This window comes from Ornithorhynchus anatinus, chromosome X2 (assembly GCF_004115215.2).
Source record: "Ornithorhynchus anatinus isolate Pmale09 chromosome X2, mOrnAna1.pri.v4, whole genome shotgun sequence".
Lineage (NCBI taxonomy): Eukaryota > Metazoa > Chordata > Mammalia > Monotremata > Ornithorhynchidae > Ornithorhynchus > Ornithorhynchus anatinus.
In genome coordinates, this window is record NC_041750.1 from 300713 (window position 1) to 516300 (window position 215588).

The window sequence follows — 215588 nt, forward strand, 5'->3', positions numbered from 1 at the left end:
GGGCGGATAATGGGTCTGCTTATTGCTACGTTGTACTCTCCCAAGCGCTTAGTACAGTGCTCTGCACGCAGCAAGGGCTCAAAAAATACGATGGAATGAATGAGTGAATGAAAACCCTTCCACACACACAGACACATAAGCCGATCAAGGAGGGTCTCCCATCCCTCTAATCCCCGACTCCCTCCTACGCGGGCCCCGACCCGCAGCCAACAAGCCTCCAGCAGGTGCCCGACCTCGGCCAGGCCTGGGTGCGGGGCAAGGGTTGAAGGCTGCGGGCCTTGACGGCTCCGGGGGGGGGGGGGGGGCTGAAGCCCCTTCTCCGCCGGCCGGCCCCTGGAGAAGGGGGTCGGGGCGCCTGGGCCAGGGGGAGCCGAGGAGGTGCGGCAGCCGAGGGGCTGCGGGAGCCGAGGGGCCGGGCCTCCCCCTCCCCCGCCGCGGGGGGCTGCTCAGCCCACGGGGGGCGGTGACTGAGCGCCCTGCTGCAGGGGGAGGGGTCCTCACCCCCGAGACTACGTGACACCGGGCTGCAGTCTTGCTCTCCCGCTCAACGACGGGGGTGGGCAGCTTCCACCCCGGAGCCCCCCGACTCCGCCCTCTTTGCCGCCTCCCCCGTCGCCCCGTGGGGAAGGGGCCGGTGGGGTTAGAGACCCCCATCCCCGGCCCACCTGGGGCCCTCCCCGTTCCCCTGAAAGTAGCCTAGATCTAGACCAGCCGGGACCCCTGGGGTCGGGACCCAGAGGCAGAGAGGGGGTGGGCTGGGCTGCCTGGTTTTCCCTCCTACTCAGACTGGGAGCCCCATGTGGGACAGGGCCCGTGCCCCATCTGATTAATTTTCATCTACCCCTGAACGTGACGGTGCTCGACACTTGATAAGCGCTTAAAGATATTATAATAATAATGATAGCAATAATGGCAGAGATCTCTTATCTTCCCCTGTCGCTCACCAAGCTCGCTCCCTTCAAATTGGCCTCCTAAACGCTACCTCGGTTTCGATTCTCCTCCTCCGGCACCTCGCTCACGGTGTTTCCCCAGCCTGAAACTTCCTCCCTCCCGTAAAGCCCCCACCTCCTCCAGGAGGCCTGCCCGGATAAACTTCCCAACGGCCCGATCACGCTCAATTCCCAACCTTGCGTATTTCAATCCCGTCCTCAAGCCTCATCACACGGGCGTTCATCTGACCGTATCGCTACATCGCAGACAGATCTATGGGAACACTCCGTGGTCTCTCGGGCTGCTCCGACCGGATTGTATCGGTCCGGCTCCCCGCTCTTTGTTTCTCCTCCCGCTTCCACCATCTGCGGATCCCGTCGCTCCGTCTCCGCCGTTAAACTCGTCGGGGCCACGGGACGGGGGTCTCGGTGTTGACTGTGCTCTCTCCCCAGCGCTCAGCACAGTGCCCGGCCCCCAGTCGTCGGTGGAGAGGCAGAGGCCGCCGGAAGGACCGGCTCCCGGGGCCGTGAGAAAGCCCCTCTCCGGGGGTCCTCCGGCTCAGAGGGGGGGAGAAACTGGGGGCCCTGCAGCCCCGGGTGGCCCCCCGCCACCCCCGTGGGGGGTCCCGGTTCCCCCAGCCGCGACCGTCCCGGGGAAGGGGCGTGGAGACCCCTCTCGGGGCCGGGCCTTCCTGGCCCACACCACCCGCCAGCAGCGTGGCTCGGTGGAAAGAGCCCGGGCTTGGAAGCCAGAGGTCATGGGTTCGAATCCCGGCTCTGCCACCTGTCAGCTGTGTGACTGTGGGCAGGTCACTTTACTTCTCTGGGCTTCAGTTCCCTCATCTGTAAAATGGGGAGGAAGACCGTGAGCCTCACGTGGGACAACCTGATGACCCTGTATCTACCCCAGCGCTTAGAACAGTGCCCTGCACATAGTAAGCGCTTAACAAATACCAACATTATTACCCGCCGGTCGCCCGTCCGTCCCCTAGTTGGCCCCGGCCGGGGGAAGGGGGTCGGACCCCCCCCAAAGCCAGCGGGGCCGGGGGAGGAGCAGCGTTAGAGACGAACCGGGCGCTCCTCCCACTTGGTCAACGCGGGGGCCTCGGGTTAGGGCTGTGAAAGGCCACCAGGTCACGAAGTCGGGGTGCCCCCGCCCAGGGGCTCGGGGGCGGGGGTGGAGAGGGTGGCCTGGGCGCTGAGCAACGGCCCCCTCCCCATCTCCTTGGGCCGTCCGTCTGCTCCCCGCCCCTTAGGCCCGGCCTGCGTTTAACCCGCCCACCCCCGGACAACCACGCGTGGGGGCCGGTTTATCCCACTTGGGTGGGACGAGAGCTAGAGCCCGGCAGCACTATCAGCTCAAAGGCAGTTGTCATCTCTCTCCCCCTCCTCTAGACCGTGAGCCCGTTGTTGGGAAGGGATCATCTCTCTTGCCGAATTGATCTTTCCAAACCTTTAGCGCAGTGCTCCGCACACGGTAATGGCTCAATAAATACGATCGAATAAATCACGTCAAGCTCCTCCAAGGCAGGGACCACGTGCTCTCTTATTTATTAAGCGCTTACTGTGAATAGCGTACTGTACTAAACGCTTGGGAAGTACAATTCAGCAATAAACACGATGGACCGACTGGTTGACGGACCCTGAGTTCCCGCTGTTTCTATCTCCTTTCCCCAGCTTTCCAAATGCCCGGTCGTCTAATCCGGGGGGCGGAGTGGGGGGGGGGGGGCAGCACAGCCGCCAGAGGATGGGGTCCTGTTAATTCCAACCCGGAGAGGAAAGTGGGGGGCTCCTCGGCAGGGCTGAAGCCTCCCCCGGACTGGGGAGAGGGGGGGCGAAGGACAGACCCTTTTTCTGCTGCTGAAGGCTGAAGGCACAGTCCAGTTCGGGTCCAGCTTGACTGGGGGCTTTTATTCCTCGGCCCCCTCCCACCCCCGGGGGGGGGTGGGGGGTGGTGTGTGTTGCAGAATTCCGGTCCCGGTAAGGAGGGGTCAGTCCAGACTCTTGACCATGTAGGGCCCTTCCAGCTCGTAGCCCATTTTGCGGTAATAGTTCCTGGTGCCGACACCTGCAAGGGGAGAAGGGGAGGGGACGTGGGTGAGGGGTTGGGGGTCCCGCGGGGGGCCTCGATCGCGCTGGAGGGCAATCAGGATGAGAGGCAGCTGCGGGTTCAGAGCCCCGGCTCTCCAAAGGGACACGGGAGGAGACGGGGGCCGTCCAATCGCCCCCTCCCCACAACCGGCTTCGGGTCCACGACCCCGCGGGGGAGGAGGAAGAGAGACAGAGACAGAGACACGAATCCCTTGCCCAGCACCGGCCAGCGAGGACGGCCGGACCAACCCCGGCAGCCCCCCGCCTTCGGCCCGCTCCCGACATACCGACAGCTCCGCATCGCCCCCGGCAAGACCGAGGAGCACAGAATGTCCTGAAATCATTCAATTAACATCGATAATGCCCGCATCGGCACCGATTAATGCTCGCATCAGCGGCAGGCTGGAAGGGGCCGGTCCCGCGCTAATTATCCAGTCGGCAGCGCGGGGGGCGGAGGGCTCCGCCGGGGGGGTCTCACGAAGCCCTCGGCCCAACTGGGGACATCGAGGCTCCCCGCCCCGTTGGGCAGAACGGAGCCAGGGCCCGGACGACCCCGGGAAGCCTGTTTGGAGCTGGGTCGATTACCCCATGGGGAAGGGGGGGACGCCAGGGGGATGGGTGAGGGGTGCCCACCCCGTGGAAAAGGGGCAGAAAGCGGGAGGTTGGGTGCCGTCTGCTCCCACTCCCCCGAGGGCAGTTCTGATCACCCCTGAGAGGGCACGGAGCTGGGCGAGGAGCAGCGCAGATGATTGGGGGCGAAGGCGGCTGGAGAGGCATCCCCCCAACAGTGACAGACCAAGGGCGCACGAGCCCGAAGAATCCCCGCCTCGACCAGTCCTGCCCAGGGCCTGGGGGGGGCGGGCAGAAGGGACCGAATCGGTGCCAGGGAAGGGGCGCGCCGGGTGGCGAAGCGGGGGCGACGGCAGGCCGCGCTCGCCTCAGCTGGAGCCTTCACTCCGTCGGGAGCGGGGGCCGGGCCGTTTGCCGCCACGGCTCGACGGTTTAATGTCTGAGCTGCGCCGCGGTGGGCTGGGGCTCGGATGGGGGCCTGGGGAGGGGGCGGGGGGCAGGGGAGGGGGCCAGAGCCCAAGAAGGCGCTCGGGTTCCTCATGCACTCCGCGCCCCGCTCTGCCACTCTCCCTCACCCCGAAGACTCACCGCAGCTACCCGGCGCGGGCACGGCCCCCTCGCCGGGCCGGCTGAAGCGGAGTCACCCCAGATTCACGGGGTCTCCCGGCGACCACTTCGCCCCCAAGCCGGGGCGGCCCCGCCCCTCCCACCGACCCACATCGAGCCCCCGCCGGGGACCCTTCCAGGGTCGCGGCCCCTTGGCCTCCCAGGCCGAGGGCCCTCCTTTGGCAGCTGGTGACGGGATCCAATTAACCTTCCTCTGACCCTTGGCACTGGAACAAAGGGACTTTCTGCAATTAAGGCTGCTGACCCTCGCCGGAGAAAGAGGCTTAGGGCTTCCGCCGGAAGGTCAGCGCTGACCCGGCCCCGGGATCCGAACCCTCCGGCTGCAGCTCCTTGCAAAGCCAGGTGAGCCGGGTGCCCGACAGGCAGAGGACCTGGGTTCTGATTCCTGTTTCCCCCGGAGTGCTGTTGGACCTTGAGGCAGTGCGCCCGTTATGGGCAGGGACTGTCTCTGCTTGTTGCTGAATTGTACTCTCCCTCGCGCTTAGTACAGTGCTCCGCACACAATATGCCCTCAACAAATACAACTGGAGTCATTTCCCTTCTCTATGCCTCAAAGTTTCTTCATCTGCAAAGATGAGGATTCAGTACCTGTTCTCCCTCCTACTTAGACTTGGTCTGACCTAATTGTCTGGTAACTACTCCAGGATTGAGTACAGTATTTGGCACCTAGAAAGGACTTAAAAGGTTTAGAAAACAAACAAGGAAACAGTGGGGTTGGGGGATTGAACACAGGGACTGAGTCAGGGGTGTTGGACGGTCCATGCCGGGTCACTGGGGGAGATCTGGGAGTGTCGGATGGCCCATGCTGGGTCTCAGGGGGAGTCAGAGATGTGGGGTTGGTCCATCCCTAACTCCGACCAACACCCAATTTCTGTCCTCCCTGTTGGAGATGGAATCCTAGGCTGGGGGAAGCAGGAAGAAATGGCCAGTCTGAGGTCCACCAATCCACACTACTCAAGTTCCAGTCCTTCTGAGCAGATTTTCAATGGTTCATCTGGAAGACGGCAGAGGGGATAACGGGCAAAAGGTGTGGCAGTCTCGTCAGGTGTCCTGGGAATGACCAGAAACGACCCTGGCGTTATCCGTCCCCAGCCCGGGGAGCCTGGCCACAGCCACTTGTGGGCGGCTGGCATCTCGGGTGGTTCCCTGGGTGGCCAGGGGTCCTGGGAGCTTGAGCCTACAACTAGGAGCCACAACATGGTTCCCCACGAGTCGGAGAAAACCCACGGGGTTCACTGACGTGGCCTGAGTCAAACAAAAAACGACTCTTCTCGGGGGCACCGGCCTAAGTGTGCTGTCTTCGGCTTAACCGTCCGTTTCATCTTTACACGGGAGTACCTTCTTCGTTGTCTTTGTCGAGCAGGCCAGGCCCCAGCTCAGCCCCGGAATCTGCCGGCAAGACTCCCGGAGAGAGGGGGCCCACCCGCCCCAAAATGGAACGGGAAAGGGAGGTGTTAGTGGTGCCATCTAAGTCCGGGGCCGAAACCTCTGCGAGGCAAGAGCTCGGTCACCTGCTCCGACGGGCTCCTGCGCTTTTCAGGCAGACGCTCCCCCACCCGCCCACCCTCCCGCTCCGCCCCCGCGCCATCGGGCGAGCAGGGATCCTGGCCCGCGGCCACACTAATTTTCCGCCTGGAAGAACACAAAAAGAAAGCCGGTTCCCCGGAGGAAGGGGCCGTCATGCCGCTCGGCGGATTGGCTCCGCGGCGGGCGCAGGGCAGCGTGGCAGCTCTGGTGACGTCCACCCGCGTCACCGGGCCACGAGGCCACGAGGGGTGGCGCAGACCGCTGGGCGCGGAGCTGCCGCATGCCTCCCGCGTGGAACCGTGCACGTTCTTTCGAGGTTTCCTTCCCAGGAGTTCAGGGGGGAGGTCGGGTAGGGCAGCGGGCGGGCCGGGGCCCCGGAGCAGCCGGCCGAACTAGGAGGGATGTGGGGGTGGACCGAGGCTTCTCCCCAACGAGAGGAAAACTGAGGTTCCCAGGTGTTCGGGGGGCCCGGCGAGCCAGACCTTCGCGACCTAGACAGGCTCGGTCTAAGCAGGTGGCCTGGCCGGCAAACCAACCCATCTGCTCTGTGTGTGGTGACGGGACAGGGATTCCTGGTGCCTTCTCCCCGCCGGGGGGACCAGTGTGACTCGGTGGACAGAGCGTGGGGCTGGGAGTCGGAAGACCCAGGCTCTGGTCTCGGCTCTGCCCCGAGCAAGCAGGGTGACCCTGGGCAAGTGGCTTGCCCTCTGTCCTGACCCGGGCCACAGGGAAGAGGATTCCCTCCTTTCCCTGCCCGCCGGAGCCAGAAGGCTGAGCCATCGAGCCCTCGGCCGTGCAAGCGCACAGGAAGGTCAAAGGAAGAGGAAAGTGGCTGGTCTCTCCGAGTTTCCTCGGCACGGGCTGCCTGAGTCCAGTGGGTGGGACCGTTGGCGGTGGCGTGGTGGTCCCGGCCTCCCAGAGCCGGCCTGACCCTCACACCTCCTCTGTGGGCTAACAGGTGGAGCGGTGCTGGGACTGGTGGCAAAGCAGAGGGGCAGGGGAGGGCGTGAGGACAGAGTGGGGCCTTCTAAAAATAATAATGATGGTATTTAAGCGCTCACTGTGTGCCAGACACTATACACTTGGATGACACCAGCAAATCGGGTTGAACACAATCCTTTTCCCACATGGGGCTCACAGTCTCAATCCCCATTTTCAACTGAGGACCAGAAAAGTGAAGTGATTTCTAAGGCCACACAGCAGATAAGGGGCGCAGCCAGAGTGAGAACCCACAACCTTCGGACTCCCAGGCCTGCGCTCCACCCATTATGCCACGCTGCTTATTCTTCTATGGTAGGAAGCGGGGGGTGCGGCCCGAGGAGGAGGAGGAGAAGGGTGGCCGAGACCCGGGCCGCCTCGTCTCCGACCCCTGCTGACCGGCAGCTCCCCGGGGCCCGAAGGCAGGGGAAGAGGCTCCCCAACGGAGCGGAGATTTCTGACCGCCGGCAGACGGGCAGGAGCACACCCTGGCTGGTCCCCCCAGAACCGAGGCTCCCGGACACCTGAGCGCCGACCTCCGCTTGAGGGCAGGAGGATGGATCGGATGACCCACGGGCGCACGGCCCCCCGGGCCTGTGCTGCAGCCTGGACTCAGCCCCTCCCCCGCCCCGCGGCCACCATCCCCGGGTCGGTTACCTGAAATGACGGCGATTTTCCGTGCCCCGTGCTCCTCCTGGGCGATGCGCTCTGCTTCCTCCATGAGCAACATCCCGAAACCCTGCCGGGGAAATGCCAAGGTTGGGCACCTCCCCCCATCTCCCCACACCCTCCCCAAGTTCCCCGCGGGCACTCACACACCGGGCGAGGCGGGGGGAGCCCAAAACAGGCCGCCCCGTGAGTGGTGACGGAAAGTCGGTGGGAGGGAGATGATGGCCGTGACTCCTCCACACCTAGAAATTTTCACGCGTTCACGACGCTCACTTAAACAAGCTCACTATTCCTCACACGCGTGCACATGTGGTGGGGCGTGGGGCCGGGCACGTCTCTCCCGGGCAACCACCGTGACCGCCCTACCCCCCCGCCCTACGGGGGCCGGAGAGGGGGGGACAGTGCTGTTTCCGTGTCGGTGGTGGTGGCGGCGGTAGAGGCGGCGGGGAGTTAACGGGCCCCGGGCCTCCTGCCGGGAGCTCTCGGTTGCCAGCACATCTTCATTTGTTTTGTTCAATCCAATAGATTTCTCCGGGCTCCGGGTCCCCAGCCCCCCCCCCCCGACCCCCCCCCGGCCCCCGGCGCTGCTTACGTCGACGCCGCGTGCTATTTTGAGGCTCTGAAATGTTAACGGCTCCGTAATTGAGGGACTTGCGGCGGCTGCAGCTGCTGGGGCCCGGCGCCAGGTCAACGCACACACGCCAAAGACACTTCTCTCGGCTCAGAGAGGGGAGCCAGGGCGACCTCCTCCCCCACCTCCCGCCGAGGAGCCTCAGCCCCAGGACCGCCCCAGGCTTCACACCCGGAGGTCAGGGGCGTGGACGTTCGTCCCATCCCGCCTCTCGACTCCATCGGCCTCCTCGCCGACCTCCCTGCCTCCAGTCCGCAGTTCCCTCTGCCGCCCGGATCATTTTTCCACAAAAACCTTCAGCCCACATCTCCCCACTCCTCAAAAACCTCCAGGGGTTGCTCATCCGTCTCCACATCAGAGACTTCAGTCAGCTCTCTCCTTCCTATCTCACCATGCTGATCTACTACAACCCAGCCTACACGCTCTGCTCCTCTAACACTGATCGACTCGATCTCATCCATCTCCCTGCCAACCTCTTGCCGCGTCCCCTCTCTGGCCCGGCGCTCTCTCGCCACTCGTATCCGACACAACACCACTCTCCCCATCTAAAGTCACAGCTCCTCCAAGAAGCCTTCCCTGGATAAGCCTTCATTTCCTCCACCTATCCTGCCACTTCAGCCCTTTAATACTCGCTCCAGCTCCACTGCACTTTTGGGCATATCCTCATACTCTACTACTTCCCCTCCGTATCTTATCAATCAATTGTATTCGCGGAGAGTGTTGTGTGGAGCACCGTACTCTGTGTCCGGGAGAGTACGATATAAAACAGAGTTGGCAGAAACGTTCCCTGACCACAGTTCGCTTAGTTTAATGTTCGCCTCCCACGGTAAACTGTAAGCTGCTTCTTGTGGGCAACAATCAAGTCTACCACATCTACTGCGTCGGACTTTTCCAAGTGAAGTGCTCTGCACAGAGAAAGCACTCGATAAATACCACTGACTGACTGACTGAGTTACACTGAGCAGGTCGCTCGACTTCTCTGCCTGTCCTCCACTTCCTCATCTGTAAATGGGGATTAAAAACCCGCCCACCCTCCCCCTCAGACTGAGAGCCCCACATGGGACAGGGACTGTGTCCAATCTGACTTAACTGCATCTGCTCAGCACATAGGAAGCATGAAATAGGTACTTTTTTTTAATGGGATTTCTCAAGTTCTCACCCTGGGTCAGGCACTGTACTAAGCGTTGGGTAGATCCGAGGTAATCGGGTTATCCCATATGGGGCTCACAGTCTTAATCCCCATCTGACAGACGGGTTAACTGAGGACCAGTGAAGTGACTTACCCAAGGTCACACAGCAGACGAGTGGTGGAGCCGGGATCAGAACCCAGGTCCTCTGACTCCCTGGCCCGAGCTCTATCCACTAGGATGCTATGCTTCTCTAATTATCATCATCATTTTTATTAGTTGGTCGAGCTGAGCCCACAGGACTGGCAGCCAGGTTTCCGGCCCCACGGGAGGACCCGGCCCATCGGCCACCTGGTTTAGTCCCGCCTCTGGGCTCAGTTCGGGGCCGCCCCGGCTGGTGTTGGCGGTCCGTGTCCCGTCGGATGGCCACCCGGGACCCATTCCCGCAGGGGCTCGGTCCCCGGGGGACCCAGCAGAGCGCAGAGCCGGGGAGGCGGGAGGACGGCTGGTGGTTCCGCCCACCGCCCGGCCTCCACTGCCAACCTGGCTTCGCACGAGCCCCGGCCGGCGGCGCCCCCTTTACCTGGTGCTGGAATTTGGAGGGGTCCCGGCTGTTGATGGGGACGACGCTCCCGTAGACGTGCAGCTCGCGGACGATGGACACGCCGCCGGTCAGCTCCGGCCGGAAGGTGTCGGCCGAGCACTTGCGCAGGCGCAGGAGGCCGATCAGGATGTCCTGGTCGGGGTCTTCGTAGCTCAGGAACGTCTCCCAGCCCCCGTTGGCCACGTAGTCCCGCCGAACCAGCTCCACCTGTCCACAAGGCCCAGAAGCGGGACCCGTTGGTGTCAAGCCCAGAACCGTCGATTGCGTCTCTGGGCTCCGAATGGCAGGTGGGGCCGGGCCGGGCGGCTCGGTGGGTTGGACGTGGCCTGTGGCCCTGAGCAGCCCGGGCGCCGTCGGCGGGGCTGAGATTGATTAGGTGCCCCCGAGTGGGCAGAGCGCCGTGTTGTGTGCTTGGCAGAGAACTAGCAAATTCTTCCCGAGGGCATTTTTTTCTTCTAAATGGCATTTGTTAAGCGCTTATTATGTGCCAGGCGCTGTACCAGGCACGGGGGTAGATACAAGCCAATCCGATTGGACAGAGTCCATGTTCCACATTTTACGGATTGAGGGAAGGAGGCTCACACAGAGAAGCGAAGCGACTAACCAGAAGTCACACAGCAGGCAAGTGGCCGAGCCGGGATTCGAACCAGGTCCTTCTTAGTCCCCTTCCTAGGCCCCATGCTCTATCCACTAGGCCATGCTGCTTCTCGATCGGTGGCCTGCCCTGCCCTGAGCGGCTTGACCAAGCTGCAGGCGAGCACTCGGCTCAGCTGGTCCTCAGCTCGCTCCCGCTGGCTTCTCCACGCCGTTGCTCCTGGCTCAGCTGACGTCCCCATCCCCACCCCCCGCATCCAACTGCCCCCGGTGCCGGGACTCCCCGGGACAGCCGCCTCAGCACCGGAGAGCCTGCCAAGTCCCCTCTGGTCACCGGGAGCCCCCTCAGCACTCAGGGGCCGGGGAAAAAGCAGCCCGGGAAACCCACCTGGAATGGCCTCACTTTGTGATGGATCTCCTGGACCCCCACCTCCCTGGTCCGCACGTCCCGGCACTGCACGGCAGCAGAAGGGAGAAAGAAAGGACCCGGCTGTGAGGGAGCCTGCCGAGTTGGGGAAATGGGGCGGGGGGGATTTCTGTGCTCCTCTCCCCTGCTGGTGTGCAGCGGGTTGGCTCTCCGGCCTGGAAAGCTGGGTGGGCTGTGAGGCAATACCCCCAACCTGCGGGCTCTGTGGGAGCTCGGGGAGGTTCTTGATGGGCCAGGACCGGAGATGGCAGAGTGAGGAGGGAAAAACTTGGGTTGGGAGGAGAGGGAGAAGGGAGGAGGTGGATGGCAAGAGGGGGAAGGGAAAAGGGGAATGGGAGGGAGGGGAGGAAGGGGAGCTGACCGTAGACAGGCTCTGCTTCGTGGCTGGGGTGGACCGGAGAGAGCCAAGCCTTCGCCGCGCCGGGCTGGGAGGAAGCTCTGGGCGGGGGCTAGGCCCCACCTCCTGGTTCTTACCTCAGTCCCGAGATCCTTCATCCTGGCGAGCGCCAGCTCCCGCAGGTTTCCATGCTCCACCCCGGAGGTGACCAGCGGCATGGGGATATCTCTGCCGGGACACGGTCATCGTCATCGGCAACACCCCCCGACGTCCCTTGCTCCGGCCTGACCCTCCCCTCTCCATCCCCGACTCTCCCCCGGGGACCCCGCACGGACCACCCAACACCCCTGACCCTCCCCCAGTGACCCACTCCAGACCCTCCACCACCTCTCCCCCGCCACCCACGGGGCAGCCGACCCACCTCTGGACCCGGTACACGCGCGTCCAGGGAGGGACGAGGGCCAGGATGCGGGCCACCAGATCGACCAGGGTGCTGGGGGAGTAGCTCTTGTAGCGCCCCGACTTCCAGAGCTCATACAGGCCGGTTCCCCGGATCACCAGGGTGGGGTACAGCTTCATGCCATCGGGGCGGAAGGCTGGGTTTTCAAAAAACTCCTGCCGGCAGACAGACAGACGCACAGTCGGGGCAGGGGAGATCTCCCATCCAGCTCCATCACCACAAGGCCCCCGAAGACCCCACCGGCTTGGGCGTTTACTGTGTACAGACCGCTGTACTAAGTGCTCGGGAGAGTACAATATCACAATATAACGGACACATTCCCCGTCCCCAAGCTTACAGTGCCGGGTACCCACTGTGTGCAGGGCACCCCTGGGCAGGGGTGCAGGGAAGGCCTCACCGTGCCACACGTAGGTGCTTGGGAGGCAGCCACACCTTCCCTCTCCCAGGCCCCCCCGCCCTTTCCCTATCTCGCCGAGCCAGCCCGGCTCCGCAGCCCCCGGCCACCGGCCGCCGGCCACCGTCTTGCCCGGGCCTCGCCACGGCCGAGAGGAGGGGATTAGGGAGAGGTAATCTCCGGCTCAGGCAGCTCCGGGCCAGAACACGCCGAGGGCTGGGCCCCGGGTGCTCCGGGACCCCTCGGGGCAAGGTCTACCGGGCCCCACCCCCGGCACCGACGGGACCCGGGAGGCGGGTCGGAGAGAAGCCTCCAACACTCCGGGGGCCCCCTCGGACGGCAGGTTGAAAGAGGGAGCCCAAACCGCTGTGACTTCCGACCGCTCCGCGGGCACCGTCCTCTCTGCCACTCCGGCCCTGGCCACCATGCCCTGCCCGCCCCGCTCCGCTGCGGCTCTCTGTTGCGCTCTGCCCGGCACTGCACACTCCTGCGTGGCTAAAGATGCGGATGCCTGCACCTTCCGGGTGAGGACCCGTCCCGTGGGCTGAGCCGCCTGCAGGTTGCGGGGGGAGTGCCGGGGGTGACCGGACGCGGGCGGCCCCTTGGACGGACGGAAAGGTGAGTGACTCCGGGCAGGAGGAGCCCCGTGGCGTGCCCGGCCGGCTCATGAGTTCCAAAGTCTTCCCCTTTGGTCTCCTCACATTTCGCAGTTCCCAGCGAGTTGGCCGTCCGGGCCCAGAGGACACCACCTGCCCCTCCCCCCAGCCCCATCCCGCTAAGACAAAGGAGCCAGAGGAGCTGGGAGCCCTTCTCCCTCCCTCCCTCTCTCCTAGCAGATGGAGGGGGCGACTGGGGGCCATATCCTATTAATCCCCATTAATCCTGCCGCTACGGCTTGATTGATTCCAGCTATTACGCTAATTATATTATCGGCCCCTCCCGGCTCTTCCCGCTGCCCAATCTTCCACGGTCAGCGGCCTCGAGTCTCCCCGGCCACGGCAGCCGCCGCCTCACGGGGCCGGCCCCCACTCCCCCCTTAACTCCCAACCGGGGAACCGGACACGGCACCCCATTCCCGCCGGTTTGGGGGGTGGGGGGCAGATGGGACGGTGAGGGGAATGGAGGGGAGAGAAGGGGAGGGGACGGGAGAGGAGAGCAGGGGAGAGGTGGGGAAGGGAGAGGAGGTGATGGGAGAGAAGGGGAAGATTAAAGGCAGAAAGGAGCAGGGAGGGATGAGAGGAGCAGGGAGAAGGGCGGAGGTGGGGAAGAGGCAACTGCTTCTAACCGGGGCCATTCCAACGTGGCTTTTGAGGGGATGGGAAACACTCGCTGCTGATGGAGCTGGGGCTGGCTACGACCGGTCACCGCCTCTCTTAGTCTGGACCACGAGCCCAGCCCGGGGACCAGACCGGCTCACGGAGGGGCAAGGGGGGGGGGGGGTCAGGAGGCCTCGAGGGCGGCAGAATCCCAGCCTTCACGGCCTCCTGCCGGGGAATCAGCCCCGCTCACCCCGAGCTCCCGACCCGCAGTGGGGAGAGGTCGCCTGTTCTCCCAAAAGAGGCTCAGACCAGACCCTCCCGCCACCCCCCAAACGCCCCCAGGCACGGCGGGGGGAAGATAGACAGAGGCCCCTGGCCTGGTGTACAACTCTACAACAGGAAAGCAGGGAGGATGTAGCTCGGCGTTCCCCAGTGGGCTGGGACCGGGGAAGAAGGCAGACAGGCAGGTGCCTGGGACCTTTGCCGCCCCCATGTCTCCCCTGCAGTCCCTCACTGTCCCCCGGGACCCCTCCCAAGCCCTCCTCCGTACCCTGAGCTGAGTCGCCCCATCCCCGAGATTAACCCCCGCCTTCCTCCTGCCGCCCCCCCCGCAGCCTTCAGATCTCAGGCCCGGCCGCCTGGTATTGATCGTTTCCTCAGGTCTAATTAACTATCGGCTCCCTTCTCTGAACGACGAGGCAGTCTTCGATTTATGTCTCCGACCTCCCCTCCGAGGCAGTCAGAGCCTCTTCCGTTTGCTACCCAGGACGCCCCGCTCGGTGCCCGGCCCGCAACGAGCTCCCAGCTCAGCCCCTGCGCGCGACAGGCTCTGCGCACAGTAGGTGCCCATACGGCGCTCTGCTCACAGCAGGCGCCCGGCACAGTGCTCTGCACACGGCAGATGGAGTCTCCGGTGGAAAATGACGGATGAGCTCCGGGCCGGGCTCAAAGGACTCTGGGTCTACGACCTGCGTGTAGGCGCTGAGCCCAGTCGTCGGACGAGCTCGGGCGACTCCGCCCGTTGCGCTCCTGCCGAGGCCTGGGGAGCAGTGAGGGAGCCGGTGCGGGGTGAGGGGGCAGAGGGTGGAGCCCAGGGTTTCGGGCCGGTGGTTCCTCCGGGCCCTCGGGGGCGAACCACGACTCTCTCGGGCCCCGGGGCAGGGGCCGGGGGCACCCACGGAGTCCTTCCGACACCTCTCCCTCTCCCCCTCCCGGCTGCCCGTTCATCAACGCGGAGAGCGACGCGTCCTTGGAGGGGCGCGGGCACAGAACCCCCACCACAGCCGAGCGAGGCTGCTGCCCCTGTTTGGTATGCGGGCGCGCGTCGGCCCGCTCCCCTGCACACGCGAGATAAGGCGAATTGTGACCCGCCGGGCTTGGAGAGCGTGAGTCTGCCTGCAGAGCAGCTGGCGGGGCCTGGGGGGGCCGGGGGAGCGGGGGCGACGGGGAGGAGATGTGGGGGGCCGGAGGGAGCGGGGCCGTGGGGAGGAGAGTGTGGGGGATGGGGAGGAGCAGCGGTACGGGGAGGAGACGGGAGGGGCACGGGGAGATGTGAGGGACCGGAGTAAACGGGGGCACGGGGAAGGGAATATGGGGGGACGGAGAGGAGATGTGGGGGCTGGAGGGAGGGGGGACACGGGGAGGGGTGTGTGGGGGACGGGAGGGAGCGGGGGCACGGAGAGGAGGTGTAGGGGACGGGAGGGAGCGGGGGCACGGGGAGGAGAGTGGGAAGGAGACGGGGATGGGAGTCACGGGGACTCGGGGAGATGCGGCGGACAGGACAGCTGCCCTGAGTCCTACCAGAGTCGAGGCCGGGTCCCCTTCCCCATCGCCTGCAGAGGACACCCCCCCGCCCCCCCCAGGAAGCTGGCCCTCCCCCACCAGGAAGGGTGTGCCTGAGGGAGGACGGGGACAACACAGGGGAAGGGAGGCGAGAAGTCCCGGCTGAGACGTGGGGTCCCCGGGGGGCGGGGGGGGGAGGGGTACAGGGATGTAGAGCTCTGGTTCCGGCACGGCCGCTGGGGCCCCAGCGAGGGGTCCGGGGCGGTCCCCTCCCGCACGGAGACCCCCGTGCCACTCGCGGACCCGCCAGGTCAGGGCGTGTCGGTCTGAGGCGGGGTCCCCACGCCCGGGCTCGGCGGGGCCCCGCTCCCGGGCCTAGCTGCGGGCGCCACGGGTCGGCCTCCACCGTGACCCCCGCGGGATCCCCCCGGCTTCCCCCCAACAGTCCCCCGGCCCCAGCCCCGTCCGCCGCCCGCAGGGCACCGGAGTCTCCCCGGGGTCGCTCCCCACCCCGATCACCAAACCCGTTCTGTCACCCTGCCGGTCGGCCGGCAGGGGCCCGCGAGGAACTGAATGCTCCGGGGATCTTCGCCCCGGCCGGCCGGAGCCCCCGGCCGGAGCCAGCCCGGGATTAGGGCCGAGAGCCTGGAGGTCTCCCGGCAAGGTGAACGCGATGAGTCAGAGCGCGCCGAGCCCGCCGCCGAGATAATCGATGTTCCGGCGTGAACGGCCTCGCAGATCCCTTCTGCCCTTCACTGTCCGCCCGCTGCCGCGGCCCCTCCCGCACGGCCACACGCCGGCCCTGGACCGACCGCCACGGGGGGCGGGGGAGCTGCGCTCTGCCTGTTTACTCTGCTGTTGTACTCTCCCCAGTGCTTAATACAGTGCCCTGCAAGTAGTAAGCGCTCGATAGAGACCATCGACTGACGCCGTGTGTGTGTCCACATCCCCGTCCCGCACAAGCACTCACTACGAACTGCTGGACGTCCCTCTCGAGACCCACGTTGGGCAGGTCCGGCATCATGTGGGCCACCACTTTGAAGCCGGCGTCCTTGGCCAGCTGGAAGGACTCGCACACGGCCCTCACGGTGTGGCCCCTGCAGAGAAGGAAGCGGCAGGGCACCCGTCAGTCCCCGGGGGTCCCCCGGAGGGGGGCGGGGGGGGGGGGCGCGGAGCAGCGCGGACGCACCTGTTGGTGTCTCGGGCCACGTCCTCATAGACGCTCTGCACGCCGATCTCCAGCCGCGTGCAGCCGTACGCCAGCATGTCGCTCAGGTGGCGCTTGAGGCAGTAGTCGGGCCGCGTCTCAATGGTGATCCCGATGCACCTGGTCAGACTCCGCTCCGAGTACCTGGGCGGGGAGAGGGAGGGGAGACCCCGACGCGGCTTCACTCGGTGCCCCTCCCCCCGGCTCCGGCCGACACCCCGGCCGGAAGGGGCCGCCGGCACCGGCCGCGGGGCGGGGCTCGCGACAGCAGCGCGGACTAACGAACCGAGCCTGGGCCTAAGAGCCGGGAGACCTGGGTTCGAATCCCGGCTCCGCCACTTGCCTGCCGAGGGACTTGGGGCAAGGGACTAAACTCCTCTGTGCCTCCCTTTCCTCAACTGTAAAATGGGGATCTGATACTTCTTCTCCCTCCCTCTTGTCCTTGGTGAGCCCTGTGGGGAACAGGGACAGTGTCTGATCTGCATCTACTGTGCCCACCCCAGCGCTCAGCACGGTACTCGGCACATAGTAAGCGCTTACAGTTATGCTTACTATTAGCCTGGGGTTGGCCACCTGCCGGGAGCAGCCCAGGTTAAACCCTCAGGGCTACGCCGCCCCCCACCCCCCAAGGCTGCTGGTACCCGGGTCCTTGCTGTCGTCACGGTAACACCCCCCTCGGCTCAGGAGGAGGGGGACAACGACCCCGGTTTTTCACGCCCTACACCTCTGCTCCGGGGAGGTGGCCAATCCCTGACGGTAAAAACAATAACAGTTATAATTATGCTATTTGTTCCCTCAGTTCAGAGATGATTGGGTCATCAGTGCTCAGAAGACTCTCAGGTCCCGGGGCGGGGGTCCCCCGCCCAGGATGCCGGCCCGGAGGACTCCCCCAGGTGCTCCCGGGGTTTCTGTGGCAGGTAGGGCCCCGGTTCGGGGTGTTCACGGGCAACAGTCTCCCCTTCTTGTATGACCATGGGCACCGCTCAGTGCCAAAGCCCCTGACACACCAGGCCTCCAGGAGGTCAGCCTGCCAGCCTCGTCCTTCCCGTCCGTCCGTCCGTGGCATGTATCGAGCACTTACTGCGGGTGTACGGAGCACTGTACTGGGCGCCCAGAAGCGTACTTCGCTGAACCGCCCCCCACACACACTGGAGGGGACCGATGCCCGCCCAGAGAGGTCACGTGACCCGATGGAGTGAAGCGGAGCGGAACTAAACCGCCCCCCACCAATTCCCGCCGCGGGAGCCGCCGCTCGCGGTACGGTATCGCTGCCGGTTCGGCTTTTCGGTCTCAACACGCGGTGAAATTGTTTATAGATCCGTCTCGAGACGGAGCAGGCGGCCGGCTCCACGGCCTCGGTGCGATGGGATCCATCGATCGGTTTTAACGATCGCTTTCGGCCAGTTACAGAACGACCGGCTGAAGAAATCCGGCCTGCGGGGCCGAGGGCAGAGATGGCGCACGCGACCCGGGGGCGGATACAAGATGGGGTTGGGTCCGAATGTTCAGGAGGTAAGTGCGTGTTTAGCCCCTTCAGCGAGCACAACGCTGTACTGAACGTTGGTGAGAAGCACACGGGTGAAAACTAGGCCTGTACCCTGACGCCCAACAGGCTCAAAATATCAGAATAAGGGGGTAGGAGGTGGCGGGCCACAGACACACACACACGGAAAAACAACAAAACAAAAACAACAAAAAAAAAGCAACATAAAAGACAGATTGGGAGTGAAGCAGTCAGGGTCAGTAGACCTGGGTTCTAATCCCGGCTCTGTCACTTGTCTGGTGCGTGACCTCGGCCAAACCACTTCACTGTTCTGGGCCTCTGTAGAATGAGAAATGAAATGCTTGTCCTGCCCCCGAGCCCTCAGGCTGTGAGCCCCGCATGGGTCAGGGGTTGTGCCCGCTCGGGACACAGCGAGCGGGTAAAAACTAGCAGGACAGGAGGGGACCCGTGGGAGAGGCTGAGGCACATCTGTCTATCCCCTCGTCTTTTGTGGCTCGGGGTACGATAGACATCGTCCCACACGAGGCGGGGCGGCTCGGTGCCAGGTTCGAGGAGATGAAATTGCCGCTGAGCTGTTAAGGCTCTCACTCTCAGGAGAGACGGCGGCAAGGGGAAGCTCCCTCGTTCAACGGACGGGAGAAGGGGGTGCGGAGGCGGGCGGAGAGGAACCCTCCGGGACAACGCCCGCACGGAAGCCGAGATGAGGCCTCGGGGAGGAACAGGGCCGCGGGTGGAGAGACGCGCCCCCACGGAAAGGCACCGTACCGTGCCGCTTCTGTGCGCGGAACCATGTCACGCGTTCGCCGGTCTCCAGGAACCGTCTTTGGGAGCTGCAACCCGGGGCCCCGACCCCACCCGGACTGGGCAGCGGCTACCTCCCCCCGGGCACTGCCTGGCAGCCGCGCTCTCAACACCCGAAACCAGAGGCCATTCTGAGGTCCAGTGAGAAGGAAGCGGCGGAAAGGCGTGAGCCGCTGCCCTGCTCTTGGCGCCACCCCCTCCCCCTCCCTGCCCTCGTGCCCGCCCAGTTACTAATCCCAACTGACCCTCCGGGTGATCGATCGGCGGGAGCTGCCTGCCTCTCTCTCCCCTTCACAGAGGCGGAGCAGCTGGGCGGAAAGACGAGAAAATGATCGTCCCTGGAGCGGCTGGGAACTTAATTTGTTCTGACCGAGGCTAACGGGTCGGTCCATCTCCCTCGACTAGTTTCTTTCCACCGACGAAGCCGAAAGGGCTCGCGGGGGCGGTGGCGGTCCGAGTGCCCCCGGGGAGGGTCCGGGGTTCGCCGTCCCCCACCCGTGGGCCCGCAGGCCGAGACGACTGTGCCGCACGCCCAACGCAGAGAGGGCACGGGACACGAGGGACACCCGCCGGCTGGTCCTCCCAGTCACAGCCTCCAAGCCGGCTGTTCTCCCCGTCCCTCTTAATAACGACGACGGTAATAATAATAATGATTGTGGCATTTGTTAAGCGCTTACTATGTACCAGGAACAAACTAAGTGCTGGGGGAAACAAAAGCAAATCGGATTGGAGCCAATCCCTGCCCGGCATGGGGCTCACAGTGTGACTCCCCCTTCTACCGATGAGATAACTGAGGCCCAGAGAAGTGAAGTGACTCGCCCAAGGTCGCACAGCAGACGAGTGGCGGAGCCGGGGTTAGAACCCATGACCTTCTGACTCCCAGGCCCGAGCTCTAAGCACTAGGCTTCGCTGCTTCTCATGCCTTCTCGTCCCGGACCCCCCAGCCCCTCTCCCCGACCCCTGCCCTATCTCCTCCCTCGGGCTGGGGCGTCTCTGCCCCCGGGGGTGCTCCAAGGAGACCCCGGGAGTGGCAGGCGCTCCCCCGACACACACGCCGCACCGCGGCCCGGAGCCGCAGAGCGGGAGGTCGGGTGAGTCATCGGGCCGGCCGGAAGCGCTGCCCAATGGCCCGCGACCGCCCGTCACAATCGCTTTGCTCATCGCTACGTATCGCTTGGCGCTCGCCGCCCCCGCCGCCGGCCGGGCCCCAGATGCGGCGGGCTGAACCACCTCCCCGTCCCCCGGCTCCCCCCGCCCTCCCTCCGGGGGCCGGTGCGGGGTGAGTCACCCGAGGACCTTTCCCCGCGCAGCGGGCAACTCGGCAGCGGGCTCCGGTAGCCGAAACCGGGAGGCTGCTGCCCCCCTGAGGAAGGCGCCCCGACACCTCTCCCCCCGGAGCCTCGGCTCCCGAGGGGTCCCCCGGGGACCGAGGGAAGAAGCGCGGCAGTGAGGCCCGGAAGAAGGGCAAGGAAACCTTCGGGGCGCGGGCGAGGCGGCTCCTCTCCGTTGCGCTGGGAACTCCTCCGTCTTTAGGCCTATTCTAAGTTCCCAAGTGCCCGGCGCGGCGCCCGGCCCGGAGCAGCCGCCCAGCACGGAGCCCCAGACCCAGCGGGAACCTCGCTCGGCAGCCCGGTCGAGGCAAGGGCTCAATAATCCGGACTGGAAGTCAGAAGGACCTTGGTTCTAATGCCAGCTCCATGCGTGTCTGCTGTGTGACCTTGGGCAAATACTGCACTTCTCTCTGTCTCAGTTACCTCATCTGTAAAATGGGGATTAAGACTGTGAATTAAGACCGTGAGCCCCCCGTGGGACAGGGCCTGGGTCCGACTTGATTCTCTTGAGTCTACCCCAGCTCTTATTACAGTGCCTGGCACATAGTTAGTGCTGAACAAATACCATGTATTAAAAAAAAAAAGCAAACATGGCGAGGGGCAGGAGGGGGAAGAGGCAAACAACGAGAGAAAAGTTGGCATCTGAGTGGGGAGACAGAGAACACTTGGCAGAGGGCAGAGCAGGAGAGACAGACGAGACGAGCCATCCTCAGAAGACTGCAGAAATACCGGGGCGCCGGCCCGGAGGCCAGGGTGCGGCAGAGCCGGCTCAACCCGGGCTCCTTGCCGGGCCCCCACTCCTCTCCCTCTCCGCCTGCTCTCTTGGGGAGGTCCCAACCTCCCACCTCCACTGGGTCAATCAGTCGATCAATCAAAGATGGTCGCTTAGTGCTCCGTGTGCCCACCTGTTCGCTTTCCGGCGGCTTCTTCCCCGCTGCTTTCAAACGTGCTTAGGACTCTCCATCTTCAAAAAACCCCACGGCTCCTTAACCCCAAGGCTCCCTCCAGTTATCACCCCATCTCCTTCCTGCCGCTGCTCTCCAGACTCCTTGAAAGAGTTGCTTACTTTTGCCGTCTCCAAATCCTCTCCTCCATTCTCTCCTAGATCCCCTCCAATCTAGCTTCTGCCCCCTTCACTCCACAGAGATAGCCCTAAGGTAAGCGATGACCTTCTTCTCGCCAAATCCGAGGACTCTACCTTATCCTAATCCTTCTCGAACTCTCAGCTGCCTCCGACACTGCAGACCTCCTCCTCCTTGAAACGTTATCCAACCTCGGCCCCGATGACCCTGTCCTCTCTTGGCTGCCCTACCCCTCTGATGGCTCCTTCTCAGTTTCTTTTACTGGCTCCTCCCTCCTCTGCCTCCCACCCCGACAGCGGGGGGGTCCCTCAAGGCTCGGTTCTGGGTCCCCTTCTATCCTCCATTTACACCCACACCCTTGGAGAACTCATTCGCTCCCATAGTCTCAACTATCATCTCTATGCAAATGATTCCCCAATTTACATCTCTAGCCCCGGCCTCTCTCCTTCCCGGCGATCTTGCATTTCCTCCTGCCTTCAGGATCTCTCTACCTGGATATCCTGCTGACACCTCAAACGGAACACGTCCAAAACCACACTCTTCCTAATCAAACTCTGACCTTCTTATCACTGGAGATAATACCGACGTCCTCCCAGTCTCTCGAGCCGGTAACCTCGGCCCAGTCGACTCATCTCGCTCACGCCACCCGTGATTAGTCTGTCGCCAAATCCTGCGGTTCTACCTCCACAATATTGCTAAAATCCACCCTTTCCTCTCCATCTAAATTGCCACCACGCTGATCGAAGCACTTCTATCCAACCTTGACTGCTGCACCTGCTTCTTCCCTGACCTCCAGGTTTTAAAGCACTCAATCGGCTCGCCCCCTCCTTCCTCGCTTCACTGCTCTCTTACCACAGCTCGGCCCGCACGCTCCGCTCCTCTGGCACCTGGTCAATCACTGTGCCCCGATCTTGTGTCTCCCCACCGAACCCCTTCCCACGTCCTCTCCTTCTGTCCCCCTTCGTAGATGCCAGACCACCACCCTCTCCGCCTTCGAGGCACTGTTAAGGTCACATTTCCTCCAAAAAGTCTTCCCTGATTAAGCCCTTTTTTCCTCGGCTCGCTCTCCCTTCTGCGTCTTCTAAGAACCAGGATCTGTGACCTGTGGTCATTTGATATTCAACCCACCCCCAACCCCACGACACTTACGTACACATCTTTAAGATATAGATTATACAGTACTTATATTACTGTCTCCCCCTTTAGAGTGTAAGCTCATTAGGGTCAGGGAACGTGTCTGCTAATTCTGTTGCACTGTACTCTCCCCCGAAGCACTTTAGCACAGTGCTCTGCACACAGTTAGTGCTCAATAAACACCACTGAGCCCCGCCTCCAGCCTCTCCCCGCTTCAGACCGCATGCCACGCTGCCACCGGGATCATCTTCCTGTATCCGAGTCCTGCCGAAATAGCCTTCCCGACTAATTCCCAGCCAACCTTAGCCCTTTTTTCCAAGTACGGACGGGTGCATGAGCGCCTGCATACTCGATGAGCCACTCCCCTCTCCCATTTATACGGTCATGCTCCCTCCTGCTGGCCAACGATCGGCACCTGCATCCTCCTTCTAGCCCCTCCACCCTCTCCCAAGGGGCCAGCGGGGCGGCCAGCAGAGATTGGCGCTCTGTAAGCACCTCCGGTTGGCCGGACTGGATGGAGGAGTCCGTCTCGGGGGGCAGCAAGCGCCTTCGGGCTGTCCGGTCCCAGGCCCAGACCCTTTGCTCAAACCCAGCCGGGAAGGGTAGCCCGGCCCCGCTCGGGGGGTTGCCCGCCGGCCTGAGCCAATACCCCACGGACGGATGGGCGGGAGGGCAGATGGACACACACGGCTGAACGCGATTCTCCCACCTAGGTCCTCTCCGCCAGCAGGGAAGGGCTCCTTCCTCCTCCCCGAGCTCCCCTTCTCACCAGGCCTGGCTCTCGCCCTTCCTGCTCCCTTGCTCACACGGTTACTCCCACCCCCCACAGCTCTCAACGCCTCCTGAAATCCCGCCTCCCTCAGCAAGTCTTCCCTGGTTTACTTCCGTCGCCGAGTCCCCGCCCACCTTCGGCCCCGGACGCTTTCGTGTTGATTCGCTCTTGTCTATGCTTGGAGAAGCAGCTGCTCAAACCGTCCCTCATCCCGCCGATTGTCTGTGTCTGCAAGGGCCTACCTCCCCCGGGGACTGGGGAAGCTCCCTGGGGGCAGGGTGTGCATCTCAGTCCCTCTGGCTCTCTCCCAAGCGCTCAGCACAGTGCTCGGTCAACACCGTGCAGGCGACGGAGGCCAGAACCCCTCAGCGTCGATCCGCGCCACGTCCTCACCTGACCGCCTCTGAGACGTTGCTGGACGTGTGCCCCGACAGGGCGTCGTGCAGGTTCCGGATAAAGTAATCCCGGTAGTCCTCGGGGAGGGCCATGAAGGTGCCGCCCATGACGATGAATTCCACTTTGTCCACGCTGTGACCCAACTGCTTCAGCTGCAAACACAGTGCTTGGCTCGGAGGAGGGCAGGCGGCGGTGGCCCGGCCCGATTCCGCAGAAGCCCGGAGGATGGGGCGCCCCAGGAATTCGGGCTCCGGGGTTTTGGGGCCAGGACCTGCCAGCCTGTCACGGTGTAGGAGGGGGTGGGCCCGGGCCTCTTGCCTCCCCCAAGGCGCCAACGCGGCCGGCTTCCCCTCCACGTCCGCCTGCTGCCACGAGCCCCGCCAGTGTGTACACGTGCGCGTGTGTGTGCGTGGGAGCCGACACGGTCTCTCCCAGAGAGGGGCAGGCGAGCCCCGGGATGAGACGGCGAGGCCACGGGGAGGAGCTGACGGTGTCGATGGCTTCCGCGATGCCACCCCACGCCCCGGCTGCCTGTCCGCCGAAACCAGCGCACACCCTGGGGTGAGGGGGCGAACACACGGCCTGGATCCCCACTAGAGTCCCTGCAGGTTCTCCCTCCACCCCTGCCGCCCCCAGCTCCCTACCGGTGCCAGAGTCAGACCGGCGAAGCCCCCGCCCCAGAGCTGGGCACTGGAGAATTCTGTCGGAGGCCCCAGGGCGGCTCCGGTCAACGGCAACACGGCCGGATACGTTAAGCCGGGCCGCCCGCTCGTCCGCCCGGCCCAGCCCCGCAGATGCCCACCTGCTCCAGCCGGTGCCGCGTCTGGAGGTAGGGGTCGTAACGGGCCCGGATGGCTCGCATGGACGTGGGCTGGGGAGGAAAGGAGGCCGTCAGTCCACCCCTTCGTCTGCCACGCTGTCCGCCGCCACCCCTGCCGCCAGCGGCCCCGGGGGAGGCGCCAAGAGAACCGCTCTCACGGCCCAGAATGTGGCTGGAAAGACCAGGGTCAGCCCCAGGGACCCCGACCTTCCGGGGAGGACCACGCGGCCAGATGCCCCCCTGCCTCCTCGCCCCGGGGAAACCCACGGCACCTCGTATCCCGTGTAAGACTGGGTGGAATATTCAAAATCTGAGTCGGGCCCCCCGGGGCAGTACCTGGTAGAGGGAACAGACACAGACGATCCACATTAGAGCCCGGCTGAGGCCGGCGGTGAGAGCGGAGAGGTCTGAGGAAGGGGGGCTAGGGTCCGCCTCTGTCCCTCACTCCCCCTGCCCTCCCCAGCGGCCGGCGCCCACCCGTGTCGCTGGCAGGGAAGCCTACCGAGGCCTGAGGAGCCAGGTCGGGGATGGGGAGCGGGAAGGGGCCCCGGCCGATTCGAGGACAGAGTGTGAGGCTGGGGGACCGAGCCAGGACCCCACTGCTCGGGAGTAGACAGACCCCCCCCCCCCCACCTCAGGGACCACATCGGGCCAGTCCCCCGGGGACCCGTTACCCTCATAACCTCAGGAAGCCGGGGAGAGGGCCCCGTCTGGGGAGAGTGCATCCCTTCCCTGGGCGCCGGCCCCCTACCCCGCCCTTCGGAATCCCCGGAAATGTCGATTCCCTGTGGTTCTGGGAGGTACGGAGAGTCCTGAAGGGGCCCACGCTCCCTCCAGGGGCTGCGGGGCCGGAAGGGGGCAAGGAACGGGGCCCCGGGTCAGGGACCCGGAGAAAGCACCCCCAGATCCAGGGCGACAGGCACACGGATCCCTTATGGAGACAAACGCTGGGCGGTGTTCCCGGCCACCCTCTGCCGAGGGCCAGAGGCTCCTCCCCGACCCTGCGCCACCCCCAGAAGCCCGCCCCGGCTGGTCCAGGCGAGCCGGCCCGTGTAGGCCGCTCGGACCGATGGCGGATGCTGCCACCCAGAGGGGAGTAGACGGCTCCTGGCCCGAGGGGATGAAACACGGCCCCCGGTGCCAGGGCTCCGATCCACCCGCCGGAGAGCCCGGGCCCGGGACCAAGCCCCCAGCGCGGCCCCGGCCCTCACGCCGCACTCACACGCAAATGTTTCCGGTGAAGCTGATGTGGGGGCATCGGTGGGGTTTGCACATCACTGCCACAACCGCAATCTGAAACACCCAGAGACCCTCAGCGCAGCCCCCCGCTTCCCGGGGGCACCCCCTGACAGGCGGGCGAATACAGCACTGACGGGGACCCCGGTATCCCTCACCTCCCAGCGCGGCTCTGTTGGTGGGGGGAGCGGCCTGGGGAAGGGGAGAGGTTAGCGGGAGGTGGCGGGGAATCTTCCCACCCGGAAACGCAGGGACAAGAGGGTGGAGGGCTCTGCCTTGCGCCCCTGTCTACCCAGTTCCGAAGAGGCTGCACCAACATGAGCAGAATCCTCCCGGCAGGAGGGTGAGGGGTTGACACTCACCCCGCTGGCGGTCCTGATGGGCTTGGCCTTGAGCTTGGGCACCAGGACCTTGCGGTGCTGAGGGGGCACGGCCGCGATGATGTCCACCAGGCGCGGCTGCGCCGACAGCCCATACTTGGCGGCCGTCTTCGTCTTCAGCCTGGAACGGGGGCGCCCGCCGGACGGGGAGGTCAGCGCCGGCCCGACCACCGCGCCCATCCCGGGGGCCGGGGGGGACACCCGGCCAGGGGTCCACGCAAGTCAAGGGCATTGTTGGGGGAGTCCGTGGGGTCTGGCCCCCGCCCCCACCTCCTCCTGGCCGCTCACCGGTTGAGATTGACGTCTTTCCCCTGCTCGTGGGCGTCAACCAACTGCTTGATGATGTCGCTGATGGTCAGGATCATCAGCTCTGCTGAGCTCAGGTCGCCTACGAAATCACCACGGCCACCCGGTGCTCAGGCACGAGGACACGCGGCCCACACCGCCGCTGACCAGCCACTTGGGCCACGGACCCGTCCCCGTGGGCTCTCGCGTGTGTACGCCCATCCCTCATGCGCACACCCGGTGAACGCCCCTCGCCGAGCTGTCGTGTTTGCCGTCCACAGTGGCCTGGTCAGCAGCGGTCAGCAGACACCGCTCCGGCTGTTTCGGCAGCAGTGAGGGCCTGCGCGGAGCCACCCCTCAGCACTTACGTACAGGTCTATAATTTAATACCCGTTGCCTTCCCCTCGAAGCTCCCGGTGGGCAGGGAACCTGTCTACCCACTCTGTTGCACTGCAATCTCCCAAGTGTGCTCCGCACCCGGTAAGCGCTCAACAGATACTATCGACTGATCGATCCGCACACCTCCCCCCGCAACCAGGCCCGGTGAGCGGCACGACTACGCTCCCGTGTGGGCACCGGCCCCGCCGGGCCCTCGCCGTGTGAGACGCCCCTGCCGTGCCGATGCTGGGGCCTTCCGGGCACAACCCAAAAAGGGAGGAAGACCCAGGGGCCCGCACATGCCCGCGTATGCCCACACGGGCCTCAGAGGTGCAAGAGTTCCCAAATAGCTGTCTGCTGGGACGAAGGACGGGGTCCTGAAACTGTGGCTGGGCAAGAAAGGAGCTCAGCGATCGGGCAGTGGCTGCGGAGCCCCGCCGCTGACAATGTATGCCCGCTGGACCCTGGAGGCAGACACGTCTACCCGTGTCTAAGAAACTCCCAAGGCCGCCCACCCCACTTTTTTCTTTTTTTAAAGAGTATTTGCTAAGTATTTACTGTCTTTCAGGCCCTTTACTAACAACCACTGGGGTAGATACAAGCGAATCGGGCTGGATACAGCTCATGTCCCACCCGGAGCTCACAGTCTTCATCCCCCTTTTACGGATGAGGGAACTGAGGCCCAGAGAAGTGAAGTGATTTGCCCCACGTCACGCAGCGGACAAGTGGCGGGGCTGAGATTTTAACCTAGGCTCTTCTGACTTCCAGGTCCGTGCTCTATCCACTAGGCCACACTATTTCACATCAAGCAGAAACCCCAAGACTTTAAGGGAGGTGCTGGCAGTTTTCCCCCCATCTCCCCTTGCTCCTCTCCCACCCCGCCTGGGCTTGTACACTTTGTTTCTCTGAAACCAACCTCCTCACTGTGCCTCGCTTTCATCTTCCTAGCCGTTACCTCCTTGCTTCCTTCCCACCTCACTGCCCCCGTCGTCGGAGCCCAACTCCTCGAGAAAGTCTTCCCTGATTAATCACCCTACTTAATAATAATAAGGTTAACAAGGTTGGTATGTGTTAAGCGCTCACTATGTGCAGTGCGCTGTTCTAAGCGCTGGGGTAGTTACGGGGGGAATCAGGTTGTCCCACAGGGGGCTCACAGTTAATCCCCATTTTACAGATGAGGTAACTGAGGCACAGAGAGGTCGAGTGACTTGCCCACGGCAGAGTCGGGATTCGAACCCATGACCTCTGGCTCCCAAGCCCGGGCTCTTTCCGCTGAGCCACGCTGCTTCTCCCGCTGATGACTACTTCATCATCTAGGCACTACAGTCCTCACCCACCCCTCCCCTGTTAGCATTTAAGTCCCCATTTTTAAATACCAGTAATTTGCTTTAACGTGGGCCTCCCCGCTAGATTCTCAGCTCTTTGAGGACTCTACTGAACGCTCCAAGCACTCAGTACAGTGCTGTGCACAACAGTAAATGCTCAGAAAGTACTAGTGATTGACTGTGAAACAGGGAGGGGCTCTGAGGCCCACAGGCTCTAACAAGCTGTTTGGCACCTTGTTCAATCTTTAGAAAAGCTCAGGGGATAGAGCCCGGGCTTGGGGGTCAGAGGTCGTGGGTTCCGATCCCGCTTCTGCCACTTGGCGGCTGGGTGATTTTGGGCCAGTCACTTACCTTCTCTAGGCCTCAGTACCTTCATCTGTAAAATGGGGATGAAGTCTGTGAGCCCTACGTAGGATACGCTGATTACCTTGTACTACTCCAGTGCTTAACGAATGTCGTCATTATTTGAGTCCCTTAAGACAGTCAATGGTATTTACTGAGCGCTTCCTGCATGCAGAGCATTGTACTAGGTGCTTGGGAGAGTACAGTATAACAGTATAGAAAGACACATTTCCCACCTACAATGAGTTTACAATTCTAGAAGGAGCCAGGCATTAATATAAATTAATAAACCCCCAGCTCTGGGCACCTCGTCTGGACTGGAGCAAAACCTCACTAACATCTCGATCTGTTGCCGAATTGTAATTTCCAAGTGCTTAGTACAGTGCTCTGCACACAGTAAGTGCTCAGTAAATTCGACTGAATGAATAAATGAATCTGCAAGGGACTTGGTTTAGGCTGAGGGGCTGGGGTGAGGCTGGGGCACTAGCTTTGCTGATCCCTGCCCAGGGGAAGGGACCCGGTCCCCTGTTATTAATAATAATAATTTAATAATTTTGGTATCTGTTAAGCGCTTACTATGCGCAGAGCACTGTTCTAAACGCTGGGGTCGATACAAGGTAATCAGGTTGTCCCACGTGAGGCTCACAGTTAATCCCCATTTGACAGATGAGGCAACTGAGGCACAGAGAAGTTAAGTGACTTGCCCACAGTCACACAGTCGACAAGTGGCAGAGCTGGGATTCGAACTCATGACCCCTGACTCCCAAGCCCGTGCTCTTTCCACTAAGCCACGCCGCTTCTCTGTATGAATTCCCTTAGCAAAGGTGAGCCCGGGAGATCCAATCCCAAGAGAACTGTGCAGGCGGGAACACTGGGTTACTCGGGGGGGAATCAAGGATGAGGGAGAGGGGAGAGTCAGGGGTGTTGGGTGGCCCACGCTGGTTCACTGGGGGAGTTAGGGGTGGAAAAGGGAGAGTCAGGGGCGATGGATGGCCCATGCAGCGTCACTGAGGGACAGTCAGGGATGGAGGGGGACAGTCAGGGGTGTGGGATGGTCCGAGCTGGGTCGCTAGGGGAGAGTCAGGGATGGAAAGGGGACGGTCAAAGATGTTAGATGGTCTGTGCTGGGTCAATGGGGGAGAGTGAGGGGTGTTGGATGGCCCGTGCTGGTTCACTAGGGGAGAGTCAGGGATGGAGAGGAGAGGGTCAGGGGTATGGTTGGTCTGTTCTGGGTCACTGGGGGAGAGCCAGGGGTGTTGGATGGCCCACGCTGGTTCGCTGGGGGAGAGTCAGGGTTGGAGAGGGGGCAGTCAGGGGTGTTGGATGGTCTATACTGGGTCACTGGGGGAGAGTCAGGGATGGAAAGGGCAGAGTCAGAAGTGTTAGATGGTCTGTGCTGGGTCACAGGGGGACAGTCAGGTTGGAGAGGGGACAGTCAGGGGTGTGGGAGGGTCCAGCTGGGTCACAGGGGGACAGTCAGGGGCGGAGAGGGGACAGTCAGGGGTGTGGGAGGGTCCAGCTGGGTCACAGGGGGACAGTCAGGTTGGAGAGGGGACAGTCAGGGGTGTGGGGTGGTCCATGCTGGGTCACTGGGGGACAGTTAGGGATGGAGAGGGGACAGCCAGGGGTGTGGGAGGGGCCGGGTTGGGTCACTAGTGGACAGTCAGGGATGGAGAGGGGGCAGTGAGGGGCGCGGGAGGGTCCGACTGGGTCACTGGGGGCCAGGGAGGGGTGTGGGCTGGGGGCCACGGTGGGTCCTGTGGGCTGGGGCGGCCCCAACATAGGAGCGCTAAGCGGGGGCGGCCAGGGGCAGGGGCAAGAGCAGGGGTAAGAGCAGGGGCAGGGGTAAGAGCAAGAGCAGGGGCAAGAGCAGGGGCAAGGGCAGGGGCAGGTCCGCAGACGAGCCCCGCAAAGCCACCCCGGGAATCCTTCCGGCTCCAAGGCCCCCGGACCCCTCACCTTTCTTCTTCTGCTTCATCCTGGACCCTTCGGGAGGCGCTCAGGGCGGGCCGGGGGCGCTCAGCCAGTAGGCAGGCAGGCGGCGAGGCCGAGCGGCCCACACACCCCGGCAGCACCACCACCGGCGGCCGCGCCGCAAAACGTCGTAAAGCCACGGCCGACCCGGCCACACTGCCGTCAAGCCGGTCCTCCGTCGCCATGGCGACCGCGGGGGGGTCACGGGGGCGGGGCCCGGGGGACGGGGGCGGGGCACCGACCGGTGACGTCAGCAGCAGCACCAGCCGCCTCTTCGTACTTCTTAAGCACTTCCTAGCTGCACAGCACTGTGCTAAGCGCTGGGGGAGATACAGGGGCATCGGGTTGTTCCACGGGAGGCTCCCAGTTAATCCCCATTTTAATAACAATAATAATGTTGGTATCTGTTAAGCGCTTACTAGGTGCAGAGCACTGTTCTAAGCGCTGGGGGAGACACGGGAATCAGGTGGTCGGTCCCAGTCTTCATCCCCATTTTACAGATGAGGTCACGGAGGCACAGAGAAGCGAAGCGACTCGCCCACAGTGACACAGCTGACAAGTGGCAGAGGCGGGATTCGAACCCATGACCTCTGACTCCAAAGCCCATGCCAAGCCCATGCTCTTTCCACGGAGCCACGCTGCTATCTCCTAATTATGTTGGTATTTGTTAAGCGCTTACTAGATGCACAGCCCTGTTCTAAGCGCTGGGGGAGATAAAGGGGCATGGGGTTGTCCCACGTGAGGCTCCCAGTTAATCCCCATTATAATAATAATAATAATAATAATAATGTTGGTATTTGTTAAGCGCTTACTATGTGCCGAGCACTGTTCTAAGCGCTGGGGTAGACACAGGGGAATCAGGTTGTCCCACGTGGGGCTCACAGTCTTAATCCCCATTTTACAGATGAGGGAACTGAGGCACAGAGAAGTTAAGTGACTCGCCCACAGTCACACAGCCGACAAGTGGCAGAGCTGGGATTCGAACTCATGAGCCCTGACCCCAAAGCCCGTGCTCTTTCCACTGAGCCACGCTAATAATGTTGGTATTTGTTAAGCACTTACTATGTGCCAAGCACCGTTCTAAGCGCTGGGGGGGGGGATACAAGGTCATCAGGTTGTCCCACGTGGGCTCCCGGTCTTCATCCCCATTTTACAGATGAGGGAACTGAGGCAGAGAGAAGTGAAGTGACTCGCCCAAAGCCACCCAGCTGACAAGTGGCAGAGCGGGGATTTGAACCCATGATCTCTCACTCCCAAACCCGGGCTCTTTCCACTGAGCCCCGCTGCTTCTCCTTCTATAGGGTGGACGCCTCCAGCTGATACGGGGAGGGCGAGCAGGTGCATTTGAAGTTAAATAATGATGGTATTTGTTAAGCGCTTACTGTGTGCCCGGAACTGTTCTAAGAGCTGGGGTAGATATAATAATGATGATGGTATTGGTTAAGCGCTTGCCGTGTACCGAGCACCGGACTGAGCGCTGGGCACCGTACAAGGCTGTGGGGCTCACAGGCTTAATCCCCATTTTACAGATCAGGTGACTGAGGCACAGAGAAGTGAAGGGGATTGCCCGAGGTCACACAGCAGGCGAGTGGCTAGGGCGGGAATAGAACCCACGTCCTCTGACTCCCAAGGCCCTGCTCTTGCCACTGAGCCACGTCGCTTTTCATGGAAGGTTAGGTTTGCCAGGAAGCCCTGGAACAAGAGGAGGCCCGACGCACCACCGTGGCTGCGCTTGGCTTGGGCCGCAGGGATGTGTTTCTTTTGTAAATGAGATGTCCATCCCCTGGATTCTACTTATCGTGATTAAGTGGGCCTGTTTTTGTCCGTCTGTCTCCCCCCGATTAGACTCTGAGCCCGTCACTGGGCAGAGATCGTCTCTGTCGGTTGCCGAACTGTCCATTCCAAGCGCTTAGTCCAGTGCTCTGCACATAGTAAGCGCTCAATAAACACTACTGAATGTCGCCCCCCTCCCGGCCACACCGGCCATCCAAAGGCAGGAATATGCCAGGGAGGGGGGTGGCAGGAGGGGGAGAAGCAGAGTGGCTCAGTGGAAAGAGCCCGGGCTCGGGAGTCAGAGGTCATGGGTTCGAATCCGGACTCTGCCACTTGTCAGCTGGGTGACCGTGAGCAAGTCACTTCACTTCTCCGGGCCTCGGTGACCTCATCTGTAAAAGGGGGATGAAGACTGTGAGGGGGACAACCTGATGACCCTGTATCTCCCCCAGCGCTTAGCACAGTGCTCGGCACCTAGCGAGCGCTTAACAAATACCAAAATTATTATTATTTTGGGGGGCGGGCGAGGGGCTGGGCGATCCCTAAGGAGGATTTGGAGGTGGAGCTCGGACTGGCGGGGTGGGAGGTGCCCTGAGGAGGGCTGAGGGAGGGGGCTACGGCTGGGGGGTGGGGCGCGTCCTGTGGCAGGTGACAGATTAGTGGGGTGACAGATACTAAAATACATTCAATGTAATGGGAAGCAACAATCGATGCTATTTATTGAGCGCTTACTATGTGCAGAGCACGGTACTGAATGCTTGGGAAAGTTCAATACGATTAGGGTAAGTAGATATGATTCCTGCCCACAAAGATCTTACAGTCTACAAGAGGGAAAAGACACCGAAGCAACCATCACAATAATAATGTTGGTATTTGTTAAGCGCTTACTATGCGCAGAAGCAGCGTGGCTCAGTGGAAAGAGCACGGGCTTTGTCAGAGGTCATGAGTTCGAATCCCAGCTCTGCCGCTTGTCAGCTGGGTGACTGTGGGCACTTAACTTCTCTGTGCCTCAGTGACCTCATCTGTAAAATGGGGATGAAGACTGTGAGCCCCACGTGGGACATCCTGATTCCCCTGTGTCTACCCCAGCGCTTAGAACAGTGCTCGGCACATAGTAAGCGCTTAACAAATACCAACACTATTATTATTATTATTATTACTGTTCTAAGCGCTGGGGGAGAGACAGGGTCATCAGGTTGTCCCAGGCGAGGCTCACGGTTAATCCCCATTTTACAGATGAGGTCACCGAGGCCCAGAGAAGTGAAGTGACTTGCCCCGGGTCACACAGCCGACAAGTGGCAGAGCGGGGATTCGAACTCATGACCTCTGACTCCCAAGCCCGTTCTCTTTCCACTGAGCCACGCCGCCTCTCTATGTAAACGACATAGAGGGGAAACAGTAGGTTTTTAAGTGCTGTGGGGCTGGGGTGAGTATCGGTAAGAGTTTAAAGACACAAATAATAAGCTCCGTACAGCTCTCTGCACACAGTGGGTGGCCAGTACAGTGTTCCGACACAGTAGCCTCTTAAACAATAACGATGGATGGATGGATAGACAAATGACGGAAGGGGCTGAAGAAGAAGCCGGCCCAGGGAGCTCTCCGCGCAGTCCTCAGGGTGTGGGCCGGACCCAGGCGAGGCTGGCTGACCCCCAGCCTCCCGTCGGGAACTCCGAGCGCGGCGGGCGCGGTGGGTTTTGGTGCCTCGGTACCTGCCCGCCGAGCGAGGTGCCCGGCGGGGGCACGTGCGGGTAGGGGGGGGCTCTTGGAGCCGGGCTGGGGTCCGTGGCCAGGGACACCTGCCGGGGGGGGGAAAATCCAGCATTAGAATTTCCCCCACCACTCCAGGAGAACAGAAACCGCTGGAGGTTGATGAGAGTACAGGTGAGGAGGTGCCCAAACCCCTCCTCTAGCAACCCAGGCCTTGAGGGAAGGGATTGGGTTTACTCGCTCCATTTTACTCTCCCAACCTCTTAGAGAAGCAGCGTGGCTCCGTGGAAAGAGCCCGGGCTTGGGAGGCAGAGGCCATGGGTTCGAATCCCGGCTCTGCCACTTGTCGGCTGGGTGACTGTGGGCAAGTCACTTCCCTTCTCCCTGCCTCAGTGACCTCATCTGTAAAAATGGGGACCAAGACTGTGAGCCTCATGTGGGACAAACTGATTACCCTGATTAGAACAGTGCTCTGCACACAGTGAGCGCTTAAATACCAACATTATTATTATTATTATTAATTCATGTCTGTCTCCACTCGACACTCTCAGCTCACTGGGGGCAGGGAATGTCTACCAACTCTGGTTATATTGCCCTTTCCCAAGCTCATAGTACAAGTGCTCCGCTTAGACTCTACAGTACCTCATCTGTAAAATTCATTCAGTAGTATTTATTGAGCACTTACTATGTGCAGAGCACTGTACTAAGCGCTTGGAATGTACAGTTCGGCAACAGATAGAGACAATTCCCCGCCCAATGACGGGCTCACAGTCTAATCAGTAAAATGGGAGTGAAGACTGTGAGCCCCACGTGGGACAGGGACTGTGTCCACCTTGATTAGCTTGAATCTACCCCAGTGCTTAGAATAACGCCCGGGACACAGCACAGATGTTATAATTATTAACATGCCTAAGTCCGTCTGCCTCATTCGAGTGGAAGCTCCCTGTGGATAGGAAATCTGGCCTGCTGCTCTGGTTTCCCAACTGCTTAGTACAACGCACTGGCCCCAGTGGGTGCTCAGTACATACTTCCATTTCTGCCATTAGGGATCCCCAAAAGAAGTGCTTGGGCAAACCCTCTGAAGCCCCCGATCTGCCCCGCCCCCGATCCGGGGGTCTGTTTGGGTGGGGTAGGAAGGGGGAGGGAGGGAAAGGGATCAGGAAGGTGGAGGGAGGAGAGGGGATTCCTCCGGGGGAGGGTAGAAGGTGGGGGGGGGGGGGCGGGGCACGTTTCCATCGGGATAAATTTACCAGAGACTTGGCTTTCCGAAGTTTGCGAGAGCCGCCGCCCAATTTCTTTTTCTTCTCATATGACTGCCGACTGATGTCTGGGGTCATTCCCCCTCCCTTCTTCCTCCTGCACTTCCAGAGACGGAGGGAAGAAATGAGCCGCGGAGAGGACTGGGAAGGGTTGGGGATGGGGGACAGGCCCAGGGGTCGGAGACGGGGGTCGGGGCAGAGCCGGTGACCAGGGACAGAGTCCCAATTCAGATGGGCGATGGGCCCGCCCCGGCAGGAGCGCGAGAGCGGGGCCCCGAACCTCACCCCTGCCTCCGGGCCAGCTCCCCGGGGCCCTGGTTGTCCAGGTAGTTGAAGCGGATGGTGTCCGTGGGGTGCCTGTCGGTGGATCGCCACGGCGGAAGGTCTCTCTTTGCCCCGCCGGCTCGCTTCGGGGGCCAGAGTGACGCCCACCGCCTGGCGGACGGCGGGTCCTCGGAGGTGCCTCTGGCCACGGGCCTGACGTCGGGGATCTCCAAGTCTTCTTTCGGGGGTGTCTGGAGGCGGGGTGGGGCACGGAAGGAAGGAAGGAAGGAGTCACTTGTCTGCAAACCCGTGATCGACGGCTGCCGCGGCCTGGACGGTCCAGGGAGTCGTCCAGCTCTGGCCTCCCTCCCCTCTGCCCCACCGCGGGTCACCCACCCCGGCCGTTCTGGACCCCGCAGCCCCGACCGCCTCTCCCGGGGCCGACGAAGCCCCTCCGGGCCTTTTCGCCGTTGGGGAAGGAGCGGAGGAGAAACGCCGGTCAACCCGCCGTTCTCTGGCGGGCAGCTCGAGAGCTGAAGGTCGGGAGGTCTGGGGTCACGGGTCGGGTCAGGGGGTGGTAAGGAGGAGCCCGTTCTAGAGCACTTGCAGATAGAGCTCTCTGTAGACTGTCAGCTCCTTATGGGCAGGGAATGCGACTGCTTATCGTATTGTCCTCTCCCAAGAGCTTAGTACAACGTTCATTCATTCATTCAATAGTAGTTATTGCGCGCTTACTATGTGCAGAGCACTGTACTAAGCGCTTGGAATGAACAAGTTCTGCACACAGTAAGCACTCTATAAATACCATCGAATGGATAAAACTTCCAAGTTCCTGGCCCGCTCTCCCTCTCTTCCCCTTCCAGCCGCCCGGTCTCCTTCCACCAAACTGACCCTCTCGACTCTGACCCTGACCGTCCCCTTCCCCCCAGCCCAGAATGCCAAACCTCGATCCCTCCCTCCTCCGAGACGCTTCTGAAAGGTCACCTCCTCCTGCTCCGGGTCTTCCTTGATTTACCTCCCCGTCTCTGTCATCAGGGCCATCGCCCTCCTGAGTGATTCAATCAGTCGCTACCATGCGATTTCATCACTTTAAATTACCTTCTTCCTCCTACCTCTAAATTATTCTCCCCTTCTAGAGTGGAAGCTCCTTGGGGGCAGGGATCATGCCTACTAACTCTAAAGGTACCGTCCTAAGGGCTCAGTACAGTGCTCTGCACGCGGCGGGCATTGGATCACTACTGATCTAAAGATGGATCGATGGATTTCGACCTATTGGGCATTGGAAATTTCTGTTTGCGTACCCCAGGAAATTGAAATTGCATGAATGCGGGGGTGAGGTCTTTTTCCTCCGTACGTTCCCCAGTACTCAGTTCAGCGTTCTGCACCCAGAGGACAACCAGTACAATGCTTTGCAAATAGTGGGCACCCAAAAGAGTGCTCAGCAATCAGTGGATACTTGTACAGCACTGGGTACCCAAGGAACACTCAGTCTTAACACTCTGCACACAGCAGGTGCCTAGTAAGCGTGGCGCAGTGGAAAGAGCACGGGCTTTGGAGTCAGGGCTCATGAGTTCGAATCCCAGCTCTGCCACTTGTCAGCTGTGTGACTGTGGGCAAGTCACTTAACTTCTCTGTGCCTCAGTTCCCTCATCTGTAAAATGGGGATTAAGACTGTGAGCCCCACGTGGGACGACCTGATTCCCCTGTGTCTATCCCAGTGCTTAGAACGGTGCTCTGCACATAGTAAGCGCTTAACAAATACCAACATTATTATTATTAGTAGTAGTAGTAGCTCTGCCTCCAGCATTCATTCATTCCTTCATTCAATCGTATTTATTATGCGCTTACCATATGCAGAGCACTGAACTACAGGCATCCAGTAGAGTGCCCTGCCTGTCACGGGGCAGCCAGTGCAGCGTCTCACACACAGTGGTGCTCAAAAAATGCTGCCAGGGATGACATTGTTAGCTCTCACTACCACGGACAGGCTTTGACCGTGATTCTAGACTGTGAGCCCGTTGTGGGGAGGGATAGTCTCTCTTTATTGCTGAAATTTACTTACTAAGCGCTTAATACAGTAAGCACTCAATAAATACGATTAAATGAATGAATTTCCGGCAGAGACTGGGCTTCCGCTCCAGGCCATCCCTTCTGTGTCGGAAGAGTCACCGCCCCAGAGCAGAGGAGCCCTTCTTTCCGCTCCAGAGAGGAGGTTCCAGGACCTCAAATGGCAAACAGGGCTATGGAGTGGTCAGTCAGACCGGTGACCAGGCTGCCCAGTGAAACAGCTGTATGGCAGTCAGGCTGTAGGTGGACCGGGCTGTCCAGGGACCAGGCCTCCCAGTGCTCCCTGTCTGGTGACCGGGTAGCCGGGGGCCCAGGACGTCCGGAGACCAGGCTGCCCGGTGACCATTAGCCCGGTGGGAGGAACTGCAGAGATTGCTTCCCGCCGCGGGTTCCGGTGACGGTGGGCTCCCCCAGCCCTCCCCCAGACCCACCGTGGGCCCGGTGACGTGCAGCCGTTTGACCATGTCGACGTAGTGGTCCTTCCACACTCCCTGCTCCCGGGGGCCCGGGGACGCGGCGGGGCACCAGCCGAAACGCAGACACTTGGGCGTCCATAGCTGGTCCAGCTCGGCCAGGTTCTTCCAGGGCCAGCTCACCTGGGGACGGCCAGACGGCAGACTCTGACTGGCCGACCGAGAGGTACGATCTGTCCGCTGGGGCCGTCCCTCTCCCCCGGCCCCCCGCCCCAGGAGAGTGTAAGCTCCCCAAAGACGGGGACTGGGGTTTTTGCTTCTGGTGAGCTCTCCCCAGTGCTCTGCACCCAGTAGGCACTTGGTGAACAGACCGTCGGTCGATGGACTGACACAGCGTATTCGGTTGTATCTATTGAGCACTTACTCTGTGCAGAGCACTGTACTAAGTATTTGGAAAGTACAATACAGCAATAAAGAGAGACAATCGCTGCCCACAGTGGGCTTACAGTCTAGAAGGGGGGGAGACAGACATTAAAACAAGTCAAGGGGCATCAATATAAATAAACGGAAGTTATAGGTCTATACATATATACGTAAGTGCTGTGGGGTGGGACGGGGAGAGCAAAGGGAGCAAGTCTAGGTGACGCGGAAGGGAGGGGGAGCTGAGGAAAAGGGGGTGTACTCTTCCAAGCACTTAGTACAGTGCTCTGCACACAGCGCTCAATAAATACGATTGAATGAATGAGTAGGCGGGACAGGTAGTGGGTCTGTTCTACAGATATTGTAATAATAATAATAATGTTGGTATTTGTTAAGCGCTTACTACGTGCAGAGCACTGTTCTCAGCGCTGGGGTAGATACAGGGTAATCAGGTTGTCCCACGTGAGGCTCACAGTCAATCCCCATTTTACAGACGATGCAACTGAGGCACAGAGAAGTGAAGTGACTTGCCCACAGTCACACAGCTGACAAGTGGCAGAGCCGGGAGTCGAACTCAGGACCTCTGACTCCGAAGCCCAGGCTCTTTCCACTGAGCCATGCTGCTTCATTTACTCCAGTGCTTAAATACAGTGTTCGGCACATTTTTTTTTTTTACTAGTATTTGGTAAGTGCTTACTCTGTGCCGGGCACTGTACTAAGCACTAGGGTAGACCCAAGATAATCAGGTTGGACACAGTCCCTGACCCACACAGGGCTCACGGTCTTAATCCCCATTTTACATATGAGGTAACTGAGGCCCAGAGAAGTAAAGCGACATGCCCAAGGTCACCGGGCAGACAAGTGACGGAGCGGGGATTAGAAGCCAGGTGCTCTGACTCCCAGGCCCGTGCTCTTTCCACTAGGCCATGCTGTACAAACACTAGGATTATTATTATTAGCGAGGGAGGCGGTGCGGTCCGGCGGGCAGGACTGGGGGCCCGGGAGTCAGGAGACGAGGTTTCCAATGCCAGTCCCTCCCCGGGGCGGCCCCGGCCTTACCTGGGCGCAGCGGCACAGGCTCCGGGGGTCCAGGAAGGAGAAGATGCGCAGGGTCAGGACCCGCGGGAGCCTGGTGGTGAAGTCCTGGGCCTCGGCGGGCACCCGCTCCTGGAGCTGTCTGCCGCAGAACCGCTGCTGGGCCAGCGAGCACCGGTCAAACAGGTCCGTCAGCACCCGCCGACGCTGCCCGTCCGTCCACTTGTCAAACTGCGAAAGGGATTCATTCCGTCATTCGTATTTATGGAGTGCTTACTGTGAGCAGAGCGCTGGCCTCAGGGCTGGGGAGAGCACCATACACCAATAAGCAGACACGTTCCCACAACGAGTTTACGGTCTGGATGGGGAGAGAGACACGAATATAAATAAATATATAAACTACAGATATGGACATAAGTGCTGAGGGGCTGAACATCGAACAGAAACTCCGCACCATCAGCTTTAAAGCACTCAATCGCCTCGCCCTCTTCTACTTCACCTCACTACTCTCCTACCAATCATAATTATGGAATCTGTTAAGCACTTACTATGTGCCAGGCGCTGTACTAAGTGCTGGGGGGAGATTCAAACAAATCGGGTTGGACGCTGTCCCTGTCCCACCTGAGACTCACGGTCTCAATCCCCATTGTCCAGATGAGGCAACTGAGGCACAGAGAAGTGAAGGGACTTGCCCAAGGTCACCCGGCAGACAGGTGGCGTGGCCGGGATTAGAACCCATGACTTCTCTAATACCAATCTACTCACTGTACCTCCATGTCCTCTATCTCACCGCCGACCCCTGGCCCTCCTTCTGCCTCTGACCTGGAGTGCCCCGACTCTTCGTAGAGGACAATTACTCTCCCCAACTATAAAGCCTTTTTGAAGGTTTATCTCCTCCGAGAGACCTTCCCGAAGCGCTCATTTCCTTTCCCCCGACCCCCTTCTTCACCGCCCTGATTTGCTCCCTTCATTCACTGCCCCGCCCCGGAGCACTTAGGTACATATCGGTAATTTATTTATTTAGATTAATGCCCGTCACCCCCTAGACCGTCTACTCACCGTGGGCAGGTAATATGTCCGTTACATCGTTATCACACCCCCGGATGCCTCATTCAACATAGCTGCCTTGCAGTTAAAATATCTGCTCTTTAATAATAATAACGTTGGTATTTGTTAAGCGCTTACTACGTGCAGAGCCCTGTTCTAAGCGCTGGGGTAGACAGAGGGTAATCAGGTTGTCCCACGTGAGGCTCACAGTTAATCGCCATTTTACAGATGAGGTAACTGAGGCACAGAAAAGGTAAGCGATTTGCCCACAGTCACCCAGCTGACAAGTGGCGGAGCCGGGATTCGAACCCAGGAGGTCTGACTCCCAAGCCCGGGTTCTTTCCACTGAGCCTCGGTGCTTCTCTACCTTATCAACAGAAAAGATAATCTGCATTACGACAGTAAAGATAATGTCTGTCCCCTTTGTGGTGAGGTGACAGCTTGGCACACTCCTCCAGCATCGAACATCAAAGCAACACCACCAAGGCCCCGAAGTCATAGGCACACCTCATCCTGTACTGCTGGGCGGGGAATGTCACTGTTTATTGTTGCACCGAACTGTCCCAAACGCTTAGTACACTGCTCTGCACCCAGTCGGCGCTCCATAAATACCACTGATTGACTGACTGACTGGAGACTGTAAACTACCTGTGGGTGGGAATGCATCTGTACGCTCCCAAGTGCTTAGTCCAGTGCCTCGCCCATAGTAAGCGCTCAATAAACAGGACTGATTGCTGACCGGCCTAGAGTGGGGCGGGAGGGAGGATGCAGCAGGGGGAATCCCAGCAGTGGCCGGGGGAATCCCTCGGAAGGGAGGACCCGGCAGCCCTCCAGAGGACCGGGGAATTAGGGATGGGGGCGTGGGCCCGGGCTCTGGCCCTGAAGGCTGGGCCGGGGTGGGTCCGGTTGGTGCAGGGGGGCAGGGGGCGAGGCCCACGGGGGGGGGTCCTTGGGAGCCTGACAGCTGCGGGCAGGTGCCTTTGGGACCCCGTCGTGAATAATAATACTACTAATAATGGCATCTGTTAAGCTCTCACTATATGCCAAGCACTGTTCTAAGCACTGGGGTAGATACAAGGTAATGAGGTAGTGAGGCTCACAATCTTAATCCCCATTTCTCCTAGCCCACTTCTCAGTGCCCACCCTGGCCTCAAACCCTCCCTGCCCCTGCTCTCTCTGCAACCCGGCAAGAGGTCTCACCTGCTCCACCATGCCCACGCTCCCCCTGAATGATGGTATTGGTTAAGCGCTTGTTATGTGCAAAGCACCGTTCTAAGCGCTGGGGGGGATACGAGGTGATCAGGTTGTCCCACGCGGGGCTCACGGTCTTCATCCCCATTTTACAGATGAGGGAACTGAGGCCCAGAGAAGCGAAGTGACTTGCCCAAAGTCACCCAGCTGGCAAGCGGCGGAGCCGGGATTTGAACCCCCTGACCTCTGACTGCCCAGCCCGTGCTCTTTCCACTGAGCCACGCTGCTTCTCCCCCTTCTGCCACCGCCCTCCCTGGCACACCCCTGTCTGTCCTCCCTGGCACCCCTCAACCCCCCGTTCCCAGGGGCACTCCTGCCTCCTCTTCCTTGGCAAACAGCCCCTCCCGCCTCCCAGGCACACCCCTGTCACCCCCATCCGCCCTCCCCGGGCAAACGGCCACCCCTGCCGCCCAGGCACAACCCCGCCCATCCTGCCCTGCGTACTCCCGCCTCTCCTCCCCCCGCATACCCTGCTTGCTCTTCCTCGGCACGCTCCTGCCTCGTCTCCCGGGCACATCCCATCTCTGCCCGCTCGAAGTTCTTTCCACCAGCGGGACCCCGAGCGCCAACACAGCCCGTCCCCCGACCCTTCCCTCCCCACCGCCACCCATACAGTGTTGGGCGGGGAAGACATCTTCCCTGTAAAAGGGGGTTGCCCCAGCAGGCCCACCTCATCTTGCCAGGGCAAAACATTCGTCTCGAGCTCTCTTGTCCGTCTGTTTTAATAATGCTGGTATTTGTTAAGCGCTTACTCTGTGCAGAGCACCGTTCTAAGCGCTGGGGTAGACACAGGGGAATCAGGTTGTCCCACGTGGGGCTCACAGTCTTAATCCCCATTTGAGAGATGAGGTAACTGAGGCGCAGAGAAGTGACTCGCCCACAGTCACACAGCTGACAAGTGGCAGAGCTGGGATTCGAACCCATGACCTCTGACTCCAAAGCCCGTGCTCTTTCCACTGAGCCACACTGGTCAGTCCCGCTTGGCGACTACTAGTACGTGGCTTAAGACGTAGCTCACTCCACTGCAGGTTTTCCAGACACATATTTTCAAACAGATGCCAGCTGGGTGAAGTGAGGCTTCACACTGTCTCTTCCCCACGTCGAGCGTGGGGTTACAAGACGATTAATGGGCATGTTTTCCCGGCTCCGCGGTATTTTCTCACCCTGCATCTAGCTTAGGGTGGCTTTTCGTTTTAATTCCCCAACGGGAGGGGGTCGCTTTGAGAGGCGGACCCTGAACCGGTCATCCGGAGGTTTTCTCTATTCATGGCACACTGTGATTCCGGCAGGCCGAGGCCAGGGCCACAAAACCGAGGCTCCCCGTCGGCAACCCACGCCCGGATCCTGATTCTTGGGCCGCAGCCTCGTCCGGAGAGCGCGAGGGGAGGCAGAGATCACAAAGCCCGGTGCGTCTTTTGGGTGACTTGACGGACGGGCCTGTCCACTTGGCCTAATGGCTAGAGCACGAGCCTGGGAATCAGAAGGACCTGGGTTCTAATGGCGGCTCTGCCATTTGTCTGCTGTGTGACCTGGGGCAAGCCGCTTCACTTCTCTATGTCTCAGTTCCCTCATCTGTAAAATGAGCATTAAGACTGAAAGCCCCTTGTGGGACAGGGACTGTGTCCAATCCGATTTGCTTGGATCCCCACCAGTGCTTAGAACAGTGCCTGGCACCAAGTAAGTGCTTAACGAATACTAGTTATTATTATTATCAAGGTTCAGGCCAAACCGACGGAGGGGTACTAATATACCAGGTGCTGTGCAAGCCGGGCCGTCCACGGGGGCCCATTTGACTTTTGGAACAGTTCCACCCACACCACCCACGTGCAAAAATGACTGCTCGGTGCCGAGATGGGACACTGCGCTCCAATCTGTGACTTCTGGACACTTGATATTCACCCCAGTTCCACAACACCTATGTACATGCTTAGTGGATAGTGCACGGGCCCAGCAGTCAGGACCTGAATTCCAATCCCAGCTCTGCCACCTGTCTGCTGTGACCTTGGGCATGTCACTTTACTTCTCTGGGCCTCAGTTCCCTCATCTGTAAAATGGAGGTGAGTGGGAGCCCCATGTGGGACAGGGACCGTGTCCAACCTGATTAACTTGTACCTATTCCAGTGCTTAGAACAGTCCTTGGCACCTCGTAAGTGCTTAAGAAGCACCGTAATTATTATTATCTTTAAATTGTATATTATAAATTACTTATTGATTCATATTAATGTCCGTCTCCCCCTCTAGACTGTAAGCTTGTTACGGGCAGGGAACACGTCTGCTAATTCTGTTGAACTCCCCCAAGCGCTTAGAACGGTGCCGTGGGCCACAAATTAGACAGGCAGCAGGGATCATCTTTATGCACACACAAGACAGAAGGGACCGTCAGTCACACAGGGTACCGTCAGCCATGCACACACCTACTGATTAAAAATACTCAGAAGGACAGGTGTGTACACACACCCTCGCACCCACACCCACAGAGTTTACCCATTTTCCAAGCAGGACCCTCCTCTCTTCAAACACCTACAAGAAGAAAACAGCGAGTAAGCAGGGGCCAGGGATAGGTGAGAATTTCCCCTCACCCCCAGACAAGAACACACCTTAAAAGGATCATTTAACATTTGTCCCGGCTCTGGAGAGTGGTTCCCCCTCCCCTCCGGCCCCCCCGCCGGGGTCTAAACACTCTGGGGCCGCCCGTAGAGACCGGACGCTGGCCGGGTTGGACCGTGGGGTTGAGCCGGGGCGGGCGGCTGGGGCCCAGACCTGTCCGCCATCAGCTCGGAAGCAGATTTGGTTCCCAGCTCTGCTCTCTGCCCTCTGTCAAGCCTCTCTCTTGGTAACGTGGGGCAGATGGGAAAAGGAAATGGCAAGCAAAGGGTGAGGGACCAAGGCTGACAGACAGGGGAGGCTAAAACTGGAACGACAGTCAGAGACAGTCCAGGAGAGTGGAAGCTCCTCGAGGCCGGGGGCCTATTGTCTTTCATCTCTGGTGGAATGGCCCAACGATGCAGGACCATGCTCGGTAATCAATCGATCAGGGGTATTTATTGAGCACTTATTATGTACTGGACAAGCGCCTGGGAGAGTACGATACATCGGAGTTAGCAGACATGTTCCCCGCACGTGGAAAGCGCTCGGGTAGTTTCTGATTGACAAATTGGTATTAATCGGTAGGCCTGCTGTGGGCAGAGCCCTGAATTCAGTACTTGGGAGAGCACTGAGGATAATTTGTAACTGGGAGCCCCCATTAGGGCCAGGGACCATGTCTAATTCCCATGTGAATATTTTTTTTACCAGTGTTTAATACGGTGCTCTATGCAGAACGAGAGCTCAATAAATACTATTATTCCACGACAGAGTTATTAGACCTGTTCCCGGCCGTTGTTACAATCCGGTGGGAGAGACAGACGCGGAAATCATTTACACAGGAGGAAGGAGGAGGAGGAGGGCATGTGAACATGATGATATAAGAAACCTCTGTCCCCTTCACCCACAGGGCAGAGGCCTGAGGTCCTGGGGAGGACTTAGCTAAAAATACCGAAGCTGATCCAGAAGGTTTTTTTTTTTAATGGTATTTGCTAAGCGCTTACTACGTGCCAGGAACTCTACTAGGTGCTGGGGTAGATACAAGCTAATCAGATACAGTCCCTGGCCCATACGGGGCTCACAGGCTTAATCGCCATTTTACAGATGAGGTAACTGAGGCCCAGAGAAGTGAAGTGACTTGCCTAAGGTCACGCAGTAGACTAGTAGTCTGACTTCCAGGCCTGTGCTCTATCCGCTGGGCCTCACTGCTTCTCGTCGAGAACACGTTCTATCCCACCCGAAGATCCTAAGACCTTGGGCAAGGGCAGTCGCTTCACCCCTTTCTGTCTTAGCTTGTTGATTTCCTACTACAACCCAGCAGGCTCTCTTCACGCCTCCAGCTCCTTCCTACTCACTAGACCTCGATCTCTTCTATCTCACCGGCGACTCCTCACCCACGACCTGCCTCGGGCCCGGAACCCACTCCCCTTTATATGCTACAGACCCCCATCTCTCCACCTTCAAAGCCTTGTTAAAATCACATCTCCTCCAAAAGGCCTTCCCTGACTAAGCCTCATTTCCCCTACTTCCTCTCCCTTCTGCAAATCCTTGAACTTGGATTTGTCCCCCTTTATTCACCCCACCCTCAGCCCCACACCGCTGAAGTACACATCTGTAATTTATTTTAATGTCTGTCTCCCCCGTAGACTGTGAGTTCGTGAGGGCATGGAAAAGCGTCTACCAGCTCTGTTATAGCGTATTCTCCCAAGCGCTTACTACAGTGCTCTGTGTGCAGTAAGCATTCAATTAACACCTTTGCTTGATCGATTGATGGCTGTTATTGGGTCCATCCGGCCGATTTCTGAGCCAGGGTATTAAAATGTCGGAGGGAATGGGTGCTAGTTGCCCCTCTGGACTACCCACGCTCAGGCTTAGGGGTGGGATTTGGGGATCTGTGGCCGACTTGTTCATTCCAAGCGCTTAGTCCAGTGCTCTGCACGTAGTAAGCGCTCAATAAATACTAACTGAATGAATGAAATGGTCTTCCCACCTTTCCATCCCTGTCCCAACTGAGTGACCTGATCCTTGCGGTCCATCCTCATGAGGAAGCTGCTCCCGGATCATCCCTGACCATGGCCCCGTCCCCAGGCCCAAGCCACCAAACCCAGCCTTCCTGGTCTGCATTTCCCAGATTGACCTTTGTTCCGTCCCCAGCGATCCCACTTCCCCCCTTTCCCGACCTGGAAGAGCCGCTCAGACCCACCTTGTCATTCATGAGCTGGTGGTTCAGGGGTGTCCACGTGCTCCTCTTGGTCTGCATTTTGGGGCCATCTGTGATTCTGGGTGGGGCAAATGCCATCCTCCCAGCGGGCCCCAGGCAGAGGGCAGGAACAGCTGCACCTGTTGGACATATGGCCACACACTGCACTACCGCTGCGGCTTTCTGCACGGGCTTCAGGGCACAGGAGAGGCGGGGGGGTGGGGGGGGTGGCAGGAAACGTGCTAGGCCTTGATCACGTCAATCTCGTCTCCCTGTAAAGCCAGGCCCAAGGCTCTGGAAGACCGGCTACCCCCGATCCCAAATCGAAAAAATCTGTCCACTGGCAAGGGGGAAGGGAGGCTGTGGGAAATCCTCCCGGGGCAGAGAGAGGAAGTCCAGCTTGCACCACCTGGGCAACGTTGCCGGCGACAGGAAAGCAAGTACTGGAGCCGGGCTCCTCCTGGTTGGTCCTGGCCAAGAATCTGAGGGCCGGGAAGCCTCGCTGCTTCCCCCGCTCCGGCCGGCTTCCCCGCTCCTTCTTCCCTCCTATCTGGACATTATTTCATCTCTGCTTCCTCTTACTAGGCTGGGGATGGAGTCTACTACTAGAACTCTCCTGTATTTTCCCAAGTGTTTAGTCCAGTGCCCTGCCCGCAGTAGGCGCTCGGTAAATACTGCAGATTGAATGAAGCAGCGGGGATTAGTGGAAAAAGCACCGGTCCGTGAGTCAGAGCCCTAATCTCGGCTCCACCACCAGTCTACCGTGTAACCTCGGGCAAATCACTTACCTTCTCTGTGCTTCCGTTTCCTCATCTGAAAATAAACCTGTTACCCCTCCTCTTTAGAAGGCGAGCCCTACGTGGCCCGGGGACTGTGTCCTATCGGAATACCTTGCATCTCTCCAGTGCTCAGCAAAGTGTTTGGCACCTAGTAAGCGCTTAACGAAATACCACAAATATTATTACTGCTGGTGGAAAAGAGGAAACGGTGGGAGGTGGGGAAAAGGGAAGAGGGACAAAGTGCTGGGGTGAATACTTGGTGGCGATTACTCTACCCATCTTCAAGGCCCTATTAACATCCCATCTCCTCCAAGAGGCCTTCCCCACCAAACCCTCATGTCCCCTTTTCCCACTTTCTTCAATGTCACCCTTCCACTGGGATTTGCACCCTTCATTCATCCCTCCCTCAGTCCCAGAACGCTTATGCACATATATCCGGCATTTATTTCTTAATTCATTTATTCAATCGTATTTATGGAGCACTTACTGTAAGCAGAGCACTGTGCTAAACGCTTGGGAGAATGGGTGGGATGGGGGAGGCAGCAGGAGGCAGAGCCTGAGCCGGGCGCGCCTGCGCACTGGGCGCGCCGTCCAAGCCGGTTTTTTTCGCTTCTGCGCCCTCTAGTGGTCAGGAGGAGGGTCTGCAGCCTCGGCTGCCTTTTGAAAAGGAGAACAAAAGTAGACATTATTATTATTATTATTAATTACATGATAACAACAATAATAATGATAATAATAATGGTATTTATTAAGCGCTTCCTATGTGCCGAGCACCGTTCTAAGCGCTGGGACAGATAGGAGGGAATTAGGTTGTCCCACTCGGGGCTCGCAGTCTTCATCCCCATTTTTTGGATGAGGTCACTGAGGCACACACAAGTGAAGTGACTTAATAATGATAATAATAATAATGGTATTTATTAAGCGCTTCCTGTGTGCCGAGCACCGTTCTAAGCGCTGGGGCAGATAGGAGGGAATCAGGTTGTCCCACTCGGGGCTTGCAGTCTTCATCCCCATTTTTTGGATGAGGTCACTGAGGCACACAGAAGTGAAGTGATTTGATAATAATAATAATAGTAATAATGATAATGTTGGTATTTGTTAAGCGCTTACTATGTGCCGAGCACCGTTCTAAGCGCTGGGGCAGATAGGAGGGAATTAGGTTGTCCCACTTGGGGCTCGCAGTCTTCATCCCCATTTTTTGGATGAGGTCACTGAGGCACACAGAAGTGAAGTGTCTTAATAATAATAATAATAATAATGTTGGTATTTGTTAAGCGCTTACTATGTGCTGAGCACTGTTCTAAGCGCTGGGGTTGACACGAGGTCCCACGTGGGGCTCGCAGTCTTCAGCCCCATTTTATGGATGAGGTCACTGAGGCACACAGAAGTGAAGTGACTTAATAATAATAATAATAATAATAATGTTGGTATTTGTTAAGCGCTTACTATGTGCCGAGCCCCGTTCTAAGCGCTGGAGGGAGATACAAGGTTATCAGGTTGTGGCTCACAGTTTAATCCCCATTTTACAGATGAGGGAACTGAGGCAGAGAAAAGGTAAGTGACTTGCCCAAGGTTACACAGCAGACGTGGCGGAGCCGGGATTAGAACCCATGACCTCTGATTTCCAAGCCCGTGCTCTTTCCACTAAGTATAATTTCAATTTACTTGCAACTCGGAAATATTTCCCCTCCCCCGCCCCCAAAACACACACAGACACCGACACACACTCACACACTCTTTTTCTCTCTCCATCATCCTCATCATTACACACGTTCTTCTTTCCACTCCAATAATTCGTTCATTCAGTCGTATTTATTGAGCGCTCACTGTGTTCAGAGCACTGTACTAAGCGCTTGGAAAGTACAATCCGGCAACAGATAGAGACAATCCCTACCTAACAACGGGCTCACAGTCTAGAAGGGGGAGACGGACGGCAAAACAAAACAAATAATAATGTTGGTATTTGGTAAGCGCTTACTATGCGCAGAGCACTGTTCTAAGCGCTGGGGGAGATACAGGGTCATCAGGTCGTCCCACGTGAGGCTCCCGGTTAATCCCCATTTTACAGATGAGGGAACTGAGGCCCAGGGAAGTGAAGTGACTCGCCCACAGTCACACGGCTGACAAGTGGCAGAGCCGGGAGTCGAACCCATGACCTCTGACTCCGAAGCCCAGGCTCTTTCCACTGAGCCGAGCACTGTTCTAAGCGCTGGGGGAGATACAGGGTCATCAGGTCATCCCACGTGAGGCTCCCGGTTAATCCCCATTTTACAGATGAGGTCACTGAGGCACAGAGAAGTGAAGTGACTCGCCCACAGTCACTCGGCTGACAAGTGGCAGAGCCGGGAGGCGAACCCATGACCTCTGACTCCGAAGCCCAGGCTCTTTCCACTCAGCCACGCTGCTTACCCGATTTGCTCGTAAATAGGCATCAATAGCATCAATATGAATAAATAGAATTAGAGATATATGCACATCATTAATAAGATAGAGTAATAAATATGTACAAATATACAACGGTGCCGTGGGGCGGGGAAGGGGGTCGAGCGGAGGGAGGGAGTAGGGGCGATGGGGAGGGGAGCAGGCGCATTTCCATTCCGTATGGCTTTTCTGTATGGGGGCCGGGCACTGTATGGGCAGTCACGGGTTCTAATCCCGCCTCTGCCACTCGTCTGCTCCGTGACCGCGGGCAAGTCACTTAACTGCTCTGTGCCTCAGTTACCTCATCTGTAAAATGGGCATTGAGACCGCGAGCCCCACGTGGGACGGGGACTGCGTCCAACCCGATTCGCTCGTATCCACCCCAGCCCTTACTATGCCTAGCGCATGGTAAGTAAATACCATAATTATTATTGATTTGAATTTACCAACTCTATTATACTGTACCTTCCCAAGCAAAATAGCTCACAGTAAGCGCTCGGTAAACAATAATGATGGTGATAATTGTGGTATCTGTCAAGCATTTACTACGTGCCAAGTACTATGCTAAGGGCTAGGGTAGGTACAAGCAAATTGGATTGGACACAGTCCCTGTCCCACGTGGGACTCACCGTCTTAATCCCCATTTTATAGACGAAGGAACTGAGGCACAGAGAAGCGAAGTGACTTGTCCAGTGTCACGCAGCAGACACGTAGCCGAGCGGGGATTAGAACCCAGACCTTTCAGACTCCCAGGCTCGTGCTCTACTAGGCCCCACCGCTTCCCACTGCTTACTGTGTGCGGAGTAGCGTATTAAACGCTCGGGACAGTACGGTACAACCGAGTCCGTCGTCACGTCCCCTCCCGCAATGAGTTTACGGTGTAAATCCCGTCTAATAAGCGGCGATAATCACGAACAATCAGCGCAGGAGCATCAGACTTGGGTTGGGGAAGGAGAAGCGGATGGAGCTTACAAGATGTATTCATTCATGCGATAGCTGAGCGCTTACTAGGTGCACAGCGCTGTACTAAGCGCTCGGAAAGTACAACTGGGCAACAGATAGAGACCATCCCTGCCCAGTGACGGACTCTGTACTCTGTCCCCGCTGCAAAAAACCAAACAAAAACACCAGAACCCCGAAGCGGTTCAAATCCTTCGGCGGGCTGGAGAAATCAAACCGCCAGGACCCGGATCGGCCCCAGTCAGTTAATCAATCAATCGGTCGTATTTACTGAGCACTCGGTGCGTGCAGGGCACCGTACTAGACGTACCCTGTAGACGTACGGACGGGGACACAGAGATAGGGGTTGGGGATGCTTTCGGGGCGCGTCTGTATGCGCACACTAGGCCGGGCGCGTGTGCCCGTGTGGGCAGATGGATCGATGGGGACAGGGAGGGGGGTTGGGGGGGCCTCCCGTGCGGGCCTGTAGGCACACACTCGCCCGTGTGCGTGTACCCACGTGTGCAGGTGTGGGGGCAGGTGTGCTCGCAGGCAGAGGGCAGGGCGGGGGCGCCGGGATGGGCAGGCGGAGCTGGAGAGGGGCCGGGGAACTCCTTCCTCCACTGTGGGGGGAAGAGGGGAGGGGCAGGGACGGGGGAGAAGGGATCAAATGCCCTCGGGAATCCGGGAGGGCTTCCGGGGAGGGGCGGGGCCGGGAGCCGCCGCATCCCTGAGCGTTGCCTAGCAACGGAGGGAGGCACCTGCGGGGAGAAGGATGGATGGATGCGGCGCTTGGGGGGTGGGGAGGGGGCCGGGGGGCGGGCCCGCCTCGAGGAGGAGAACAAAGACCCCCGGCGGGAGGCCGGGACTCTCCGCGGGACGGTGGGGGCCGCCCCCCCCCCCCACATTCATTCGGTCGTATTTACTGAGCCCTCACTGTGTGCAGACCACCGTACTAAACGCTTCGGCCAGTAGAGTACAGCAGTAAATCCTAATCGTGGCATCTGTTAAGCGCTTACTATGGGCCAAGCACTGTTCTAAGCCCTGGGGGCGGCGGATACAAGTCACTTAACTTCTCCGCGCCTCAGTTGCCTCATCTGTCAAATGGGGATGAAGAGCCGTGAGCCCCACGTGGGACAACCCGATTCCCCTGTGTCTACCCCAGCGCTCAGAACAGTGCTCGGCCCATAGTGAGCGCTTAACACCTACCAACATTATTCTACAAGGCAAGCGGGTTGTCCCACACGGGGCTCCCAGTCTTCATCCCCATTTTCCGGATAATGAGGTCACTGAGGCGCAGAGAAGCGAAGCGACTCGCCCAAAGTCACACAGCCGAGGAGTGGACGAGCCGGGATTCGAACCCGCGACCTCTGACTCCCAAGCCCGGGCTCTCACCTCCGCTAGCCACATCCGAGGCTTTCCGTTGGGCCACGCAAGGCTAGCTTCAGCGTGGCTCGGTGGAAAGAGCACGGGCTTTGGAGTCAGAGGTCATGGGTTCGAATCCCTGCTGGGCCACATGTCAGCTGTGTGACTTCGGGCGAGTCACTTAACTTCTCTGGGCCTCCGTGACCGCATCTGTAAAATGGGGATGAAGACCGTGAGCCCCACGTGGGACGACCTGATTCCCCCGTGTCTACCCCAGCGCTGAGAACAGTGCTCGGCACGTAGGAAGCGCTTAACAAATACCAACATTATTATTATTATTAGTTTCGCGGCGACATTGTACCGTAAGAAGCCGTAAGAGTTCACGTCGTCTCAGTCGGCCGCTGCCACTTGGCATTTCAGCAACGAGTTGGCCAGAAAAAATCTGGCGGCATCTGATGAGCCGTGAGCAGATAAGGAGTCATCGAGAGGATTCCGAAAGCTGTAGGTTCCTCTTACTCATTATCCGTCATTCTGGGTTTATTTTTGTTTCATGGGTCGGGCCCGTTTCCTCTCCGGTTCCCCTTGATTGGATAGATTCCGCCTCCCGCAGATGGCAAACCCGCGGAGAGCAGGGCCTTGAGTCTCCGCCGCGACGTCGAGTAGGTGGTCGAGCGGGTGGTCGAGAAATCCTGAAGGAGCTGGGTGAGAATCTGCCCCTGCTGCTTGGGTCTCCAGTGTTCCCTCAGGTGAGCTTGCCCTCCGGGTGAGAGAGAAGCAGCGTGGCTCAGGGGCAAGAGCCCCGGCTTGGGAGTCAGAGGTCATGGGTTCGGATCCCGGCTCGGCCACTTGGCGGCTGGGGGACTTTGGGCCTCAGTGACCTCCTCTGGAAAATGGGGATGAAGACCGTGAGCCCCACGGGGGACAACCTGATTCCCCTCGGTCTACCCCAGCGCTTAGAACAGCGCTCCGCACCTAGAGAAGCAGCGTGGCTCAGGGGAAAGAGCCTGGGCTGGGGAGCCGCGGGTCATGGGTTCGAATCCCGGCTCGGCCACTTGTCGGCTGTGTGGCTGTGGGCGAGTCACTTCACTTCTCTGGGCCTCAGTGACCTCATCTGGAAAATGGGGATGAAGACTGGGAGCCTCATGTGGGACAACCTGATTACCTTGTATACCCCAGCGCTTAGAACGGTGCTCTGCACATAGTGAGCGCTTAACAAATACCAACATGACTGTAGTAAGCGCTTAACAAATACCACCTTTTTTTTTTTAAAGCGTGCCCTGAAATCTCCGGGGCCATTTATTTATTTGTATTAATGTCTATCTCCCCCTCTAGACTGCTCTTTGGGGGCAGGGGGAATGTCTGTTATATTGTGCTCTCCCAAGCGCTTAGTACGGTGCTCTGCACACCAAGCAGCGTGGCTCAGTGGAAAGAGCCCGGGCTTTGGAGTCAGAGGTCGTGGGTTCGAATCCCAGCTCGGCCACTTGTCAGCTGGGTGACTGTGGGCGAGTCACTTCACTCCTCTGGGCCTCAGTTCCCTCATCTGTAAAATGGAGATGGAGACCGTGAGCCCCACGTGGGACAACCTGATTCCCCTGTGTCTACCCCAGCAGCTTAGAACAGTGCTCTGCACATAGGAAGCGCTTAACAAATACCAACATTATTATTATTATTATTAATAAGTGTGAAATAAATACGATCGACTGCCTGCCTTCTTGGATTCCTTACCGCCCGGGTGCAGAACCAAGGGGACCCGGGGAGCCTGGGGACATCGAAGATGGTGGCGCTGATCTGGTGGCTCTCCCATTCATTCATTCATTCATTAGTATTTATTGAGCGCTTACTATGTGCAGAGCACTGGACTGAGCGCTTGGAATGAACAAGTCGGCAACAGATAGAGACGGTCCCTGCCGTGTGACGGGCTTACGGTCTAATCGGGGAAGACGGACAGACAAGAACAACGGCAACAGGGTCAGAAAGCAGCGTGGCTTAGTGGATAGAGCCTGGGCCTGGCGGTCAGAAGGACCTGGGTTCTAATAATAATTATGGTATTTGTTAAGCGCTTACTATGTGCCGAGCACTGTTCTAAGCGCTGGGGGAGATACAGGGGAATCAGATCGTCCCCCGTGGGGCTCTCATTTTTTAATCCCCATTTTGGCTCAGTGGAAAGAGCAAGGGACTGGGAGTCAGAGGTCAGGGGTTCGACTCCCGGCTCTGCCACCTGTCATCAGCTGTGTGGCTGTGGGCAAGTCACTTCACTTCTCTCTGCCTCAGTTCCCTCCTCTGTAAAATGGGGATGATGACTGTGAGCCTCACGTGGGACAACCTAATTACCCTCTATACCCCAGCGCTTAGAAGAGTGCTCTGCAAAGAGTGAGCGCTCAATAAATACCAACATTATTATTATTATTTTTACAGATGAGGTAACTGAGGCACAGAGAAGTTAAGGGACTTGCCCAAGGTCACCCAGCAGACACGTGGCGGAACGGGCATTAGAACCCATGACCTCTGACTCCCAAGCCCGGGCTCTTTCCACTAAGCCACGCTGCCGCTCTATTTATTTGGTTAATGATGTGTATGTTTCTATGATTCTATTTATCTCGATGATATTGATGCCAGACGACTTGCTTTGTTGTCTGACGCCTCCGTTCGGACTGTGAGCCCGTTGTTGGGCAGGGATTGTCTATCAGTTGCCGAATTGTAATAATAATAATAATAATGATGGCATTTGTTAAGCGCTTACTACGTGCCAAGCACTGTTCTAAACGCTGGGGGGGTACAAGGTAATCAGGTGGTCCCACCGGGGGCTCACGGTCTTCATCCCCATTTTCCAGATGAGGCCACTGAGGCCCAGAGAAGCGAAGCGACTTGCCCACGGTCCCACAGCTGACAAGTGGCGGTGGCGGAGTCGGGATTCGAACCCATGATCGGTGACTCCCAAGCCTGGTCTCTTTCCGCTGAGCCACGCTGGTTCTCAAGCATTCCAAGCGCTAAGTACAGTGCTCGGCACAGAGTAAGCGCTCAAGAAATACAGTTGAATGAATGAATGGTGGGCACATAGTAATAGAGACCATCATATCAGTCAGGGCAGCGGGGCTCAGTGGAAAGAGCCCGGGCTTGGGAGTCAGAGGTCATGGGTTCGAATCCCGCCTCTGCCACTTGCCAGCTGGGGGACTGTGGGCAAGTCAATTCACTTCTCTGGGCCTCACTTCCTTCATCTGGAAAATGGGGATGAAGACTGCGAGCAACACGTGGGACCACCTGATGACCCTGGATCTCCCCCAGCGCTTAGAACAGTGCTCTGCACGTAGTAAGCGCTTAACCAATACCAAGATTATTATTATTACGGGTTCAAACCCCGGCTCCGCCGCCTGACAGCTATGTGACTTGGGGCAAGTCACTTTATGCATTCAATAGTATTTACTGAGCTTCACTTCCCTGTGCCTCAGTTACCCCATCTGTCAAATGGGGATGAAGACTGGGAGCCCCACGTGGGACACCCTGATGGCCTCGTATCCTCCCCAGCGCTTAGAACGGTGCTTGGCACATAATAAGCGCTTAAGAAATAGCAATATTATTATTATTACCTCAGCCGGGGCCGCCGGGCCTCCCGTTGTCGGGCTCTCAGCCTCCCTGGCTCCGGCATGTTGTGCCGTTGCCACGGCAACGGGCTCCTGGTCGTCGTCCCCTTGGTGTCACCTGTCGCCCGGGCCTACAAGACTAGCCAAGCCTCCCAAGCGGCAGCGTGGCTCAGTGGCAAGAGCCCGGGCTTGGGTGTCAGAGGTCGTGGGTTCGAATCCCGCCTCCGCCGCTTGTCAGCTGGGTGACTTCGGCCCAGTCACTTCACTTCTCTGGGCCTCAGTCACCTCGTCTGGAAAATGGGGATGAAGACTGGGAGCAACACGTGGGACAACCTGATGCCCCTGGATCTCCCCCAGCGCTTAGAACGGTGCTTGGCACATAGTAAGCGCTTAACCAATACCATCATTATTGTCAGTATTATCACCCCAGCGCTTAGAACAGTGCTTGGCACAGAGTAAGCGCTTAACAAATATCATCACTGCGGTAATATCACCCCAGCGCTTAGACCAGAGCTTGACACAGAGTAAGCGCTTAACAAATACCATCATTATTGTCAGTATTATCACCCCAGCGCTTAGACTAGTCCTTGACACAGAGTAAGCGCTTAACAGATACCATCATTATTGTCAGTATTATCACCCCAGCGATGAGTTCGAATCCCAGCTCTGCCACTTGTCGGCTGTGTGACTGTGGGCAAGTCACTTAACTTCTCTGGGCCTCAGTTCCCTCATCTGTAAAATGGGGATTAAGACTGTGAGCCCCACGTGGGACAACCTGATTCCCCTATGTCTACCCCAGCGCTTACAGCAGTGCTCAGCACATAGTAAGCACTTAACAAATACCAACATTATTATTATTAGACCAGTGCTTGGCGCATAGTAAGCGCTTATTGTCAGTATTTTTACCCCATCGCTTAGACCAGTGCTTGGCACATAGTAAGCGTTTAACAAATACCATCATTACTGTGAGTATTCTTACCCCAGCGCTTGGAACAGTGCTTGGTACATAGTAAGCGCTTATTGTCAGTATTTTTACCCCATCGCTTAGACCAGTGCTTGGCACATAGTAAGCGTTTAACAAATACCATCATTACTGTGAGTATTCTTACCCCAGCGCTTGGAACAGTGCTTGGTACATAGTAAGCGCTTATTGTCAGTATTTTTACCCCATCGCTTAGACCAGTGCTTGGCACATAGTAAGCGTTTAACAAATACCATCATTATTGTGAGGATTTTTACCCCAGCGCTTAGACCAGTGCTCGGCGCATAGTAAGGCCTTAACAAATACCATCATCATCATTACTATTATTATTATTGTCGTTGATTTCCCCATCCCCATCGACGCCCTCGCAGACGTGGATGCCGGGAGAAAAGCCTCTCGGCCCGGGGCCCTTCATAATGTTGGTATTTGTTAAGCGCTCACTATGTGCCGAGCACTGGTCTAAGCGCTGGGGGAGATACAGGGTCATCAGGTTGTCCCACGTGAGGGTCCCGGTCTTCATCCCCGTTTTCCAGATGAGGGAACTGAGGCCTAGAGAAGTGAAGTAATAATGTTGGTATTTGTTAAGCGCTAACTATGTGCAGAGCGCCGTTCTAAGCCTTGGGGTAGATAGAGGGTCATCAGGTTGTCCCACGGGAGGCTCACATTTAATCCCCATTTTACAGATGAGGTAACTGAGGCACCGAGAAGCCCACAGTCACCCAGCTGACAAGTGGCAGAGCTGGGATTCGAACCCATGACCTCTGACTCCCAAGCCCGGGCTCTTGCCACGGAGCCACGCTGCTTCTCATCGTAATAATGTTGGTATTTGTTAAGCGCTTACTATGTGCAGTGCACTGTTCTGACAATAATAATAATGTTGGTATTTATTAAGCGCTCACTATGTGCAGAGCACTAACAATAATAATGTTGGTATTTATTAAGCGCTCACTATGTGCGGAGCACTGTTCTAACAATAATAATAATAAGGTTGGCATTTGTTAAGCGCTTACTATGTGCAGAGCACTGTTCTAAGCGCTGGGGGAGATACAGGGTCATCAGGTTGTCCCACATGAGGCTCCCAGTTAATCCCCATTTTCCAGACGAGGTCACTGAGGCCCAGAGAAGTGACTTGCCCCCAGTCACCCAGCTGACAAGTGGCAGAGTGGGGATTCGAACCCACGACCTCGGGCTCCCCAGCCCGGGCTCTACCCGCTGAGCCACCCCCTTGTGTGTGTGTGTGTGTGTGTGTGTGGAGGGGAGTTGGGGAGGCGGCGTGCGCGCGCAGGCTTTGGGGGGGGGCGCACGTCGGGGCTGGCGGGCGGGGGGGGGGGGCGCGTGCGCGGGGCGCGCGACGGGGAGCGGGACATCGGGGCTGGCGCGCGCCAGGGGGCGCGAGGGGGGTCGGGGCGGTCGCGCGCGCAGGAGGGAGTGCGCGTGCGCGGGGCGCGCCAAGCCCGGGAAGGGGGGGGGGGGGGGGGAGAGGGGCGTCGGGGTGGTCGCGCGCGCAGGAGGGAGTGCGCGTGCGCGGGGCGCGCGAGGCCCGGGGGGGGGCGGTCGCGCGCGCGGGGAGGGGGAGGGAGAGCGCGCGGGGAGGGAGCGCGCGCGCGCGGGCGGGCGGGGCGCGCGAGGGGGGCTCGGCCGGAGGCGGCGCCAGGCCCACCCGTTTACCTCAGGGAGGAGGCGGAGCCGCCGCCGCCTTCGCCGCCCCGGGACCACGACGACGACGACGACGACGAGGAGGAGGAAGGAAGGGAAGAGTCGGGCGGTTGAGGTGAGTGTCGGGGCGAGCGGGGTGCGGGGGGACCCCGCCTTTTGCCCCCCGCCCGCCCCTCCATCGTCCCCATCGCCTTCGCCTTCTTTTCCCTCCCTCTCCGTGTCCCATTGCCGCGGCTGCTCCCGATGCCCGTTTGTCGGTGCCCCGAAGCCCCGGACGCCCGGGATCCTCCCTCCTGACGGTTCACTTCTACTTTCCAAGCGCTGAGGACACAGCGCTCTGCGCCACGAAGGGGCTGGAATGGATGAAAGACCCCCCACCCTCCCATCCTTTGTTGGGGGAGGATGCAGAGGAGCTGGGGGAGGCCAGTCCTTGGTGGACAGGGATCGCCCCTCTCGAGGGCTCAGTTCTACTTTCCAAGCGCTTAGTGCAGTGCTCTGCACACCGTAAGCGCTCAGTAAATATGATTGAATGAATGACTGAAGCTCCTGGGCGGGGGAAGACCCCCCCCCCCCATCCTTTTGGGGGGAGGATGCAAAGGAGCTGGAGGAGGCCAGTCCTTGGTGGGCAGGGATCGCCCCTCTCTGTGGCTCAGTTCTACTTTCCAAGCGCTTAGTGCAGTGCTCTGCACACCGTAAGCACTCAATAAATATGATTGAATGAATGACTGAAGCTCCTGGGCGGGGGAAAGCCCCCCTCCCCCATCCCCAAGGATGGGGGAACCCCAGAGAAAGACCCCCTCATCCTTTGGGGAATGCAAAGGAGCTGGGGTGGGGTGGGGGGCTAGCCCTTGGTGGGCAGGGATGGTCCCTCTTCGTTGCACTTTCCAAGCGCTTAGTACAGCACCCAATAAATAAAATGGAATGAAGGAATTCCCTGGATAGGAGTGGGAGACCGGGAGATTTCGCCTTTCCCCGGGCAGGGGGAGGCCCCCGTTCCTGAGGAGGGAGGGACCTCGGGGGAACATCCCATCCCTTTGGATGCGGAAGTGGGGCCGAGGGAGACCCCCCACCAAATCCATCCTCGGACGGGTAAAGGAGCCTGGGGGAGACCGGAGACATCCTGTACAGATGTCTGTCCCCCCCTCCAACCAGGCTGTGAGCTCGTCGTGGGCGGGGATTGTCACGCTTTATTGCTGTACTGTACTTTCCCAAGCGCTTAGGACAGTGCTGTGCACACCGTGAGCGCTCAGTAAATACGATTGAATGAATGACTCTCCATCTCTTGGGTGGGGGAGCCTGGGGGAAGCGCCATTATCCGGGTGGGAGGGGAAGCTGGGAGTGACTCTTTTATCCTTTGGGTGGGGAAGCTTGGGGGAAACCGCATCCTCCAGGCAGGATGGCGGGGAGCCTGACTGACTCTCCCATCCCTTGGGGTGTTGGTTGAGCTGGGTTCGGCTGGTCTGGAGAGAGGCGGTTGGGGATCAGCCTAGGTCTCGCTCTGGGGGGAGGGGAGACCCCAGTGGTCGGCAGTTTTACAGGCGAATGTACCTTCACGGGCCAACCGATCCCGCGTGCTGGGCGTGCGGCACGTCCGGTGGCCACAAAGGCCCCGACCGGCGAGGGTTTGGGAGGGGTTAACATTTTAAGTCATCGGTTCAAGGTGTTTCTGATTTTCAGGGTGCTCGAACTTGCTTAGCGGGTCTTCTTTGTTCCCTTAGAGGAACAGCTCTCCGTTAATGGGGTGCTCTGGGTGAACACCGAATCCCCAAATTGGGATTCCCCCCGTCAGGAGGAGGAGGAGCCACCCACTGCATGGTGGGTCCGAAACGAACAAAAGGAAACAGTTCTTTACCCAGGGCATAGTAAAGGTGTGGATTTCATCCCCGCAGAGAGTGGTTTAAGATATCAACAAGTTCATGAAGGCTTGAGATGAATTCATAGATGATGGGTCTATGCTGAGTTACTAGAGGAGAGAATTAGGTGGGGTCTGTGCAGGTCCCTGGAGCTGGGGAGAGCCAGGAGTTTTAGCTGGTCCGTGCTGGGGCACGGAGGGAGACCAGGGATGGAGAGGGGAGAGTCAGGAGTGAGGGACAGTCTGCCTCGACCATGAGGGTGGGAATTCCAGAAGGTTCCTCCGAGCGCCCCGATATCCCAATTAGAGAAAATCCGGGGCCTGGTGGATCATTCATTATTGATGTTTGTCCGTACGCCTGCTTCCAGTCTAGGATTTTTTTTTCCTTGGTGGGAAACTTTAGAGAGAGGGCAACCCGATGGGGCGGAGTAGAGGGCCCACACAGATGTGACTGGGCAATCCGAGTGGCTGGGAAACTCCCCGGCTCTTCTCGGAGCAGCAGAGACGCTTCCCCAGCCCCACTGAGAGGGCTCCTGCTTCACCGAGTGCATCCCAGATGGGCTTCTGAAAAATCGGAGGTTCCCCCGTCAGGGCCGTCCATTGGGTCCCTGACGGCTTCTTTGTCCCATCTGCCCGGCCTCTGCCGTTGACCCCTCCTCCTGTTCGTCTTCTAACCGTCCAGCCGCCCCTCAAGTCGATCTTTGTCTTAGGCGAGTGAATGCTCTTCCAACCCTTTGTATTCCCTGCAGCTCCTCTTGCTTTTGAATCTTCCTTTTTTTTTGGAAATGGTATTTGTTAAGCGCTTACTACGTGCCAGGCCCTGTACTAAGTACTTGGGTAGATGCAAGCTCTTCAGGTTGGGCACAGTCCCTGCCCTGCATAGGGCTCACAGTCTCAATCCCCATTTCACAGATGAGACACGGAGAAGTGAAGCGACTTGCCCAAAGTCACACAGCGGACGAGTGACGGAGGCGGGATTAGAACCCGGGTCCTCCTGGCTCCCAGGCCCTTGTTCTGTCTAACCCTTTTAGTCTTCAGTTAAAGGTTTTTCTGACTTTCAGGATGCTCGAACTGGCTCACTGAGTGTTTTTTTTGTTCTCTCAGAGATGCATCTCTCCTTTAAGGGGGGGCACTCTGGGTGAACAGAGAATCCCCAGATGGGGATCTCCCAAATACCCCAAAAAGGAGGAAGAGGCACGCCCCCGAATAGTCGGTCTGAACAAACAAAAGGAAGCACTTCTTCACTCAGTGTGCACAGCAAAGGCGCGGAATTCATCCCCACAGGAAATTGTTGAAAATATGAACAAGTTCAAGAGGGCTTGAGATTAATTCACGGGCAGTAGCTCAATCCCGGGTTACTAGGGGAAAGAATTAGGTGTGATGGCTAGGTGCGATCCCCTGGGCTACGCTACGTCTCTGCAGGTCGTCTTTCCGACTTTCCCTCCGGACTGAGACAGCAGCCTCGCTTTTCCTACGGGCCCTGTTTCCATCCCAGGCCTGCCTCTTCTTCCAGGGAGCCTCTCCGGGTTGAGAGCTCAGAAGGGAACGCCCTTCACCCCAGGCTTTTCTGACGGGTCGCCCTTTCCCCGACATCCCAAGCAGGGGAAGAAAAGTGCGCTGGCTTGTGCCGTCTCCTTAGCACAGACCCTCCTTTGTCTGTTGGGCTCACCCCTCCCACCGAGGGGGTCGGGCATCGGTTTCCACCCACTGTCGACTGCCCCCAGGGCGGGAGGGCAACTCTTGGGAATCTCTCCTTGTCCCGCTGCCCCGTCCTTCTCCCCTCAGACCCCGGTGAAGCCGAGCCGAGCGTGGGAGCCGCCGCCGCCGGAGAGATCTGGGCGGCCTGGCCGAACCGTCCGCCCCCGAGCCTCCCACGCTGCGGTCGGCGGGCCCAACGTCGGTCCTCCCACGGTGTCCACCGAGCCCCGGCCGAGGATCGAGCGCTGTACCGAACGGAGAGTGACCGCCCAGGGGAAGAGGCAGGCAGACCGGAATCGCGTACAGATAGCGAAAGGTGGAGCCAAAACAAGGAGCGGTGGGAAGCCCAGCAGCCAACCAATAGTGTTGATTATTTTTTGTAATTATTATTATATTGCCTCGTTATTAAATCAAGTGGATTTGCTAAGCATTTAGTTGTGTGCAGAGTACTGTGCTGCTCTAGGGAAGCAGCGTGGTCTAATGAAAGGAAAAAAGGCCACAAGGTCAGTCGGTCCGTCGCATTTATTGAGCACTTAATGTGTGCAGAGCACTGTAATAAGCTCTGGGGAGAAGACAGTGTAATGATATAACAGACACATGCGTCCTAATCCCGGCCCTGCCACTTGTCTGCTGCGTGACCTTGGGTGAGTGACTTCACTTCTCTGTGCCTCAGTTTCCCTCATCTGTAAAATGGGGACTCAATGCCTGCTCTTGCTCCCATTTAGAATATAAGCCCCATGGGAGATGGGGACTGTGTCCAACCTGATGATCTTGTATCAACTGTAGCGCCTAGTTCAATGTTTGGCCCATAGTAAGCACTTCACAAATACCATCACTGTTTGGGAGAGTAGAGTCCACCAGAGTTGGTAGATAGGTTCCCTTCCCACAGAGAGCTTACACTTTAGAGCGTAACTATATGTATTAATAATAATAATGGTATTTGTTAAGCACTTAGTACGTGCCAAGCACTGTTCTAAGCACTAAGGTAGATACAGGGTAATCAGGTTGTCCCACTTAGGGCTCACAGTCTTAATCCCTATTTGACAGATGAGGTAACTGAGGCACAGAGAAGTTAAGTGACTTTCCCCAAATCACACAGCTGATAAGGGGCGGGGACCGGATTAGAAGCCACAACCTCTGACTCCCAAGCCCGGGCTCTTTCCACTAAGCCCCGGTGCTTCTCTTTGTGCCAATCAGTCCATCAATATTATTAATAATTATGTGCGTATAATGGTATTAAGCACTTACTGGGTGCCAATAGCTCACTGGCATTTATGGAACGCTTACTCTGTAGAAAACTGTCCTGAGCACTGGGGAGAGTTCAATAGTTAGTAGACGTGACTCTTGCCGTAAACTAGGGGAGGCAGACATTAAAATAATTTTCAGATAGCAGGACAGAGTGGCCCTAAATGTGAGTTGGTGCTAAATAATAGGGTATGAACGGCAGTATGCACCGACACGTCACGATGAAGTAGCTGGACAAAGAATCGAATATACAGCGAAATCTTGAAGTTAAGTAAATGAAAATATCCATATGTACTCAAAAGTTCTGCCTGGCATTACGTACACGTACTTTTATCACATTCGATGACCTCCCGGAAGTTGGACCGACTGCCGCGTAAGAGATTTCAAGACGGGGAAGACAGGTGCCCCGAAAAAAGTGCCTCCCTCCCTTCTCTTGCCTCTTTTTGAACCGGCTTTCAAAATCTGGAAGCACTGGGGACAAGAGAACTGACCCCATTCATGCAGGAGGTGTTTCTTCCCCTCTCAGGATTTTTCTCCACTGGAGGCGACAAGAGGGCTCAGGGTCAGATTGATTTGACACGTCTGAGCTCCTCTGGGATTGTTTGGGGATCCAGTTTGGGCCAGTCAATCGCGAGCACAGACTTTAGGAGTGTGTGTTGGGGGCGGTGCCTGCGTACGTGCCCTGGAGAGGGTGGTCTGTCCCTGGCATTGCCTCGTCCATTCCCACACTTCAGTCTTCTCATTTTTCCCTTCTCTTTTTCCTCTTGTTCCGCACTTAAAATCAGCCCTGTGCACATTCCACCTAGAACACACACACACAAATACACACACACACAAGCACGGGGCATCCCAGACATTCTCCACCCCACCAGACATCATTTGCCCGCCCCCAGGCATTTTCTGCCTCAAGTCCTGTCTCTCTCAGAGACACACACGATATCTCTGTTGCAAGCACAATTTCCCTTAGACGTGTTTAGCAGTCCCTGCCCAGGCCCATTTGCAGACCCATCTGTGAGCACACTCATCTCTCTCTCTCTCTCTCTCTCACACACGCACATACAGAGTTTCCACGAAGCGCCGAGGACGGCAGCCAGTGTGATTGGGGTAGAGGAGAGCGTGGGCGAAGAGAGAGCGAGCAGAAGCGCCCACGAGCAGAGAGTCCATTCCCGGAGTCTGGCTGAGGAGGTGGGCCGGGATGGGCATCAGTCAGGCTCTAGGGAAATCCAGCTGGGAAGCAGCATTCGTTCATTCAGTAGTATTTATTGAGCGCTCATTATGTGCAGAGCACTGGACTAAGCGCTTGGAATGTCCAAATCGGTAACAGATAGAGACGGTCCCTGCCCCCTGACGGGCTCGCGGTCTAATCGGGGGAGACGGACAGACGAAAACAAGAGCAATAAAACAAAAACAAAGCAACCTCGGACCCGGGAGTCGGAAGGTCAGGCTGCGTGACCTTGGGCAAGTCCCTTCACTTCTCCGGGTCTCAGTTACCTCATCTGGGAAATGGGGATCGACACCGTGAGCCCCGCGGGGGACAGGGACTGTGTCCAAACCGATTTGCTTGTGTCCATCCCAGCGCTTAGGACGGTGCCTGGCACCGCGTAAGCACTTAACAGATACCATCATTATTGTTATTATTAGTGCCTGGCAGACCCGGCAAAGGGGAACGTGCTGCCAGCTTGAGGGAAGAGGGCGATTCCGCCTGCCGGCCGGCCTCCGACAGACCTCGAGCCGAGTCAGGGCCGATCGACAGCAGCTGGCTGGCTTCTGGGCTTCCCGGAATGTGATTCAGGGCTGGCATTTAGTTTCCTGGCAGTGACCCTAAATCGAATAGATTTCCCAAGAGATGCAGAGGGTGCGGATGATGGAATCACCAGAGGAGACGGGGATGCATCGGGAACTTCTGGAGGGAGATGGAGGAAGAGTTAATAAAAATAGTAACGATGAGGAGGATGTCGGGGTCAAGCCCCGGCCGCGTGCCAAGCACCGAGTGAAGCGCTGGGCAGAGAAGCCGATCGGACACAGTTCTCGCCCCACACGGTCCGAGGTGGGCAGAACCAGGCATCCTATCCCTATTTGACAGTTGAGGAAATCGAGGCCCAGAGAGGTTAAGTGACCCAGCAGGCCCGCGGAGAAGATAGGATTAGAACCTGAGTCTTCCGACTTGCCGCCCCGTCCGCTAAGCCACGCTGGAGAGAACAAAAAATTGGAGACTGGGTTTCGCCCCGTCAGCGGCAGTTCCAGTTAAAACTTGAACGTGAAGACCCAGTATTGATTTGTAAAGGTGCTCTCCTCGCCTCTCTGGACAGGTGCGAGTGACTCATGTCTTGGAAGCTGGGAACCTCTTTGGCTGTCCTCTCTGGAAAATGACTGCTTCGTTCACGTGGGCATTCGATGATTTGTTCTGGTCCCTCCGAAAATACCTGTACGGCTACCTCCCCGATCGGAGTGTAAGCGCCTTGTTGGCAGGGAATCGGTCGTTGCTTGTTCTACGCTTCGCAGCCGGCGGGTGCTCGGCCTTACCACTGTGGTCCCAGACCTTTGAGCTCGACTCTCTCGCCTCCGTCCGCTCGCTCAGTCGGTCGTATTTATGGACCGCTTACCGCACTGTACTAGATGCCCGGGAGAGTCCAACAGAAGAGATTTGGCAGACACATTCTCACGCTCTTCTGGCCTGGAACCCCCTCCCTACCCACCCCGGACAGTGAGCCCTGGTTCGCTGGTCTCCTCGATGGGGCCAGCGCAGGGCTGGATGCCCAGTAAGAAAGAATCCGGCAGCTCCCAGAACCTCCAGGAGGGAGAAATTAGGGGTTCAGCCGAGGCGATGGGAGAAGGGAGAAGGCCGCCGTCCTCAGTCCCCACGTTCCCGCCGACGGAAAGGATGTTGGAGACGTTCCTTAGAGCCAGGTGGTGGTCCAGCCCCACGGCTCCGGTAGCCCAAGCGAGAAGGAGAAGGCTTGGGAGTTTTCCCAGGCTCTCTTTCTTTAGCGCACTTCTCTCCTTCGATCTCCTTGGAACAGTCCGGAGTTGGCTCGGTAAGGACCGAGAGCGGAGAAGGAAGCCTCCTGGTTGGCCCAGCCCTCTGAGAATCCCATCTGCCTCTCACCCTCCACACATGCTCGGACACGGGGAAAGGTCATGGGGACTCGGGAAGGGCGGCAGGGAGGCCTTTTGTACTCTGCCACGCGGGCACATTAACCGGGAGAGCGTCCTGTACATCGTAAGCCCCCCCGCTGTAGATCGTAATCCCCTCGTGGGGAGGGATCGTGTCCACCAACTCCGTCGTACTGTGCTTTCCCAAGCACTCAGTTCGCTACTCTGCACGCGATATTCGCTCAATAAAGACCACTGATTATCAGAGGATCCAAGCCAGTGTGCCGTTCTTGCCACTTTAGCCACAGAGCCCTAACGGTAATTGTGACATTTAAGCGCCTACTCTGTGCCAAGCACCGTACTGAGCACTGGGTTAAATACAAGATAATCCGGTCTCTCATGGGGCTCACGGACTGTCGGAGGGAGAACGTGCATCGGAACCCCATTGTACGGGTGAGGTGACTCGCCGGTCACTCGCCAGGTAAATGGCGGAGCTGGGATTAGAACCCAGGTCCTCTGACTCCCAAACCCGTGCGCTATCCACTGGTCCACACTGCTTCTCTGTCTTCCTCTCCTGTGTCTCCTAGGCCAAGCCGCTCCCGTAGTTGTTCTCAGAACCCACAGTGGCGCAGCAAGTGGGGCAGGCAGCCCGAGTGCCGCGTGGGCCCCAAGACCGGGTCATCCATCCTTTCCTCTGTGGGCGCACAGGTAGATCGGAGGGGCAGGTGGGTCACCCAGGTGGCACGTACCAGCAGGTAGGAGGGAGGGGGCGAAGGGGGAGGTTATTGCGCGTTAAGGAGGGTGCGGTGGCGGCACGGGGTCCTTGGCCGATTTTAGCGTATCGAGTTCTGCTCCGAGCGAGATAGGGCCTGGGCTGGCAGGAGTTGCGGGGATGGTGTATTCTGGGTGCCGTGCACTGTTCTGAGCACCGGGATCTGGGGCGGGGCTAGCAGTAGTGGCGATGGTGTGTCCGCTGGGTGCTGCGCACTGTACTGAGCGCCGGGGTCTGGGGTAGGACCAATCTGGGTGCTCTATACACTGTAACCTGTTGCGAGCACCCAGCGCGAGCCGCCGCTCCACAAGGAGCCTGCCCTGTGGGCTTCCCCGATAATAATAATAACGACAGTATTTGTTAGGCCCTTCCTGTGTGTCAAGCACTGATCTAAGCGCTGGGATAGATCCAAGCTAATCAGGTTGGACAGAGTCCCTGTCTCACGTGGGGCTCCCAGTCTTAAATCCCCATTTTACAGATGAGGTGACTGAGTCACAGAGGAGCGAAGCGACTTGCCCAAGGCCGCGAGGGCGGACGGGTCGCAGGGCCAGGATCAAACCCAGGTTCTTCGGACTCCCGGGCCCGCGCTCCACCCTTTAGGCCATGCCGCGTCCCCGCTACCAGTCCGCGTACGTCTGGATCCTTCGAGGCCAAACGTCGCTCCCTCTTCCCCTTGCCGATTCCGGGCACGAGAGATTTGCTGAAATCCCTGGTTGCCCCGGGAAGAGGTGGCCGGGGGGCAGGCTGGCTCCTCCGGGCGCGTTGGGGGGAGACAGAAAGCTCTGTGTGGGCGGGGAGACAAAAGGAACAGTCAGGGAAGAGGCCGGGGCGGAATGAATGGACCAGGCAGGCAGCGGCGGTAAGTGGGCGGCAGTTTTAAAAATTCCCACAGTTGAATCTCGCCTGCCCCGGCGTGTGACGTGGGGCCGCCAGCGTCCGGGTGGTTTCTGAGCGTAGATTAGGGGTGGCCTAGGTCCGTGGGGGGGGGGAGTACATTTCTAAGGTGAATCTGCCCCGCTACCGGTACCAGTTCCCGGGGTTTATCGGGGTGGGGGGAGGGGGTCAGTGGCCAAGCGACCTCCCCACCTGGAGGAGAATCCCTTGCCGCGGAGAGGCTCCAGCTTTCCAAACAGAGGCCATCGTGGTCTAGCCCAGTGGGTGGAAACAAGGCCGGCGGCCCCGTCTCCACGCTCCGTTTCTCTCCGGCTTTCGGAGCGGGACGGTGGAGCCCCCCACCCCAGCCCCAACCTGGCTTTCTTCCTGTCTTCAATTCTGGTGCGGGACTGAACTTTTGGTTTCCTAAGGTCCTCTCCTTGGGCTCTCCCCAGTGCATCATTGGCTTTTGAGAGAGCCACCACAGGGTTTACTGGGCGAGCGAGACGACTCTCCGCCTTGGGACACCTTCGTGGTGACAGGAAACCGGCGGATTTCTTGAGGAATCCTGCCCCCCTCACACTCCCACCGGGGACTCCTGCTGTGGGTCTGTTTTCCCGTCGTGGTCTGGCTGGTTTCGGGCGGGGGAATTTTCTATCCAGGGGCCCCTTGGATGGTTTTCATCCCCAAAGCCTTCCCAACCCCTGGGCATTCCATTCCTATTCTCAGCACTGACGTTTGGCTGTATTCGGTGGCCTCGTCGCCTCTTACGTCGCCTGCCCACGGGGAGCTTACAGTCTAGGGGGGTTGAGAGCAAGGGAAGAGGTGAAAGGAAACGTTTGCGGCGGCAGGCAAGTACCCCGCCTGGCAGTCGTGCCAGCTGAGAGCAAGCGGCCCGTCGTGCTGTCGGCGCCGGCCGCGGGTGGGACGTCGCGCTAAGCGCTTGGAGGTGCCCCGAAATGGGACTTGAACTGGAGTTGTTGTTTGCCGAGGAGGCCCGGGAGGCCAGCCTGGGCCTTCTGTTCCCCAGCGGCACACCCGCCTCTTGGTCTCACCGGGGCCGACGAGTCAGCCGGCAGATTCTCCGGCATCCGCCGCCTGCCAGCGAGCCCTTGTCCTGCCGGTGAGGGCCCCAGGGGAGCGTGGGAGAGGGAAAGGGAAGGGACCGGAGTTGAGATTCGGGCCCGCAGGAGCCGCTCGGGGCAGAGATTTTTTTGGAGAAGGAAGAGATAGGCACATGGTCCCCCCCCCCCCCGCCCTTCACCCCTACGCCTGCCCAGTAACCAGCCTTTTGCCTGCCAGCACGGCCTTGCGGGTTCCAGAGCTCAGATGAGAAATAATAAATATATAATTAAGGCATTCGCTAAGCACTTACTAGGTGCCAGGAACTGTACTAAGCTCTGGGGTGGATACAAGCCAATCGGGTTGGACGCGGGCCCTGCCCCACGTGTGGCTCACAGTCTCGGTCCCCATTTTACAGTTGAGGTAACTGAGGCCCAGAGAAGCGAAGCGACTTTCCCGAGGTCGCGCAGCAGACAAGTAGCGGATCCGGGATTAGAACCCAGGAACTTCGGACTCTCGGGCCCGTGCTCTATCCACTTCGCCACGGTGCTTCTCGGATGGGCCGGCCCCAGGGTCAGCGATCCTCCTCCGACGACTCGTGCATCCAGAGCCTCCCGAACGTCGTGGACGTGACGGTTGGCCAGCGTGACCCCCAGCAGGGTACTGGCCTGCCCGCGGCCCGACTTGCGTCGCCCCACTAAGCGGCGTCTCTGGCCGTGGACTCCCGCGGGGGAGCGCGCGGTGCCCCAAGAGCCCTTGGCTGCATTTTTCTTTTCTTCTTCTCCTTTCTGTTTTTCAGGTTCCTCCATCTGAAGAGGAAATCGCCGTTTCCGCCAAGATGGGGTCCGTCGTCTGGGAGTACGGTTAATCGGGGCGGCGCGGGCGCCAGGCGCAGCCCGGGGAGTGATGTGAGCAGGGAGAGCTGGTGATGTCATCTCCCCGGATTGTGAAAGCCGAAACAAATGCCTTTTGTCAGCCCGGGCCAACGGAGCCCCGTCGGTGCCCGGCGCGCTTCACCCGACGGACGCCCCGGCGGCCCGGAGAGGAGGGGAGGAGGAGGAGGAGGAGGAGCAAGAGGAGGAGGAGGAGGCCAAGCCGGGGACACCGGGTGCCCGAGCGCCCGGCCCAGAGCGGCCGTTGAATCCGGTCGGGTCGAGGGTCGGAGTGCGGACCCCGGAAGGATGGCCGGGAGCTGGCTGCTGTTCTCTCTCTGGCCCTGGGTGCTCCTGGTGGCACAGGCGGGTGGGCACAGCCTGTTTTCCTGCGAGCCCATCACCCTGCGGATGTGCCAGGACCTGCCCTACAATTCGACCTTTATGCCGAACCTCCTGAATCATTACGACCAGCAGACAGCCGCCCTGGCGATGGAGGTGAGTTGGCCCGGGGAGCAGACCCCACGGCCGCCCCGCCGGCCCGTCGTTTGAAATCCAGAGAGGCGTTGGGCTGGGCACCGCGAGAGACAGACGGAACCGGTAGAACGGCCGGGCCAGATAGGGCCTTGCGGGGGCCGAAAGACGGTACAGGATGGTGTCGCCAAACTCAGTCGGGCTTGCGGCGTGAGAGAATCCGAGCGACCCACGCCCGTCTTGTCCGGGAGACGTTTTCCCCGTCCCTCCTTTTGAATGGCCGTATAGGCGGGGGGGGTGGTTCAGGGGAGGAAGACAGAGGGAACCCCTCGGTCACGGTCACCCGAAGCCACTCTTCCTCCCTCTTGGGCGATTTCGGTCGGGTTACTCTCCGTGCCCCGGTCGGCCGCGGGTCGAATATCGGGGGTTAAGAGAGGAGAAAGAGTGGCGTCTGTGTAGGTCATTGCCAGATCAATCACGGAGTGGATTGGAAATGGGTTCACTTGGGAAAAAGAAGGCCCTTCAGGGCCCCTTCCGTGTCGTCAGGACAGCCGGGACGCCTCTCATATACTAACGAGCTGTACCACTGGAGAAGCAGCGTGGCTCAGTGGAAAGAGCTTTGGAGTCAGAGGTCATGGGTTCGAATCCCGGCTCTGCCACTTGTCAGCTGTGTGACTCTGGGCGAGTCACTTCACTTCTCTGTGCCTCCGTTACCTCATCTGTAAAACGGGGATGAAGACCGTGAGCCCCACGTGGGACAACCTGATTCCCCTGTGTCCGCCCCAGCGCTTAGAACAGTGCTCTGCACACAGGGAGCGCTTAACAGATAGCAACATTATTATTGTTATCATTCTCACAATCAGCCGAAAGATGAGAATGACTGTGGTACTTATTAAACGCATACTACGTGCCGTGTGCTGTCCTCAGCTCCGGGGCGGATATGAGATAATCGGGTTGGACCCGATCCCCGGCCCACACGGGACTCACGGTCTAAGTAGGAGGGAGTCGGCCTTAATGCCCGTTTTACAGAGGAGCAAACTGAGGGCCAGAGAGGTTAAGCGACCGGCCCAAGGTCGCACAGCAGATGAGGAGTGGAATCAGAAGCCAGGCCCGGACACTTTCCCCTAGGCCGCACTGCCTCCTAACTTAAAGTCGAGTCTCAGCCGCCAGGACCGGAAAGCGCCTACCCTTTCTGTGTTGGTCTGGTAGAAGAGTTGCCGAATTCTTTCTTTCTTTCGATAACTTTATCTAAACTCCTCCGAGGAGTTATCGAAAGACTCTCCTTGGGCGTTGATGTTCCTCCTGTTTTTTCTTTCCCACGCCTCGGAAACAGGGGGACCCGAAGCGAGTTGGTCCCAAATCAGATTTTTTTTTTTTTCCCTCCTTCCCACCCCGGACCACCTGGAGCGGGGCATTTTCAGGTCTCCCTTGTACGTACGTCGGTGTGCCCCAAGTTAGAAGACGAGGCCCCGGGGCACCGTCGGGTCCGTACCGATGACGGAAGGTAGGACGAGGGTGTGCGAAGGGAGGTGGGCTCCTCATTTTAGGGAGGGAAAGCCCAGGTGGCCCCGGAGGAGCGACGCCAGGTGGCTTTTCTGTCCGAGTCCCGTCGTTCCGGCGTCCACAATTACGCCCCCGCGGCCACCCGAGCGCGCTTGAATTGACCTGTTCATTTATTGGTTCCCGATGACTCATCTGGGTTTATGCGCTTTTGAGTCCTCTAGAAACAGTGGTGTGCCTGCCCATTTTCCCGATTCGATCGTAAGCTCCCCGAGCACGGAGCGGGCACCCGCTGCTGCTTCTGCGCGCTCTCCAAGGACCTCGTACGGGGCTCCGTGCACAGCTAGGAAGGAGCTCGGCCCATCCCGGCGCCGAAGATCCTCGTGAGCGTCCCGGGGGTAACGGTCGGCTTCCTTCCGGCTCAAGTGGGGCAGCGAGAAGAAGGAGGGGAGAGAGGTGGTGATGTTCCAAAGCGAGGGGCTTTCGCTCCAGATTTAACAACGGTAATACTAATAATAAATAATGATGGCACTTAAGTGCTTACTGGGTACCAAGCACTGATTTAACTCCTGGGATAGATACAAGTTAATCAGGTTGGACTCGGTCCCCGGCACATTTGAGGCTCACGCTCTTATCCCCATTTTTTACAGGCGAGGTAACTGAGGCTCAGAAAAGTGAAGCGACTCGCCCAGGGTCACGCAGCAGACAGGCGGTGGAGACAAGAGAAGCGGCGTGGCTCAGTGGAAAGAGCCTGGGCTTCGGAGTCAGAGGTCATGGGTTGGACTCCCGGCTCTGCCGCTTGTCGGCTGGGTGACCGTGGGCGAGTCACTTCACTTCTCTGTGCCTCAGTTCCCTCATCTGTAAAATGGGGATGCAGACCGTGAGCCCCGCGTGGGACAACCTGATTCCCCTGTGTCTACCCCAGCGCTTAGAACGGTGCTCTGCGCATAGTAAGCGCTTAACGAATACCAACATTATTAACCCAGGTGCTTTGCTCTATCCACTAAGCCACACCGCTCCTCCGCAAGTTTAAGGTCCCACCGGGACTTGAGCTGGGGTCGCCGGATTCGGAGTCCGGAGCGCTCAGCGGTACCCGGTTTGAGCAGCGTTGAGTGCCGGGGGCGGGGGGCGGCTTGGAGGCCTCGGGGCTTTGGGAGGCGCCCTCCGGGCCAAGCGAGACAACTCGGACGAGCGTATTCCTCCGGGAGCAGTGCCGGCTGCCGCTTCCTTCCGCAGCTGGGCCCTGGGGATTCCGGGGCCGGGGGGGGGGGACGGCCGGGGACTGGGAGCGGGGGGCCGGGGGCTGCTCCTTTGACTTTTTCGGGCCTCACTGAGCTGTCCAAATCGCCGAGGTGAACAGCTAGGAGCTGTCCAGCCTAAGGCTCCGGCCCCGGTTCAGCCGCCGTCTCCCTCCCCGAGCTTTCTGGTCTTGGGCGGTTTTCCCGGTAAATCCGACGTTCCTCCGTCATCCCAAGCCCACGTGCCCAGTGGTGTGGGTGGGCAGCAGTTCCGCCGCTTGCTTACGGGGCGCTGGGGTCGGACTGAAGTGGGAAGGGGACAGCAGAACAGTCATAATAGTAACTGCGGGATCTGTTCGGCGCTTACTGTGTGTCCAGCACTGTGATAACGGCTAGGGTGTCAGATCCTTGCCCCACATAGGGCTCGCAGCCTAAGGGGGAGGGAGAAAGAGGTATCTAATCCTCCTTTTACAGAGGAGGAAACTGAGTTGCTGAAAAAATAAGTGATTTGCCCGGGGTCACCCCGTGGGCAAACGGCAGAATCAGAATCCAGGCCTTTGCTCTTTGCCCAAGACGACACTGCTTCCCTGACACTAAGCCACGATGCCACGTAGGAGGCGGAGGCGAAAACAGCGCCGGGCACGGTGGGCGAGGGAAGAGGGGCAGCACGTCACCCCTCTCCCCCGCCCGCCCTCCCTGGGCCACGGCCTTTGCGAGTGGCAGTGCCTCGGGCGTTTTGCGGCACCACGCTCGGCGCGGCTCCCGGTCGATCACCAATCGGTCGTATCCGTGGAGCACCGCCTGGGTGCCGGGCACCGTCCCAAGCACTCGGGAGAGTACAGTCTAATGGAGGTGGTAGAGACGGTCGCTGCTCACAACGAGCTTCCAGTCTGGAAGCCTCGCAGCCGGCTATGCTCCTCCGTGGGGGCCGGGAGCTTCCGTCGGAGCCAGGAGCTTCCACGCCCTTGGATCTGCCCCCTTTATGTACCCCGCTCTCAGCCCCACAGCACTTATGTCCATATTATTAATAATGATAATAATGATAACGGCATTTGTGAAGCGCTTACTCTGTGCCAGGCACCGTTGGAAGCGCTGGGGGGACTCAAGGTAATCAGATGGTCCCACATGGGGCTCACAGTCTTCATCCCCATTTTACAGATGAGGGAACTGAGGCACAGAGAAGCGAAGTGACTTGCCCAAAGCCACACAGCTGACAGGTGGCGGAGCGGGGATTCGAACCCATGATCTCTGACTCCCCAGCCCGGGCTCTTTCCACTGAGCCACGCTGCTTCTCCGCTGCCGCTGCTCTATTATCATCAAATGCTATCTTCCGGCACGATCCATTACCTTGCTAACGATAACCTCCTGTTACGGTTGTTATGGTTTCTAACCATCTTGCTGCCGGTCTGCCTCTTCCATGTTTCCCCTGGACTTTTCTTGGCACTCGTGTCTTCTCCGGAGAATCAGTCCTCCCGAGGATGTGTCCAAAATGTGCTAGTCAGAGTCATTTATTTATGTCAGTGTCCGTCTCCCCTTCTAGACTGTAAACGTACCGCGGGCAAGGAACGTGTCTTCTAATTCTGTTGTACTCTCCCAAGCGCCTAGGCCCCTGCTCAATAAACACCATCGATCGACTGATGGACGGTGCCAGGGGCCACCGAAGCTCCGGGTCTCGTTTTCCGAGTAGGGGCCTTCGACCGGCAGGACCTCCTTGCCCGTAGACGGAGGCCCTTTGTGCCTGGCCGGGGGGCCGGGCTTGGGACGGCCTGTCGCGCGGGGTCATTTGGGACCGGTCACGTTTCCCGAGAGAGAACCGGTTGGTTCCGAACGAGCCGGGAGCTCCGTCGATCAGTCGGTGGTATCTGTTGAGCGCTTCGCTACGGGCGGAGCTCTGTGCTGAGCGCCTGGGATTGGACGATTCAACAGAGTTGGGAGCGCTAGCTCTCGGGCGCTGCCCCCTCGCCACACCTCAGCCTCCAGCAGCCCGGCCTCTGGCCAGGAGGAAGAATGTGGACCCAAAGACCATTCCGGAAAAGAGTCGGGGAAAAACGGGCTTTCTGGGGTCAGACGTGTTTGCAAGCCAGAATTTGCGGGGGACAAGAGGATCCTTCCGCGCCTGGTCGTTGTCTGACCAAAGAGGCCTCAGGTTTGGGGCTCCTCAGGAATAAAGGAAGACCCCCGGCTCTCGCCGGGGATCCGTCGTTCGATCCAAATGGAGCCCGAAGGAAACGCGGCTGATGTTGCGTGGGCCCAGGGGCCATCGATCCCCTCCGAAGGTCCCCCATCTGGGGCCCCGGGCGGCCAGAGAGGGCCGGTCTCCCCGGTTACCGAGACCCGTGCGGGAGGACAAAGACCGGCGTGCCTGTTCTCACGGGCCCGGGTCTGGCCTTTGACCGGGCCCCGCCGTGGCTCTCGGGGTTGCCAGGGTAACGGGGCCGGGAATCCGCCCGCTGGAGAGCCGATGGCCCCCGAGGCTCCCGTCGTTGGACCGCGAACAAGTCCCGGAGTGTCCCGGCCAGCTGCGGGGGGGCGGGGAGGGTCTCGGGCGACGCGATTGCGGCTCCGGGGGCAAAATTTGCTCTCCGGGGCGTGACCTGGCTCGGCTTCCTGGTGCCTGGATTCGGTGGGACGAAAGTCGTCCCGCCGGCGGGAGGAAGCGGGCCGGCCCGGACCTTAGAACCAGGCCAGGGCTTCCCCCCTAAATACAGTCGATGGATTGATCGACCGACTGGTGGGTTGCGGACCCTACAGGCGCTTCGGTTTGGGTTTTAGCTTTGGATGAAAGGTGTGCATTTCATTATACGGCAGGATTCCCCTCCTCCCCGCCTTCCCTTTCTCCCTCTGGCTTCCCCCTCCACCTCCTCCCCTTAGCTCCCCCGCCCCCCATCCTTGTTCCTCTCCCCATCCCCCCTCCTCTCTCTCTCTCCTCCCCCATCCCTCTCAACTCTCCTCTCTTTATCCCCACGGTTCCCTCCTCCCCGACTCCCGTCGGGCCTTTGTCTTCCTCCCGTCAGGGGGCCGGGCCGGCCGTCGGCGGCGGCCCCGCAGCCACAGGTCTGGTTGGCCCCGGTCCACTCTGCCTCCCGCCTGGGCCCATCTGGGCCAGCGCCCGGGGACCGGAGCTCCTCCTGGAAAGGCACCTCTGGTCCCTGCACCCCCGGGAGGGTGTGTACGTGTTTACGCGGGGGGGTCAGCGGGAGTCAGGTGCCGCGGGGAGCTGGCGGTGGAAGCGTCAGGATTTTTATGCCTTCTCCATCACGTTGCGATAGTATTTATTAAACAGTCACTGTGTAGAGAGCACAGTATTCAGCGCCGGGGTGGAATACACAGAGGGGAATGAGGCATGGTCTCTGTCTCTCCGGGAGCTCTGGCTGCCTCTCGAATATCCAGCTTTCCTCTATCGCAGACTTGTGTCCTCCAAGGATCCAAGACAGTCAGCTCTCCCCTCCTACCATACCTCGTTGGTCTCCTACAACAACCCGGCCCGCCCGCCCGGCTCCTCTAACAACCACCTACTCACTGTACCTCCGTCTCAGCTGTCTCGCCCCGGACCCCTTGCCCGTGTGTCCTCCCTCTGGCCTGGAACTCCCTCTTCTTTCACGTCTGACGGACACCGCTCTTCCCTCCTTCAAAACCATCGTAAGATCGCATCTCCAGGAGGCCTTCCCTGACTAAGTCCTTGTTTCCCTGCCCCGCCCTCCTTTTGCAGGTGGAGCCTGGATCTGTGTCACTGTTATTATTGTCATCTGTGTCCCTAAGGCCCTTGATACCCCACTCTCAGCCTCACAGCAGCCATGTCCGTATCCCAGAGTCTACCGTTTCCTCTCATCGCAGTCTGTTTTAACGTCCTTCTCCCCCTCTGGTCTGTAAGCTCAACGTGTGCCGAGGTCGCGTCTACCGACTCCGTCGTATTACACCCTCCCAAGCGCTTAGCACCGTGCCGGGCTCAAAAAAATGCAATCGATCGGCTGATCTTTTCCCTATTAAAGATCTGCCTTCCGAGGATCTGACGAACCCTTGTTGGGTCCCTTTTTCTGACGCCGCTTGATACCCTCCTGCCTCTTACTGTCCCCTCTCCCTTTGCCTTCCTTTTCTAACCTCCCCATCCTCACATATGTGGCTACACGCTCTGACCCTCTCTGTCTCCCTCACCCGCCCCCCCCCCCCAACACCCCAGCTTTGGCTGAATAAACGGGTCCACTGTCCCAGGGGCCTTCATCCCCTGGCCGTATTCCCGCCCCGGGTTGGTGGTCCGCCCCTCCGGCCCCTGGGGTGTGGCCAGCTGGTCCCGGGCCTCGGCCTGCTCCGTCCCCAGGGGCCCGTGCCGCCCAGAAGCGGCGCAGGCAGGGACAGACCCGGGGAATTAGTAATGGGGGGTGGGGAGGGGTGGGGCGAGACAGGACAGGCCCAAGTATGCGGCCCCACAAATAAGCACACGCTAGAAAACGGTTAAATAAGAACCCCGGGCGGCGTCCCGGCTGGGAGTGGGGTGGGAAGCGAACCCCCCCGGCCGTAACTCCGCTACCTCCGGCGCCCCCCCTCCCTCCCTCCGGAGGCTGGGGGCCCCGGGTGGGACAGGGGCCGCGCGAACTACTCTGCGTCCACCCCGGCGCTCAGCACAGTGCCTGGCCCAGAGAAAGCCCAGAGATATTATGTGAAGTGTTTACTCGGTGCTGAGCACTCCCGCCTTCCTCCCCACTCCCGGCCTGGGATGCCCTTCCCCCTCAGTTTCGCCAGACCACATCTCTCCGCATCAGTCAGTCGATCGTATCTACTGAGCGCTTCCTGTGTCCAGAGCATCGTACACTGCTCGGGACGGAGTACATTATGACAGTAAAAGAGACAGCTTCCCTGCCCACGACGAGCTTACAGCCTAGAGGACTCCAAAGCCTCCCCGAAAGCCCGGGGCCTTCCCCGATGCATCCTGCTCGCCCCCTCCACCCCAGACCTCCTGGTGGGGTCTTCCCAAGAGCCATCTGGACCTGTGATCTTGATCTGAATTAATCAGTGATGTTCATTGCGTGCTTACCGTGTGCACAGCACTGTACTAAGTGCTTGAGAGAGCACAGTCTCACACAGCTGATAGACACGTTCCCTGCCCACAACAGGCTTGCCATCTGTCTCCGAATCGGCTGTCGACAGTTACCCTCTTGTGTCTGCTCGTCGGTTCCAGTCTTTCATTTCCCCTCCCCGCCCCTCCGTGCATTGGTCACTTGGTCTCCTGCTGTCCCCCCCCTAGGCCGTTAGGCGTCAGCTCCTCCAGGGCAAGGACCCCTGTAGGTCCCTTAGCACCCACGGGCCACAGCATTCACAGTGTGAGGCCCCGGGCCACCCGCGGGACGGACGGAAACCCTCACGGCCGCCGCTGTTGGCGTTGCAAACCCGCAGAGAGCAGGGGGTGTCCACGAGGCCCAAAGGTCCGCTCCACTGAGCACCGAAGCTGTGTAAGGCAAAGGATGTAGAAATCCATCAGCCCATCTCCCGGGGCCCGGAAGACACCGGCTCATTTCATAAAATCACCTGGCCGGCACTTAGACAATTACAGGCAAAGGGTAAAAAAAAAAAAAAAAGCCCCAAATCCAACCGAAAACACAGTATCCCTTCCTGGAAAATAAATGTCATTGGACTCCTCGCACAATGGGTTTGAAAGCAGCTGCGTATCGATCCTATTATCGAGCCAGGCTTCACTGGGTTTGGCTTCATTTAGACAGACGTTCTTTCCATCTTTCACTCCTTCGTCTTAGAGTCCTAAATGTCTGGTTCACACACAAAAAAAATCAAATCCTGGATTCCTTTTTATTGCATATTTACTAGCCCGTATAATTTCTTCTCCCACCTCCCCATTTTCAGACACTTTAATTCCAAAACAGGGAAAGGGAAGTGGCAGCTATTTTTTTTTTTTTTTTTAATAGAACTCGTTGCGCGCTTGTTTTTGTCCAACCTGTCCAAGACGGGTTGGATATAGACCCTGTTCCAAATGGGGCTCACGGTCCAAGTAGAAGGGAGTGGGATTTAATACCCATTTTACAGAGGAGGAAACCGAGGCACAGAGAAGTGATTTGCCAAGGTCACACGGCAGAGGGGCGGAGCTGGGATTAGAACACGGGTCCTCTGACTCCCAGGCCCGGGCTCTTGCCACTAGGCCATTTAGCTTGAATGACAATGTGGTGAGTACTAAGGCTAGCCTAGATTTATGAGCAGAAAGAAAAAAAGCTGGTGTACAAGATTTTGATTTCATTTGCGGTTTGGCCGTGACCCGTGATTCAGATGTGCGGCAGAGTACGCGTGAAGAAAACTGCGTGTTTACAGTGTTCTGGGCCCTACCCGATAAGAGTTTAATTCATTGAGATCAGCGGTTCCCCTTTAAAGGATGGGTAGAAGGTGAAAAATGACCACTCTGGTCAAGAAAAAGCTGAAATTGCCCCCCCCGCCAAACCAGGCAGGTAGCCTACAAGATCTAAGGAAGTTAACAACCCGGGCAGCGGAACGGAACAACAAAAAGATAATGAGACATGCGGCACGGCTTCCTGGGAAAGTAAAAGTGGTCATTGGAGAGAGGAAGCTTTCCTCCTCAAGAAAACTGGAAGGTTTCACCGGGTAAAGAGGGTAGGGAAGCCCAGTCAGCGCGGGAGGTCGGCGCCAATGGGAAGTTGGGCCGGTCCCCAGGGTAAGGTCCCAGCTGGGGACCCCGGAATTAGTCGTCGTGGATCCCTCGGACCCATCGGCAGCGAGAAGCCAGCCAGGGGATCTGGGAGACTCTTGGTGGTTGTGGCCAGATGGGACATTCCGGGATGAAAGGGCGACCACCAAAGGGGCTGGGAGGCCTGGGTCGTGGTACCGGTTCCGCCATGTGATCCGGGACGAGCCCCTTCCCTTCTCAGTGCCTCCGTTTTGTCGTCTGTAAAATGGGGATTCAATCCCTGTTCTTCCTCCCCCTTTAAAGTGTGCTCCCCTTGAGGGACAGGGGGCTGTGTCTGATCTTCCCTAGTACTTAATTCAGTGCTTAGCACAGAAGCGCCCGACAGAAATGACCGTTGTTATTATTCCTACTGTGGGGATCTGTGAATTCTTCCATCCGGTCCTGTCCGAGGAAGAGATTCCCACTTCTCGGTCGTGTTTTCCGGCAGGCAGTCAGGACAGCAGAGCGGGCCTCCTTGGTACGGTTCTAGACCCTACGCTTTTGGCACGGTGCTCTTCACATAGCGAGCGCTCAACAGATCTGATCGAATCGAAAACCCGAGGTAAACGAGCCCCTGGAACCGAGGGGCGGCTGCCCGGCCGCTCCGAGAGCGCTGCGGGGGCAGATTGCAGGACTCCGGGCAAGAGCGTGTAACCTGTTGTTACAAACGGCCCCCGACCCGTGGGCCCGGCCCGCCGCCAACACGGCGCCCGTTTGGAGGAGGCGGTCCTGGGCCCGAGGGACCGGCGAGCTCCACTCCTCTCCTCTCCCCGGGAAGCGTGTGGGATCGATGATGATGAAGTCTGTTGTTCCACAGCAGAAGCTCCTAGGAAAATCTGAGTTCTCGGGGATTCGGGGGGGTGGGGGCGGGGAACGTCTGCTCCGGCCCGTTGGGCTGGGAGCTCCTCGTGGGCCAGGATCCTGCCTTGCTTTTGCGTCTACTTCGTACAGTCCTTGGCACCCAGGGGCGCTCAGTAAATACCTTGACTGCCGCTGATACGGAACAGGGGGCGGGCCAGCGTGGCACTTTGGAACGGGAGTGGTGTAAATGGTACTGTCTCCCAGCTGAGGGTGAAAGAGCGGTATTTGTTTAACATCCTTTTCTTTTTTCTTGATATTTAAGCGTTTACTACTTGCCAGGCACCGTACTGAGCTGCTGGTGTAGACACAGGACAATCAGGTTGGACACAGTCCAACCCCAAGGCCGGGCTCACAGTCTCAAATCCCCATTTTACAGACGAGGGGACTGAGGCCCAGAGAAGGGAAGCGACTTGCCCGGTGTCAGACAGCAGACGAGCGACAGCGCCGGGATTCGATCCCAGGTCCTTCTGACTCCCAGGCCCGTGCTCTGTCCACTGGGCCACACTGTTTCTCCTGCTGCTTGTTGGCTCCAGAGAGTTCTTTTACCCCGGGACCGGGGTTCCCTGGGGGGTGGCCGGAGGGTCCGGGGCTTCCTCGATGCGGGTCAGGCAGTGCTCTCGGCTCCCGCTGACCCGCCGCCCTCCCACGCCCCGACACGGAGACGCCCCCCCCCGCCCCCCCGGTGCCCCCCGGCTCCTCCGCCTCTCCTCGTGGCGCAACCACCGCCTACACCTGCATTCCCGAAGGAGCGTCAGCAGCATCTGTCGGGCACGCAAGCGTGGGCGTGCGTGGACAACCTCTCCCCCCACCTGTCCCCTCCCCCCCGCCCCCCCCCGCACGCACCCGCGCGCACGCACGCTGTGAAGTTGTCCCCAGCACCGGTATCTCCCACGCAGACACCGAGGTTTCCACCGGAGGAGGTCCGGCAGGATGTAGGGGGAGATCCGTCGGAAGTTGTCGAAATTCTCCAGAGCCCTCTTCCGAAAAGACTCCGCGATTCTGAGACCGGGAGGTTTAGGACAGACCCCACCAGGCCTCGGCGCGGGTCGTACCCACCCGGGAGCGAGGGCCTGAGGGGTCGACGGGGTCGCCCCGGGCGGCGGACGCGGTAGGCGAGGGCGGCCGGCGGCTCGATCCTTAACCTGGCCTCTCGACTTCTCGCGTCCTCCAGCCCTTCCACCCCGTGGTGAACCTGGAATGTTCCCGGGACTTCCGCCCGTTCCTGTGTGCCCTGTACGCTCCCGTGTGCATGGAGTATGGGCGTGTGTCCCTGCCCTGCCGGAGGCTCTGCCAGCGGGCGTTCGGCGAGTGCGCCAAGCTCATGGAGGTGTTTGGCTTGTCGTGGCCGGAAGACATGGAATGCAGCAGGTGCGTGACGGTCTCGTGAGGGGCCCCCCGCCTCCCCCGCCGTCCCCCGCCCGGTCGGGTCCGGCCTCGCCCTGGGGCCCGGGGGAGGAGGGAGGGCTCGACGTCTCCCTCCGGGTGAGCGAGGTCCCTCCGGACCCCCGATCCGGGTCCGAATCAAGCGCTCAGTTCGGCGCTCCGCACGGGGTGAGCGCTCAGTAAATACGATCGAACGAGTGCGTCTCCGCGTCCGGGGCAGGTTGAAGGGAGGGCCCTTAGCCGACCGGGACGAGGTCTCCGCTCGGAAGCGGTGGGTCCGTCGGGCGCCCCTTCGCCGCAGGGCAGAGGGACCGGGAGCAGCCGGGTCAGCGGAGGCCGGTCGGGCCCGGATGGCCGGGTCCTGATGGCGCCGTACTGTCCTCGGTGGGGCCTGGGGCGGGGAGGGGGGCTCCGGCATCCCGCCTCCCCCCGCCACCTCCCCGCCCGGTTCCAACGGTGAGCCCTTGCCCAGTAAGAGGGTTGGGAGCAGGTCCGTGCAGCACCCCACAACACTCCCACCGGGAGTCTGGGGGCTCTGTCTTCGGCTGCGGGGGATCCAGACTTCCCCGACGAGCCGCGTCCCGGAAAGAGGGGGCGGAGGCCGGGAGGGAGGTTGCTAGAGAGGTTGGAGGGAGCTCGCCCCGGAGATTGTTCCGGAAATATCCGCGGTCCCCGAGGGATGATCTTTTTCACCCCAGAACCTCCGGGTGGGTCCCGGCGGCCCCGGCCCGGGCCTCGGGAGCCGCGACCCAGGCGGAGGCCCCCCCCGGGAGACCGCGCCCCGCCCTCCGCCCTCCCCCCCGCCCCGTCACCCGTCCCCCCGTGCCGGCCCGCAGGTTTCCGGACTGTGACGAGCCGTACCCCCGGCCGGCGGACCTGAACGCGGCGGCCGAGCCCACGGCCGCGACGCCGGCGGCGGTGCAGCGCGACTACGGGTTCTGGTGCCCCCGGGAGCTGAAGACGGAGCCGGCCCTGGGCTACTCCTTCCTGCGCGTGCGCGACTGCTCCCCGCCCTGCCCCAACATGTACTTCCGGCGAGAGGAGCTGGCCTTCGCCCGCTACTTCATCGGGCTCATCTCCATCGTCTGCCTGTCGGCCACCCTGTTCACCTTCCTGACGTTCCTGATCGACGTCCGGCGGTTCCGCTACCCGGAGCGGCCCATCATCTTCTACGCCGTCTGCTACATGATGGTGTCGCTCATCTTCTTCGTCGGGTTCCTGCTGGAGGACCGGGTGGCCTGCAACGCCGCCCGGCCGGCCCAGTACCGGGCCGCCACGGTGACCCAGGGCTCCCACAACAAGGCCTGCACCCTGCTCTTCATGGTGCTCTACTTCTTCACCATGGCGGGCAGCGTCTGGTGGGTCATCCTCACCATCACGTGGTTCCTGGCGGCCGTGCCCAAGTGGGGGAGCGAGGCCATCGAGAAGAAGGCGCTGCTGTTCCACGCCAGCGCCTGGGGCATCCCGGGGACGCTGACCATCGTCCTCCTGGCCATGAACAAGATCGAGGGGGACAACATCAGCGGCGTGTGCTTCGTGGGCCTCTACGACGTGGACGCCCTGCGCTACTTCGTCCTGGCCCCGCTCTGCCTGGACGTGGCCGTCGGGGTGTCCCTCCTGCTGGCCGGCATCGTCTCCCTCAACCGGGTGCGCATCGAGATCCCCCTGGAGAAGGAGAACCAGGACAAGCTGGTCAAGTTCATGATCCGCATCGGCGTGTTCAGCGTGCTCTACCTCGTGCCGCTCCTGGTCGTCATCGGCTGCTATTTCTACGAGCAGGCCCACCGGGGCGTGTGGGAAACCACGTGGGTCCGCGAGCGCTGCAGGGACTACCACATTCCGTGCCCCTACCAGGTGAGCCCCCGGCGGGGCGGGCGGGGGGAGGACGGGGGGGGGGGGGCCGGGCGCCCCATCCCATCCCCGACTCCCCTCCCCACCTCGGTGTGACCCCGACGCAGCTCGGAGCGCCGTCCCGCCGCTTCCGTCGATTGACGCCTCCCACCCTGGGGTGCTGCGCCCTCGCCCGGCCCCCGGCCCGCCCAGAGCCCGGGGGCGGGGTGGGGGCGACCGTCGGGCGGCCGCGGGATCCGATCCGGGTGCCGGTGCTCGTCCCCTGAGCCAGACGCGCCGCCGGGCAGCCCTCCGAGGACTGCCCGGCGGTTGCCCCTCTGCGTGTGGCGGCTGGGAGGGGCCGGCCCGGTCTGGCCCGGGGCGGGTGCCTCCTCGGGGAGTCTCTCCCCGTTGGCTTGGAAGGCGTCTGGTGACTGTGTGTGAGCGGCCGTGTGCCTGGGCCCCCGAATCAGACCCCGGGCGGGGGGATGGGAAGAGGAGAGGGAGGGGAAGGGAGAGAGAAAACACGTGCAAGTGCAAAGCCAGAGGTGGGATGTGGGAGAGGGACAGAGAGAAAGAGAAAGAAAGATAAAACACACGCCAGGGCAAGGCCAGAGAGAGGTGGGATGTGGGCCAGGACGTGGGAGGGCCTCCTCTGCCCTCCTCCGTCCCTTCTCTCTCCTCCCGCTGGCCCTCTCCCCTCCGCCCCTCTGCCCCTCCTCCCTTCTCCCTCCTCCACCTTCTGGCCCTCCTCGTTTGTCCCTCCTCCCTCCGCCCCTCTGTCCCTCTTCCCTCCGCCTTCCCTCCTCCTTCCCCGTAGAAACAGTGCTCCCCGGAGGGCCGCGGGCGGGAAGGGTCCCCAGCGGCCGCTCGGCCGCGGCCAGTCTGGGGAGGGGGCCGCGGGACGGGGAGGACGAGGAGGAGGGGGTCGACGGGGCCCCTCCGGGTGCGTCCGCACCCGGGCTGGGCCGAGCCTTTGGGTTTTGGGGCTCAGATATCTCTGTGCCGGGAGGGTGAGCGGGCCGGTTGACGGGGCGGCCTCCGCGGCCGACGGGCCACCGGGCAGTTGCCCACGGCAAGCTGGGCGGGAAGCCCCTCGGGCGGATGGGGGTTCGGCCCGGCCCGGCCAGGAGCAGCCGGCTGGGACCGCAGCTTTGGGGGTGACGTGGGGGGGGGTGGTGGAGGGAGAGAGAGAGCGTGTGCGTGTCTGCACATGTCTGTGTACCTCGCACGTACGAAACCCACACGGGGCAGGCTTGGGATGCTGAGCCCGCAGGGCTGGTGTGGAGGGGGGGCGGGGGGCAACTTTCCAGCCCCGTGCAGGATCCCACCCCCCCGTCTGTGGGGTCTCGGGGCGCGGGGAGCTCCGCATGGGCGCTGCCGCCCAACTCCCTGCTGCACAGGTACCTGCCCCAGGGGCAGTGCCCGCGCCCAGCTGGTCCCGAGGGCAGAGCCCGTGTTCACTGCCCTCAGGATACCCCCGACCCAGGCTGGGGCCCCGGAGGTGGTACCGAGTCACGCCTGGGTTGGGATCGGGGGCCCCGGGTGGATGCGGGGATGGGCTCCTGCAGGGATTTCCACCCTCTGACCCTCTACCGGGGGCCCTCAGGTGCTGGTGGGCCGCGGCCAGGGCGAGGTGGACCGTGGGCCCTTCCGAAACCTCTCTCCCATTGACCTGGCCCACCCCGGGGAGGGGCGGGGGCGAATAAGCGAGTAATATGAATAAGGAAGTAATTTAGAACCAATAATCTTAAGATTTTTTATATACGTACATATATACAAGATTAGCGGCACCGTCGGATGGGAGAGCATTTCTCCCCACCGCCCCCGATGAGACTTTTGTCCTCTGGGACCGTTTTATATCCGTCTCCCCTCACCCGTCTCACCCGTCTTCGGCCAGACGGCCGGCCGGTTTTACGGGCGGTCACGAGTTTCCGTGGAAGACAAAGGCCGCTCCTCTCTCCGTGCGGTTGCTCTTAGCGGCGGGGTGAGGATCCGGGCCGGGCGGCCCGGCCCGCAGGAGCCTCGTCTCGGTGCCGCCGCGACCCAGCTCCCCTTCCCGCCCCGGGCCGGCGGGCCCGGCTTCGGCGGCCTCCCTCACCGCTGACCTCGGCCTGACGCGACGCCGAAGCCCACGTGGCTTCTAGCACGCACGGTGCGATTCTGAGTTGAAAAGGGGGCTCGGTTTTGTCCAGGTGGGCTTTTTTAAAAAAGGAGAAGGTTTTCGAGATAAGCCATCTCGCCAAAAACACCTTGGCTCTTACCACAAAATGCCCGAACGAGTTCCGCCGCTCAGACCCTCGGTCGTGTTCCAACCTGCGGGGGCCTTTGCACAATTGAGCAAACTCCTGACAATGGGGCGTTGTGGTGGAAACAATGACCCGGACTCTAAAGCCGAGCGGGGGCCGTCGGAGCCATCAAAATGGCCTGCACGGTGGGGGCCGGGGAGGAGGGGAGCGGGAGCGAGGAGGAAGAGGGAAATGAGACCAGAGAGGAGGAGGGGGGACGGGACTGGAGAGGAGGGGAGCACGGCCGGGGAAGAGGGGAGTGGGACTGGAGAGAGCGGAAAGAACTCGGCTTGGGAGGAGAGGAGCAGGACACGTCCCGCCTCTGGCCCGGAACGCCCTCCCTCCTCAGATCCGACAGACAATCACTCTCCCCGACTTCGAAGCCTCACTGAAGGCACGTCTCCTCCAAGAGGCCTTCCCCGACGAAGCCCCCTTTTCCTATTCTCCCCCTGCCTTCTGCTTCACCTTGACTTGCTCCCTTTGCTCATCACCCCCTCCCAGCCCCACAGCACTAATGTATCCCGTATTTATTTACTGATCTTTATTAACGTCGCCCCCCCCCCCCCGCACCAGTCCGTAAACTCACTGTGGACAGGGAATGTGTCCGTTTATTGTTATACTGTCCTCTCCCAAGCACTTGGTACAGTGCTCTGCGCGTAGTAAATCCTCAATAAATACCACTGAGTGAATCGACTGCACGTACTAAAGGAGAGGAGGGGAGTGGGACCAGAGAGGAGGAGGAGAGCGGCTGGAGTCGAGGGGGGCGTGGCTGGGGTGGAGGGGGGGAGGAGGAGGAGGGCGCTGTCCTGCCCGTGAGCCGGGGGGATGCGGAGTTCCTACCCCGGCGAGGAGGTGGGCACCGAGCCAGTTTGTCATTTGAGAAGGTGGCGACCCAACTGTCGCTGCCCCGGTTCCACTGTCCTTCCCCTTCAGGCTAACTGCCATCTCAGAGTTGGCCGAGTGGCTGCCTACCGCGGGGGGAAGGGGACCTCCCGGGCCCGGTCCCCGAGGGAGCTGGACCTCTCAGTGGTATGGGTCGAGCTCTCCTTGCGGGGAGGGATCGCGTCTACCAACTGTCGTGATGGCAGTCCGCGCACGTTGCTCCGTAAATACCATGGGTTGATGGATGGGCATTTATTAAATACTGTGTGCCAGGCACAGGGGTAGGTACCGGCTGATCGGATCAGTCATTTGGATTTATCGAGAGCTCGCTGTATGCGGAGCGCTCTACTGAGCGCTTGGGAGAGGACAGTAGATGAGTAAAAAGACACATTCCCTGCCCACAGTGAGCTTACAGTCGAGGTGGGGGAGACAGAAAGTATTATCGATAACAGATATGGGCTTAAGCGCTGTGGGACTGGGAGGGGATCGAACACGGTGTAACGGCAGACGGAGAACAGATAGCGAATCCCCATTTTCCTGAGAAGCGAAGCGACTCGCTCGGGGGTCACCCAGCAGACCCACTCCGGAGCCAGGACTAGAACTTGGGTCTCCCGACTCCCGGCCCTCTGGCCGACGCTTGGCAGCGGACGAGCGTCGGGGAGGGCGAGTCATCTGATTTCTGTGCTTGGGTTTCCTCAACCGAAATTGAAGATCAAGCACCTGTTCTCCCTCATTCTTAAACTGTGTCCGACCGAATTAACTCGTACCTGCCCCAGTGTTTAGAATTGTTTGACACACAGTAAGCGCCAAAGACATATCATAAAAGAAGCACCGCAGTGAGCGTCGGAGTAGATCCCAGATCATCACCTCGGACCCAGTGCCTCACCCTCCCACCCCACCTCTGTCCCACCATGGGCTCCCAGAGGTCTCCCTGGGGGCCGGAGTCTGAGCGCTGATTTCCTGCACCTCTTTTGTGCTAGTGGGTAGAGCGAGCAAAGACCCAGAAGATCAGTGCTTAGAACAGTGCCTGGCACACAGTAAGTGCTTAACCGATACCGTTAAAAAAAAGGACATTCCTTGTCTCCCCAGTCTCTCTGCTCCTTGTTCTTGTAATATCTGCTTTATGCACTTTAACAAGCTGCAAAGCTAGGGACTTAGACACTGTATAGAAATGTCAGTAACAAAGCATACAGTTTTAATCCCTTAATTGCATTTCACATTTTTAAAGCATCTATCGGAGTTAAAATTTTGGCTTTCTTCAAAAAAAGAAAAACCCAAACTTTCCTATTTATAGTGGTAATTACAGCTAAGCTCCTGCTGAGTGATGACTGTGTCTTACAGTGCACAGCTGCAGCCCGGTGTTCCCGGCTTCCCGGGATCCCGCTCTCCCGTGAAGGAGGCTGGAGCGGCGGTCGCGATCCCGACCGTGTCCCCCCGCGTCAGTGCCGCCGGGCCCGACGGGCTTCCGCCCTCGAGGTCCGTCCCCGTCAGGGCGGACGCTTCGGGTCCGAGCCGGGAGCCACCGGGCAGGCCCTCGCTAGGCCTCAGCTTCCTCCTCGGTAAAGTGGGGTACAGACAGACACCCGCCCCGCTCGCCTCTCGGACCGCAGGCCCCCGGGGCCCGACCGGATCGTCCCGCATCCTCCCCGACGCTCAGCGCCTGGAGGAAGCGCAGTGACTCCCGCGATGATGGGTCTCTTCCCCAGGGAGCGAGCGCTCCCCGTCAAAAGGGACGTCAGAAGGCCCGGGCAGCCCTCTGAGTCCTTTCAAAGTCTGAGGCCAGACTGTCGTGGGCAAGCGACCTGGCTCCTGGGGGCCCTGACGGGCCGACAGCATTCAGCGGAGCTCTCAGGGCCCCCCCCCCCCCCCCGACGCAGGAGTCCGGAGCCAGGACGACCCCGGGACGAGACCCTCCCTCCGTCCACAGCTTCAGCGAAGAATAATAATAATAACTGTGATATTTGTTAAGTGCTGGGATCAAAACAGGCAAATCAGGTTGAACGCAGTCCCTGTCTCACATGGGGCTCACAGTCTCAATCCCCACTTTACAGATGAAGTAACTGAGGCACAGAGGAGTGAAGTGACTCGCCAGCGGACAAGGGGAAGAGTCAGGATTAGAATCTGTGACCTTCTAACTCCCAGGCCCATTCGCCACCCGCTATGCCAGGCCGCTTCTCCAAGGAAGGACTGTCTTGGCCGCACTGAGTTTCTTTTTCTGAGCCGGGGTCCCCGGCCTGGGTCCCCTTGGTCCCGACCCACGGGGTCAACGGTTCGGCACCGGGGCAGAAGCCCCCACCACGGCGCCCCAGGCCAGCGGGCACGCCTCGCTCTCAGGTGGTGGCCGTAAAACCCACGGCCTTGGCGCTGTAATTTAAAGCGAGGCTGAACGGGGGTGGCAGAGCCAAGTTTGCTCTCAGTAAATCTCATCGGGTAAATCTCAGGTGGGCCAGAGCCCCCCACCTCTACGTTTTTCTCAGGGAAAGCGGTTGATGCAGTCGGCCACGATTAGAAGAGAATCGGCTAAGGGCTGAGGAGAGCGGGTGGGTCAGAGGGCCAGTGGGTCAGGGAGCCAGGGGGAGGGCGGGGAGAGGGAGCGAGGCAGAGGCCCAGGGCTAGAGGGAGGAGGGGCGGGAACTGAACACGGACGCTTGTGTCTTTGGGACCCGGCTTGCCGTCCCGCGCCTCCCCGGTCCCCCGGACTCCATCTTCCACCCCGGTCCCCGCGGACGACCCGAGCCAAGTCGCGAAATGGATGTCCCGCTGCCCGTTCGCAGTCAGCTGATCCTAAGCGGCCGGGACCTGGCTAACGTAATCTTTCACGCCCACCGGTGCCGGCGTCGGCGAATCCCCTCGGAGCTCGGGGCGGCCGACTGCCTGCACGGGTGTCCCTGAGGCGGCTTCTTGAGGAGCTGTCAGATCGGGGGAGGGCGGGCATTCCGGGCGATCGATCGATGGTATTTATCGAGCACCTGCTACGTGCGGGGCACCGTGCTAAGCGCTAGGGACAGTACAGTACGCCAGAAGGATCGGACTCGTTCCCTGCCCTTAACGAGCTTCCAGTCCGGAGGGATGGACGAGCTGGAGGGTGTTCTTCTCGGGGCGGGGGCTTTCTTACCTTTCGGTTTCCCCGGCCACGGAGGGGCGAGAGGCCCCGGGCCCCCGATGGCCCCCAGCGATGGAAGGAGCCGAGGGCGTGGTTCCGGTCCTTTCCCGGCCGCGAACTTCAAGGGCCAACCGGGATCTTCGTCTCAGCCACCTTTGTGCCTGCCTGTCTGTCCGTCCGTCCTCCGTCTGCCCGTCTGTCTCGGCAGATGCCTCAGATGAGTCGCCCGGACCTGATCCTGTTTCTGATGAAGTACCTCATGGCTCTGATCGTGGGCATCCCTTCCGTTTTCTGGGTCGGGAGCAAGAAGACGTGCTTCGAGTGGGCCAGCTTTTTTCACGGACGCAGGAAAAAGGAGTAAGTGGCGAGACGTAGCGGAGTGCGCTTGGTGACTCGGGTCTACCCGCCCGCTGCCGGGAGAGGCGAGGACCTGTCCTAGAAGGGGGCGGGTGGGTGGGCCGGGGCGTCTGGTCGGCCCATCGGCGATTGGGTCCGCACCGAGCCCCAGGGCTGGAAGCCCCTCCAGTGGACCCCCATGGCATCACATTCCGTGGCCCTCCCCAACCGCCCCCCCCCCCCCCCCCGCCACCTGACGGTTTACCCGTCACGGGCTCAGGGCGGGCGGGCGGCCACCCTTTGCTGCCCACTCTCTGGGAATAGACACTTCCCACCTCCCCGGGGAAGCCCATTCCACAGTTTCTATCCTCTCTCCCTTCTCCGGGGCTGGTCTGGAAGCCCTTCCTTGAGTCTCACCGGAATCCCTCCCGCTCTAACTGAGCCCGTTTCCCTTGTTCGGTTCTCGGTGGATCTGGACACAGGTGGCCAGCTCCTTCCTCTCTGAAATCCTTCCTGTCCCCTTCGCCCCGGGCTTCGAGGTCCCTTTTCCTTTATCGCCCCCCCCCCCATCCGCCTCCCCCGACCTCCGAGGGCTGGCTTCTGTGCCCCTCCTATGGGCCCATCACACTGGGCAGTGCTCCTTTTGGGCACAGTGACCAGGGAACTTGAGTTGCTGGGCCAAAGTGACATCGGTGGGCAGCGCCTCCTTCCCAGGGACCCCTAGGGTGGGTATTCCCCAGACCTCCCGGGCGGGATCCTCGGGAAACGGGACCCTCCTGCTCCCGGCTCCCACGGCGCCCAGGGAAGCCTCCTGCCGTCCCCGAGGCTGCAGTCGGTCTCACCGCCCGAAAAGCGCCCAGATCCTGGCCGCCGACCGCGCTGCCAGCTTGCCGGAGGACCGTCCTGGGCCCCTTCGGCCGCCAGTGGGTCCGGCGCGTCCAAACCCGAGGAGGAGCCGCGTGACTCAGTGGCAAGAGCACGGTCTTGGGAGTCAGAGGACATGGGTTCTAAGCCTGGCTCCGCCATTTGTCTCCTGTGTGACCTTGGGCAAGCCACTTAACTGCTCTGCCTCAGTTACCTCATCTGTAAAATGGGGATTAAGACTGTGAGCCCCACGCGGGACCACCCGACTACCCCGCGCTACCCCAGCGCTCAGAACGGTGCTTGGCACCTAGTAAGCGCTTAACAAATACCGTCATTATCCCGACTGTCATTCCTCTCCGCAGGGCCGTCAACGAGAGCCGGCAGGTGCTCCAGGAGCCGGACTTCGCGCAGTCGCTCCTGCGGGACCCCAACACCCCCGTCATCCGCAAGTCCCGGGGCACCTCCACCCAGGGCACCTCCACGCACGCTTCCTCCACCCAGCTGGCCGTGGTGGACGAGCAGAGGAGCAAGGCCGGCAGCGTCCACAGCAAAATGAGCAGCTACCACGGCAGCCTGCACAGGTCCCGTGACGGCAGGTGAGGCCCTCTCGGGAGCCAATCGAGGCGGGGGCTCCGAGACCCCCCGGGGCGGGGGACTTGGGCGGCCACGTCGGCTCCACCGACCCGACCCACCGGTCCCCCGAACGACGGTCTTTACCGAGCGCCAGGCGCTGCTGTACTGAGCACCCGGGAGAGTTCAACAGTAGTGAGAGGCACCTTTCTCGTCCTCGAGGGCCTTCTGAGCCACTGGGGGAGGCGAGCGGAAGGTGTTTGCGCGGCGGGGGAGCCCCCCTGCTCTCCCCACCGTCCTTATGGGGGCTGTAACCGCCTGCGCCGTCAGATTTCCGATACTGGGATCTGGCTTGTAGGGCCCTCGGATGGGCTATCTCAGAATCAGTTCCTCTAGCTTCGTAGAGTCGAGGACCGCACTGGCGTTTCTACGAGCAAATCACACTTCCGTTGAAGAATTCTTTATCTACTAGCCGTAATTCCTTAACACACACACACACGCAGCCGCCCTCACGTCCCGAGCCGGCCAGGCCGAGGGCAAGATACGGATCTGAAGCCGGGAGACCCCCCCCCCCGCCCGGGACTCCCGCCGGTGATGAGAGCGGTTCTGAAGATCTCAGTCCACGCGCCCTCTCTAGAGACCGGCTGGTTACTGGGTCTTCGGGATACTCAGGCCCCGGCCATTGGGCCTATTATTATTATTGTCAGTAGCAGTATTATCCCTTATCCGTTCCTCCCCCGGAACCACTTGGAACAGTTTCTGCCCACCTTCTGATCTCGTCCACTCCCCGGGGAGTGTTGCCCTGGGTATTCCGTTACCCAGACTCCTCCTGCGGGTGCGTATCTGGCTACGTCCGGCAGTCAGCACCTACAGTCCCGTCGGCGGGACCCGCTGGGGACCCCTTCCCCGTCTCCTCCTAGTCTCCTGGCCGTTCCGAGCCAGAGCCCGGCCATCCCCTTCCCCATCCGCTACGCTTCCCTCCGGCCCGCCCGTCCACCCCGTTCGCCACGTCGCCTGGAAGCCGTCGGTCGGCCGCCCCCGCCCCCCGGCCGGCCCCCCGCGGGTCTCCCCGGCGTGGCTCCTCCGTCAGATCCGGGGGATGAATCTCGGGGGCCCCCCCAGGCCTGAGCGCCCGCTGTCCCGTGCCAGGTACACGCCGTGCAGCTACCGAGGAGCGGAGGAGCGCCTGGCCCACGGCAGCACGTCGCGGCTCACCGATCTTTCCCGGCCCGGCAGCTCCCACCGGCTTAACGAGCCCTCGCGGCCCGGCAGCTCCAGGGACCTCAGCGGCAACCCCCTGACCCACGTCACCCACGGGTCCGGCGTGAACCGGGTCATCGAAGAGGACGGCGCCAGCGCCTGAGCGGCCCCGCCCGGGGAGGGGCGCCTCGGGATCCCCGGGGGTCGGGCGATCCCGACCGCAACCCCCACCGTGGGGAGGCCGGACGGTCGGTCGGGACCTCCCTGGCAAAGCCGCGCCCCTTCCGGCCGCTCCCTGCCGAACCCTCCGAGCTCGCCTTCTGCTCGAGACGGGGCGGCCCCCGCCCGGGCCGGGGCCGGCTCCACTGGAGTTCCCGGAGTTTTGCCTGCAGCGGGCCCGCCTGCTCCCAGAAGCCTCGGGGGGCGGGCCGCGCTCCCAACCCGGGCAGGCTGAGGGTGGGGTCCGGGCGGTGGGGCAGGGGGCCTCAGAAGCTTCTGCTGGGTCCCTCGAGGGGGACCGCCCTCCCCGACAGGCCAGAATCGGGGCGGGCAGTTGATGAGAAGAAGGTCCTTGACCATCCTCCGCCCCCACCGCACCCGACGGGTTCCCTCGTGCCGCGCCGTCTGTCCCGTGGCCGTGGCTTGTTTCCGGGAAGGTCGGTGACCGTCCCCTCGCGGCCCCAGATCCGGGGTCGTGGTGTGCCGGTCTGTGGGCCCTTGTCTCCCCCGCCGTGCTGGAGTCAGAGAGATGACCGGGCGTGACACGTGCAGGGAAGGACGAGGGGAGCGGAGGCCGGGCCGGCTCACCGGAGGGCGAGCTGCGAGGGGGCCGGGGCCTCGCCGGCGGCCTCGTCGCCAGAGCCGACGCCCGCGGCCACCACCCGACCCCCGCCTAGCGTTCCGATCCTTCGGGTCGTTCTCGTTTTCGGTCCCGGGTAGTCGAGAGTGGGACCTGGGGAGCCAACGGGGAGGATGCGTGGGAGCAAGCGAGCGCGTGTGGGGAGTTAGGCGGGGGTGGCCCGAGGAGCTCGTCGTAGGTGGGAGCCGGCAAATGGGCGCGGGGGCGAGCGTGTGCACGTGGGTTGTAGGAGACGGGTGGGATCCAGCACGCTGCCGCTCCGGCGTCGGGGTGCCCGGTTTCCGCACGTTTCTGGCGGCGTGGCGGCGTCTCTTCCCCGTGTCGATGACGACGACGGTGCCGGTTAAGCGCTTACTACGTGCTAAGCACTGTTCTAAGCGCTGGGGTGGATACAGGGTAAAGGGGTCGTCCCACGTGGGGCTCGCGCTTTTAATCCCCGTTTTCCAGGTGAGGTCACCGAGGCACAGAGAAGCCAGGCGAGTTACCCGGGGCCGCCCGGCAGACGGGCGGCGGGGGCGGGATTAGAACCCACGTCCTCCGACTCCCAAGCCCGGGCCCTTCCCACTGAGCCACGCTGTCGATGGAGCGCCCCTTCCCGCCACCCCCTCGGCGGACCTCCACCCTGCCGTGTGGGGAGAGCAGTCCGGCGGGGACGGACACGGGGGCGCCTTCGGTCCTTCGTGCCACCTCCCCCGGATCCCGGCCCACGGGAGGCCACGGGGCGGGGGGCCCGAGCCCTCCCAGGGTTCCCGGTGGGGCCCCGCCAGCTTCCGGCGTCTCGCCGCCCCTCCGCCGCGGGCCCGGCTGCGGCCCGGGAAACCTGCCCAAGTGCCTCCGCCCGGACCCCCGCCAAGCCCGGGCTTCCCGGGGGGCCGTGGACCGGTGCGGCCCGACCCCTCCGCGTCTAGCCAGGACAGGGACGGGACCCGGAAAACCCAGGGGAGGGGGAGCCCGGGGCGGGGGGGGGGGGGGGGGGGTCCTCTCCCGGGAATCTAACCCTCTGGCACCAGTATTGCCCTTCCGGTTACCCCCTGAGGCTGGGAGACGTGGAGGTGGAAGAGGAGGGAACGGTGCTAGAAGAATCCGAATTCGGCATTTTTGCGGGGCCTTCCAGAGGTTCGCAACCTTTCCGTAGAACTACCTACGCGCCTCGATCCGACGGTCGGTACGTGGCCTGAGGCCGCCCCCCTGAAGACAGAACCCCCAAAATCTCCAGTCGGAGGAGGAGTTCTTTAACTGGGGAGGCCTGAACCGTCAACCCCTCCCATTCCCCTCCCCCCGCAACGACCAGAACCGGGATCCCCGGCGGGGCGGCCTCCCGGGCCTGTCTTCCCGACGGCGGCTGGGAGCCGCTCCCGGAATCGGGGTGGGTTTCGTGGGCGGGGAGACGGGCTCGTGTGGGGGCTAGGGAATCGTGGCACGTGGGTGCGGGCCCCTCCTCGACCTCCGGGGCCAGGCCAGACATCTCGGCAGCCGGGCCGGGGGTATCGAAAGCCGTCTCCGGCTCCCGGAGCGGCTCCGTCCGAGGCCCCCGCGCTTACGGCCGAGGCAGACGCGCCGCCTCGTGCGCCTACCTCGCCCCTCGCCGGCCGGCCCGGCCGGACTCCGACGGGCTCGTCGCCCGCCCTCGGGCCCGCTGGACGGGTGCCCGCGGGCCGGGTCGCGGCCCGGGCCTCGGAGGGGGCCGGGCTGTGCCCTCGGAGATGCCGCCGTGGAGCCCGGAGGGCATCACGGCCGGTGGTCCCGAGGCCCGGCCCGCGCCCTGGTCCCTTTGCCTCCCCGCGACGCCGGGCTCGGGGAGGGAGTCACCGGGCCCCGAGTGCAGGTTTGGCCAAGCCTGCAGGTCTGCCGGGTGCAGGATGGCCCGGGGGCCACACGCCTCGGGGCTTTCCCGCCCGCCCCCGCGCCCGGTCCGCGACTCCCCGCCACCACCACCACCGGGACCGTCAGCGGTGATACGGGGCGATGTGTGAGCCCACACCGAGACCTGGGCGAGCGGTCACATCTGCGCGGACTTGGTCGCCCGCCCGGCCACGGAGATGGTTTCCGACGTTAGAGGGTTTCTTACTAGTCTGGAAGGCTTTTTTCAGAGGTGATTCCTAGAAGGGCTTTTGTCAGGCAGATTCTTACGCTATCAGGTCTTCAGCCAACTACAGATGTAAATATCTATTTTTAAAATCCGTGTGAAGTGAGCATTTCTCCTCTACTCCTTCCGCCCGCCCCCATGGAGGGGAGCCAGCGTTCTGTTGGGGCGTTGTCCTGTAATGTCTCTGTACACACCGGAACGAAGCAAGCGAAAACCTTGACGGTCTCCTCCTCTTCTTCCTACATTCATAGCCGCAGCCCGATTTTCCGCTCTCCTTCACCGCCTCTGGTCGGTTTGAGAAGAAGAGTGCCGCCTCCTGGACCCGTGTCCCTTCGTGAGTTCCCCGAATCATCCTGTGCGGGAGCTGCCCGAACCCAACTCCCCACCTCTGCGTGTGAGCCGCCTCCGCCCCCCCCCCCCCCCCGCCCCCAATTGTGTGTTTTCATCCTTTCTTTTACCAGCCAGGGGACCTTGGGTTCCGGACACGGAGGAAGGGGCGGGTTTCCAGAAGCTCTTTCCTCTGGCCGCCATTCCCTCCTGCAGGTTCTCTCCTCCCTTTACGGTCCTGCCTCGTCCCTGGTGTCATTCTAGCTCCACCCTATTTGGCAAGAAGGCCCCCGAGGGGGAAGGGGCCAACCGGACCACCGCTGGGCCTCAGTTCCCTGCCTTCAGAACCCAGGCATCCTGACCCCGAGGGAGTTTACAGACTTTACGGAGTCGGGGAGGGCACATTCCACCCTGTCGACCGCCCCCTTGGCCGCACAACACCAGGCCCGTCTCTGGTGGCCTCCCCGGAGGACAGAGCCCCCACCGATCGAACGCAGGACCGTCGGCCAATCGATCGGTGCTTGGCACATCGTACGCTTAACCAATACCACCGTTGTTACTATATAAGCCGACTGGGTGGGACACGGTCCCCGTCCCACGCGGGGCTCACTTAATGCCCCTTTTGCCGATGAGATAAATGACGCACCGAGATGTGAAGTGACTTGCCCCAGGTCACACAGCAGACGTGTGGCGGAGCCGGGATTAGAACCCAAGCCAAGAAGCGGCGTGACGCCGCGGATGGAGCACGGGCCTGGGAGTCAGAAGGCTGCGGGTTTTAAATCCCTCTCCGCCACGTGCCCGCCGTGTGACGGTGGGGAAGTCACTTCTCTGGAAAATGAGGATTGAGACCGAGCTCCACGTGGGACGGGGACTGCGTCCAACCCGATCTGCTTGTATCCCCCCCCAGCACTTCGTACAGTGCCTGGCACCTAGGAAGAGCTTGACAAGTAGCATAATTATGAATCATTCTTCTTAATAAATCCTTCTGACTCCCGGGTCCATGCACTCAGGCTTCGGGACCGTCCCTGGGCGCTAGAAGGGAAGAGCTGTGGCGGCCCAACCCTCCCCCGTCCACCTGGTGCAAGGTAGGAACGGGTCTGAAGGGGGTCCGTGGGAACGCAGGCGTGGGGAGCTCGGAGCGGAAAGGGTCTGACCTCCACGACCCCCGTCCACCGCTCTCCTAAAGCAGGATACAAGGCCAGTCTGGGCGGCCCCGGGAGGCCCGACCCCGGCCAGCTCCCGGGACGCCCGCCTCCAACGCCCGGTCGACCGATCGGTGGTATCTATTGAGCGCTCACGATTGCGTAGCGCTTAGTACGGTGCTTGGCCTACGTAAGCGCTCAACAAATGCCATCATTATCATTATTGATTGCAGAGCGCTGTTCTAAGCACGTACGGGCAGAATGGGGAGACATGACTCCTGCTCCCGAGGAAGACGCACATTTAAAATACAGATCTGGAAATACGCGGTGCTGGGGAGAGAGAGGGGTGAATATCAAGTGTTTCAAGGGGGACAGAGCCGAGTGTAAGGACGAGGCAGAAGGGAGAGGGAGTAGGGGAGATGTGATTTGCCTTCGCCCGTGCCGAAGGCAAGAAACTTCCTTCCCTGGACTATGGGATAGGAGCCGGGGGGCGCATCCCCGGGCCGGGGCTGCTGGTCACCAGAGACGGGGGGCTTGGGACCACCGCTCCAGCTCCCCATTGCAAGGCTTCCCTCATCCCGGAACCGAGTTCCGTCTTTCCCACCTTGCCCCCTGGACCTTCTCTTGATATCCCTCCTTCCCCGGGGCCCCAGCCCCCACGCCTTTCTTCCCTGCCCCCAGCAGGCTGGTTGGGGCCGGATCTGCCCGTTTCGGGGGTGGTCTGGGGGGTCCCTCTGCTTCTGGCCCATTTCCACTCTCCCTTTCTCCTTTTCCCCTCTTCCTGCCTGCCAGAGCTTCTGCATATCCTCAGAGGGATCGCCAGGAACAGCCTGGGGGAGGGCTAACGGTGCCTCGGTGGAGCCAGGAACCTGGGTGACCTCCCCTCGACCCCCCTCCCCCCACACACACAACCGCCAACTTGGTGTTATCAGCCCTTCTGCCCCTCTGCCCTCCCCTCGCCGACATCCCTGGAACGCAGGGGCTTCCTCCGTCAGTGCGATATCTGCCTTTGCCCGCCCCCCCCCGGTCGCAGGGGGCTGCTTCAGCTCGCACCCTGATGCCCCGTTTCCCAAATTTGGGCCCTGTGCCGGAGAGGGAAGGGGAGGAGACCGGGCTCACTCCTCTGCAGACCCTTCAGGACGCAGCTAGCATCCAGATCTCCACCTGCTTTTCTGAGCGTGACCACCGCACGACCATCGTTTCTAAAATCGGCACGAGGCGCTCTGTCCTCGTCGTCCTCGGGGACGCGGCTCGCAGCCGCGTCCCGGGGATCCCAGGCCTCCATTTCGGAGGCAGGGCCTGGGCCGAGGCGGTGAGCCCCGTGGGGGGTGAGCAGGGCTGTTGGCGGCCCTGGAGCGGTTGAGAGTTAGCCGGCTGGGTCAGTCGGACCCCCGCCCTCCCCGACTGCCGTCGTTTACAGTTGGCCCTGGTCCGTTTCCGGAAGTTTGGTCTCCAGCGCTTTCACTGTGAGTGTGCTAACCGGTTCCAGTGGAGCGGGTGGACATTTTGAGTAGAGACCATCTGAAACGTTTAATAAAGTGCAACAGTCGGTTCTCCCGCCCGGCCCCGAAGAAGGGTTTGTGTGATTTGCCCACGGGTCTCCCTCCCACCCTAGGCCCCAACCTTCCATCACTGTTAACTTTCTGCCCAGGCTGCTTAGGGTCACAGAGGAGAAGGCCGTTCCTCGTGTAGGACGGACTCTCCCGCGTTCGCTTCGGTTTCACAGAGGACGGATTACGGCCGCGAGATAAAATCCTAAAATAACCCCGATGGCCCATTCCCTCCGGGCACAGGGTCCCGAGCATACCCTGGCACGCTGAGGACGCGTCCTCGATCTCGAGGACACGCCGTCAGGGGTGACCTTTCGTCCATTCAGTGGGAGTGGAACGGACCTGGGAACGGGCCAGGAAAACAGAGCGCTGGGCACGGGAAACTTGGGTGAGAGAGTGTGGATGGCTCAGAGCAAACCACCCTCGCTACTGCCAAACGCCGCTCCAGCCCCGTCCAGGTCCCGCCGAGCCGGGCACACGCCTTCGATCGTATTTCAGTGGTACTGACCGAACACTTACGGTGTGCGGAGCACTTTACATCGCCCGCTTTCTCTGTCGAGTCTGGGCAGCGCTCGCCAGGTCAAGTGAAGCACAACTGAATATGGCCCTCATCTCCTCCCACTCCCTTCTGCGTCTTCCCTGCTCTTGGTTTTGCCCCCTTTATTCACCCCTCTCTCGGCACCTACGTACGTATCTGTAATTTATGTATATTCACGTCTGCCTCCCCCGGTAAGCTCACTGCGGGCAGGGAACGCGTCTACCGACTCTGTTCTACCCAACTCTCCCAAGAGCTTAATATAGTACTCCGCACACAGAGGTTCAAGAGGGAGGCACTGTGGCCTAATGGATAGAGCTTGGGCCTGGGAATCAGAAGGACCTGGCTTCTCTCACGGCGGAGCCAGGATCGAAACCCGGGTCCTTTTGACCCCCCCCAGGCCCGGGCTCCGTCCACCGAGCCGCGTTGCTTCTCCCGCTGCCTGGATGGCGGGCGGCTGCTTGGCTGCAGGCCTTCTGGCCCCCCGAGGCAGTGAGGTCCTGGAGTCCATCCCCAGGGTCCCGGAGCCCCCACGCTGGGCTGAACTGGGTCCCTGGGGACCCCCTCACCCCGAGGGAGCGGCTTCCCAGGAGAGAGCGGCTCTGCCGTTCGGTCCGGGAGACTGGAAGACACATCCAGAGAGGCCTCTCCCGCCCGGGAGCCGGGGGATTGGGGGGGGGGGGGGGGTTGTAGACGGGCCCCCTTCCAGACGAGGTGGATAAAATGGCACCGGGAGAAGGGGCTCGGGGATACCTGGGAAGGGTCTGTTCTGGGAACCTTCCCCTCCCTCCTACCCCCGCGCCTCCCCGCCCGCCCCGCCCCACCCCAGGGAACAAGGAGGCCTCTCTTTTCCACTGTGCGGCAGCAGGGCGCTGGGGCAGGAATTCCCTGGCAGCGGTTCCCACCGGGGACCGGGAGAGGTGGGCAGCGTCTTGGACCGCGAACAGAGAGCGCCTGTGGGAAGCCTGCCGACTGAGGGAAGACAAAAGATCATATTGGCGACGGGATAGGAGGCGCCCGCCAAGGAGCCGTGTCGACGCCCCGCCGGTGCTCCGCACCCCAGAGCCTAACGAGCCCCTGATGGTCGGCCTGCTCGCCTACCGGCTTCGGCTCTGCCCTGGGCCCGACGGCAAGAATTTCACCCAGAACCACCGCCCCTCTGTCAGGGTCAGCCTCCTCTCGGGTGCGCCCGCCCGTTGTGAACAGAGCACCGTCGGGAGGGTGCCCCGATCCCCGCCTCTGAGGAGCTCCGCGGCGTAGCACCAAGGTGGGCGGCAGATGCCTGACGGGTCTGGGGAGGCCCGGGCCACTCCTCTGTCCCCTGTCCTGCCGCTGGTCAGCTGCGCGACTGTGGGCGAGTCACTTCACCTCTCCGTGCCTCAGTTCCCCACTCTGTAAAATGGGGATTAACTGCGAGCCTCACCTGGGACGACCTGATGACGCCGTGGCCACCCCAGCGCTTAGAACGGTGCTCTGCACATAGCAAGCGCTTAACAAATACGAACGTTATCATCACGAAGCCGCCGGCGCAGGCCCGGCCGCTCCGGGGGTTGGGTAGGGGAGGCCTTGGGAGCCCACCCGGGGCCAGGAAAGGAGGAACGAGGGGCGGGGAGCAGAAGCGGTGCCGAGAGGCGGGGAGGTCCAGGCCTGTGCCAGCTGGAGCCGCCCTCCAGGCCAAGCCCCGGGGCCTCTGCGCTCGGGGGAAGGGTGATACCAATCATGATTTTGGTATTAAGCGCTTACTGTGTGCAGAGCACTGTTCTAAGCCCTGGAGTAGATGCAGGGTAATCTGGTTGTCCCCCGTGAGGCTCACGGTCTTCATCCCCATTTTAATAATAATAACGTTGGTGTTTGTTAAGCGCTCCCTAGGTGCAGAGCACCGTTCTAAGCGCTGGGGGAGACCCAGGGGAATCGGGTCGTCCCACGTGGGGCTCCCGGTCTTCATCCCCATTTGACAGAGGGGGTCACTGAGGCCCAGAGAAGCGAAGTGACTCGCCCACAGTCACACCGCTGACAAGTGGCAGGTGCGGGATTCGAACCCAGGACCTCGGACTCCCAAGCCCGGGCTCTTGCCACGCTGCTTCCCCACATATAATGTATATTATTATTATTATTATTATCATCTATTATATATAATGTATAAGAAGCAGCGTGGCTCCGTGGCAAGAGCCCGGGCTTGGGAGTCGGAGGTCACGGGTTCGAAGCCCGGTTCGGCCACTTGTCAGCTGGGGGACTGGGGGCGAGTCACTTCATTTCTCTGGGCCTCAGTGACCTCATCTGTCAAATGGGGATGAAGACCGGGAGCCCCACGTGGGGCGACCCGATCCCCCTGTGTCTCCCCCAGCGCCCAGAACGGTGCTCCGCACCTAGGGAGCGCTTAACCAATCCCAACATTATTATAAAATACGGCGTGTGAGCCGTCCCGCTGCCCGATCGCGGTCTTCCCTGGCCCCCTGAGAGCCTCCCCAAGGAGGGGGGAGGAGGGGAGGGCGGATCGGCGGCCGGAGGGGGCTGCGGCGGGAGGGGGCCGGGAGCCGGGAACGGCGAGGGGGGCGGGGCCAGGCGCGATTCCCCGGCGGGAGGGGGTCGAGACCCGGGAACGGCGGAGGGGCGGGGCCAGGCGCGACCCCCGGCGGGAGGGGGTCGAGAGCCGGGAACGGCGAGAGGGCGGGGCCAGGCGCGACCCCCGGCGGGAGGGGGTCGAGGGCCGGGAACGGCGAAGGGGCGGGGCCAGGCGCGACCCCCCCCCCCCCCGGCGGGAGGGGGTCGAGACCCGGGAACGGCGAGAGGGCGGGGCCAGGCGCGACCCCCCCCCCCCGGCGGGAGGGGGTCGAGGGCCGGGAACGGCGAAGGGGCGGGGCCAGGCGCGACCCCCCCCCCCGGCGGGAGGGGGTCGAGGGCCGGGAACGGCGAAGGGGCGGGGCCAGGCGCGACCCCCCCGGCGGGAGGGGGTCGAGACCCGGGATCGGCAGTTCCCCCTCGCTGTCCGCCAGGGGGCGCCGTCTCCCCAGCCTGGGCCTGAGGCTTCCCAGAATGCCCCGGGCTGGGAAGGAGCCACCACGGGCCCCACCTCGAGGGAAAGGCCCCGCCTCACACCTTCTCGCCGGCCCGGCCGGGGGACGGGAGCCCCGGAACCGACACACACACACACACACACGCGCGCTAAGCCCCACTTTTCCTCCTCTTGCATTCATTCGTATTTATTGAGCGCTTACTATGTGCGGAGCACTGGACTAAGCGCGTGGAATGAACAAGTCGGCAACGGACAGGGACCGTCCCCGCCCTTTGACGGGCTTACAGTCTGATCCGGGGAGACGGGCAGACGGGAACGATGGCAATCAATAGAGTCGAGGGGAAGAACATCTCGTAAAAACAATGGCAACTAAATAGAATCGAGGCGATGTACATTTCATTAACAAAATAGGGTGATCACCTCCCCCTCCTGCATCACCCTGACTTGTTCCCTCTGCTCCCCACCACCCCCCACAATCCAGCCCCACAACACTTAGGTCCGTAGACCTGATTTTACTTCCAGGGGAATAATAATATTAATAATGATGTTGGTATTTGTCACGTGCTTACATCTCCGCCCGTCCTCTCCCCCTCGCTTCAGGCTCGCATCTCCTCCCGCCTCCAAGATGTCTCCGCCTGGATGTGGGCCCGCCACCTGAAACTCAACGTGAGCGAGACCGAGCTCCTCATCTTCCCTCCCGAGCCCGGTCCTCTCCCGGACTTCCCTATCACCGTGGACGGCGCGACCGTCCCTCCCGTCTCTGGGGCCCGCCATCTCGGTGTCGTCCTCGACTCGTCTCTCTCGTTCGCCCCACGCATCCGATCCGTCACCCAGACCCGCCGGTCTCACCTTTCCGATATCGCCGAGATCCGCCCTCTCCTCTCCACCCGAACGGCTACCTTACCGCTACGGGCTCTCGTTACGTCCCGGCTAGGCTACCGTGTCGGCCTTCTCTCCCATCTCCCTTCCTCCTCTCTCGCCCCGCTCCGGTCTATTCTTCGCTCCGCCGCCCGGCTCATCTTCCCGCAGAAACGATCTGGGCCTGTCACTCCCCTTCTTAAACACCTCCGGCGGTCGCCTGTCGACCTCCGCTCCAAACAGAAACTCCTCACTCTAGGCTTGGAGGCTCTCCGTCACCTCGCCCCTTCCTACCTCTCCTCCCTTCTCTCTTTCTACCGCCCACCCCGCACGCTCCGCTCCTCTGCCGCCCACCTCCTCACCGTCCTCCGTTCTCGCCTATCCCATCGTCGACCCCTGGCCCACGTCATTCATTCAATAGTATTTACTGAGCGCTTACTATGTGCAAAGCAAAGCCAAACTAACTCTCTTCCCCTCGTCCAAACCCTTCTGAGAGCTCACCACCTCCAGGAGGCCTTCCCAGACTGATCCTCCCCACCCCTCTCCCCCACCTTCTGCTCTTTCCCTCTCCGCTCAGCTCATCTGTATTTTTCATCTATCTGTTGCCGAGTTCATTCAATAGTATTTATTGAACGCTTACTATATGCAGAGCACTGGACTAAGCGCTTGGAATATTCAATAGTATTTACTGAGCGCTTACTATGTGCAGAGCACTGGACTAAGCGCTTGGAAGGAGCAAGTCGGCAAAAGAGAGAGACAGTCCCTGCCATTGGACGGGCTTACGGTCTAATGGGAATATACAATTTGGCAACAGAGTTGTTCTCCCAAGCGCTTAGTACAGTGCTCTGCACTTAGTAAGCGCTCAATAAATACTATTAAATGAATGAATGAATATATTACCTTATTTATTCTCAGAGAAGCAGCGTGGCTCATTGGAAAGAGCCTGGGCTTGGGAGTCGGAGGTCCTGGGTTCGAATCCTGGCTCTGCCACTTGTCAGTGGTGTGACTGTGGGCAAGTCACTTCTCTGGGCCTCCGTTCCCTCCTCTGTCAAATGGGGATGAAGGCTGTGAGCTGCACGTGGGCCCACCTGATGCCCCTGGATCTCCCCAGCGCTTAGAACAGTGCTCGGCACATAGTAAGCGCTTAACAAATACCAACATTATTATTACCTAACTTCTCTATGCCTCAGTTCGCTCCTCTGTAAAATGGGGATTAACTGTGAGCTGCACATGGGCCCACCTGATACCCCCGTATCGCCCCAGCGCTTAGAACAGTGCTTGGCACATAGGAAGCGCTTAACAAATACCAACATTATTATAATTACTACCTAACTTCTCTATGCCTCAGTTCCCTCCTCTGTAAAATGGGGATTAACCGTGAGCTGCACGCGGGCCAACCTGTTGCCCCTGGATCTCCCCAGCGCTTAGAACAGTGCTCGGCACATAGGAAGCACGTAACAAATACCAACATTATAATTACTACTTAACTTCTCTATGCCTCAGTTCCCTCCTCTGTAAAATGGGGTTGAAGACTATGAGCCGCACGTGGGACAACCTGATGACCCTGTATCTCCCCCAGGGCTTAGAACAGTGCTCGGCACATAGGAAGCGCTTAACAAATACCAACATTATAATTACTACCTAACTTCTCTATGCCTCAGTTCCCTCCTCTGTAAAATGGGGTTGAAGACTATGAGCCGCACGTGGGACAACCCGATGACCCTGTATCTCCCCCAGCGCTTAGAACAGTGCTCTGCACCCAGTAAGCGCTTAACAACATTATTATGATCGAAATGTCCACTCCCAGCGCTTAGCACAGCGCCGGGCCCGTAGTAAGCGCTCACTAAACACGAGCGAAGGAAGGACGGACGCCGCCGCTCCGGACCCCCACGGGGGGTTCCGGAAAGAGCCGAACGGCGGGAGCGCTTCGGCCGTTTCCGGCGGGGGCGTTTCGGCTGTTTCCGGTTGGGGGGGTGGCTTCGGCTAGTTCCGGCGGCGGTGCTTCGGCTGTTTCCGGCGACGGCGCTTCGGCTGTTTCCGGAGGGGGGCGCCCCTTCGGTGAGTTCCGGCGGCGACGCTTCGGCTGTTTCCGGCGGGGGCTCTTCGGCAAGTTCCGGCGACCCCGATCGGAAATGGCCGAGCGCGCTGGCTGATTGACGCCTGCCTGGCTGGGGAGCGAAGGGAGCCGGCGGGCCGGAGGGCTGCGGGGAGGAGGAGGCGGCGGGGGCGGCCGGTCCCCGGGCAGGACGGCGGCGTTGGAGAGGTCCTGAGGAGCGGCGGCGGCGGCGGCGGCGGCGGCGGCGGCCCCCAAGGTAGGAGCGGCCGGGCGGGAGCTCGGGGGTCAGGGGTCAGCGCTTGGCCTGCCGCCGCCTCCCCCTCGGGCCTCCCCCGGACCCCGGCCCGGACGCACACGGACCCTCGATGGGGCCTTCGGAGGAGCTCGGCCTCCTCTTCCTCGCCGGGGTCCGCCCACCCCCCCCAAAAGCCCGGGCCTCGGCCTCCCCACCGTCCCCGCCCGAGGAAGCGCCCGCCCTGCCCACCTTCGAGCACACACACACACACACACACACACACACACCCCCTCTCTCCCTCTGGGTCTGGGACAAGGAGACAAAAACACCCCCCCGTTAACCGACTTTCGGGGGGGTCCCGGCCTGAAAGTTGTGCGGCGGGAGGGGCCGGGGGAGCGCCGGCCCCGCCATCGCGATCTTGTTCTCGTCAGGGTGTCCGGCAAGCGCTTACTACGTGCCGAGGACCGTCCTGGGCGCCGGGGCAGAGCCAAGGTCATCGGGTGGCCCCGCGTGGGGCTCGAAGCCCCAGGCTCCATTATCCAGACGAGGGCCCCGAGGTCCAGGGAAGCGAAGGGGGGTCGGCCGGGGCAGATAAAGTGGCGGAGGCGGGATTCGAACCCACGCCCTCTGGTTCCCAAGCCCGGGCTCCTGGCCCTAAGCCAGGATGCTTCGCTTTCTGAGGACCGGGACGTTGCAGCAGCAAGGCTGAGCGGACCCCCTCCTCCTTCTCCTCCTCCTTTTCCTTCTTTTCCTCCCCCTCCTCCTTTTCCTTCTCCTCCTCCTTTTCCTTCTTTTCCTCCTCCTCCTTCTCCTCCTCCTTTTCCTCCTTTTCCTTCTTTTCCTCCTCCTCCTCCTTTTCCTTCTTTTCCTCCTCCTCCTCCTTTTCCTCCTCCTTTTTCTCCTCCTTTTCCTCCTCCTTTTCCTTCTTTTCCTCCTCCTCCTCCTCCTCCTTTTCCTCCTCCTTTTCCTCCTCCTTTTTCTCCTCCTTTTCCTCCTCCCGCTTTTCCTCCTCCCGCTTTTCCTCCTCCTCCGCCTTTTCTTCCTCTTCCTCCCCACTTCTTCCTCCTCCTCCTCCTCCCTCCCGCTCGGGGGTCCCGGGAGAGGAGGAGGGGGGCCGGACGGGGCCTGCCCCCTGGTCCCCCGAGCCCTGCTGCTCCGGGGAGTTTCCCACCGCCAGCCCCCTTGTAAACTTCCAGTTCGGGGCGGAGCTCCCCGCAACTTTCACTCTCCGCTCCCCGGAGGGTCTCCGCCCTCCCAGGCCTCGGGGAGCCGGAAGCGCAGACCGGGAGGGAAACCCGCTCAGATGGGCCCAGGCTGAGATTTGCTCTTAGTCATGAGGCCTTCGGTTTGCCGTCAGTGACAGAAGCGGCTTGCGCTTAATTTGGGCTCGTACTTGTGCCCGGACTAGCCGGGGTCGGGAGGGGAAGGGTCCCCGCCGCCCAGGAGCTCAGCCCGCGCGTGCCCACCGACCTGCACCCGCGGACGCCCATCCCCGCTTCCTCTCGGACAGAGCCAAGATGGCCAAGGGCAGGCTGGTGTGTGGCATCCGTGCCCCCGGGGGCAGGGGGAGGTGCGGGCCGCCACAGCACCGGCCCGCGGGACGCCGGACGCTAGGCCCGGGAGCGGCCTTTGCTGGCCACCTGGCTCCGCGTGGCGTCGAAGTGGGGCTCCCGCCGCCCCTTCCCACCGGCCGGCCGTCTCTCCCCCCGGCGGATTTCAGGCCCCGGGGCCTCCACCGAATGATCGCGCCCTCGGGGAAGATGGCAGGAGCCGGTGGAGCGAGCCGGAAGCCGTGGGCCCGGGGAGGCGGGCACGTCGCGGGGACCGTCCGCCGCGAGCGAGGGCAAAGATTGGCTGTGCCTGGGGGAGGTGGGCACTCCGAGCGCTTCGTACAGTGAGCGCTCAGTAAGTACGACCGAATGAATGAAAGAATGAGACACGGCCACTTCGGTTCGGGTGACGCGGAGAAGCGGCCCTCCTCCCCTGGACGTTCCCGTGTGTGCGCGTGGTTTAACCGTGGGCGGCTCTGTCTGGATCCCTCCTCGCCTCGGCCGCGGGGGTGGCAATTCCCCAGACCCCCCAAGGTGTGCACTCAAATCAGTCGATAGTATTTCCTGAGCTTTCCGGAGCAGTGACCTGCCAGAGGTGAAGTCCTTCCGAAATCCCATCTCCTCCGGGAGGCCTTCCCCGATTCAAATCTCAGCTCCTCACCCGATAGCCCTTCGCCAGTGGCCACTTCAGGACTCTCACAGCACCTAAGCGCCGGGCTAGTCACCCCCCGTTGCCGAAACCCGTCGTACGTCGATCGGTAACATTTCAATCCATCGGCGGTGTTCCTCGAGCGCCGACCGCGTGCAGAGCGTTGTACTGGAAGAGTACAATACAAATGAGGTGGTAGGCACGTTCCCTGCCCACAACGAGCTGACAGTCTGGAGAGGGAGACGGACATGAACGTATACAGATTCGTACGTAAATACTATGGGGCAGAGGGTGGGTGAATAGCGAATGTCCAGAAGATACTCTGTTGCTTCCTCTGAAGTGGAACTCGCTTCTGGGTCCGTCTCCCCGGCTAGAATGTAAACTCCTTGAGGGCAGGCCTCCGTCTATTCAGCCTCCCAAGCGATGCTCTGCCACCGATAAGCACTCAGTAAATCAAACCGATGGATTGCTGAATGTGAAGGAGGGGGGGGCTCCCAGCACGAAGGAGGAAGTGGGCCCGGACTGGCGGTTGGAGAGATAACAAGGTCCAGTGATACCTCGGCGTTTCCTCACCCACCCTTTAGGGAAAAAAAAAAAAAGATCCGGGTAGAGGTGCGACCTGTGGAGAGGGGAGAGGCCCGGAGGCGAGGGAGGAGGCGGGCGCGGGCAGTCGACAAGCATCTGAGCCGGCGAGTCGGCCGTCAGGGTGGAGTCGACCCGCTCCGTTTGACTTCTGCTCTGTCCGATTACTTATAAAGCGGCGAGATGCAGCGCGGCCCGGAGGAAAGAGCCCGGGCCTGGGAGTCAGAGGATCTGCGTTCTAATCCCCGCTCCGCCACTTGTCCGCCACGTGGCCTTGGGCCAGTCGCTTCACTTCTCTGGGCCTCAGTTTCCTCGACTGAGGCCTGGGGATTGAAGACTGCCGGCCCCACCCGGGACAGGGGCCCGATTATTTTATAGCCGCCCCGGCCCTCGGTACGGTGTCCAGTGAACACCACGGTTATTATTGTCAAGGCCCTCGGTTCCAGGTCCCGCTCCCTGGCAGAGGGATGGAGATGAGGGCCAAAGTGGAGGTTTGGCCCCCCCGGATGGGGGTCCTCGGGGTGTGCAGCCAGCATCCGGCACGTGGGCGTGGGAGGAGGGGGCGCGGCGGTGGGACGGAGAGCAGAATGCCGGGGACGGGGGGTCTGGGCCCGGGAGCCACGAGTGGGAGCGGCGAGGGGCTTCCGACCCCCAGCCGGTCGCCACAGAGGCTGCTGGCGACGCTGGCCCTGCCCAGACTTTGAGGAGGGGGTGGGGAGAAGATTGATTTGGCCCTGTGAAGTGGCAGTGGGCCAGAGAGCCCAGATTTATAGGAACCGCCTTTGTGCGGGGGGGAATCTCCTAGCAGATGTGGACGCCCCCCGCACCCAAAGCTTTTCCTCTCCCCCCTCACACGCTCAGGGTAAGGCTCCGAGCTCCCCTGTTGCCTCAGCAGCCGGCCGTCCCGTTCACGGTATGGGTCGTGTGTTTCCCGTGGGTCCGGAGGTCGGGGACGAGGGGGGAGCAAACCCGGGCGGCCCCTGTTATCCGAGGCCTTCTGAGCTCCACCCTCCCACTCACCCACTCTCCCTCCCGGGCGGGCCGCTGACCCGCCGAGCTCAAGGGACGGTGAGCCCGACTCGCCCGGCCAGACTCCTCCAGGGCCGTGCCCCCCACCCCCCGCCCCTCCTCTGGCCCGGCCGCGGTCACCCGGAGCCGGCCCTCACCTCCCGTCGGAAGAAGATCCAGCGGAAGCTGCTCGAGGACCGGGAGGTCCCCCCCGTAGACCGAAAGCCCCCTGTGGAGAGGGAATGTGCCTGCCTACTCGGTTGGGTTGCGCTCTTCCAGGCGCTTAGCTCAGGGCCCGGCCCTGAGTCGGCGCCGGCTAAACACCACTGATCGACCGCTTCCTTTGCCCTTCCCAGACGGTTCGCGTAACGCGCTGCCCTGGGGGAGCGGCGTGGTCTAGTGGTTAGAGCACGGGCCCGGGAGTCAGAAGCGCTGGAGTTCTAATTCCGGCTCTCCCGCTCGTGTGCCGTGTGACGTCGGGCGGATCACTTGGTTTCTGTGGGACGTGCACTGCGTCCTTTTCGATTAGCTTGTATCTACCTCGGTTCTTAGTACGGTGCCCGGCGCGTATCCGACACCATAAAAAAAGGTGGGTTGCGCCCAGTAAGTTTCCTTACTACCTCGCCCGCGGCCTTCCCCGCTCCCTCCCGTGGGTCTTCCCCGATTTAGCCACCAGCCGCCCCAGCCCGTATGTCTTCACCGGGTCTTCCCTTCCCGAGCACACAACCCACGTGCAGGTGCGTGGGCTCGGCGGTACAGCCGGTTGGCGTGTTCTGATGACCTCGTTTGCCAATCTTGGGATGTCCGTCTTCCCTCTCAGAGGGGAGGTTCCACGAGGGCAGGGGACAGGCGTCGGGCTTCTTTCGTACTCCGTCGGGCACCGTCCCCAGTGGGTGCTGCCCCGGGTGGGCGCCGTCCAGTAAAAGGTGCTGGCCGGACTACAGTCCGTGGCCGCCGGCGGACTCACAGAGGGCCCGGGGCCGTGCCCGCCGACCCGCGTCGGGGAGAGACGGCCGCGCGACAGACTGAGGCCGGGGTGTCCTCCCAGATCCCCTCATCCCGCCCCCCACGCCCCCGCCGGAGCCCCCACGCCCCCGAATGGGCTTCGGGAACTGTCGCGCTCGCGTTGGAGAGATAAGAACTATTTTCTGGAGATCTCTTCTCGCCGCACGGAAACCCGTACGGATGCCCGTTCCCCTCCGAAAACAATCAGCCGTTCCAGCCCGTCCTGTGCCAGGAAGCCCGATAAGCCGGTCACCTAGCAACCCGGAATAGTCCGCGGTCACTATTGCCCACGCCGAGCACGTGGCGGGAAGGCCCCCGCCACCGCCGCCCCCCACCCCGAACCCACTCCCCCTCTGCCTTCCTGGAGCACCCTCCCCTCCGTCCCCTCCCCTTCCTCTCTCGAAGTTCTGAGCCCCCACGGTGGGATGAGGCGAGATGGGTCCCAAATCCCCTCCGGGAGCCCCCCCGGCGGTCAGCAGGGCGGACCGGGCGCCCGATGGGCACGGGACCGAGTGCCGCGGAACCGGCCAGGATCGGCTGACGGCCTAGCGGCGGGGGCTGACTGGGCTTTCGGGGACTCTTGTGGACGGTGCAGCGGGCGGGCGGGTGGACTGGCCTTCCCCTACGGGGCCTGCTCACCTGGTTGGGCCACGCTAGAGTCCCGGGACGCCGCAGGGCCTAAAGGGCGGAGGCGTTCAGCGCGGCTCCAGCCTCCGCGTTGCTGCAGGCCGCGTGTTTCAAGCCACCGGGAGCTGTTGTGGTCGCTACCCGGCGGGCCTGACCCGCTCTCTTGGACAGGCCCGATTCCAGACTCCAGCGGTCCCAGGGGCACCGCCAGAGGCCCGGGGACCCGCCTGCCACCTCTGTGGGGAGCCGCCGCCGTGTTACAGAGAGAGGAGTGTGAGCTCGTTATGAGCGGGGAACGGATTTACTAATTCTGTTGTATTTCCCACTCCCGAGCGCTTGGTACATTGTTCTGCGCAGAGTAAGCACTCGATAAATGCCACCGGTTGATGGGTTGGTCGGTTGAGAGCCGGCGTAAAGGGAGGTGGGCCCGGCCCAGGACGGGCTGCCGGCCCAGAGACCCAGATCACCATCTTGGATGATGATAACCGTAACAGTAATGATAAGGGTGGGATTGCCAGGCGCTTACTCTGTGCCGAGCTCTGTAGTAAATGCTGGGACGGATCCAGGAAATGCCAACCGGGCACTGTCCCTATCCCAAATGGGGCACATTAAGGGGGAGGGAGCACAGGCGTTGGATCTCCATTTTTCAGATGAGGAAACGGAGGCCCAGAGAAGAGAAACGACTCGCCCGAAGTCGACCAGCGGGCGAGCGGTAGAGACAAGAGGAGAACCCGGGTCCTCTGTCTCCCGGGACCGGCCTCTTCCCACTAGGCCGCACCGCTTTCCGGCCCGTCCCGGGGCAGGTCTCCTAACCCCTCGGGGCTAGGAGGTCCCCCTCGGTATAAGTGGGGATGAGAACCCCGCTCTCCCTCTTTCCTAGACCGTGAGCCCCGGGCGGGCCGGGCCCGATCGGATGATTGCGCGTTTGCCCCTGGCAGAGAGCAAGTGCCCGAGCAACACCAGACCTGATGTTATCGCTCTGCCCGCCTGGCCCCCAGGCAGCGGAGAAGAGTCGATCGGTCGCGCCGGTATTCAGTAAGGCTTACCCTGTGCGGGGCGCAGTACCGAGCGCTGGGAGGGGATACGCGGGAGAGGGTTGAACACGAGCCCTGTCCCTCGTGGGCCTTAACAATCTAAAAGTGTAAGCGGGGAGAAGGTATCGGAGGCAGACGTAACAGGAGCGATGAAACGTTAAACAAATAGGCAAAATTGGCTCAAAGTCCGGGCTGCGACGGGGAAGTCCGGGAGCGGGGACCTGCCCGGTGGCGGGAGGGAAGGGGGCGGTTACCGCAGGGCTTTTCCCGGTGGCCGTGGTGGAGGCCGAGAGCTTGCCGGGAGCCCGGGGAGGATCCCCCGGTGGTGGGAAGGAAGGCGGGGGATTCTTCCGCGACCCCGGGCGTCCGGGCCGGCCGCTTCTCTCTCCGTTGTCCCTGCCCTCGACCGCTGGTGACCGGAGAAGCGGTGGCCCCGGGCGGGCTGGCCTACCGTTACCCGGGGAGCAGGTGGCCCGGCCGGTCCCCCCTCCCACCCCGTGTGCGGTCGGGGCCGAGGCCGTCCCTTGGGCGTGGGAGGGTGGGGGCGAACCCGAGACAGACAGGCGGACGGACAGAACGAGAGACCGCCAGCTTGCCAGATGGATCTTTCGTGGCCCCGGGCTCCGGCTGGCAGACTCCCAAACCCAGCAGCCAGAGGAGGATCTGCATGTTCTCTTGAAATTTATGTACAGATCTTTAAATGATCCATGATACGTTACTTATTTATATTAGCGTCCGGCTCCCCCCTCTAGACTGTAAGCTCATCACAGGCAGGAAACCTGTCCTCTAATTCCGTTTTACTCCCCCAGGCGCTTAGCACTGTGCTCCGCTCGTAGCGAGCACTCTAAATCCCTTTGATTGCAACGGGGATCCTGGGGACGCGGGGGGCGTCCGGCGGAAATGCCGACCGGATCGCTTTTGTTTGCTGGACTCGAGCCTCAGCCGGTGCTGGCCCGAGACCACCTCCCCTCCCCGGGCCCGGCCCCGGCCCCAGATAAGCGTCCTCACCCTCCGTCGCCCGCCTTGTCGTCGGGGTTTAGGGGCATGTCGTCGAGGAAGCCGTGGTCTGGTGGAAGGAACCTGGGCTTGGGAGTCGGAGGACTTGGGTCTCAATCCTGGCTCCACCACTTTCTTGCTGTGTAATCCTGGGCAGGTCCCTTCCCTTCCTTGGGCCTCACTACCGTCACCCGTAAGACGGAGATTCAGTCCCACTTAGGCTGTGAGCCCCCCGTGGGACTCGTTCATCTTGTTTCTCCCCCAGCGCTTAGTACAGCGCCTGACGCGTGGTAAGCGCCTAATAGCAGCTATCGCTCCCCTCGGTAGGGGACGACCCTGGGTTCGGCTGGCGGGCACGGGACAACCGCCCCCTCCAGTGGGAACTGCTTGGCCACCCAGTCCTCTCACGGGGATCTGAGAGAGAGAGGGGTTGGGTCTCCATCTGGTTCTGGTGGTGGGGGTCACTGGGAAGGGTGCCTGGGGTCAGAGCTCTCGCCTGCGTGTGCGTGCCCAACTAGGAGAGGTGTTTCCTTCCCTGCCCCCTCCCCGCCGCCGCCTCGAGAGCCACCCCGCCCTGGTGCCTGCGGGAGGTACCCGGGTTTGCGGCAGCCTGAGCCCGTGGCGGCCAGTCGGGTGGGCGTACGGGCCCCGTTTCCTGCAAGGAACGGTTGCCTCGGCCGCTTCCCGGCACAGAGAGGAGCCACCCGGCCGACCGGCTCCCCCGGCTCCGGGCCCGACGGAAAGCCCCGCGCCTCCTCCCGGGGCCCCCGGCCCGGCCCGCCCTCGGCTGCGGGCGACGACCGCCCCGGCGCGTGTTGGAGGAGGGCCCCGGCCCTTTCCCAGAGCCGCTGAGCTGGCGCCGCCTGCCGCCCCGTTCCCGGTACCCGGGGTCCGGATCCCCGAGGGCCGCGGGGGGGCCGGTGGGACCGCCCCATTCCAAATCCCGGAGCCACGTTTGGGCCGGATTCCCGGCGGGAAGAGGGTTTTTGGCCCCCCGGGGAACGGGCCGCCGGCCCCGCCCCACCCCACCCCCAGACCCTCCCCGCGCACCATCTGCCCCGTCCCATCCCGTCGTGTCTTCGAATCTCCCCGGGCGGGGTGAGTGGGTTCCGAGTCACCCGCCGGGACGTCCCGCCCGACCCCTTCCGAACAACAACCGGCTACCCGGGGCGGCTGGTGGCCTTAAAAGCGGGCCGGGTGGGCCCGGGTGGGTGCTCCCCGGGGAGATGGCCCCTGGCCTCTCCGCGGGCCCAGGCGTGGCCCGTTCCCGGCGGCCCCGGGCGGTTTCTGACGGAGGCTCCGCTTCGTGTTCCCACAGGTGGCGGCCTCCTTGCGGACCGGCGCCCCCCGGGTGGAGCGGGGCGTGATGCCGCCGGCCCGGAGCTGAGGGCCGGGACCCCGAGGGCACGGCGACATCCGGGTCGGGCCGGGCGGCCAGCCTCTGTTCGCGGTGGGTCCCCCGGGCATCGGCGGGGGGCGGGGCGGCGGTCAGCCCCGGGCACCCCTCCCTCGGGAGGCCCCTCGAGGTTGCAACGGGGCGGGGGGATCCCGACATCACGGGCGCCCCCGGGTTCCACACCCGTGGGGACCGCCGGCCTCGCCGCCCGCGGTCGGGCGGGCCGGTCTGAGCCGGCTAGCGGTCTCTGACGGCGGGGGCGGATCCCCGGGGAGGCGGGGAGGGTCATCCCGCACGGGGCTGACGGCCGCTCCTCCTCCCCCTCTCTCTTCCCCTCCCTCCGCAGGGCAGCCCCGAGGGGCCGGGGGGAGGGGTTTGCCGGCTCCTCCCGGGCGGGCGATGGAAACGGCCGGCCGCGCCGGACCGGAGCCGGGGCATCCGCGCACGCGCGCCTGAGCCCGGCACCGCCCCCGGACCTCGCCGCCGTCTCGCCACGCCGATGACGTGACGCCGCCCGCGGGCTGAGGCGGCCCGGGGGCGCGCGCGTGCCCCGGTCGGCCGTCGGACCCCACCCGCCCCGGGCCCGGCGGAGGGGGCGGGGGCGCGGACCGGCCCCGCGCGGGCCGGGACCATGAAATTCCCGTTCTACCGGCGCCCCGGGGAGACGGCTCAGTAGCGCGGGTCCGGCGGCGGCGAGCCCCCGGCCCGGGATCATGGCCCCCGAGCCGCCGTGACCGGGCGGGGCGACGGCCGCGCTGGGCCCGGGGCCGGGCTGGACCATGTGGCGGGGCGGGGGCGGCGGCGGGGGCCCGGTGGCGGGGGCGGCCGGCGGGGCCGCCCAGCCCTGGCTGCTGCGGCTGTCCAGCCGCGTCCGCCTGACGTGGCTGAGCTTCACGCTCCTGGTCATCCTGGTGTTCTTCCCGCTCATCGCCCACCACTACCTGACGACGCTGGACGAGGCGGACGAGGCGGGCAAGCGGCTGTTCGGGCCGCGGGCGGGCGGCGAGCTGTGCGAGGCCCGGCACGTGCTGGACCTGTGCCGCATCCGCGAGTCGGTGAGCGAGGAGCTGCTGACGCTGGAGGCCAAGCGGCAGGAGCTGAACGGCGAGATCGGGCGGCTGAACGTGAAGGCGGAGGCGTGCCGCAAGAGCATCGAGGGCGCCAAGCAGGACCTGCTGCAGCTGCGCAGCGTCATCAGCCAGACGGAGCACTCCTACAAGGAGCTGGTGGCCCAGAACCAGCCCAAGCTCTCGCTGCCCGTCCGCCTGCTGCCAGACAAGGAGGACCCCGGCCTGCCCCCGCCCCCGCCCCGGCGCAGCCGCGCCTGCCGCCTGCACGACTGCTTCGACTACTCGCGCTGCCCGCTCACCTCGGGCTTCCCCGTCTTCGTCTACGACGGCGAGCGCCTGCCCCTGGCCGCCCGCCTGGACCCGCTGGTCAAGCAGGCCTTCGAGGCCGCGGCCCGGGCCGACCCTTACGTGACGCGGGACCCGGACGTGGCCTGCCTGTACGTGGTCCTGGCCGGGGAGCTGCGGGAGCCCGGCCCGCCCGGCGAGCTGGAGCGGCAGCTGCGGGCCCTGCCCCACTGGCGGGCCGACGGGCACAACCACCTGCTGCTGCACCTGGCGCGCCGGCCCGGGGGCCCCGACCCGCTGGCCAACGTGAGCACGGGCCGGGCCATGGTGGCCCAGGCCACCTTCCACGCCGCCCGCTACCGGCCGGGCTTTGACCTGGTGGTGTCCCCGCTGGTCCACGCCATGGCCGAGCCCAACTTCCTGGAGATCCCGCCCCAGGCGCCGGCCAAGCGCAAGTACCTCTTCACCTTCCAGGGCGAGCGGGTGGAGGCGCCGCGCCCCCCGGGCGGCGGGGGGCCGCGGGGCGGGCGCGGGGCCGGGCCGGGCGACGAGGCCGAGGCCGAGGAGGAGGAGGAGGAGGAGGAGGAGGGGCGGGGCGGGGCGGCGGCCCCGGCCGACTACGACGACCGCATCGTGGCCACGCTCAAGGCCGTGCAGGACAGCAAGCTGGACCCGGTGCTGGCCGAGTTCACCTGCAAGCTCCCGGCCCAGCCCGGCCTGCCCGGCGAGTGGGCGCTCTGCGGCCGGCGGGAGGACCGGCTGCGCCTGCTCCGCGCCTCCACCTTCGCCCTGATCATCGCGCCCGGGGACCCGCGCCTGCTGGCCACGGCCGGGGCCGCCCTGCGGCTCTTCGAGGCCCTGGAGGCCGGGGCCGTGCCCGTGGTCCTGGGGGAGCAGCTGCGCCTGCCCTACCACGACGTGCTGCGCTGGAGCGAGGCGGCCCTGCTGCTGCCCAAGGCGCGCGTCACCGAGGCCCACTTCCTGCTGCGCAGCCTCTCGGACGGCGACCTGCTGGCCATGCGGCGCCAGGGCCGCTTCCTCTGGGAGACCTACCTGGCCACGGCGGCCGGCGTCTTCAGCACGGTCCTGGCCGTGGTGCGCACCCGCCTGCAGATCCCCGCCGCCCCCATCCGGGACGAGGCGGCCGCCGAGATCCCCCACCGCTCGGGCAAGGCGGCCGGCACGGACAACGCCAACCTGGCCGACAACGGCGACCTGGACCTGGGCCCCGTGGAGACGGAGCCGCCCTACGCCTCGCCCCGCTTCCTCCGCAACTTCACGCTCACGGCCGCCCACCTGCACCGCAGCTGGAACGCGCCCCCGGGGCCCTTCCACCTCTTCCCCCACACGCCCTTCGACCCGGCGCTGCCCTCGGAGGCCAAGTTCCTGGGCTCGGGCACCGGCTTCCGGCCCATCGGGGGCGGGGCCGGCGGCTCGGGCAAGGAGTTCCAGGCGGCGCTGGGTGGCAACGTGCCCCGCGAGCAGTTCACCGTGGTCATGCTGACCTACGAGCGAGAGGAGGTGCTCATGAACTCGCTCGAGCGGCTGAACGGGCTGCCCTACCTCAACAAGGTGGTGGTGGTCTGGAACTCGCCCCGGCTGCCTTCCGAGGACCTGCTGTGGCCCGACATCGGCGTCCCCGTGGTGGTGAGTCGCCCCCTGCCCCTCGACGCCGCCTCCTCCTCCTCCCCCTCCCCCCCGTCCCTCCCCCGGCCGGTCGTTCCCCGGGGAGCCCGGGCCGCGGAGGACCTCGGCGGGCCGGGAGGGCGCGCGGGAGACGAGCCGACCGGCGTCCGCGGGGGAGGGGGAGGGGGAGGGTCGTCGGGGACGGGTCCTTTCGGGGGAGGCCGTGCACACACGGGGCGTTTTACGGACGGGCGGGCGGGCGGACGGACGGGGGCGGGAGAGTCGGGGCGTCGGGTGGGCCCGGGGGACAGCCGGGGACGGAGAGGGGCGAGTCGGGCGCCGGCCCGTCCCTACCCCCGAGCGCCGGGGTCCGGCAGAGCGGCCGGTCCCTCCCGGCGCGTCGGCGCCCCCGCCGGAGACCGCGTCCCCGGCCGGAGGCCGGCGGGCGGCCCGGCGGGTTCCCTCGGCCGGCTCCCCGCGCCCCCGCCGCGGGGCGCCCCGAGCGGCGGCCAGCGGCCCTCCCCGTCCGCAGGTGGTGCGCACCGAGAAGAACAGCCTCAACAACCGCTTCCTGCCGTGGGACGCCATCGAGACGGAGGCCGTCCTGTCCATCGACGACGACGCTCACCTCCGGCACGACGAGATCATGTTCGGGTTCCGGTGAGGGCGGGTCGGGGGCCGCGGGGGCGGTCGGGCCCGGGATCTCGGCCGGCCCGTCCCGCCCGTCCCCTGGCGCGGGGCGGGGGGGGGGGGGGCACGGGCCTGGAGCCGGGGGAGGGAGGGCGGCGGCGGCGGCGGGTGAGGCTGACGCCCGCTGTGGTCTCAGGGTGTGGCGGGAAGCGCGAGACCGGATCGTGGGGTTCCCCGGGCGCTACCACGCGTGGGACGTCCCCCACCAGTCCTGGCTCTACAACTCCAACTATTCCTGCGAGCTTTCCATGGTGCTGACCGGCGCCGCCTTCTTTCACAAGGTCAGGGCCCAGGGGCGCCCCCCGCCCCCTCGGTCAGCCGGGGCGGGGGAAGGGTCCCCGGGGGGGGTCCCCCCCGCCTCCCCCGGCCGCGGTCGGCGCCGCGGGGGGGCCCGACGGGCTCGGGGAGCCCCGGGGGCCGGGTACCCGGGGTCGGCGAGGGCGTCGGGACCCTCGGGGGGACCGGCCCCGGCCCCGCGCCGCTCCCTGCGGGGCGGGCGGTCCCCGACGGGCCCGGCCTTTGCGTCCCACAGTACTACGCCTACCTGTACTCGTACGTGATGCCTCAGGCCATCCGGGACATGGTGGACGAGTACATCAACTGCGAAGACATCGCCATGAACTTCCTCGTCTCCCACATCACCCGCAAGCCCCCCATCAAGGTGAGCGGGCCGCCGGCGGGCTCCCGGCCCCCCCGCCCCCCCGTGCCTTCCGGCACAGGGTCCCCGTCGCCGCCTCCACCGCGAGACTCCCCCGGCAGCCCTCCTCGGGCCCCCGTGGCTCCCTGTCCCGCCCCGTCTCCCAGCGGCCCGTCGGAGAGGTCGGCCGGCGGTGCCCGCCGGGCCCCGGCGCGGGTGACCGGGCACGTGCCGCCGTGCTCCCGGGGTGGCGGGCCGGGGGACCGCGCTGACCGCCCCCGATCCCCCCGGCCCAGGTGACCTCACGCTGGACGTTCCGCTGCCCGGGCTGCCCGCAGGCCCTGTCGCACGACGACTCCCACTTCCACGAGCGGCACAAGTGCATCAACTTCTTCGTGCGGGTGTACGGCTACATGCCGTTGCTCTACACGCAGTTCCGGGTGGACTCCGTGCTCTTCAAGACGCGTCTGCCCCACGACAAGACTAAATGCTTCAAGTTCATCTAGGGCCCGGCCGGCCCGGCGCGGGGACGGCCGCCGGGCCGAGGAGGTGGACGCCCCGACCCGTCGTGACTGGGGGTCGGGCACCCGAGGCGGACCGGGAACGCCGCGACGGGGCCCCGGCAGGGCCCGCCGAACCGAGGGAACGCCGCCGCTCGGACGGGACCCGGGGGTGCATCCGAATGGTTACTTGTCCGGGGTGACTGGTTTGAGGTGTTTTTTAATATTATAATTATTTAAGATGGAAGTGTTTCAGATCAGCCTCCCTGGGCTTCTATATATACGTATATATCCGTGTGCGTGTGCGTGTATATATGTACGTGTGCATAGATGGCTCCCGGGCCCCTCTCCGCTCGTCTCCCCCTCGGCCCCGCGTCCCTCCGTCGCCGTTCCTCCGCCAGCCCCCGTGTCTCCGGTGGCCCCCGGCCCCTACCCTCGTGTGACCTGAGGAGGGGCCGCAGACTCCCGCCTTGGGCGGATGGCGGGGGGAGGAGGGGAGATCCTGCCCCGCTCCCCTCCTCCACCCCCGGCGCCCCGCCCGCCGTGGGACGTCGGACCCGTTCTCCACCGTCGCCACGGTCCCTTTCCGCTGGGGGACGGTCCCCAGGCGGGGCCGGGCTGGGGAGGCGGGCGCCGCCCCCCTCGACACCCCCCCCGCCCCCGTCATCCACCCACCCGCTTCAGGCTGCCTGGACCCGTGCCTGTGGCTGCTGCTGCCCCGTGTTGGGGAAGGGGTCCGGCGGGGTCCGGCGGGACCGTGGGCGGGCGGGTCCGGGGGGACGGGCCAACCGACACCCTCCCAAGCAGAGGTTGGGGAGGGCGCCCTAACTGGGCTACCGGGCCGGGGACCGCCCGGATCCGGCCCCACGCGCTCCCGGACATCTTCGGCCCCGCCCGGGCCCGGCCCTCCCCGCTCCTCCCCTGCGCCGGGGCTGGGGGTTCGGCCGCCCGCCCCCCGCCACGGCCCCTTTCTGCCCCCCCCTTCCCTCTAGAAATGGGGCGTCTCTGCCGGGAACCCCCGGGCGCCCCTCACCCCGGCACAACGGTTCCGGCATCGGGTTTTGTAAGCAGATGAATAAAGAGAAAGTTACCTCAAGCGGGGCCCGGGCCTGGTATCGGGGGTTTCCGAGGGTGGCGGGGGCGCCACCCCTCAGAGCGGAGGACGGAAGGGCGGTCGGACAGAGGGAAGGCGGGCGGAAGGGGCGGAGGCTCCGGGCCGCCCGCCCGGGAGCGGCCGTGCCGCGAGGAAGTGGCGGCCGGGGGGCTGTGTTTCTGTCCCCTGGCCCGGGGGGGGGGCCCTCGGCACTTGGCCGAGGAGGGTCGGACGGCTACTCGCGGACGGCGGGGCCGGGTGGGTGGTGGAACCGCCGAGACCAGCGACCTCCACCCCTTTTCTCCATGTTGTGGGGGCGGGGGGGAGTCTGGGACAAACCCTCGGGTGTGGCCGTCCGCCGGGGCGCCCCCCCGCTCTGCCCCACAGAGGCCCGGGACCCCGGCCCCACGGAAAGGTTCTTTATTTGTCGGGGGGGGGGGGGGGGGAGCCAGAGGCGGCTCCGGGGCCGGGACAGGCCCAGGCCCGGCCCGGGGGTTCAACGTCCGCGTGCGCGGACCGCCTCAAGTAACAGGAGAGGGCAAGGGGCCCGTCCCGGGTGCGACGGTACCCCCGGGGCGGGGTGACGGCGGCGATGGGGCCGGGCACCCGGGCTGAGCCCTTCCCTTTCCGACGGTAGTTCTCGGCCGGCCCGGGGCGGGGGGGCCGGAGGGCGGTCCTCCCTCCGCCTCCGGGACTCGGAGTTCCGGGAGGGGCCCGGCCCGAGCCGGGCCCGGGTGGCGGTCGGGGGGCGGGGGAAGCAGATCGGCCGGGGGCCCCCTCAGAACTTCTGCAGGAAGTTGAGGACGAGGTCACGCAGGCGTCCCCGCAGCGGCTCGTCGTTGTCGCAGATGATGTGGGTGGAATCCTCCTCGATCTGGATCAGCGTCTCCGCCTCCTGCAGCAGCACGATGTGGCCCTTGGCCGTGTCCTCCACCTTCACGTCGCTGAAGCCGTGCTGCGGGAACGGATGCGGGGTCGGGGGAGGCGGCCCCGCCGGACGCCCGGGGTGGGGAACGAGGGCGGCCCGCTCCCGCTGACCTCCCCCGAGTCTCAGCGCCGACCCCCGACCCCCTTTCCAATTCCCCCCCCCCCCGCCACCTATATACGCATATTCAGCGCGGGGCCAAATCCGGTCCGTTTCTCCTCGGCAACATCTCTAGCCTCCGCCTCTTCCTCTCCGCCCGAATGACGGCCACGCCGGTCCGGGAGCACGTGAGCAGGTCACGGCCTGGCTTGCCTCCTCTCCCGCCTCTCCGGTCTGTACTCTGCTGCCTGAGTCGTTCTTCTAAAACGTGATCTGTGCCCGTCTCCCCCCAGTCTACCGCATCCAGCAGAAATTCCTTGCCCTCAGCCTTCAGGCACTCAGTCGGTCCTCTGCACCCCAGATCACGCTCCCTGTTCCCGTCGGGCCGACCTACTCGCTGGGCCTTGTTCTCGTCTCTACGGGTCCCCCGACTCCCTTTTCACAAGAAAACAGGCCTTGGCTCTCCCCCAATCCCAACTTCTGCGGCTTCTACCCTGTGGACAGGGCACCCTCTCCGGCGGCGGGCACGGGGTCCCGCCCACGGGAGGTGCTCGATAAACGCCCGGGATGGATCCAAGCCTTCCTCGTGACATCTCTGACTACCTTTGACTACCGTCTCTACGCAGATGACACACAGATCTACATCTCCGCCCCTGTCCTCTCCCCCTCGCTTCAGGCTCGCATCTCCTCCCGCCTCCAAGATGTCTCCGCCTGGATGTGGGCCCGCCCCCTGAAACTCAACGTGAGCGAGACCGAGCTCCTCATCTTCCCTCCCGAGCCCGGTCCTCTCCCGGACTTCCCTATCACCGTGGACGGCGCGACCGTCCCTCCCGTCTCTGGGGCCCGCGATCTCGGTGTCGTCCTCGACTCGTCTCTCTCGTTCGCCCCACGCATCCGATCCGTCACCCAGACCCGCCGGTCTCACCTTTCCGATATCGCCGAGCTCCGCCCTCTCCTCTCCACCCGAACGGCTACCTTACCGCTACGGGCTCTCGTTACGTCCCGGCTAGGCTACCGTGTCGGCCTTCTCTCCCATCTCCCTTCCTCCTCTCTCGCCCCGCTCCAGTCTATTCTTCGCTCCGCCGCCCGGCTCATCTTCCCGCAGAAACGATCTGGGCCTGTCACTCCCCTTCTTAAACACCTCCGGCGGTCGCCTGTCGACCTCCGCTCCAAACAGAAACTCCTCACTCTAGGCTTGGAGGCTCTCCGTCACCTCGCCCCTTCCTACCTCTCCTCCGTTCTCTCTTTCTACCGCCCACCCCGCACGCTCCGCTCCTCTGAGCACTGTAATAAGCACTTGGAATGAACGAGTCGGCAACAGATACAGTCCCTGCCTTCCGACGGGCTTACGGTCTGATCGGGGGAGATGGACAGACGAGAACGATGGCGATAAATAGAGTCGAGGGGAAGAACATCTCGGAAAAACCGATGGCGACTAAATAGAATCGAGGCGATGTACATTTCATTAACAAAATAAATAGGGTAATGAAAATATATACAGTTGAGCGGACGAGTACGGTGCCGAGGGATGGGAAGGGAGAGGGGGAGGAGCAGAGGGAAATGGGGGGGAAAAGAGGGTTAAGCTGCGGAGAGGTGGAGGGGGGGCGGTAGAGGGAGTAGAGAGGGAAGGGGAGCTCAGTCTGGGAAGGCCTCTCGGAGGAGGTGAGTTTTAAGTAGGGTTTCGAAGAGGGGAAGAGAATCGGTTTGGCGGAGGTGATCCGGGACCGCGGGGGGACGCGGCCCGGGGGTCGACGGCGGGACGGGCGAGACCGAGGGACGGTGAGGAGGTGGCCCGTCCAACGGCAGGGACTGTCTCTGTCTGTTGCCGACTTGTTCATTCCAAGCGCTCAGTACAGTGCTCTGCACATACTAAGCGCTCAATAAATACTATTGAATGAATGAATGAACGAACATCTCTCCCGCCCTCCCAACTGTGCACCGGGGCTCAGGCCCACCTGGGCGTTCCCATACAGATCGACGCACGTGCCCTCAGGAGGCAGACCGGGAGCAGAGGTGGGCGCCCAGCTTGGGTGTGGGCGGGCAGGACGGGTGAACGCCCCCACCCCCGGAGTCCACCTGAGCCCACCGCGGGGCACTCGGGGAGCCGGCGCTCACCTTCTCCAAGGCCTGAACAAACTGGTCCACGGGGATGGAGCCGCTCAGCAGGGGCTTCAGCGGCTTGCAGTCCGGGATGTCGTCCATCACCCGCTTCCGCTTCTTGCCGACCGGAGCCGGGCCGGACTTGGGCGGGGGCTGGGACGGGAGGAGGCCGTCAGGGCCGGGGCTGCCCCCGGTCCCGGCCAGCCGGGCCCCGCTGGGGCCGGGGGCCCGGGGAGGGCACCGCGCTGGGCTCGCTGCCCCGCGCCGCACCCGGCCCCGGGTGTGTTTCTGTCTGAGGTCCCGGAGCCCCGCGGCCGGGCCCTAAGCGGCGCAGCCGCCCACCGACAACCCTTGGCGCCGATCTGGACCCCCCAACCCACGGGCGGTGACAGACGTGTCCCGGTCCGGGCCCTCGCAGCTGCCTGCGTGTGTTTGTGTCCTCCCCCGAGTGCCCTGTCCCGTGTGCCTTGCTCCGGCCCGTCGCCTACCTGCAGAACGTGCTTGTTATCTTTGGTGTGCAGCATGGCGGAAACGGTCGCCAGGGAGATGCCGGGCTTGATCTCCATGGGCACCAGGGAGTCTGCAAGCTAGAGAGACGGGTGTGGGCCGGGGCCCCGGCCTCTCCTCCCGAGCCCTCCGGCGCCACGGCGGGCGGCGCGGAGAGGGGGCCGAGGCCCCACTTTCGGGACGAGGTCGAGTGCGGCTTCGTGGCCGACAGCCGGCAGGGCCGGAGGCGGCCCGCCCGTCTTTCCCGGGCGCGGCCCGCAGACCCCCCCGGGACGGAGGAACGGTGACGGGGGAGAAGCCGAGACGGCAACCGGGGCCGCGGACGTCAAATGTGCCGGGTGGGTCGGGCCGGGCCGGGCTCCGCCCCGTCCCGGAACTCCTCTTCGGTCCCGGAAGGCGGCCCGGCCCCAGGCGGCGCCGCCCCGGGCCGGGGACCGAGAGGGAGGGGCCGAGGGTCCCCACCCGCCCCTCACCTCGGGGACGATCTCGATCTTCTCGTAGCGCCGCTTGAAGGGCAGGGTGAGCACCTCGGCCCGGCGGTAGGACATGGCGGGGGGGTGGCAGCCGATCACCAGATCCACGCGGTGCGCTTGGGTGGGAGGTGGCTGCGTGTACTGCTCCGGGCACACCACGTGGAGGGGCTGCACGCGAGGTGGGGACGGGGAGGCGTTGAGAGGCGTTGAACCCGGAGGGCCTGCTTCGGTCTCGCCCCCGGGGTTCTTCCACCCCCTCGCCGCGCCCTCCTCCCGGGCTGCCCGCCGAGACACAGAGAGGATTGTCCGGGGGCAGCCCGGGGGCGGGAAACGGGTTCGGCCACGTGGAACGGGGAGACGCGCACACGCTCTGACGGAGGCAGGCAAATGGGTAGGGAGGGAAGGGAAGAGGGACAGGAAGGAAAGGACCAGTGCCGAGGGCCACCGTTTCCCCCAGACGCTCCCCCTTAACATGAAGACAGCCCTAAAATGGCTCTCTACTCCGCGGGGCGCCGGCACCGTCCACCGCTCCGCCGGGCTCGTGGCCACCTGTCCGACTCCCCGGCCGCAGCGGGGAGGTGCGGCGAGGCCCGGGGCGTGGGGGGCGGGGGGACGCACCTGCACTTCCTTGAGCAGCTTAGACACCTGGATGAAGTTGAGGCGCGTGTCTATGGGGCAGTAGACGCACTTCATGGCCAGTGGCTGGTAGGGAGCCAGGGCCTCCAAGTACGAGAAGTCGGGCTCTGCGGGAGGGAGGGAGGCAGGGAGGGAAGGGACCGGCCCCGAGTCGCCTCGTCCGATGCGGAGCGGCGCGTGGTCCCCGCCGCTCCCCGCGCCCCCGGCCGCCGCGGGCCCTCTGGGGACCCGCCGCCCCGCCCCGGGCCGCCCTCACCTACCGGTGAATATGACGGTGTTGAGGCCGGACCTGCCCCAGAGCTCCATGAAGTGCACGACGTCCCCGCAGCGCAGGGAGGGGTGGCCGGTGAACACCACGCACGGCTGCTTGAAGTCGTTGCTGAAGTCCCCGGGGATGCTGGGGTAGTGCTTCAGCTTGTTCGTCTGAATGAGCTGCGGGACGAGCTTCCCGTCAGCCCGCCCGCGCCCCCCCGGACCCAAAGCGGGGGTCCGGGACTCACGGGGCAGACCGGGCGGACCCGAGGTCTCCGCTCCCCTTCCCTTTAAAGGGCACCCCTCCGCAACGACAGAAATGGGGCGGTGCCGAGGTGGTGCCTGCCCCGAGAGCCCCAGGGCGCACGGAGGTTGGGGGATAAGAGGAGTGGGGGGGGGGGGTGAAGACGGGGGGTCCTCCACTGCTACGCAAACAGTGACGAGCTGAGAAACCTCGGGTGCCAGGGTAGTTTGCCGTCCTGATTTGTTTCTGAAGGAGAGCCCAGAGTGTCACCAAAAGCAGACTTTGGCAGCTGGGCCTCCCGGCTCTAACGCCACGGAGAACCGGCTAGGGCCCCCCGGCGCCCCGCTTCTTTTCTCCCGTTCCCGGTGAGGGCCGTGAGGCCGGGCCCTTCTCCGACGCAGTTCGGGTGCCGGGAAGGGGCCTCCCTGTCGGCGTGGGGCCGGGGCCCCGAGGATCCCCCAACCCCAAGAAGGGGCCCGTCCGGCGGCGGGGGGAGCGTGCGGGCCTCGGCCTACTCGCGCGTGGGAATCGCCGCCGCGTGGGGAGAGGCGCCCTCTGCCTCCGGGGCCCAGACCAGCGGAAATGGCTTTTCTTACCTCTGCGTGAGGAAAGGGAGGCTCCGGGAGGTAGACCTTGGTCTGCTTGTTGTGACAGAGCCTGGGGAAGAGAGGAAAAGCTGAAGACGGGGGACCGGCTGACTGGGCTTTCTGTCCACTTTGCCACCTGCCGGTCCCAGCGGCCCTGGCACGGGGGTGAGCTCAACTGGACGCAGCCGGCGTCCGGGGAACCGGCTCCTCGGTAGGAGTCGGGCGGTCCCGACGGACTGGAAGAACGGGGGGTGAGGAGGAGGGGAGAGGGAGGCCCGCGGTTCCCGGAGCTCTGTCCCGGCCAGCCCCCGGGTCGCCCGGGGCCACCTCCCCCTGCAGCGCGCTCCTACCTCCCCTGGCCCACGCCGGTGGCCGGTCACCGACCGGGCCCAGAGGCCGGCAGTTTCTCTGTAAGGAGGCAGAGCTCTGGGCGGGCGACTTCCCCGGCCTCCCAGGAAACGCGTCCCAGGCTCGTGCCGCGCGGCCACGTCCCCTACGGCATCATCCCGTTGCCCTGGAGGCTCGCGGGACGGGGCCTCGGGCGTCCCTCCTCTCCCCCGGGGCCGCCGCAGCGGCGCGGGGTCGGGACAGCGGCGCCGCGATGACGCGATACTGAGAGGCGATATATGACGTGACGCCGCTGGACTTTGCCCTCCCCGAAATGATCTTTTCTCCTTGTGAAATCTGGATTTTGAAACGGTTTCCTCTGGGCATGTTTCAGTTTGGGGAGTTGGCGTTTCAGAGGCGAAACCGGCACTATCCCGGTTTTTTCCAGAGAAGCAGTGTGGCCTAGTGGAAAGAGTATGTGCCTTGGAGTCAGGGGACCTGGGTTCCAATCCCGGTTCTGCCACTTGCCCGCTGTGTGACTTCGGGCAAGTCGCTTCACTTCTCTGGGCTTCAGTTTCCTCATCTGTAAAATGGGGATTCAATACCTCCTCTCCCTCCAACTTAGACCGGGAGCTCCACGGGGGACCGGGACTGTTTCCCACCCGATTATCTTGTCGTCACCCCGGTGCTTGTACGGAGTAAGTGTTGAACAGATACCACAGTGGTTATTATTTTTTTCCAGGAAAAGGCTTTCCTATTTGCCGTCTTTCAAGCCTCATCCTTAATAAGACGGCAGGAAGCCGACGATCGGTTTTAATTTTGAGACTGCGGAAAGGCCGGGTTTCTCTTTTCCAGGCGTCTGGGGATAAAAAGGGCGGAAGCAGAGAGGTATGAGTGGGCCCCGTTTTCGCCTGCCTTAAATGTACACTGACAACATAAAATGTGTCCAAGGCTGGAGCTTTTGGACCTCTCCCCCCACCCCCACAAAGCTGGCCTACCCAACTGCCTTATCCTTTCCTCTCAGTCATCATTAACACCAGAATGCGGTGAAGTGAAATGTACATAGCCTGTTTGAGCCCTGGGATTGGGGGAAGGGGGGGAGAGAGAGAGGAGAGTGTGTGTGTGTGAGGTTGCAGCAGTCCTCGGTATTCAAAGACCCTGCCACCTCTCATGGTGAAATTCACCCGAGAGCGCGTCTCTGATCGAAAAGGCCGCTACGGGATGCTCCCGTGGTCCTGGCCCTACTGTGCAGACCAACTGAACGTCCCTTCTTGGAGGTCATTTTGATGTCTAAGCACTGAAGTTCAGAGCGGCTAGCTTTGTGATCGTTTAGCTGGGATGGTCTCGATTCTGGGGACGTTTTTTTTTTTTCCTCAAACTGCTCAGCGTCTGGGCGACCACCAGAATCTGGGATGGCCCCAGCTCGCCTGGGGTACGTACAAAGGCGCGCGGGGACACGTAGCCGGGCCCGGACCAGAGGGCGGACTTGTAAAGGCGCAGCCGGTCTACCGGCCGGGCCTCCCGCGCCTCGCTCACGCCCTCCCCCACCGCCCGGAACGCCCTCCTCCTCCAAATCGGCGAGACCGCGGCCTTCCCCGTATTCAAAGCCCTTCCGGGGAGCCCTTTTCCCCGGGAGCACTTCCCTGATCGATATCCCTCCTCCCCAGTGCCCCCAAACTGTGCCATCTCCACACTCGCGCAGAGACAACCACCCACAATGCTTCTGTAAATACCCACTTGTACACTCCAATACCCGAGCCCTCGCTCTCTCCCTCGCCCCTTCTTCCTTTCTCTTCTTCCTCCTGTCTGTCCCTTATCTCGAGTCAGTGTCCCCGGCTAGACGGTGAGATCCCCGAGGGTGGGGAGTCGTGTCCTCTAACTCGGCTCAGTGCGGCGTCCTGCACCCAGAAGGCACTCGGTCCAGGGTGCCGGGGCGGGGGCGCGCCCGGCCCGGGGGGGAGGGCGGGGGACGGACGTAAGGACGGAAACCTACCACTCAGCGAAGATCTGGGAGAACTCGAGCGAGCTGTTGGCCACGGGGGAGATGAAGTAGAGGGGGACGTTGGAGAGGCCGGCCGAGTCCATGTACTGATAGAGACATTCCAGCAGGTCGTAGATGACGCCGGACGGGTAGCAGGGGACCAGGACGTTGCCGCCGTTCCGGACTGTCATGGCTGGAGGTGGAGGTGTCGGGAGGCGGGTGGGTGGGCCGAGGGCGGGAAGGGGACGATGGGGAAGGAGGAAAGGAAAGAAGGAGGTCACTAGAAAGCCGGAGAGGACAAACTCCCGGAGAACACCTGCTTCCGCCCTGCTCCCACGCTCTGTCGGGAATGAGCAGCCTCTGCTCCGGCCACCAGCCCTGCCCCTGCCCCTGCCGGCCAGAGCCTTCCGGGCAGGTGCCACGACTCTGGAACGAGCCCGTCTTTGGTCGCCAGGACCGGACAGGCCAGATCCTACTGGCTCAGGGCTGTGGAAGCCTCCTTTCCTGGTCCGGCGGGCAGAGATCCCGGGCTCCCGATTGTCTCGGGCCCTTTGGCTGTCGGACCCGGAGTATTCCAGCCCATCTGGGGTTTGCGCGAGTGCCCACTTAGTGTCAGCACTGAGCTGTGCGGCTGGGAGAGGCCCTTGGGGGCACGACTGGCCGCAAAGCCCGGTGGGCAGCTTCTGCGGGCTGGAGGATGGGGCTGAGGGGGGCGGATGGCACTGCAGGCCACGATGGCTCCCTCACAGCGGCCTCGGGTGACGGGTCTCCGGGTTGTGGAGCGGGGCCCCCGAGGCCAGAGAGCCCGCCTGCCCGCGGCCACGGCCTCAGGACCCATCTGCCCCGACGTGTGGGCCGGCGGCCCCGGAGAGAGCTCCCGGGACCTTCCACGGCCCAGGCTTTCCACGGCTCACTGGAGGAGGGAGGTGGCCTCTCCACCCTCCTCTTCCTCCCTTCAGCGGCCACGTGCTCGGTTTCAGCGTCCCCCCGCTAGGCCGGAGGCTCCTCGAAGGCAGAAGAGGACCCTTTATCTGCTCCATCCTCCCCATCGGCTGGTACGGGACGCCGCGCGCAAGAGGCGCTCAGTCCGTCCCCCGGCCAGGCGGGCCTCTCACCCTCCACAGAGAACCTCCGCGTTCCCGCCTCCCCGCACCCCGGGCCGGGGCCCTACCGAGGCTGCTGCAGAATTCTCCCACCATGCCGTCTGGGTTCGCCGTGGGGATCTGCGTGAGGCCCGTCAGAATCAGGACGTCGCTGTTCTTCAGGGAGGCCTGGTCCATGGGCTGCAACGCAGGACAGGCAGTCAGTGGTATTTACCGAGCGCGTACCGTGTCTGGAGCACTGTACTAAATGCTTGGGAGAGTACAACGGAACAATATAACAGATACGTTCCTTGCCCACATGAGCTTACAGTTTAGAGGGGGAGACGGGCATTAAGATAAATAAATTACAGATACGCGCATCTGTGCCTGGGGGCCGGGAGAGGGGATGAAATGAAGGGGGCAGGTTAGGGCGACGCAGAAGGGAGTGGGAGAAGAGGAAAGGAGAGTTTAATCAAGGAAGACCTCTTGGAGGAGATGGGGCTTCGATAAAGCTTTGAAGTTGGGAAGCGTAATTGTCGGATTTGAGGACGGCGGTGCAGGACAGAAGCAGGATGTGGGTGGGAGGTCGGCGGCGAGATAGATGAGATCGAGATAGAGCCAATAGGTTGGCATTAGAGGCGCAGAGTGTGGGGGCTGGGTCGAAGAAGGAGAGCAGTGAGGTGAGGTAGGAGGGGTCAAGGGGTTTGAGGACTTTCAAGACAAGGGAGGGTTAAGCCGGGACGATTAGCGTGACTCCATCCAGCCGGCCGGCGGTCTCTGACCCCCGCAGGGCCCCGGCTGCCCGACGGCGGCCCGGAAAGAGCCGCAGGGGCACCGGTGGAGCGGGGGGACCGGGACGGGCTAACAGTGGGAGAGTCTGGGGGGCTAGAAGGCTCAAGAAGCGTGGCCGGCTCATGGGCGGGAAGAGTGGGCCATGGAAAGCATGGCTCCGGACGTGAGGGAAGGCGCTAACCCCCGGCCCTCCATCACCCGCACAGTCTACCGCCTTCGCTCTTGTGCACGAGCTGCAGAGCGCTGCTGGCGGAAATCTGTGGCAGGTGATGTGAGATTGCAGAGGAGACAAGATAGGGCTGGAGATTTCCATCAACCAAACGTATTTATGGAGCGCCTACTATGTGCAGAGCCCTGGACTCTGCGCTTGGGAAAGTACAATACAATAGAGCTGGTAGACGTGGTCCCTGCCCACAAAGAATAATAATCATTATAGTCCTTGTTAAGGGCTTACTATGTGCCAAGCATTTTTCTAAGCACTGGAGCACTGTTCTAAGCACTGGGGCGATTGTGTGCAGAGCCCTGGACTCGGTGTTTAGCAAAGTACAATCCGAGAGAGTTGGTAGACGTGATCCCTGCCCACAAGGAGTTTACAAGGCTGTACGGTTTTAGCCGTGGAACTCTCTCCCGCGGCTGGGCAACCATCGTCCCCCCTGCCCCAAACCCATGCGACAACTGAAGCTGACTCTTTTCATAACCCAGGTCTTTCCCAGTTTTTTCCTTCCTTTCTTTTCTGGAAGAAATCAGACCCGTTTCCAGTCAAGAGAAGGGAAATCCTCTCCCCACGTCAAGGACGGAAGAACATGAGAAATGAACTGTGTGAGTCTGGGAAATAAGTCCATCCGCCTTGTCGTCAAATTACCCGATTGAAAGACAGCAACAGATCTGGAGACGAGTTATTTATGTTTCTTGATTTAAGCCGAGACCCCTGGATTGAGATCTCATGAAATTTCCCTCGGAAAATCGGTTTAAAATTGCTCGGCTAAATAACCTCTGGACTGATTTTAAGGAGAGGCCGTGTGGCCTCATGGAAAGAGTACGGGATTGGGGGCCTGGAGACCTGGGTTCGAGTCCCCATTCCACCAATGACCCGCTGTGTGACCTCAGGCCAGTCATTTAACCTCCCGGAGCCTCAAGAGTCCTCTTCTGAAGTACACCGGGTATAAGATAGATCGTGGGCCCCGGATCGGGCGGGGGCCGACCGGGTCCTAATTTAGCATCTACTCTGGCGTCTAGCACACTGGCGTTGCTCACCCAACAGCGTGATGACCGAGAAGGGGGACACTCCTGCCGGACGCCAGGGGACGCCCGGGTGGGCGTGTCTGACCCGGCTCCCAGTTTGGAGCCTGGGGATTTTTGGGAAGTGGCAGAGGCGAGCGTGGGGAGGGGCAGAGAACGGGCATCGGAGGCGGCGAGCTCTGAGCCGGGCCAAGGGCCGGAAGGGACGGTTGGGGAGGCCGAGAAGAAGCCAAACTCCGTTCCTTCCTCCGGACGACCCGAGGAGCCGGGGAGGGGGAGACCACGCGCTCAGCCCCGCTCGGGGCGCTGACTCTCCCCCGCCCCCGGGACTCGCCCACTCGGGAAGCCCCTGGCCCGGACCGCCTCTCCCTGTCCTTCCCCTTCCACTGCCCCGCTGCCGCCCCGCCTCGGGTCAGCTCGTCTTTGCCCCTCCGCCTCCGGGCCCGAGTGCCGGCCGATCCCGTCTCATTGATCTGGATTCATCCGTCTTTGCCCGAGAAAAACCATTCTGGGCCCATTAGCTCTCCGGGCTCGCATTATCTAATTGGATATTCCGTTTCTATTAGATGTACCAGAGGCAAGTCATTCGTAATAGTCCAATTTATTGTTTAATCAAACCTTTCACCAGGAGCCAACATCCCTGCGGGGGCTAGGCAGCGTGTAACCAACGCCAAGCCCGCTGCCGACCGCCCAGAGCATCCGCCCCGAGGAACCATCCCGAGGATCCACCCTGAGTAGCGCTGAGTATCCCCGAGTAGCCACCCGAGCCCACCTCTGCCGTCCGGGGGCCTTGGCGGTCCTGGCTGAGGAAGAGATCTCTCGCTGGGGCCACGCGTACTCCCAGACGGGAAGGTCTGGTTGGAAAAAGCCCGGGGCTGGGGTCGGGAGACCCGGGTCCAGCCGGGCTGCCGACCCCACGGCCCCCCCCAAGGAGAGTCCCGTCCCGTCTCTCCGCCCCCCTCCCGCCCGTCTGGGCCACGGCCTTCCGGTCGGAGCAGGGAGGGCGAGAAAACCCGGGGCCCGGTCGGCACCTCTGCTCCTCCTCTTTCCCGGAGAGTTTTTGAGGACAAACGGTACGAAAGCGCTTTTGGAAAATTTACATTCCATGTTCATTTGAGGTAATGTTATCATTCTCATTAATAGGAAACCCGACCCAGAACGCAACCCAACCTGGTCTAGGACATCGGCTCCCTGGGTCACAGGAAGGGACTAGGCGCCTGTCGCCCTCCTGGCCTCCCACCCTCACGATTAGGGACGGACCATCCCGCGCCCCCTAACTCTCCCCTCTCCATCCCCGACTCTCCCTCGAGGGACCGATATTGGGCCGTGAGCCCAGGAGTTTCTCCAAACCCTCATGGAACCCACGGATAGCTGTAGCCCGTCCGACTTCTCGTGGTGAACCATTCCACAACTTTTCCATCCTGCTAGGCGAAGACAGAGCAGAAAGTCAAGCTGTCACCCACGTTTCTGAGGAAGATGAATTTGGTTTCGTAGCCGGGGGGAGAGCTGCCTCCCAAAACGCAGGCGTCGGCCCTCTGGCTCAGGGTTCTGCAGTGCTCCAGGTGGGGCCGGGAAAGGAGGGGAGGGGACGCCGCAGGAGAACATCCCGGGCTGTGCCGACACCACTGTCTGCTGCTCACCGCCTCGGCGCTGTTTCTACTTCAGCCTGCCTCGTGATCTTCCCCAAAGTCCCGTGCCGAGGGGGCTGCTCCCTTCTGGACGGCAGGACGGTCCACCACCAATTGTTCCCCTCTTTAGGCCCTGCCACTCCGTGCTCCCGGGAATACCCATTCTTCTCCTGCCTTGGAAGCGTGTGTGTACATGCAAACACACGTGCAAGCACGTACATGATTCCAGGTGGGGCACGGTCCTCCCCAGGGAGGGTATGCGTTTGCAAGTGCGCTCTCTCTCTCTCTCTCTCTCTCTCTTCTACTTCTGGCCGGTGCTCAGTCTTTCCGCTCTAGGGGGAAATCGGTAACTTCCCCGTTAGACTCGGTCATGTTTGCCGCGGGTGAGCTGTCCCGGCCTGTAGAGCACCATTCGCTTGGAGGAAGGGTGCCGGGTCACAGAGAACTGTACTGGGCTGTACGGCAAGCAGGCGGGCATGGCTCTCCCAAGCTCCGGGGTAGCCCCTGCCCCGCTGCAGGCTGGTACCCAAGACTGGCAGGAGCTGGCAGGAGCAGAGGGACTGGGTAGGGACAGAAGCTGAAGAGAGCAGCAGTTCGGCAGATGCAGCAAGCGCTGGCACTGGGCGTGGGGGGGGGGGGGCAAGGGGGCACCGGCTCAGTGTTCGGGCTATGGGGCCCGGGAGTCAGAAGGACCTGGGTTCTAATGTCCCTTCTCCCAACTGCTTTCTGTGTGACCTTGGGCCAGTCGCTTTGCTTCTCTGGACCTCAGTTTCCTCAACTGTAAAATGGGGATACCTGTGCTCCCTTCTATTTAGACCCCGAGTCCCACGCGGGACGGAGACCGTGTCCGACCTCATTAACTCTGACTTGCCCCGGCGCTTAAAACGGCGTTCTGAGTAACACGGTAAAGGCTTCACAAATACCATGACAAGCAAAAAGACCAAAAACCTCCCCGAAGGGACATTCCCTCCGGGCGAGTCGCCTCTCGGGGGCCAAGCCGGGCCCCGAACTCGATGTAGAAGGGGTCCCCTCCATCCCCGAGGAAGCGCCGTCTTCTCAGGAAGACGCAGCCCGAGGGCCGCCCGACTGCCCGAGCGAGAGCTGCCCCGATCGCCCCGACAACGGCTCCCGCCCTCAGACCACGGTTCCGGCTCCCCCGGGGCCGTGCGGCCGGCCTCCGGCCGACTCCCGATCCCTTCGGATAGGGTTTCGGCGCCGCGCCTCTCCTCTCCCACGCCGCCCCGGGGCTCACGGCACCGGTCCGTGGGAGCCCCCGACAACCCCTCCGGGGGCCGGTGCTTTGCCGGCCCAGGCTAAGGGGCCGATTCTGGCAGTGCTGCCGCTAACGCTATCGGACCTACTTCCACCACCATCACACCGCCCCGAACTGGAATTTCTGATGCGGGGCTAGACTGCCGGTGGCCACGGCGCGGCCACGAAGTCCCCGGGCTGGCTGGACCCCTGGTTGAACTGGTCCCGAGGGATGGTGGGCGGAGGAAGAGTCCCCGGTGGGGGGAGGCATCATTGAGCAGGGGAGTGGTGGGGATATTTTAAGGGGAAGGAAGGGGGGCCGGCCCATCACGAGGCGAGAGGACCCAGCCTGGCACGTTCCAGCCACCTCACAGAGCCTCTTTTTCTTGCTGCCGAGGACGCGCAAAGAGGAAATCTGAGACAACTCTTGTCTGTCTGCCTGTCTGCCTCTCTCTGGTGTAGAGCTCGGGTACGGACGTAACCGTAGAGCGTGGGCTCCGGCATCAGAGCCCACAGCCCGAGCAGAAAACGGCGATCGGAATACGCTCCGAGGGCACCGTCACCGCGCATTCCAAACCCCGCCCGGTGACCCGCCAGAACTTGCGCCGTGCGTGACGCCTCGCCCGCTAGAGCCAGCCGAGTTGGATCGTGAGCACCGTGCCCATTCGGAGCCGTGAGGATGAGGGCCGTGGCCGGCCGGAGAGGGGGAGGGGAGACGACAGTGGGGGTGGAGGCGGGGGTACCTGTGGGTGCGTGGTCAGCAGAGAGGATCCGGACACGTACGACACCTTCTCGTAATGCGACTGGATAATCCAGTTGGAGCTTCCGAGGGCATAGCCGGAGCTCAGTGGGGTCACCTGGACGGCACCAAACAGCTCCTGCCGCACCCCGGAAGAAACGAGAAAACACTTAATCGCAGCGCTCCAGGGCGGGAATCGATCTCTCTCTCACACACACGCCACGTGCACACAGCGTGGCCTAGTGGAGAGAGCCAAGGCCCGGAAGTTAGGGGGGCCTGGGTTCTAATCCCGGCTCTACCGCTTGTCCGCTGGGTGCTCTTGTGCAAACGACTTCGCTTCCCTCGGCCTCAGTCACTTCATCTATAAAATGAGGATTAAGACCGTGAGCCCCATCTGGGCCATGGATTATGTCCAACCTGATTATCTCCTAACTACCCCGGTGCTTAGTACGGAGCCTGGCACAGGGTGAGCGCTTAAATACCATTAACAACAAACAACTCTTTCCCTCACACCCCCGACCCCTCCTGCTCAAAGCCAGCTGCATCGCTACCCTCCGGAGTTGGGCTTGAAACATCTGACCTCGGAAACGAAACGATGAAACTCCTGTCCCGCTCATCAGCTCACTTGCGTTTCCGTCGGTCTGCAGGTGCCCCGGGGCACTGTAGGGCAGAGCAGGGCAGGGAAGGCCCCCACCCTCCGCCCCCTGTGATAGACCCTCTGTCACCACAGGCCCCTGACTATCCCTGCCCGTGTTCCTCGGAGCAAGCACGTGCCCTCTCTCGGACAGTGCTCTGTGGCCACGACCTGGGCCAAGCTTCCCAAGGCTCACATGCCGCCCTCCCCCTCGACTTGGGAAGCGTGAGCTCCTTGTGGGCGGGGATCGTGTCTACCAACTGTTTGATAGCGTACCCTCTCAAGCGCTTGGTACCGTGCTCCGTACGCAGTGAACACTCAATATATACTCCCACCACCCTCCTTGCTCACGGTTTCCCAGGCCCCGGTAGGAGGTTGCCCGTCAGGGCGAGAGCTTGCCGCCTTAGACTGTGGCCAGTGTCGGGGTGGGCAGGGAGATGGCCGCCTCGCCGGCTACCCTGATGTGCGGTGTTTTTTTTTTTTAAATCCTATTTGTTAAATGCTATGTGCCAGACACTGCATTAAGTGCCGAGGAAGTACATGCTGATCAGTTGGACACAGTCCTTTCGTCTCACGTGGGGCTCGCAGTCTTAATCCTCATTTTACAGATGAAGTGAATGAAGCCCAGACAGGTGAAGTGACCGGGCCAGGGTCACACTACGGACAAGTGGCGGAGCTGGGATTAGAACCCAGATCCTCCTGACTCCCAGGCCTGGGCTCTTTCCACTAGGCTGCGTTGCTTCCAATCCAATTCTGAAGCCCGGTGCAAGAAGGACACACGTCCGGCACATCAGGTGGTGACGTGGGAACCTTCGGCACCCGTCCCCCCGCCCGCTCCCCCGTACCTCCCCGCCCGCCGGATCGGGCGTGACCGGAGCCCGGTCGGGGCAGGTACTCACGATTTTCTGGGAGTAGCCCACCAGCTGGATCTTGCTGAGGGCGGAATTCACCTCCGGCATCGTGTAGCACCTTCTCCACGTGGCCACTTCCACGGCATCTTTGAGGGGAGCGGGCAGCAGCCTGGGAGGAGCACAGGGACGGGCCAGGGTGAGCGTCACCCTCTCAGTCGCTCCCTACCCGCCAAGCCCTGCCCTCGGAGTAGACCCAGTCTGGGGGGGGCCAAGAGCCGCGGCGGCACCGTGTCCGGCGAGTCCCGGCGGGTTCAGCCCACCACCAGGATTGGGAAAGCACTGGGCTAAGCAATGCGTCCAGTCCCAACACAGCCCAGAGGAGCCAGGCCCCACCCACGTGGGGCTCCGCTCCGGTCTAAGTTCAGGCCCGGGGTCTTGAACAGCTGGAGATGGGCCCTAGTGTCCCCGTTCTGCCCCCGGGCTTCCCTGGGCCGCAACTCGCTTCCACCATCCCAGAAACGGGAGGAAGCTCCTTGGCCCTGTCTGCTGCCAGCGCCGCCGCCGGGAATGCTGCAGCGTCCCTTACTCCCGACACACCTTGGAATTTCATTCCCAGAGCCTGGAAGACCTCCTGTGGAACGCAGACAGGCACTCCGGGGAGGAGGAGGAAGAGGAGGAGAAGGTGGAGCAGCTGGGGAGAGCCTTCCCAGTTTTCACGGTTAGCATTGCAGGTCTGACCGTGGACGGTGGCGACGGGCAGGGCCAGGTCATCGAGGAGTCTCCCAGCCGGGAGCCCTCTGACATGGGTGTGGGTTATTAAAGGGCTTCGCCCGCTTGCCCAAAGCCAGCCCGCCGAGCAGATTTGCCACCCGAGAGGACAGGAGCAAAGTTCTTGAGCCCAGGCTCTGTGTGGCGAGCGGGGCTCGGGGCGGTTGGAGTGAGAAACACCAAGCGGCTGTCAGAGGCGGGAGAGGGACGGCTCGCTCCCTGGGAATAAATCTCCAGCGGCGGCACCCGCCGAGGCGGGAAGCGGCCCGGCTGCCAGCAGCGCCAGAGGGATCGCTTTCTCGGTAGATAAACTAAAGCTAAATCAAACGCTGATTCAAACCCATTTCCAAAGATTGAGGGAAAGTGGGAGGGTTTCTTCGGTCGTTTAGTTGGGAAGGTTGGGATTCATCGTCCCGTCCCTGAGGCGGACGAATCTGTGGCTCGTGATTTAAGGTCCGGGAGGGAGCGTCAGGGCTGCCCGCGCCGGGGCTCACCCAGAGACCGGGACCGTCCACAGTCGGCACTCGAGCAGGGGCCGGAGCCGGCTGCGGCCCCGGGGGCTCCCAACCTGCCACGTCAAGTGACCGAGCGGGTGACGATGAGGGTGGGCAGCAAACTCTACCGGCCTGGCCACCGGGGCTCGGGGAGCAGGGGTGGTGAGGCTCCCGGGCCCACGCGCTTCTCTACGGACCCGATCATCCAGGTTCGGACATGGTGGTCAGCGAGCATTACGGGCCCGGCCGCCGGGGCTCGGACAGCAGGGGTCGGCAAGCTCCTCGAGCCCGCACGCTTCTCTCTGGACCCGATCCGGGGAATGCGCTACGCCGGACCGCCAACAGCTGTTTCTGCAGGGAGTGGGGGGGGGGGAGTCCCCTCGGGGGGCGGTGAGGAGTGGGGTTCAAAAGGCCAGATGGAGCTCGGTTAACCCTCAGGATCGGGAGAGCACAGCCCTAAGCTAGGAAACTCGCAGAGGAGGGAGGGGGATGTATCTAAAGAACCCAGTCTTCCGCCATCCCCTGAACCCTGCAGTTCTGGTCTCCGGGACAAACATCACTGAGGCATTTTCTCCCCTCAAGTCTCCCTCGCTTCCCCCAACCCAAAGCCCGACGCAGAAGTCGACGGCCCGAAACTCCCGAAAAAGTTCCAGGTAGGAGAGGGCATGGGGCTACAACCCGGGTACGACGGCAGGGCTGAACCATTAAGCCCGTTCTTTAACTCGCCCCTACTGCAGGTCCATGACGCGGCCGTCGGAAATCTCGGCTTTGACTTTCTTAAAATATTATAAGTAATGATAGTCTACGTGCGTATTAAATTACATTTATGACATATCGATCTCCCGATCCTGAATTTCTTGAGGTTTTTGCATATAATTAAAAGAGCACGAGGAGAGGCCAAATCCGCCTCTCTCGAATCACTCATTTTTAAACGGCTTCCGAAGCCGCCCACGTAAGCACAATGACCTAATCGGCAGGTCCGAGAGGCCCGGCTGGCTCCGTGCCCCGACGCGGGGGAGGCCCTCCCTCGCTGGGCATCTGGGCCGAGCCCAGGGCGGGGACGGGGCGGGGCCCGGGCCGCCCCGGAGGAGGGCAATGACTTGCTGAAATCGGAGACGGCGCAAGATGGGAGCCGGACTGTTCGGAGAACGCCCAGCCCTTGGAAATCCAAGCCCAGGTGGGCTCTGCCGGGCCCTACCCCCGGAGCCTCGGGCCAAACCCCAGGCGGCCACCGGGCCGGCGGCTCGCCTAGACTGGCGGCAGGCCGAGGTTTTGGGTCCCGGCGCCAGGCAAACCGGTGGGCGGTTCGGCCGGCCGGGTGCGTGGGCTCTTGTCAGAAGCTGCTCCCCGCGACCCTCAGTGGCCTAGGAATGGCCTCTCCCGGGTCGGACCTCCGGGGCAGCCAGCCCGGCCTCCCGGCGACGGCAACGGCCGACCGCCTCCCTCCCGCCCCGGCACAGCAGGCCTGCCAACAACCCAGAGCGGGACAACTCCTGCCTGGGTCCCCTCTCTCCGATGAACGCTACTGCCAGCCTCCCTCATACTTCTCTAGGTTTCAGTCAGGTCCTCCCCACCCCGCCCGCCCTCGGCTCTTCGCCGCCCGGTCCGCGCCACGGACCGGCGGCTGGCTTCGACCCAGAGATCGGGCCTCCGGTGGTGCCCGGCGACCCCCGGCCTCTGGGAATTCAGGGACGCCAGACCCGCTTCTCCCTCGGCGCGTTGCTCCGCGCTTGCTGCGACGCGAAGCCCGGGTTCCGGCCCGGTCACTCGGCTCCGAGGCGCTCGCTGCCACTCGGGAACCGACGGAGGTGACGGAAAGCTCGCCCTGCCCCGAGACGTCGCCCTTCCAGAAGCGCTCGTCGGACGCTGTCCTCTCTAAAGAACACCTGTCCGCTCCTCGACAGCTCGGCCACGGATTCAAAGAGTAGGAGTGACGGAGACAAAAGCTGACCACTTCTAAACTCCCAGAAGCCCGCTGACAAAACCTGGGCGACCCTCGGGTGGGCCAGAGGCCGCCCCCCGCCCCCCAAAACCCGCCTCGGCGAAGCCTGGAGCCGCCCCTTACCTCTGCACTTCCTTATTTTTCCACAAAGAGGCGGACTGAGCCTTTGGCACTCGTTCAATGAAATTCACCAGCTCTTCCATGAGCAGCCTGGGAAGGGGAAGAGATGAATCAGCCGAGAGCCCCCGGCTCCCGGGAGGAAAACCTTGGCTGGAAGAGGTCAACTTCCGCCCGGCTGCGCCTCTCCACCTGACGGGCCGCCGCTCCAAGACGGAGGCGATCCCGTCTTCCTCTCGGGACGGCAGCGGGCAGACCGTCCCCCAGCCCCGGAGCCAGGCACGGTCGGGGTTCCTGCCTTCACCGGGGAGAAATGTGCCGGGCCCCAGAAGGTGTGGGCTGCCCCCCCGGGCCCGGATCTCCCCGGGAAACTCTTTTTGAAAATGGTACTCAAATGCTTACTCCTTGCCAGGCACTGCACCGAGCACTGGGGCAAAAAAATAAGATAATCAGATTGGACATAGCCCCTACCCCACACGGGGCTCACCTTGTGACGGGGAGTGCGTCCGACACGCTTATCTTTCACCTACCCTCTCGCTTAGTCCGCTCCTTGGCTAAAAGACGACCGCGATTATACCCGTCATTATTTTTGCCCTCCCCTGAGCGGTCAGTACAGCGCTCGGCCCACCCTGCCGCCCGACCGAAGAGGAGCCGGAGACGTCTCGGCTCCCGCTGTCACAAGAAATGTTTGACGCCGAGCAGCAGAGGGGCCCCTAGCCAGGGTCTCCCCCTCCCCGACCGCTGCCAAGAAGCCGAAGGGAACTCGAATCCCACGGCCCCGGTGGGGGGGGGGGGAGGGGGGCGCCTTCCGATCCCGAGGCTGCGGTTCCCGACCGGCGGCGTGCGTGACGCCGAAACCCCCTCCCCGCATTCCCGCCACGCTTCCCCTCTTTGCCGAAGAGACACGGGGTCCGCCGGACCCACCCTCGCTTGGAGCTGGAGTCTCTCTCGGTGGGGGGCCGCCCCCCACCCCCACCATCCGGTCCCCCGCCGCTCTGCTGGGAGGGGAGGGCGCAGCGCCGAGCTCACCTGCCGATCTGCACCGTTGGCTCGGTGGCGTAAACGGTCCCGGTGAAGCCGGTGTGCTCGGTGATGTAGGGCAGGGCCATCATGCAGTGGTAGTTGGAGATGAGGATCACGTCCACCGTGGACAGATCTATCAGCTCCGTCTGGAAACGGGGGGGAGCCAAGGAGTCGGACCCGTCGGGACCACACGGATGAGTCGGGGGCGGCTTATGTTCTATATATTAATGTCTGTCTCCTCCTCTGGACTATAAGCTCTCTGTGGGCAGGGAATGTGTCTGCTCTGTTGTTACGGTGTACTCTCCCAAGCGCTCAGTACGGTGCTCTGCACACAGCGGGCCCTCAATAAATGCAGTCGACCCACTCAGACGCCAGGTTCGGACTGGCGGGGTACGGATGAGCAGTCCCTCCCCAGCCGACGACTACCTCCTCCCATCTCCTCACACCTCCTGCCCCGCCAGGGGAAGCAAATGCCGCCGCTCCTGCCTCATCGGAAAACGATGCGCCGGGCCAAGCGGCGCCCGCTGGCAAGGAGCGCCCCGTCCCCGACCGGCCCCCGGCCACGGAAGCGGTGCCTGCTGCAACCTGACCTCTGGGACCCGCAGCCCCCTGGGGTCCACGCCCCGGCAGGGGGATCCTGGGGGCGCGGCTCACTGGCGGGGGGGCCACGGCCGGCACAGGTCACCGGTACAGGGACGTGTGTGGGGAACCCCCCGAGACCCACGCCGGCACAGCCTCAGGGAGCTGAGCGGCCCGGGGCAAGCTGGGAAACACAAAACCGGAGGAGTCAGCGAGGGGGTCTCACGGGCCAAAGTCCCGGAAGGGGCTCTGACGGCACAGGGGCAGGCCCGCCTGTAAACCCAGGACTACGCCCTCTGAACTGCATTTGAAACAACTGGTCGGCCAGCACTGGGACGGACGGACGGGCTCTCTCTCGTTTACCCCCTGGACGTGAGCGTCTGCTCTCCCCGCTCCTCTCCGCTACTTCAGCTGGAAGTCCACCTCCTAACCCTCCCCGGACCTGTCACCCCCCCCCCATCCAGCTTCAGCAGACCGCACGCACCCGCGTACAGACTCTCTCCACTCAGCCATCCCTCTTGCCCTTCTCTGGCTGTCACCGGTTCTATCGAGGTCTCTCCTCCCGAGCGTAATTCGTCCCTGCCGGCCTCTCCCAATAGACGGTAAGCGACTCGAGGGCAGGGATCTAGTCTCTCCCCTCGGCTGTTCGCTCCCGAGCGCCCAGCTCAAAGCTCAGGATACGGTACGGAGGGGTGGACCGGGCAGACGTCCAGCTTACCTCTGGCAAGCAGAATTCGGGCACGGAGTCCACAAACACGTGGCCGGAGCACTCCTTTAGCTCCTAGGAGAGAGAGGAAAAGGCCAAGGCAGCAGAGGTGAGCTCCGGGCCAGACGTCCAGGAGAGCGAACCGCCGCGGAAGCCACTTTCTCCGGCCGGCGGTCCGGCCCGTGAGCGTCACTCGCTCGTCCCTCCCTCCTGGGGTCACGGCTCGGGGCTCCGCGTCATCGGTGAACCTGCCCTTCATCCTCAAGTTCAACACGGGGTTCCCGGCGATGCTCGCCACCCACCCTCCCTCCAACTTCGTCCGGGATCCTCTGGTGGGACAAGGGCCGCACGTGAGCTGTCTTGCGCTAACCCCGGTGCTCGGCACGGCGCCCGGCACAGAGTAGGAGCTCGGTCAAGAGCGCCATTACTATTTCTCGAAATCAGTCCCCCGGGATCGCCTAACAGAAGTTGTTCGACAGAGTTCTCCCGGCCGACGGGAGCCTCCGGAGGCTGGCTCCGCCGCCTCGGCCAAGGGAGAGACGGCGGCCGACGGCGGTGTGGGACGGGGCGGAAGGAGGCTGGGGCCGACCCTCGGTTATTGGCTCGACGGCTGCCCGCCCGCCGTCCCGAGGTGAGATTCGGGGCGGTCGGGGCCGACCGGCCGGGGCTTTGGGGTCGGTCCTGCTCTCACACCGGCCCCAAGCCGATGTCGTTTCCCCCTTGAGCCACATGGAGACGCTGGGGCCAGAGGGACTAGTCCCACCTCTTTCCCGGGCCCACCTCCCTTCTGCCCACGATCCCCCCCCCCGGCGGGAGGCCCGGCTGAGAGCGGGATGCCCTCGGGGGGCCGAAAAACTCCGCGATCGGGAGGGAGGGAAAGGGGACTAGTCCGGCTGAGGACGGGTTGCGGGGGGAATACCTTATCCAAGAAAGTATTTCCATCCTTCAGGACCCAGCCCGGGAGGTTGGACAGCCTGGGGCTGAAAAACAAATACAAGAGATTAAATGGGCTTCAATAAATCATCCATACACGGTGATTTCATCGCGACTGCACTGGCTCTCCGTAGACTTCCAAACAGGCCGCGATTCCTGGCAGCCCCGTTCATCCGGAGAGCCGTCCGTTTGGAGGGAGGGAGATAAAGCTTCCACAGACAACCACAAGAAGAGTTATGCGGCGGCAGGAGACGAGGGGTCAAACGGGGTCCGCGGAGAGCTCTGAATTGGACTGGGAAATGCACTGGATGCCAGGGAAGAGAAGCAAGGAGAGCGGGGGAGGGGAGGAGGAGACGGAGAAGCAGATCCGGGCTCCCCGAGAGCCCCCCGGGGAGTCCCGAGCCGCAGCCCTGCCCCGTCCCGGACGTCCAGGCCCCTCCCCGCGCCGGTGGTCGGGGCCGCCGGCCGCGGTGCAGAAGGACGGATGTTTGAGCCTTGAGTGGCTCCTGCTTGGGAAAGGGACCCCGGGCCTAATGACCCAAGTGTGACCGTTGGGAATGCTCTTGAGATCAAGAGCGCGGGGCACAGGGAGCCGGATTAAGGAAGTCTTCGATCGCCACACCGTCTTGGGGAGGGTAAGGAATCGGCGCAAGAGTCCGGGGCGAGAATAAGAACGACGACGGTATTTGTTATGTGCTCACTGTGTGCCAGGTACTGTGCTAAGTGCTGGGGGTGGGGGGTAAAAGCTAATCGAGTCAGACACGGTCCCTGTCCCACGTGGGGCTCACAGAGTCAATCCCCATTTTACAGATGAGGTAACTGAGGCTCACGGAAGTGACGCGACTCGCCCCGGGTCACAGCCGACGAGCGGCAGAGCTGGGACTAGAACCCAGGACCTTCTGACTCCCGGGCTTGGGCTCTACCAACTCCGCCACGCCGCCTCGGAAGAACCCCGCCGGGCCAGGGCCGGTGGCCGCGCGGAGAGAAGGAGGGTGAGAGGGGGTGGGGGGGGGCCCCCCCGTCCCCAAGTCGGAGAGAGGTACGGAGACCGTAAGCTCATCCCGCTAGACTGTAAGCTCGCTGTGGGCAGGGAACGTGTCTGTTCTATCGTTATACCGTACTCAAGAGCTTCGTACAGTGCTCTGCACGCAGCAAGCGCTCAATAAATACGATGGGCCGAGTGAGACGGACCACGAGCCGGGGAGGACGGGCGTGTTCGGACCGCCAACGGCAGCGCCGTCTTCGCCTCCTCCCCCGCCGCCCTCGACATCAGCCGGCCTCATTCTGACATTGCGCTCGGGTGATTGATTGATCTGAAAGAGTCTGAACGGTCCCATAAATAATGTGAGCAAACGTGTCACTCCCCTAGACAGGTAAGGTTAAGAGCTGTCGGCGTTTTCATTTTGCCCGTTTCTCTCCGTCTTCCCGCCCGGGAGGACTCGAGAGAGAAGGCGGCCGGAAATCAGGCCGGAGGCCCGCCGCCCCCCATCTTCGGTCCTGCTCGGCTCCCTTTGGTTTCCTGCCTGCGGGAGGGGACGGAGAGAGGGTCTGGCCTGTCTTCCACCTCGGGTTCGCTCTGACTTGGTTCTCTGAGGATGTCTGATCCCTGGGCCGCGCCCTTGAGCCCGACGGTGATCACGGCCGCGGCCTTCCCTCGATCCCGGCCGGGCCGGGGCCCGCTCACCGGACCAGTAAGGCCCCAGGCGAGCGTCCGCCTTCGATTTCTCTATCTCAAACGACTGGGTCGGGAGCGGGGAGAAGGGTCCGGCTCAAATCCGGCTTGCTTGGGCGGAATGCCGCCCGCCGCGATCGCGCCGTCTCCGCGTCCTCGGGGCCACCAGTCTAACGGAATCCCCTCCCGTCCCCGACCGCCCCAGAAGGCGGGTGACAGATCCATCCCCGCTCCGGGGGCACCACTGAAACGAACTGGAGATCGGAAAAGGCTCGCGGCCGGCGGGCAGGCTCTGCCCCTGCCCGGGCCGGTCCGGCAGCGGAGTTCCAAGGTAGCCCAGGAGTCGAGCGAGACGACCAGTACGACACCCAGAAGAACGTTCGATAGTCTCCTTGGCCAGTCTAGCACCCAAGAAAGCCTCCGAACAGCAGCCTTGACCAGTCTAGCACCACGCAGAGCATTCAAACCATCTCCCGGGCCAGTTACGCGAACGTGCGTTAGACGGTAAGCTCCTGGAGGACAAGGATCGTGTAGGCTAAACCTACTGTCCTTGCCCGAGCGCTCGCTGTATTCTCCGAAGCATTTTCGACAGTGCTCTGCACACGCTAAGCGCCCAGTGAATACGATCGATTCCCAGCGCTCCGCACACCGTAACGCCCGTTTGACCCCTCTGATGGCTGAACCGCAGCGGGAGAGGGCGAGTTTCACTCAAGGTGGCATTTCCCTCCCGGGGGAGAGTGACATTCAGACGGGGGATCTCCGGATTGTGTCCGGGTGGGCTCAAAAGCGGCCGGGCCCCAAGTCGGCGGGTCGTGGCTCGACGACCTCTCTCCCTGACCCCCCGGGCCTGGGGCCGACAGGACCGGGGAGGGGTCGACGAGAGGGAGTGGGTGCTTCGGGGCGGGCCGCCCTGGGTCACGGGTTCCCGCGAGAGCGATGGACGGCGGGTGACCGCGCCCGGCCGAGCGGTTGCGGCAGTAGGGCGGCGCGGGGGGAAGGACCGCGGGCGGGCCGGTCGATAAATCGATAGGACGTCTTCCTTCTCCCCAGCCGGAGGAAGCTATTTCGCCGAAGGGCAGGCTTCGGGGAACCGCGTCGACGCTGGCCGACGGGAGCGATGCTGGGGGCTCTGGGGGGGGGGGGGACGCGCCCTCTGCCCCCCGCCCCCACCCCCGGTCCCCGGCACCTACCTCTGGACCAGCGGCAGGGGAAGGAAGCTGAGCGTGGAGGTCATGTCCAGGCCACAGTCCAACATGATGGTGGTGGATTTGAATTTGAGCACATTGCAAGGGAGCGTCGGGTGCCCCGACAGGCAGTACTGGAAGGTGGAAGCGAGGTGGTGTCAGTGAGGCCGGAGACTTATTGAGCGCTTACCGTGTGCAGAGCACTGTACTAAGCGCTTGGGAGAGTACCATATAATAATAAACAGACACCTTCCTGCCCACAACGAGCTTACGGTCTAGAGGGAAAAACTAGGTGGAGAGAGGAAACTCATTTTCATCCAGTCTGTCTCTCTCTCTCTCCCCGGCAGCCAGGTGGATTCCCGACTTTCCCACCCTCTGTCGTGAATTCCGTTCCCCAGCGAGGCTCGGGGTTTGATTTTTATTCTAGGGTTTACCCAATTTGCCCCTCCAAACTGGTAATGAGAAGTTCAGCTGAGTTTCTGTTAACATTTCCACTGCGGCACGACCTGGTGGAAAGAGCACGGGTCCTGGGGATCGGGAGAACCGGGTTCTAATCTCTCTCTTCCCGCTCCCTTCTGTCCCCCTTGCACTCGGATCGGCCCATTTTATCTACACCTCCCTCAGCCCCATAGCACTTGTTTACATACCTGTAATTGATTTATATTATTGCCCGGCACATATTACTACATTACACGGTAATAGGTACCAGACACTGTACTGAGCACTCGGGCGGGGGGGATACGGACAAATCGGTCGGACAGAGTCCCCGCTCCACATGGGACAGATGAGGTAACTGAGGCACAGAGAAGTGAAGTGACTTGCCCGAGATCACAGAGCAGACAAGTGGCAGGGCCAAGATCAAAACAATAATAATGCTGGTATTTGTTAAGCGCTCACTACGTGCCGAGCACTGTCCTAAGCACCGGGGTATAAACAAGGTAATCAGGTGGTCCCACGCGGGGCTCACCGTCTTAATCCCCATTTTCCAGATGAGGTCAGTGAGGCACAGAGGAAGTGAAGTGACTTGCCCAAGGTCACACCGCAGACGAGCGGCGGAGGTGGGATTAGAAGCCACGACCTCTGACTCCCCAGCCTGTGCTCTTGCCACTAGGCCACACTCGGTGGAACTCAAGTCTTTGCTTTATCCACTAGACCACTCTCCACTGGGCCACACTGCTTCTCTACATGAAAAAGAACGCCGGAAACTTACACACGATTTCTCCCCCCACTAAAGCACGTCCGACCACGGCCCAGGGAACGACTCTCTCTGGCCTGTGACCGCCCCCCCCCCCGCACCCCCGTTAGGGCCGGAGGGGATTTCGGAGCCACCTCCCCCTGCACGGTTGGAAGGCGTCTGTTCGTCGTCGTACGGTCCTCTCCCAAGCGCTCACTACGGCGCTCCGCACACCGTAAGCATTCAACCGACACGAATGACCGGCAGACTCCGGGCGCTGTCTTCACCGCTACGCTCGCGTGCCCGTCCGTCGGAGGCCGGAGAGCCGAGGGGAGGCTCGGGGGCCGTTAGGTCCCCGGTGTCCCCGAGACCCAGGACCCCGGAGCTGGAAAGCGCGGATCTGTTCCTTCTTCGGAGGCACGGGAGGGCACCGGGGTCATCTTGGTACGGAAAACCGGCCGGGCCCTCTCCAGAAAAGCTCCACAGGATCCGTCCCCCCGCCCCCTCCGCGGGAGCTGGCTCTCTCCCTCTCCCCAGGCCTGCTTCCCGCCCGACAACAACCTGCTAATGAGGTTTACTCCTGCTCCCTAATAACGCACATCATCATCATCGTGATTGCGCTCTGCCCGAGCACAAGATAATCGGATCGGACAGAGTGCCCATCCCGCACGGGGCGGCAGTTTAGGAGGGAGGGAGAGTCGGGATCTCAGCCCCACTTTTCACTTCAGAGGAGGAAACCGAGGCCCAGATGGGTTAAGTGACTCATCCGAGGTCGCGGCGGACTCACACCTGGGTCTCCACGCGTTCTCCGCCCGGCCGTTCTGTTTTCCGTGGGATTTCTTAAGCGCTTACTGTGATAACGATGGCATTTGTTAAGCGCTGACTGTGTGCCAAGCACCGTTCTAAGGACTGGGGAAGCAGCGTGGCTCAGTGGAAAGAGCCCGGGCTTGGGAGGCAGAGGTCACGGGTTTGAATCCCGGCTCGGCCACCTGTCAGCTGTGTAATAATAATGTTGGCATTTGTTAAGCGCTTACTATGGGCCAGGCACTGTTCTAAGCGCTGGGGTAGACATAAGGGAATCAGGTGGTCCCACATGGGGCTCACAGTCTTAATCCCCATTTTACAGATGAGGGAACTGAGGCACAGAGAAGTGAAGTGGCTCGCCCACAGTCACACAGCTGACAAGTGGCAGAGCCGAGATTCGAACCCATGATCTCTGACTCCAAAGCCCGGGCTCTGTGCACTGAGCCACGCTGCTTTTGGTGACTGTGGGCGAGTCACGTCACTTCTCGGGGCCTGTGACCTCCTCTGGAAAATGGGGATGAAGACCGGGAGCCTCACGTGGGACAACCTGATGACCCTGGATCTCCCCCAGCGCTTAGCACGGTGCTCTGCACATAGTAAGCGCTTAACAAATACCAACATTATTATTATTATTACAAGGTAATCAGGTTGTCCCACGTGGGGGGTCAAAGTCTTAATCCCCATTTTCATTCATTCATTCAATAGTATTTATTGAGCGCTTACTCTGTGCAGAACACGGTACTAAGCGCTTGGAATGGACAATTCGGCAACAGATAGAGACAGTCCCTGCCCACGGACGGGCTTACGGCCTAATCGGGGGAGAATTTTCCAGATGAGGTAACCGAGGCACAGAGAAGTGAAGTGACTTGCCCGAAGGCACACAGCTGATAAGCGGCGGAGCCGGGATTGGAACCCACGACCTCTGACTCCCAACCCCACGCTCTTTCCACTAAGCCACGCTGTTTCCCTTAATAAAGTTGGTATCTGTTAAGCGCTTCCTATGTGCCGAGCACTGTTCTAAGCGCTGGGGGAGATACAGGGTCATCAGGTGGTCCCACGGGAGGCTCACAGCGAATCCCCATTTTACAGATGAGGGAACTGAGGCCCAGAGAAGTGAAGTGACTCGCCCACAGTCACCCAGCTGACGAGCGGCAGAGCCGGGAGTCGAACCCACGACCTCCGACTCCGAAGCCCAGGCTCTTTCCACGGAGCCACGCTGTTTCCCTTGCATCCACCCCAGCGCTTAGCACAGCGCCCGGCAACGTGGAGAAGCAGCGTGGCTCCGTGGAACGAGCCCGGGCTTGGGAGTCGGAGGTCGTGGATTCTAATCCCGCCCCCGCCGCTCGTCAGCTGGGTGACTGTGGGCAAGTCACTTCCCTTCTCTGGGCCTCAGTTGCCTCACCTGAGAAGCAGGGTGGCTCAGTGGAAAGAGCACGGGCTTTGGAGTCAGAGGTCATGGGTTCGAATCCCCGCTCGGCCACTTGTCAGCTGGGTGACTGTGGGCGAGTCGCTTCACTTCTCGGTGCCTCAGTTACCTCATCTGTAAAATAGGGATTAAGATTGTGAGGCCCAAGTGGGACAACCTGATTCCCCTGTGGCTACCCCAGCGCTTAGAACGGTGCTCGGCACATAGTAAGCGCTTGGGGAAGCAGCGTGGCTCAGTGGAAAGAGCATGGGCTTTGGAGTCAGAGGTCATGAGTTCAAATCCCAGCTCTGCCACTTGTCAACTGTGTGACTGTGGGCAAGTCACTTCACTTCTCCGTGCCTCAGTTACCTCATCTGTAAAATGGGGTCTAAGACTGTGAGCCCCACGTGGGACAACCTGATTCCCCTGTGCCTACCCCAGCGCTTAGAACGGTGCTCTGCACATAGTAAGCGCTTAACAAAGACCAACATTATTACTTATCTTCTCCGTGCCTCCGTGACCTCATCTGTAAAATGGGGAGTAGGACTGTGAGCCCCACGTGGGACAACCTGATTGCCCTGTGCCTACCCCAGCGCTTAGCACAGTGCTCGGCACATAGTAAGCGCTTAACAAATACCAACATTATTAAAACGGGGATGAAGACGGGGAGCCCCATGTGGGCCGACCTGATTTCCCTGTGTCTACCCACTTCACTTCTCTGTGCCTCAGTTCCCTCATCTGTAAAATGGGGATGAAGACTGTGAGCCCCACGTGGGACAACCTGATTCCTCTGTGTCTACCCCAGCGCTTATAACAGTGCCTGGCACATAGTAAGCGCTTAACAAAGACCAACATTATTATTATTATTACCCCAGCGCTTAGCACAGTGCTCGGGCACATAATAAGCGCTTAACCAATACCCACATCACAAAGCGCTGGGCGAATGCGAGCATTATCCCGCCCGGCGTCTAGCACATCGTAAGCGCTCAAGAGAGACCACTATAATAATGATGTGGGTGTCGGTTAGGCGCTTACTACGTGCAGAGCACTGGGCTAAGCGCTGGGGGAGACACTCTGGGGGCTGCAGGGCTCCCCGGGGCGGCGGCCAGCGTTCCGCACAAGGTGGGGGGGGGGGGGGGAAATGCCACGGCCTGGCACCGCCCTTTTCGGCGGGGGTCGGGGGAGGAGACGGATCGGGGGGCTGCAAGGGGAGGGAAGCGGGGCTCACCAGCTTCATGGCGGACGCCCTCCTTCTCCTCCCGCCCAGGACGCCCGCGGAGCACTTCCGGCCCCGCGCCGCGCGGCCCGTCGGGAGTTGTAGTTCGCGGCCCCCCCCCCACCCCCGCCCGGGAGCGCCTCCCGGCCCCGCGGCATGCTGGGATCTGTAGTCCCCGGCGCGGGGCCGGCCGGGAGTCGTAGTTCCCCGCGGCGGCCGGGCGCCTTCCCCCGGGGGGGAGGGAGAACTACGACTCCCAGCGGCCGCGGGTGGGCGCGGGGCAGGCCGGGAGTCGTAGTTCCCCGCGGCGGGAGGGCGCCTTCTCCCGGGGGAGGGGGGAACTACAACTCCCAGGGCCGCCCGGCGGCAGCAGATGGGAGCGGGGCTGTTGATATCAACATGGCCGGGGCCGGACAGACAAAGACGGTGGGTCCGAGGTGATCGGGCTCGGGGCAGGCTTTCAGGGGGAGCCCGGGAGTCGGGGGCCTCCCCTCCCCTCGGCCCGGCCCCTCGGCTGCGCGGGGAGGGGGCCGCCTCGGAGGCGGAGGGACCAGCGAGGCCGGGCTGCCCAGGTGAGTGTCGCGGGCCGGACTTGGGGAGGGGGCCGCTTTGGGGCCGGTCCTTCTCCCTCCCCGGCAACCGGGGCAAGGTCTCCACCCTCCCGCCGCCTCCCCGCCCCCCTCCCAGCGCTCGGCGCAGTGTCCCGCACCCTCCCCCACCCCCCCGATCGATTCCCCGGGGTCGAAACCCCAGCCGGGCCTCGTCGGGGGGGGGGGGGGGGCGGGGGAGCCGGAAAATCGATTTCTTTCTGCTGAGTCGGTGGCGGCCTCCATCCCTCCATTTTTTTTTATTTTTTTAATAAACGTATCGACCCCCCCCCCCTCCCCACCTCGTGGGGAGGTCTCGATCGTCTCGCTTTATTGGGGCGAGCTCGGGGGGGAGGGGCGCCCGGCTCAAATAATCATAATGATCGCTCGGTGGAACTTGGCTTTCGGAGGGACACCCGGAGTTTTCCACCGGCCTCTTGACGGCGACGTAGTAAGCGCTCAGTTGAGGCCGCTGAATGAATCGGAATCGGCCCCGGGACTTGCGTGGGAATTTGGAGGCGGCCCGCAAGTTGACAGCCCCGAGGGAGGCCGGTGTCTTGATTTCAGGGAGAGCCCCCTTTCCTGGGAAGAGGGATTTCTTTAGCCCCCGCTGCTGGGGCGGGGGGAAAGACTTCCCCAAGTGGAGGGCGAGTTGGCGAGGTCGCCCCTGCCCCCCCTAAGTCGGGACCCCCCCAACCCAGAGGCTTAAAAAAGTGGGCTCCGCTGTCCTTTCCGCTCCCCGTTTTGGGAATCTCCCTCCCACCCGTCACTGTCGCCCGAGGACTCCGGGTCCCCTTCGGCTTCGGCCCGCCTGGGCCGTGTAACTCCGTGTCCTCACCGGGCCCCCTCCCAAAGTCCGAGCCTTGTCCGGTCGTAGCTACCGAGCGCTCACTGTGTGCGCGGCACCGCGCCCGGTACGGTTGGCCAACGAGGTCCGGCGTCCGACCGTCCCCTCTCCCCGCCGCCGCGAACGGACTGGGAATTCCCAAGTCTGGGTGCTTCGCGGAGCGAGGCCCGGCGAGGGATCGGGAAGGAGCGCGTCCTCCGGCCCGCACTCGACGTGCGCGAGTCTCTCGATTGCACCCGGGTCAGACCGTCGTTCGGACCCTCGGAGACGCGACGACGCGCTCGGACCCCTCGGTGTCTCCGAGGCCCAACCGGGGCGAAGCCGGTCTTGGCTCCCCGGAGGAAGGGGCCGCCGACGGAGGGAGCGTCGCAGGGAGCGTCTTTCGCGGGCGGCAGGGCCGGCCGGTCCCAGTTCGTGGCCGGAAAAGTGTGATCGGTTGCCGCCCTGAGCCGTTTCCCCTCTCTCCCCGTCCTCCGCCCTCCCCTCCACCCCGCGAGACGCCTCCCGACCGGTAGGTCGGAACGGGGTCTCGGACGCCCGACGCGTCACGGTCTTAGACCCGGGCGAAGGGCGTTCACCGGTGCGGCCTGAAGCGCCGACGCTCGTCGAGAGGGGAATGATGAAAACCCCATCGCCGGATCGTTGCGGGATCTTCGTCGCCCGCTCAGGCGGAGAGCGCCTCCTCCGCACCCCGACAGTCAGATGGTCTGCCCCCAGAGGAGGGAGGCGATAGCCTTCTGTAGCTTTGCCAACTTCAAATTTCATCTTGTAACTGTGAAAGACACATTTATTTTTGTGTGGTTTCAGCTAAAAACGTTGCCCACGTTACACTCTTTGGAAAAATCTGTTCCGTTTGGGGATCCAATCTGTTTTTTATTTATTTCCAAAGTCATATTGTGTTTATGTCGGACGGCTCCGTGTCGGCAAATCCGCGGCGAGGGCCTTTAGGGACCGGCTTCAGACGGAGGGTCCCCGTGCCGCGCGGGCCGGGGCCGGGGACGTGTCGGCGGCGGGTTCGGCCCATCGCTCACCTCGGTTTCCGGGGGGGGAGACTGCCTTTTGGGTGAACCCTCCCCCGAGCCGTCCAGCGCGATCGCCGCCGGGGATCGATCCTCCGCGGGGCGTTCCCAAGTCGCGGGGGGGGAGGGGGGGGTCAATACTGTAGTGCCGTCCTCCTGGGCCACGCCGGGAGACGGACCGAGTGACCCTCCCTCCCCTCCCGGCCTCGATTTTAGCCTCCGAGGTCCGCGGCCCCACCGGCTCTAGCCAGAAGCCCCCCCACCTACTGATAGCAGTAATAATAATTATGGTACTTGACTGTGTGCCGAGCACTGTTCTAAGCCCCGGGGTAGATAGAAGTTAATCAGGTGGGACAGAGGCCCCGGCCCACGTGGGGCTCACAGTTCGAATCCCCATTTTACAGATGAGGCAACTGAGGCACAGAGAAGTGAAGAGACTTGCCCAAGCAGACGTGTGGCGGAGCCAGGATCAGAACCCAGGCCCTTCTGACTCCCAGGTCTGTGCCCTGGCCACTAAAGCCACGCTTCCGCGTGGGCTTTTCGCTTCGCGTCAGTCAGCCGTATTTACGGACCGCTCACGGTGTGCAGAGCACTGGACTGAGCACTTGGGAGAGGACAGAACAACGATATAAGAGACACAAGCCCTGCCCATAACGCGCTTACCGTCTAGAGGGGGCTGCGCCCGCGGACATCTTTAAACCCAGGCGGTTCTCCCTCGGGCCGGATCGGAAGCTGATCGGTAAATACCGTGGATTGATTTACTAGTATCTCATCTCCCCCTCTAGATTGTAAGCTCGTTACGGCCGGGGAGCTTGTCCGCTAAATCTCTCGTGTTCTTTCAAATGCTTAGTACAGTGCTGTGCACATAGTAGAGCGCTCGATAAATACGATCGATCGATCTCCGCCCGGTCGTTTTCCCCGGGTCCGTTTGGCGGGCCGTCGTCCCCTCTCCTTGCTTTAAACCGTCGCGGACGTCGGCGGGGAGGATCTCCGCCTCTCTTCGGTCTGCTGGCCGAAAGTCGTCTCTCTCCGTCTCTGGGTCTCCACGGGGCCCAAAGCCCCTGCGCGGTCTCCCCGTGGCGGCCGTGACCCGGCCCTGGGCGCTCAGCGCTGGCCCGGTCAGGCCTGGCGGGCCCAGGTTTCTGGTTTTCGGGTCGGCGGGTGGCTTAGGATGGAATGTGTACGTATCGCACCTGGGGCACGGTTGACACGTCGCGCACACACGCACGAACAGGATGGCGTAGGCGCTCCCCGTCCCCCGTCCGGGTGCTCGGGCGTCGGCGGGGGACGGCCGGGTCTGGATGGAGGCGGAGGGCGGGCCGGGAAGGGACGTGCCGAGAGGCGAGCGGCGCCGGGCTCCGCGGCTGTGGAGACGAGCCACCCGTCCAGCCTCCCCGGGCCACCCTGCGGACCTGTGACCTTGTGGGGGTGGGGCAGGGGCGGCGGGACCGGCGAACGGGGTGCCCGCTCCCCCACGCTGGCCTTCTGGGGACACCGATGGTCACCGCCCTGACCGCTGAGGCAGCCCAGGAGCTCCATCGGCGCCCAGCAAGGGGAGGGTAATAATAATAATTATGGTATTTAAGTGCTGACTCTGTGCCAGGCCCCGGACTAAGCGCTGGGGTGGATGCAAGCAGATCGAGTTGGGCACAGTCCCCGTCCCGTGCGGGGCTCACGGTCTCAATCCCCGTTTCGCAGATGAGGGAACTGAGGCACAGAGAAGGCAAGTGACTTGTCCGAGGTCACACAGCGGGCAAGTGGCGGTGCCGGGATAAGCACCCGTGACCTTCCGACTCCCAAGCCGGTGCTCTGTCCGCCTCGCCGTAGCGACTCCGGGGACGGCCCCGAATGATCCTCCCCGCCCCCGCCCCCAAATCCCTCGCACTCGGGCATCGGGAGAGGCACCGGGCTTGGGCTCCGGGGGTCGGGTCTGCCCGGTCCCCTCCCGGTCGCGGGGACGAGCAGCGGGGCCTCTTGAGAAGCAGCGCGGCCCAGAGGATAGAGCCCGGGGGTCCGAGGACTTGGGTTCCGATCCCGGCTCTGCCACTTGTCTGCCGGGTGACCTTGGGTAAGTCACCGGGCGTCTCTGGGCCTCGCTTATCACGTCCGTGGAATGGGGGTTAGATCCTACTCCCCCTTCCTTTGACCGTGAGACCTTGTCCGACCCGGTTATCTTAAATCCACCCCGGCTGTCAGTACAGCTCCCGGTGCATAGTGAGCGCTCATCGGCCAGCCGCTCCGTCCGACCGCGGTATTTCGTGCCCAGCTGTTGGGTGCGGAGCCCGGCTCCGGGCCCTCGGTCGAATGCAGCGTGGGCCCGGGGTGGCAGAGAAGTGAGGAATTTCCAAAGTTGCCGTTTTTCTCCCCGGCTCCCCGGCCCTCTCCCCTCTCCCTCCCTGCCTCCCTCCCTCCCTCCGGTCCTCCCCGCTTCCCTGGGCGTGTGCCGTGGTGACATGATTAAAAACAGTAACGGTCACAGAAAGACAATGCTCTCGCTGCCTCACAACCCACTGTAGGAAGCGACAGCCGTCCCCTCGTCACCCACGAACGGGGAGCGGCGAGCGGGGGGACGGGGGAAGGGGCGCACCAAGCACAGGGGCCGATTTAGCGATGTTTTAGGGCAGAGGGGAGGCACATTTTTAACCTCGACTCAACTCCCTTCTACTGATCCCACCCTGGCCGAGCTCTTTTTTTATTTTTATTTTTGGTGGTATGTATTAGGCGCTTACTGGGTGCCAGGCACCGTCCGAAGCGCCGGGGTAGCTACGAGGTGATCAGGTTGGACAGGGTCCCTGTCCCACGTGGGGCTCACGGTCTCAGTCCCCGTTTTACAGACGAGGGAACCGAGGCCCAGAGACGTGACGCGGCTTGCCCAAGGTCACGGCAGACAAGTGGCAGAGTCGAAATCAGATCCCTGGCCCTTCCGACGCCCAGGGCCGCGCTCCCTCCACTAGGCCACACCGCTTCTCTCCGGCCAGGCGGCTCTCTTTTGTGTTTTCGAGATGGGAGCCGGCCGTCTTTAAAGCTGGGGTTGAGAAATGAAACTCTGCCGTGTGACGGGTCAGCCCTGGGACAGAATGGACCCAGGTGACCGGCCGGCCCGGCGACGAACGAGCGCCCGGTCTGGGGACTCTCGGGCCCGGAGAGAGGTGAAGAGTTGACGTTCTCCCCCGTCAGCGAGGCTGTAATACTGATCCAGGCCAGAAGCACTTAGTTGCTTCTAAAACGGTCAGGGCCGCCTCTGAGGGGGATATTTATTCAATCCTTCGGGCCGGATGTTCGCCCGAGCTCCGACGGCTTCTCCGCCCAGGGAACCCTCCCGTTCTGCCGCTCCGTCGTCGTTTATGGCTTTGTTGGCAGGGAGCGGGCGCGCTCCGGCCGCCCGCGTGCGGGCTCTGGTCGGCGAGGGCCCCGCCTGGTCCGGAGCGTTGGCGAGCGCGCGTGTCGTGTCGCCCTGGGGAGGGAGGGCCTCCAGACCGCGGATCCCGGGACTGCCGAGGGCCAAGGGCATCTCCTCAGCGCCGGGGCCCGGGCGAGTAACGGTTTTCACCGCCCGCCCGCCCGGTGCCAGGTGCCGTGTGAGGAGGAACACGGACCCGGTGCCCTGCCCACACCGGGCTTCCACGCAGACTGGGAAGAGACCCCCTTCAAGCACAGTAAGCTCGTTCTAGGTCGTAAGCCGGGAACGTGTCTTTTTATTGTTATAATGTACTCTCCCAAGTACCGAGTACAGTGCTTTGCACACGTCTGGCTCTCAGTAAATGTGAATGAACGCTCAGGACCTCCTGGTTGGATGTGTTGGCTCTGAGGTGCCGGCTTCGGCCCCAGGTTACCAACCGGTCGAGAGCTCCCTGCGTTTGGCCTCGGGCGAGTCACCGCTCACTTGCTCGCCTGCCTCCGGTTTGCCCCTCCAGAATAGAGTTGCTGGTATTTATTGAGCACCGCCTGTGTGCAGAGCACTGTACCGAGCACTTGGTACAGGAGAGCTGGGAGATGGAATCCCCGTCCTCAGTCTGGTCGGGGAGACAGCTGGACCCCCAGCTGCCCGTGGTCATAAGCATGAATCGATTCGAGGAAGTTCCAGGAGCTCCAGGTGGAAGTAACAATGTGGGCATTTGTTAAGTGCTTACTATGTGCAGAGCACTGTTCTAAGCGCTGGGGTAGACACAGGGTAATCGGGTCGTCCCACGTGAGGCTCCCGGTCTTCATCCCCATTTTACAGATGAGGTAACTGAGGCACAGAGAAGTGAAGTGACTCGCCCCCAGGCACCCGGCTGACAAGTGGCAGAGCTGGGTTTCGAACCCGTGACCTCTGACTCCCAAGCCCGGGTTCTCTCCATTGAGCCACGCTGCTTCTCCAGCCCAGAGTGTATTTAAGCGCTCATTCAGCTACCCAGCCATATTTCCTTTCTCCTCTTCCGTCAGGAAGTTATCCCTGGTCCGTCTGTCAGGCCAGACGGTGAGCTCTACGCGGGCAGGAATTGCGTCGGCGGCGAGATAGACGACATCGAGGTTCCGAGATTAGGAACGAGAGGAGTGAGGTGTGGGGGTTGTTTGGGAGTAGGAAATCAGGGAGGTTAGACAGGAGGGGGTGAGGGGATTCAGGACTTTGAAGGTCGGTCCCCAGTCGCTCCTTGAGAGGATCATCGAGGTGGCCACCTACAGTCGACTGAGGCCACGATCCTGGGCCGGGCCAGGAACAAGAGGGGTGAGAGGACCGAAACCCTGTCAGTGGGGCGGTGGGTTCCGCCGTAAGACTGCGCTTTCGGGAACCAGATTGTCGCAAGTCTGAGCGAGGCCCGGAAAAGACTTTGAGCCTCTGGGAAGAGGCGTTATAAAGTCGAGGCTGCGGTTGTCAATATCGTATTCTAATTCCTATCTTACCTGAAGCCTGCCCGCGACCCAAGGAGCTTGGTCAGCCCCTCCTCAGCCGGGGAGTGCCGGGGACCACAGGCGGTCAGTCGTTCTGTCTTCGAGGGCCCCTCCGTCTTCGAGGGGCGAAGTGAAATGCTCAAGCGACACGGAGCCGGGATTAGAACTCAGGTCCTCTGACTTTTGGGCCCGTGGCCCCTTTCACTGGGCTGCGCCGCTTCTCCTCATTCGTGCCCCTTTTCGGACTCCTCAGTCGACGGAACTGCGATTTACCCTGCGAGTGGGGGCAAACTGTAGGGAAATGCCAGCCTAGGATCGGAGGGAATAAATACGTCTTCCCCTCGAAGCGGAAGCTCCTCGGACCACACCCGACATTCTGAAAAAAAACAAACCCCAAACAGATCGTTCGAGACGCAGTCAGCGACGGAACTAGAAGCGATCCCAGGTAATTGTGCTTGCGTGTTTCGGAAGCGCTACCTTGAACTTCGTTTTCAAGAGGGCAGACAGCGCTGAGTATGCCGACGGTGTCCGGCCCGACCATCTCCTTGATTTATCGCAAGCAGGGCTGATGCAATTAGGCCTCAGAGTGCACTAATATCATCTTAAGGAGGACAGCGGTACGGAGAAGTCTCAACGAATACGAAATCAGCCGAACTGCAGCGGTCCTCGAGCTGGCCGGTCCCGGTAAAATGCCCCGGGGTGACAGATGTCACCGTCTCCGCCCCTTCCCCCTAAAACCAGCGACGTGCCACAGAGGATGAAAATGGCGTGAAGTCTGTCCCCGGGAAGAAGAGTTCGGGGCTTGGGAGGGTTTGGCCGAGGGGGAAGGAAAGGCTCAAGGCGGGATAACCGGAAACCGTAGATGGTTTGGTTGGGAAAGCAGAACCCCGGGGTTCACCTCCCTGCCCCCCCAAAAGCTCGTTGTGGGCAGAGAACGTGTCTGTTAATTCCGTTATCCTCTCCCAAGTGCTTAGTATAGCGCTCTGCACGTAGTAAGCACTCAGTGAATACCATTGATTGATTGACTGATTGATTGAAGTGGGCCCAGATTCCAGCAGGGGTACTGTCGATTGAATGGGAGAACCTCCCACGCGTGGGACGATATTTGTAGGAGCGGGCTTCTAGGGGAGCCAGTTATCCCCCGGCCTAATGATCTCTAAAAAGAAAACTGACCCGATCGGAGGGGTGGGACCGCGCCCGGGAACCCCCCGGAGGTCCCTCCCCCCATCCCCGGCTGGCTGATGGTCATCGACTCTCCCTTGGGGGCCCGGCCCGGGCAGGGCTCCCAGGACAGTGCTTAGGAATTCCGACCGACGGCCGGAACGTGGGCTTCACCCCTGGGGGCTACGGCCCGGAGGGAGACTTGCCGCTGCCGGCGCACGTGCGCGTACGTGGACGCTCGCGTGCGTCCAGCCAGACTTTGGAACCCAGTGGCAGTCAAACCCCGTAGGGCACGTAAGAAAGGAGCCAACGCCCCTTGTTCCGGCCTGCGAGGGCGGCCCCCGGCTGTTGGGCTCGTCCGGCCAAGATGGACCGGGGCCACCACCGCGTGACAATCTGCGGATTTTCGGTTCCCGGCACGCACCGAGCCGGTCCCGTTGACACGTGGCGAGGAATCGAGGTCAGGTTTTGGGTGGGCAAGTCGCGAATGCCGCCTCCGGCTAAAGGCGAGCCACCTGAACGCGTCTTTGAAGAATGGGTGGGTGGAGGCGCGGTCAGCGGGCCTGCGTCCTCCCCTCCTCCGGCCTGCCACTGTCCCTCAGCTACCCTGCCGCGCCGACCGTGTCGAAACGTTGGGAGCGTCGGGGTCCTCCGGGATAGCTCCCCCCCCGCCCCCACCTTCGGTGTGTCCCCTCATCCCGACGCTCCTTCCTCAGCCCCGACAGTTCCTGTTTGTTCCCACGGCCTCCATCGGGGTCCGGACGCGAGCCCCCCACCGTCCGTGGCAGCTGCCACCGCCGGCAACGAGAATCTCTCCCCTGCGGCCGCCACCTTCTCCTCCAGGAAGACCTCTCCACTTACCTTTCACGTTCAGGCCACGTCCCCCCACGGTAGCCACCCCCAGCACCCCTGTAGGTACATAAACCACCACTTAAGCTTTCCATTGATGTAGTCACTTATTTTTTCCATAACTTCGCTGTCTCCCATTCTGTCTTCCTCCTCCTACGGTGAGGGGGCAAATTATGGCCGCCTGCCTTCCTCATTTAGAGTGAACACTCCTCGAGGGCAGGAGTGCAGGAGGGCAGTCTCCGACTCTGTACACTTCCCGACGCCTAATCTAGGTTTCTGGGCCTCCATCCCTTCCATCCCGCACACTGTCCTCGCCGAGCTATTCCCCGGGCCCAGAACACCGCCCACCGTCCCCGTCTCCCAACCCCAGCTCCAAGAAAAAAAAAAGACTCCTCTCTCATGCCAAGCTGCCCTGATTTGACCGCTCGGACCATTCCACCTGGCCCTGGCTCGGATCCGTAAATGTGTTTCGTCCCTTTCGCTCTTTAACCTCTCATCCGCTGTGTGATTTATGTCCGTGTGGATTTACCCGTTGTCTGAGCTCCCCGAGGCAAGGATCATGTCCCTTAACTTATTTCAGCGTGCCCCCCAGTGTCCAGCACAGTGCTGTGCCTTTAGTGGGCACGCATTAAATGCTGGAAATGTTCCACTGCCATGGCCCATTTTTCTGCACCTGCCGAGAGAGAGACAGACACTCTCTCTCTATTCCTGCTGCAAAACCCAGAATTTCTGATTTGGGGGTTCCTGTGGTGTGGCGTGGGCAGCTTCTTTTAGCACTGGCCAGAATCACATCCCATTAGCCCCCCAGGATTCTCGGCTCGCTCCCCTCCCCCAACAGTGGCTGGATCCCATCGGGTCCAGACAGGATCTCCGGGCAGGGACCAGTTGGAATAATAATTCCACACAGAGAAGCGGCGTGACTTAGTGGAAAGCGCAGGGGCTTGGGAGTCAGATGTCGTAGGTTCTAATCCCGACTCCGCCAGTTATCAGCCGCGTGGCTTTGGGCAAGTCACTTCTCTGTGCCTCGGTTACCTCATCTGTAAAACGGGGATGAAGACTGTGAGCCCCACGTGGGACAACCTGATGACCTTGTATCTACCCCAGCGCTTAAAGTGCTTGGCACGTAGTGAGCGCTTAACAAATACCAAGATCGTTATTATCGTAATAGTAAATGCAATATTTTTTAGGCGCTTACTATGAGCCAAGCACCGTACTAAGTCCCGGAGTAGATGCAAGAGAGCTTGGACAGAGTCCCCCCGGTCCCTCATGAGGCTCACAGTGTAAGTAGGAGGGTAGGATAGCGGGTATTGAGCCACCCCGCATCGTGCAGACGTGAGGGCCGCTGCCGGGCCGCCCTCTCTCCCGTCGCGTTTCTCCTTCGACATCTCCGTCGGGCACACGCCCCGCTCCACTCCCGGAGCGCCGCTCCTCACCGGCCGGCTCCTCTTCCTGGAAACGGCCAACAGAGATGAACTCATCCTCTTGGAGCGGAGGAGGATTAATAGCCAAATGGGCCGTAAAAAGCCGCAAGGTGAATAAGCCGAAATGACGGAAATTTAACGGTATCGACTCAGGGTTGCCGCTCTGCGTTTCGGCCTCTCTCGACGGAGGAACGAAGAGTCGTAGGAAAGATCGCGTCCGATGGGTGTCGGGACTGACCGGCGCTGGCCTCTGTTCACAGATCCCCCTTCCCTCCCCACCGTCCAGTCGCCCTCTCCGTGGGTCGGGGGTGGGACGTTCGGGGAGGGGTCTCCCGGTTGCGCCGGAGATTTCGATCGTAGGAGATCCTGGGCGCTAGGAGAGGGGGAGATATCAGGCTTGAGAAGGAGTAGCGGCACCGAGGGTATTTATTGAACCATCGCGTGTGCTTGTACTCAGCGTTTGGCAAAAAATCCAACAGAAGCGGCTGTGTCCCCTGCCGAGGAGCTTCCACCCTCGAGCGGGAGATAGGCGTAAGACTATTTACAAACAGGGGCTTTGAAATAGGTAACTGGCCGTCCAGTTGAATGCAAAAGATAAAAGAACGGGATGTTGGAGAACCTTGGGCCCGGTAGGGTTTTCTGATTGATTTTGGAACTGGAGGGTAGACCCCTCCCTTCCCTAAAAGGATTTTGTGTTGTATAAAAACGCTAGGCCAAAACTTCAACCTTCAGGCGGCCCAGTGTCTTTCCTTTTTTTCCGGTGGTAGCCCAGCGGCCTCTCTTAAGCTGGTTCTCCGTTTGCCCGCGGCCACCGTTTCCTCCGGGGATCACCCGCTCATCCAGCCGGCCCTCCGGACCTTTCCCCCTCTGAGGCGTTCCTTCAGAGGCGGTTGTCTCCCGGTTCCCGTCAGCCTCTTTGGTTATCGGTCAGTCATTTTGTAAGGAATTTCTATCGGCCACACCCCCTCGAGTACAGGGAGCTGTGTGCCCTTGTGTGACCGGAAGCTCCTAGTAGGCGGGGAACCTAGGTACCGACCCTGTCTTCTTGTACTCTCCCAAGCGCTTAGCACAGTACCCCGCACGCAGTGAGATACCACCGATGGATGGATTTCACTGATGGCTGGCTCGGCACAAGAGGGCTAGGGGGCGGACCCGTGGCTGAAAACCAAGTGGTCCTCCTCGGTTACATGGATTTGCCCGTCCTTCCCCCCCCCTTCGCGCCGCCTCCATCCCCGCCCCCCTCCCCGGACACCTCCCGGGGTGCCGTCCCGCATCTCCTCCCGCCCCCCCCACCCCCCCCCCCCGGCCTGTTGATCAGGGGCTGCTTCGTTTATCAAGAAAAACAATTTGAGCCGCGGACCGGGCAGCGTCTCTTGAAGGCGAATAAGGTGCGGGGCCCGACAAGACCACCCTGCATCCGGGCGTAACGGCGTAGTGGGTGGGGGCCGACAGTCGCCAGGCCCCTCCTCTCCCCCTCCCCACCCCCGGCCCTGGAGCGGCTTCAATTGGAAGATTGGAGTCATTTTGTCATTAGGGAGGATATTAAGGATTTAAAGTATTTTCCTCTAGATTATGGAGATCGGGAGCCTGTTACCCTTGACAATGTCACTTGTAAACAAAATGTATATTAAAAAGGCAGAAAGAGCCTTTCCATCTGCTCTTCCGATCCAGGGAGCAGGCAAGATGGCGGAACCCTCACCGAGGCCGAGGAGTGGCGGGGGAAGAGGGGGGACTGACGAACTGACGGGCCTGTGTTGCCCGATTGTTGGCGGCCCCAGGTGCGAGGAGAGAGTCATTCATTAAGTTGGATTTCTTGAGCTCTTAATGCGTGCAAAGCACCGTGCTGAGCGCTTGGGAGAGTACAATGTAACAACAGAGAGATTCCTGCCCACAACGAGCCCTCATCTAGCGGGGGAGACAGAATTAGTATAAATAAACTGATAAATTACAGGTATATCTTTATGTGCTGTGGGGATGGGAGGGAGGGTGAATGGAGGAGCAGGTAAGAGCGGCACAGAAGGGAATGGGAGGAGAGGAGGGCTTAGTCAGGGAAGGCTTCTTGGAAGAGATGTGCCTTCAGCGAGGTTTCGAAGTGGAGGACACCAGTTATTTGAATGATATGAGGAGGGAGGGCGTTCCGGACCGGAAGTTAGAAGTGGGCGAGCGGTCGGCGGCGAGATGGACGAGATGGAGGTGCAGTGAGAAGGTTGCCATTAAAGGAACGAAGCGTGTGGGCTGAGCTGTAGTAGGAGAGTAGTGAGGTGGGGTGGGAGAGGGCAAGGTGATTAAGTGAGGTGAGGTGGGAGAGGCCGAAGGGGCATGAGAGAGCGACAGCGGGGAGGGTGTATATGCCCTGTCAGGACTGCTTTCAGGGGATTGGGACCCTCTTCCCGTCGCCTCCCCCACCTCTTTCGACGGACCGGGCCCCAGCTCCCCAGACGTAAACTTCCAACCTGTCGGTCCCCCCGACGTTTCTAAGGGTTCCGTGGAGCTCCGACACCCGATCCCCGAAGGATGTTGTCACGGTGGCTACGGGGGAGACAGACCCTGGTAGTAATTCCACCAAGAGATTCTGCAAAAGCAGGAAGAAGCTGATTTAATGGAGTACTTAGTGTTAATTTCTGGAGCATATCTATAGCACTGACTGGAAATCATGCTTACTCCTGTTGTCCACCAGCGATTTGCATTAGCGGATGCCGATCAGCTCAGCTCAGTTTCTTCGAATCCGTGGAGAACCCTGTCCTCAATAATAATAATAATAATAATGGTAGGTGTTAAGCGCTTACTGTGTACTAAACGCCGGGTGGAAACAAGCAAATCGGGTTAGACACAGTCCCTGTCCCAGGTGGGGCTCACAGACTCAATCTCCATTTTACAGATGAGGCCCAGAGAAGTGTAGTGGCTTGCCCAAGGTCACACGGCAGGCAAGTGACGGAGCCGGGATTAGAACCCATGACCTTCTGACTCCCAGGCCCGTGCTCTATCCGCTACATCGTGCTGCTTCCCGAACTTCTTCCCCTCCATGTGGGAGGGGAACCATATACGATCCGCGTACAGTCTGTCTACCCCGGCGCTTAGTACAGTGCTTGGGACGTAATAAGGGCTTAGCGAATATCACCACCGTTAACGTTTGTCATTATTATTGTTACCACATTGCGGTGCACCCGGAATCAGAACTAGCAGCAATAGCGGTGAAGGTGAGGGGGTAAAATGGGGAGAGGGTCAGGAGGCAGAGAAGGCCGAAAAATGCAGCCTGTGGAGAAGAGACAGCCAAGGAGACTGTGGGGTGGGGGCCTGACAAACGAACTCGGAGGGGAGCAAAGGAGAAAAAGGCAGGGGAGGCAGAGAATCCACCCATCACTGGTATTTTCTGAGCGCTTACTGTGTTCACAGCACTGTAATAAATGTTTGGGAGAGAGAGTATTAGAGTTGGTAAGTCACATTCCCTGGCCACGAGGAATTTACAGTCTAGAGGAGGAGCGTGCAGTCTTCAGAGGAGGCAAAGGACCTCTGCTCAGAGGCGTTTAGTCGGCTCTCTCTCTCTCCTACTTGTCCTCTCTCTTCTCGCACTCCACCCCAGCTCACGCTCTTCATTCCTCTGGATCCGACCTATACCCCGTGCTTCATCCTGGTCTCTTCTGCTCAGCCGCCCGCCCTTCCCCTCCTCCCCTGCCTCTAACCCCCACTGGCCAAGAAGTCCCTCCCCCTCCACATGTGACAGACCACTGCTCTCCACATCTCCAGGAGGCCTTCCCCGATTAATTTCCCATCTCCCCGGGTTATATCCCCCCCTCGTCCCCCAGCCGCTACTTCAGCACTTCCGCACAACCTAATCACTTAAGTATTCTCAGCCTCCTGTAGCACTTATGCACATATCTTACCTGCCCTATTGCTTCAGCACTAACTCGTGTGAAGAACCTCATTCCCCTCTTCCTTTTCTCTGAAACTTATGTCAGCGTCCGTCTCCCCAACTAGGTTGTCTAAAGCAGAACCCCTCGTCTTCCCGCCCAAACCTTGTCCTCCTCCAACTTTCCCGTCACCGGAGGCGACACCACTGTCGTCCCCGTTCCACTCACCTCTCTCCTTCAAGCCATTCAGTCCATCACCAAATCTTGTCAGTTCTCCCTTCACGACATCTCTACAGTGTGAGCCCGTTGGGGACGGGGAATGTATTTGTTGTATTCTCCCAAGCGCTTAATGCAGTGTTCTGCACACAGTCGGTGCTCAATAAATACGATTGACTGACTAGAATCCGCCCGTTCCTCTCCATCCACTTTGATCCCACCTCGACTACTGAATCAGCCTCCTCACCGACCTCCCTGCCTCCTGTCTCTCCCCACTCAGTCCATACTTCATTCTGCTTCCCGGATCACTTTTACGCAGAGCGGCGTGGCCTCGTGGCTAAAGCACGGGCCTGAGAGTCAGAAGGCCGTGGGTTCTAATCCCGGCTGTGCCACTTGTCTCCTGGATGGGCTTGGGCAAGTCACTTCACTTCTCTGGGCCTCAGTTCCCTCATCTGCATAATGGGGATTCAATACCCCTGCTCCCTCCTACTTCAACTTTGACCCCCATGTGGGACAGGGGTTGTGTCCAGTCTGATTGACTTGTATCCACCCCAGCGCTTAGAACACGTAGTAGTGCCTAGCGAGTACCATCGTTATTATTATTACGCAGAGGTGGATGAGCAACCACTGGGGAGTCGTGGCCGAGTCCCCTAGCCGCAGGGCGGAGGAACCCTCTTCTGTCCCCAAGGATTGTTTGGGTTTTTGTGTTGGCCTCGAGGGCAGAGACGCCATATCGGACTCTCCCAAACGCTCAGTGCAGCACTCCGCACAGAGTAGGCGCTCCGTAAACGCCGTTTTCTGCTTGCCTGGACCTCGCGGTCAGGATCAGGTGACCAAACGCCAGGTTTCGCTGCACGACTCCAAATCCAGATCAGGGCCGGGGACGGCAATTCAAGCACTTCCTTTCCCGAAGGGGCACGGAGGGGATCCCGTCTTGCGTTTCCCAATCCAGTCAGTCAATCGATCAGTCGAGCCATCAGCTTCTATAGCCAACCAAGGACCAGAGGTTCCCTTCCTTCCGCCCGCCCTCCTCTCTTCCTCCCCATGACTTCCGTCAGCTGCCTCTTCCATTACCCCGATGAGATAGATTTGATGGTTAATTCCGCGCTGACCGTCCTGTGGCTTCACGAGGCGGAGAGTGTTTCTTTCGACTCGATTCGGTTGCGCCCCGGACCGTCAACTGTTACGTAACCGACAGCATTTTGCGTCCATCCTCACGAACGTGCGTGACGATCCCTTGACAGAAGGAACGGTCCCTGCCCCCAAGGAGTTTACAGTCCAATAGGAGAAACGGGGCAGACGGAAATGGCAAACCTGCAACCGGAGCGAGGGGTCAGAGCTTCAGCAGAACAGACCGGGTCGGCAGCGGATTAAAGGAAATCCGAGACAGATGTTCCCCATACCTTGGGCAGTCTTGTTATTGATGTCCTGGGTGACTCTAGCACTGTCTCTCTGTGGGATCTCGTGGGCCCCGCGGGGAGCGGCCTGTCGGTAGAATGCCAAATAATCATCGTAGTAATTGTATTTGTTAAGCACTTACTCTGTGCCAGTGACTGCACTAAGCACTGGGGTGGATACAAGCAAATCAAGTTGGTCACGGTCCCTGACCCAGATGGGGCTCCCGGTCTTAATCCCCATTTTACAGATGAGGGAACTGAGGCACAGAGAAATGAAGCGACGTGCCCTAGGTCACAGGCATGCAAGTGTTGAAGTCAGGATTAGAACCCAGGTCCTCCTGACTCCCAGGCCCGTGCTCTATCCGTTAGGCTGTGCTGCTTCTCAGCATTTCTCGAGTACAACATCTATGCGGTGCGGAGTTGTTTTGGGTACATTATTTCACCTTCGAAGGCTTGGCGGGCCCGAGGGCGACCAGATCCGGAAATTACAGCCAGTGGCAAAGCCAAGCCAGAGACTGGTCGTCTCTTATATCACCCAAGGCTCTCTACTGGCCCCCTCCCCTCCGGCCCCCAGAGCACTTGGCTGGCATTTTTGTGTGTCTAAGCAAAGCGAGGTGACCGCATCCCTTTCCCCCATTTCCTAGCTGGGGAAGCGGTGGGAACCGTCACCCGGATGGGCTGCCTGCCTTTTTCTTTGTTCAGGGGATCGGCCCCCTCCACCAGCCGTCAGAGCTCCGCACTGGGTCGTTACCAGATTGATGGACTGATGAGGGTATTGATCGTAATGCCCGCCGTGTGGTGGGCACCGGGGGAGAAAGCCGAACGGAACCGTTCAGATGCAGCCTCTGGCCCTAAATAGCCCTCAGCGCCCCAGCCTCCCTCCTCTGGTCTCGGGCGCTGCGTGTGTTTAATTCAGAGCTTCGTATGCGTCGGAGCTGCAGATAATAAATTAATAGTTGTGGTATTTGTTAAGGCCTTACTGTGTGCCAGACGCTGTACTAAGCGCTAGGGTGGATACAAGCAAATGGAGTTGGTCACGGTCACTGTCTCACGTGGGGCCCACCTTCTCAATCCCCATTTTCCGGATGAGGTAACTGAGGCACAGAGAAGTGAAGCGACTTGCCCAAGGCCACACAACAGACAAGTGGTGGAGCTGGGATTAGATAGAACCCATGACCTTCTTACTCCCAGGCCTGCGCTCTATCCACCGTGCCATATTGCTTCTAGCGTTAATAGAATTACTTATTGCTCAATTACTTATTGCTCAGATGAACTTATATCTACCCCAGCGCTTAGAACAGTGCTTGACACATTAGAAAGTGCTTACCAAATGTCATTTACAAAAACAGAATAAAAAATGTGACCGCGGCTCGGGCGAGGGGGGCGGATGCAGGGACCTTGGCCCAGAGCGAACGGGATGGGTCGCGGCGGGGAAGCTGATTGCCACTGACCCCTGCTCATCCGCTGCCCTCCGGCACCTCCCTTAGAGCAGCCGGAGCAGGGCACGTGACTGTCCGTTAACTACTCGTGCTGTTGGCTCAGTGATTATCAGGTACCAGGCGCTGCACTAAACACTGAGGGAGAAACAAGATCTTCAGGTCCGACAGATCTCGGTTCTCTGGGGGACTCACAGTCCACGTGGTGCGTCTGCAGAAACGGTGTCCCTTTCGACGTTGGATCGCCTCTCGGGTGGTCCGGGGGTGCCCGGGGGCCCTCCGGAGTGGGAGAGGGAAGCCACCGGACCCGCCTGTGGGTAGATGACTGATGTAATGGGTAGGGAGGACGCTCTCATGACATCCCCGTCCTGAGGTGCCCGAGGGAGGCCCCGACGAGTTGAAGGCGGGCGGTGGCTCCCTCTCAGGGGAGCGGCCCGGACCAAGTGTACTCGGCCTTCCAGGCCGACGGGCCTCGCCTCCTGTGGGGAGACCAGAGGGAGGAGAAACTAGGGGGTGACGGTGGGACGGCGTGCCCGCGCCTGCACCGGTATCGGGGAGTACTAAGAGCCGGGCGGGACGGTATGCCCGAGTCAGCCCTGGTATTGGGGACCACTAAGAGCCCGATTAGGCGGCTCAACTTGGGGCGGGCCTCCCGCACCCCTGTATCTGGTATCTCCCCCAGCGCTTAGCCCAGGGCCTGGCACGTAGTAAGCACTTAATCAATACCGTAATTAATCAGTACTGTAATTATGATTATTAGGGGCACTGAAAGCAGCCTCCCGCAGTGGCAGGCAATCACCTCTGTCTCCACAGTCTTCCTTCTCCCTGTCCTCGGCTCTCTCCTCTCCCCACCTCCTTCTCTCTCATTCTCCCGTCCCTGCTTTCTGCCTTCACTCTCCTCATTTTTTTTTGTTTTTGTTTTATTTAACTCTACCAGCTTTGGTTGATTGAAAGAGAAAAAAAAAACACCACCCACCTGGCATTTCATCAAGAACATGATCTCATTGCTCTCGCTGGCTGAGAAAGTCGCATTTTCGAGCAGCCGTGCGGTTCGGCTCTGGAGAGCGGCTACCCGCGTCTCGGAGGGCCGGTTCCCGGCGGAGCCCTGGGCCTCCTCCCGAGAGCCGGCCCCTCCTCCCCCCTCCCCAACCTTTCCATCTGGACCCTTCCTCACGCTGAGCAGAGGGTACGCCCCGAGGAGAAGCTGCGCGTGTGGTCACTCTCTCCCTCCTCTCAACCCAAACGCCCCCGGCCGACAGCGAGATGAGAGGTTCGGGGACCGGTCATCCGGTTTCAGCCGGGCTGTCCCCGGCCAGCACCGTCGCGTTCTCTCTGGCGTCTTATCTTCAGCCCCCGGTCTCCCCCCAGCCCCTACTTCCCGATCCCTGGCCAAGGGCTTTGGGGATGTTCTTCCTCAGGATCCCTGCTCTCTTCCCCTCGTCGGGCTCCCCGGGACCCCCGGAATCGGGGGGAGGAGGGCTCCGTTTGCCCGCTGGAGTTGTAACCCCCGCCATCTCGCTGGGACCGGGTTTGGGCCGCCCGGAGAGCCTGGGCCTGGGCCCTGGGCCAGTCCGGTCCGTCCGGGAGCCTGGGGAAGCTCACTTTCAGGAACGCTCCCCCGGCCCCCTCCCGGACCATTCTGCTCTCCCCCGCTTTCATTGTCCAGGACCTGCCCAATGCGGCTCTTGGGGGTCATCTCGGCTAATAAGCGGAACGTCGTAAGGGAACTGTGGGAATACGAGAGAAGTCGGAATCCGAGCGGTGGTGGCCACTGCTCCGGCGCCACGTGACAGAAGGAAAGCCAGAAATACTAGTTCCCAAAGCCCCTCTGGACCGGGTGGTGATAGCAAATGATGAGCCCTCCACCCTCCGTCCCCGAAAAGTGCAGGCGTCCTTAAACAGCAACCAAAAAAAAAAGGAAGGGTTTTCATTGTCCCTTTCAAAATCGATTTGGTGAGCTTCTGGTGGGCCAGGGCCTGCTTGTCACAGCTGGTATCTTTGCTGCCAACTCCTCCGTCGGTCTGGGGCTTGACAGCCCGCTGCCCCCTTTCTTTTTTTTTTTTTAAAGGGCATTTGTTGGCGCTTACTATGTGCCAGGCACTGTTCTAAGCGTTGATGCAGACACAAGGTAATCAGATTGGACATAGTCCATGAGCCACATGGGGCTCACAGTCTTAATCCCCATTTTCCAGATGAGGTAACTGATTCACAGAGAAGTCAAGTGAGTTGCCCAGGATCACACAGCGGAGAAGTGGCGGAGCCGGGATTAGAACCAGTTCCTTCTGATTCCCGGGCCCGTGCTCTATCCACTAGGCCACATTGCTTCTTTTAAGAAAAGCATCGGGTTGGGGGCGTTCCAAGCTGACTGACTTCCTCAAGAGAGGAGAATCCAGTGCTTTTGCAGTGTTGGATCAGTCAGTCAAACGGTGGTACTTATTGAGCGCTCTGGGCAGAACACTGTATGCTGAATGCTCGGGAAAGGACCATACATTGAATTTGGTTGGATCGGGGCTCACGTCTCGTCCGGGGGCCGCTCATTTAATAATTCTTTTATATTAATCGGTAGTATTTGCGGAGAGGCTCCTGGGCGTGGAGAGCGGTCCTGGGTGCAGAGAACCATCCCCAATCCCACTGCATTTATCTACAGATCTTTACATTACATAGTATTCATTATTCATTCATTTTGTCATCATATTAATGTCTATCTCCCCCTCTAGACTGTAAGCTCGTTATGGGCGGGGAACGTGTCTACTGATTGTATTGTACCCTCCCAAGCGCTTAGTACAGTGCTCTGCACGTCGTGAGCTCTCAGTGAATACGATGGATTGATTGATCAGTGGGAGAGTACAGTAGAGTTGGTAGTTCTAATCCCTCCATCAGTTTCCCGTTTAGCTGTAATCAAAGTAAATCACTGACTGGGAAAGGGGCTGAGGTGGGTGGAGGTTGCGGGGAGTCGAGGGCAGCAAGGGATTCTAGGGGCTCCCGACGGAAGACGTGGAGAGGAGGTGGGGTGTGAGGAGGGCTTTGGATGTGCTGAGCGCTGCGGTCTGCCAGGTGTGGGGAGGGAGGGAGTTCCAGGCAGGGGGAAGTGGGGTGCGGGAAAGGCGAGAGCGAGGAGCAGTCAGGCTGTGAGCTTGGGAGGGATGAAGAGGGCGGGTAAGAAGAGGAGAGACGCAGGATGGGGGGCGTTGGGGGAACGTTGAAGTCGAATGACCGCTCTGCATAGTGCCCTCGGTCCCCGGGGACCGTGGCTTTGACTCGACACCCCGGATCGAGGCGGACCAACCGACAAGATCGATGCAACGTCCCCGTGCCCGCGGGCGCTGTCCTCACTCCTCCGGGGCCACACCAGATCTTAGTCTTTAACCAGGCCGTGGGTGCCCTGGGGCCTTTTTCTCGCAGAAGAAATCAGGCTCGCTGTCCCCAACGGAGTGGCCTTCTCAAGATGAAATCCCCTGCCCCCTCGCTTGGACTGTGACTCCCCCTGTAGACTGTGAGGTCGTCGTGGGCAGGGATTGTGTCTGTCTGTTGTTCTCTTGTACTCTCCCAAGCGCTTAGTACAGTCCTCTGCACACAGAGCTCAATGAATACGATTGACTGGACAGTCTCTGTCCTCTCGGGATCTTGGCGCATCCCATCTTGGGGGATGATGCTGCTGTGGTCTCTGTGTGACGTGATGAAAGTTGTCTTTCCTCTCTCCTGATCAACTGGTAATTCTTTCTCCGTTTTCTGTCTCTGCCCTGCAGAATGGTAAAGCAAGCTGACGCTGTGCAAGAATCTTTCTGACTTTCCCCTCCCCATGTAAAGTATGCTCAGCTCCTTTCCAGTGCTGTAAGTACCTATCAATCACTCAGAACTTTCTCTGGCTTTTGGGGGGGCTGGGCGGGCGGGCGATGCCGGTGGGGGGGGCGGGGAAGCGTGGATAAGGCCGAAATGGGCATTTAGCTCTCTTGAGTCTTGAGCCGGGGTCAAGGCTCAGCGTGGGCGGCCACGGTCCTTGCACTCGAATTGTCGCACAAGGTGGACTGACGCTTACGGTGTCAGCCTAGTGGGGGGTGAGGTCTCCTGGCTGCAGGGGGGCTTGGGGCTGACGTGGGGGGTCTCCAGTGACCTCCTTTGCGCCCGAGGGGAGAGTCGCAGATCCCCCTCCTCCCCGCGCCCCCAGGCATCTTCCCATCTCTGTCTTCTGGCCCATTTGTCCTTGGGGACCCCGGCGGGGGGCGGGGGTTCACTGTAGAGGATGAGGAAAAAGTTCCATACAGCTCCCTTCATCCACCCCTGCTGGATGAAGGGGTGACCCCTGCTGCTCCCCCTCCACCGTCGCCCCTGGGGCGCGTGCCGGGACAGTGCGATGTTTACCCTTAGGCAGGGGTGGGAGGGCGGACCCGAGCCAGGCGAGGTTGCGGCGAGGCTGTTACGTTGTCAGCGTCGATCCGCCGCCCTGGAACCGCCATGTGTATTAAGTCGGGCCCGGAACTCAGGCCTTCCGGGAATTTCAGAAATTAGCGAGGGAAATGGATCTCATCGAGCGCCCCTCCGGGGCCTTAATGCATGTTCCCTTCATGCGTCGGCATCGTGTTCCTTTGGCCTGGAGCGACGACCCACGGGGCCAGCCCTCCGTCCTTTCCGGGGAGAGGCGGGACCCCGCGGCCGGCCGGACCGCGCACCGCTCGGCAAACGGCGCCTTCCCCCGGGCCTCGGAGGCGAGCCTGGGAGAGGCAGGCTGCTCCCCCTCTCTTTCCATTCCTCCGAAACTAATAATGAGGATGGCATCGATTAAGTGCTCGCTCTCTGCCCTGCACTCTGCTGAGCCCTGGGGGCGAGGCAGAGTCATCAGATGGGACCTGGTCCCTGGACCTCCCACTGGCCCTCTCTGGTCCGTTTATTGTTACGTTGTACCCTCCCAAGCGCTTAGGACAGCGCTGTGCGCCCAGTAAGCGCTCAATAAATACGATCGACTGACTCTCTGGCTTCCCCCAACCCCTGGAGCTTGGAATATTCCATTCCCGCCTCGCCTCAGATATTCCGCGGTGCAGGGGAAATGGAGGGTTTTCCCCAAAGCCTGAAACGCAGGGTCCCCTAGTGCAGCTTGGCAGAAAGCGGGGAGAGAGGGAGGGAGCGAGCGGGGAGAGCGAGTTCTTTTCCGGGCTAAGACAGGGAAGGCTTTCTTCGCGGAGCTTTGAGAGGAAGATGCGTTACATGCTCTCTGCTCGCTGGGGTCTGGACAGGGGCCGGACTGGGCCGGACCGGGGAACGGGCACAAAATGGCGGCCGAGGAGGCTGCCGGCGCACAGTTCCGGGCCACTGAAAAATCGCGGGTGAGCAGGCTGGGGCCGGGCAAGGCTGGAAAGGGTCTGGTGGCCCCCAGGGAGTCCTGCCCTTTGGCAGCAACCATTCCTTGGCCTGGCAGCCCCCAGATAATAATAATAATTATAATAGTGGTTTTTTAAGGTGCTTACTATGCGCCAGGTACTGCACTCTGTGCCGGTTCACTCAATCCTGGGCACCTGCTCGGACGGGGCTCTGTGCCGGGCATCTGCTGTCTGCGGAACACTGTGCCGTGTGCCTGCCGGGCACCTGTAGAGGGTTCAGTGCTGGGCACCTTCTATATTCAGAGCTACACGGCTGGGGCATCCAACTGAGGAAGGAGGCACAATTTCCCATCCTCAAGGAGCTCACAATATAATAATAATTATGGTACTTTTTAAGTGCTTACTATATGTCAAGCACTGGTCCAAGCACCGGGGTAGGTACAAGTTAATCAAGTTGGGCACGGTCCCCGTCTCACATGGGGCTCGCAGTCTTAATCCCCATTTTACAGACGGGGTAACTGAGGCCTAGAGAAGTGCAGTAACCCGCCCACGGTCAAACAGAAGACGTGTAGCGGAGCCAGGATTAGAACCCAGGTCCTTCAGACTCCCAGCTCGAGCCAGGCCAAGTTCAACTTGGGGGCTTTCTACCGCCGGCTCCGCCCGTGTGCACCCTCTCCGGTGCTCTTCGGGCAATCCCTCGCGTGGAGCAGTCACGTGCCCCTTTGCCTCTACCGTGTGGCCAAGTGGCAAGGGGTGGGGTGGGGCGGCGCTCAATGTGGAAAACTCCTTCATCCAGTAGATAAAAATAGAAACCGAGAAGTAATCACTTTTTTAAGACTTGGCTAGTAAAAACAGTTTAAGCTGAGGGATCGGCTGCATTAAAAAAAAAAAAACACGGAGCCGTATCGTGAAGCGGCTTCCGAGTGGGCTACGGATTGGGGGCTGGGCGCGTGGGGGGCCAAAGCACCTAGGATTTGGTGGTCATTATCGGGGTCCTTGTCGGTAAATTTTTAGCTTTTCTCAAGCTGCGGTTTTCTCTCCGGGCCGGCAAGGGTCCCTCGGAAGCATTTCTCCCCTCCGGCTCCCGAGGCGAAGCCGCGGATGAAACGGGCACCCGACGTCCCCGCCGGCCCGCCCACGGCAGCCGCTGGCCCCCACGCTCGGCCAGGCCTGGCCTCCGGGGTGGGGCTACTTCCCTTCCACATAGCACAGGGCCCTTCCCCCGAGACGGGAGCCGGCTTCCCCCGGGGAGCCGGGGGGAAGGAGGGCCCCCGACAACGGGGCACGGTGGCGGATTTGACGGGGCCCGGCCTTTCCAATCTCTCGCTCCGAAGCCCACCCAGCCAGGGACGGGGAGGAACTTACTCAGAGTGGCCGTCTCGATCCCTGATTTATAAAAAAAACAGAACATACAGAAAAATTATTCTGTGGGCAGGATTCGGGTTGAGGAAGATGAAACCCTAAAAATTCAAACCCTCCTTATACTATGTTCTCGTTTCTTTCGTTTGGCTCTTGGGGGTGGGGGGTGGGGGATGGTGTTAGAGGAGGAGGAAGGTGGGACCAGGTGGGAATCTGACAACCCCCGGAGGAACGCTGGATGTTGCAGTGGGTCTTCGATTCCGGGGACTCGTGTTTTGGGAAGGGTGAGAATAGGCCACTCTTCCCGGGGAAGTGTTTGGAACTAGAGAAGCAACACGGATTAATGGAGAGAGCCCAGGCTTGGGAGTCAGAGGACCTAGGTTTTAATTCCAGCCCTGCCTTTGCCTCCTGGGTGACTTGGGCAAATAACTTAATCTGTCTGCACTTCAGTTTCCTCATCTCTAAATTGGATATTCAGTCCTAGTCCCTCCGACCTAGCTGGGGAGCCCTGTGCGGGACAGGGACTTTGTCCAACCGGATTAATTAGTATCTAACACAGTGCTTTGCACATAGTAAGCACCTAACCGATGCAGTGGTAATAATAATAACCGAGGCTGGCACACTTCAAGGCATGAGTAGACTGTAAACCCCTCAAATTAAAGAAACTGCTGTGTTGGAATCTGTTCTTTCTGCACTCACTTTAATCGTGAAATCCTATGGGGTCTCTTCTCCTCTAAGGGATGTGACTGTGCAGATTATTAGATGGGTCTGTGCATCTTCCCACGTAGAGGCCTGCAGGTGGCTGGGAATTGAAAATGTAAGAAGTTCTGGGAGGGAATCGGGAATAGAGAAAGGAGGAGGGCAACAAAAAGAGATTTAGACTTGAAGGTCTAAGGAATGTGTAGGGTAAACTCACAAACAGAAACTTAGGAAACTTTCCTGAATATTCACTGTTCCGTCAATCATCGTTATTGAGTGCTTACTGTGTGCAGAGCACTGGAGCAAGCACTGGGGAGAGTACAGTATAGCAGAGTTGGTAGACCTGTTCCACGTCCACAGTCTTGAGGGACTCTATATTCGGTCGTGTTTATTGAGCACTTACTATGTGCAGAACGCTGTATTAAGTGCTTGGGAGAGGAAAATGTCGCAGAATTAGCAGGCATGTCCCCAGTCCATACGAGCTTACGGTCTAGATTATTTTTGTTATTGCTGAAAAGCAGCATGATCTAAAGGAAAGAGTGCCGGGAGTTAGGAGACCCGGTTCTCATCGCGACTCTGCTGTGTGATTTCGGCCAAGTCACTTCACTTCTCTGTGCCTCGGATTCCTCATCTGGAAAACGGGATTCAGTACCGGTTCTCCCCACCCGCTGGACTGTTTACTCTTATGTGGGACGGGGATTGGGTCTGACCTGTAATCTACCCCAGTGCTTAGCACAGCGTCAGGGCCTAACAAACATAATAATGATAATGGCCAGAGGAGGTAGGCTTCTTTTGTTAGTCTCATCCAAAGCCCTCAGGGTCCAAGGTGAGGCTGAGATTTGGCCCAGGTGCCTTCTCTTGGCCCCTCAGTCCACCCGCTTTGGCCACTTTTCCTGGGGGACTTCCCCGAACGGCTCTCGGCTGAGGGCGGGTGACGACCAAAGCCACGGCCCTCTGGATCGGACCGATGGGCAGCCTCAGCCGTGCCGACACCGTGGGCATTTGGAGAGGCCGCGTGATGCTGGTCCTCTCTGTGCCCATCTTCAAGGCCCAGTGGTCCTCTGTCTCGTCCTCCCCTCTGGACAACCCGTCCGTCAGATGACCCTCGCCCCCTCCTGACCAACGCGTCCTGCGGGCGTGGGTGCCCCAGGCCGCCCGCCTGTCAGGCGAGGGCATGTGCTCTCGGGGTGGTTCTGAATCTACTGTCGTCAGTGGGCATCCTCTCATCCTGGCAGGCTGAGATCTGGGGAACGGTACTTGCGTGTTCACCCCGCCTCCTCCCCGGGGGATTCTGGAGACTTCGATTCCGTCCACTCAAGGCCTGCAGAGACTTGACCTTTTGGAGGCCCCCGTACTCACAGGGAAATGGCCCCGGCCCCCAGGACTCTAGAGGCCATCTGGATTTCTTTCTGCAGTCACCTCTAGCCCACGGCGGCGGGGAGAGGGGAGACCAACTCCGTGTCCTGGGGCCTTCGGGGAAGTCCTCCGGCCTCTGCCCCGAGGGCAGTCGGGCTGGGGAGCATCCTCCCCTCCTTGTGCTCTGGCAGCCGGCCTCGCTGACCGAAGCGAAGCCGGTTAAACGGTGGAGGGTCTCGCAGTACCCACGGCCTGTCTCTGGGCTTGGGGAGCCCCGTCAGCCTGGACTCCCGGCCCGCTGCCTTGCACATAGGTGGGCAGGAGTAGGGTTCAGCAGTTTTGGCCCATTAGCCAAAATGGGCCGACCAGAAGAGGATAAAAACGAGTAGGAGGCAGGTGAAAGGCAGGGCAGGACGGGGCTTCACATGACCCAGAACCCTGGGGAGACTATGGCCACGGCGGCAGCAGCCACCCTGAGCCACGAGGAGCCTGATGCACTCCTCCCCGAGCCCCAGTGACCGGCTGCTTTTCGTTTTCGTTTAATTTGTCCGTCGTGGTTCTTGGGTCGTCTTAGTATTGCTGTTCCCACTCCTCCACCAGTGTTACATCTTTGGATTGGGGGCCCTCGAGGACCAGGGACCGGATTCGGTTCCCACCCTTGCGTTCTTTTCCAGCACTCGGTCTGGTGCTCCGCACCCCTCCAGCGCTTAGTCACTGTGAAGGCCGCAACCAAAAACGGAGAGATGGGCTGAGGTTGGCTGGGCCCGGTCCGCTGGGACCAACGCCCTTCCTGCCCTCTCGCCCTCCACCGGGGCTGCGTCGGTGTCTGGAGGGTGGGACTGATGGGTCGATCCAAGACCGCGGGACGGGCACGTCACCCGACGTCTGGGAACCACCGGGCTCCAGTCCGATGAACTGCGGCTCGAGGTTGCCACGTGGCCTCAGGCGGCGGAGCCGGGCAGAGGCCGGCGCCCTTAGGGGCTCCCGGGCCGCCTCTCCCACGAGGCGGGGCTCTGCCCTCCGAAGGGATTTTTCACAAAGGCACGCCGCCACGTTCTCGCGCTGGAACCTTTGATTCCCGGGGGACCCGAGAAGGGGAAGCGCCCATCAGGGCACCGCGCCCTCCTTCACGGGCTCCACATCCGACCCCAAGAAGACGTGGTGTCTCTTCCGCCCTGAATGCGCCCCGTCGTCTGGGGGAGGCGGGGAGACCCGGGGTGGGGGCATGGGTGGGGAGGAGGTCCGGACGCGCCCCCGGAGAGCGGCGGGCGCGGCGGGCACGGCGGGCGCGGGGCCGGCGCGACCGGTGGAAGTGGAGTGTTTTACTTGTCACTTTGTCTTTAGTCTGCTGGAAACCATGTCTCACTACACAGATGAGCCCCGCTTCACCATCGAGCAGATAGATCTGCTCCAGCGCCTGCGCCGCACTGGCATGACCAAGCCCGAGGTCCTGCACGCCTTGGAGACCCTGGACCGCCTGGACCAGGAGCACAGCGACAAGTTCGGGCGGCGGGCCGGCTACGCGGGCGGCCCCTACGCCAGCAGCGCCGGCGGCGTGCCCGCCTCGTCCTCCACCGCCACCGCCGCCACGCAGACCCGGCCCTCCGGCATGTCCCCGTCGCCCAGCAACAGCTACGACACCTCCCCGCAGCCGTGCACCACCAACCAGAACGGGCGGGAGGGTGCCGAGCGCCTGGCGGCCTCCAACGGGAAGTTGTCACCCCCCCGCTACCACGGCAACAGCCTGGGCCAGCGGTCCTACAGCTTCGAGGCGTCCGAGGAGGACCTGGACGTCGACGACAAGGTGGAGGAGCTGATGAGGTCAGTGGCGCGCTTCCCGCCGGCCTCCCGAGAGGGGCCCGCCGGGATCGGTCGGTCGGTCTGCCCCCCGGTTCTCTGGCTCTCGATCGATAGTCGGCGGGCGCTTAATGAATGCCGTAAAGATGACTTTTTGTTGAAATGTAAAATCACCCCCCGGCACCCCAGCCGTTCACAGGCAGTAATGTCTGAGTGCCTCTGGTAAGCCCTCCTCTCCTCTTCCCCCACTCCTTCTGCACCGCTCTTACTTGCTCCTTCATTCGTCCTCCCTCCCGTCCCCACAGCACATAGGTATATATATCTGTAATTGATTTACTTACCTATTTATTTATATTAATGTCGGTCTCCCTCTCTGGACTGTGAGCTCGTTGTGGGCAGGAACGTGTCTGTTTTTTGTTATAGTGTACTCTCCCAAGGGCTCAGTATGGTGCTTTGGAGAAGCAGCGTGGCTCAATGGAAAGAGCACGGGCTTTGGAGTCAGGGCTCATGAGTTCGAATCCCAGCTCTGCCACTTGTCGGCTGTGTGACTGTGGGCAAGTCACTTAACTTCTCTGGGCCTCAGTTCCCTCATCTGTAAAATGGGGATTAAGACTGTGAGCCCCACGTGGGACAGCCTGACTCCCCTCTGTCTACCCCAGTGCTTAGAACAGTGCTCGGCACATAGTAAGCGCTTAACAAATACCAACGTTATTATTTGTACACAGTAAGCGCTCGATAAATACGATCGAATAGCTGGGTGGGCTTTTTTCCCCCTAAAGCCTAAGGGAGCTGGCCTTCTTCGGGCCCGTTCTCCTTGGTCAGAACCAGTGGGCCCCTCCCCCGGAGCCGCTGACGGTAATGATGTTGCCACGATGATGGTCTCGATAAATAATTTCCGGGTTCCAGACCCTGTGCCGAGCACCAGGGTGAACAGAAGATCACGAGAAGGGACACAGTCCCCGGCCTCTCCGGGGCTCACAGTCTCAGATTTGTGACCTGTATTCATCCCACCCTCAGCTCACACAGCACTAACGTCCGTAGCCTCAATCGATTTTAACGTTTGTCGTGCTCAGGGAACGTGTCTGACAGTTCTGTTAGAGTGTACTCCCCCAAGCGTTTAGTACAGTAAGGACTCAATAAATTTGATTGATTGATCGCTAGGTGGGAGGGAGAGAGCGGGAATCATATCCCCATTTTACACATGAGGAAACCGAGGCCCAGAGAGGTTCGGTGACTTGCCCCGGGTCACCCAAAGTCCTTCATCTGTTTTTTTCCCCCCGTATATTCTTTCCCAGCACTTCGTAAAGGGAAAGACTTAATAAACACCGTTACTACAAAGTGGCGGAGCCGGGAACGGAATCCGGGTCTCCTGAGCCCCTGCCCTGGGTCAGTTCCCTCTCTGGCCCCCACCGGCTCCAAACCCTCCCAGCAGCTCCGTCCGGGTGAGCTGGCGAGCCCTCGGAAGCCGGCAGGCCGAGCGCGGTGTGGAGCGAGAAAGGCGGGCCCAGCCGGCGGGCCCCGGGCAGGTCTTGCCAGCTGCTCCTCCACAGCCACCGCCCGCTCGTGGTGGAAGACTGTGAGGTGAAGAGGCAGAGGGACTGGGACAGAAGGTCCTTCACTCCCCTCGCCCCTGCCTCTAGCTGGGCCCTTCAGGGGATGGTCAGAGGCCCTGGGCCGTAGCAGAGGTGGGGGCTGGACCGTCCTGGGCCCGGGAGATGGATGGGGCACTTAGCCGAGCGGGGGGGTCTGGACCGTTGAGGGCCCAGGGGATGGACAGGGCACTTAGCAAGGGTGGGGTCTGGTCTGTCACAGGCCTAAGGTGTGGACCGTTGAAGGCCCAGGGGATGGTCAGGGCACTTTGCAGGGGTGGGGTCTGGTCCATCTCGGGCCTAGGGTGTGGACCGTTGAGGGCCCGGGACGTGGACGGGGCACTTAGCAGGGGTGGGGTCTGGTCGGTCTCAGGCCTAGGGTGTGGACCTTTGAGGGCCCACGAGGTGGACAGGGCACTTAGCAGGGTGGGGTCTGGTCCATCGGGAGCCCAGGGAACAGACAGGGGTCTTTGGGTTTGACCGCTCAGTTGGCTTTGGTTCTCGGAACCCGGGGAGTGCGTCTTTCCAAATGGAGAAGCTGAATTATCTCGTCCGGCGACAGCGGCGTAGTCCGTCTGTCACCGAATCCTGTCTCTTCTTCCTTCATTAAGTCTCCAGAACCAGTCCCTTTCTCTCCATCCAAACTGCTACTAGGCCGGTCCAAGCACTTAGCCTGTTCCCGCTCAATTTCTGGGAACAGTTTCCCCTCCGGCTTCCCTGCCTCCTGGGTCTCCCCACTCGAGCCCATACTTGCCACTGCTGCCTGGATCATTTTTCTAAAAAACCATTCAGTTCTCATCTCCTCACTCCTTAAAACATCCGCTGGTTGCCCATTCACCTTCACATCATAGAGAAAATCCCAACACACCGAACAGAAATTCCCCCGCCGAGACTGTGTTCGTTGTGGGCAGGGATTGTCGCTTTTTATTGCCGTATTGCACTTTCCCAAGCGCTTAGTACAGCGTTCTGCACACAGTAAGTGCTCAATAAATGTGATTGAATGAGTGAATGAATACTTTCAGCTCTGAGGCACTCAATCAGCTCTCCCTCTCCTACCTTACCACCCTGATCTCCTGCCACAACCCAGACCGCACGCCTCACTCCTCCAACGTCAACCTGTTCACCGTACCTCGATCTCATCTATCTTGCCGTCGACTGTTTGCCCTAGAACTCCGGCCTGGAACTCTCTCCCCCGTCACATCCCATAGGCCACCATCTTCCAAGTCTTACTAAAAATCAAACCTCCTCCAAGAGGCCTTCCCCGATTAAACCCTTATTTCCCCAACTATTTGCCCTCCCTTCTCCATCTCTGTCTCTGAAGCTGTACCCTTTAAGGACTTTGATACTCACCCCAGCCCGGCCCCACAGCATTTATGTTCATATTCATATTCTCTGCCTCATCTCCTATCTGTAATTTATTTTAATGTGTGTCTTCCACTCTAGTCTGTAAGCTCCTGGAGGGCAGGAATCGTGTCTACTATTTCTGTTGATTCGTACTCTCCGAAGAGCTTAGCACAGTATTGTGCACACAGTGAGCACTCAGTAAATACTATCGATCGAGTGATTGGAAAGATGCCGTAAGTAAAGGCCCGAATCCGATTTTGCCGTGAATTCTCTCTCTCTTTTTTAAAGCTTAATAGAAAAAGTGCCCATCTGTTCCACACTTAATAATAATCCTTTGAATTTACATTATGCTCTTATTTTTCTCACTTCAGCGTCACAGTGCCTTTGGGAGGCGGGGAGGGCCGGGATGATTCTGATCATTTTACGGATGAGAAAGTTAAAGTCCAAAGCGGTTAAGTGACTTGCTGAAGGTTTTAAAGCGGGCTCTAGTCCCAGCCCAAATCTCCTGACTTTCAGACTTGTGCTCTTTCCATTCGTTCATTCATCGGTTCTCATTAAGCACTGTACTAAGCACTGGGAAGGAATGCATAGATGAAAATCAGGCGCGACCTGCCCCCTCAAGGGTCTAAGAATAAGGGAGGGGAGTGGGGATGGTTGGTAGACACACGGAAGACTGAATCAATAAGAACATAAAACAGTATAAAAGTCAAGGCCCACAGTAAGTAGAATGGGAGCAGAAGGGCCCAGTGGCTTGAGAGAGCAGAGTCTCGGGCTCCTCGCAGCTTAGGGTCCCGCAGTCGCCACGGCCTCGGCCACGGCTTTCCCCGCACCCGCGTGGTTGGAAAGCCTCACGCTAATGCCATTTCCAGCACGGCTGCCACTCCCCGCTAACCTATTCCGTGAGATCCTGAGGTTAGCAAGGATGCGACGTGGCTCAGGTTAACTGGTTAATGTTGCTTTGGGAATGCAGAGTCCAGGGCTGGGGGGGAGGCTCAGCTCAGATAACACAATTCTCATAACAAAATCACACACACACATACACACAAATTCTCTCTCCCCACCGATGAATTTCACCGTCACTGCCGCCTTCAATATGGAAGGTCCGCTAGCATATTAACTCATATAATTGCCCCACTTTGGATGAGACTTTTGCAACCCAAAATGAAAGGGGCAATTAGTTGGGGAATTAAGCCTTAGCAATAAGGGGTTCAGGAGAAAAAAAGAGAAGAAAGGGAGGATTTTTTGCACTCTCCCAAGTGCTGCATACAGTGAGTGATTAGTAAATTAAGGTAGCCCTTCCTCTCTCCCACTTCCCTTCCCCTACAGTGTCCAGATCCTGCTTTTCTTCCTGCCCCTGCACATGCCCCTGTCCCTGCCTTCAAAAATAGTCTTTTATTTCCTCAAAAATCGTTGTGTGCGAAGGGGGTATTATGTGGTGGAGGGGGTCTTATGTGATGGAGGCAGTCACGTGGGTGAATTAAGTGTCTTTTCTCCCGCAGGAAAGAGTACAGGGCTGGGAAGCAGGAGACCGGGGTCCTTTTCCCAGCTCTGCCTAGGCCTGCGGAATCACGTTGAGCCGGCCACAACCTCCCTGGGCTTCAGAGACCCAGATGGGGTAGATGGTGATATTCCCCCCCCCCCCCCACAAAATGTTCGTCCGCTTTCATAACCGGGTATTTAATCCCCATCGAAGGGCTTAGCACCTAGTAAGCCGTCACCAGTAAATGCCGTTGCTTGGACGAAAGCTTGGGTGGAGGTGGCCAGCTGTCTGACGGGTCGGACTGAGGCGATGGCACCGCCCCAGTGGGGACGCCGTCCCGAGCTGTCCCTAGATGGTAGGTGAGCGGAGAGGGGTCAGGGGCTGGGGAAGCTGGCTTCAGGAGCGGGGAGGGGTGTCGGCTGGCTTTGCCCTCTGTTGCTCCTCTGGCAGGGGTCCCGCTGGTGGGCAGAATGCCACAGTGCCAGCCCCAGGGTTACCTTCGCCTCCACACACCTGACTGGACATGGGCAGGGTCAAAGGCCGGGACCACAGGCATCTTCTTGGCTTTCGTTTCTCTGACTTCTTCCCGTGGGGGAGGGGGGAGGCGGAGTCATTCTTCCGGCACCCGGCTGGTCTGTTCTATCCGTCCCGTCACGCTCTGGCTCTCTCCCTCTCTTGGTATCCCCCCTTCAGGGTCCGGAGTTTAGTTACGGCGGCCCCCACCACTGTCCTGCCCCTCAGCCAGAGTCCCGCTTTCCCGGGGCTCCGAAGCCACTCCGGAGAGGCTTCGGCGTCTCGGAGCCGGTCCAGAACGCACCCGTAGCTCAGGACTCTCCGGACCCGTAGCGGGTCTGTATTGGGAGAGCACGTGCTCATATGTTGCCCTTGACAATTGCTGTTCTGTCAGCTGCCGGCTGGTGGTCTGTCAGGGCAGTGGAACTGAGCCTCAGGAGCCCAGAAACCTCCCCTTACAGTGCCTCCCTGCATCCCTGCGAGGAGTTTCCGCTCACCCCGCCGCCCCCTCAGCGCATCAACCCGCCGAAGCTCGGCGGGCCCGGCATCGATGGTTTCGAAATCCAGTCAGCGCAGGGTCGATCAGCCCACCGCCGCCACGGAGACCTGGTGGATCCCCATCTTCATCCGCTGCCGTGGATGTCCCTGTCCCCTTTTGGGAGAGTTGGAGGTTCCCGAGTCACCGATTTGGGGCTGGTGGAGGAGCTGGGAGCCCTCGTCTGAAGAGGGGCTCAGACCCTAAAAGGGAAGAGACCCTTGCCGGCCTTATCGACAGCCTCTTGTAGGCCCTCGAGGGGCACTAGGCTTAGTCCCAGAGAGACCCCCAGGAGGAGAGGAAATGGTGTACTAGCTACGGCCGGCCAGGCAGAGACGGCGGGTTCCCAGTGTCTGCTCCCTGGAACTCGTTCGGAGGGGCCCTAACCGTGACCTCAATCCTCACTCCGGCCCTCGGGGCTCCTCTGGCCTTAGGTTCGGCATCCAGGACGTGTCCCGCCAGTTGATTCTTGGGGCTCTCTGGCCTCCCCGACATTATCGTTTGCCCACTCTAGGGGCTCGCCGGACTCCTCTCCGTCATCTTCCACCCAACTCCCTGCGATCACCATTGCCTTTAACAGCTGAAGGTGGTATGCCTGCGTCAGATTTATGTGTCTCCCAGAAACAAGCTTCCACACCCAAGGACTTGGCCCTCCTCCTCCCCGAAAGCCCAGACCTGCCCCGTAGCATGGGGGCAAGATGGTAGAACCCCAAAGGCCTTTCGGGGAGGGGGCAGGGGGTTGGCTTTAGTTCCCATCCCTACTGGATCTGGATCTGTTTCCCAGTCTCACCTCTCTCTGCTCCCAGCCCCGACTCCCCGACCTCTAGACTCTATGCACATTGTGGGCAGGGAATGTGTCTATTATTTTGTACTCTCCCAAACACTTATGACAGTGCTCTGCACACAGTAAATATGATGGAATGAAATATGATTGAGTGAATGCCCTGACACTGACGCGCGCCCCCCCCCCCCCCCACCCTTCTTGTCTCCTGTCTGGCTCAGGAGGGACAGCAGTGTGATCAAGGAGGAAATCAAAGCCTTTCTGGCCAATCGGAGGATTTCCCAGGCGGTGGTGGCCCAGGTGACAGGTAAGAGCCCCCGAGTTCCAGTTTCATTTTCTTGTCTAAGTGCACGTGCCCTTGGGGGCCTGTGCCTCCCACTGTGTGTATGTGTATGTATGCCTCTGGGTATGTGTGCCCGTGGAAACATGGGCCCAGGTAGTATGTGCCTCTAAGTACATGTGTCCCTGGGTACCTGTACTCCCAGTACAGGTGTGTGTGTCCACGAGTGGGTGCGTGTGTGCCCGTGGAGGCGGGAGTGTGCCCGCGTATGCTCCCAGCGCGTGTGCAGCTGTGGGGAGCGCTGGTTGCGTTTCTGCATTGCGGTGCAGAACTGTCAGCCCAGTCATGAGAACGTTCGCCTTTGATTTAGGACCCATTGTCTCGCACATCATGGAACTTCCCCAGTGAATCTATTTATTTTTTTTTTTTCTGGCTTGTGCTAGCAATTTTTTTTTTTCTACAGCATTGTGATAAGCACACAGTTCCAATTCTGCAACCGAAATGGTTTCTTTAAATAGTTTTCTTTTAATTGCGTTTTTACACGTGGTGGGTGGGGAGGAGGGAGACGGTGGGGTAGCCAAGGCGGGGGTCTGCGTACTCCTCAGCAGGGTTCTGAGCGCTCTGGGGGAGGGGACCCCTACGAAACCCTGGACCTGAGGTGTGTGGAGATGAAAACCAGGAGAGAGAAGGGCAGGGTTGCCCCCCTGCCCCGGGATGCCAGCTTCCAAGGGCAACCCAGTGAGCATTGTCCAAAAGGGGGTTGGAAATTGACATCGGAGCTGGCGTGACTCTGACTTCCCCTCTTCCCCCGCCATTTCATCTCCACACACCTCAGGTCCACTCCGCTGCCAGAGCTCGGCTAAGCCCGCCGGTGTCGGGCCCTGCCCGGGTGCCGATAGTCCCCGCCGAATGTGATGGCTTCCGGCTAGTGCCTGAGAACGTCCCGTGTGGGCCCCGCTCCGGGGAGACCCTTAGAGCCGCACGGCTGATGGCCGTGGGGTCTAGCTGCCTGCCCGGTTCTGAGCCCGGCCCCTGCCCCCGCCCGATGCGTCGTCATCAAGCGAGAGTTCCCGCCGGGAGCGGCGGAGAAGCCTCGGGGCCGGGGAACCCGGGCAGGGGAGCCTTTTCCGGGGCTCCCCCCCTCTCGCTCGTCTCCGCTGGCCGACCGATTCCCCCGGAGGCCTCAAACTCGAGGAGCGAAGGTGGCAGGCAGCACGTTGCAAAGGGGCCAGGTGGCCTGGTGCTCTAGCTACAGGCAGAACCGGCCTAGATCCCGAGGGTCCCGATCCCCAAAAGCACTGGACACAGATAAGTTAGCCCTTAGCAAGGGGTACCGCACAGGTAGCCGGGGCGGGGAGGGTCCGTCTGAGGGTGGCGATGGGGGTTGGTCTGGGGGCATTTCTGGTGGGGCTCTGCGTGTGCCCTCGCCAGGGTCCTGCGAAGGCGAGGTGTCCCGCGGCCGTCTTTCTCCCCTCAACCGACTGCTCCATCCTGATCACATTTGGAGCACTGCAGAGGAACGAGCAGAGTCCAGATGATTGCAGTTAGTACTTATCGAGCAGCGTCTCTGTCAAGAGCACCGTACTAAGCGTCTGCCGCTTGTGTGTGGAGAGTTGTATTAGGGAACTACTCTGAGTGGAGTGCTGGATTGAGCACCTACTGTGGGTGGAGCGTTGTTCGTAAGTGTCCATTAGTAGACTAGAAGACAGGGTCCCTGCCCTCCAAGAGCTGACAGTCTAACGGGGAGAGCACAGATATAACTGTATATATATATATATATATATGTAATATATAATATAACCAAAGAAGGCAGTCAAATAAGTGAAATAAATGAGCTGATAATCACTTGTGGGCTGAAGGAAGCTAATGGGAATGTCGTGGTCAAGGAGATTGGAATTAATCAGGGAAGTTCTCCTGGAGGAGGTGACTTTCCAGGAGGCTTTGAAGGTGGTGGGGTAAGAGTTTGGGGGTGTTAAGTGAATGCATGTGGAGGAGCTTTGATTTAGGACCCAATGGCTCGCACATTACGGAACTTCCCCAGTGAATCTATTTTTTTTCTGGCCTGTGCTAGCAATTTTTTTTCTTTTACCGCATTGTGATAAACACACGGTTCCGATCCTGCAACCGAACTATTTGGGGGGAGGGAGTAGACCCTGCATTCCAAGCAGCAGTCAGAGGTCACACAGCTGTAGGTGTGGTTTGGCTGCGGGGAGAGCCGAGGGTCTGAGCTGGGGCCTGGTGGGAGGAGAGAGCCAGAGATGAGAGGATGAAGTGGTCAGGTTGGAGGTACCGACGGTTTGGCTCAGGCGAGCAAAGCTGCCGTGTGCGTCTTCCCGGGAGGCCAGAGGGATCCGAATGTCGGTCCCTTCCCCTCGTGGCTAATGGCAACTGGCCCGGAGCCCCCGCCGCCCGGGGCTCGAGGTCGGAGACAGCCTCTCCCCCACTGCTTCCCAGCTTTCTCTCCGTCCCCCAGCTTTCCCTCCATCCAGTCCTCCCCGACTTCGTCTCTTCCCAGGCTTTTTCTGAAAGTGTCTGGCTATGCGAAGAACTCTGCCTTCCAGGCCTCAGCAGCCTCTGGACTGTAAGCTTGTCATGGGCAGGGACTGTGTCTATCTTTATATTGTACTCTCCTAAGCACTTAGGACAGTGCTCGGCACACAGTAAGAGCTCAATAAATACGACCGACTGACCGATTGGCAGTAGCCCATCCTGGTGGGACCCCCGGGCCTTGGTGCCACCGAGCCCTGCCCAGCTGCCGGGCCCGGACGTGGGACGGAGGGAGAGGGGAGAGACGTCCCCGGCCCGGCCCCGGCGAGGGAGCCCTGAGGGATGGGGAGAGGGCGGTTCAGGGGGCGGTGTTCCCAGAGACCTGTGGCTGCCTAGCTGTTGCCCCTTGTAGCTCCTGAAGGGCAGAGGTAGGCCCCGGGGAGGGAGAGAAGGGCCGCTTGGGAAGGAGGAGGTGAGAAAAGGAGAGGCACAAAGCAAAAGCAGGTGCTAAAACCAAGCCGGTGTGGAGGGACTGCGTTAGCGATTGGCAGGAACAATGAGGAGGTTTCTTTTTATAGAAGCTCCGGGCTCCTGCGAGAAGACAAACAAGGAGTTCAGGGTGGGGTCTGTATAAATAACCTCCTTCTGATAGGGAGAAATGACAGTGGAAACAAGAGCTAATTACAGAGGGCCCCCCCCACCAAATCTTCCCGCTTGCTGTTGGCAGGGCCTGGCAACCGGGCACAGCCCTTCCTGCCAGGAGTGGGCTTTCACCCTTGGGTGGGCTGGACAGACTCCAGACTCTCCTCCGTGGGTGCCAGGAGGGACGGGGGCCACCGGGAGTACCGGACGGACCCATCGCAATGGCTCAGAGCGTGGGCCTCTGCCCTCCCAGCCCGGGGTTGTGTAGGGAGGGGTGGGCTTTTCTCTGGCGTCCGGGGATGCCAAAGGGTGGGTTTTCGCTAGGCGCATCGGGGACGTTGAAGTTGGCCATCTAAGTACCAGAAAAGCTATATGGAAGTATGATCCTTATTAGGCGTTCACTCTGGGCCAAGCACTGGGCTAGATCCTGAGGTAGATACAAGAGATTCACATGGGACCCAGTCTCCCCCGCCACTCGGAGCTCACAGCCTACGAGGGAGAGCTTGGATTATTATCCCGTTCATTTGGCAAATGGGGAAACCGAGGCCCGGATCAGTTATGTCACCGTGAAGATTTCGGAGGAGAAACCCTGGAGCCGTGGAGCATGTGGCACCCCCGGTGTCCCCGTCAGACCAACGGGCCCGGTGGGCCGACCCTTTTCCGATTCCCTTCTCCCTCCTTTTCCCCCCTTCTCCTGCCTTTCCTCCTCCTTTTCCTCCTCCTCTTCCTCCTCCTCTTTCTCCCCCCCTTCCTCCCGACTACGGTGCTCTGATCGATTCCACGGGAGTAAGGGAGGACACACTCTCGGCCCCTGTCAGCCTCTGGATTTCTCTGATGTGGGGGCGGGGGAGGCAAGGGTGAGAGAAGGCTGGACCAGAGACGGGGCCAGACTCGCATTTGATGGCTTTATTTCTGGGCTCTCCGTCCCGGCTCGCGGCCAGCAGAGATCGGGAGACCACATCCGCCCGGGAATCTGGGACTCTGGCCAGGACCGTTATGTTCCGAAGGGACGACTCTCCAGGCCCGGTCTCCAGGTCTCTGGGTCTCTCCTCTCCCTCTTTAGGGAAGGGCCACCGGGGTAACCGTGTCCTCTCAGCGGGGGATTTGGGGCTGGTACCGATGGAAGGTCGCGACCTGGAAGTGGTCCCGGGTGGAAGCCCGGCCGAAACGGGAGCAGCCCTGGGCCTGCCGCCGCCTCCTCCGTGGGGACTCCCTTGGCCACCGAAGCCCCGCCCCTGCCCCGAGAGATGCCGAACAAGGTGGACGGACCCTTCCCGGGGGTGGGGGTGCTCAGCCCTGAGGGAGTCAGGGAGGCGGCCTTTGGGGCCGACCCCCTTCAGCCCTGTCCACATTCTGGGGCCTGGCCTCAGGCATCAGAGAGACGGGATTGTCCAATCTGTTGGGCTCAGCCCGCTCGAGGGTGGGGCTGGGCCTTTTCCCTCTCCCGGGATCTCCCGGGTGCTTTGTAGAGCGCTCTCTCTGCTCACAGGAGGCACTCCGTAAAATTCCACCAGTTGATCCATCTGACCCCGTCACGGTCTCCCTGCCCTCCCTCGTCTCGATCCCACTGACGGGAAAAGTGGGAGCCGTCCTTACCTCCTGCCTCGCGTCTGAGGGAGTGGCCAGTCAGAGAGGAACGAACAGTCAGGGACCCAAAGGGCCTTTCCTGGGACGGTGCCCCACGGGCTCTTCTGTGGGCTCTGTGGGCGCTGTGGGCAGGACATACTCCTTCAAGGCCCTCGCCCGTGTGGGGAGAGGGCCCCGTCAGCTTCTCCAGACCCCAGCCCGGCGCCCCTACGAGCTCGGCAGCAGCCGAGCAAGATGCCAGCTTCTCCCCACCCTCAGACGCTCACCTCCCCACTTCCGCTTTACCATCTCATTGCATTTCTATGTGCATTTTGGTGCTGGGCTCTCGCTCTCCCTACCTCCCTTCCTCCCGCCGTCCTTCCCCCTCCCACCCCCTCTCCTGTGGCCAGCGGGTGGGTGGGTGGGCCCGGGCCTTGGGCCCATGCCGTTCCCTGACAAGAAAGCATATGTCAGCATGGGGCTTGGCTTCATCTTTCACCCACCCCTGAGGAAGTACACCGTCTCCCTTTCCCTGTTCTCTGGGTTAGGTGCTGGCCTCAGGGGACCAGAAGGCCTGGCCAGAGCAATACTAATAATAATAATATAGTATTTTTTAGATGCTTATTATGTGCCAGGCACTGTACTAAGCACTGGGGTAGATACCATCAAATCAGGTTGAACGCAGTCCCTGTCCCACCTGGGACTGACGGTCTTCATCCCCATTTCACAAATAAGGGAACAGAGGCCCAGAGAAGTTAAGTGGCTTGCCCAGGGTCACACAGGAGACGTGTGGCGGAGTTGGGATTAGAGCCCAGTTCCTTCTGACTCCCGGGCCCAGGCTCTATCCACTAGGCCACACTAAAAGCAGAGGGAGAGGAGCCAGAAGTCTGTAGAGAAGATCCCCGACCCCATGCACCCTGGACAGGAGCGAGGTGCCGGCGGCACGGGGCATCGGGAGGCCGTGGGATCTGGGAGTGCCCTGGGAGAGCCTGGCATGGTGACCCCAGGGGCTGAGCATCCCCTCCCTTCCTTCCCCTTGGGCTGAGTGAAATGATCCCCAGGACCGCCCTCCCCTGCGGCCAAGGCCCTGAACGCTTCTGTCTCCCGGCAGGGATCAGCCAGAGCCGAATCTCGCACTGGCTGCTGCAGCAGGGCTCAGACCTGAGCGAGCAGAAGAAGAGAGCGTTCTACCGCTGGTACCAGCTGGAGAAGACCAACCCCGGTGAGTCTCTGGCCACGGGCGCCACACGTTTGTCTGCCGGGCGGCAGCCCCCGCGCCAGCTGGACGGGGGCGTGAGAGGGCGTCGCTCACGCCCCAGCCCCCCCTCGCAGGAAGAGGTGGCCATAGTCCCCAGGAAAGAGAACGGGTCCTCCCGGCGCAAGAACGCGGCCTCAACTTTCCGATGCCTGACGGGCACGTGGTCGCTAAGCCTCTGGGTTCCGTGACCCGGGACCAGGAGAGAGGTGGCCAGCCGGGGCCACGCACCTCGCCCCTCCCAGCCCGGGGCTCCATCACCAGCGGTGGTGGCAGCTCTTCCTAGGAAATGCTATCATCGTGCCTTGCCCTCGATGTTTGCCCGTGCGGTGTATCACGGGGCAAGGAGGGGCCGGCTAATGGGTGGAGCGGGCGGGCGCACGCACTGCCGTGAGGAAGCCCTTTCTCCCCAGAAAACAAAGCCAAATGGAATTGTTTTTTCTAGTTAAAACAAAATCAGGAAATAATGGATTCAGAATAAAATGTATTCTCTGGAAACATCCTAAATTCATTATGTAAGAAATAACTCGGCTTCTCCAGCATATGTCTTTCTCCTTCTCTCTCTCTCATTCTGTGTACTTCTGTCTCTCTTCCTCTCTTTGTCTCTCTTCCTCTCCCCGGAGCTCTCTCTGCCTCTACTTCTGTCGCTCTCTTTTTTTCCCCTCTCTCTTTCTCTCTCCTCCCTCCTCCAGCAGGTCTTTATCCAGGGGAATGACATTCAGTGTTGTGTTTACCCGGAAAAGCAGTCCAAAATTGAGCCGTCTTCATCTCCATTTTACAGAGGAGGTAGCCAAGGCACACAGAAATTAAGCGACTTGCCTAAGCTCACACAGTAAAGTGGCAGAGCCGGGGATTAGAACCCAGGTCCTCTGACTCCCAGGCCCATCCTCTATCCACTGGGCCATGCTGCTTCCAATCTGTGTCCGCTCTGATTATCTGCATCTACCCCAATGCTCAGCGCAGCTCCTTAGCACATAGGAACCGTTAGATATCAATTTTTCCATTATTATATGACGGTCGAGTGTCTGCCCGGATCGCTGCCCTGTGGGAGAGTTAGGGCTCAGCCCCCGGCACCCGTCGGAATAGGAGGCGTTGGCTAGGATGTCAGCGGCGCGCTGGTCACCCCCTGCGCCCCCTGGACAGGCCGGCTGGCAGGCGAGGGACCTACTCTCTGCTTGGGGAATTCCAGCCCGCTCCACTCCCCTTCCCCTGCCTGAACCCAGGCCCAGGGGGAGGGCATGAAGGGGGCACGACCCGTGGGGGTGGGCGCGGATGCCGGCTTGAGGTCCGGGAGAGCCACGGTCTTCATTCGTTGTTCCAGGGGCGACTTTGAGCATGAGGCCGGCCCCCATTCCAGTGGAGGACCCAGAATGGAGGCAGACCCCCCCGCCCGTCACGGCCACCTCCGGGACTTTCAGGCTCCGGCGGGGCAGCCGCTTCACCTGGAGAAAGGAGTGCCTGGCGGTCATGGAGAGGTACCCGTCTTCGTTGTGCGCATCGTGTGTGTTCCGCGCCGCGGGGCTGCCGAGGGCCACGGCTTGGGATGGGCAGGGGAGGAGGCCCAACTTGGTGCGGTTCGGCCATTCTGTCAGGGAGAATTCTGCCAGTCAGGGGTGGGGTTTGTTACATCCCTGCCCGGGGTTTTTGGGGGTGGGTCGACGGAACCTGGAAAGCCAGGGAGAGTTGGTCCCAGCTCCCACCCGCCTGCACTGCTTTGCGCTTGGTCTCTTAGGGCGGTGCATTCGGCTGGCCCAGCTCGCCCGCCGGGACCTCTGTGGAGTCCTGATCAGGCTGGGTGCCGTCACCCACGGGACCCTTTTCTCTCCGCCCCCCCCGGCCCGCCGATGACATCTGATTAATGACCCGCTCGGGCTTCCCTGAACTCTGGAGGGTCGGGACGAGGACAGGGGAGGACAGCAGAGTAAGCGCTGAAATTTCGGCTCTAAATACGGTGCCGATGACAACCCGGTACAGGTGCCAGCCCGGACTGAGGCCCCAGGCTGGTACGCGAAGGCATCTTGACACGCGTGTCATCTGGGCACACGGCGGGGTGAGGACGGTTCGGTTTATTCGGTACATTTCTAGAGCGATGCCTGTGGTTTCTGTGATTCAATTCTCCCGTCTTTACTGCTTTTTGGACTTGCTCCCAGGACGGTTTATTAGTTGTTAGGCCAAGGTTTGGGACAGTAGATTCAGAAGGTCTCTTCTTCTCTGCTTCTGCCTCTCCCCGACTGTCGGTCTGTGTCTGTCTTTTTCTCTCTGCCAGCCTGCTTCTCTCTCCCTTTTTTTTCCTTCTAAATTTTTCAGCAAGTGTCTGTGCTTTGAAGGTAGAGGGCCCATAGTCCCAAAAAGGAAATTCTGTCTTTATCTGCAGCCTAGGTGTGTCCGGGACCACTGCCTCGCGAGATCCTTGTTCTGCTTTCCTGGCCACCTCGGACTCGACCTGCGCGCGGAGAGGGTTTTCTCCTCAGGGCTCCTGATCGGGAAGGGCGCCGAGTTAGGTTTGCGTGGCAGAGGGGCCCGCGGCGGGAATGCTGTGTCCAGACTCTGATGATCATCGTGAAATTCATCAAGCGCTTGGCACGTGCTAATGGCCGGGGTAGATACAGAGAGACAGATCGGATCAAGTCCCCATCCCATGCAGGGCTCGCGGTCTAAGAGGGAAGGAGAGCAGGGATAATAATAATTATTATGGTATTTGTTAAGCGCTTTCTATGTGCCAAGCACTCTTCTAAGCTCTGGGGCTTGTTATGCACCCTGTCCTGCACTGGGCTCACGGTCTAGGTGGGAGGGAGTAGAATCAATCCCCATTTTATAGATGGGGAAACTGAGGCAGTTAATAATGGTATTTGTTAAGCGCTTAACTATGTGCCGGGCACTGTGACTTGCCCAAGGTCACCCAACTAGACAGATGGTGAAGCCGGGATTAGAACCCAGGTTCTCAGACTCCCAAGCCTGGGCTCTTTCTGCCAGACCACACTGCAACTCTGTCATCAGTCAATCAGTGGTATTTATTGAGCACTTACCACGTGCAGAGCGCTGTACTAAGCACTCGGGAGAGTCCAGTACAACAGAATTAGTAGTCCCATTGCCTGCCTGTAACGAGGTTACAGTTTAGAGGGATCTCATCAGTGAGATTTTATCAATCAGTGGTATTTATTAAGTGCTCACTATCTGCGGAGTACTCAACTAAGCACTTGGGAGAATGCCATAAAGTAGAGTTGGTAGACCCCCATCCCTCCCACAATGAGCTTATAGTCTAGAGGAGATAAGCATTAAAATAAATTACAGATGGGAGAAGATAAGTTACAGATGAGAGACCTGAGGCCCAGAGAGGTTAGGTGATTGTCCTAGTTCACTCAGTGGGTCAGGGACAGAGGTAGGACTAGAACATAGGACCCGTGACTCCCAGCCCCGTGCATTCTCTGCCGAAGGTCAAGCCGGAAGTTGTCCTGAAAGTGTTTCTTGCCCTGGGTCCCCCTATTCCACACTTTCTCCCCAACTGCTTTCTCAGGATCACACCGTCTCTCTTTCTTCCCTTCCAGTCCGTGTCTCTCCCACCCCAAGGGAGGTTCTCTCCCTCCCTAAGTGGCTCTTTTTTCTGGTTTTATTTTTCTGTCTTTTTATTTTATGGTATTGGTTAAGCACTTATTAGACGTCAAACACTGTTGTCATTCAATTCATTCAGTCATATTTATTGAACACCTACTGCGTGCAGAGCCCTGGACTAAGCGCTTGGGAGAATACACTATAACAATAAACAGACACATCGCGTGCCCACAAGGAGCTTACAGTCTAGAGGGGAGGTGCTCTTCTAAGCGCTGGGGTAGGGACGGGTTAATTAGGGCGGATACAGTCCCCGTCCAGTGTAGGGCTCGCAGTCTAGAAGGAAGAACAGATATTGACTCTCCGTAATACAGATGAGGTAACTGAGGCACAGAGAAGTGAAGTGACTTGCCTAAAGTCACAAACCAAGCAATTGGCTGAGCTGGGCTTAGAACCCAGGTCCTCTGACTTTCGGGCCTGTGTTCTTTCCACTCGGCCACGCTGCGTCTCTCGATTTCTGTGTGTGGGCTCTGCTTTAAGTGGGTCTTCCGTTGGCTCCTCCCGAGGCCTCCCCCTGAACTCTGGGGGTCCTCCAGCGCTCAACTTTGGGTCCCTTTTCCTCTCCGTTCTTCGCTCTGTCCTCAGGGAGTTCACCCCCTCCCACAGCCTCAGCTTCCCACCCTAGTGTCCCTTTCCAGCCCCGACTTCTCTCCTCCTGTGCAACCTCCCCCTTCCTCTGGCACCCAGGACATCTCTCCCTTCATGTCCTGCAGCGTCTCAAGCTCGGCACATCCAAAGCTGATCTCCTCATCCTCCCTCCTAAATCCCAGTTGACACCGCCCCCGTCCTCCCACCATCCTCCCCCGTCCCTGAAGCCTGCAGTCTCAGCATCGACCTGTATTTCTCCCTCTCTTTCTGCCCCCTTATTCAGTCTGTTGTCAAATCTTTGTTGTTCTTCCTCCACATAGGGTTTTCAGAATCTGCCCCTCCCTCTCCATCCAAACAGCACGATCCAGGATTTTATCATGATCCTGGCATTACCACTGCGTCCGCGTCCTCGCTGACCTCCCTGCCTCCAGTCTCTCCCCTCTCCGGTCCATGCGTCGCTGTGAGGCCCGCTGCGTCTTTCTAAAACGTGACCGCCCTGCTCCTCAGAAGCTTCCAGTGGTTGCCCGTTCCTCTCCGCGTGGAGCAGAAACTCCCAACCAAGCAGCGTGGCCTGGTGGAAAGAGCCCAGGCCTGGGAGTCAGAGGACCTGGGTTCTCAATCTCTTTCGTGGGTTCCTCCTCTGCCTCTCACCCTTTACCTGCGAGAGTCCCTCAGGGCTCAATTCCGGGTCCCATTCTATTCTCCATCTCCATCCACTCACCTGGAGAACTCAGTCCCGTGGTTTCAACTATCATCTCCACACAGATCATTCCCAAATCTACCTCTACAGCCCTGATCTCTCTCCTTCGCCGCAGTCTTGTCCTTCCTCCTGCCTTCAGGACATCTCTACTTGGATGTCCCGCCGACACCTCAGACTTAACAAGTGTAAACCAGAATTCCTCACCTTCCCACCCAAACCTGTCCTCCTCCTTATTTTCCCTTCATTGTAGACAGCACCACCATCATCCCTGTCTCACGAGCCCATAACCTTGGCATTATCCTCGACGCATCTCTCTCTTTCAACCCGACATTCAGTCTGTCACCAGATCCTGTCAGTTCAACCTTCACGTCGCTAAAATCCGCCCTTTTCTCTCCATCTAAACTGCCGAGCACTTATCCAAGCACTTATCCTATCGCGCCTTGATTACCGCATCAGCCTCCTTGCTGACCTCCCTGCCTCTGTCTCCCCACTTCAGGCTCATCTTCACTCTGCTGCCCAGATCATTTTTCTACAAAGAACGTTCAGCCTATGTTTCCCCACTCCCTAAGAACCACCAGTGGTTGTCCATCCACCTCTGCATCGAACAGAAACGCCTTACCGTTGACTTTAAAGCACTCGATCAACTTGCCCCCTCCTATCTTATCTCCCTGGTTTTCTGCCATATCCTAGGCTGCACACTGTGCTCCTCTAATGCCAACCTACTCACTGTACTTCTTTCTCGTCCGTCTCATCGCCGGCCCCTCGCCCACGTCCCGCCTCTGGCCTGCAACTCCCTCCCTCCTTGTATGATCACTTTCTCCACTTTCAAAGCCTCATTAAAAGCACATCTCCGAGAGGTCTTCCCCGACCAAGCCCTCTTTTTCTCTTCTCCCACTTCTTTCTGCGTCGCCCTTTCGCCAGGATTTGCACCTCTCCTTTCCATTCACCTCGCCCTCAGCCCCTTAGCGCTTATGTACATATCCGTAATGTAGCACTGTTCTAAGCGCCGGGGGTAGATACAAGGTAATCAGGTTGTCCCCCGTGGGGCTCGCAGTCTTAGCCCCCGTTTTACAGATGAGATAACTGAGGCACAGAGAATTAAGTGATTGCCCAAAGACACACAGCTGATAAGTGGCGGAGCCTGGATTAGAACCCACGACCACCTGATTCCCAAGGCCGTGCTCTTTCCGCTAAACCACGCTGCTTCTCTAGTTGTAAGCTGTTGAGGTCGGACACGGTCCCTGTCCCACGGGGGGCTCACAGTGTAAGTTATTTATCTATATTAATGTCTGTCTCCCCCTCTAGACCGTAAGGTCATTGTGGGGAGGGAACAAGTCTACACGTATCTCCCAACTCGTACTCTCCCAAACGCTTGTATAGTGCTCTGCTGACAGTGAGGACTCAGTAAATTTAGTGGCTTGATCGATTGATTGGGACCACTCTCGGGGTGGGGGTCTCTGCCATGGCCAAAGGCACTGTTTGCCCCTCCTGTACCCCGAGACCCCGCCTCCTGCCCGCACAGGGTCCGACCGGCCACCCCAGAGCTCAGCCCTCAGCACGGAGCCAGTCAGCGCTGAGAGGAGAGCCGTCCCTCGGCTCCTGGCGTACCATGAGGAGGAGGAGGAGAAGGTTGGCAACCCTCTGCCAGCGAGGCAGCGGGGCCAGACGTGACCTCATGCCAGTCCATTAGGCTAATTGGGGAAAGAGAACTTTCCCCTTGGTCAGCAGGTGAAGGTGGAGGCCTAGTCCATTAGCCTCCTTCCTGACCAGAGCGGAGTGTCCGAGGGGGGCGGAGGGGAGCACAGACCTTCCTTGCGTGCCGGGGCACTGGGGGGTCGGAGCCTTCAATTCATTCATTCAGTCGTATTTATTGAGCGCTTACTATGTGCAGAGCACTGTACTAAGCCCTTGGAATGTACAGTTCGGCAACAGAGACAATCTCAGGCCCAGAGAGGTCGGAGTGATTGGCCCAAGGCTACTCAGCAGACCAGCGGCAGAGCCGAGCCTAGAATCCAAGGATCCTGACTCCCAGCCCCAGACTCTGCCTCTGTGGGGTCAGAACTCCGAGGTGGGGGACCCGGGGGTGTAGCAGAGAAATCCAGGGCGGGCCCCACCCCCTTTCCTCAACGCGGCCTTGGGTCGGCACAGCCGGCCCAGGCTGCGCCCGACTGGGTTCATCCTGATAGAACCGACCGGTCTGTCCCCTGCCAGCAAGTCGGGCCCACTGGGGGCCCGGGGGCCCCCCCCTCGGGCCAACCCACCTCCTCGGACCGCTTTGCGTCCTGTCGCGTGTTTCTCGGTGGGTGGAGTGGAGACCGGTGGGTGTGACTGGCCCAGTGGTTGAGGCGGAGACCGGTTGTTGGGCCGTGGACTGCAGTGGCGTGGACCGGTTGATTGGTGTGGTGTAGACCTGTCGGCCTGGCAGTGGGTGGGCACTGGGTTTACAGTCTGTCCAAGACCGACACCCTTTCCCAGCCAACTCTGTGGTATCTTGCAGATCTTGTGTTCCTGACCCTCTGTGGGCACGGCACAAAGGAGAAGAATGCAGTCTGCTCCCTTCTCCCTCTCCTGTGTTCGTCCCTCTGTCCCGTGTCCCCTCATCCCTTCGTTCCTCTCGGTCTCGGCTCCCTCCCTAGTTGGCATGCCGGAGGATTGATGCAGTGATGTGCATAAAGCACTTAGAGTTCCTGTGACTCAGGCTGCTTTATCGGTGTGGGGGAGGTGGAGATGATTTGCACATTGACTGTTGCGTCGTGTCGTATTTCGCAGATATTTTTAAGGCAGCCCGCCCCAGTCCCGCCCAACTCTCCTTCCTCCCAGTCCTGCCCAGCATGCCCCTGTCCCTCCCAGCACCCCCCAGTCCTGCCCAGAGCGCCGGATCCTGCCCAGTCCACCTGCAGTCCTTCCCAGCCCTCCCAATGCCCCGTGTCCCACCCGGTCCTGCCCAAGACCCCCTAGTCCTGCCCAGTACCCCCAGTCCACCTTCAGTCCTGCCCAGCACCCTCCAGTCCCACCCAACACCCCCATTCCTGCCCAGTCCACTCCTAGTCCCACCCAGCACCCCCAGTTCTGCCCAGGTCACCTTCAATCCTGCCCGGCACCTTGCAGTCACTCCCAGCACCCCCCCCAGTCCCGCCTAGTCCACCTTTCTGGCCCAGAGGGAGACAGACTAAGTTTTCCAAGGGGCAGGTGGCCTGCCCCCGGTCAGGACCCCGGGACCCCCAGCGATGTCCCCAAAGCTCATGCGCTGGCCTGGCTGCCCGTGGCTTGGCCCCCGGCTGGTGCCGGGGTGGGGCCCCTCACCATCCTGTTGGCTGGGGAGGGGAAGGCTGGAGGGCGGGCCCCAGGGAGGCCCTCAGAGACAGGAGAGACCGAGGACCAGAGGGGCCAGTTTTCTACTGAGCGCTGAGGGGTAAAGGCTGGGAGGGAGAGGACAGAGGCAGCAGACCAGGACAGTTGGAGGTCTTTTCGGCCCAAATGGCCATCTCCCAGCTGTGGTCAGAGCCCTGGGGACTATCCAGCCTCAGGATCCTCCTCTCTAAGTTTGTGTGGCTCGGAGCACATTCGAGGCCGTGGGAGAACGGCTGAGGACTTTTAATTCTTTTCCCAAATGACCCCTTTTATCATTCGATCAAACCACGGTACTTACTGAGCTCTCACTGGGTGCCGAGCACTGTGTTGTGTGCTCGGGAGAGGACGCTTCAACAGAGTCGGTAGATACGTCCTCCACCCACAAGAAAGTTAGGAACCCTGTTAAGAACTGGCCCGATGGACGTGTTTTCAGCCCCAGTGGGTCCCAGGGGCCCGTTTCTAGGAGCTGGCCCTTCCGCGGACTCTGGCTTTGGGGGCAGAGTTAGGGGAGACTCCTCCCGGCCTCTAACAGGAGGGAGGGATTTTGTTCCCCGTTCTCTTCGTCTCCGAAAGCTGAGCAGCCCAGGCCCGGAAGCTCCCGAGTCTTACCTGCAAACTCAGAGATCCGCCTTCACCACAACTCCTCATCGCAGCAGCCTTCGGCCCGTTAGGACGCCGGTTTCCGTCCCGGGATTGGGGTAGATCCCAACGGAAGGCGGAGCGAGCGTCCGTGGTCCAGTGTGGCGGACTGCGGTCCACGCGTCGGTTCTGGCACACGGCCGGGTTCGCGCATAAGAGTGGTCAGGATTCTCAGGGTACCGCGCTTCGTGGCCTGCCCCGACGGTGCCGGATCGGACGGGGCCGTATGCGTTTCTCTGTGTTTTGGGCGACTTGACGGGACTTTGATGCGGTGCAGCGCACCGTGCGTTCGATCCATTCCGTCGTATTTATTGAGCGCTTCCTGTGTTCAGAGCACTGTATTAAGCAAAGCGAGTGGCAAGATGTTAAGGTGTACAGCAGGGGTGCTGAGGGCCTCCGACCCATCTGCCCCCTGCCGCTCCCCAAGGACCCGGCTTGTGCATCCCAGTCGGGATAGCGGCATGGATTGCAGGCCTCTCTGACTCAGTGGATCTCCAAGGGTTCGCACTGAGGCTCCCGCACCGCCCAGACCTCTCCCCTCAACCCCTCAAGGGACACAGAGAGAAGCCCGGACCTCGTGTGGCTGCGGCCGTCCAGTCTCCGCCTCTCGCTCCTCTCTGGGAGATAGCACTCTGCCCGTCCCTCCCTGTCCGAGCCCTAAGCTCTTAATACGGTGCCCCGGACCCTAGGGGCACTCAGTACATCCCAGCCCCCGGGGGCACAGGCGGCCGTGTCCGAATGAGGTGCCCGCTCCCTTCTGTGAGAGTCTCAGCTCCCCGAGGGTAGGGAGAGTGGCCCTGGGGTGCTCAGTAAATACCCTGGGTGCCCCCCGTGGGGGGTGGCACCCCCCAGGGGGGTGGGAGAGGCCGCCTTCCTCCACGAGCGGCCAAAGGCCAGCGAGCGGGAGGGTGGCCGTGCCCGTGGGTCCCGCGCCCGAGAGGGCCGCCCCCCGCCCCCGCAGGGGGCAACGGTGCCGGCCCTCTCGCCCCGCCACGAACGGCGGCGGCATCGTGGCCGACTGGGTTATCGAGACGGGAGCGCTTCAAGGGCATCGCCGTTCGTTCCCGGCTTATGGATTCTCCTCTCATGTAAATGATTTTGCCACTTTTCATTTGAATTCTTTCCTGTCATTCTCTGGCGAGGAGATGTCTGGTTTCTCTGGGGGAAAGCGGGCCCCGCTCAGCGTGCTGACAGCTGCCCTTTGTCTGGAGAGCGGAGGCCTCGCGCCACCATTCACTTCATCACTCTCTTTTTTATTGCTGCCTGGCGGCTGCCGTTCCCACCCCCGCCCACCCTGCTCGGGCTCCAGAAAGTTCCAGGGCTCCGAGTCTCCCGTGGGTGCGCCGAGTCCCCCCACCCCAGGGTGCCCCTCCAGGGCGGGGACTTGTTCTTTTGCTTCTGGTGTTGGTTCCCAAGCACCCAACCAGGGGCTCTGCCCTGCCCTGCACGATTTGGACCCGCTACAGCTTCTCAAGGTCCCCTCTGAAAGACCCCAGCTGGAGCCCCGCGCTCCGGAGGGCGAGGGGGGCAGGGGGTTGCGTGCTTATGGGCGCATCGTAGGGACACAGTCCACCGTCCCCGGCCTGTTGGCAAGCCTCGGTCCCAACGCCGCCAAGTCGGGCTGGCCCCGCAGATCGGCCGGGGAAGGCCTTGGCAGAGCGGGTATACCGTCGCCGAGTCCCACGGGGAGCCGGGAAGCAGTTTCTGCCCCTCGCAGAGGGCAGGGGTGTGAGCGTGGGCACGCCACCTGCGATCTACGTGCGTTCGCACAGCCTGTACCGCCGTACTTTTGCCAAAGGGTTTCGGGCTCCACGGACCCTCTGTCCTGGAAGCTTTCCCCCTCTGCCAATGATGGCAGCCAAGCTGCCCAAATTCATCTCTCAGATGCTCCCGCCCTCCTCCTTGGCTCCATTCTGTCCCTCCGCTTTCTCTTGCCCTCGCTGCCAACCCCGGTCCTCGGGCACTGGGATCCTCCGCGGATCCCAGCCTCTCCTTTCCAGACCCCTGTGTTATTTCCCCTCCTCCGGCTTCTCCCACCGCTCCCCGCACCGAGCCCGGTACCAAGCCCTTCCCTGTTCCTCCTCCATCATTTACCGGGTTTCCAGGCTTCGTCCTGACCCCATCCTCCCCGCCGCCTCTGCCGTATTGCTCACCCGCCCGCCTCGCCCGCTTTGCTCCCTAGACCCCTTCCTGCCCCCAAACACTCCCACGCTGTGTCTGCCCCAGCACCTGCACCCCATCCTCAGGGAACCCCCAGCCCAGACAGGGCCCGGGACCTGCCCCCTATTGAGTCTCCACGGCTGGACACGGGGCAGTCCCGGCCCAGAGGGGCCAGTCCGCAGACGGGCACCGGGCAGCCCCGGCCCGGAGGGCCTCGTCCGCGACTGGGTACCGGGCAGCCCCGGCCCGGAGGGGCTCGTCAGCAGCCGGGAGCGGGGAGTCTCCGCCGTCGGAAACCCGAGGTCGGGGCGGTCAGGCCGCGCTTGCCGCCGGGCTGTTTTCGACCGCGGCTGGTTTTGGATCCACAGTTACTTCAACGAGAATCAGTATCCTGACGAGGCCAAGAGGGAGGAGATCGCCAACGCCTGCAACGCCGTCATCCAGAAGCCAGGTGAGGCGCCACCCCTGGAGGGAGGGGCACCGGCTGCCTGTCCGCCCCACCCCCCCGGCCGCCCGGGCCTGTCCTCGGTCCCCCGGCCCCTCGGCAGCCGGGCCCTCCTCGGGGCTCAGAGGGCCAGAGCCGGCGGCGTGGGGAGGGGGGCAGCGGCCCATCGCACCGGGGAACGCGCCGCTCCCCGGCCCGCCCGGCCTCGGGGCCTTAGGACCGAGACACCGTGTGGCGAGGGGCAGGTCCAGCTGAGGTTGGCTGCCCGGCCTCCTGGGTTCCGGCCCTCCCTGGACTCGGTGGACTGCTGCCGGCACAGGGTCCGTTTTCTGGGTCCCCGGGCTCGGCCCCCGGCGGCGGCTGACCCGCCGTCCCTCATGCCGCCCGCAGGCAAGAAGCTGTCGGACCTGGAGCGGGTCACTTCTCTCAAGGTCTACAACTGGTTTGCCAACAGGAGGAAGGAGATCAAGAGGCGAGCCAATATCGGTAATGTATCTGTGAGGCCGCCCCCGGCCCCTGCCCAGGGGACGGGAGCCCGGCTGGGGGGCGGAGGGGAAGGGGTTCGCTCAGAGGGGACCGGGGCGGCCGTGGCCCTCGCCCACCCCCCCCCCCAGTTCCGGGACCAGAGGGACCTGTCGGCAGGAGGCAGGTGGGCCCGAGCCCTCAGTTCGTGAGTTCACTCCCTCGGGGTCGTCGGGCGCTCACGACGGGCCGAGCGCTGGGCCGAGCGTACGGGTGGATCTTGTTACACCTGGGGCTCGCGGTCTGAGAGAGGGGCAGGGCAGGGGCCTTCTCCTCAAGGGAGAGCTGAGCAACGGAGGCCCAGAGAAGTTCAGTGACTGGCCCGAGGTCACCCAGCGGGCCGGGGGCAGAGCCGGGGTTAGAACCGAGCCAGGCCGGCCAGTAGGCGGAGGACTGGCCGCAGGAGTCCCGGGAGCGACTCCGCACAGCCCTCCGCCGCCCAAGGTACGCCCCAGGTCATTTAGGGGTCCGTCTGCTTTTTTCGAAGAAGCAGCAATCCTGGAGAGCCATGGCATCGACGTCCAGAGTCCGGGCGGCCACTCCAACAGCGACGACGTGGACGGCAACGACTACTCGGAGCAGGTGGGAGGCGTCGCGGTGACCCCGGGGGGACCGGGAGGCTGGGGACGGGGTGGCCGGGACCCCGCAGCTCCGCCCGAGGGAGGCCGCTTTCCCTGGAGGGGGGAGGACAGGGCTGCGCCCTCTCCGCCCCCTCACCCGCCCCGTGCCCAGGCAGACCCCGACGCGACGGGAGCAGGGGAGAGGGGCGGCGGCGGTCCCGGGCGGCGCGGGCTCTCCGTCGGCACTCACCCCCTCGCGGCTTTGTCGTCACACAACAGGACACTTGGCAAGTGCGCAATGGGGAGGAGGAGGAGGGAAGAAGTTCAGAGGGAGGCAGAGAAGCAGAGAAGGTAGAAGAAGAGAGGAGGATCTGACCCAAACAAGCAAGTTACCCACCAGCCACCACACAGCGCCCCGCCCCGCCCAAACCCTGCTCCTCTCTCATCCACCGGGGCCAGGCGCCGGGGGGTTCCCCTGCCCGCGAGACTTGGGGGAGCGGGGACTTGGGCATTCCCCGCGGGCACCGGAAGCAGACCGCCGCCTGCACAGACACCACCCCTGCACGCCCTCCCACTCCACCTCGCCACGGGGCGTGACAGACAATGCCCCCTTCTCGGCCAGGTGGGGCGCGGGGCGCCGCGGGGCCGCAGACCGGGCTCCCCTTGGCTCCCGGGAATGTGGCGGGGGGCCTCTGCCAGCCGGAGGGCAGGTGGGGTCGGAGCACGGATGTCTGTGGAGCGAGGGGAACCCGTCCTCCCCAAAAGTAGGGAAACGAGCTCCAGCCCCGGCACCTCAAGGCGCCACCCGAGGACTCTCCTTCCGTGGGCCCCGAGGGCACTCAGCTCCTGCCTCTCGGACTGAGGCTGTCGGCGATCCGGGGAGATCCGTGGCACCAACCGGAGGGGCACGGGTGACTAGGCAAACATGGCCAAACCAGGGTGGGGACCCCTCACTCCCCTATGCTGCCTTACCTGCCCCCTCCACCGGCCCTCACCCCAGAAACCCAGAGCTTCTGGGTTTGAAGGGATGAGCGGGTGGGCTTAGAAAAGCTTAACCGGCCCAAAAGACCCAAGTTCGGATCCCTTCAACCCCCTCGGGAGCGCCGGGATCCAGCCGGGAGAGCGAGGCCGGGGGTCTGTCCCGGCCGGCTGTCGGGGACGAAAGCGATGGGTTCTCCTCCCCGTCTGGTGGACCGCAGGGTCCGGGACCCTCACCCCAACCCGGAACCACGGGGAAGGTGACTCCCCCCACCGCTCCTGTGTTTTTACACCGGAAATAGGGGTGACCACAGCAGTATTCCCTTGCGAGTGGGGATCCCGGCCCAGGCTCCGTAACCTCGATCAGTCGTCGCCGGTGTCCATTCCAACCTCCCGCTTCTCTTCCGTCTGAGCGCGTGTACTAGCTGGTTCCCAAGGGCAGGGTCGTGAGGGGCTGCTGCCCTTGGGCAGCCCTGCGTCCCAGTAGCCTCAGCCACCCCCCAACTGCTGGCTGGGACTCCCTCCGGCCCCACCCCACGCCCCTAGCCCCTCGCTCCCCTCCCCCCACAAGGAACTCACTCTCCCGTGGCCACCGAGGACATTTCCCTTTTTCATTTCTGTATGTGCCAACAGGCCCACGTAGTCTGCCGAGCTCGGCGGGGCACCCCGCGGGGCCGCAGAGCTTCCTCACGGGAGAGCCGGGTCCCGGGGGCCGGAGCCAGCAGCCGCCACGTGCCAGCTCCTGCCTCGCGGGCGTCCCTCGGGTCTCTCGGCCCTGGCTCCTGCCCCCGCGGGCTCCGGCGGACCGGCGCCCTCCCCGTGAGAAGCCTCGGTGCCCGCGGTCGGACCTCGTTTCCCACCCGGCGTGCTGGCTCCCCGGGGCCCGGGCGCTGACCGTACTCCCCCCCGCCCCCCCACCCCGTGTCTCCTCTCTCCTCTGGCAGGATGACAGCACTAGCCATAGCGACCACCAAGACCCCATCTCGCTAGCCGTGGAAATGGCGGCCGTCAACCACACCATCCTGGCCCTGGCCCGGCAGGGAGCCGGCGAGATCAAGACAGAAGCCCTAGACGACGACTGATGCGGAGGGTGGGGGCGGGGGCGGGCCCGGCGCCGAGGAGTAACTTAGTTTTAGCCGTAGCACCTTAGCAGAGCCCCGATGGTCCCGAGTATGTGTTCTTACCGTCCTTACCTTTGCAGCGTCTCGTCCGCCCGTTAGCCGTTAGGGTCTTGTCCGTGACGATGGCATGGTGCCACCTCAAGACTTTGCGCCCACTCGCTCAGTATTAAACTCCCCGTCGGCGATAGCCGACCGAGCCCCCCCGCCGTCCCCCAGCCTCCCCGGGGCGCCCGGTCCCCGCCGCCCCGACTCAGCATTCCGAGAAAGTGCTTCCAGGTGTCTCCGCCGGGGCCTCGATGCTTCTCGGGGGGGAACCCGGGGTCCCCCGAGGCCCCGCCCCCATCCCCGGCTCCGACCCGGGAAGGCGCACGCCAGGGCAGGTGGGCGCCGGGGAACCCCACAACCCTCCCGTCGGTTGTCAGAAGGGTCGATTTTTTTTTTTTCTTTTTCCAGCCGCAATAAGCCATGCCCGCTAGCCGGCCGGGGCTCGGGCGCCCGGTGGGAAGTAGACCGCCCCCGGCCCGGGGCCGGCCGGGGCGCCGCGGGCTTCCGGGAACCCGGACCGCCTTCCTTCCCGCCTCGGGGACTGCGGGAGGAGCCCAGCTGGTGATGCGCGAGGATGGGTGAGCTGAAGGACGAACGTCCCCGGTTCTAACCTCTGAGCCTTCTGGCGTGGCTCCCGGAGCCTCCTGCCCAGAAGGCCGCCCTCTCGGGAATTTATCCCGCAGTCGCATTGCCTCCTGGCCTCCCGGCCCGCCCTCCCCCGTCCTCACCCGCCCCCGCCGCCACACCGCCGCCGCCCCGCGAAACCAAATCACCGCGAGAGCGAGGTCGTGAGCGGGCCCGCACGGAACGGGGGGAGCGGCCGGTCCCGGCGATGGGGTCGGCGGCCTGCGGCGGGCGGGCCGAAGCCCGGGCGGCGAGGGGACGCGGCGGGATGCGTGCAGGAGGCCTCCGTGACGCGGGCTCCGCCGGCCCGAGGGCGGGTCGTCGGAAGGGCGGCGGCGGGCCGGGGTGCGGGGAGAGGCCTTGGAGAGATGGGAGGAAGCCGTTCTGCCGCCGGCCGTCTCGCCGACCGCCGGGCCGGACGCGGGGCGGGGCCGCGGAGGTCGCCTACTCGGGGCAGCAGGAGCCGATGGGTTTTTTTTTCCGTGATCACATATGTAGCACTTTTGTTACTTTTTAAAGATATTTATATTTGATAAATCCTTTCTTTTCTTCCTTTTGAGAACTCAAAATACCAAACCGTGAACGTGCACTCTGGAGTCGCCGTGGCCCGCCCCGGTCTTCCCGGCCGCTAGAGACCCGGCGGGGGGCGCGGGGAGAGAGCCGGCCTCCCGGCACAGCGGTCGGGACGGCGGGGGCACTGGGGTGGGCTGGGAGCTTCCATCCCCGCCCCCTCCCTCCGCGTCGGGCCGGGGAGAGAGACCGGGTGGCGGCGGCCGGCCTACCGGCCGCCCCACCGGGCGCGGAGGAGGCCGGTGCCCGCGGTTGGTTTCCCCCGCCCCCACCCCCCACCGTGTCGTCGCCGGCCGCTGAGCCTGGGAGATGAGGGGGAGAGTTAGGGTTCGGGGGGGTCGGGGTGACCTCACCTGATTTTCCGCTTCGCCGGGAAGGTCCGTGCCGCTCCCGGGCGCGACCCCCAGAGAGGATGGGCAGAGGGGAGAGGAAGAGGGGGGAGGAGAGAAGTCTTCCCAGTTTTTCTTGTAGGTGGTCGCGGGGGGAGAGGGGGTCCGGCTGGGGAGTGAAGACGTTCGCTTCACCCTGCGGTCTTCTCTCTGGCCAGTGTCGGGGCGGGCGTCTGGGGGGGGTGTCGCTTTGGGTGGGTCTGGTTGGCGTATGCGTGTAGGGGGTCAATGTTGCGGCGTCCGGCCGGGGTTGGGGGGGATGCCGGCGTGTTTGTCTCCTTAAGGGGGGTGGGGGGGAGAGAGAGTGTATGTATGGTCGTGTGTACGTATGTGTCGCGAAGCAATGTAGCGAAGGGCAGCCTCGTTTCCCCGGCATCGTGCGGGCGGGCCGGGGCCGGGGCCGCTGGAATTGCCGCCGCCTTTCACGTGCGGGCGCCGGCCCGGGGAGGATCCGCTTCTCCCAGGAAATGGGGCAGAGGGCCGAGGCCTCGGGCCTCCGTCCCGCCCGGGAGGCCACCGCCCCCGCCTTCCCCCCGACTGACCGTCCGTCCGTCCCGCCCGGGATCCGGTAAGACCCCCCGGAGGGAGCCCACCACCCCGCTAGGCCCGCCAGCGGCCGCCGCGCCCCCGGGGCCTCCTTCCACCCCCTGACCCCGGACTCCCGCCGCCCCCCGCCCCCCACCCCCCCAGATCCCTGCCCCTTTTGGGGCACTGGGTTTTGGGTCGGAGGTCGGGGGAGGGGCCCTGGAGTGACGGGGAAGGCCAGCGGGAAGGCAGGGCCGGGCCGGAGCGCGGGTTCGAGTTGTGCGTGCGTTTGTTTCTGCGGCCTTTCCGGGCCTGGCGGGACGTTTACTCAGGGTTCGGGGGGTGGCGGGGGTCCAGGGAGTTGGGGAGGGGGATGGCGACGGAGAGCCAACCCCCATGGCCCTCTGTCAAACTCCTCGCGTCCGGCCCGGGGAGGCCCTCGGCGGGGGCTGGGGTCACCGACCCCACCCAACCAAGTGTCTCCTCATCGGCCCCGGCCCGAACCCCTGCTGGGGGGCGCGGGGGAGGGGCGCGCCCCGGCCGGCCAGACCACAGGCCCCACCATCTAAACTCCCCCTCTCCCGCCCCCCTCCCCCTCCCCCCGAGGGCCCGTCGCCCTCCAGTAGATGTATTTATTGAGCGCTTACCGTGTGCCAAGCACTGGACCGAGCGCCGGGAGAGAGCGCACAGGCGGGAATCGGACGGGGTCCCGCCCCTTCCCCGCAGCCCCAGTCTTTCCTTTCGGCGGCCCCCCCTCCTCTCCCCGCCCCCCCGGCTGGTACGCGTAGTAGACCGTGAGCCCCACGTGGCACCGGGACTGTGCCCCAGCGCTTGGCACACAGTAAGCGTTTACCCAGGACCCCAGATTACTGTTATTCTCCCGGCCCCGTCTCTCCTCCCTTTCCAGAGCGCCCCTCCCGAGGCCTCTAGTGCCAACCGAGGGCCCAACCCCCGCCCGACCGGTGCGGGGCGAAGACCCCCGCCTCCCGCCCCCCCGTCCCCGTCCCCGGACCGGCTCTCAGACTCCTCGGGGCTTCCCAACACTAACCCTAAGGCCTCCCGGCCCCTCCCTGCGCCCCCCCCCGCCCCCCCGGCTTTCCTGCCTGCGCGTCATCCGGTCGGTGGTATTTCTCGAGCACTCGCTGTGTGCGGAGCACTGGGCTAAGCGCTCGGGAGAGAACAGTACGACAGAGTGAGCAGACAGGGCCCTGCCCCCAGCGAGGTGTCGGGTGGGCCCGGGGGTCGGTCCTCGGAGGCAGCGTCCACCCTCGGACTCCGGCCGCCCCCTCCCCATCCCCCCGGCCCAGCCCGGCCCCCACGACTCACGGCCCGCATGGGGGGTGCGACTGGGAGCCCTCTTCTCCCCCGGGGGACCAGGGCGGCTCTCGAGGGTCGTCGTTTATTCCGAAAAAGTGCCTGACTGGGACAGACTCTGGCCCCGGCCCCTCCTCCTCCCTGTCTTCTCCATCCCATCCCCAGCCCTCCTTCCCTCTCCCACCCCCTTACCACCTCCCACCCCACCCACCCTCTCCTGCCGTGGCCCCTCGGGGGGCCGTGGCCGGGCCGTCCTCCGCCGGTCCCGGTTCGGAGTGGCCCGGGGTCCTGGGTCGGAGGCGGCCCGGACTGGGGGGTCCGGCCGCCGAGGGGGCAGAGGTCACCCTCGTCCGACCGGCCGTCGGAGCCGGGGTCCCGAGGCTCGGGAAGGGCCCGCCTGGGAGAGGGCCCGCGGTTTAGCGAGGGGCCTGTCCGGCCGGCCGGGACCCCCGGGAGGTGTGTTTGGGAAGTGGGGGGTCCTTTCCCAGGAGGAGCGGAGGGGGCGGGAGGCCCCCACGAGGCCGAGGTGGCGGGGAGGGGGCAGCAGGCTGCGACCCCTCCCCTCTTCCCCGACCGGCCGGTCGCCTGCCGTCAGGGGTTTAGTTCTACCTCACAAGGACCGCCCCGGGCTCCAGGAGCCCCAATCAATAATCCTTTCCACCAACACTGGAATGTATCCGGCCCGTCCCCCCCCCCCCCAAAAAAAAGAGCCCTTCCGACCGGACACTCCCCGTAACCGCCACCAACTCCTATTGCAAATTGGATGCTGCTTTAAATGTGAAAACAATTGTTCAGAAGCTATAAAACCTGAATGAAAGCTAAAGCTGAATTTATAAGCCTTGATGTATATGAGCCGAAAGCGTGAAAAGCTCTCTATAATGAACTAACCTGCCACTCATATAAATATAAATATATATAAATATATTAAATCAAGACTGTTCTACAAAATCGTGTATTTGTATTTTTGTGTACGTACAATTTTCTGCTAAGCAGAAGGAGGATGTAGTATAGGATGACGTGAGAAGAGATTTGGTCGAATCCTATTTCTTTGTTCTGTTGCCATCCCGTGTCAGTCTTTGTCTTCTACGTGTGCGACACTGTTTGTGAGCCGCAGTGTCTCTCCCCGAGGGCCGAGAGGGCAGAGTCCACCCTACACACGTGTGTGTGTGTGTGTGTCCCGCCTGGACCTCGCCCCCGCCGCCGTTGTCGGGGCCGGGGAGGGGCGGCCCTGAACCGGGGTCCCGGACCCCGGGGGCAGTCACCCGCAAACCCGGGCGGCCCCGACCCCCTCGGCCCCGGGGAGAGAGACCGCGCCCGCTCCCGACGGGACTCATATCGCTGACCATGTGTAATGACTGTAGCAGACGCCCTTGTTTCCAGACGTGCAAGGACGGAAACGAGCGCCCTATCGTAATGATGAAAATAGTTCTAATGAGTCCGTATCCTTCTATCTCCTACTCTGGATTAGTGCCTTTTGGACAGTAGACTGTTCTGTAATTAAAATGTAGTATACGGCTTTTTTGTACAGTTTTGTTTGAATAAAACTTTTTTTTAATTTGTGTTTATTTTAGTATTGTACCTACTAGACAATAAAACGTATAACTGAACCGAGACCCGCTGGACAGCCTGTCTTTGGTCGCGCCCGCTGGGGGCGGGGAGGGGCCGGGCCGGGGTCTCTGAGCCAAGGAAACGATGGGTCCCCGGGTCTCCCCCCTCACCCCCCACCCCCGCAGATCATTCAGTTGTGTGTTCTGAGCGCCTACCTGCTGTGTGCGTCGGGGGGGGGACACACCGTGCTGAACGCCTAGGAGAGTACGATCGACTCGTGGACCCGAGAAGCGGCGTGGCCTGGTGGATAGAGCCCGGGCCTAGGAGTCAGAAGGACCGGGTTCTCATCCCGCTGTGTGACCGTAGGTAAGTGGCTTCACTTCTCCGTGCCTCAGTTGCCTTCTTTGTAAAATGGAGATTGAGACTGTGAGCCCCCGATGGGACGCGGACCGTGTCCAACCTGATTAGCTCTCATCTCCCCCAGGGCTTAGAACAGCGCCTGGCACACAGCACTTAACAGATACCATTTAAAAAAATTGACAAGCCGATCCCCGCCCTCGAGACTACAGTGTCGCCGGGGCCGGGGGGCGGGCGGGGGGGGGGGGGACGGGACACGACACCTACGTGGAAATAAATTACAGGTAGGGGGAAGCGACAGAGCTGAAAGATACATGCGTAAATACCGCTGGTGCGGAGGGTGCGGATGACTGTCCGAGCGCTTAGGGAGTGAGGACTGGAGTGCTTGAGGGATGTGGACTTGCTGAAGTGGCGGGACTAGTCGGGGAAGGCTTCCTGGAGGAGATGTGATTTCAGAGCGCTTTGAAGGCGGGGAGAGCGGGGGCTCCTGGTTGTGAAGGAGTGAAGAGTTTCAGGCCGGAGGGAGGACGTGGGCAAGGGATTGGCCACCGGAGATTCGAGAACAAAGGAAGCAGCGTGGCCTAGTGGCTTGGGCCTGCGAGTCAGAAGGTCCAGGGTTCTAATTCATTCATTCAATAGCATTTATTGAGCGCTTACTATCCCGTCTGCTGCGTGGCTTTGGGCAAGTCACTTTACTTTTCTGTGCCTCAGTTACCTCATCTGGAAAATGGGGATTACGACTGTGAGCCTTACGCGGGACAGGGACTGTGTCCAACCCGATTTGCTTGTATCCACCCCGGCCCTTAGTATTCATTCATTCAATAGTATTTATTGAGCGCTTACTATGTGCAGAGCACTGTACTAAGCGCTTGGAATGAACAAGTCGGCAACGGAGACGGTCCCTGCCGTTTGACGGGCTTACGGTCTAATCGTACAGTCCGTAGTACAGTCCCCGGCAGATAGGAAGCGCTTAACGGATAGCCTAATAATAATTATTACCGAGTCGGTGAGAAGGTTGGCTTGAAAGGAGAAAGTGGCGTGAGCTGGAGTACAGCGGGAGGAGAGGGACAGTAGCTGGGGAGAGAGCCGATGGAGCCCTTTAAGACAGTGGTCAGGAGTTTCTGATTGACACAGAGAGGGATGGGCAACTCTGGGAGGTTTTTGAAGAGTGGGTTGATGTCACAGAATGATGTGGAAAAAGGATCTGAGAAGCATGGACTGAGAAGGGAGAGGCTGGAGGCGGGTAGGAGGCCGCTGCAGTATTCAAAGGAAGATACGACAATCGTTTTTTAAAATGGCATTTGTAAAGTGCTTACTATGCTCCAGGCACTGTACTGAGCACTGGGGTAGATGCAAGCTAATCGGGTCGGACCGAGTCTTGGGCGAGTATCTTTTACGGAGGAGGCGGGTGGGAGAGCTGGCGCCTTCGGAGGTTCCATCTCTAATCCCGTTCCGTCTTCCCTTCGTCCACGTGAGGCAGGGCGAGGCTGGTGTTGCCGCTCCCCGTTTTCGAGAGGAAACCGAGGCCGAGAGGTTGTGACCCGAAAGGCCTCGAACCTCCAACCCTCCAGCTCCGCATGGGTTTCACCAGGCCGCGCTGCCTCTTGGAAAGGTGAGTGATTTGGCCTCCGTCTCACGGAAAGGAGCAGAGGAGAAGGGGAGAACAAAACGCGAAAGGTCCTTCTTCCCTCTAAGTATTTTCAATCCTCTCCTACCTTGCCGCCGCCACCCCCCTCCAATCCCACTAGGCTCCCCGTTTCCCTTCTTCCTTTTCTCTTTCCACTCCCGCCACGGTCCCCCTTTTCCCTTGTTCCCCTCCTGTCATACCACTCTTCCTTTATCTCTTTTCAATCCCCTGGGCTCCCCCTTTCCCTTCTCTCCCTCTCACACTTAAGTTTTCTCCCTTCCATCCTCTCCTTCCCTTCTTCCCTTTTCTCCTTCCGCTTCCTGTCATACCAGGCTTCCCCTTTTCTCCCTCCTTTCCCATCGTACCCCTCTTCCCTTTTCTCCCTCCACTCTCATCAGGGTCTCCCTCGCCTCTTCCCTCTCTCCCCTCCTGTCATACCCCTCTTCCTTTATCCCCCACCAATCCCGCTTGGCTCTCCCTTTCCTTTCTCTCCCTCCCCCTCCACTCCCACCGGCCGCCCCCCCCCCCCCATTCTCCTCCTCCTCTTTTCTCTTTCCCATCTTCCCTTCCCTCTCTCCCCTCTTGCCATTCCCTCTTCCCCCTCCACTCCCATCAGGGTTCCTCTTTTCTCTCCCTCCCCTCTTGTCATACCACTCTTCCTTTATTCCCCACCAATCCCACTAGGTTCCCCCTTTCCCTCCGCTCCCGCCAGACTCTCTCCCTTCCATTCGCTCCCTCCTCTCCTCTTCCTCCCCTTCTCTCCTTACAATCTTCCCTTCCCTCTCTCCCCTCCCACCATACCTCTCTTCCCTTTTCTCCTTCCACTTCCATCACAGCCCCCTCTTCTCTTCCCTCACTCCCTTCCTGTCATGCCACTCTTCCTTTATCCCTTTTCAATCCCACGAGGCTCCCCCTTTTCCTTCTCTCCCTCCACCCTCACCAGCCCTCCTCCCTTTTGCTCTCTCCCTTCCATCCTCTCCTTCCCCTCTTCCCTTTCCTCCCTCCCATCATATCGCTCTTCCCTTCCTCCCGCCACTCCCCGGGGTCCCCCGCTTCTCTTCCCTTCCTCCCCTCCTGTCATACCCCTCTTCCTTTATCCCCTCCAATCCCCCTAGGCTCTCCCTTTCCCTTCTCTCCCTCCGCTCCTACCAGATTCCTTCCCTTCTCTCCCTCCCCTTCACTCCCTCCTCCCCCGCTCCTGTCATGCCACTCTTCCTTTATCTGCCTCCAGTCCCTTTCCCTTCTGTCCCTCTGCTCCCACCAGACTCTCCACCTTACGTTCCCTCTCTCCCCTCCCTCCCCATCACGCCCCTCTTCACTCCCCCCCTCCCCCGGGTTCCCTGCAAGCTCCCCCTCATCTTTTCCTTCCTTCCCCTCCTGTCATACCACTCTTCCTTTATCCCTCTCCAATCCCACTAGACTCCCCCTTTCTTTTTCCTCCTTCCCCTCCTGTCATACCACTCTTTCTTTATTCCCCCTCCAATCTTACTAGGCACCCCCTTTCCCTTTTTTCCTTCTGTTTGTGTCATGATCCCTCTTTTCCCTTCCTGTCGTCTCTCTCTTCCCTGTTCTCCCTCCACTTATATCAGGCTCCCCCCTCCGCCTCCCCGTCCCTCCCCTCTTGTCACACAATGGTTTCCTTTATCCTCTTCCAATCCCCCAAAGCTCCCCCTTTATTTTCTCTCCCTCCATTCACACCAGGCTCCAGCTCTCTCCCCAATTATGTTCTCTCTCTCTCCTCTCCTCTTCCTCCCTTTCAAACCCCTCTTCCCTTTTCTCCCTTCCCTCCTTTTATACCCTTTTTCATTTATCCCTTCCAGTCCCATGAAGCTCCCCCTTTTCCTCTACTGCTAGCCTCCCCAACTTTCCATGTCCCCATCCCCCTTCTCCCCCCCTAAAAAACAAAACAAAAACAAACCACACACACCTGTGGTCAAGTTCAAGCCCAAGTTCAAGTTTCTCAGTGACATGCTTTTAAAACAACAACCCAGTGAGAGTTCAAGTTCAGTTCAAGGCCAAGTTCAAGTTCAGGACTTCAAACACATCAAAAAAAAAAAGGGATGAAGTTCAAGGCCAAGTTCAAGACTTCAAACACACCAAAAAAAATGAATTGAAGTTCAAGGCTAAGTTCAAGGCCAAGTTCAAGTTCAAATTCAGGACTTCAAACACACCAAAAAATGGGATCAAGTTCAAGTTCGAGGCCAAGTTCAAGGCCAAGTTCAAGTTCAGGACTCCAAACACACACAAAAAAAATGGGATCAAGTTCAAGGCCAAGTTCAAGTTCAGGACAGCAAACACACCAAAAAAAATGGTATGAAGTCCTGAACTTGAACTTGGCCTTGAACTTGATCCCATTTTTTTTTGGTGTGTTTGAAGTCCTGAATTTGAACTTGAACTTGGCCTTGAACTTGAACTTCATCCCTTTGTGTGTGTGTGTGTTTGAAGTTCAAGTTCAAGGCCAAGTTCAAGACTTCAAACACACCCAAAAAATGGGATGAAGTTCAAGGCCAAGTTCAAGGTCAAGTTCAGGACTTCAAACACACACCCAAAAAAAAGGTGGGATGAAGTTCAAGGCCATGGTCAAGGCCAAGTTCAAGACACCCCCCCCCCCCAAAAACCCACACACACCAAAAAAAAAGTGGGATGAAGTTCAAGGCCAAGTTCAAGTTCAGAACCTCAAACGAGCCTTTAAAAAAAAAGTGAGCTCAGGTTCAAATTTAAGGCCACGTTCAATGCCACAAACACACTTGGGAAAAAAAAAAAACCCATGGGTGAGAGATAGAGATGGGGGGGAGGGAGAGATAGAGTGAGTGTGTGTGTGTGTGTGTGTGTGCATGTATGTTTTGGGGGCAGCTTTCTGCCCTGGGCACAGAGTAAGTTGAAGGCATAATGTCCCTGGGCCCAGTAACAGATGTTGCTGTTTGTGAGGCAGTGAGCAGGACATGGGCAAGGAGCAAGCCTGGGGGAGGTGGAAGAGGGTGTGGGGGGGAGGCGGCACCCCCGAGCACAGGCACAAACCAGCACCTCCATTACCTTGGCCCACGGACCGCCACCGGGGGACGTGGCTTAATCAGACACAGGAGCCGGACTGGAAGAAAGAACTTTAATTCG

General features: G+C 61.1%; 6 protein-coding genes and 2 long non-coding RNA genes across 19 annotated transcripts; 5 read left to right on the forward strand and 3 right to left on the reverse strand.

Moving 5' to 3' along the window:
- Positions 1–2450: 2450 nt before the first annotated feature.
- Positions 2451–30099, reverse strand: ELP3 (elongator acetyltransferase complex subunit 3). Its single transcript, XM_029053163.2, has 15 exons — positions 29959–30099; positions 25958–26057; positions 25652–25790; positions 25276–25346; positions 24326–24389; positions 24036–24104; positions 23231–23385; positions 16196–16357; positions 15977–16103; positions 11533–11726; positions 11249–11339; positions 10736–10801; positions 9733–9960; positions 7380–7461; positions 2451–2997 (listed from the first exon to the last, which is right to left on the reverse strand). The coding sequence occupies exons 1-15, from the start codon at positions 29975–29977 to the stop codon at positions 2921–2923; spliced, it is 1644 nt and encodes a 547-aa protein (XP_028908996.1). The 5' UTR covers positions 29978–30099; the 3' UTR covers positions 2451–2920.
- Positions 30100–33221: 3122 nt separating this feature from the next.
- On the reverse strand, positions 33222–47403 carry FBXO16 (F-box protein 16). Of its 2 annotated transcripts, XM_029052506.2 has the most exons (8): positions 47259–47403; positions 45996–46132; positions 43694–43729; positions 38936–39142; positions 37475–37639; positions 34998–35227; positions 34704–34809; positions 33222–33542 (listed from the first exon to the last, which is right to left on the reverse strand). In XM_029052506.2, exons 2-8 carry the CDS (start codon positions 46089–46091, stop codon positions 33357–33359), a joined length of 1026 nt encoding a protein of 341 aa, XP_028908339.2. In that variant the 5' UTR covers positions 46092–46132; positions 47259–47403; the 3' UTR covers positions 33222–33356. The 2 variants fall into 2 exon arrangements, with proteins under 2 accessions (XP_028908339.2, XP_028908340.2); XM_029052507.2 differs by lacking the exon at positions 37475–37639.
- Positions 47404–57784: 10381 nt separating this feature from the next.
- Positions 57785–93660, forward strand: FZD3 (frizzled class receptor 3). Its single transcript, XM_029053108.2, has 7 exons — positions 57785–57827; positions 69107–69677; positions 81103–81299; positions 82151–83168; positions 89626–89774; positions 90980–91213; positions 92337–93660. The coding sequence occupies exons 2-7, from the start codon at positions 69270–69272 to the stop codon at positions 92548–92550; spliced, it is 2220 nt and encodes a 739-aa protein (XP_028908941.1). The 5' UTR covers positions 57785–57827; positions 69107–69269; the 3' UTR covers positions 92551–93660.
- Positions 93661–94206: 546 nt separating this feature from the next.
- On the forward strand, positions 94207–98372 carry LOC114807460. The gene is made up of 2 exons (XR_003755519.1): positions 94207–95666; positions 97035–98372. It is a non-coding gene; the product is annotated as an uncharacterized LOC114807460 (long non-coding RNA).
- Positions 98373–104771: 6399 nt separating this feature from the next.
- Positions 104772–114681, forward strand: LOC114807325. Its single transcript, XR_003755369.1, has 3 exons — positions 104772–105069; positions 113818–113949; positions 114242–114681. It is a non-coding gene; the product is annotated as an uncharacterized LOC114807325 (long non-coding RNA).
- A 32-nt stretch (positions 114682–114713) lies between these two features.
- On the forward strand, positions 114714–119799 carry EXTL3 (exostosin like glycosyltransferase 3; the record flags this gene model as incomplete). The annotated part of the gene is made up of 5 exons (XM_029053276.1): positions 114714–116897; positions 117409–117536; positions 117703–117847; positions 118099–118227; positions 118500–119799. Coding segments are annotated over 5 exons (2796 nt in total), but the record flags the coding sequence as incomplete, so codon positions are not given.
- A 439-nt stretch (positions 119800–120238) lies between these two features.
- INTS9 (integrator complex subunit 9) lies at positions 120239–150240 on the reverse strand. Of its 2 annotated transcripts, none has more exons than XM_029052771.2 (17): positions 150173–150240; positions 145568–145695; positions 142692–142752; positions 141785–141847; positions 140494–140633; positions 139471–139557; positions 136192–136312; positions 134663–134797; positions 129099–129210; positions 127940–128120; positions 125629–125689; positions 124797–124968; positions 124519–124643; positions 123901–124068; positions 123409–123507; positions 122936–123073; positions 120239–120751 (listed from the first exon to the last, which is right to left on the reverse strand). In XM_029052771.2, the coding sequence occupies exons 1-17, from the start codon at positions 150179–150181 to the stop codon at positions 120575–120577; spliced, it is 1977 nt and encodes a 658-aa protein (XP_028908604.1). In that variant the 5' UTR covers positions 150182–150240; the 3' UTR covers positions 120239–120574. The 2 variants fall into 2 exon arrangements, with proteins under 2 accessions (XP_028908604.1, XP_028908605.1); XM_029052772.2 differs by lacking the exon at positions 150173–150240 and adding an exon at positions 147525–147585.
- Positions 150241–150512: 272 nt separating this feature from the next.
- HMBOX1 (homeobox containing 1) lies at positions 150513–210558 on the forward strand. Of its 10 annotated transcripts, none has more exons than XM_029052819.2 (11): positions 150514–150732; positions 171560–171644; positions 177884–178360; positions 184800–184885; positions 190665–190775; positions 192130–192283; positions 202221–202303; positions 202688–202783; positions 203310–203401; positions 203659–203730; positions 205302–210558. In XM_029052819.2, the coding sequence occupies exons 2-11, from the start codon at positions 171622–171624 to the stop codon at positions 205437–205439; spliced, it is 1332 nt and encodes a 443-aa protein (XP_028908652.1). In that variant the 5' UTR covers positions 150514–150732; positions 171560–171621; the 3' UTR covers positions 205440–210558. The 10 variants fall into 10 exon arrangements, with proteins under 10 accessions (XP_028908656.1, XP_028908657.1, XP_028908652.1 ...); XM_029052820.2 differs by having other exon boundaries at positions 203313–203401; XM_029052826.2 differs by having other exon boundaries at positions 203307–203401; positions 203659–203763; positions 205302–205385.
- The last annotated feature ends 5030 nt before the right edge of the window (positions 210559–215588 follow it).

Bases quoted from the DNA above. Each gene is read 5' to 3' on its own strand.
- FZD3 (XM_029053108.2), top strand. From the start codon at position 69,270: ATGCCTTTTGTCAGCCCGGGCCAACGGAGCCCCGTCGGTGCCCGGCGC. The intron at 69,678-81,102 runs GTGAGTTGGCCC...CGCGTCCTCCAG, and splicing joins CAGCCGCCCTGGCGATGGAG to CCCTTCCACCCCGTGGTGAA. The intron at 91,214-92,336 runs GTGAGGCCCTCT...GTCCCGTGCCAG, and splicing joins CACAGGTCCCGTGACGGCAG to GTACACGCCGTGCAGCTACC.
- FBXO16 (XM_029052506.2), bottom strand. From the start codon at position 46,091: ATGGCATTTGCCCCACCCAGAATCACAGATGGCCCCAAAATGCAGACC. The intron at 39,143-43,693 runs GTAAACTCTGTG...TCCCTTTCGCAG, and splicing joins GGGTCCTGCTTGGAAAATGG to TTTGACAAGTGGACGGACGG. The intron at 34,810-34,997 runs GTGAGGTTCGGG...CTGGAAGTGCAG, and splicing joins GAGCTGGCCCGGAGGCAGGG to GAGGAAGAAGGGAGGGGGAA.
- INTS9 (XM_029052771.2), bottom strand. The intron at 139,558-140,493 runs GTGAGCTCGGCG...TCCCCTTCCCAG, and splicing joins CCAACGGTGCAGATCGGCAG to GCTGCTCATGGAAGAGCTGG. The intron at 134,798-136,191 runs GTGAGTACCTGC...GGGGTGCGGCAG, and splicing joins TGGGCTACTCCCAGAAAATC to GAGCTGTTTGGTGCCGTCCA.
- ELP3 (XM_029053163.2), bottom strand. The intron at 16,104-16,195 runs GTGCGTCCGCGC...CCTTCTCTGCAG, and splicing joins GTGGCCCGAGACACCAACAG to GGGCCACACCGTGAGGGCCG. The intron at 10,802-11,248 runs GTAAGAACCAGG...GCTGCCGTGCAG, and splicing joins TGAAGGATCTCGGGACTGAG to TGCCGGGACGTGCGGACCAG.
- HMBOX1 (XM_029052818.2), top strand. From the start codon at position 171,622: ATGCTCAGCTCCTTTCCAGTGCT. The intron at 202,304-202,687 runs GTGAGGCGCCAC...TGCCGCCCGCAG, and splicing joins CGCCGTCATCCAGAAGCCAG to GCAAGAAGCTGTCGGACCTG. The intron at 203,402-203,658 runs GTGGGAGGCGTC...GTCACACAACAG, and splicing joins GCAACGACTACTCGGAGCAG to GACACTTGGCAAGTGCGCAA.